This window comes from Telmatherina bonti (assembly GCF_933228915.1).
Source record: "Telmatherina bonti genome assembly, chromosome: 24".
Taxonomy (NCBI): Eukaryota; Metazoa; Chordata; class Actinopteri; order Atheriniformes; family Telmatherinidae; genus Telmatherina; species Telmatherina bonti.
In genome coordinates, this window is record NC_136633.1 from 6,481,852 (window position 1) to 6,770,209 (window position 288,358).

The window sequence follows — 288,358 nt, forward strand, 5'->3', positions numbered from 1 at the left end:
AATGGACTATTACCCTTCCCCTTCTCCCACCATGTCCCCCTTTGGTCTAGAAGGCTTAAACTTTCAATTTAAAACTATTTAAGGACCCAGGACACATTGGTAAAGTGTGGCAAAGTTTGGAGAAAATTTAATTTTTAGGGGACATCCTCCAAGTCCTATGCCCAGGAACAGTGCACCTTTCCTGGGAAAGTGTGAGGGGTTGGTCCTGGAGCCTTCCAGGGGGGTCTGACAACATTTTTACCCGAAAATTAAGCTTCCAATGGGGGGCTATGCATAGCTCCATGGGGTCTCGGACCCGTAGCTAGCCCGCCTGAGAGCACTTTTCTTGTGGTCTCGGACTTCCAGAGATGGCCCTGGAGGTCCTTTTTTTTTTTTTTTTTTTAATTTTTTTTTTTTTTACTATTTCTGATTTTGCCCAAACTTTAGCCATGTCATGCCTGTCCCAAATGAAGCACCCTGTCCCATTTTAGGGCCTGTGGGACAAACAGGGACAAAAGTAAGGGTATGTGTCTAAAAGCGTCCACTAGCAATCCCTTACCATTATGGTCCAGGGACACTTTGTGGACAGTGGCCATTTCTCAGTCATACATTGTCCAAGCAGGCTGAAACTCACTGGGCAGACTCAGTGGAGCTATAGCAGCTGGCCCTGTGAATCCCAGCAACATATGACTAACTGTGATCCAGAAATAGCCACTGTCCACAAGGCATCCCTGGGTCCCCATTAATAGGGATTGGAACTGGACACCAATGGAGAATTACCCATACCATTGTCCCATTTTGTCTCCCTTGGTCCAGGAAGGCTGAAATTCACACAGGACACCAAATTTCGGATGCAGACAGTGTGGACCAAAGTTACAAGGAAATCAGACAAACTTGAAAATTTGGCCAAATGTGGAATTCTTAAGATCTTCCAGGGAATCACAAATGGAATCATGTAAATACTTCAAGTTTGCTGTGACAAAGGCTAATTGCAATTGCAAATTTACATTGGAGCCAACAAGTTAAACCTTGTTGTCATTACTGAACGCATCACTTAGGGTCGGGCTGGGACACCAACGTGGAACATCTTTCAAGTGAAGCAAAGTGGGTATCGAATGGTCGGCCACACGCTCCTCATTCTCAGATTATACTTCTTAAGTGCCTGAATGCTGACAACTGTTGGCCGTATGCCGAAGAAACCTTCGTGTTACTCAAACTAGCCATTCCATTTTCCCTTCCAGTTCCTTTGTTGCATGTGGACAGAAGTGGGGGAAAACAAGGTCCTGAAGATGTCAGAGAATGTACACAAATTGACTGCTAGCATTCAATGCTAGCCTTAAGCTCAAAGACAGCTTTAGCCCCATTTCAAATTAGGAGGATTCTTTTTTCTTTTTTTTAACCTGTCCTGTCCAGCATCTCAGCATACAGAACAGCAATCTGCGTGCCATTATTTGCCAGACAGATTTGCTCTGTCAAGGGAGACATCTCATGTATATAGCTGCCTTTGATAATCTGAATATTTTTATTATTATGATAATTATTTTATTTTAGGTTTTTTTTTTTTTTTTTTCCTTTTATCATTTTGCAATCATCGTCAGTCTTGATATGGCCGAGCAGGACCTGGCAGGGAAAGAGGGAAAAAAAGGAGGAAATGAAAGGACGAAAAAGAGACACAGAAAAGAAAGGCGTGTCTAAGCTACTAAAGTTACAGTATTTGCAAAACAATTTAAAGTACTGAAAAAATACAACAAGACATAAGTAGGATAGTGACAATATTCAAAAACCGACAAGAAAATGAAAAATAAAAGTAAAAAAAGTAAATGAATTAATAAAATAATAATTACAATACCAACCGTTATTAAACATACCTACAGAGATTCATCAGCAACATTTGGCAGAAAGCAGATGGGAAGATGAGCGCTTTGTGGGCGTGCACGTGTGAGTGTTCAACCTGTGATCATGCAATCAAAGATCAGCTGAGTGCTTGTAGGGGAGCACGACCACGACCCGAGGTGTAGGGGAGGAAGCCAAGGCCCCCAGGGCCCGGCAAGCCCACCGCGCACAGAGCCCGGGCAGGCAAAGCAGAGAGAGCCTCCGTCCCCCGAGCCCAGAGCAGTGGAAGCCCCCAAGCAGGCGCCACCCGGCGCGATGAGGCAGGGGCACCGGGTAGCACAGGGTGATGGCAAGCCGGCCCGGCAGGCGCCGGGTGCTGAAGCGCGGACCGCACAGAGATGGAAGTGTGGAGTCTTTGCCTGGTTTTAACAGTACAATTATGCTGGCAGAATTCATGTTTTGGGGTAAGTACCCATTTTCCTTTATTTGTGTCACCATTTTGAAAAATGTAGGGGCCAGTGTTGTCCAGAGTACTTGATAGAACTCTGCTGTCCAGTCCTGGGGCTTTTTTACATGGCATATGTTTGAGGGCTTCATGTAGCTCTTCTGCTGTAAGGGGGGAATCTAAGGCTGCAACGTGTTCCTGCTGTAGTCCTGGGAGGTCTATATTATTATGTCATTATCTGATGGATCTAATTGGGATGTATACAGATTTTTATAGAAGTCTCTAAAAATGCTACTTATTGTGTCAGGGTCATGTAAGATATTACCTGCTGGATCTTTAACAGATGAAATAGTTGCTCTTTCTTTGTTTGTTCTCAGTTGACTGGCTAAAAATTTTCCAGATTTGTAGCTGTGTTCAAACCTCTCCAAGCGTAACCTTTGCACCAGAAACTCTGTTCTTTCATTGATTATTTTGTTTAATTCAAGTTTCTCCTTTCTTATTTGATGCAACGTTTGTTCATTTTGTAAAGCACTGTAGGCATCCTCTAATTATTTAATTCTTAATTCTACTTCTGATATTTTTGAGTTATCCCTCTTTTTTTTTATATGATGCAAAAGAGATAATTTTTCCTCTCATTACCGCCTTACCTGCTTCCCACAGAACACATGCTGAAACTCCTGGTTTATCATTATTTTCTAGGTAAACAGCCCATTCTTTTGTGAAATAGCTGATAAAGTTGGGGTCTTTCAGCAGTGCTGTATTGAACCTCCAGTTTTTAGCAGGTGGTGGGATTCTCGCATTCCTTAAAGTGAAGGAAACTAGTGCATGGTCGCTGACTGTAATGGGGTGGATCTGGGTTTCTGAAATCATACACACCAACGAGCTGCTAACCAGGAAATAATCCAGCCTAGAATATGAGTGGTGAACTGAGGAAAAAAAAGTGTATTCCTTGATATTAGGATGAAAAGACCGCCATATATCGCAAAGACCAAGTTCCTCCATATATTGTTTAGTTTCTATTGTTTTCTGAATTATTCATCCTGTCTACGGGACCCATTACCAAATTAAAATCTCCTCCTATGATAAGGGTGCTGTCTGAGTGTTCTGAGACAGTTTTAAAAAAGGAATGAAAGAAGGAGGAATCATCCACATTTGGCCCATATATATTAGCTAAACATAACTTCATATTTTGAATAGTTAATGTCACTATAATATATCTTCCCTCTGGATCTGTGGTTCTGTTGGTTTCTGTGAATGTCACTTTTCTATTTATCAAAATGGCAACCCCTCTCTGTCTGGAGTTATAGCAGGCGGAGTAAACATGAGGAATTGTGATGTAGAGAGAGCGTCCACTGAAGTATTTGTCATATGAATCTCCTGTAAGAACACAATGTCTGCCTGTAGATCATTTAGCCTGTTAAAGATTTTTAGTCTCTTCTCTCTGGTCCCAGCTCCGTGAATATTCCACGTGATAAACCTAAGTACTGTCATGCTTGTGGTGACAGGGTAGGTGTTAGATGCTTCCACTTGATGTGAATAAGTGTGTGCGCAGGTGTAAGTATGTATGCCTTGTGTTGTGTGACTGTATTGAATGTTACTAAATATGTTTGAAATAATAACAGTGAGAGTGTTGGGTTATGTATGTAAGTGTTATCAAATGAACTGTGTAGTTTTGCATCTGTGTTATTTCGTTCTGTGAGGTGGCAGCTAGAAAAGAAAGAAGGAAAAGAGTATGGAAGGAGAGAGAAAAAGATGACCCAGAAGTTGACCAAAAGAGGAAAGTGGGTGAAAAGGAAAAACAAACCCATAAGGTGATTTGTTTTGTGAAAGAGACTGGCAGTGTTGTTAACTATTGTGAGCAAACATTAAACTCTGATTAAATCCCAGTGAGACTTATTAACCTTAATATCACCAGTGCAAAGCGTGTAGAGTGTGGATACATATCTGAGGTTAGTAGAGCCAGGGAGTGGTGTTATGGTCACGATGTAGCTGGCCATTGACATAGAGCTTGTCCACTGAGATGACCGCGCGGGCTCCTCCGTCCAGGAATTTCCTCCTGATGGGGAACAAGGTCTTACGACGCTCCAGGATCTCTCTGGGGAACTGATCGCTCATGCTGATATGAGTCCCACGGAGCTGTCTCCCACAGCGCTTCACCTCTTCTTTTTCTTTGTGTAGCACGAATTTAGCAACTATTGGTCTTGGTCTGCCCTACAATGTTTTTCTTCCCATGCGATGAACACAGGGAAAGGAGATGGCTTTTACCTTTTCCTCTGGAAGCTTAAGGTGGGATCGGATGAATTCTTTCATGTTTACCTCTGCATCTTCCTCTGGCTGCTCAGGGAGCCCTGAAATAACTAAGTTATCTCTCATGCTATCTAAGACTAATTCTTTTATTTTTTTATTTTCCTCCGTTAGTCGGCACACTCCATCCGTGAGAGTCTTAACAGAGTCTCTAAGCGCGTTGTTCTCCGTAGCTAAAGCTTCTACCTGCTGCTGGCTGTATTCTAGACTGTGCTTTAACGACTGGAACTCCCGATGTAGAACTTCCAGCAGGGAAAGCCTGGCGTCTAGGCTGGACAACTTCCCATCGATGGAGATTAGGATATCCATTGTAACACTACCTGTTGGAGAACCTGGCAAGGTTACTGCGCGAACTCTTTTGGAGGTGTAACCGGTTTTGGACGCCGTCGCCGCGGTGTTGCTGGTTTTCCCCATGACGATCCGCTGGAAGCTTTCTTCGATTACCTCTGTCGGGCTGGTGAGATCTTCTTCGTTGTTATCCAGAGTGACCTGGTTGGTGTGACTGGAGTTTTTAACTGTTTTAAATTATTCGTTTAATTTCTTACCGTTAGCCTGGTAATAAAGGATTTGTTTACTTCAGTAGTGCGCCATGTTGATCCTGCCAAATCTCGCGTTAGCGCATTCTCTCTCACCTTAGCGTCTTCTCTCTTAGGGTCGGCTGGGACACCAACGTGGAACAGCTTTCAAGTGAAGTGGGTATCGAATGGTCGGCCGCACGCTCCTCATTCTCAGATTATACTTCTTAAGTGCCTGAATGCTGACAATTGTTGGCCGTATGCCAAAGAAACCATTGTGTTACTCAAACTAGCCATTCCATTTCCCCTTCCAGTTCCTTTGTTGCATGTGGACAAAAGCGGGGGCAAACAATGTCCAGAAGATGTCAGAGAATGTAGACAAATTGACTGCTATGCTGGCATTAAGCTCGAAGACACCTTTAGCCCCATTTCACATTAGGAGGATTCTAAATACTTGCTGCATTGGCCGAGAATCAAACCCAGCTCAACTGCTTGGCAAGCAGCTATGCTCTCTACTATACCACCAATGCCTGCAAAGAAAGCTGCTGAGGGAGACATAGGCCTGCACTTAATGTCGTCTTGTGCAGAGTCGTGAAAATCCAAAACCACATTGCTGCAATGGTGCTTTTTACTATGTGCAGTAATGTGTGTACTCACATGGAAATTGCACAACCCAGCCCTTAAGGACCAAGCCCACAGCAAACAGTGACGGCAGACCCAGCGATAATCAAGCGGGATGAAGGGAACACCCTGGAAAGACCAATAACCCCCAGCTGCAGGCTGGAAAATGGGGCGGGTTCAAGTGGGCATGGCTAGATGGCTGATGGGTGTGGTTATAGGTTTAGGGTTAGGGAGAAAGGGTTAAGGTTTAAAACGTTGATGGCAGCCAGTCCATCAAAGCGCGTCTGTTGATAATCTGTTGGCCGAAATTCTCCACCGACATTTTATTGCAGAAAGAACCTTTGGGATGCGACTCCCTGATGGTCTAGTTTCTAGGATTTTGCACTTTCACTGCCAAATTAGCAAGGGCAGACTTGGATGTCAAATGGGCGTGGTTGGATGTCAAATGGGCACAGTTAAATGCGTGATGGGTGTGCTTTTTGCGTTAGGGTTAGGGAGAAAGGGTTATGGTTTAAAATGTTGATTGCTGCAAGAGCCTTTGGGATGCTACTCCCTCATGGTCTAGTTTCTAGGATTTTCCACTTTCACCGCCAAATTACCAAGGGCAGACTTGGATGTCAGATGGGCATGGTTGGATGTCAAATGGGCACAGTTAAATGCGCAATGGGTGTGCTTTTAGGCTTAGAGAGAAAGGGTTAGGGTTTAAAATGTTGAGTGCTGTAAGAGCCTTTGGGATGGTACTCCCTGATGGTCTAGTTGCTAGGATTTGGCACTTTCACCACCAAATTAGCAAGGGCAGACCTGGATGTCATATTGGCGTGGTTGGATGTCAAATGGGCACAGTTAAATGCGAGATGGGTGTGCATTTAGGGTTAGGGTTAGGGAGAAAGGGTTGGGGTTTAAAATACTGATTGCTGCAAGAGCCTTTGTGATTGTACTTCCTGATGGTCTAGTTTCTAGGATTTCGCACTGTCACCACCAAATTAGCAAGGGCAGACTTGGATGTCAAATGGGCATGGTTGGATGTCAAATGGGCACAATTAAATGCGTGATGGGTGTGCTTTTAGGGTTAGGGAGAAAGGGTTAGGGTTTAGAATGTTGATTGCTGCAAGAGCCTTTGGGATGCTACTCCCTGATGGTCTGGTGGCTAGGACTTGGCATTTTCACCACCAAATTAGCAAGGGCAGACTTGGATGTCAAATGGGCGTGGTTGGATGTCAAATGGGCACAGTTAAATGGGTGATGGGTGTGCTTTTATGGATAGAGAGAAATGGTTAGGGTTTAAAATGTTGATTGCTGCAAGAGCCTTTGGGATGCTACTCCCTGATGGTCTAGTTGCTATGATTTGGCACTTTCACCACCAAATTAGCAAGGGCAGACTTGGATGTCAAATGGGCGTGGTTGGATGTCAAATGGGCACAGTTAAATGCGTGATGGGTGTGCTTTTAGGCTTAGAGAGAAAGGGTTAGGGTTTAAAATGTTGAGTGCTGTAAGAGCCTTTGGGATGGTACTCCCTGATGGTCTAGTTGCTAGGATTTGGCACTTTCACCACCAAATTAGCAAGGGCAGACCTGGATGTCATATTGGCGTGGTTGGATGTCAAATGGGCACAGTTAAATGCGAGATGGGTGTGCATTTAGGGTTAGGGTTAGGGAGAAAGGGTTGGGGTTTAAAATACTGATTGCTGCAAGAGCCTTTGTGATTGTACTTCCTGATGGTCTAGTTTCTAGGATTTGGCACTTTCACCACCAAATTAGCAAGGGCAGACTTGGATGTCAAATGGGCATGGTTGGATGTCAAATGGGCACAGTTAAATGCGTGATGGGTGTGCTTTTAGGGTTAGGGAGAAAGGGTTAGGGTTTAGAATGTTGATTGCTGCAAGAGCCTTTGGGATGCTACTCCCTGATGGTCTGGTGGCTAGGACTTGGCACTTTCACCATCAAATTAGCAAGGGCAGACTTGGATGTCAAATGGGCGTGGTTGGATGTCAAATGGGCACAGTTAAATGGGTGATGGGTGTGCTTTTATGGATAGAGAGAAATGGTTAGGGTTTAAAATGTTGATTGCTGCAAGAGCTTTTGGAATCTTGCTCCCTGATGGTCTAGTGGCTAGGATTTGGCATTTTCACCGCCACGGCCCGGGTTCAATTCCCGGTCAGGGTAGTTTGTTTTGTCTCCCTTTTACACTTGGGCATTTTATTCCTGCATTCCCTGAAAAGAGCACATTTATCCACCATGTTCAGGCCATCTTTGTTTGGCTTGGCCTTTCTTCTTCCAGAGAGAATTAACCTGACATCATTCACATGCTAGCATCTGTGGCATATAGCCAATCCAAAGCACTGTGTATATTAACATCTGGCCAATTGGAGCTTTAACCCCATGACTAAAACCCCCTCGCTAAGATGTGAAAAGGGCTCCCTGATGGTCTAGTGGTTAGGATTTGGCATTCTCACTGCCACGGCCCGGGTTCCATTCCCGGTCAGGGAATCTGATGACTGCAGCAATTGCCTAGCATACATGCCCAACTTTCCTTTTGCTGCTTTCCAGCAACATGACAAATGTGGAATTCTTAAGATGTTCCAGGGAATCACAAATGGAATCATGTAAACCCTTCAAGTTTGCTGTGACAAAGGCTGATTGCAAATGTAAATTTACATTGGAGCCAACAAGTTAAACCTTGTTGTCATTACTGAACGCATCACTTAGGGTCGGGCTGGGACACCAACGTGGAACATCTTTCAAGTGAAGCAAAGTGGGTATCGAATGGTCGGCCACACGCTCCTCAGTCTCAGATTATACTTCTTAAGTGCCTGAATGCTGACAATTGTTGGCCGTATGCCAAAGAAACCTTAGTGTTACTCAAACTAGCTATTCCATTTTCCCTTCCATTCCCTTTGTTGCATGTGGACAGAAGCGGGGGGCAAACAATGTACACAAATTGACTGCTAGCATTAAGCTCAAAGACAGCTTTAGCCCCATTTCACATTCAAAGGATTCTAAATACACGCTGCATTGGCCAGGAATCGAACCCAGGTTAACTGCTAGGCAAGCAGCTATGCTCTCCACTATACCACCAATGCCTGCAAAGAAAGCTACTGGGGGCGACATAGGCCTGCACTTAATGTCGTCTTGTGCAGAGTCGTGAAAATCCAAAACCACATTGCTGCAATGGTGCTTTTTACTATGTGCAGCAATGTGTGTACTCACATGGAAATTGCACAACCCAGCCCTTAAGGACCAAGCCCACAGCAAACAGTGACAGCAGACCCAGCAATAATCAAGCGGGATGCAGGGAACACCCTGGGAAGACCAATTACCCCCAGCTGCAGGCTGGAAAATGGGGCAGGGCTGGATATTGGGTGGGGTTGGATGTCAAATGGGCGTGGTTGGCTGTCAAATGGGCATGGTTAGATGGCTGATGGGTGTGGTTATAGTTTTAGGGTTAGGGAGAAAGGGTTAAGGTTTAAAATGTTGATGGCTGCCAGTCCATCACAGAGCGTCTGTCGATAATCTGTTGGCCGAAATTCTCCACCGACATTTTATTGCAGAAAGAGCCTTTGGGATGCTACTCCCTGATGGTCTAGTTGCTAGGATTTGGCACTTTCACCACCAAACTAGCAAGGGCAGACTTGGATGTCAAATGGGCGTGGTTGGATGTCAAATGGGCACAGTTAAATGCGTGATGGGCGTGCTTTTATGGATAGAGAGAAAGGGTTAGGGTTTAAAATGTTGATTGCTGCAAGAGCCTTTGGGATGCTACTCCCTGATGGTCTAGTTGCTAGGATTTGGCACTTTCACCACCAAATTAGCAAGGGCAGACTTGGATGTCAAATGGGCGTGGTTGGATGTCAAATGGGCACAGTTAAATGGGTGATGGGTGTGCTTTTATGGATAGAAAGAAAGGGTTAGGGTTTAAAATGTTGATTGCTGCAAGAGCCTTTGGGATGCTACTCCCTGATGGTCTGGTGGCTAGGACTTGGAACTTTCACCACCAAATTAGCAAGGGCAGACTTGGATGTCAAATGGGCGTGGTTGGATGTCAAATGGGCACAGTTAAATGCGTGATGGTTGTGCTTTTAGGGTTAGGGAGAAAGGGTTAGGGTTTAAAATGTTGATTGCTGCAAGAGCTTTTGGGATCTTACTCCCTGATGGTCTAGTGGCTAGGATTTGGCGTTTTCACCGCCACGGCCCGGGTTCAATTCCCGGTCAGGGAAGTTTGTTTTGTCTCCCTTTTACACTTGGGCATTTTATTCCTGCATTCCCTGAAAAGAGCACATTTATCCACCATGTTCAGGCCATCTTTGTTTGGCTTGGCCTTTCTTCTTCCAGAGAGAATTAAAGGGTTAAGGTTTAAAACGTTGATGGCTGCCAGTCCATCACAGAGCGTCTGTCGATAATCTGTTGGCCGAAATTCTCCACCGACATTTTATTGCAGAAAGAGCCTTTGGGATGCTACTCCCTGATGGTCTAGTTTCAAGGATTTTGCACTTTCACCGCCAAATTAGCAAGGGCAGACTTGGATGTCAAATGGGCATGGTTGGATGTCAAATGGGCACAGTTAAATGCTCGATGTGTGTGCTTTTAGGGATAGAGAGAAATGGTTAGGGTTTAAAATGTTGATTGCTGCAAGAACCTTTGGGATGCTATTCCCTGATGGTGTAGTTGCTAGGATTTGGCACTTTCACCACCAAATTAGCAACGGCAGACTTGGATGTCAAATGGGCATGATTGGATGGCAAATGGGCACAGTTAAATGCGTGATGGGTGTGCTTTTAGGGTTAGGGAGAAAGGGTTAGGGTTTAGAATGTTGATTGCTGCAAGAGCCTTTGGGATGCTACTCCCTGATGGTCTGGTGGCTAGGACTTGGCACTTTCACCACCAAATTAGCAAGGGCAGACTTGGATGTCAAATGGGCATGGTTGGATGTCAAATGGGCACAGTTAAATGGGTGATGGGTGTGCTTTTATGGATTTAGAGAAATGGTTAGGGTTTAAAATGTTGATTGCTGCAAGAGCCTTTGGGATGCTACTCCCTGATGGTCTAGTTGCTAGGATTTGGCACTTTCACCACCAAATTAGCAAGGGCAGACTTGGATGTCAAATGGGCACAGTTAAATGCGTGATGGGTGTGCTTTTATGGATAGAGAGAAAGGGTTAGGGTTTAAAATGTTGATTGCTGCAAGAGCCTTTGGGATGCTACTCCCTGATGGTCTAGTTGCTAGAATTTGGCACTTTCACCACCAAATTAGCAAGGGCAGACTTGGATGTCAAATGGGCGTGGTTGGATGTCAAATGGGCACAGTTAAATGCGTGATGGGTGTGCTTTTGGGGTTAGGGAGAAAGGGTTAGGGTTTAAAATGTTGATTGCTGCAAGAGCCTTTGGGATGCTACTCCCTGATGGTCTAGTGACTAGGATTTGGCACTTTCACTGCCAAATTAGCAAGGGCAGACTTGGATGTCAAATGGGCACAGTTAAATGCGTGATGGTTGTGCTTTTAGGGTTAGGGAGAAAGGGTTAGGGTTTAAAATGTTGATTGCTGCAAGAGCTTTTGGGATCTTACTCCCTGATGGTCTAGTGGCTAGGATTTGGCATTTTCACCGCCACGGCCTGGGTTCAATTCCCGGTCAAGGAAGTTTGTCTTGTCTCCCTTTTACACTTGGGCATTTTATTCCTGCATTCCCTGAAAAGAGCACATTTATCCACCATGTTCAGGCCATCTTTGTTTGGCTTGGCCTTTCTTCCTCCAGAGAGAATTAACCTGACATCATTCACATGCTAGCATCTGTGGCATATAGCCAATCCAAAGCACTGTGTATATTAACATCTGGCCAATTGGAGCTTTAACCCCATGACTAAAACCCCCTCGCTAAGATGTGAAAAGGGCTCCCTGATGGTCTAGTGGTTAGGATTTGGTGTTCTCACCGCCACGGCCCGGGTTCCATTCCCGGTCAGGGAATCTGATGACTGCAGCAATTGCCTAGCATACATGCCCAAGTTTCCTTTTGCTACTTTCCAGCAACATGACAAATGTGGAATTCTTAAGATGTTCCAGGGAATCACAAATGGAATCATGTAAACCCTTCAAGTTTGCTGTGACAAAGGCTAATTGCAAATGCAAATTTACATTGGAGCCAACAAGTTAAACCTTGTTATTACTGAACGCATCACTTAGGGTCGGGCTGGGACACCAACGTGGAACATCTTTCAAGTGAAGCAAAGTGGGTATCGATTGGTCGGCCACACGCTCCTCATTCTCAGATTATACTTCTTAAGTGCCTTGCTGCCAATTGTTGGCCGTATGCCAAAGAAACCTTAGTGTTACTCAAACTAGCTATTCCATTTTCCCTTCCATTCCCTTTGTTGCACGTGGACAGAAGCAGGGGGCAAACAATGTCCTGAAGATGTCAGAGAATGTACACAAATTGACTGCTAGCATTAAGCTCAAAGACAGCTTTAGCCCCATTTCACATTCGAAGGATTCTAAATACACACTGCATTGGCCGGGAATCGAACCCAGGTTAACTGCTTGGCAAGCAGCTATGCTCTCCACTATACCACCAATGCCTGCAAAGAAAGCTGCTGGGGGCGACATAGGCCTGCACTTAATGTCGTCTTGTGCAGAGTCATGAAAATCCAAAACCACATTGCTGCAATGGTGCTTTTTACTATGTGCAGCAATGTGTGTACTCACATGGAAGTTGCACAACCCAGCCCTTAAGGACCAAGCCCACAGCAAACAGTGACAGCAGACCCAGCAATAATCAAGCGGGATGCAGGGAACACCCTGGAAAGACCAATTACCCCCAGCTGCAGGCTGGAAAATGGGGCAGGGCTGGATATTGGGCGGGGTTGGATGTCAAATGGGCGTGGTTGGCTGTCAAATGGGCATGGTTAGATGGCTGATGGGTGTGGTTATAGTTTTAGGGTTAGGGAGAAAGGGTTAAGGTTTAAAATGTTGATGGCTGCCAGTCCATCACAGAGCGTCTGTCGATAATCTGTTGGCCGAAATTCTCCACCGACATTTTATTGCAGAAAGAGCCTTTGGGATGCTACTCCCTGATGGTCTAGTTGCTAGGATTTGGCACTTTCACCACCAAATTAGCAAGGGCAGACTTGGATGTCAAATGGGCGTGGTTGGATGTCAAATGGGCACAGTTAAATGCGTGATGGGCGTGCTTTTATGGATAGAGAGAAAGGGTTAGGGTTTAAAATGTTGATTGCTGCAAGAGCCTTTGGGATGCTACTCCCTGATGGTCTGGTGGCTAGGACTTGGAACTTTCACCACCAAATTAGCAAGGGCAGACTTGGATGTCAAATGGCGTGGTTGGATGTCAAATGGGCACAGTTAAATGCGTGATGGTTGTGCTTTTAGGGTTAGGGAGAAAGGGTTAGGGTTTAAAATGTTGATTGCTGCAAGAGCTTTTGGGATCCTACTCCCTGATGGTCTAGTGGCTAGGATTTGGCATTTTCACCGCCGCGGCCCGGGTTCAATTCCCGGTCAGGGCAGTTTGTTTTGTCTCCCTTTTACACTTGGGCATTTTATTCCTGCATTCCCTGAAAAGAGCACATTTATCCACCATGTTCAGGCCATCTTTGTTTGGCTTGGCCTTTCTTCTTCCAGAGAGAATTAAAGGGTTAAGGTTTAAAACGTTGATGGCTGCCAGTCCATCACAGAGCGTCTGTCGATAATCTGTTGGCCGAAATTCTCCACCGACATTTTATTGCAGAAAGAGCCTTTGGGATGCTATTCCCTGATGGTCTAGTTTCAAGGATTTTGCACTTTCACCGCCAAATTAGCAAGGGCAGACTTGGATGTCAAATGGGCATGGTTGGATGTCAAATGGGCACAGTTAAATGCTCGATGTGTGTGCTTTTAGGGATAGAGAGAAATGGTTAGGGTTTAAAATGTTGATTGCTGCAAGAACCTTTGGGATGCTATTCCCTGATGGTGTAGTTGCTAGGATTTGGCACTTTCACCACCAAATTAGCAACGGCAGACTTGGATGTCAAATGGGCATGGTTGGATGTCAAATGGGCACAGTTAAATGCGTGATGGGTGTGCTTTTAGGGTTAGGGAGAAAGGGTTAGGGTTTAGAATGTTGATTGCTGCAAGAGCCTTTGGGATGCTACTCCCTGATGGTCTGGTGGCTAGGACTTGGCACTTTCACCACCAAATTAGCAAGGGCAGACTTGGATGTCAAATGGGCATGGTTGGATGTCAAATGGGCACAGTTAAATGGGTGATGGGTGTGCTTTTATGGATAGAGAGAAATGGTTAGGGTTTAAAATGTTGATTGCTGCAAGAGCCTTTGGGATGCTACTCCCTGATGGTCTAGTTGCTAGGATTTGGCACTTTCACCACCAAATTAGCAAGGGCAGACTTGGATGTCAAATGGGCACAGTTAAATGCGTGATGGGTGTGCTTTTATGGATAGAGAGAAAGGGTTAGGGTTTAAAATGTTGATTGCTGCAAGAGCCTTTGGGATGCTACTCCCTGATGGTCTAGTTGGTAGAATTTGGCACTTTCACCACCAAATTAGCAAGGGCAGACTTGGATGTCAAATGGACGTGGTTGGATGTCAAATGGGCACAGTTAAATGCGTGATGGGTGTGCTTTTGGGGTTAGGGAGAAAGGGTTAGGGTTTAAAATGTTGATTGCTGCAAGAGCCTTTGGGATGCTACTCCCTGATGGTCTAGTGACTAGGATTTGGCACTTTCACTGCCAAATTAGCAAGGGCAGACTTGGATGTCAAATGGGCACAGTTAAATGCGTGATGGTTGTGCTTTTAGGGTTAGGGAGAAAGGGTTAGGGTTTAAAATGTTGATTGCTGCAAGAGCTTTTGGGATCTTACTCCCTGATGGTCTAGTGGCTAGGATTTGGCATTTTCACCGCCACGGCCTGGGTTCAATTCCCGGTCAGGGAAGTTTGTCTTGTCTCCCTTTTACACTTGGGCATTTTATTCCTGCATTCCCTGAAAAGAGCACATTTATCCACCATGTTCAGGCCATCTTTGTTTGGCTTGGCCTTTCTTCTTCCAGAGAGAATTAACCTGACATCATTCACATGCTAGCATCTGTGGCATATAGCCAATCCAAAGCACTGTGTATATTAACATCTGGCCAATTGGAGCTTTAACCCCATGACTAAAACCCCCTCGCTAAGATGTGAAACAGGCTCCCTGATGGTCTAGTGGTTAGGATTTGGCGTTCTCACCGCCACGGCCCGGGTTCCATTCCCGGTCAGGGAATCTGATGACTGCAGCAATTGCCTAGCATACATGCCCAAGTTTCCTTTTGCTACTTTCCAGCAACATGACAAATGTGGAATTCTTAAGATGTTCCAGGGAATCACAAATGGAATCATGTAAACCCTTCAAGTTTGCTGTGACAAAGGCTAATTGCAAATGCAAATTTACATTGGAGCCAACAAGTTATACCTTGTTATTACTGAACGCATCACTTAGGGTCGGGCTGGGACACCAACGTGGAACATCTTTCAAGTGAAGCAAAGTGGGTATCGAATGGTCGGCCACACGCTCCTCATTCTCAGATTATACTTCTTAAGTGCCTTGCTGCCAATTGTTGGCCGTATGCCAAAGAAACCTTAGTGTTACTCAAACTAGCTATTCCATTTTCCCTTCCATTCCCTTTGTTGCACGTGGACAGAAGCAGGGGGCAAACAATGTCCTGAAGATGTCAGAGAATGTACACAAATTGACTGCGAGCATTAAGCTCAAAGACAGCTTTAGCCCCATTTCACATTCGAAGGATTCTAAATACACACTGCATTGGCCGGGAATCGAACCCAGGTTAACTGCTTGGCAAGCAGCTATGCTCTCCACTATACCACCAATGCCTGCAAAGAAAGCTGCTGGGGGCGACATAGGCCTGCACTTAATGTCGTCTTGTGCAGAGTCATGAAAATCCAAAACCACATTGCTGCAATGGTGCTTTTTACTATGTGCAGCAATGTGTGTACTCACATGGAAATTGCACAACCCAGCCCTTAAGGACCAAGCCCACAGCAAACAGTGACAGCAGACCCAGCAATAATCAAGCGGGATGCAGGGAACACCCTGGAAAGACCAATTACCCCCAGCTGCAGGCTGGAAAATGGGGCAGGGCTGGATATTGGGCGGGGTTGGATGTCAAATGGGCGTGGTTGGCTGTCAAATGGGCATGGTTAGATGGCTGATGGGTGTGGTTATAGTTTTAGGGTTAGGGAGAAAGGGTTAAGGTTTAAAATGTTGATGGCTGCCAGTCCATCACAGAGCGTCTGTCGATATTCTGTTGGCCGAAATTCTCCACCGACATTTTATTGCAGAAAGAGCCTTTGGGATGCTACTCCCTGATGGTCTAGTTGCTAGGATTTGGCACTTTCACCACCAAATTAGCAAGGGCAGACTTGGATGTCAAATGGGCGTGGTTGGATGTCAAATGGGCACAGTTAAATGCGTGATGGGCGTGCTTTTATGGATAGAGAGAAAGGGTTAGGGTTTAAAATGTTGATTGCTGCAAGAGCCTTTGGGATGCTACTCCCTGATGGTCTAGTTGCTAGGATTTGGCACTTTCACCACCAAATTAGCAAGGGCAGACTTGGATGTCAAATGGGCGTGGTTGGATGTCAAATGGGCACAGTTAAATGGGTGATGGGTGTGCTTTTATGGATAGAAAGAAAGGGTTAGGGTTTAAAATGTTGATTGCTGCAAGAGCCTTTGGGATGCTACTCCCTGATGGTCTGGTGGCTAGGACTTGGCACTTTCACCACCAAATTAGCAAGGGCAGACTTGGATGTCAAATGGGCATGGTTGGATGTCAAATGGGCACAGTTAAATGGGCGATGGGTGTGCTTTTATGGATAGAGAGAAATGGTTAGGGTTTAAAATGTTGATTGCTGCAAGAGCCTTTGGGATGCTACTCCCTGATGGTCTAGTTGCTAGGATTTGGCACTTTCACCACCAAATTAGCAAGGGCAGACTTGGATGTCAAATGGGCGTGGTTGGATGTCAAATGGGCACAGTTAAATGCGTGATGGGTGTGCTTTTGGGGTTAGGGAGAAAGGGTTAGGGTTTAAAATGTTGATTGCTGCAAGAGCCTTTGGGATTCTACTCCCTGATGGTCTAGTGACTAGGATTTGGCACTTTCACTGCCAAATTAGCAAGGGCAGACTTGGATGTCAAAAGGGCACAGTTAAATGCGTGATGGTTGTGCTTTTAGGGTTAGGGAGAAAGGGTTAGGGTTTAAAATGTTGATTGCTGCAAGAGCTTTTGGGCTCTTACTCCCTGATGGTCTAGTGGCTAGGATTTGGTGTTTTCAGCGCCACGGCCAGGGTTCAATTCCCGGTCAGAGAAGTTTGTCTTGTCTCCCTTTTACACTTGGGCATTTTATTCCTGCATTCCCTGAAAAGAGCACATTTATCCACCATGTTCAGGCCATCTTTGTTTGGCTTGGCCTTTCTTCTTCCAGAGAGAATTAAAGGGTTAAGGTTTAAAACGTTGATGGCTGCCAGTCCATCACAGAGCGTCTGTCCATAATCTGTTGGCCGAAATTCTCCGCCGACATTTTATTGCAGAAAGAACCTTTGGGATGCTATTCCCTGATAGTGTAGTTGCTAGGATTTGGCACTTTCACCGCCAAATTAGCAAGGGCAGACTTGGATGTCAAATGGGCACAGTTAAATGCGTGATGGGTGTGCTTTTATGGATAGAGAGAAAGGGTTAGGGTTTAAAATGTTGATTGCTGCAAGAGCCTTTGGGATGCTACTCCCTGATGGTCTAGTTGCTAGGATTTGGCACTTTCACCACCAAATTAGCAAGGGCAGACTTGGATGTCAAATGGGCGTGGTTGGATGTCAAATGGGCACAGTTAAATGCGTGATGGGTGTGCTTTTGGGGTTAGGGAGAAAGGGTTAGGGTTTAAAATGTTGATTGCTGCAAGAGCCTTTGGGATGCTACTCCCTGATGGTCTAGTGACTAGGATTTGGCACTTTCACTGCCAAATTAGCAAGGGCAGACTTGGATGTCAAATGGGCACAGTCAAATGCGTGATGGTTGTGCTTTTAGGGTTAGGGAGAAAGGGTTAGGGTTTAAAATGTTGATTGCTGCAAGAGCTTTTGGGATCTTACTCCCTGATGGTCTAGTGGCTACGATTTGGCATTTTCACCGCCACGGCCCGGGTTCAATTCCCGGTCAGGGAAGTTTGTCTTGTCTCCCTTTTACACTTGGGCATTTTATTCCTGCATTCCCTGAAAAGAGCACATTTATCCACCATGTTCAGGCCATCTTTGTTTGGCTTGGCCTTTCTTCTTCCAGAGAGAATTAACCTGACATCATTCACATGCTAGCATCTGTGGCATATAGCCAATCCAAAGCACTGTGTATATTAACATCTGGCCAATTGGAGCTTTAACCCCATGACTAAAACCCCCTCGCTAAGATGTGAAAAGGGCTCCCTGATGGTCTAGTGGTTAGGATTTGGCGTTCTCACCGCCACGGCCCGGGTTCCATTCCTGGTCAGGGAATCTGATGACTGCAGCAATTGCCTAGCATACATGCCCAAGTTTCCTTTTGCTATTTTCCAGCAACATGACAAATGTGGAATTCTTAAGATGTTCCAGGGAATCATGTAAACCCTTCAAGTTTGCTGTGACAAAGGCTAATTGCAAATGCAAATTTACATTGGAGCCAACAAGTTAAACCTTGTTGTCATTACTGAACGCATCACTTAGGGTCGGGCTGGGACACCAACGTGGAACATCTTTCAAGTGAAGCAAAGTGGGTATCGAATGGTCGGCCACACGCTCCTCATTCTCAGATTATACTTCTTAAGTGCCTTGCTGCCAATTGTTGGCCGTATGCCAAAGAAACCTTAGTGTTACTCAAACTAGCTATTCCATTTTCCCTTCCATTCCCTTTGTTGCACGTGGACAGAAGCAGGGGGCAAACAATGTCCTGAAGATGTCAGAGAATGTACACAAATTGACTGCGAGCATTAAGCTCAAAGACAGCTTTAGCCCCATTTCACATTCGAAGGATTCTAAATACACACTGCATTGGCCGGGAATCGAACCCAGGTTAACTGCTTGGCAAGCAGCTATGCTCTCCACTATACCACCAATGCCTGCAAAGAAAGCTGCTGGGGGCGACATAGGCCTGCACTGAATGTCGTCTTGTGCAGAGTCATGAAAATCCAAAACCACATTGCTGCAATGGTGCTTTTTACTATGTGCAGCAATGTGTGTACTCACATGGAAATTGCACAACCCAGCCCTTAAGGACCAAGCCCACAGCAAACAGTGACAGCAGACCCAGCAATAATCAAGCGGGATGCAGGGAACACCCTGGAAAGACCAATTACCCCCAGCTGCAGGCTGGAAAATGGGGCAGGGCTGGATATTGGGCGGGGTTGGATGTCAAATGGGCGTGGTTGGCTGTCAAATGGGCATGGTTAGATGGCTGATGGGTGTGGTTATAGTTTTAGGGTTAGGGAGAAAGGGTTAAGGTTTAAAATGTTGATGGCTGCCAGTCCATCACAGAGCGTCTGTCGATAATCTGTTGGCCGAAATTCTCCACCGACATTTTATTGCAGAAAGAGCCTTTGGGATGCTACTCCCTGATGGTCTAGTTGCTAGGATTTGGCACTTTCACCACCAAATTAGCAAGGGCAGACTTGGATGTCAAATGGGCGTGGTTGGATGTCAAATGGGCACAGTTAAATGCGTGATGGGCGTGCTTTTATGGATAGAGAGAAAGGGTTAGGGTTTAAAATGTTGATTGCTGCAAGAGCCTTTGGGATGCTACTCCCTGATGGTCTAGTTGCTAGGATTTGGCACTTTCACCACCAAATTAGCAAGGGCAGACTTGGATGTCAAATGGGCACAGTTAAATGCGTGATGGGTGTGCTTTTATGGATAGAGAGAAAGGGTTAGGGTTTAAAATGTTGATTGCTGCAAGAGCCTTTGGGATGCTACTCCCTGATGGTCTAGTTGCTAGGATTTGGCACTTTCACCACCAAATTAGCAAGGGCAGACTTGGATGTCAAATGGGCGTGGTTGGATGTCAAATGGGCACAGTTAAATGCGTGATGGGTGTGCTTTTGGGGTTAGGGAGAAAGGGTTAGGGTTTAAAATGTTGATTGCTGCAAGAGCCTTTGGGATTCTACTCCCTGATGGTCTAGTGACTAGGATTTGGCACTTTCACTGCCAAATTAGCAAGGGCAGACTTGGATGTCAAATGGGCACAGTTAAATGCGTGATGGTTGTGCTTTTAGGGTTAGGGAGAAAGGGTTAGAGTTTAAAATGTTGATTGCTGCAAGAGCTTTTGGGATCTTACTCCCTGATGGTCTAGTGGCTAGGATTTGGCGTTTTCACCGCCACGGCCCGGGTTCAATTCCCGGTCAGTGAAGTTTGTTTTGTCTCCCTTTTACACTTGGGCATTTTATTCCTGCATTCCCTGAAAAGAGCACATTTATCCACCATGTTCAGGCCATCTTTGTTTGGCTTGGCCTTTCTTCTTCCAGAGAGAATTAAAGGGTTAAGGTTTAAAACGTTGATGGCTGCCAGTCCATCACAGAGCGTCTGTCGATAATCTGTTGGCCGAAATTCTCCACCGACATTTTATTGCAGAAAGAGCCTTTGGGATGCTACTCCCTGATGGTCTAGTTTCAAGGATTTTGCACTTTCACCGCCAAATTAGCAAGGGCAGACTTGGATGTCAAATGGGCATGGTTGGATGTCAAATGGGCACAGTTAAATGCTCGATGTGTGTGCTTTTAGGGATAGAGAGAAATGGTTAGGGTTTAAAATGTTGATTGCTGCAAGAACCTTTGGGATGCTATTCCCTGATGGTGTAGTTGCTAGGATTTGGCACTTTCACCACCAAATTAGCAACGGCAGACTTGGATGTCAAATGGGCATGGTTGGATGTCAAATGGGCACAGTTAAATGCGTGATGGGTGTGCTTTTAGGGTTAGGGAGAAAGGGTTAGGGTTTAGAATGTTGATTGCTGCAAGAGCTTTTGGGATGCTACTCCCTGATGGTCTGGTGGCTAGGACTTGGCACTTTCACCACCAAATTAGCAAGGGCAGACTTGGATGTCAAATGGGCATGGTTGGATGTCAAATGGGCACAGTTAAATGGGTGATGGGTGTGCTTTTATGGATAGAGAGAAATGGTTAGGGTTTAAAATGTTGATTGCTGCAAGACCCTTTGGGATGCTACTCCCTGATGGTCTAGTTGCTAGGATTTGGCACTTTCACCACCAAATTAGCAAGGGCAGACTTGGATGTCAAATGGGCATGGTTGGATGTCAAATGGGCACAGTTAAATGGGTGATGGGTGTGCTTTTATGGATAGAAAGAAAGGGTTAGGGTTTAAAATGTTGATTGCTGCAAGAGCCTTTGGGATGCTACTCCCTGATGGTCTGGTGGCTAGGACTTGGAACTTTCACCACCAAATTAGCAAGGGCAGACTTGGATGTCAAATGGGCGTGGTTGGATGTCAAATGGGCACAGTTAAATGCGTGATGGTTGTGCTTTTAGGGTTAGGGAGAAAGGGTTAGGGTTTAAAATGTTGATTGCTGCAAGAGCTTTTGGGATCTTACTCCCTGATGGTCTAGTGGCTAGGATTTGGCGTTTTCACCGCCACGGCCCGGGTTCAATTCCCGGTCAGGGAAGTTTGTTTTGTCTCCCTTTTACACTTGGGCATTTTATTCCTGCATTCCCTGAAAAGAGCACATTTATCCACCATGTTCAGGCCATCTTTGTTTGGCTTGGCCTTTCTTCTTCCAGAGAGAATTAACCTGACATCATTCACATGCTAGCATCTGTGGCATATAGCCAATCCAAAGCACTGTGTATATTAACATCTGGCCAATTGGAGCTTTAACCCCATGACTAAAACCCCCTCGCTAAGATGTGAAAAGGGCTCCCTGATGGTCTAGTGGTTAGGATTTGGCGTTCTCACTGCCATGGCCTGGGTTCCATTCCTGGTCAGGGAATCTGATGACTGCAGCAATTGCCTAGCATACATGCCCAAGTTTCCTTTTGCTACTTTCCAGCAACATGACAAATGTGGAATTCTTAAGATGTTCCAGGGAATCATGAAAACCCTTCAAGTTTGCTGTGACAAAGGCTAATTGCAAATGCAAATTTACATTGGAGCCAACAAGTTAAACCTTGTTGTCATTACTGAACGCATCACTTAAGTTTGCTGTGACAAAGGCTAATTGCAAATGCAAATTTACATTGGAGCCAACAAGTTAAACCTTGTTGTCATTACTGAACGCATCACTTAGGGTCGGGCTGGGACACCAACGTGGAACATCTTTCAAGTGAAGCAAAGTGGGTATCGAATGGTCGGCCACACGCTCCTCATTCTCAGATTATACTTCTTAAGTGCCTTGCTGCCAATTGTTGGCCGTATGCCAAAGAAACCTTAGTGTTACTCAAACTAGCTATTCCATTTTCCCTTCCATTCCCTTTGTTGCACGTGGACAGAAGCAGGGGGCAAACAATGTCCTGAAGATGTCAGAGAATGTACACAAATTGACTGCGAGCATTAAGCTCAAAGACAGCTTTAGCCCCATTTCACATTCGAAGGATTCTAAATACACACTGCATTGGCCGGGAATCGAACCCAGGTTAACTGCTTGGCAAGCAGCTATGCTCTCCACTATACCACCAATGCCTGCAAAGAAAGCTGCTGGGGGCGACATAGGCCTGCACTGAATGTCGTCTTGTGCAGAGTCATGAAAATCCAAAACCACATTGCTGCAATGGTGCTTTTTACTATGTGCAGCAATGTGTGTACTCACATGGAAATTGCACAACCCAGCCCTTAAGGACCAAGCCCACAGCAAACAGTGACAGCAGACCCAGCAATAATCAAGCGGGATGCAGGGAACACCCTGGAAAGACCAATTACCCCCAGCTGCAGGCTGGAAAATGGGGCAGGGCTGGATATTGGGCGGGGTTGGATGTCAAATGGGCGTGGTTGGCTGTCAAATGGGCATGGTTAGATGGCTGATGGGTGTGGTTATAGTTTTAGGGTTAGGGAGAAAGGGTTAAGGTTTAAAATGTTGATGGCTGCCAGTCCATCACAGAGCGTCTGTCGATAATCTGTTGGCCGAAATTCTCCACCGACATTTTATTGCAGAAAGAGCCTTTGGGATGCTACTCCCTGATGGTCTAGTTGCTAGGATTTGGCACTTTCACCACCAAATTAGCAAGGGCAGACTTGGATGTCAAATGGGCGTGGTTGGATGTCAAATGGGCACAGTTAAATGCGTGATGGGCGTGCTTTTATGGATAGAGAGAAAGGGTTAGGGTTTAAAATGTTGATTGCTGCAAGAGCCTTTGGGATGCTACTCCCTGATGGTCTAGTTGCTAGGATTTGGCACTTTCACCACCAAATTAGCAAGGGCAGACTTGGATGTCAAATGGGCGTGGTTGGATGTCAAATGGGCACAGTTAAATGGGTGATGGGTGTGCTTTTATGGATAGAAAGAAAGGGTTAGGGTTTAAAATGTTGATTGCTGCAAGAGCCTTTGGGATGCTACTCCCTGATGGTCTGTTGGCTAGGACTTGGAACTTTCACCACCAAATTAGCAAGGGCAGACTTGGATGTCAAATGGGCGTGGTTGGATGTCAAATGGGCACAGTTAAATGCGTGATGGTTGTGCTTTTAGGGTTAGGGAGAAAGGGTTAGGGTTTAAAATGTTGATTGCTGCAAGAGCTTTTGGGATCTTACTCCCTGATGGTCTATTGGCTAGGATTTGGCGTTTTCACCGCCACGGCCCGGGTTCAATTCCCGGTCAGGGAAGTTTGTTTTGTCTCCCTTTTACACTTGGGCATTTTATTCCTGCATTCCCTGAAAAGAGCACATTTATCCACCATGTTCAGGCCATCTTTGTTTGGCTTGGCCTTTCTTCTTCCAGAGAGAATTAAAGGGTTAAGGTTTAAAACGTTGATGGCTGCCAGTCCATCACAGAGCGTCTGTCGATAATCTGTTGGCCGAAATTCTCCACCGACATTTCATTGCAGAAAGAGCCTTTGGGATGCTACTCCCTGATGGTCTAATTTCAAGGATTTTGCACTTTCACCGCCAAATTAGCAAGGGCAGACTTGGATGTCAAATGGGCATGGTTGGATGTCAAATGGGCACAGTTAAATGCTCGATGTGTGTGCTTTTAGGGATAGAGAGAAATGGTTAGGGTTTAAAATGTTGATTGCTGCAAGAACCTTTGGGATGCTATTCCCTGATGGTGTAGTTGCTAGGATTTGGCACTTTCACCACCAAATTAGCAACGGCAGACTTGGATGTCAAATGGGCACAGTTAAATGCGTGATGGTTGTGCTTTTAGGGTTAGGGAGAAAGGGTTAGGGTTTAAAATGTTGATTGCTGAGAGAGCGTTTGGGATCTTACTCCCTGATGGTCTAGTGGCTAGGATTTGGCGTTTTCACCGCCACGGCCTGGGTTCAATTCCTGGTCAGGGAAGTTTGTCTTGTCTCCCTTTGACACTTGGGCATTTTATTCCTGCATTCCCTGAAAAGAGCACATTTATCCACCATGTTCAGGCCATCTTTGTTTGGCTTGGCCTTTCTTCTTCCAGAGAGAATTAACCTGACATCATTCACATGCTAGCATCTGTGGTATATAGCCAATCCAAAGCACTGTGTATATTAACATCTGGCCAATTGGAGCTTTAACCCCATGACTAAAACCCCCTCGCTAAGATGTGAAAAGGGCTCCCTGATGGTCTAGTGGTTAGGATTTGGCATTCTCACCGCCACGGCCCGGGTTCCATTCCCGGTCAGAGAATCTGATGACTGCAGCAATTGCCTAGCATACATGCCCAAGTTTCCTTTTGCTACTTTCCAGCAACATGACAAATGTGGAATTCTTAAGATCTTCCAGGGAATCACAAATGGAATCATGTAAACCCTTCAAGTTTGCTGTGACAAAGGCTAATTGCAAATGCAAATTTACATTGGAGCCAACAAGTTAAACCTTGTTGTCATTACTGAACGCATCACTTAGGGTCGGGCTGGGACACCAACGTGGAACATCTTTCAAGTGAAGCAAAGTGGGTATCGAATGGTCGGCCACACGCTCCTCATTCTCAGATTATACTTCTTAAGTGCCTTGCTGCCAATTGTTGGCCATATGCCAAAGAAACCTTAGTGTTACTCAAACTAGCTATTCCATTTTCCCTTCCATTCCTTTTGTTGCACGTGAACAGAAGCAGGGGGCAAACAATGTCCTGAAGATGTCAGAGAATGTACACAAATTGACTGCAAGCATTAAGCTCAAAGACAGCTTTAGCCCCATTTCACATTCGAAGGATTCTAAATACACACTGCATTGGCCGGGAATCGAACCCAGGTTAACTGCTTGGCAAGCAGCTATGCTCTCCACTATACCACCAATGCCTGCAAAGAAAGCTGCTGGGGGCGACATAGGCCTGCACTTAATGTCGTCTTGTGCAGAGTCATGAAAATCCAAAACCACATTGCTGCAATGGTGCTTTTTACTATGTGCAGCAATGTGTGTACTCACATGGAAATTGCACAACCCAGCCCTTAAGGACCAAGCCCACAGCAAACAGTGACAGCAGACCCAGCAATAATCAAGCGGGATGCAGGGAACACCCTGGAAAGACCAATTACCCCCAGCTGCAGGCTGGAAAATGGGGCAGGGCTGGATATTGGGCGGGGTTGGATGTCAAATGGGCGTGGTTGGCTGTCAAATGGGCATGGTTAGATGGCTGATGGGTGTGGTTATAGTTTTAGGGTTAGGGAGAAAGGGTTAAGGTTTAAAATGTTGATGGCTGCCAGTCCATCACAGAGCGTCTGTCGATAATCTGTTGGCCGAAATTCTCCACCGACATTTTATTGCAGAAAGAGCCTTTGGGATGCTACTCCCTGATGGTCTAGTTGCTAGGATTTGGCACTTTCACCACCAAATTAGCAAGGGCAGACTTGGATGTCAAATGGGCGTGGTTGGATGTCAAATGGGCACAGTTAAATGCGTGATGGGCGTGCTTTTATGGATAGAGAGAAAGGGTTAGGGTTTAAAATGTTGATTGCTGCAAGAGCCTTTGGGATGCTACTCCCTGATGGTCTAGTTGCTAGGATTTGGCACTTTCACCACCAAATTAGCAAGGGCAGACTTGGATGTCAAATGGGCGTGGTTGGATGTCAAATGGGCACAGTTAAATGCGTGATGGTTGTGCTTTTAGGGTTAGGGAGAAAGGGTTAGGGTTTAAAATGTTGATTGCTGCAAGAGCGTTTGGGATCTTACTCCCTGATGGTCTAGTGGCTAGGATTTGGCGTTTTCACAGCCACAGCCCAGGTTCAATTCCCGGTCAGGGAAGTTTGTCTTGTCTCCCTTTGACACTTGGGCATTTTATTCCTGCATTCCCTGAAAAGAGCACATTTATCCACCATGTTCAGGCCATCTTTGTTTGGCCTGGCCTTTCTTCTTCCAGAGAGAATTAACCTGACATCATTCACATGCTAGCATCTGTGGCATATAGCCAATCCAAAGTACTGTGTATATTAACATCTGGCCAATTGGAGCTTTAACCCCATGACTAAAACCCCCTCGCTAAGATGTGAAAAGGGCTCCCTGATGGTCTAGTGGTTAGGATTTGGCGTTCTCACTGCCACGGCCCGCGTTCCATTCCCGGTCAGGGAATCTGATGACTGCAGCAATTGCCTAGCATACATGCCCAAGTTTCCTTTTGCTACTTTCCAGCAACATGACAAATGTGGAATTCTTAAGATGTTCCAGGGAATCATGTAAACCCTTCAAGTTTGCTGTGACAAAGGCTAATTGCAAATGCAAATTTACATTGGAGCCAACAAGTTAAACCTTGTTGTCATTACTGAACGCATCACTTAGGGTCGGGCTGGGACACCAACGTGGAACATCTTTCAAGTGAAGCAAAGTGGGTATCGAATGGTCGGCCACACGCTCCTCATTCTCAGATTATACTTCTTAAGTGCCTTGCTGCCAATTGTTGGCCGTATGCCAAAGAAACCTTAGTGTTACTCAAACTAGCTATTCCATTTTCCCTTCCATTCCCTTTGTTGCACGTGGACAGAAGCAGGGGGCAAACAATGTCCTGAAGATGTCAGAGAATGTACACAAATTGACTGCGAGCATTAAGCTCAAAGACAGCTTTAGCCCCATTTCACATTCGAAGGATTCTAAATACACACTGCATTGGCCGGGAATCGAACCCAGGTTAACTGCTTGGCAAGCAGCTATGCTCTCCACTATACCACCAATGCCTGCAAAGAAAGCTGCTGGGGGCGACATAGGCCTGCACTTAATGTCGTCTTGTGCAGAGTCATGAAAATCCAAAACCACATTGCTGCAATGGTGCTTTTTACTATGTGCAGCAATGTGTGTACTCACATGGAAATTGCACAACCCAGCCCTTAAGGACCAAGCCCACAGCAAACAGTGACAGCAGACCCAGCAATAATCAAGCGGGATGCAGGGAACACCCTGGAAAGACCAATTACCCCCAGCTGCAGGCTGGAAAATGGGGCAGGGCTGGATATTGGGCGGGGTTGGATGTCAAATGGGCGTGGTTGGCTGTCAAATGGGCATGGTTAGATGGCTGATGGGTGTGGTTATAGTTTTAGGGTTAGGGAGAAAGGGTTAAGGTTTAAAATGTTGATGGCTGCCAGTCCATCACAGAGCGTCTGTCGATAATCTGTTGGCCGAAATTCTCCACCGACATTTTATTGCAGAAAGAGCCTTTGGGATGCTACTCCCTGATGGTCTAGTTGCTAGGATTTGGCACTTTCACCACCAAATTAGCAAGGGCAGACTTGGATGTCAAATGGGCGTGGTTGGATGTCAAATGGGCACAGTTAAATGCGTGATGGGTGTGCTTTTATGGATAGAGAAAAAGGGTTAGGGTTTAAAATGTTGATTGCTGCAAGAGCCTTTGGGATGCTACTCCCTGATGGTCTAGTTGCTAGGATTTGGCACTTTCACCACCAAATTAGCAAGGGCAGACTTGGATGTCAAATGGGCGTGGTTGGATGTCAAATGGGCACAGTTAAATGGGTGATGGGTGTGCTTTTATGGATAGAAAGAAAGGGTTAGGGTTTAAAATGTTGATTGCTGCAAGAGCCTTTGGGATGCTACTCCCTGATGGTCTGGTGGCTAGGACTTGGCACTTTCACCACCAAATTAGCAAGGGCAGACTTGGATGTCAAATGGGCATGGTTGGATGTCAAATGGGCACAGTTAAATGCTCGATGTGTGTGCTTTTAGGGATAGAGAGAAATGGTTAGGGTTTAAAATGTTGATTGCTGCAAGAACCTTTGGGATGCTATTCCCTGATGGTGTAGTTGCTAGGATTTGGCACTTTCACCACCAAATTAGCAAGGGCAGACTTGGATGTCAAATGGGCATGGTTGGATGTCAAATGGGCACAGTTAAATGCGTGATGGGTGTGCTTTTAGGGTTAGGGAGAAAGGGTTAGGGTTTAGAATGTTGATTGCTGCAAGAGCCTTTGGGATGCTACTCCCTGATGGTCTGGTGGCTAGGATTTGGCACTTTCACCACCAAATTAGCAAGGGCAGACTTGGATGTCAAATGGGCATGGTTGGATGTCAAATGGGCACAGTTAAATGGGTGATGGGTGTGCTTTTATGGATAGAGAGAAATGGCTAGGGTTTCAAATGTTGATTGCTGCAAGAGCCTTTGGGATGCTACTCCCTGATGGTCTAGTTGCTAGGATTTGGCACTTTCACCACCAAATTAGCAAGGGCAGACTTGGATGTCAAATGGGCACAGTTAAATGCGTGATGGGTGTGCTTTTATGGATAGAGAGAAAGGGTTAGGGTTTAAAATGTTGATTGCTGCAAGAGCCTTTGGGATGCTACTCCCTGATGGTCTAGTTGCTAGGATTTGGCACTTTCACCACCAAATTAGCAAGGGCAGACTTGGATGTCAAATGGGCGTGGTTGGATGTCAAATGGGCACAGTTAAATGCGTGATGGGTGTGCTTTTGGGGTTAGGGAGAAAGGGTTAGGGTTTAAAATGTTGATTGCTGCAAGAGCCTTTGGGATGCTACTCCCTGATGGTCTAGTGACTAGGATTTGGCACTTTCACTGCCAAATTAGCAAGGGCAGACTTGGATGTCAAATGGGCACAGTTAAATGCGTGATGGTTGTGCTTTTAGGGTTAGGGAGAAAGGGTTAGGGTTTAAAATGTTGATTGCTGCAAGAGCGTTTGGGATCTTACTCCCTGATGGTCTAGTGGCTAGGATTTGGCGTTTTCACCACCACGGCCCGGGTTCAATTCCTGGTCAGGGAAGTTTGTCTTGTCTCCCTTTGACACTTGGGCATTTTATTCCTGCATTCCCTGAAAAGAGCACATTTATCCACCATGTTCAGTTCATCTTTGTTTGGCTTGGCCTTTCTTCTTCCAGAGAGAATTAAAGGGTTAAGGTTTAAAACGTTGATGGCTGCCAGTCCATCACAGAGCGTCTGTCGATAATCTGTTGGCCGAAATTCTCCACCGACATTTCATTGCAGAAAGAGCCTTTGGGATGCTACTCCCTGATGGTCTAGTTTCAAGGATTTTGCACTTTCACCGCCAAATTAGCAAGGGCAGACTTGGATGTCAAATGGGCATGGTTGGATGTCAAATGGGCACAGTTAAATGCTCGATGTGTGTGCTTTTAGGGATAGAGAGAAATGGTTAGGGTTTAAAATGTTGATTGCTGCAAGAACCTTTGGGATGCTATTCCCTGATGGTGTAGTTGCTAGGATTTGGCACTTTCACCACCAAATTAGCAACGGCAGACTTGGATGTCAAATGGGCATGGTTGGATGTCAAATGGGCACAGTTAAATGCGTGATGGGTGTGCTTTTAGGGTTAGGGAGAAAGGGTTAGGGTTTAGAATGTTGATTGCTGCAAGAGCCTTTGGGATGCTACTCCCTGATGGTCTGGTGGCTAGGACTTGGCACTTTCACCACCAAATTAGCAAGGGCAGACTTGGATGTCAAATGGGCATGGTTGGATGTCAAATGGGCACAGTTAAATGCTCGATGTGTGTGCTTTTAGGGATAGAGAGAAATGGTTAGGGTTTAAAATGTTGATTGCTGCAAGAACCTTTGGGATGCTACTCCCTGATGGTCTGGTGGCTAGGACTTGGAACTTTCACCACCAAATTAGCAAGGGCAGACTTGGATGTCAAATGGGCGTGGTTGGATGTCAAATGGGCACAGTTAAATGCGTGATGGTTGTGCTTTTAGGGTTAGGGAGAAAGGGTTAGGGTTTAAAATGTTGATTGCTGCAAGAGCTTTTGGGATCTTACTCCCTGATGGTCTAGTGGCTAGGATTTGGCGTTTTCACCGCCACGGCCCGGGTTCAATTCCCAGTCAGGGAAGTTTGTTTTGTCTCCCTTTTACACTTGGGCATTTTATTCCTGCATTCCCTGAAAAGAGCACATTTATCCACCATGTTCAGGCCATCTTTGTTTGGCTTGGCCTTTCTTCTTCCAGAGAGAATTAAAGGGTTAAGGTTTAAAACGTTGATGGCTGCCAGTCCATCACAGAGCGTCTGTCGATAATCTGTTGGCCGAAATTCTCCACCGACATTTTATTGCAGAAAGAGCCTTTGGGATGCTACTCCCTGATGGTCTAATTTCAAGGATTTTGCACTTTCACCGCCAAATTAGCAAGGGCAGACTTGGATGTCAAATGGGCATGGTTGGATGTCAAATGGGAACAGTTAAATGCTCGATGTGTGTGCTTTTAGGGATAGAGAGAAATGGTTAGGGTTTAAAATGTTGATTGCTGCAAGAACCTTTGGGATGCTATTCCCTGATGGTGTAGTTGCTAGGATTTGGCACTTTCACCACCAAATTAGCAACGGCAGACTTGGATGTCAAATGGGCATGGTTGGATGTCAAATGGGCACGGTTAAATGCGTGATGGGTGTGCTTTTAGGGTTAGGGAGAAAGGGTTAGGGTTTAGAATGTTGATTGCTGCAAGAGCCTTTGGGATGCTACTCCCTGATGGTCTGGTGGCTAGGATTTGGCACTTTCACCACCAAATTAGCAAGGGCAGACTTGGATGTCAAATGGGCATGGTTGGATGTCAAATGGGCACAGTTAAATGGGTGATGGGTGTGCTTTTATGGATAGAGAGAAATGGCTAGGGTTTAAAATGTTGATTGCTGCAAGAGCCTTTGGGATGCTACTCCCTGATGGTCTAGTTGCTAGGATTTGGCACTTTCACCACCAAATTAGCAAGGGCAGACTTGGATGTCAAATGGGCACAGTTAAATGCGTGATGGGTGTGCTTTTATGGATAGAGAGAAAGGGTTAGGGTTTAAAATGTTAATTGCTGCAAGAGCCTTTGGGATGCTACTCCCTGATGGTCTAGTTGCTAGTATTTGGCACTTTCACCACCAAATTAGCAAGGGCAGACTTGGATGTCAAATGGGCGTGGTTGGATGTCAAATGGGCACAGTTAAATGCGTGATGGGTGTGCTTTTGGGGTTAGGGAGAAAGGGTTAGGGTTTAAAATGTTGATTGCTGCAAGAGCCTTTGGGATGCTACTCCCTGATGGTCTAGTGACTAGGATTTGGCACTTTCACTGCCAAATTAGCAAGGGCAGACTTGGATGTCAAATGGGCACAGTTAAATGCGTGATGGTTGTGCTTTCAGGGTTAGGGAGAAAGGGTTAGGGTTTAAAATGTTGATTGCTGCAAGAGCGTTTGGGATCTTACTCCCTGATGGTCTAGTGGCTAGGATTTGGCGTTTTCACCGCCACGGCCCGGGTTCAATTCCTGGTCAGGGAGGTTTCTCTTGTCTCCCTTTGACACTTGGGCATTTTATTCCTGCATTCCCTGAAAAGAGCACATTTATCCACCATGTTCAGGCCATCTTTGTTTGGCTTGGCCTTTCTTCTTCCAGAGAGAATTAACCTGACATCATTCACATGCTAGCATCTGTGGCATATAGCCAATCCAAAGCACTGTGTATATTAACATCTGGCCAATTGGAGCTTTAACCCCATGACTAAAACCCCCTCGCTAAGATGTGAAAAGGGCTCCCTGATGGTCTAGTGGTTAAGATTTGGCATTCTCACCGCCACGGCCCGGGTTCCATTCCCGGTCAGAGAATCTGATGACTGCAGCAATTGCCTAGCATACATGCCCAAGTTTCCTTTTGCTACTTTCCAGCAACATGACAAATGTGGAATTCTTAAGATGTTCCAGGGAATCACAAATGGAATCATGTAAACCCTTCAAGTTTGCTGTGACAAAGGCTAATTGCAAATGCAAATTTACATTGGAGCCAACAAGTTAAACCTTGTTGTCATTACTGAACGCATCACTTAGGGTCGGGCTGGGACACCAACGTGGAACATCTTTCAAGTGAAGCAAAGTGGGTATCGAATGGTCGGCCACACGCTCCTCATTCTCAGATTATACTTCTTAAGTGCCTTGCTGCCAATTGTTGGCCGTATGCCAAAGAAACCTTAGTGTTACTCAAACTAGCTATTCCATTTTCCCTTCCATTCCCTTTGTTGCACGTGGACAGAAGCAGGGGGCAAACAATGTCCTGAAGATGTCAGAGAATGTACACAAATTGACTGCGAGCATTAAGCTCAAAGACAGCTTTAGCCCCATTTCACATTCGAAGGATTCTAAATACACACTGCATTGGCCGGGAATCGAACCCAGGTTAACTGCTTGGCAAGCAGCTATGCTCTCCACTATACCACCAATGCCTGCAAAGAAAGCTGCTGGGGGCGACATAGGCCTGCACTGAATGTCGTCTTGTGCAGAGTCATGAAAATCCAAAACCACATTGCTGCAATGGTGCTTTTTACTATGTGCAGCAATGTGTGTACTCACATGGAAATTGCACAACCCACCCCTTAAGGACCAAGCCCACAGCAAACAGTGACAGCAGACCCAGCAATAATCAAGCGGGATGCAGGGAACACCCTGGAAAGACCAATTACCCCCAGCTGCAGGCTGGAAAATGGGGCAGGGCTGGATATTGGGCGGGGTTGGATGTCAAATGGGCGTGGTTGGCTGTCAAATGGGCATGGTTAGATGGCTGATGGGTGTGGTTATAGTTTTAGGGTTAGGGAGAAAGGGTTAAGGTTTAAAATGTTGATGGCTGCCAGTCCATCACAGAGCGTCTGTCGATAATCTGTTGGCCGAAATTCTCCACCGACATTTTATTGCAGAAAGAGCCTTTGGGATGCTACTCCCTGATGGTCTAGTTGCTAGGATTTGGCACTTTCACCACCAAATTAGCAAGGGCAGACTTGGATGTCAAATGGGCGTGGTTGGATGTCAAATGGGCACAGTTAAATGCGTGATGGGCGTGCTTTTATGGATAGAGAGAAAGGGTTAGGGTTTAAAATGTTGATTGCTGCAAGAGCCTTTGGGATGCTACTCCCTGATGGTCTAGTTGCTAGGATTTGGCACTTTCACCACCAAATTAGCAAGGGCAGACTTGGATGTCAAATGGGCGTGGTTGGATGTCAAATGGGCACAGTTAAATGGGTGATGGGTGTGCTTTTATGGATAGAAAGAAAGGGTTAGGGTTTAAAATGTTGATTGCTGCAAGAGCCTTTGGGATGCTACTCCCTGATGGTCTAGTTGCTAGGATTTGGCACTTTCACCACCAAATTAGCAAGGGCAGACTTGGATGTCAAATGGGCGTGGTTGGATGTCAAATGGGCACAGTTAAATGCGTGATGGTTGTGCTTTTAGGGTTAGGGAGAAAGGGTTAGGGTTTAAAATGTTGATTGCTGCAAGAGCTTTTGGGATCTTACTCCCTGATGGTCTAGTTGCTAGGATTTGGCACTTTCACCACCAAATTAGCAAGGGCAGACTTGGATGTCAAATGGGCACAGTTAAATGCGTGATGGGTGTGCTTTTATGGATAGAGAGAAAGGGTTAGGGTTTAAAATGTTGATTGCTGCAAGAGCCTTTGGGATGCTACTCCCTGATGGTCTAGTTGCTAGGATTTGGCACTTTCACCACCAAATTAGCAAGGGCAGACTTGGATGTCAAATGGGCGTGGTTGGATGTCAAATGGGCACAGTTAAATGCGTGATGGGTGTGCTTTTGGGGTTAGGGAGAAAGGGTTAGGGTTTAGAATGTTGATTGCTGCAAGAGCCTTTGGGATTCTACTCCCTGATGGTCTAGTGACTAGGATTTGGCACTTTCACTGCCAAATTAGCAAGGGCAGACTTGGATGTCAAATGGGCACAGTTAAATGCGTGATGGTTGTGCTTTTAGGGTTAGGGAGAAAGGGTTAGGGTTTAAAATGTTGATTGCTGCAAGAGCTTTTGGGATCTTACTCCCTGATGGTCTAGTGGCTAGGATTTGGCGTTTTCACCGCCACGACCCGGGTTCAATTCCCAGTCAGGGAAGTTTGTTTTGTCTCCCTTTTACACTTGGGCATTTTATTCCTGCATTCCCTGAAAAGAGCACATTTATCCACCATGTTCAGGCCATCGTTGTTTGGCTTGGCCTTTCTTCTTCCAGAGAGAATTAAAGGGTTAAGGTTTAAAACGTTGATGGCTGCCAGTCCATCACAGAGCGTCTGTCGATAATCTGTTGGCCGAAATTCTCCACCGACATTTTATTGCAGAAAGAGCCTTTGGGATGCTACTCCCTGATGGTCTAGTTTCAAGGATTTTGCACTTTCACCGCCAAATTAGCAAGGGCAGACTTGGATGTCAAATGGGCATGGTTGGATGTCAAATGGGCACAGTTAAATGCTCGATGTGTGTGCTTTTAGGGATAGAGAGAAATGGTTAGGGTTTAAAATGTTGATTGCTGCAAGAACCTTTGGGATGCTATTCCCTGATGGTGTAGTTGCTAGGATTTGGCACTTTCACCACCAAATTAGCAACGGCAGACTTGGATGTCAAATGGGCATGGTTGGATGTCAAATGGGCACAGTTAAATGCGTGATGGGTGTGCTTTTAGGGTTAGGGAGAAAGGGTTAGGGTTTAGAATGTTGATTGCTGCAAGAGCCTTTGGGATGCTACTCCCTGATGGTCTGGTGGCTAGGACTTGGCACTTTCACCACCAAATTAGCAAGGGCAGACTTGGATGTCAAATGGGCATGGTTGGATGTCAAATGGGCACAGTTAAATGGGTGATGGGTGTGCTTTTATGGATAGAGAGAAATGGTTAGGGTTTAAAATGTTGATTGCTGCAAGAGCCTTTGGGATGCTACTCCCTGATGGTCTAGTTGCTAGGATTTGGCACTTTCACCACCAAATTAGCAAGGGCAGACTTGGATGTCAAATGGGCACAGTTAAATGCGTGATGGGTGTGCTTTTATGGATAGAGAGAAAGGGTTAGGGTTTAAAATGTTGATTGCTGCAAGAGCCTTTGGGATGCTACTCCCTGATGGTCTAGTTGCTAGGATTTGGCACTTTCACCACCAAATTAGCAAGGGCAGACTTGGATGTCAAATGGGCGTGGTTGGATGTCAAATGGGCACAGTTAAATGCGTGATGGGCGTGCTTTTATGGATAGAGAGAAAGGGTTAGGGTTTAAAATGTTGATTGCTGCAAGAGCCTTTGGGATGCTACTCCCTGATGGTCTAGTTGCTAGGATTTGGCACTTTCACCACCAAATTAGCAAGGGCAGACTTGGATGTCAAATGGGCGTGGTTGGATGTCAAATGGGCACAGTTAAATGGGTGATGGGTGTGCTTTTATGGATAGAAAGAAAGGGTTAGGGTTTAAAATGTTGATTGCTGCAAGAGCCTTTGGGATGCTACTCCCTGATGGTCTGGTGGCTAGGACTTGGCACTTTCACCACCAAATTAGCAAGGGCAGACTTGGATGTCAAATGGGCATGGTTGGATGTCAAATGGGCACAGTTAAATGCTCGATGTGTGTGCTTTTAGGGATAGAGAGAAATGGTTAGGGTTTAAAATGTTGATTGCTGCAAGAACCTTTGGGATGCTATTCCCTGATGGTGTAGTTGCTAGGATTTGGCACTTTCACCACCAAATTAGCAAGGGCAGACTTGGATGTCAAATGGGCATGGTTGGATGTCAAATGGGCACAGTTAAATGCGTGATGGGTGTGCTTTTAGGGTTAGGGAGAAAGGGTTAGGGTTTAGAATGTTGATTGCTGCAAGAGCCTTTGGGATGCTACTCCCTGATGGTCTGGTGGCTAGGATTTGGCACTTTCACCACCAAATTAGCAAGGGCAGACTTGGATGTCAAATGGGCATGGTTGGATGTCAAATGGGCACAGTTAAATGGGTGATGGGTGTGCTTTTATGGATAGAGAGAAATGGCTAGGGTTTCAAATGTTGATTGCTGCAAGAGCCTTTGGGATGCTACTCCCTGATGGTCTAGTTGCTAGGATTTGGCACTTTCACCACCAAATTAGCAAGGGCAGACTTGGATGTCAAATGGGCACAGTTAAATGCGTGATGGGTGTGCTTTTATGGATAGAGAGAAAGGGTTAGGGTTTAAAATGTTGATTGCTGCAAGAGCCTTTGGGATGCTACTCCCTGATGGTCTAGTTGCTAGGATTTGGCACTTTCACCACCAAATTAGCAAGGGCAGACTTGGATGTCAAATGGGCGTGGTTGGATGTCAAATGGGCACAGTTAAATGCGTGATGGGTGTGCTTTTGGGGTTAGGGAGAAAGGGTTAGGGTTTAAAATGTTGATTGCTGCAAGAGCCTTTGGGATGCTACTCCCTGATGGTCTAGTGACTAGGATTTGGCACTTTCACTGCCAAATTAGCAAGGGCAGACTTGGATGTCAAATGGGCACAGTTAAATGCGTGATGGTTGTGCTTTTAGGGTTAGGGAGAAAGGGTTAGGGTTTAAAATGTTGATTGCTGCAAGAGCGTTTGGGATCTTACTCCCTGATGGTCTAGTGGCTAGGATTTGGCGTTTTCACCACCACGGCCCGGGTTCAATTCCTGGTCAGGGAAGTTTGTCTTGTCTCCCTTTGACACTTGGGCATTTTATTCCTGCATTCCCTGAAAAGAGCACATTTATCCACCATGTTCAGTTCATCTTTGTTTGGCTTGGCCTTTCTTCTTCCAGAGAGAATTAAAGGGTTAAGGTTTAAAACGTTGATGGCTGCCAGTCCATCACAGAGCGTCTGTCGATAATCTGTTGGCCGAAATTCTCCACCGACATTTCATTGCAGAAAGAGCCTTTGGGATGCTACTCCCTGATGGTCTAGTTTCAAGGATTTTGCACTTTCACCGCCAAATTAGCAAGGGCAGACTTGGATGTCAAATGGGCATGGTTGGATGTCAAATGGGCACAGTTAAATGCTCGATGTGTGTGCTTTTAGGGATAGAGAGAAATGGTTAGGGTTTAAAATGTTGATTGCTGCAAGAACCTTTGGGATGCTATTCCCTGATGGTGTAGTTGCTAGGATTTGGCACTTTCACCACCAAATTAGCAACGGCAGACTTGGATGTCAAATGGGCATGGTTGGATGTCAAATGGGCACAGTTAAATGCGTGATGGGTGTGCTTTTAGGGTTAGGGAGAAAGGGTTAGGGTTTAGAATGTTGATTGCTGCAAGAGCCTTTGGGATGCTACTCCCTGATGGTCTGGTGGCTAGGACTTGGCACTTTCACCACCAAATTAGCAAGGGCAGACTTGGATGTCAAATGGGCATGGTTGGATGTCAAATGGGCACAGTTAAATGCTCGATGTGTGTGCTTTTAGGGATAGAGAGAAATGGTTAGGGTTTAAAATGTTGATTGCTGCAAGAACCTTTGGGATGCTATTCCCTGATGGTGTAGTTGCTAGGATTTGGCACTTTCACCACCAAATTAGCAAGGGCAGACTTGGATGTCAAATGGGCATGGTTGGATGTCAAATGGGCACAGTTAAATGGGTGATGGGTGTGCTTTTATGGATAGAGAGAAATGGCTAGGGTTTCAAATGTTGATTGCTGCAAGAGCCTTTGGGATGCTACTCCCTGATGGTCTAGTTGCTAGGATTTGGCACTTTCACCACCAAATTAGCAAGGGCAGACTTGGATGTCAAATGGGCACAGTTAAATGCGTGATGGGTGTGCTTTTATGGATAGAGAGAAAGGGTTAGGGTTTAAAATGTTGATTGCTGCAAGAGCCTTTGGGATGCTACTCCCTGATGGTCTAGTTGCTAGGATTTGGCACTTTCACCACCAAATTAGCAAGGGCAGACTTGGATGTCAAATGGGCGTGGTTGGATGTCAAATGGGCACAGTTAAATGCGTGATGGGTGTGCTTTTGGGGTTAGGGAGAAAGGGTTAGGGTTTAAAATGTTGATTGCTGCAAGAGCCTTTGGGATGCTACTCCCTGATGGTCTAGTGACTAGGATTTGGCACTTTCACTGCCAAATTAGCAAGGGCAGACTTGGATGTCAAATGGGCACAGTTAAATGCGTGATGGTTGAGCTTTTAGGGTTAGGGAGAAAGGGTTAGGGTTTAAAATGTTGATTGCTGCAAGAGCGTTTGGGATCTTACTCCCTGATGGTCTAGTGGCTAGGATTTGGCGTTTTCACCGCCGCGGCCTGGGTTCCATTCCCGGTCAGGGAATCTGATGACTGCAGCAGTTGCCTAGCATACATGCCCAAGTTTCCTTTTGCTACTTTCCAGCAACATGACAAATGTGGAATTCTTAAGATGTTCCAGGGAATCACAAATGGAATCATGTAAACCCTTCAAGTTTGCTGTGACAAAGGCTAATTGCAAATGCAAATTTACATTGGAGCCAACAAGTTAAACCTTGTTGTCATTACTGAACGCATCACTTAGGGTCGGGCTGGGACACCAACGTGGAACATCTTTCAAGTGAAGCAAAGTGGGTATCGAATGGTCGGCCACACGCTCCTCATTCTCAGATTATACTTCTTAAGTGCCTTGCTGCCAATTGTTGGCCGTATGCCAAAGAAACCTTAGTGTTACTCAAACTAGCTATTCCATTTTCCCTTCCATTCCCTTTGTTGCACGTGGACAGAAGCAGGGGGCAAACAATGTCCTGAAGATGTCAGAGAATGTACACAAACTGACTGCTAGCATTAAGCTCAAAGACAGCTTTAGCCCCATTTCACATTCGAAGGATTCTAAATACACACTGCATTGGCCGGGAATCGAACCTGGGTCAACTGCTTGGCAAGCAGCTATGCTCTCCACTATACCACCAATGCCTGCAAAGAAATCTGCTGGGGGGCGACATAGGCCTGCACTTAATGTCGTCTTGTGCAGAGTTGTGAAAATCCAAAACCACATTGCTGCAATGGTGCTTTTTACTATGTGCAGCAATGTGTGTACTCACATGGAAATTGCACAACCCAGCCCTTAAGGACCAAGCCCACAGCAAACAGTGAGAGCAGACCCAGCAATAATCAAACGGGATGCAGGGAACACCCTGGAAAGACCAATTACCCCCAGCTGCAGGCTGGAAAATGGGGCAGGGCTGGATATTGGGCGGGGTTGGATGTCAAATGGGCGTGGTTGGCTGTCAAATGGGCATGGTTAGATGGCTGATGGGTGTGGTTATAGTTTTAGGGTTAGGGAGAAAGGGTTAAGGTTTAAAACGTTGATGGCTGCCAGTCCATCACAGAGCGTCTGTCGATAATCTGTTGGCCGAAATTCTCCACCGACATTTTATTGCAGAAAGAGCCTTTGGGATGCTACTCCCTGATGGTCTAGTTTCAAGGATTTTGCACTTTCACCGCCAAATTAGCAAGGGCAGACTTGGATGTCAAATGGGCACAGTTAAATGCCTCCTGGGTGTGCTTTTAGGGTTGGGGTTAGGGGGAAATGGTTAGGGTTTAAAATGTTGATTGCTGCAAGAGCCTTTGGGATGCTACTCCCTGATGGTCTGGTGGCTAGGACTTGGAACTTTCACCACCAAATTAGCAAGGGCAGACTTGGATGTCAAATATGCGTGGTTGGATGTCAAATGGGCACAGTTAAATGCTCGATGTGTGTGCTTTTAGGGATAGAGAGAAATGGTTAGGGTTTAAAATGTTGATTGCTGCAAGAGCCTTTGGGATCCTACTCCCTGGTGGTCTAGTGTCTAGGATTTGGCAATTTCACTTCCTAATTAGCAAGGGCAGACTAGCATGTCAAATGGGCAAGGTTGGATGTCAAATGGGCACAGTTAAATGCATATTGGGGGTGCTTTTAGGATTGGGGAGAAAGGGATAGGGAATGGGCCTACTTTTGGACATTTTTTGAATGGGCAGGTCTTGCCATTGTACAAAAACTCGTGACGCTGTCAATGTCGCGAAGAAAATCGTCCGTTGGCAAGCCTTTTGGCTGTCCACGAAGCCGTCCCTGGGACGGCGTCTTGCCGGCGGAACTGAATGCTCCGAATGCCTCCGAATGCTGCTCTCGCTCCACCGTGGACACGAAGAGGCCTTTCCGTCCTTTCAGGTCCTTCCAATGTGTTCCGGGGGCCCGGCTTCCTTACTCCATCCACTTCGAGGCCTTTTCCTCCATGGGGAGGCCCGACGCCCCCAACCGCGCCAGGAGCCTCAAACTCATCAAACTCACTTTAATTTTCGGCCCCGTGGGGGGAAAAGGCTGTGTCAGGTCTTAGGGTTGGCAGGGCGCCAAAAATTCGACGTCGTCCGATCCCGGCCAAACTCAGGATGGTGGCAGGGCGCGCCTGGGGGGAATGGGGGTTCGATTCTGGGCCCTCCGGGGGCCGAGCCGCAGCACGTCCAAATCGGGACCACGGGCCCATGTAAAGGGATTGCCAACGGACGCTTCGTCCCACTTCCAATCCCTTTTAACTAGGGTTAACTTCTTGACCCCGACCGCCGACTGAGCCCCGCGGCACCCGCCCACAGTACCCGGACGGGCCCGAAATTGCACCGGGCGGTCGGGGGCACCCGAGGAGCGACCTCCCGTCGCCTGATTTCAGCCGCGAGGCTCCTGAATGGAAGTAGCTCCTTGAGGGCTCCCAGCTTTCCCAGGAACGGCGAGAACCGGGTTTTGGCCTGGTTTCGGGGGTTTTTGGGGAAACCGCGGGCTTCCAATCCCTTAACATGGGATTTTGCCTTACCAAAACGCCCCATGTTTTTGGCATGGCAAATGGACGGCCTCCCGCGGGGGCCCCCGTCGGAGCTGGGGGTCCCCGCTTCCGGTAGCCGTCGCCCCACGGCCCCCAGAATGACATATTGCCCCTGCGGCGCACAGCGCCACTCAGAAAAAAATTCTCCCCAAAATGACCAACTTTTGCACGAGGCTCTTTCGCGAGTACATCCGAACACCCTCCCGATCGTTAGATTAGGGTTTGGGGACAAATATTTTCCGGGGCCCTCTGGGCCCCAGGGCATGCACAGGGGGGTTCTTCTGTCCAAAAGGCATGCGCGCAAAAAGTCTGCCCTCTCTGCGATGCTTCTGGGGCGCGCGGGAGCCCGGTCAGGGTTTGCACCTCTTTAATAGAAAAGGGTTTGAAGTGGACGATTGTTCCCATTCACTTCCATCTATCCAGTCTTTGTCCTCCCGCGGGGTCGCAAAACGCGGCAGAAGGGCCAGGATCGGCCTCGTAGACGTGCCGGCGGGGCCCTACAGGCCGGTTTTTCCGCCGTGCGTTTAGACTGTTTTTAGGCAAATTCACAACCAAAAAGACACTCCCCCCCCATGCAAAGTGATTGCCAGTGGACACTGTCCTGTTTTGTCTCTGTCTTTTTGGACATGGCAGAGCAGAGGAAGGTCCCAGAGGGCCCAAAACGCTTCCAGTTGGTGCCGAGAAGATGCCCTACGAGGCCGAGGCGAAGCGACATTTCTGGGTTTTTTGGGCAAAATGCCAGCCAAAGACAATCCACCAATGCAAAGGGGATTGCCAGTGGACAGTCCCGTTTTTGCTGTGTCTTTTTGGACACAGGGGGGACAGAGGAAGGTCCCAGAGGGCCCAAAATGCTTCCGCGTCATGCTGAAAGGATGCTTATCGCGACTGAGGTGGAGCGGTGACCGTGACGCGTTCCTGGGGGAAATGAGAGGGAAAAACACACTCGACCAGTGCAAAGGGATTGCCAATGGACACTCTCAGTCGACACTTGTAACATTTTCACCCCCTGTCCCGTCAAAGGGATTGGAAATGTACAAAGTGTCCACTTTCAATCCCTTTCACCGGGCACGGGCCCCCGGCCTCCAGGGGCTCACCTTTGGGCCTAGGATGCTGAAATTTGGACACGGGGGTCCTGGTAGCATGCCCTCTTGGTGTGCCAAGTCTCGTCCAAATTGAAAAAGTTGACGATTTCGGACCATGGTGAAAGGGACCAAATTTTCAACGTTGTCCAAACTCGACCACACTTGGGTAGGAGGAAGAGGACCTGTTGGAAGGCATGTATGCCAGTTTTGAGGCAGGTTGGACAATCAGGAACCAGATGGGAGTGTGGTAAGGGAAAACGTCCACTTCCAATCCCTTATCATTGGGGGCCAGGGTGGCCATGTAGACAGTGGCCATTTCTCAGCCATACATTGTCCTTGGAGGCTGAAACTCACGGGGTAGGCTCAGTAGAGCGCCCGCAGGTGGCCCTGTGAATCACAGCTTCCTAGGACACAGTGTGGCTGAGAAAAGGCATCTGTCCATAAAGGTTCCCTGGGCCCCAATACTAAGGGATTGGAAGTGGACCATTATCCTTACCCTTCTCCCACTGTGTCTCATTTGGTTGTGGACTGCTGAAATTTGGACAATTCACTCCATTTAGGGTGCAGATAGTGTTGTTAAAGTTACATTGAAATCAGAAAATCTTGAAAAATTAACCCAATATTCACCAAGTGGTCCTCACAAGGGTCAAATTTTTAAAGTTGTCCAAACTCACTGAAACTCATACAGGACAACAGGGGCACATAGCAGAGTGCAAGTGCCAAGTTTGGGGTCAGTAGAACCACCGGGGACCAAATGGGAGTAAGGTAAGAGAAGAGGTCAGTTTCCGTCCACTTCCAATCCCTTAGTATTGGGGGCCAGGGTGGCCTTGTGGACAGTGGCTGTTTCTCAGTCATACATGGTGCTAGGATGCTGAAACAGGACAAGCTCACTTAAGCTGCATCCTACATGGAGTGTCCTGTGTGAATTTCAGCCTTCCTGGACCAAGGGAGACAAAATGGGACAATGGTATGGGTAATTGTCCATTGGTGTCCAGCTCCAATCCCTATGAATGGGGCCCCGGGGATGCCTTGTGGACAGTGGCTATTTCTGGGTCACAGTTAGTCATATGTTGCTGGGATCCACGGGGCCAGCTCCGTGCACTGTTCCTGGGCATAGGACTTGGAGGATGTCCCCTAAAAATGAAATTTTCTCCAAACTTTGCCACACTTTACCAATGTGTCTTGGGTCCTAAAATAGTTTTAAATTGAAAGTTTAAGCCTTCTAGAACAAAGGGGGACACGGTGGGAGAAGGGGAAGGGTAATAGTCCATTTCCATCCACTTCCAATCCCTGAGCACTGGAATCTGGGGATGCCTCGTGGAGACTTTTTCTCAGTCAGGGAAGGTCCTACGTTGCTGATATTCACAGGGCAAGCCCACAGCGCTCCACTGAATCTGCGCTGTGAGTTTCAGCATCCTAGGACAATCCATGACTGAGAAATAGCCACTGTCCACAAGGCTTCCCTGGCCCCCAGTGTATAGGGATTAGAAGTGGACAGAAATAAACCCTTTCTCTTACCTCACTCCCATCTGGTTCCTGTTTGTTCTACAGGCCCTAAACTTGGCACTTGGACTCTGCTATGGGTCTCTGTCTTCCTGAGTTTGGTTCATATTGGAGAACTTTGAAAATTTGACCCTTCTGAGGACCACTTAGTCAACTTTTGGCCAAATTTTCAAGTTTTTCTGATTTCCTTGTAACTTTGGCCACACTGTCTGCTTCCTACATGGAGTGTCCTGTGTGAATTTCAGCCTTCCTGGACCAAGGGAGACAAAATGGGACAATGGTATGGGTAATTGTCCATTGGTGTCCAGTTCCAATCCCTATGAATGGGGCCCCGGGGATGCCTTGTGGACAGTGGCTATTTCTGGGTCACAAAAATATAAAACAGAATGGAACTGTGTCGATTGAACTTTGTTGTTTGACCCATGGCAACATTAAACGGAATGGAACTATGTCATTTGACGCATAAAAACATCAAACAGAATGGAACTGTGTCGTTTGAAGCATAAGAACATCAAACAGAATGGAACTGTGTCATTTAAACCACGACAACATCAAACAGAATGGAATTGTGTTGCTTGAAGCATAAAAACATCAAACAGAATGGAATTGTGTCCTTTGAACCATGGCAACATTAAACAGAATGGAACTGTGTCGTTTGAAGCAAGAAAATATCAAAAAGAAATGGAACTGAGTCGTTTGAACCATGGCAACATCTAATGGAATGGAACTCTGTCGTTTGAAGCATTAAAACACCAAAGAGAATGGAACTGTGTTGATTGAAACATGGCAACATTGAACGGAATGGAACTGTGTCATTTGAAGCATTAAAACACCAAAGAGAATGAATGGAACTGTGTTGATTGAAACATGGCAACATTAAACAGAATGAAACTATGTCGTTTTAACCTTGGCAACATTAAATGGAATGGAACTGTGTTTGAAGCATAAAAACCTCAAAGAGAAAGGTATTGTGTTGATTGAACCATGGCAACATTAAACAGAATGGAACTGTGTCGTTTCAACCTTGGCAACATTAAACAGATTGGAACTGTGTCATTTTACACATAAGAACATAAAACAGAATGGAACTGTGTCATTTGAACCACGGCAACATCAAACGGAATGGAACTATGTCATATGACGCATAAAAACATCAAACAGAATGGAACTGTGTCGTTTTGAAGAAGCATGGCAACATTAAACAGAATGGAACTGTGTCATTTGAACCACGACAACATTAATCAGAATGGAACTGTGTCGTTTGAACAATAAAAACATCAAACAGATTGGAACTGTGTCGATTGAACCATGGCAACATTAAACAGAATGAAACTGTGTCGAATGAAACATGGCAACATAAAACGGAAGGGAAGTGTGTTGTTTGAACAATGGCAACATTAAACAGAATGGAACTGTGTCGTTTGAAGCATAAAAACATCTAACAGAATGGAACCTTGTTGACTGAACCATGTCAAAATCAAACGGAATGTAACTGTGTCATTAGACACATAAAAACATCAAATAGAATGGAACTGTGTTGACTGAACCATGGCAACAATAAACAGAATTGAACTGTGTCGTTTAAACCTTGGCAACATTAAATGGAATGTAACTGTGTCGTTTGAAACAAAAAATATAAAACCGCATGGAACTATGTCGTTTGAAGCATGAAAATATCAAAAATAAATAGAACTGTGTGGTTTGAAGCATGAAAACTTACAAAATGAATGGAACTGTGTCGTTTGAATTGTGGCAACATTTAATGGAATGGAAGTGTGTCGTTTGAAGCATTAAAACATCAAAGAGAATGGAACTGTGTTGATTGAACCAGGGCAACATTAAACAGAATGGAACTGTGTCGTTTGAAGCATGGCAACATTAAACAGAATGGAACTGTGTCGAATGAAACATGGCAACATAAAACGGAAGGGAAGTGTGTTGTTTGAACAATGGCAACATTAAACAGAATGGAACTGTGTCGTTTGAAGCATGGCAACATCAAACAGAATGGAACTGTGTCGTTTGAAGCATAAAAACATCTAACAGAATGGAACCTTGTTGACTGAACCATGTCAAAATCAAACGGAATGTAACTGTGTCATTAGACACATAAAAACATCAAAGAGAATGGAACTGTGTTGACTGAACCATGGCAACAATGAACAGAATGGAACTGTGTCGTTTGAACTTTGGCAACATTAAATGGAATGGAACTGTGTCGTTTGAAGTACAAAAACCTCAAAGACAAAGGAACTGTGTTGATTGAACCATGGCAACAATAAACAGAATGGAACTGTCGTTTCAACCTTTTGCAACATTAAACAGATTGGAACTGTGTCATTTTACACATAAGAACATGAAAAAGAATGGAACTGTGTCATTTGAACCACCGCAACATCAAAAAGAAACGCAACTGTCGTTTGAAGCATGCAAACATTGAAAAGGAATGGAATTGTGTCATTTGAAACATGGCAACATCTACTGGAATGGAATCGTGTCATTTGAAGAATAAAAAACATCAAACAGAATGGAACCATGTCTTTTGAACCATGGGAATATTAAATGGAAAGGGAATTGTGTCGATTGAACAATGGCAACAATAAACAGAATGGAATTGTGTCGTTTGAAGAATAAAAACATCAAACAGAATGGAACTATGTCTTTTGAACCACGGCAACATCAAACGGAATGGAACTGTGTCGTTTGAAGCACAAAAATATAAAAAAGAATGGAACCTTGTTGACTGAACCATGTTGACATTAAATAGAATGGAACAGTGTTGTTTGACCCACGGCGCCATTAAACGGAATGGAACTATGTCATTTGACGCATAAAAACATCAAACAGAAAGGAACTGTGTCATCTGAAGAACAAAAACATCAATCAGAATGGAACTGTGTCGATTGAACCTTGGCAACATTAAACGGAATGGAACTGTGTCATTTTACACATAAAAACATCAAACAGAATGGAACTGTGTTGACTGAACCATATCAACATTAAACTGAATGGAACTGTGTTGTTTGATGCATAAAAACATCAAACAGAATGGAACGGTGTTGACTGAACCATGTCAACATTAAACGGAATAGAACTATGTCATATGACGCATAAAAACATTAAACAGAATGGAACTGTGTCGTTTGAAGAATAAAAACATCAAACAGATTGGAACTGTGTCGATTGAACCATGGCAACATTAAACAGAATGGAACTGTGTCGTTTGAAACAAAAAATATAAAACCGAATGGAACTATGTCGTTTGAAGCATGAAAATATAAAAAATAAATGGAACTGTGTCGTTTGAAGAATAAAAACATCAAACAGATTGGAACTGTGTCGATTGAACCTTGGCAACATTAAACAGAATGGAACTGTGTCGTTTGAAACATAAAAACCTCAAAGAGAAAGGAACTGTGTATATTGAACCATGGCAACATTGAACAGAATGGAACTGTGTCGTTTCAACCTTGGCATCATTAAACAGATTGGAACTGTGTCATTTTACACATAAGAACATCAAACAGAATGGAACTGTGTCATTAGACACATAAAAACATCAAACAGAATGGAACTGTGTTTGAAGCATGAAAACATCAAAAAGAAATGGAACTGTCGTTTGAAGCATGCAAACATCGAAAAGGAATGGAACTGTGTCATTTGAAACATGGCAACATGTAATGGAATAGAATTGTGTCGTTGAAGAATAAAAACATCAAACAGAATGGAACTATGTCTTTTGAACCACGGCAACATCGAACGGCATGGAACTATGTCTTTTGAACCACGGCAACATCAAACGGAATGGAACTGTGTCGTTTGAAGCACAAAAATATCAAAAAGAATAGAACTGTGTCGTTTGAACCATGGTCACATCAAACAGAATGGAACTGTGCCATTTTTCACATAAAAACATAAAAAAGAATGGAACTGTGTCATTTTAACCACGGCAACATCAAACGGAATGGAACTATGTCATTAGACACATAAAAACATCAAACAGAATGGAACTGCTTCCAAATGTCACACAAAAAGATCAAACACTGACTTATCAAGGAGTAATATGACATCATTATGGCCATCATGTGGCCGTAAGCATCAGACTGGAACAGAAAATCTTACTTTTATTGCTACTGTAAAGGCATAAATATTGAACCAGGATGAACCATAACAAGAAGTGACATCACACACGTTTATGAAATTTGAATTATGCTCCAAATATTACATACAAAGATCAAACTGTGACATATCAAAGAGTACGATGACGTCATAATGGAATTATTCTCCAAATATCCCACACTGAAATGGAATTGCAAAAGCTTACAGCACCTGGTATTCCCAGGCAGTCTCCCATTCAAGTGCTGACCAGGCCCAACTCTGCTTAGCAGCTGAGATCAGACAAGATCGGGCGTTTTGGGGGGGGGGGGATCTTTTAATATTGAAATGACACATATGGGTTATTTACAATACTTACAATCACAAGAACAACAAGACAACACACACAAGAACATTTTAAAGGAATACATGAGGCAGAGGGAACAGACAATAGAACACTAGACAGTTATTTACTTTTTTTTTTTTTTTTTTTTTTTTTTTTTAATTTTATTTTGTGCTTTTTATTTAAAGTGCTTAGTGAGTCCAATTACCTAGGCAAAAGAGTCCGGGATGGGTTGATCAGATGAGGGGGCAGTGAGTCCATGATTGCCAGGATGGAAGTCTTTAAACCGTTTAAATGTTCATGGCCAGAGTGTCATTCGGATGGATGGAGAAAAGTGACTGATTGGGGGTGAAGGAAGTGATGAAGCGATGCTCCTTAGCCGAGTGCAGGTGACGTAGGTGGATGGTGAGGAGACGGGTGAAGATGGGCCAGTGGCGTGCGGTGCGGTGGTCAAAGTGGTGGATGTTCCTGACGATGTAGATGGTATACCGGGCTATGGACAGGATGAGATGACAGAGGTGGCGGTTTGCCCCAGAGCGGCTGATGGAGGGCCCAAAGAGGAGAAGCCATGTTTCCTGGTCGCCTCCCCCAAGAGAGGCCGGCGGTGGGAGTCTCCAAGACAGTCTCCAGGCGAGCAGATCTTGCACCCGGGTCCAGAAGGGGCGGACGGCCGGGCACGTGATGAAGAGGTGATGGAGATCCTCGTAAGACCCACCACACACCGGACAATCTCTGCCATACCTGTCTGGGTATATAGTGTGCAGTGTAGCGCGTGTGTAAATCAGTCTGTTTCAATTTGAACTCAAAATTTGCAAGCTGGGGTGAGGTGTACCATTGGAATGTCTTGGCCAAGATGGGTGTGATGTCATGAGTAGGGTATGAACGGGACCAGGCATGTTCAACTGCACACGAGCCCTGACCACACGAGCCAACAGTAACCGGTAGAAGGTGCGAGTGTGCAGGGAGGTGAAACGCCTGACTGAACCATCAAAATGTATATCAAAATCAAGGGGGGTGGAGCCCACATCAGGAGGCGTGCCACCTGTTAGCAGGGCGCCCCACCATCTGAACAGGTACTCTTTAAATGAGTTTAACAACACCAAAACTGATCTTCTTCTAAACATCACTCTCGACATGACAAATTTTCTACGGACAAATTCAATGTTCCAATCCCCAAAAGGTGAAACAATATCCTTTACAACTGTTAACCCAACTCTCTCCATAGACTCTCCCATCATCTTTCTCCTCTCTTTGGAGGGAGAAGAGAGGAGGTCTGGATTGAATCGGAGAGGCATTTTACACAAATCAATCCATGAACCAGGAACTGCCACAGCAAAAGGCCTCAAAGCGGCCCACGCCTGCAAGGCTTCCCTTACAAAGTTCGGGAGGACCCCGAGGACTGGGCTGGGGGGCAACAAACAAAGATTAAATGCACCAAAATTATTCAATACGCTCAGATCCATCAAGAAAAACGCCTTCCAGGGAGCCCGACAGACTGGATCCAGAAATTTTCTGAGCACTTTTAGTCTCAGTGCCTGTTTTTTTAATACCAGATCAATTAAATTCAGACCTCCCTTATCAACATCATTGATCATTACATTGTGTGCGACCAAACAACGACTGTTACCCCAGAGAAACTTGGATAAAATTACAGAAATTCGATTTGCACAGTCTCCTGGCAGCTCGCTCACAGTTAGAGCATGGGTCAATTTCGACAGACATAAAGCATTCACTATTAAAACTCTACCTCTTAGTCCCAAATTCCTAAATTTTAAGAAATTCAATTTAGCTACTAACTTTTTAACTAAATCTTCCCACATTTTCCTATTTGATTCTACACCATCTTTACCTACAAGCACCCCCTAAGACCCTGTACGTGCTCCCCGCTTCCTGAAGATGCACTGACAAAGGCTGAGGAGTTACGCTACCACAAAATGCAACAGAAGTTTTTTCAAAGTTTATTGTTGCACCCGAGGCAAGACCATAAATTCTCAACACGTGCAAGGATGCCTCAAGACTTTCGGTGTCTCGCAAAAATAAATTCGTGTCATCTGCAAACTGTAGCACCTTATACTCAGCTCCTGCGGGGGAGAGTATGCCCCTGACACTACACTTTGACATCAACAGGGCAGCCAGAGGCCCAGCCACGAGGCTATAAAGAAAAGCAGAGAGGGGGCGTCCCTGACGGATAGAACGCTTCACAGGAAAAACATCTGTCATCGCACCATTACATTTCACCTTACTAGAAGCAGATCCATACAATAATCTTATCCAATTAACAAAATTTGAACCAAATCCCATTTTTTCTAATACAGCAAATAGAAAGCTATGCTCCACTCTATCAAACGCTTTATTAAAATCTACGCTTACATGAATACCACCCATTTTATGCATCACATTTAATAAATATTTTATAGACAAAATTGAGTCCGAGATGTCCCGGCCAGGGACACTGTAAGCCTGGGCAGATAAAACAACCGACTCCATTACACCTCTGATATGGCCCGCTAAAAGTTTGTTAAGAATTTTATAATCCACATTCAATAAGCTGATTGGCCTGTAATTTTCCAATTTATTTCTGTCTCCCTTCTTAAAAGCAAGGGACACTACACTCAAAGCAAAGGAGCTTGAGGCTCTCCCCTCGCTCTCCATCTTCTGAAAGAATTGAAGGAGAATAGGCGCCAGCCTGGATGCAAAGCACCTGTAGAATTCACTGGTGAGCCCATCCTCACCTGGGGCTTTGCCAGTACTGAGGAGCTTTACTGCAGATCTGACCTCCTCTAACACAAGAGGCGCATCACACGCCTCAGCCTCAGCATCTGACAACCTGCCACTTAAAGAAATGACCACCTCATCTAAACGATTTACTAAGACACCCTCCGAACTAAACAAAGCACCATAGAACTTTCCCACAACACCCAACACATCATCAATATCTGACACCTCCTCTCCCTCACTATTTATCAGTTTTTCAATATACATTTTTTTTTGCCTCACCTTCTCCATTGCGAAGAAAAAACCTGTAGATCTTTCACCCTGCACAGTATACTGCGCTCTTGCACGCAGCATGGCACCTCCACATTTAGAGATCTCAATATTATCCAGTTGAGCTTTAACTTCTAAATATTCAGGATTTACTGGACCACTAGTAAAAGCTGACCTACTCACAATGTCCCTCAGCCTATGTTTTAACTGAGTCTCCTCTGCCTTTAACAACCAGTTCTTCTGTTTGCTAAAATTTATTGAAAGGCGCTTTATTCTCTCCTTTGCCTCTTCCCACCAGTCCACAATTGACCCAATACATTCCATTTCCATATCAAAAGAATCAAACAACCTATTCATCTTTTTGCAATAATTCTCATCTGCAAGCAAAGAATTATTCAAAATCCACAACCCCCCCGTGCGCTGCCCTTTAAAAGGGCTAAAATCTACTCGCAGTGGAGAATGGTCCCTTAACCAAGTGTCATCATAGAAAACTGAGGCCGTTTGCCTCAAGAAGCCCTCAGACATCAAACATAAATCATTACGGGACTGTTTCAACACCCCTAAGACAACTTGCCGTCTGGAAAAAACTCTCTTGTTGAAATTCAGAGCTCTCCAGCCTTCAATCATACCATATCGGGACATAAGGTCCAACAAGTGCGTCCTAGACACGTCATTTCTATACACATTACTAACACTTAAGTCTATTTTCGTAAGGGCTACATTGAAATCACCAATAACAATAGTTTCTAAATTAACATAAGTAAAGACAGAGGAAAAAAAATCTTCCTTTCCTGCTCCTCATTCGGAGCATAAATATTGATAAGCCTAAATGCAAAAGGCTGGACAAAATCAACAACAACAAAAGCACCTCCAGGATCCGCATGGACCAGTGTGGGCGTCCCAAAAAAGTCAGTTTTTACAATAGTAGCTACACCACGCGAAAGTGCAGAGCCAAGAGCACAAAAGACAGTTCCCACGCCCATTGCATGCACTGCACGCACATGAGATGGCTCCCAATGAGTCTCCTGCAAACACAGCACACCCCAGCTCAAAGAGTGGAGCGCACTGTGCATGCGAACGGGGCTCCGCAGCCCACCTGTGTTAAGGGACACAAGGGAAAAAGCCATGAACATGAGGGAGAAGGAGGTGCACACAACGAACATCATTTAGACTTTTTAGAAATCTCTTTCCCATCACTATCACTCAGCCTTTTATTAGACTGCACTTCCAGAACCATCGGGAATTCCTCAGCAGCTCCAGACTTCCCAGAGCTGGATGAAACAGTGGGGGATGCGCCAGAGGCCGGTGTACTGGGCATAGGGATACGGGACTGATCCCGGGTCGCGCCGCCCGCACCACGCGCACCACGCCCCCGAGACCTGCTCCGTTCCCCAGCCTCATTGACTGCCTTTTTTTGAGCCAGTGTCCTGCTCAGGCTGAATGTCTCCTCCTGAATAGTTGGCTGCGCACTCTCAGTGCTCTCTCTGCGCTCTCCCAGTCCAGAGAATTGGGCCGCAGCTGGCACCAACCTCTCTCCTTCAGAGGTAAAGTGAGGAAGCAGCCCACCACTCATCCTCCTCCCGAGTTCGACCGCCCCCACTGTGGCCTTAGGAGTGAGGTCTTCACAGGCCTCCTCCCCCTGGTCAGGAGCACAGCACGCGCCCCCCCCCCCCTTCCCAGGCGCCTCAGTACCAGACAAGACGGAGTTCGGAATTGCATCCAAGGAGTCAAAAGTGACCAAAGGCTGTGAAGTAGGGCTGGAGTCGTCAGCCGCCTGAACCTCCTCCTGAAATGCATCACCCTGCTCTGCTTCACTCCCACCACTTTCCCCCCCGTGACCCCCGTCCTCATCAGAATCCAACTCACTGCACACACACAGATGCAGGAATGCACGGCAGTCCCTGCACCTTCGCGCCCTCGGCTCCACACACTCACGAGCATAGTGTCCCTGTTTTCCACAATTATTACACAGAAAGTCTGGACAATCACGCAAAATATGGTCAGGCTGCAAACACCCCCTGCACACTCGCACCTGTCGGTCATGTATAACCCGAAAGTAATCCGGGCCTGCAGCTGTGTTGAAGCGGACAGAGTATGGCAGAGACTGTACAGTGTCAGTGAATCTTACCTTCACGTACCACGTCCCGTCCGCCACAGTTGTCCCCGGCCACATTCTCCGCCGCACCTCAGAGACTGCAGAGACTCCCCAGGAGAGGAGCTTCGCAAGAATCTCCTCGTCCTCAAGTAAGCCGGCAATCCCATGAAGGAGACGACCAGCTCATCAACGGAGACGTCACGGGCGTGAACCCTGGCCTCTCCGACGCGAAAACCATCCATCAGCCGCTCCTTTGCTTTTGTGCAGGTGACTGTCAGTTCATACTTTAGCTTGGTAATCTGTCTGCAAGCAATGATTTGTCCACAAACTTCTTTAGCCGCTCTCATGAGCACAATAGGCACCATATCCTCCACACCCTCAATGTCCAGCACAACAGTTAATTCCTTGTCATATATCCGGTTCCTCTCACTCACATTAAGACCATCCATGTTTTTGTTTTGTCCATCAACCAAAGGAGTAGTCCGGGGGCGAGCAGGGTTCGAAGCCATGATTTCCGCCCAAAGAGCCAAGGCTCAAAAAGGGAGAAACCAAAATCACTCCTCCACAGCAGGAGTGCCGGGAGGAGGAAAAAAATACCAAAAACAAAAAGGGGAAACCAAAATAAAATAAGAAACAAAAGATAACAGCCACACAAAATAACAGCGCCTCTCCACTTTCCCTCCAAAACACTTCCTCGTTAGGACACACCCACTGGGCGTGTTCAGGGTGGTGTGGCCGGGAGCTGTAGACTGGAACGGAAATTGTATTTTTATTGCTACTGTAAAGGCATAAATATGGTAGGAGGATAAACCACAACAAGAAGTAACATCACAAACGTTTATGAAATTTGAATGTCACTCTTTCATTTTTCTGTGTAAGATTTGGAGCATATTTCAAATGTCATAAACATGTGTGTGATGTCACTGCTTGATCTGTGTCATGTTTCATGTTTCCATTATAGATTGATATAGATCTAGATCTACATTCTGGATTGCGCCGTCTGTTGGCAGCAAATTGTAGTAGCTATGACTTGCTATCTTGATTGGAGTACTCACATAAATATTAGCTCATATTAGATCTGCTTTTTCTGAGGATTTCCTGCCGGTTCGGAGGGTGTGCTGCAAGTAAGATTTTTCTGCATAATTTTAGCTCTCTCAAGACTTGTTATGAACAGTCTCCATGGCAACGAAAGACTTTTTACAATTGGGATCAACTGAATAATCTCTTCCAAATCAGGATTATCAGTGAAACAACACATCAAATCCCAAAGGAGTTAAAAAAGAAAGAGAAGAGGATTCAGAGCGACAGTGAGACTGAGATTTCAACCATTTCTCTCAACCGTCCTAATGGGTAATGTGAGATTGCTAGCTAACAAGATGGACGAGCTCATGATGCTAACAAGGTCTCAGAAAGAATACAGAGAGTGCAGTATTATGTGCTTCACCGAGACATCGCTGCATGAACACATCCCTGACTGTAATGTGTCTGTACCGGGCTTTAAAATACTCAGTGTAGACCGCAGTAGATGACACAGCGGAAAGCTAAAGGGTGGTGGAATTGCAGTGCTTGTTAACCAGTGTTGGTGTCATCCTGGACATGTTACTGTCAAGGAGAAGATATGCACAAGAGACATGGAACTGTTAGCTGTGAGTTTCCATTCATATTATTTACCCAGAGAGTAACTGTGTTATTCTAGTAGCAGTTCATATAATACCTAGCACCACACCAGACACAGCCTGTGACGTCATCAGCTCCGTCATTGCTCGGCTACAAACACAGCATCCAAACTCATTCATGGCGATCTCCGGAGACTTCAACAACGTCTCCCTCTCCAGCAGTTTGTCAGCTGCTCCACCAGAGAAAATAAGATGTTGGACTTATTTTATGCAAATTTGAATGTTGTATACAGTTGTTCTGCCCTGCCTCCTTTAGGAAGATCTGACCATAATCTGCTTCTTCTCATTTCCACCTACAAGCCCATTGTTCAGCAGCAACCAGTCATCACAAAGATTATCAAGATCAGGCCTGCTGAAGCTGAAGATGCTCTTAGAGGAGGCTTTGAGGCTACAGACTGGAATGTCCTCTGTAAACCTCATGGAGACGACATCAACGCCATGACTGAGTGTGTGACACATTACATAAACTTCAGTGTGGACAGCATCGTCCCAACAAGAACAGTGAGGTGCTTCCCCAAAAACAAACCCTGGATCTCCAGTGACCGAAAAAAGCTGCTGAACATCAAAAAGAAAGCCTTCATGGATGGAGACAGGGAGTTATTGAGGGCAACACAAAAACAACTTAAAACACAAACTAAGAAGTGCAAGGAGGACTACAGGAAGAAGTTAGAAAGTCCTATCCAGCAGAATATGTGGGATGTGTGGACTGGAATGAAGATCACTGGCTTCACTCTGGGGATGCCGGCATTGTCAGCGATGCCAGGGACCATGTTGTGTTCAATCGAGCATAGCTTTCGAACCATAAAAGATAGAAACTTACTTTTCCCCCCTCTTAATCGGGAGACTCTGGGCTTTCAGGCGGTAGTTCTGGCATCACTGTAGCCCATTTATAGGTGATACAGTGTTGTGTCAAGTAGGTGTTCCAATCAGAGCCTTTGTCATGACGCCAAAGACATCATTCCATGATGCCTCAGGAACCGCCTCCAAACAGTGTCAATCACAATGCATCGGTGTCATTAGCTGTCGGATAGCTGCCTTCTGTATTTACGAGGCCAATAAATTATGAAAACAACAGCTTTTACCCATGCATACCATGCATAATTGCTCAAACAAACATTTGTATTACTCAAGTAGTTTATTTCAACATAACGACACGATGGCACACAGTTCCTTGGAGACGAGCAGAGACACTGCCGCATTGAAACGAAGAAGAAGACCAGAGACGGATATGAAGAAGAAGATGAAGAAGAAGAGTCAAATATGATACACAGAACACACAAAGGGAAATTTCTTCCCAGACTGGTTTTGCTAATATAACAAAAACCTTGGCAAAACAAAGGTTCACTGCGGCGGAGGTTTAGGCTCAGCTGATGGACAGTAACACTGAACCCGAGTCAGACATCGAAAGCTTTTCCTCTGGTGATGAGTTGGGACTACCTGGATGGATTGGATCCAGCAGAGGAGTAAGTAAAATAATATTATATTGACAAAATGCATAAGAAGAGCAGAGATAGCAGCTGATCAATGAATGAAAAAAAGTCATACCTTTGGCATTAGTAGCAACACAGTAACTCAGCTTTTGCTTTACTGTAGAATTTACAGTGTAGAACAGAAAATACAATGAGAATCAATTTTGTTTACTATGTATTTAGTTTACAGTGGTGAAACACACACACACACACACACACACACACACACACACACACACACACACACACACACACACTGCTTCTTTGTCAAAGTTTTTTGATACTGTGCAGCTTTGAAATACATGTTTGATAAAGTAAGTTTTTTTTGTTTGTTTTACAGCATTGAGCCTGTTCGATCAACATCTCCAGAATCATTGTCCAATCTGAGCTCTGCTGTAACGTCACTAACTCCAGCTGAAGAGCCAACCACTTTACACCTTGGCTGGGCACCATCCCACCCTACTCCCACAACATCACAGCACAGCCATGCACAGGTAAGAGAGAGATCGAGGGCCAGAGAAAGGTGCACACAGCCTGGCCGGAGCAGATCACCAGGCCTGCAAAGTAGACAGACTGGCTGGGGAACTTCTATGGATGAAGACATTGCCCCACCCCAGAAAAGATTTGTTCCCAAAAGGAATCCTGGTCCCCAGCCGGACATGACAGCCGACTACACCCCTCTTTTCTCACTCTTCATAGACAGAGCTGCCATTTCACACCTTTGTGTTGTGAAACTGAATGACATCAGAGACTACTGGAGGAGGGACTCAATTTTTTCCATTCAATTTCCACCAATAGTGATGACAAGGGACAGATAGAGGAGAATTTCTTGGACCATTCATATGAGTGACCCAGAAGAGGATGTTGAAAATGACCGCAAACGTGGAACAGAAGAACACGACAAGCTCTTTCGCATCAGGCCCCTCTTGGACACTCTCACAACAGCGTGCAAATCCCAATACCATCCCAAGCAGAACCTCTCCATCGACGAGCGAATGGTGGGCACCAAAGCCCACACTGGAATGACCCAGTACATGAAAGAAAAACCTGTGAAATGGGGATTCAAGCTATTTGTGCTAGCAGCAGTCATGGCTATACAGTTGACTTCAAAATCTATACAGGGAAGTGTAAATTCACCAAGGGGCGTGGACTGTCATATGACCCTGTGATGTCACTGATAGATCCAATTTACCAGGGAGGAGGCTACCATTCATATATATGGACAACTTTTATACCAGCCCGAGTTTATTCAAAGACTTGCTGAATATCAATAATGGAGCATGTGGCACCTATAGAGAAAACAGAAAGGGATGCCCCAACACACAGCAAAATGCCCTCTCCAAGAGGGATCCAAGGGGGACAATCAGGTGGATCCGGGATGGCCCCATTGTGTTTTTAAAATGGATGGACACTCGGGGGGGTTTCAGTTTGTTCAACAGTCCATCCCGCTTACAATGGTGACAAAGTGACTCGACACACCAAGGACCAGCAAGGCACATGGGGGACACAGCATATTCCTTGCCCAAACCCGAATGTAAACTACAATAAACATATGGGAGGAGTCAATCTGTCTGACCAGCTCGTGCAATATTACACAGCTCATCGCAAAACCATGTGCTGGTACTGGACTCTCTTATCATTTTTTGGACATTGCCACCACCAACGCTTACATTCTTCACCAGGAAATAAGCTTTTACAGGGGACAGAAGGCTTTGACACACAAGCAGTTCACTGAAAAGCTGACAGCCCAACTGCTTGGAACCCCCATAAAGATCTCTCCTGCCCCAGCAGCGCCTGCAGAACACCTCCCTGTTGCGATCTCTGACCAAGAAGACCCATCGAGGCGTGCCTCTTTCAGAAGGAGAACTTGTGCCTCCTGCAGGCAGACTGAGGGGAAGAAGATGAACACTCCATGGAAATGTCAAAAGTGTGAAGTGCCTTTCTGTGTGATCCCAGATCGAAACTGCTTTTTGAACTATCACTCAGCAGCAGGCAACATTTGAGACTTTTTTGGACTTAGATTTGCCTAAAAGGACCTAAACACTCATTTTCAAGTGTTGTTTTTCTTATTCATTTATATTTAGTTTGTTTATTTTTGGAATAAAGTGTGATATTCTAATTTTCGCCTATTTTTTCATTGTATTTTTTTTAATATAATACCCTTTATTTCAAGCAAAGGAGCGTCATTTACATAGCAGTTTATGATATTTCTATTCAAAATAAAAAAAAAACAAGGTATAGGACATTATGGGGCATTGAAAGGTGGTGTTTATTAGAATTTAAACTAAAAAAAAAAGTCAGGCGAGGCTTATTTCCATAAAATACCCTTGGTCCCCATAGGGATAAAGAAAAGGAGAAATAAAAAACAACCACAACCTCACCTCACAAACATGAAAAATGGTATGGAAAATGGTCATGAACAGCTGTCAAAATGTCAGCCTGATCTCTGATTAATTGCATTAACTGCCAGCTTCTCATCTGTGGGAGTGAGCTGTGTTGCCAACTAGCCGACTTTTTGCTAAATCTGGCAACTTTTTTTATGTGAAAAGCGACTAGCGACAAATCTAGCAACTTTTACTGGAGTTATTGGAGACTTTCCTGGTGTTTTGGCGACTGACTTTAAAGCGCATATTGTAAAGTTATTGTCAGACGGAGAGTCTCTCCCCGTCCTAAAGCACTCAGTCGCTCCGGCTGCAGCTGCAGCCAGTCAGAGGAGCAGAGAGGACACCTGCACGACTCCACCTACAGTCACAATGAACAGCCAAATCCACCACTGATCCCGCTCTGGATTACAGAGTGGGACCTAAATTACAAAATTCTTCACGTCATGCAAAAATAATTAATTCTATTTGATTATATTCACAGCCTGTCACTTACTCACCTCATCCACTGTGTGTGACACAAGCTAAATATTTATCTAGCTCGTCATGTCTCTAGAAAGTACAGAAAGGAGTGGGAATCAAATCCTGAATTAAAAGCTGGCTGAAGCCGTTTATTGGAGACGATACGAGGACATTCTGCCTGTGTTATAAGACTGATTTCTATGCTAAACTCTGCAAAAAAAATTCACAACAACTCAAAAACATATCCATAAAGCAAAGCCTTATAATATTTCAACCCAAAGCAAGCTAAAACTAAAAAAAAAAAAACTAAACTAAAAGTAAGAAAGCTACAACAACAACAAAAATATTCTAATAAAAATAAACGTATCTCTGTCAAAGTGTCTTTTTTGGGTCACTGTGCCAGTTCCAAGCCCAGATAAAGGAGGAGGGTTAAACATGCATAATCCTAAAGTGTGTCCCTGCGGGGCGACAGCAGCCACGAACACGACGGGGCACCAAATACAGAGGACACGGCAAGACCCGGGAAAGATTCCACCAATCTGCCAACAGCAGCTGGCGGTGTCACCACAGTCGACAGCAGCACCCTGTATATCACTGCAGTCTTTAGGGATAAAAAGTCTTTGGCAGACGTACCACCCCCAAACCGAAAAGCCAGAACAGCGGGGCCAACCAAGGGGACGGCGCCAGTCGACCGTAGGACTAAAAAACAAAAAAAACCTAAAACTAAAAAAAAGCTGACAGACTATCCTGTCAGGAGCCGAACCATCGGGCACGGCCACTCAATCCTCACTGCCGCCATCAACTGTGGAAACCTCAGGAGCAGAAACCTCATCATTCAACCCCACCCAACGACCATCCTGACGTACGCATTCCCTAGCATAGTGTCCCTGCCCCTTACATTTATGACACGTGAAATCGGGACATTCCCTCAGAATGTGGCCTGGCTGCAGGCATAGGCGACACACTCTGGACGGCCAGTCATGTATGACCTGAAAAAACTGCGCTTCCGTCACAGTCATGAACTTCGCAGAATAAGGCAACAACTGCACAGTGTCAGTGAAGCGCACTTTCACATCAGCGATGGTCGTTCCTGGCCAGATCCGTCGCCTGATCGTCGAGATGGGCCCTACATCTCAGCTGCACAGACGTTCAACAATGGTGTCATCTGCAATATACACAGGCATATTTAGAAACGATACCACAAGCACGTCATTGATCAGTTTGTTTTCACACACCCTATTATCCCCAATCTTTAAGCCGTCGAGCAGCTTGGCAGTGGCTGCGTCGTTGCTCAACGTCACCTTGTAATTATTCAGCCTCAACAAGCGACATCCCATTTAATTAATGTACACATATACTTTCACAGCAACTTCCAATCAACATAAAATTATATTCATCAAGTATAACAATTCTCTGTATTTTCTATTAAATATATAAAGAGAAGATAAATTTACGGCATAAATACACAAAGTAAGAATGGCATAAGTTAAGTATGTATGACTAAATACTACATAAACTCACTATGCAATTAATACTAATTATTTTTAAAGTAATTTGCTAATCTAAAGCATCAAGGCACCAATCATTTATTTCAAATTTAATTGCCTAAGCTAAAATCTTGATTAAAATTAAGTGACATGCTGGAATTTTGGGAACAACCAGAGCACATGTTGTCCTTTTAAAAACACAGGTCAACTTAATGGCAGCAACTTTTAATAATAGAATAAACCTAAAAGCATTTTACAATAAATGCTAAAGCATCTAATGTACAAGAGGAAACTACATATTTTTTAAGTCCTGCTAAATAGCGCTGTCGTCCCTAAGATAAGTAGCGAAGGTACTGTGTATATTTTACACTAATGTTCTACAAATAAATGCATTATTTTTTCTGTAATAAATTAATGGTAATTATTGTTTTAGAATCTCACACCTAATAATTTGTTCTGCAACCAACCAGACTACAGAACTTTAACACAGCTCAGTCAATACATGATTTAAAAAAGGGGAAAAAAAGACCTTACAATTCATCATTCAGCAAATAGCTCTACATTGCTTTTCCTGACGTACTATGGAACAAATCTGTCCTGTATCAGACCTTCACATGAATAGCATACAGTAATTCAACTGGTTCATATCAGAACCTCTACTCATTACTTATATCTATTTGTCCCATCAGAACAGTTGACAATTTAGCGCTGACTTACATTAACTTATGTTTTGCATTCATGTTCACCTGAGCTCAAAAAAGACAATTATTTGTTACACTCTATTAATGTTAGCAGCTCAACTGAGAACTTGGACCCAGCTTTCATGGAAACACTTTTTTTTAAATACACATCTACTTGTTGGGCCTGGCAGGATGTGATTTTCCTCAGGTGTGTCCTGACTGACTGGCTGCAGCTGTTCCTCGTTCCAGCCTGGTGGATAAGACTGAGGACTGCTCTCCAGCCAATGCCAGTTCGTCTGCTTGCCAGCGGTATTGTATGGCCAATCAGCTTCTTGTGTTTGTGAACTAAATAAGAGAATCTAAAGAAACCCCTGTCTTGTTTTCCAGTGCCAACCAGCTCAGCCTGCCTCCCAGTTTCTAGCTTCCTCCTGCCTTCCATTTTCTGCCAGTCCATCTCTGCCCAACCTGCGACAAAAATAAAGGAGCCGGGTTGAGAAGCATTTGTTTGCTTGACTTCTTGGAGGCTCTTTCCTTCACTATTCTTTAACATCAACTTACCTTAGAAAACTCAACGTCAGCTGAAACGTTCAGATGAAACTCTACAACGGACCAATACTCCTTCGTGCACTTAGGAAAAAGTTTGCCTGTCTCTTACTGGGATCACAATATGCTCACACAGAAATTCGACAAGCAAACTGAATAAACGCGGGCTTCCAAGCGTTTATTAACCTTCTCAAGTTAAATTCCTGGGATCAAATCACACTGTACGTACAGTAAACAAACGAACTCTATTGGTGTGTTGTTCAGAATCAAAATACGTGCTGCAGGACGTTGGAACACAACAGGGGAAATAAATGCCAAAATAAAAGCACAGTCCATACACCGGAAACAGCAAATGTGCATTGCAGCAATAATTATTTCCGTCTTTAGTAACCTTTACGAATTGACTCCATTTTTATATCCACAGGTGAACAAAACTGTATTTACTGGCAAAAACCAACACAAGAATTGTACCGCAGTTAATTACCTATTAGCACACTAATTGATGTGCCTCTGAAATACCTGAACTCCTGCAACAATTAACGTTTCCATAGAACGCGTGTTATAAAGTCTTGATTGAGCTCCTAGAACTAATATGATCCAAACACTGTTTGGATGAATTGTTAAAATATCTGAACACGTACAGACAACCACATGTAAGGCCTCGTTTACGTGAATCAGACGCTAGACTACGTTGCTATGGCGACTGTGAGGTGTTCTTTAGTCAGCATCTGAAATACATCTACACAATCATGATCCTGTTTCTTCAGCATGTAACCACATCTGTTAATAATGTCTTACTTTGATTTACAGTACACCATAATCGAACAACAGATCATTTGTTTATCCAGCATTAAAGTAGGACATTAATGGTATTAACAGGTAATAAAGCCAAGTCAACGCTTCCTCGCATGAGTCTACAGCTAGTGCACAAAAACACTAAATACGACTAAAGTACTTTAATATATTGAAGCAACGAATTGACATAAAAAATATCTAAACCAGTATCAGTTGTTCATTAATCAAGAAGACCTGAGACAGTGCAGACCCACCCATTTTACAAACATGCCTTCAGATCATCTCTACTGGCATCAAGAAACTTAAAATATCCAACCATCTTCCAAGTGATTCTCTCCACGTTGCACACAGTTTGAAATTCAAACTATTTTTCTCACTCTCACTCACGGAGGCTAATTTTTTAAGTTATATCCTGTAAGCGCCACACTACAGGACCCATAATCCAATGCATGTTGACGTAGTACGTACATGCTCAGGAACCACGGCAAAATTCAGCCGCAATTAAATCATAAAACTTCCAACTCACAAAAGTTAATTGCATTTTAGGTTTACTTTAATGACACTACATTAATAAAGCTTTTAAAATATTGATTATTTCTTAGAAAAATAAACCAAATACCAAAAATTCCAGTTAAACTTCTTGTTTGATAAACTCACTATTGACTTCATGTCACGCTGGTGATGTAGGAGGTGAAGGTGTGGACTCAGATGCAGGGATGACTGCACAGGGATGCAGGTTTTTAGACTGATTTAATTCAACACAGTTTATATCCGAATACCTGCCCTGATCAACTTTTAAATACTGGTGTAGAGAAACTGTAGTGTTCAGTGTAGCACTGCATGTCAAAGAAAAAGGGTGCTGTACCAAAGCCACATGTAAGGGCGACACTTGTCACCTCAAAGGCGACTTTAGGAGCTTACCACTTTTTAAATAAAAATGTAACATAATCCCCAACCAAACCTAGAGCCATGATAAAGAATTTAATTTTACATTTCAACTACAATACAGGCATTATTAACAATAAGAACACAAAAAGCTTACCTTCCCTGGCAAAAGCAGCTGAGGCCTCCAGCACCTCAAGCTTCTCCTCAGCTTCTTCTTTTTGTTTTTTCATTTTTTCTAGCTCTGCAGACAGCAGAATGGCCCTCTGCTCAGCTGCCTTTTTCAGTCGGGTTTGTTTTATGAGGACCTCAAGGGCACCCTTGCAGGCCACCGAGCATTGGTTAAACACTTCCTGCCGGGTCAAGCCTGCATCAACGCAGGCATACTGAAAGTACAAGCATCACATGACATATAGTTGATTAGTTACCTTCATCAAACTATGCTTTTAATGTTATCATACTCTCTGTAAACCCGGTAGCAACATAATTAGAAAAGATCTTTTTTATTAAAACATGACAATTGTCTCAAACAGTAATATGATCAAATAATTTTGAGCAGTTTTTCTTCTTCTTTAGTGGGAGTGTATGAATACATATGAGGACGACCGTATATGTCTCTAACAAGGAGTATTTTTCACTGAAGTTAACATCAGCTTGACAAGATGAGCAGACAGCCAGAGGAGAGCTCGTCTGAACCGCCTCCTCCACGTTTATCATTTAGACACAAAGGAAAATGAAAATTAATAAAAATGAAAATTACTGGCACAATTTTGTCATTTAAAAAAATATTTATGTCTTTTTGCGGAAGAATGGGATCAGTAATTAGCTAAACTTGGCATATGTAGTTGCTAGGCAACGGAGGACTGCAGCACTATGGGTAATTCTCGTACGTCTCATTTTACTGACAGTAAGCGCAGTTCGGAGTGTGCAGACTATGAAGAACACTAAGTAGTCTACGTAGTCTTTACACTTGTAAGTGTGCAGACCCTGAATTGAGACTCAGTCGTTGGTCTACATGAACCACGTGACCGCGTGTCGGCAAGTTTAAGGAGTGTCATCATTTTAAATGGCGCTGGTCTTTCCTAATATAGGCTACTTTCTTTGCCACCACATAAGATTTAATATGAGAATTAATGAAAAAATATGTATTAAATTCATGGTATGAGAAGAATTGAAAAACAATTTCATTATCATTCCACACATAGCTACGACTTAGTCTTGACAAACACAAACTTCAAAAACATCCTTTTAATGAAAAAATCACTCAGAGACAGCAAACATTCGCCAATAAGAGGTTCCTGGATCCAAACGGTGATCTGGATCACCACCAAAATTGAATCAGTTCTCTATTTTCATGTTTTCAAGAACTAAAATAAATTTTAAAAAAAAAATAAATAAATAAATAAAAAATAATAAAATGAAATGTCCTGAAAATGATAGTCCTGTGTGTAGCTACTTCATTCTTCAGCCTATTGTCGGTATGTATATCCTTACTGAGAACTGCCACAAGAAAAAGAAATAATCATATAGGACTTTACTTACAGTGGCGAGCTGCAGAGACCGCTTTAACTTCTGGGTCTGGGCGGGAGGGGAAGCGTTGAGATGGCGCTAGCATCTTTTTTCTAAAAATATTTAAAAATTAAGAATACATAATTAACCTCAGTCATGTTCACTGCACATAATGCATAACAATGAAGAAATTGATTATATATATATATATATACATATATATATCTTTATACATATATATATATATATATATATATATATATATATATATATATATATATATATATATATATATACACACACACTTAGATGCCTTCTATGTGTAGTTTATCAATAATATTTCACTCTGCAGAGATGTCTAGTAAGGAAAACAGGTTAAAACTACAGCAAAAAGAGCTGTGTGAGGCGGTTCATAAATATAAGATTCATATTAACACTTAATATTTATCTTCTTCAGCCATTTATACGAAGATTGTTCTGAAAATGACCCTGCACACATGCAGTGGTAAGGATGGAATATACTGATTTAAACTGAACTCTGTAAGACACCGGATTACATTCATTTTTGTGTAAAAAGAGTTGGACTTTAGTAAAAATCCTGCAAATGAAACCTGCTTTATGCCTTCTTGTGTAACTTATTTATTTGGGAAAAAAGAGCAATAAGCTTAAAAAATGAACAAAATAAAAATGTAGAATTTTTCTTTTAATCTGAAATGTTTCTACACAAATGTCCTTTCATTGCAAATTATTTTTGAAAATAATTCTGAGTTGAAAACATCACCTAGCAACAGCATCATCACGATGGGGTGGGGCTAATAGAATGGAATTCCTTTGATAGACTACGTCTCCTAGCAGCAGAGGGACCATTCTTTCAGTCCTTTGATCTCAGTGATGTAATAAAAACAGGTTATAAGAGTCACAACGTTGAGACATTCTGTCATTTTACAGATACAAGCAGAAGAATCAGCGCATATGTTTGTAAAAATTGAACCACGTATTGAAAACGCGACTTTTATTTAACACGTCTTTACGCAACAAAAATGAACAACACCATGGATAGAACAAGCAGTTTACCAACCAAACACACGCCTAAGGCCAATTTAATGGATTTGATTCAACCGGTGGTTGAATCCTGTTTTGGTCAGCTGAACCGGACTCAATGCGCAAACTGGTATCAGGAAACCCAGATGAGGAGAGCAACATTATTTTAAAAGGTCTGATGTTTGAAATAGTGACAATTGTCACAAATTTAGCCAAAGAGAAGATTCACGCACAATGTCAGATATCCAAGGAGGATGTTTTGGCCACAGTAGGTGACACTGTTCCCAAGAACAGGTGACACTGTCCCCAAGAACAGTGTCGCCTACAAAAGTTTTGAAAATCAAAGAAGACATCGAACTGGAGAAATCTGACTCTCAGTGTTCTGAGACAGTTTTAAAAAAAGAAATGAAAGAAGGCGGAATCATCCACATTTGGCCCATATATATTAGCTAAACATAACTTCATATTTTGAATAGTTAATGTCACTATAATATATCTTCCCTCTGGATCTGTGGTTCTGTTGGTTTCTGTGAATGTCACTTTTCTATTTATCAAAATGGCAACCCCTCTCTGTCTGGAGTTATAGCAGGCGGAGTAAACATGAGGAATTGTGATGTAGAGAGAGCGTCCACTGAAGTATTTGTCATATGAATCTCCTGTAAGAACACAATGTCTGCCTGTAGATCATTTAGCCTGTTAAAGATTTTTAGTCTCTTCTCTCTGGTCCCAGCTCCGTGAATATTCCACGTGATAAACCTAAGTACTGTCATGCTTGTGGTGACAGGGTAGGTGTTAGATGCTTCCACTTGATGTGAATAAGTGTGTGCGCAGGTGTAAGTATGTATGCCTTGTGTTGTGTGACTGTATTGAATGTTACTAAATATGTTTGAAATAATAACAGTGAGAGTGTTGGGTTATGTATGTAAGTGTTATCAAATGAACTGTGTAGTTTTGCATCTGTGTTATTTTGTTCTGTGAGGTGGCAGCTAGAAAAGAAAGAAGGAAAAGAGTATGGAAGGAGAGAGAAAAAGATGAGCCAGAAGTTGACCAAAAGAGGAAAATGGGTGAAAAGGAAAAACAAACCCATAAGGAGATTTGTTTTGTGAAAGAGACTGGCAGTGTTGTTAACTATTGTGAGCAAACATTAAACTCTGATTAGATCCCAGTGAGACTTATTAGCCTTAATATCACCAGTGCAAAGCGTGTAGAGTGTGGATACATATCTGAGGTTAGTAGAGCCAGGGAGTGGTGTTATGGTCACGATGTAGCTGGCCATTGACATAGAGCTTGTCCACCGAGATGACCGCGCGGGCTCCTCCGTCCAGGAATTTCCTCCTGATGGGGAACAAGGTCTTACGACGCTCCAGGATCTCTCTGGGGAACTGATCGCTCATGCTGATATGAGTCCCACGGAGCTGTCTCCCACAGCGCTTCACCTCTTCTTTTTCTTTGTGTAGCACGAATTTAGCAACTATTGGTCCTGGTCTGCCCTACGATGTTTTTCTTCCCATGCGATGAACACAGGGAAAGGAGATGGCTTTTACCTTTTCCTCTGGAAGCTTAAGGTGGGATCGGATGAATTCTTTCATGTTTACCTCTGCATCTTCCTCTGGCTGCTCAGGGAGCCCTGAAATAACTAAGTTATCTCTCATGCTACGGGCCTGGATATCTAAGACTAATTCTTTTATTTTTTATTTTCCTCCGTTAGTCGGCATACTCCATCCGTGAGAGTCTTAACAGAGTCTCTAAGCGCGTTGTTCTCCATAGCTAAAGCTTCTACCTGCTGCTGGCTGTATTCTAGACTGTGCTTTAACGACTGGAACTCCCGGTGTAGAACTTCCAGCAGGGAAAGCCTGGCGTCTAGGCTGGACAACTTCCCGTCGATGGAGATTAGGATATTCGTTGTAACACTACCTGTTGGAGAACCTGGCAAGGTTACTTCGGGGGATTCCGCTGTGCGAACTCTTTTGGAGGTGGAACCGGTTTTGGACGCTGTCGCCGCGGTGTTGCTGGTTTTCCCCATTACAATCCACTGGAAGCATTCTTTGATTACCTCTATCGGACTGGTGAGATCTTCTTCATTGTTATCCAGAGTGACCGGGTTGGTGTGATTGGAGTTTTTAACTGTTTTAAATTATTCGTTTAATTTCTTACTGTTAGCCTGGTAATAAAGGTTTTGTTTACTTCAGTAGCGTGCCATGTTGATCCTGCCAAATCTCGCCGAGTCTTGCGTTAGCGCATTCTCTCTCACCTTAGCGCCTTCTCTCTTAGGGTCGGCTGGGACACCAACGTGGAACATCTACTATACCACCAATGCCTGCAAAGAAAGCTGCTGAGGGCGACATAGGCCTGCACTTAATGTCGTCTTATAAAGAGTCCTGAAAATCCAAAACCACATTGCTGCAATGGTGCTTTTTACTATGTGCAGCAATATGTGTACTCACATGGAAATTGCACAACCCAGCCCATAAGGACCAAGCCCACAGCAAACAGTGACGGCAGACCCAGCGATCATCAAGCGGGATGCAGGGAACACCCTGGAAAGACCAATAACCCCCAGCTGCAGGCTGGAAAATGGGGCGGGGCTGGATACTGGGCGGGGTTGGATGTCAAATGGGCGTCGTTGGCTGTCAAATGGGCATGGTTAGATGGCTGATGGGTGTGGTTATAGGTTTAGGGTTAGGGAGAAAGGGTTAAGGTTTAAAAGGTTGATGGCTGCCAGTCCATCACAGAGCATCTGTCGATAATCTGTTGGCCGAAATTCTCCACCGACATTTTATTGCAGAAAGAGCCTTTGGGATGCTACTCCCTGATGGTCTAGTTTCTAGCATTTTGCACTTTCACTGCCAAATTAGCAAGGGCAGACTTGGATGTCAAATGGGCATGGTTGAATGTCAAATGGGCACAGTTAAATGCGCGATGGGTGTGCTTTTAGAGTTAGAGAGAAAGGGTTAGGGTTTAAAATGTTGAGTGCTGCAAGAGCCTTTGGGATGCTACTCCCTGATGGTCTAGTGGCTAGGATTTGGCACTTTCACCACCAAATTAGCAAGGGCAGACTTGGATGTCACATTGGCGTGGTTGGATGTCAAATGGGCACAGTTAAATGGGTGATGGGTGTGCTTTTAGCATTAGGGGTACGGAGAAAGGGTTAGGGTTTAAAATGTTGATTGCTGCAAGAGCCTTTGGGATGCTACTCCCTGATGGTCTAGTTGCTAGGATTTGGCACTTTCACCACCAAATTAGCAAGGGCAGACTTGGATGTCACATTGGCGTGGTTGGATGTCAAAAGGGCATTTCCTCCAGAATGGCTAGTTTGAGTAACACTAACGTTTCTTTGGCATACGGCCAACACGTGTCAGCATTCAGGCACTTAAGAAGGAAAATCTGAGAATGAGGAGCGTGCGGCCGACCATTTGATACCCTCTTTTCTTCACTTGAAAGATGTTCCACGTTGGTGTCCCAGCCCGACACTAAGTGATGCGTTCAGAAATGACAACAAGGTTTAACTTGTTGGCTCCAATGTAAATTTGCATTTGCAATTAGCCTTTGTCAAAGCAATCTTGAAGTGTTTACATGATTCCATTTGTGATTCCCTGGAACATCTTAAGAATTCCACATTTGTCATGTTCCTGGAAAGCAGCAAAAGGAAACCTGGTCATGTATGTTGCTGCAGCCATCAGATTCCCTGACCGGGCATTTTCCCTTCGTTGCATGTGGACAGAAGCGGGGGCAAACAATGTCCTGAAGATGTCAGAGAATATACACAAATTGACTGCGAGCATTAAGCTCAAAGACAGCTTTAGCCCCATTTCACATTAGGAGGATTCTAAATACACGCTGCATTGGCCGGGAATCGAACCCGGGTCAACTGCTTGGGAAGCAGCTATGCTCTCCACTATACCACCAATGCCTGCAAAGACAGCTGCTGAGAGAGACATAGGCCTGCACTCAATGTCGTCTTGTGCAGAGTCGTGAAAATCCAAAACCACATTGCTGCAATGGTGCTTTTTACTATGTGCAGCAAAGTGTGTACTCACATGGAAATTGCACAACCCAGCCCTTAAGGAGCAAGCCCACAGCAAACAGTGACAGCAGACCCAGCGATCATCAAGCGAGATGCAGGGAACACCCTGGAAAGACCAATTACCCCCAGCTGCAGGCTGGAAAATGGGGCGGGGCTGGATATTGGGCAGGGTTGGATGTCAAATGGGCGTGGTTAGATGGCTGATGGGTGTGGTTATAGGTTTAGGGTTAGGGAGAAAGGGGTAAGGTTTAAAACGTCGATGGCTGCCAGTCCATCACAGAGCATCTGTCGATAATCTGTTGGCCGAAATTCTCCACCGACATTTTATTGCTGCAAGAGCCTTTGGGATGCTACTCCCTGGTGGTCTAGTGGCTAGGATTTGGCACTTTCTCTGCCAAATTCGCAAGGGCAGACTAGCATGTCAAATGGGCGTGGTTGGATGTCAAATGGGCACAGTTAAATGGGTGATGGGTGTGCTATTAGGGTTAGGGTTAGGGAGAGATGGGTTAGGGTTTAAAATGTTGATTGCTGCAAGAGCCTTTGGGAAGCTACTCCCTGGTGGTCTAGTTGCAAGGATTTGGCACTTTCACAGCCAAATTAGCAAGGGCAGACTAGCATGTCAAATGGGCGTGGTTGGATGTCAAATGGGCACAGTTAAATGTCTCATGGGTGTGCTTTTAGGGTTGGGGAGAAAGGGTTAGGGCTAAAAATGTTGATTGCTGCCAGAGCCTTTGGGAAGCTACGCCCTGATGGTCTAGTTGCAAGGATTTGGCACTTTCACAGCCAAATTAGCAAGGGCAGACTAGCATGTCAAATGGGCGTGGTTGGATGTCAAATGGGCACAGTTAAATGTCTCATGGGTGTGCTTTTAGGGTTGGGGAGAAAGGGTTAGGGCTTAAAATGTTGATTGCTGCCAGAGCCTTTGGGAAGCTACGCCCTGATGGTCTAGTTGCAAGGATTTGGCACTTTCACCGCCTAATTAGCAATGGCAGACTTGGATGTCAAATGGGCACAGTTAAATGGGTGATGGGTGTGCTTTTAGCGTTAGGATTAGGGAGAAAGTGTTAGGGTTTAAAATGTTGATTGCTGCAAGAGCCTTTGGGATGCTACTCCCTGGTGGTCTAGTGGCTAGGATTTGGCACTTTCACTGCCAAATTCGCAAGGGCAGACTAGCATGTCAAATGGGCGTGGTTGGATGTCAAATGGGCACAGTTAAATGGGTGATGGGTGTGCTATTAGGGTTAGGGTTAGGGAGAGATGGGGTAGGGTTTAAAATGTTGATTGCTGCAAGAGCCTTTGGGATGCTACTCCCTGGTGGTCTAGTGGCTAGGATTTGGCACTTTCACTGCCAAATTCGCAAGGGCAGACTAGCATGTCAAATGGGTGTGGTTGGATGTCAAATGGGCACAGTTAAATGCCTCCTGGGTGTGATTTTAGGGTTGGGGAGAAAGGGTTAGGGTTTTGATATGTTCATTTCTGCAAGAGACTTTGGGATGGTACTCCCTGATGGTCTAGTGGCTAGGATTTGGCACTTTCACTGCCAAATTAGCAATGGCAGCCTTGGATGTCACCTTGGCGTGGTTGGATGTCAAATGGGCACAGTTAAATAGGTGATGGGTGTGCTTTGAGGGTTGGGGAGAAAGGGTTAGGGTTTTGAAATGTTGATTGCTGCAAGAGACTTTGGGATGCAACTCCCTGATGATTTAGTGGCTAGGATTTGGCACTTTCACTACCAAATTAGCAATGGCAGCCTTGGATGTCACCTTGGCGTGGTTGGATGTCAAATGGGCACAGTTAAATAGGTGATGGGTGTGCTTTGAGGGTTGGGGAGAAAGGGTTAGGGTTTTGAAATGTTGATTGCTGCAAGAGACTTTGGGATGCAACTCCCTGATGATTTAGTGGCTAGGATTTGGCACTTTCACTACCAAATTAGCAAGGGCAGACCAGCATGTCAAATGGGCAAGGTTGGATGTCAAATGGGCACAGGTAAATGCGCGATGGGTGTGATTTATGGTTAGAGAGAAAGGGTTAGGGTTTTGAAATGTTGATTGCTGCAAGAGCCTTTGGGATGGTACTCCCTGGTGGTCTAGTTTCTAGGATTTTGCACTTTCACTGCCAAATTAGCAAGGGCAGACTTGGATGTCAAATGGGCGTGGTTGGATGTCAAATGGGCACATTTGAATGGGTTATGGCTTGGTTTTAGGGCAAAGGAAGCCTTGTGGCGTCCTCAGGGCGGGATTCCAATAGGGATTGGAACTGGACACAAATGGACAATTACCCATATGAGAACACTTTTCTTGGGGCATCTGACTTTTGCCCAAACTTTAGCCATGTCATTCCTGTCCCAAATGAAGCACCCTGTCCCATTTTAGGGTCTGTGGGACAAACAGGGACAAAAGTAAGGGTATGTGTCTAAAAGCGTCCACTAGCAATCCCTTACCATTATGGTCCAGGGACACTTTGTGGACAGTGGCCATTTCTCAGTCATACATTGTCCAAGCAAGCTGAAACTCACAGGGCAGACTCAGTGGAGCTCTAGTAACTGGCCCTGTGAATCCCAGCAACATATGACTGACTGTGACCCAGAAATAGCCACTGTCCACAAGGCATCCCCGGGGCCCCATTCATAGGGATTGGAACTGGACACCAATGGACAATTACGCATACCATTGTCCCATTTTGTCTCCCTTGGTCCAGGAAGGCTGAAATTCACACAGGACACTCCATGTAGGATGCAGACAGTGTGGCCAAAGTTACAAGGAAATCAGACCAACTTGAAAATTTGGCCAGACGTTGACTCCTCAGAAGGGTCAAATTTTCAAAGTTCTCCAAAATGGACCAAACTCATACAGGAAGACAGAGACCCATAGCAGAGTCCAAGTGCCAAGTTTAGGGCCTGTAGAACAAACAGGAACCAGATGGGAGTGAGGTAAGAGAAAGGGTTGATTTCTGTCCACTTCTAATCCCTATACACTGGGGACCAAGGAAGCCTTGTGGACAGTGGCTTTTTCTCTGTCATGGATTGTCCTAGGATGCTGATACTCACAGGACAGACTCAGTGGAGCTTTGTGGGGTTGCCCTGTGAATGCCAGCAACGTAGGACCTACCCTGACTGAGAAAAAGTCTCTGTCCACAAGTCATCCCCAGGCTCCAATGCTCAGGGATTGGAAGTGGTTGGAAATGGACTATTACCCTTCCCCTTCTCCCACCATGTCCCCCTTTGCTCTAGAAGGCTTAAACTTTCAATTTAAAACTATTTTAGGACCCAGGAAGACAGAGACCCATAGTAGAGTCTAAGTGCCAAGTTTAGGGCCTGTAGAACAAACAGGAACCAGATGGGAGTGAGGTAAGGGAAAGGGTTACAAAATACCAAAACAAAATAACAAAATACAACAACAAAATAATAAAATACAACAATGAAAATAAAAAATAACAAAACAGAACAACCAAATAACATAATAACAATAACAAAATACAACAAAACACAACAAAATAACAAAATAAATAATTACAACAAAATAAAATACAACAAAACACAACAAATTTACAAAATAAATAATTACAACAAAATAACAAAATACAACAAAACACAACAAAACAAACAAAACAACAAAATACAGCAACAAAATACAACAAAATACAAAACAATACAACAAAATAACAAAATACAACAAAATAACAAAATAACAAAATACAACACAACAAAATAACAAAACACAACAAAACAACAGAATAACAAAATACAACAAAAAACAACAAAATCACAAAATTACAAAATACAACACAACATAAAATAACAAATTACAACAAAATAACAAAATAATAAAATACAACAACAACATAACAAAATAACAAAATACAACAAAATATAAAAATATCAAAATAGTCTGGTTATTCCTTTAGTCCTGGTCCAGGTCTGTATAAGTCTGGTTGTCTCTTCAGTCTTGGTCCAGGTCTATATAAGTCTGGTTTTCTCATAAGTCTTGGTCTAGGTCTATAGAAGTCTGGTTTTGTAACAAAACACAACAACAAAATAACAAAATAACAAAATCCAACATCAAAACACAACAAAATACAACAAAATAACAAAATCCAACAACAAAACAAAATCCAACAAAAAAACAAAACAACAAAATACAACAAAACATGAAATAACAAATTACAACAAAATAACAAAATAAAAAAATACAACAAAATAACAAAATACAACAAAACACAAAACGAACAAAACAACAAAATACAGCAAAAAAATACAACAAAATAACAAAACACAACAAACTAACAAAATACAACAAAATAACAAAATACAACACAACAAAATAACAAAATAACAAAATACAACGACAAAATAACAAAACACAACAAAAGAACAAAATAACAAAATACAACAAAAAAAACAACAAAATCACAAAATAACAAAATACAACAAAATAACAAAATACAACACAACATAAAATAACAAATTACAACAAAATAACAAAATAATAAAATACAACAACAACATAACAAAATACAACAAAATATAAAAATATCAAAATAGTCTGGTTTTCTCTTCAGTCTTGGTCCAGGTCTATATAAGTCTGGTTTTCTCTTGAGTCTTGGTCTAGGTCTATAGAAGTCTGGTTTTGTAACACAACACAACAACAAAATAACAAAATAACAAAATCCAACATCAAAACACAACAAAATACAACAAAATAACAAAATCCAACAAAAAAATAAAACAACAAAATACAACAAAACATGAAATAACAAATTACAACAAAATAACAAAATAAAAAAATTTGCTCTTTGGTCTTGGTCTTGGTCTATAGAAGTCTGATTTTCCCTTTTGTTTTGGTCCAGCTCTATATTAGTCTAGTTGTGTAACAAAATAACAAAACACAACAAAACACAAACACCAAAATAACAGAATCGCACAAAACACAACAGAACACAACAAAATAACAAAATACAAGAACAAGTAACAAAATACAAACACAAAATAAAAAATATAACAACAAAATAACGAAATAACAAAATACAACAAAACACAACGAAACACAATGAAATAACAAAATAAAATACAACAAAAAAACAAAATACAACAACAAAATAACAAAATACAACAAAACAAAATGAAACAATAAAATAACAAAATAACAAAATACAACAAAAAACAACAAAATAACAAAACACAACAAAATACAACAAAAGACAACAAAATAACAAAACACAACAAAACACAACAAAATACAACAACAAAATAACAAAACAACAAAACATAACAAACTACAACAAAATAACAAAATAAAAAATACAACAAAACACAACAAAATAACAAAACACAAAATAAACTACAACAAAATAACAAAATAAAACAAAACACAACAAAATACAACAAAACACAACAAAATACAACAAAATAAAAAAAATATCAGAATAGTCCTGTTTTCCCTTTAGTCCTTGTCCAGGTCTGTATAAGTCTGGTTTTCCCTTTTGTTTTGGTCCAGCTTTATATTAGTCTGGTTTTGTAACAAAACACAACAACAAAATAACAAAACACAACAAAATACAAAAAAACACAACAGAACACAACAAAATAACAAAATACAAGAACAAGTAACAAAATAACAAAATACAAACACAAAATAAAAAATACAACAACAAAATAACAAAATACAAGAACAAGTAACAAAATAACAAAATACAAACACAAAATAAAAAATACAACAAAATAACGAAATAAAATACAGCTAAACACAACGAAACACAATAAAATAACAAAATAACAAAATACAACAACAAAAAACAAAATACAACAAAATTCCAAAATAAGAAAATACAATAAAACAAAATGAAACAATAAAATAACAAAATGACAAAATACAACACCAAAATAACAAAATAACAAAATACAACAAAACAAAATGTAACAATAAAATAACAAAATAAAAAAATACAACACACAACAGAAAACAAAAAAATAACAAAATACAATAACAAAATAACAAAATACAACAAATAACAACAAAACAACAAAATAACAAAACACAACAAAATACAACAAAAGACAACAAAACACAACAAAATATAACAAGACATACCAAAACAGAAAAAATCACAAAATACAACAATATACAACAAAACACAAAATAACAAAATACAACAAAACACAACAAAATACAACAAAACACAACAAAATACAACAAAATAAAAAAAATATCAAAAGAGTCTGGTTTTCCCTTTAGTCCTTGTCCAGGTCCGTATAAGTCTGGTTTTCTCTTCAGTCTTGGTCCAGGTCTATATTAGTCTGGTTTGCTCTTTAGTCTTGGTCTTGGTCTATAGAAGTCTGGTTTTCCCTTTTGTTTTGGTCCAGCTCTATATTAGTCTGGTTTTATAACAAAACACAACAACAAAATAACGAAACACAACGAAACACAATAACATAACAAAATAACAAAATACAACAAAACACAATAAAACACAACAGAGAACAAAAAAGAATAACAAAATACAATAACAAAATAACAAAATACAACAAAAAACAACAAAACAACAAAATAACAAAACACAACAAAATACAACAAAATACAACAAAACACAAAAAATACAACAACAACATAACAGAATAACAAAATAACAAAACACAACAAAATAACAAAATACAACAACAAAAAACAGAATACAACAAAATAACAAAATAAGAAAATACAACAAAACAAAATGAAACAATAAAATAACAAAATGACAAAATACAACACCAAAATAACAAAATAACAAAATACAACAAAACACAATAAAACACAACAGAGAACAAAAAAGAATAACAAAATACAATAACAAAATAACAAAATACAACAAAAAACAACAAAACAACAAAATAACAAAACACAACAAAATACAACAAAATACAACAAAACACAAAAAATACAACAACAACATAACAGAATAACAAAATAACAAAACACAACAAAATAACAAAATACAACAACAAAAAACAGAATACAACAAAATAACAAAATAAGAAAATACAACAAAACAAAATGAAACAATAAAATAACAAAATGACAAAATACAACACCAAAATAACAAAATAACAAAATACAACAAAACAAAATGAAACAATAAAATAAGAAAATAACAAAATACAACAACAAAATAACAAAATACAACAAAACAAAATGAAACAATAAAATAACAAAATACAACAACAAAATAACAAAATACAACAAAAAACAACAAAACAACAAAATAACAAAACACAACAAAATACAACAAAAGACAACAAAACAACAAAATATAACAAGACATACCAAAACAGAAAAAAATCACAAAATACAACAAAACACAAAATAACAAAACACAACAAAATACAACAAAACACAACAAAATACAACAAAATAAAAAATAATATCAGAATAGTCTGGTTTTCCCTTTAGTCCTTGTCCAGGTCTGTATAAGTCTGGTTTTCCCTTTTGTTTTGGCCCAGATTTATATTAGTCTGGTTTTGTAACAAAACACAACAACAAAATAACAAAACACAACAAAATACAAAAAAACACAACAGAACACAACAAAATAACAAAATACAAGAACAAGTAACAAAATAACAAAATACAAACACAAAATAAAAAATACAACAACAAAATAACGAAATAACAAAATACAACAAAACACAATGAAACACAATAAAATAACAAAATAACAAAATACAACAACAAAAAACAAAATACAACGAAATAACAAAATAAGAAAATACAACAAAACAAAATGAAACAATAAAATAACAAAATGACAAAATACAACACCAAAATAACAAAATAACAAAATACAACAAAACAAAATGAAACAGGAAAATAACAAAATAAAAAATACAACAAAAACACAACAGAGAACAAAAAAATAACAAAATACAATAACAAAATAACAAAATACAAAAAAACACAACAGAACACAACAAAATAACAAAATACAAGAACAAGTAACAAAATAACAAAATACAAACACAAAATAAAAAATACAACAACAAAATAACGAAATAACAAAATACAACAAAACACAACGAAACACAATAAAATAACAAAATAACAAAATACAACAAAAAAAACAAAATACAACAATATAACAAAATAACAAAATACAACAAAACACAAAACAAACAAAACAACAAAATACAGCAACAAAATACAACAAAACACAAAAAAATACAACAACATAACAAAATAACAAAATAACAAAACACAACAAAATAACAAAATAAAACAAAATAACAAAATAACAAAATACAACACAACAAAACAACAAAATAACAAAATACAACAAAAAACAACAAAATCACAAAATAACAAAATACAACACAACATAAAATAACAAATTACAACAAAATAACAAAATAATAAAATACAACAACAACATAACAAAATACAACAAAATATAAAAATATCAAAATAGTCTGGTTTTCTCTTGAGTCGGTCTAGGTCTATAGAAGTCTGGTTTTGTAACACAACACAACAACAAAATAACAAAATAACAAAATCCAACATCAAAACACAACAAAATACAACAAAATAACAAAATCCAAAAAAAAAAAACAAAACAACAAAATACAACAAAACATGAAATAACAAATTACAACAAAATAACAAAATAAAAAATAACAAAATACAACACAACAAAATAACAAAATACAACAAAGAAACAAAATACACCACAACAAAATAACAAAATAACAAAATACAACAACAAAATAACAAAACACAACAAAATAACAAAATACAACAAAAAACACAAAATCACAAAATAACAAAATACAACAAAATAACAAAATACAACACAACATAAAATAACAAATTACAACAAAATAATAAAATACAACAACAACATAACAAAATACAACAAAATATAAAAATATCAAAATAGTTTGGTTTTCTCTTCAGTCTTGGTCCAGGTCTATATAAGTCTGGTTTTCTCTTGAGTCTTGGTCTAGGTCTATAGAAGTCTGGTTTTGTAACACAACACAACAACAAAATAACGAAATAACAAAATCCAACAAAAAAACAAAACAACAAAATACAACAAAACATGAAATAACAAATTACAACAAAATAACAAAATAAAAAAATACAACAACAAAATTAAAAAAATACAACAAAACACAACAAAATACAACAAAATAAAAAAAAATATCAAAATAGTCTGGTTTTCCCTTTAGTCCTTGTCCAGGTCTGTACAAGTCTAGTTTTCCCTTTTGTTTTGGTCCAGGTCTATATTAGTCTGGTTTTGTAACAAAACACAACAACAAAATAACAAAACACAACAAAACACAAACACCAAAATAACAAAATAACAAAATACAACAAAACACAACAGAACACAACAAAATAACAAAATACAAGAACAAGTAACAAAGTAACAAAATACAAACACAAAATAAAAAATATGAGAACAAAATAACGAAATAACAAAATACAACAAAACACAACGAAACACAATAAAATGACAAATAAAATACAACAACACACAACAAAATACAATAACAAAATAACAAAATACAACAAAACAAAATGAAACAATAAAATAACAAAATAACAAAATCCATCCATCCATCCATCTTCTGCCGCTTATCCGGGGTCGGGTCGCGGGGGCAGCAGCCTAAGCAGGGAAGCCCAGACTTCCCTCTCCCCAGCCACATTTGCCAACTCTGCGGGGGGGATCCCGAGGCGTTCCCAGGCCAGCCGAGAGATGTAATCCCTCCAGCGTGTCCTGGGTCTTCCCCGGGGTCTCCTCCCCGAGGGACGTGCCTGGAACACCTCACCAGGGAGGCGTCCAGGAGGCATCCTGACCAGATGCCCGAGCCACCTCAACTGGTTCCTCTCGATGCGAAGGAGCAGCGGCTCTACTCTGAGCCCCTCCCGGATGACTGAGCTCCTCACCCTATCTCTAAGGGAGAGCCCGGCCACCCTGCGGAGGAAACTCATTTCAGCCGCCTGTTTACGAGATCTCGTTCTTTCGGTCACGACCCACAGCTCATGACCATAGGTGAGGGTAGGAACGTAGATCGACTGGTAAATCGAGAGCTTCGTCTTCTGGCTCAGCTCCTTCTTCACCACGACAGACCGGCGCAGAGCCCGCATTACTGCAGACACCGCACCGATCCGTCTGTCGATCTCACGCTCCATCCTTCCCTCACTCGTGAACAAGACCCCGAGATATTTAAACTCCTCCACTTGAGGCAGGACCTGACTCCCGACCCGGAGAGGGCAATCCACCCTATTCCGGCTGAGGACCATGGTCTCAGATTTTGAGGTGCTGATTCTCATCCCAGCCACTTCACACTCGGCCGCGAATCGCTCAAGCGAGAGCTGGAGATCACGACCAGACGAAGCCAACAGGACCACGTCATCCGCAAAAAGCAGGGACCCAATCCTGAGGCCACGAAGTCGGATCCCCTCAACCCCTCGGCTGCGCCTAAAAATTCTGTGCATATAAGTTATGAACAGAATCGGTGATAAAGGGCAGCCTTGGCGGAGTCCAACTCTCACCGGAAACGAATCCGACTTACTACCGGCAATGCGGACCAAGCTCTGACACCTGTCGTACAGGGACCGGACAGCTCGTACAAGGGGGTCCGGTACCCCATACTCCCGGAGTACCCCCCACAGGAGCCCCCGGGGGACACGGTCGAATGCCTTCTCCAGGTCCACAAAGCACATGAAGACTGGTTGGGCAAACTCCCATGCCCCCCCCAGGACCCCAGAGAGGGTATAGAGCTGGTCCACTGTTCCGCGACCAGGACGAAAACCACACTGCTCCTCCTCAATCCGGGATTCGACTATCCGGCGGGCCCTCCTCTCCAGGACCCCTGAATAGACCTTACCAGGGAGGCTGAGGAGTGTGATTCCCCTGTAATTGGAACACACCCTCCGGTCCCCCTTCTTAAAAAGGGGGACCACCACCCCAGTCTGCCAATCCAGCGGTACTGCCCCCGATGTCCACGCGATGCTGCAGAGGCGTGTCAGCCAGGACAGCGCCACAGCATCCAGAGCCTTAAGGAACTCCGGGCGGATCTCATTCACCCCCGGGGCCTTGCCGCCAAGGAGCTTTTTGACCACCTCAGCGACTTCAGCCCCAGAGATAGGAGAGTCCACCCCTGAGTCCACCAGCTCTGCTCCCTCATGGGAAGCCGTGTTGGTAGGATTGAGGAGGTCTTCGAAGTATTCCCTCCACCGACCCACAATGTCCCAAGTTGAGGTCAGCAGCTCCCCATCTCCACTGTACACAGTATTGATGGAGCACTGCTTCCCCCCCCCTGAGCCGCCGGATGGTGGACCAGAATCTCCTCGAAGCCGTCCGGAAGTCTTTCTCCATGGCCTCGCCGAACTCCTCCCATGCCCGAGTTTTTGCCTCGGCAACGGCCGAAGCCGCATGCCGCTTAGCCTGTCGGTACCCATCAGCTGCCTCCAGAGTCCCACAGGCCAAGAAGGCCCGATAGGACTCCTTCTTCAGCTTGACGGCATCCCTCACTGCTGGTGTCCACCAACGAGTCTTGGGATTACCACCACGACAGGCACCAACGACCTTGCAGCCACAGCTCCGGCTGGCCGCCTCAGCAATAGAGGCACGGAACACAGCCCATTCAGACTCAATGTCCCCCGCCTCACCCGGGACATGTTCGAAGCTCTGCTGAAGGTGGGAGTTGAAGCTCGCTCTGACAGGGGACTCAGCCAGACGTTCCCAGCAGACCCTCACAACACGTTTGGGCCTGCCAGCTCTGACCGGCTTCCTCCCCCACCATCTGAGCCAACTCACCACCAGGTGGTGATCAGTTGACAGCTCCGCCCCCCTCTTCACCCAAGTGTCCAAGGCATGTGGCCGCAGGTCCGACGATACGACTACAAAGTCGATCATTGAACTGCGGCCCAGGGAATCCTGATGCCAGGTGTACATATGGACACTCTTATGCTGGAACATGGTGTTCGTTATAGACAATCCATGACGAGCACAGAAGTCCAACAACAAAACACCATTTGGGTTCAGAGGGGGGGGACCATGCCTCCCAATCACTCCCCTCCAGGTCTCACTGTCATTGCCCACGTGAGCATTGAAGTCCCCCAGCAGAACAATGGAGTCCCCAGAAGGAGCACCCTCCAGCACTCCCTCCAAGGACCCCAGAAAGGGTGGGTACTCTGAACTGCTGTTCGGCGCATGAGCACAGACAACAGTCAGGACCCGTCCCCCCACCCAGAGGCGGAGGGAAACTACCCTTTCATCCACCGGGGTAAACCCCAATGTGCAGGCACCAAGCTGGGGGCTGATGAGAATGCCCACACCTGCTCGGCACCTCTCACCATGAGCAACTCCAGAGTGGAAGAAGGTCCAGCCCCTCTCGAGGGTACTGGTTCCAGAGCCCAGGCCATGCGTCGAGGTGAGTCCAACTATATCTAGTCGGAACCGCTCAACCTCGCGCACAAGCTCAGGCTCTTTCCCCACCAGAGAGGTGACGTTCCACGTCCCTAGAGCCAGCTTCTGCAGCCGGGGATCGGACCGCCAGGGTCCCCGCCCCTTGCTGCCGCCCAGCTCACATTGCACCCGACCCCTACGGCTCCTCCCGCAGATGGTGAGCCCACGGGAGGTGGGGCCCATGTAACCCTTTCGGGCTGAGCCCGAACGGGCCCCATGGGTGAAGGCCCGGCCACCAGACGCTCGCTCTCGTACCCCGCCTCCAGGCCTGGCTCCAGAGGGGGGTCCCGGTAACCCGCGTCCGGGCAAGGGAACATTTATGCCCAGGTTTGTCATCGTCATAGGGGTCTATGAGCCATGCTTGGTCTGGTCCCTCCCCTAGACACCTGTTTGCCATGGGTGACCCTACCAGGGGCATAAAGCCCCCGACAACATAGCTGCTAGGATCTTCGGGACGCACAAACCCCTCCACCACGAAAAGGTGACGGCTCAGGGAGAGGATAACAAAAATACAACAACAAAATAACAAAATACAACAAAAAACAACAAAAAAACAAAATAAAAAAAAACACAACAAAATACAACAAAATACAACAAAACACAACAAAATACAACAAAATAAAAAAAAAAATCAAAATAGTCTGGTTTTCCCTTTAGTCCTTGTCCAGGTCTGTATAAGTCTGGTTTTCCCTGTTGTTTTGGTCTAGCTTTATATTAGTCTGGTTTTGTAACAAAACACAACGACAAAATAACAAAACACAAACACCAAAATGACAAAATAACAAAATACAAAAAAACACAACAGAACACAACAAAATAACAAAATACAAGAACAAGTAACAAAATAACAAAATACAAACACAAAATAAAAAATACAACAACAAAATAACGAAATAACGAAATAACAAAATACAACAAAACACAACGAAACACAATAAAATAACAAAATAACAAAATACAACAACAAAAAACAAAATACAACAAAATAACAAAATAAGAAAATACAACAAAACAAAATGAAACAATAAAATAACAAAATGGCAAAATACAACACCAAAATAACAAAATACAAGTAACAAAATAACTAAATACAAAAAAAACAACAAAATAACAAAACACAACAAAAGACAACAAGACAACAAAACACAACAAAATATAACAAGACATACCAATACAGAAAAAAATCACAAAATACAACAAAATACAACAAAACACAAAATAACAAAACACAACAAAATACAACAAAACAACAAAACACAACAAAATACAACAACAAAATAAAACAAAACACAACAAACTACAACAAAATAACAAAATACAACAAAACACAACAAAACAACAAGATACAACAACAAAATAAAACAACACGACAAAATAACTAATTACAACAACAAAATAAAATAAATAATTACAACAAAATAAAATACAACGACAAAATAACAAAATACAACAAAACACAGCAAAACAACAAAATACAACAAAACACAACAAAACAAAACAAAACACAAGGAAATACAACAAAATAACATTCATTCATTTTCCAAACCGCTTATTCCAATTCAGGGTCACAGGGAAGCTGGAGCCTATCCCAGCCGGCTTTGAGCGACAGGCAGTGTACACCCTGGAGAGCTTGCCAGTCCATCGCAGGGCCACACACAGAGAAACGAACAACCACACTCACGCTCACTCCTAGGGGCAATTTAGAGTGACCAATTAACCTATCATGCATGTCTTTGGATGGTGGGAGGAAGCCGGAGTACCCGGAGAGAACCCACGCATACACAGGGAGAACATGCAAACTCCACACAGAAAGGCCACTGACCAAACCAGCCAAGGATTGAACCAGCGACCTTCTTGCTGTGAGGCCACAGTGCTAACCACTGCGCCACCGTGCAGCCGCAACAAAATAACAAAATAACAAAATACAACACAACAAAATAACAAAATACAACAAAATAACAAAATTAACACAACAAAAAACAAAACAACAAAATACAACAACAAAATAACAAAATACAACAAAATAACAAAATACAACAAAACATAAAATAACAAATTACAACAAAATAACAAAATAATAAAATACAACAACAACATAACAAAATACAACAAAATATAAAAATATCAAAATAGTCTGGTTTTCTCTTCAGTCTTGGTCCAGGTCTATGTAAGTCTGGTTTTCTCTTAAGTCTTGTTCTAGGTCTATAGAAGTCTGGTTTTGTAACACAACACAACAACAAAATAACAAAATAACAAAATCCAACATCAAAACACAACAAAATATAACAAAATAACAAAATCAAAACAAAAAAACAAAACAACAAAATACAACAAAACATGAAATAACAAATTACAACAAAATAACAAAATAAAAAAATACAACAACAAAATAACAAAATACAACAAAACACAACAAAATACAACAAAACACAACAAAATAAAAAAAATATCAAAATAGTCTGGTTTTCCCTTTAGTCCTTGTCCAGGTCTGTATTAGTCTGGTTTGCTCTTTAGTCTTGGTCTTGGTCTATAGAAGTCTGGTTTTCCCTTTTGTTTTGGTCCAGCTCTATATTAGTCTGGTTTTGTAACAAAATACAACAACAAAATAACAAAACACAACAAAACACAAACACCAAAATAACAAAATACAACAAAACACAACAGAACACAACAAAATAACAAAATACAAACACAAAATAAAAAATATAACAACAAAATAACGAAATAACAAAATACAACAAAACACAACAAAACACAATAAAATAACAAAATAACAAAATACAACAAAAAACAAAATACAACAACAAAATAACTAACAAAATACAACAAAATAAAATGAAACAATGAAATAACAAAATAACAAAATACAACAAAAAAAATACAACAAAATAACAAAATAAGAAAATACAACAAAACAAAATGAAACAATAAAATAACAAAATGACAAAATACAACAAAATAACAAAATAACAAAATAACAAAATACAACAAAACAAAATGAAACAATGAAATAAAATAACAAAATACAACAACAAAAAACAAAATACAACAAAATAAAATAAGAAAATACAACAAAACAAAATGAAACAATAAAATAACAAAATGACAAAATACAACAAAATAACAAAATAACAAAATAACAAAATACAACAAAACAAAATGAAACAATAAAATAAAATAACAAAATACAACAACAAAAAACAAAATACAACAAAATAAAATAAGAAAATACAACAAAACAAAATGAAACAATAAAATAACAAAATAAAAAAATACAACAAAACACAACAGAGAACAAAAAAAAAACAAAATACAACAAGTAAGAAAATAAAAAAAATACAATAAAAAAATAACAAAATACAACAAAAAACAAAACAACAAAATAACAAAACACAACAAAATATAACAAGACATACCAAAACACAAAAAATCACAAAATACAACAAAATACAACAAAACACAAAATAACAAAACACAACAAAATACAACAAAAGACAACAAAACACAACAAAATACAACAACAAAACAAAATAACAAAACACAACAAACTACAACAAAATAAAATAACAAATACAACATAACACAACAAAATACAACAAAATAACAAAACACAACAAAAAAAAACTAAAACAAAATAACAAATACAACAAAACACAACAAAACAACAAGATACAACAACAAAATAAAACAACACGACAAAATAACTAATTACAACAACAAAATAAAATAAATAATTGCAACAAAATAAAATACAACGACAAAATAACAAAATACAACAAAACAGCAAAACAACAAAACACAACAAAACAAAACAAAACACAAGGAAATACAACAAAATACCATTCATTCATTTTCCAAACTGCTTATTCCAATTCAGGGTGGCAGGGAAGCTGGAGCCTATCCCAGCTGGCTTTGGGCGACAGGCAGGGTACACCCTGGAGAGCTCGCCAGTCCATCGCAGGGCCACACACAGAGAAACGAACAACCACACTCACGCTCACTCCTAGGGGCAATTTTGAGTGACCAATTAACCTATCATGCATGTCTTTGGATGGTGGGAGGAAGCCGGAGTACCCGGAGAGAACCCACGCATACACAGGGAGAACATGCAAACTCCACACAGAAAGGCCACGGACCAAACCAGCCAAGGATTGAACCAGCGACGTTCTTGCTGTGAGGCCACAGTGCTAACCACTGCGCCACCATGCAGCCGCAACAAAATAACAAAATAACAAAATACAACACAACAAAATAACAAAATACAACAAAATAACAAAATACAACACAACAAAAAAACAAAATAACAAAATACAACAACAAAATAACAAAACACAACAAAATAACAAAATACAACAAAAAACAACAAAATCACAAAATAACAAAATACAACAAAATAACAAAATACAACACAACATAAAATAACAAATTACAACAAAATAACAAAATAATAAAATACAACAACAACATAACAAAATACAACAAAATATAAAAATATCAAAATAGTCTGGTTTTCTCTTCAGTCTTGGTCCAGGTCTATATAAGTCTGGTTTTCTCTTGAGTCTTGGTCTAGGTCTATAGAAGTCTGGTTTTGTAACACAACACAACAACAAAATAACAAAATAACAAAATCCAACATCAAAACACAACAAAATACAACAAAATAAAAAAATCCAACAAAAAAACAAAACAACAAAATACAACAAAACACGAAATAACAAATTACAACAAAATAACAAAATAAAAAAATACAACAACAAAATAACAAAATACAACAAAACACAACAAAATACAACAAAACACAACAAAATACAACAAAATAAAAAAAATATCAAAATAGTCTGGTTTTCCCTTTAGTCCTTGTCCAGGTCTATAGAAGTCTGGTTTTCCCTTTTGTTTTGGTCCAGCTCTATATTAGTCTGGTTTTGTAACAAAACACAACAACAAAATAACAAAACACAACAAAACACAAACACCAAAATAACAAAATACAACAAAACACAACAGAATACAACAAAATAACAAAATAACAAAATACAAGAACAAGTAACAAAATAACAAAATACAAACACAAAATAAAAAATATAACAAAATAACGAAATAACAAAATACAACAAAACACAACGAAACACAATGAAATAACAAAATAACAAAATACAACAACAAAAAAAGAAATACAACAACAAAATAACAAAATAAAAAAATACAACAAAACAAAATGAAACAATAAAATAACAAAATGACAAAATACAACAACAAAATAACAAAATAACAAAATACAACAAAACAAAATGAAACAATAAAATAACAAAATAACAAAATACAACAACAAAATAACAAAATAAAAAAAATACAACAAAACACAACAGAGAACAAAAAAATAAAATACAACAAATAACAAAATAACAAAATACAATAACAAAATAACAAAATACAACAAAAAACAAAAAAACAACAAAATAACAAAACACAACAAAATACAACAAAAGACAACAAAACACAACAAAATTTAACAAGACATACCAAAACAGAAAAATCACAAAATACAACAAAACACAAAATAACAAAACACAACAAAACACAACAAACTACAACAAAATAACAAAATAACAAATACAACAAAACACAACAAAATACAACAAAATAACAAAACACAACAAAATAAACTACAACAAAATAACAAAATACAACAAAACACAACAAAAAAACAAGATACAACAACAAAATAACAAAACACAACACGACAAAATAACTAATTACAACAACAAAATAACAAAACACAACAAAATACAACAAAAGACAACAAAACACAACAAAACACAACAAAATACAACAACAAAATAACAAAACAACAAAACACAACAAACTAAAACAAAATAACAAAATAACAAATACAACAAAACACAACAAAATACAACAAAATAACAAAACACAACAAAATAAACTACAACAAAATAACAAAATACAACAAAACACAACAAAACAAGATACAACAACAAAATAACAAAACACAACACGACAAAATAACTAATTACAACAACAAAATAACAAAATAAATAATTACAACAAAATAACAAAATACAACGACAAAACAAAATACAACAAAACACAGCAAAACAACAAAATACAACAAAACACAAAAAAACCAAAACAAAACACAAGGAAATACAACAAAATAGCAAAACAACAAAATACAACAACAAAATAACAAAACACAACAAAATAACAAAATAATGTGTGTGATGTCGCTTCTTGTTCTGGTTCATCCTGGTACCATGTTTATGCCTTTACAGTAGCAATAAAAATACAATTTCCATTCCAGTCCAATGATTAGGGCCACACCACCCTGTAAACGCCCAATCTTGTCTGGTGTCAGAAGCCAAGCAGTGTTGGGCCTGGTCAGTACTTGAATGGGAGACCACCTGGGCATACCAGGTGCTGTAAGCTTTTGCAATTCCTTTTCAGTGTGGGATATTTGGAGAATAATTCCATTATGATGTCATAGAACTCTCTGATATTTCACTGTTTGATCTTTGTATGTAATATTTGGAGCAAAATTCAAATTTCATTAAGGCGCGTGATGTCACTTCTTGTTATGGTTCATCCTGGTTCCATATTTATGCCTTTACAGTAGCAATAAAAGTAAGATTTTCCGTTCCAGTCTGACCCTTACGGCCACACCACCCTGTAAACGCCCAATCTCATCTGATCTCGGAAGCCACGCAGAGTTAGACCTGGTCAGTACTTAAATGGGGGATCGCCTGGGAATACCAGGTGCTGTAAGCTTTTGCAATTCCTTTTCAGTATGGGATATTTGGAGAATAATTCCATCATGATGTCATAGAACTCTTTGATATTTCATCGTTTGATCTTTGTATGTAATATTTGGAGCAAAATTCAAATTTCATTAAGGCGTGTGATGTCACTTCTTGTTATGGTTCATCCTGGTTCAATATTTATGCCTTTACAGTAGCAATAAAAGTAAGATTTTCCGTTCCAATCTGACGCTTATGGCCACATGATGGCCATAATGATGTCATATTACTCTTTGATATGTCAGTGTTTGATCTTTTTGTGTGATATTTGGACACAGTTCCATTGTGTTTGACGTTTTTGTGTAATATGACACACTTCCATTCTGTTTAATATTGCTGTGGTTCAAATGACACAGTTGTATTATTTTTAATGTTACCATGTTTCAAACAACACAATTACATTCCTTTTTGATGTTTTTGTGTTTCAAACGACACAGTTCCATTCTGTTTGATGTTTTTATGTGTCTAATGACATAGTTCCATTCCGTTTGATGTTGCCGTGGTTAAAATGACACAGTTCCATTCTGTGTGATGTTCTTATGTGTAAAATGACACAGTTCCATTCTGTTTGATGTGACCTTGGTTCAAACGACACATTTCTGTTCTTTTTGATAATTTTGTGCTTCAAACGACACAGTTCCATTCCGTTTGATGTTGCCATGGTTCAAAAGACATAGTTCCATGCTGTTTGATGTTGCCGTGGTTCAAAAGACATAGTTCCATTCTGTTTGATGTTTTTATTCTTCAACGACACAATTCCATTGCATTAGATGTTGCTATGTTTCAAATGACACAGTTCCATTCCTTTCCGGTGTTTGCATGCTTCAAACAACACAGTTCCATTCTGTTTGATGTTTTTATGTGTCTAATGACACAGTTCCATTCTGTTTGATGTTCTTATGTGTAAAATGACACAGTTCCAATCTGTTTAATGTTGCCAAGGTTGAAACGACACAGTTCCATTCTGTTTATTGTTGCCATGGTTCAATCAACACAGATCCTTTTGTCTTTGCGGTTTTTGTGCTTCAAACGACACAGTTCCATTCCATTTAATGTTGCCAAGTTTCAAACGACACAGTTCCATTCTGTTTAATGTTGACATGGTTCAGTCAACACATTTCGATTCTGTTTGATGTTTTTATGTGTAAAATGACACAGTTCCATTCTGTTTAATGTTTTAATGCTTCAAACGACACACTTTCATTCTGTTTCATGTTGCCATGGTACAAACAACACAGTTCCATTCTGTTGGATGTTTTTATGCTTCAAACGACACAGTTTCTTTCTGTGTGATGTTTTTATGCGTCAAATGACATAGTTCCATTCCGAATAATGGCGCCGTGGGTCAAACAACACAATTCCATTCTGTTTAATGTCGACATGGTTCAGTCAACAAGGTTCCATTCTGTTTGATATTTTTGTGCTTGAAACGACACAGCTCCATTCCGTTTGATGTTGCCGTGGTTCAAAAGACATAGTTCCATTCTGTTTGATGTTTTTAATTCTTCAAACTACACAATTCCATTCTGTTTGATGTTTTTATTCTTCAAACTACACAATTCCAATCTGTTTATTGTTGCCATTGTTCAATCGACACAATTCCCTTTCCATTTAATATTGCCATGGTTCAACAGACATGGTTCCATTCTGTTTGATGTTTTTTATTCTTCAAACGACACGATTCCATTCCAGTAGATGTTGCCATGTTTCAAATGACACAGTTCCATTCCTTTTCAATGTTTGCATGCTTCAAACGACAGTTGCGTTTCTTTCTGATGTTTTCATGCTTCAAACAACACAGTTCCATTCTGTTTGATGTTGCCGTGGTTCAAATGACACAGTTCCATTCTGTTTGATGTTGCCATGGTTTAAATGACACAGTTCCATTCTGTTTAATGTTGCCAAGGTTGAAACGATACAGTTCCATTCTGTTTATTGTTGTCATGGTTCAAACGACACAGTTCCATTCCATTTAATGTTGCCAAGGTTCAAACGACACAGTTCCATTCTGTTTAATGTTGCCATGGTTTAATCAACACAGTTCCATTCTCTTTGATGTTTTAATGCTTCAAACAACACAGTTCCATTCCATTAGATGTTGCCATGGTTCAAACAACACAGTTCCATTCATTTTTTAAGTTTTCATGCTTCAAACCACACAGTTCCATTTCTTTTTGATATTTTCATGCTTCAAACGACATAGTTCCATTCGGTTTGATGTTTTTGTGTTTCAAACGACACAGTTCTATTCTGTTTAATGTTGCCATGGTTCAAACAACACAGTTCCATTCTGTTTGATATTGCCGGTGGTTCAAATGACACAGTTCCATTCTGTTTGATGTTGCCGTTGTTTAAACAACACAGTTCCATTCTGTTTGATGTTGCCGTGGTTTAAATGACACAGTTCCATTCTGTTTGATGTTCTTATGTGTAAAATGACACAGTTCCAATCTGTTTAATGTTGCCAAGGTTGAAACGACACAGTTCCATTCTGTTTATTGTTACCATGGTTCAATCAACACAGATCCTTTGTCTTTGCGGTTTTTGTGCTTCAAACGACACAGTTCCATTCTGTTTATTGTTGCCATGGTTCAATCAACACAGTTCCTTTGTCTTTGAGGTTTTTGTGCTTCAAACGACACAGTTCCATTCCATTTAATATTGCCATGGTTCAAACGACACAGTTCCATTCAGTTTTTTAAGTTTTCATGCTTCAAACCACACAGTTCCATTTCTTTTTGATATTTTCATGCTCAAACGACACAGTTCCATTCGGTTTGATTTTTTTGTGTTTCAAACGACACAGCTCCATTCTGTTTAATGTTGCCATGGTTCAGATGACACAGTTCCATTATGTTTAATGTTGACATGGTTCAGTCAACAAGGTTCCATTCTGTTTGATGTTTATGTGTTTCAAACGACACAGTTCCATTCTGTTTGATGTTGCCATGGTTCAAACAACACAGTTCCATTCTGTTTAACATTGCTGTGGTTCAAATGACACAGTTCTATTATGTTTAATGTTACCATGTTTCAAACAACACAATTACATTCCTTTTTGATGTTTTTGTGTTTCAAACGACACAGTTCCATTCTGTTTGATGTTTTTATGTGTAAAATGACACAGTTCCATTCTGTTTAATGTAGCCCTAGTTAAATCGACACAGTTCCAATCTGTTTGATGTTTTTATGCTTCAAACGACACAGTTCCATTCTGTTTATTGTTGTCATGGTTCAAATGATATTGTTCCATTCTGCATAATGTTGCAATGGTTCAAACTACACAGTTCTATTCTGTTTAATGTTACCATGGTTCGGCCAACACAGTTCCAATCTGTTTGATTTTTTTTTTTATGCTTCAAACGACACACTTCAATTCTGTTTCATGTTGCCATGGTTCAGACGACACAGTTCCATTATGTTTGATGTTTTTATGCGTCAATAGACATAGTTCCATTCTGTTTGATGTTGCCGTGGGTCAAACGACACAGTTCCATTCTGTTTGATGTTTTTATGCTTCAAACGACACAATTCCATTCTGTTTGATGTTGTCGTGGTTTAAATGACACAGTTCCATTCTGTTTGATGTTCTTATGCTTCAAACGACACAGTTCCATTCTGTTTGATGTTTTTATGCGTCAAATGACATAGTTCCATTCCGTTTAATGTTGCCATGGGTCAAACAACACAGTTCAATCGACCCAGTTCCATTCTGTTTGATATTTTTGTGACCCAGAAATAACCACTGTCCACAAGGCATCCCCGGGGCCCCATTCATAGGGATTGGAACTGGACATCAATGGACAATTACGCATACCATTGTCCCATTTTGTCTCCCTTGGTCCAGGAAGACTGAATTTCACACAGGACATTCCATGTAGGATGCAGACAGTGTGGCCAAAGTTACAAGGAAATCAGAAAAACTTGAAAATTTGGCCAAAAGTTGACTAAGTGGTCCTCAGAAGGGTCAAATTTTCAAACTTCCTGAAAAATGAACCAAACTCATACAGGAAGACAGAGACCCATAGCAGAGTCCAAGTGCCAAGTTTAGGGCCTGTAGAACAAACAGGAACCAGATTGGAGTGAGGTAAGAGAAAGGGTTGATTTCTGTCCACTTCTAATCCCGAGACACTGGGGGCCAAGGAAGCCTTGTGGACAGTGGTTATTTCTCAGTCATGGATTGTCCTAGGATGCTGAAACTCACAGGGCAGACTCAGTGGAGCGCTGTGGGGTTGCCCTGTGAATCCCAGCAACGTAGGACCTACCCTGACTGAGAAAAAGTCTCTGTCCACGAGGCATCTCCAGATTCCAGTGCTCAGGGGTTGGAAGTGGATGGAAATGGACTATTACCCTTCCCCTTCTTCCACCGTGTCCCCCTTTGTTCTAGAAGGCTTAAACTTTCAATTTAAAACTATTTTAGAACCCAAGACACATTGGTAAAGTGTGGCAAAGTTTGGAGAAAATTTCAATTTTAGGGGACATCCTCCAAGTCGTATGCCCAGGAACGGTGCATGGAGCTGGCCCCGTGAATCCCAGCAACATATGACTAACTGTGACCCAGAAATAGCCACTGTCCACAAGGCATCCCCGGGGCCCCATTCATAGGGATTGGAGCTGGACACCAATGGACAATTACCCATACCATTGTCCCATTTTGTCTCCCTTGGTCCAGGAAGGCTGAAATTCACACAGGACACTCCATGTAGGATGCAGCTTAAATGAGCTTGTCCTGTGAGTTTCAGCATCCTAGCACCATGCATGACTGAGAAACAGCCACTGTCCACAAGGGCACCCTGACCCCAAAGATAAGGGATTGGAAGTGGACGTTTTCCCTTACCACGCTCCCATCTGGTCCCTGATTGTCCAACCTGCCTCAAAACTGGCATACATGCCTTCCAACAGGTCCTCTTCCTCCTACCCAAGTGTGGTCGAGTTTGGACAACGTTGAAAATTTGGTCCCTTTCACCATGGTCCGAAATCGTCAACTTTTTCAATTTGGACGAGACTTGGCACACCAAGAGGGCATGCTACCAGGACCCCCGTGTCCAAATTTCAGCATCCTAGGCCCAAAGGTGAGCCCCTGGAGGCCGGGGGCCCGTGCCCGGTGAAAGGGATTGAAAGTGGACACTTTGGACATTTCCAATCCCTTTGACGGGACAGGGGGTGAAAATGTTACAAGTGTCGACTGAGAGTGTCCATTGGCAATCCCTTTGCACTGGTCGAGTGTGTTTTTCCCTCTCATTTCCCCCAGGAACGCGTCACGGTCACCGCTCCACCTCAGTAGCGATAAGCATCCTTTCAGCATGATGCGGAAGCATTTTGGGCCCTCTGGGGGCTTCCTCTGTCCCCCCTGTGTCCAAAAAGACACAGCAAAAACGGGACTGTCCACTGGCAATCCCCTTTGCATTGGTGGATTGTCTTTTTGGCCGGCATTTTGCCCAAAAAAGCCCCCAGAAATGACGCGTCACCTCGGCCTCGTAGGGCGTCTTCTCGGCACCAACTGGAAGCGTTTTGGGCGTTCTGGGACCTTCCTCTGCTCTGCCATGTCCAAAAAGACAGAGACAAAATGGGACAGTGTCCACTGGCAATCTCTTTGCATGGGGGGAGTGTCTTTTTGGCTGTGGATTTGCCTAAAAACAGTCTAAACGCATGGCGGAAAGACCGGCCCGCAGGGCCCCGCCAGCACGACTACGAGGCCGATCCTGGCCCTTCTGCCACGTTTTGCGACCCTGCGGCAGGACAAAGACCGGATAGATGGAAGTGAATGGGAACAATTGTCCGCTTCAAACCCTTTTCTATTAAAGGGGTGCAAACCCTCCCGCGCGCCCCAGAAGCGTCGCTGAGAGGGCAGACTTTTTGCGGGTGCGCCTTTTGGACAGAAGAACCCTCCTGGGCATGCCCTGGGGCCCAGAGGGCCCCGGAAAATTTTTGTCCCCAAACCCTAATCTAACGATCGGGAGGGGGTTCGGACATACTCGCGAAAGAGCCTCGTGCAAAAGTTTCTCATTTTGGGGAGAATTTTTTTCTGAGCGGGGGCGATAGGTCATTCTGGGGGCCGTGTGGCGACATGGGGCATTTTGGTAAGGCAAAATCCCATGTTAAGGGATTGGAAGCCCGCGGTTTCCCCAAAAACCCCCGAAACCAGGCCAAAACCCGGATCTTGCCGTTCCTGGGAAAGCTGGGAGCCCTCAAGGAGCTACTTCTGTTCAGGAGCCTCGCGGCTGAAATCAGGCGATGGGAGGTCGCTCCTCGGGTGCCCCCGACCACCCGGTGCAATTTCGGGCCCATCCGGGAACTGTGGGCAGGTGCCGCGGGGCCCGGTCGGCGGTCGGGGTCAAGAAGTTAACCCTAGTTAAAAGGGATTGGAAGTGGGACGAAGCGTCCGTTGGCAATCCCTTTACATGGGCCCGTGGTCCCGATTTGGACGGGCTGCGGCTCGGCCCCCGGTGCCCGCGGAGGGCCCAGAATCGAACCCCCACCCCGCCCGGATGCACCCTGCCGCCGTCCTGAGTTTGGCCAGGATCGGACGACGTCGAATTTTTGGCGCCCTGCCAAACCTAAGACCTGACACAGCCTTTTCCCCCCACGGGGCCAAAAATCAAAGTTTGTCGAAACGGCTCAGCATCGGAGGGGATCATTCCCCGGGCCCCTCAGGCACCCTCCTCCGGATATCAGCACGCAGGGACCCTGTGGGAGGGAGGAAAGGGTTCCCATGCAAAGGGATTGCAAATGGACACTTGTCCGTTTCGGCTCACAATGGGGAGGGTGACTGACGGTGGACTATCGTCCGTCATCCCCCCAAATGGTACTTCCCTTACCGCTCTCTCGAGGGGGCCTGGCGGGGGCCGGAGGGTCCAAAAGCGAAGGGGCACACCTCCGCGGAAGGGGCTGCGCGCCCGCGGGATCCCCGGGGCCCTCGGGGCACGTTTTGGCAAAAGTTCTTCCAATGGATCCGCCGGCGCCGTGGCGGGTGCATCCCAGGCAGGAGGTTCGCGGGTGGTGTCGGGGGCCCTTTTCGAGCACGCGGAGAATAAAGGGCCCCCGCTGGTGAGTTTGAGGCTCCGGGCACAGTTCGGGGCATTTCCGGCGTCAGGCCTCCCCGTGGAGGAAAAGACCTCGAAGTGGATGGGGTAAGGAAACCGGGCCCCCGGAACCCATTGGAAGGACCTGTAGTGGACGGAAAGGTCTCTTCGTGTCCACTGTGGAGCGAGAGCAGCATTCGGAGGCGCAGTTCTGCCGGCACGACTCCGTCCACGGGGCGGCTTTGTGGACAGCCAAAAGGCTTGCCAACGGACGATTTTCTTCGCGACATTGACAGCGTCACGAGTTTTCATACAATGGCAAGACCTGCCCATTCAAAAAACGTCCAAAAGTAGGCCCATTCCCTATCCATTTCTCCCCAATCCTAAAAGCACACCCATGAGGCATTTAACTGTGCCCATTTGAAATCCAACCACGCCCATTTGACCTCCAAGTCTGCCCTTGCTAATTTGGCGGTGAAAGTGCCAATCCTTGCAACTAGACCATCAGCGATTAGAATCCAAAAGGCTCTTGCTGCAATCAACATTCAAAACCCTCACCCTTTCTCCCCAACCCGAAAAGCACACCCATCACCCATTTAACTGTGCCCATTTGACATGCTAGTCTGCCCTTGCTAATTTGGTGGTGAAAGTGCAAAATCCTAGAAACTAGACCATCAGGGAGTAGCATCCCAAAGGCTCTTTCTGCAATAAAATGTCGGTGGAGAATTTTCGGCCAACAGATTATCGACTGACGCTCTGTGATGGACTGGCAGCCATCAACGTTTTAAACCTTAACCCTTTCTCCCTAACCCTAAACCTATAACCACACCCATCAGCCATCTAACCATGCCCATTTGACAGCCAACCACGCCCATTTGACATCCAGCCCCGCCCCATTTTCCAGCCTGCAGCTGGGGGTAATTGGTCTTTCCAGGGTGTTCCCTGCATCTCGCTTGATGATCGCTGGGTCTGCTGTCACTGTTTGCTGTGGGCTTGGTCCTTAAGGGCTGGGTTGTGCAATTTCCATGTGAGTACACACATATTGCTGCACATAGTAAAAAGCACCATTGCAGCAATGTGGTTTTGGATTTTCATGACTCTGCACAAGACGACATTAAGTGCAGGCCTATGTCTCTCTCAGCAGCTTTCTTTGCAGGCATTGGTGGTATAGTGGCGAGCATAGCTGCTTCCCAAGCAGTTGACCCGGGTTCGATTCCCGGCCAATGCAGCGTGTATTTAGAATCCTCCTAATGTGAAATGGGGCTAAAGCTGTCTTTGAGCTTAATGCTCGCAGTCAATTTCTGTACATTCTCTGACATCTTCGACATCTTCAGGACATTGTTTGTCCCCGCTTCTCCTCGAAGGGAAAATGGAATGGCTAGTTTGAGTAACACTAACGTTTCTTTGGCATACGGCCAACACGTGTCAGCATTCAGGCACTTAAGAAGGAAAATCTGAGAATGAGGAGCGTGCGGCCGACCATTCGAGACCCTCTTTGATTCACTTGAAAGATGCCCCATTTTCCAGCCTGCAGCTGGGGGTTATTGGTCTTTCCAGGGTGTTCCCTGCATCCCGCTTGATGATCGCTGGGTCTGCCGTCACTGTTTGCTGTGGGCTTGGTCCTTAAGGGCTGGGTTGTGCAATTTCCATGTGAGTACACATATTGCTGCACATAGTAAAAAGCACCATTGCAGCAATGTGGTTTTGGATTTTTCAGGACTCTTTACAAGACGACATTAAGTGCAGGCCTATGTCGCCCTCAGCAGCTTTCTTTGCAGGCATTGGTGGTATAGTAGATGTTCCACGTTGGTGTCCCAGCCGACCCTAAGAGAGAAGGCGCTAAGGTGAGAGAGAATGCGCTAACGCAAGACTCGGCGAGATTTGGCAGGATCAACATGGCACGCTACTGAAGTAAACAAAACCTTTATTACCAGGCTAACGGTAAGAAATTAAACGAATAATTTAAAACAGTTAAAAACTCCAATCACACCAACCCGGTCACTCTGGATAACAACGAAGAAGATCTCACCAGTCCGATAGAGGTAATCGAAGAAAGCTTCCAGCGGATTGTAATGGGGAAAACCAGCAACACCGCGGCGACGGCGTCCAAAACCGGTTCCACCTCCAAAAGAGTTCGCCCAGCGGATTCCCCCGAAGTAACCTTGCCAGGTTCTCCAACAGGTAGTGTTACAACGAATATCCTAATCTCCATCGACGGGAAGTTGTCCAGCCTAGACGCCAGGCTTTCCCTGCTGGAAGTTCTACACCGGGAGTTCCAGTCGTTAAAGCACAGTCTAGAATACAGCCAGCAGCAGGTAGAAGCTTTAGCTATGGAGAACAACGCGCTTAGAGACTCTGTTAAGACTCTCACGGATGGAGTATGCCGACTAACGGAGGAAAATAAAAAATAAAAGAATTAGTCTTAGATATCCAGGCCCGTTGCATGAGAGATAACTTAGTTATTTCAGGGCTCCCTGAGCAGCCAGAGGAAGATGCAGAGGTAAACATGAAAGAATTCATCCGATCCCACCTTAAGCTTCCAGAGGAAAAGGTAAAAGCCATCTCCTTTCCCTGTGTTCATTGCATGGGAAGAAAAACATTGTAGGGCAGACCAGGACCAATAGTTGCTAAATTCGTGCTACACAAAGAAAAAGAAGAGGTGAAGCGCTGTGGGAGACAGCTCCGTGGGACTCATATCAGCATGAGCGATCAGTTCCCCAGAGAGATCCTGGAGCGTCGTAAGACCTTGTTCCCCATCAGGAGGAAATTCCTGGACGGAGGAGCCCGCGCGGTCATCTCGGTGGACAAGCTCTATGTCAATGGCCAGCTACATCGTGACCATAACACCACTCCCTGGCTCTACTAACCTCAGATATGTATCCACACTCTACACGCTTTGCACTGGTGATATTAAGGCTAATAAGTCTCACTGGGATTTAATCAGAGTTTAATGTTTGCTCACAATAGTTAACAACACTGCCAGTCTCTTTCACAAAACAAATTTCCTTATGGGTTTTTTTTTCCTTTTCACCCATTTTCCTCCTTTGGTCAACTTCTGGCTCATCTTTTTCTCTCTCTCCTTCCATACTCTTTTCCTTCTTTCTTTTCTAGCTGCCACCTCACAGAACGAAATAACACAGATGCAAAACTATACAGTTCATTTGATAACACTTACATACATAACCCAACACTCTCACTGTTATTATTTCAAACATGTTTAGTAACATTCAATACAGTCACACAACACAAGGCATACATACTTACACCTGCGCACACACTTATTCACATCAAGTGGAAGCATCTAACACCTACCCTGTCACCACAAGCATGACAGTACTTAGGTTTATCACGTGGAATATTCACGGAGCTGGGACCAGAGAGAAGAGACTAAAAATCTTTAACAGGCTAAATGATCTACAGGCAGACATTGTGTTCTTACAGGAGATTCATATGACAAATACTTCAGTGGACGCTCTCTCTACATCACAATTCCTCATGTTTACTCCGCCTGCTATAACTCCAGACAGAGAGGGGTTGCCATTTTGATAAATAGAAAAGTGACATTCACAGAAACCAACAGAACCACAGATCCAGAGGGAAGATATATTATAGTGACATTAACTATTCAAAATATGAAGTTATGTTTAGCTAATATATATGGGCCAAATGTGGATGATTCCTCCTTCTTTCATTCCTTTTTTAAAACTGTCTCAGAACACTCAGACAGCACCCTTATCATAGGAGGAGATTTTAATTTGGTAATGGGTCCCGTAGACAGGATGAATAATTCAGAAAACAATAGAAACTGGCAGTCTACAAACACTGTTAAACAATATATGGAAGAACTCGGTCTTTGCGATATATGGCGGTCTTTTCATCCTAATATCAAGGAATACACTTTTTTTTTCCTCAGTTCACCACTCATATTCTAGGCTAGATTATTTCCTGGTTAGCAGCTCGTTGGTGTGTATGATTTCAGAAACCCAGATCCACCCCATTACAGTCAGCGATCATGCACCAGTTTCCTTCACTGTAAGAAATACGAGAATCACACCACCTGCTAAAAGCTGGAGATTCAATACAACACTGCTTAAAGACCCTGACTTTATCAGCTATTTCACAAAAGAATGGGCTGTTTACCTAGAAAATAATGATAAACCAGGAGTTTCAGCATGTGTTCTGTGGGAAGCAGGTAAGGCGGTAATGAGAGGAAAAATTATCTCTTTTGCATCATATAAAAAAAAGAAGGATAACTCAAAAATATCAGAACTAGAATTAAGAATTAAATCATTAGAGGATGCCTACAGTGCTTTACAAAATGAACAAACGTTGAATCAAATTAGGAAAGCGAAACTTGAATTAAACAAAATAATCAATGAAAGAACGGAGTTTCTGGTGCAAAGGTTAAGCTTGGAGAGGTTTGAACACAGCTACAAATCTGGAAAATTTTTAGCCAGTCAACTAAAAACAAAGAAAGAGCAACTATTTCATCTGTTAAAGATCCAGCAGGTAATATCTTACATGACCCTGACACAATAAATAGCATTTTTAGAGACTTCTATAAAAATCTGTATACATCCCAATTAGATCCATCAGATAATGACATAAATCAGTTTCTTAATAATATAGACCTCCCAGGACTACAGCAGGAACACGTTGCAGCCTTAGATTCCCCCCTTACAGCAGTAGAGCTACATGAAGCCCTCAAACATATGCCATGTAAAAAAGCCCCAGGACTGGATGGCTTCCCAGCAGAGTTCTATCAAGTACTATGGACAACACTGCCCCCTACGTTTTTCAAAATGGTGACACAAATAAAGGAAAATGGGTACTTACCCCAAAACATGAATTCTGCCAGCATAATTGTACTGTTAAAACCAGGCAAAGACTCCACACTTCCATCTCTATGCAGTCTGCGCTTTAGCACCCAGCGCCCGCCGGGCCAGCTTGCCATCACCCTGTGCTACCCGGTGCCCCTGCCTCGTCCTGCCGGGTGGCGCCTGCTTGGGGGCTTCCACTGCTCTGGGCTCGGGGGACAGAGGCTCTCTCTGCTTTGCCTGCCCGGGCTCTGTGCGCGGTGGGCTTGCCAGTCCCTGGGGGCCTTGGCTTCCTCCCCTACACCTCGGGTCGTGGTCGTGCTCCCCTACAAGCACTCATCTGATCTTTGATTGCATGATCACAGGTTGAACACTCACAAGTGCACACCCACAAAGCGCTTATCTCCCCATCTTCTTTCTGCCAAACGTTGCTGATGACTCTCTGTAGGTATGTTTAATAACGGTTGGTATTGTAATTGTTATTTTATTAATTTATTTACTTTTTTTACTTTTATTTTTCATTTTTTGTCTGTTTTTGAATATTGTCACTATCCTACTTATGTCTTGTTGTATTTTTTCAGTACTTTATATTGTTTTGCAAATACTGTAACTTTAGTAGCTTAGACACGCCTTTCTTTTCTGTGTCTCTTTTTCCTCCAGAATGGCTAGTTTGAGTAACACAAAGGTTTCTTTGGCATACGGCCAACAGTTGTCAGCATTCAGGCACTTAAGAAGGAAAATCTGAGAATGAGGAGCTTGCGGCCGACCATTCGATACCCACTTTGCTTCACTTGAAAGATGTTCCAGGTTGGTGTCCCAGACCGACCCTAAGTGATGCGTTCAGTAATGACAACAAGGTTTAACTTGTTGGCTCCAATGTAAATTTGCAATTGCAATTAGCCTTTGTCACAGCAAACTTGAAGTATTTACATGATTCCATTTGTGATTCCCTGGAAGATCTTAAGAATTCCACATTTGGCCAAATTTTCAATTTTGTCTGATTTCCTTGTAACTTTGGTCCACACTGTCTGCATCCGGAATTTGGTGTCCTGTGTGAATTTCAGCCTTCCTGGACCAAGGGAGAGCAAATGGGACAATGGTATGGGTAATTGTCCATTGGTGTCCAGTTCCAATCCCTATTAATGGGGACCCAGGGATGCCATGTGGACAGTGGCTATTTCTGGATCACAGTTAGTCATATGTTGCTGGGATTCACAGGGCCAGCTGCTATAGCTCCACTGAGTCTGCCCTGTGAGATTCAGCCTGCTTGGACAACGTATGACTGAGAAATGGCCACTGTCCACAAAGTGTCCCTGGACCATAATGGTAAGGGATTGCTAGTGGACGCTTTTAGACACATACCCTTACTTTTGTCCCTGTTTGTCCCACAGACCCTAAAATGGGACAGGGTGCTTCATTTGGGACAGGCATGGCATGGCTAAAGTTGATTGAGAAACTTTTTCTCAATCAGGCTAGGTCCTACGTTGCTGGGATCACAGGGCAACCCCACAGAGCTCCACTGAGTCTGCCCTGTGAGTTTCAGCATCCTAGGACAATCCATGACAGAGAAATAGCCACTGTCCACAAGGCTTCCCTGGCCCCCAGTGTATAGGGATTAGAAGTGGACAGAAATCAACCCTTTCTCTTACCTCACTCCCATCTGGTTCCTGTTTGTTCTACAGACCCTAAACTTGGCACTGGGACTCTGCTATGGGTCTCTGTCTTCCTGTATGAGTTTGGTCCATTTTGGTGAACTTTCCATTCATGATGTCACTCTTTGACATGTCACTCTTTGATCTTTCTGTGTAATATTTGGAGCCCATTTCTAATGTCATAAACATGTGTGGGATGTCACTGCTTGATCTGTGTCATCCTGGCGCCAGCTTCTTGCATTTGGAGCAACAACAAAGAGGCAATTTGCATTCATGTATGCTGCTTACGGCCATACCAACCTTAACACGCCCGATCTTTTCTGATCTTGCAATCTAAGCATGGTCCGGACCTTGGGTCTCATTTGCAAACTGTCGAATGCAAAAAACCAGCCTAAACCAATTATAGTCAACTTTTTGGATTTATAAAAACACAATCTGATGGTAAAAAGTTCCTACCTCCACAACAACTCTGACCCAGACGTACGCACAAAATCTGGAGTAACCACCTGGGAATACCAGGTGCTCTCAGCTTTTACACTTATATGTGAATGTAGGACATTTGGAGAACATTTCATTTATGATGTCACTCTTTGATCTTTCAGTGTAACATTAACCGCCAAATTAGCAAGGGCAGACTTGGATGTCAAATGGGCGTGGTTGGATGTCAAATGGGCACAGTTAAATGGGTGATCGGTGTGCTTTTAGGGTTAGGGAGAAAGGGTTAGGGTTTAAAATGTTGATTGCCGCAAGAGCCTTTGGGATGCTACTCCCTGATGGTTTAGTTGCTAGGATTTGGCACTTTCACCACCAAATTAGCAAGGGCAGACTTGGATGTCAACTTGGCGTGGTTGGATGTCAAATGGGCACAGTTGAATCAGTGATGGTTTGGTTTTAGGGCAAGGGAAGCCTTGTGGCATCCCCGGGGCCCCATTCATAGGGATTGGAACTGGACACCAATGGACAATTACCCATACCACTGTCCCATTTTGTCTCCCTTGGTCCCTGAAGGCTGAAATTCACACAGGACACTCCATGTAGGATGCAGACAGTGTGGCCAAAGTTACAAGGAAATCAGACCAACTTGAATATTTGGCCAGAAGTTGACTACGTGGTCCTCAGAAGGGTCAAATTTCCAAAGTTCTCCAAAATGGACTGAACTCAAACAGGAATATAGAGACCCATAGCAGAGTCCAAGTGCCAAGTTTAGGGCCTGTAGAACAAACAGGAACCAGATGGGAGTTAGGTCAGAGAAAGGGTTGATTTCTGTCCACTTTTAATCCCTATACACTGGGGGCCAGGGAAGCCTTGTGGACAGTGGCTATTTCTCAGACATGGATTGTCCTAGGATGCTGATACTCAGAGGACAGACTCAGTGGAGCTTTGTGGGGTTGCCCTGTGAATCCCAGCAACGTAGGACCTACCCTGACTGAGAAAAAGTCTCTGTCCACAAGGCATCCCCAGGCTCCAATGCACAGGGATTGGAAGTGGACGGAAATGGACTATTACACTTCCCCTTCTTCTGCGGTGTCCCCCTTTGTTCTAGAAGGCTTAAACTTTCAATTTAAAACTATTTTAGGACCCAGGACACATTGATAAAGTGTGGCAAAGTTTGGAGAAAATTTCAATTTTAGGGGACATCCTCCAAGTCCTATGCCCAGGAACAGTGCACCTTTCCTGGGAAAGTGTGAGGGGTTGGTCCTGGAGCCTTCCAGGGAGTTCTGACAACATTTTTACACAAAAATGAGGCCTGCAATGGGGGGTTATGCATAGCTCCAGGGGGTTCTCAGACCTGTAGCTAGCCCATCTGAGAGCACTTTTCTTGGGGCATCTAACTTCCAGAGATGGCCCTGGAGGTCCATATATTATTTTTTTTTTAACTTTTTTTTAATTTTCCCCAAACTTCAGACATGTCATACCTGTCCCAAATGAAGCACCCTGTCCCATTTTAGGGCCTGTGGGACAAACAGGGACAAAAGTAAGGGTATGTGTCTAAAAGCGTCCACTGGCAATACAACAAAGGTCTGTATAAGTCTGGTTTTCTCTTCAGTCTTGGTCGAGGTCCAAATGAGTCTGGTTTGCTCTTTAGTCTTGGTCTAGATCTCTAGAAGTCTGGTTTCCCTTTTGTTTTGGTCCACCTCTATATAAGTCTGGTTTTGTAGCAAAACACAACAAAATAACAAAATACAACAACAACAAAAAAAAAACAAAATACAACAAAATAACTAAATACAACAACAAAATACAAAAAAAAAAAAAAAAAAAAAAAAATACAACAAAATAACTAAATACAACAACAAAATACAACAACAAAATAACAAAACACAACAAAACACAAAAGATGACAAAACACAACAAAATACAACGAAATACAACAAAACACAACAAAATACAACAAAACACACAAAAAAAAAAATTAACAAAATACAAAAACACAAGATACAACAAAATACCAAAATACAACAAATCAAAATAACCAAATACAATAACAAAATACAACAAAATAATAAAAATAAGAAAATAATAAAAATAACAACATACAAGAACAAAATAACAAAATACAACAACAAAATAAAAAAATACAACAAAAAACAAGAGAACACAAAAAATAACATAATAACAAAAAAACAACAAAAAGTAACAAAATATTTAAATACATCAAAACACAACGAAACACAATAAAAACACAAAATAAATAATTACAACAAAATAACAAAATACAACAAAACACAACAAAACAAACAAAACAACAAAATAAAGCAAATAAATAACAAAATAACAAAACACAACAAAATAACAAAATACAACAAAATAACAAAATACAACACAACAAAATAACAAAATACAACAAAAAACAACAAAATCACAAAATAACAAAATACAACAACAAAATACAAAACACAACAAAATAACAAAATTCAACAAAACACAACAAAATACAACAAAAAAAAAAAAAAAAAAAAAACCAAAAAAATACAACAACAACATAACAAAATACCAAAATACAAAAAAATATAAAAATAGTCTGGTTTTCCCTTTAGTCCTGGTCCAGGTCTGTATAAGTCTGGTTTTCTCTTCAGTCTTGGTCCAGGTCTATATAAGTCTGGTTTTCTCTTGAGTCTTGGTCTAGGTCTATAGAAGTCTGGTTTTCTAACAAAACACAACAACAAAATAACAAAATAACAAAATCCAACATCAAAACAAAATCCAACAAAAAAACAAAATAACAAAATACAACAAAACATGAAATAACAAATTACAACAAAATAACAAAATAAAAAATACAACAACAAAATAACAAAATACAACAAAACACAACAAAATACAACAGAACACAACAAAATACAACAAAACACAATAACAAAAAAACAAAACACAACAAAATACAAAAAAATAATAAAAATATCAAAATTGTCCTGGTCCAGGTCTTTATAAGTCTGGTTTTCTCTTCAGTCTTGGTGCAGGCCTATATTAGTCTGGTTTGCTCTTTAGTCTTGGTTTTGGTCTATAGAAGTCTTTTTTTCCCTTTTGTTTTGGTCCAGCTCTATATTAGTCTGGTGTTGTAACAAAACACAACAACAAAATAACAAAACACAACAAAACCCAAACACCAAAATACAACAAAACACAACAGAACACAACAAAATAACAAAATACAAGAACAAGTAACAAAATAACAAAATACAACAACAAAATAACAAAATACAACAAAACACAACAGAACACAAAAAATAACATAATAACAAAATACAACAACAAGTAACAAAATAACAAAATACAACAACAAAATAACAAAATACAACAAAACAACAAAATAAACAAAATGAAAAAATACAAATAAATAACAAAATACAACAAAATACAATAAAACACAACAAAACAAGAAAATACAATAACAAAAAAACAATATAACTAGAAAACAACAAAATACAACAAACTAACAAAATACAACAAAAAACAAAATAACAAAATACAACAAAACATGAAATAACAAATTACAACAAAATAACAAAATAAAAAAATACAACAACAAAATGAAATAAAACAAAACACAACAAAATACAAAAACAAAATAAAACAAAAAATACAACAACAAAATAATAAAATACAATAAAAATAACAAAACAAAACAGAACAACAAAATAACAATAAGAAAATACAACAACAAAACACAACAAAATACAACAAAACACAACAAAATAACAAAATAAATAATTACGACAACATAACAAAATACAACAAAACAAAACAAAAGAAACAAAACAACAAAATAACAAAATAACAAAATACAACAAAACACAACAAAACAAAAAAAAAACAAAGAAATACAACAACAAAATAAAACATCAAAATACAACAGCAAAATAACAAAATACAACAAAACACAACAAAATACAAAAACAAAATAACAAAACACAACAAAATAACAAAATACAACAAAATAAAAAAATAACAAAATACAACACAACAAAATACAACAAAAAACAACAAAATCACAAAATAACAAAAGAAAACAACAAAATAAAGAAACACAACAAAACAAAATAACAAAATACAACAACAAAATAACAAAATACAACAAAACACTACCAAATACAAAAAAAACAAACCAAAATAACAAAATACGACACAATATCAAATAATAAATTACAACAGTATAACAAAATACAACAACAACATAACAAAATACAACAAAATAAAAAAAAAAATCAAAATAGTCTGGTTTTCCCTTTAGTCCTGGTCCAGGTCTATAGAAGTCTGGTTTTCCCTTTTGTTTTGGTCCAGCTCTATATAAGTCTGGTTTTGTAACAAAACACAACAACAAAATAACAAAATAACAAAATTCAACAACAAAACAAAATCCAACAAAAAAAACACAAAATGACAAAATACAAAACATGAAATAACAAATTACAACAAAATAAAAAAATACAACAACAAAATAACAAAATACAACAAAACACAACAAAATACAACAGAACACAACAAAATACAACAAAACACAACAAAATACAACAAAACACAATAACAAAAAAACAAAACACAACAAAATACAAAAAAATAATAAAAATATCAAAATTGTCCTGGTCCAGGTCTTTATAAGTCTGGTTTTCTCTTCAGTCTTGGTGCAGGCCTATATTAGTCTGGTTTGCTCTTTAGTCTTGGTTTTGGTCTATAGAAGTCTTTTTTTCCCTTTTGTTTTGGTCCAGCTCTATATTAGTCTGGTGTTGTAACAAAACACAACAACAAAATAACAAAACACAACAAAACCCAAACACCAAAATACAACAAAACACAACAGAACACAACAAAATAACAAAATACAAGAACAAGTAACAAAATAACAAAATACAACAACAAAATAACAAAATACAACAAAACACAACAGAACACAAAAAATAACATAATAACAAAATACAACAACAAGTAACAAAATAACAAAATACAACAACAAAATAACAAAATACAACAAAACAACAAAATAAACAAAATGAAAAAATACAAATAAATAACAAAATACAACAAAATACAATAAAACACAACAAAACAAGAAAATACAATAACAAAAAAACAATATAACTAGAAAACAACAAAATACAACAAACTAACAAAATACAACAAAAAACAAAATAACAAAATACAACAAAACATGAAATAACAAATTACAACAAAATAACAAAATAAAAAAATACAACAACAAAATGAAATAAAACAAAACACAACAAAATACAAAAACAAAATAAAACAAAAAATACAACAACAAAATAATAAAATACAATAAAAATAACAAAACAAAACAGAACAACAAAATAACAATAAGAAAATACAACAACAAAACACAACAAAATACAACAAAACACAACAAAATAACAAAATAAATAATTACGACAACATAACAAAATACAACAAAACAAAACAAAAGAAACAAAACAACAAAATAACAAAATAACAAAATACAACAAAACACAACAAAACAAAAAAAAAACAAAGAAATACAACAACAAAATAAAACATCAAAATACAACAGCAAAATAACAAAATACAACAAAACACAACAAAATACAAAAACAAAATAACAAAACACAACAAAATAACAAAATACAACAAAATAAAAAAATAACAAAATACAACACAACAAAATACAACAAAAAACAACAAAATCACAAAATAACAAAAGAAAACAACAAAATAAAGAAACACAACAAAACAAAATAACAAAATACAACAACAAAATAACAAAATACAACAAAACACTACCAAATACAAAAAAAACAAACCAAAATAACAAAATACGACACAATATCAAATAATAAATTACAACAGTATAACAAAATACAACAACAACATAACAAAATACAACAAAATAAAAAAAAAAATCAAAATAGTCTGGTTTTCCCTTTAGTCCTGGTCCAGGTCTATAGAAGTCTGGTTTTCCCTTTTGTTTTGGTCCAGCTCTATATAAGTCTGGTTTTGTAACAAAACACAACAACAAAATAACAAAATAACAAAATTCAACAACAAAACAAAATCCAACAAAAAAAACACAAAATGACAAAATACAAAACATGAAATAACAAATTACAACAAAATAAAAAAATACAACAACAAAATAACAAAATACAACAAAACACAACAAAATACAACAGAACACAACAAAATACAACAAAACACAACAAAATACAACAAAACACAACAACAAAAAAAAAAAAAAAAAACACAACAAAATACAACAAAATAAAAAAAATATCCAAATAGTCTGGTTTTCCCTTCAGTCCTGGTCCAGGTCTACACACAAACACAACAAAAAACACAACAAACTACAACAAAATAACTATAACAAAATAATAAAATAAAAAAAATACAACAGAACACAACAAAATACAACAAAATAACAAAATAACAAAATACAACAAAATAACAAAATAACAAAATAACGTGTGTGATGTCGCTTCTTGTTGTGGTTCATCCTGGTACCATATTTATGCCTTTACAGTAGCAATAAAAATACAATTTCCGTTCCAGTCTGATGATTAGGGCCACACCACCCTGTAAACGCCCAATCTTGTCTGATGTCAGAAGCTAAACAGAGTTGGGCCTGGTCAGTACTTGAATGAGAGACCACCTCAGAATGCCAGGTGCTGTAAGCTTTTGCACTTCCATTTCAGTGTGGGATATTTGGAGAATAATTCCATTATGATGTCATAGTACTCTTTGATATGTCACTGTTTGATCTCTGTTTGTGATACTTGGAGCCAAATAACATTTCATTAACGTTTGTGATGTCGTTTCTTGTTGTGGTTCTTCCTGGTGCCATATTTATGCCTTTACAGTAGCAATAAAAATACAATTTCCGTCCCAGTCTTACGCTTATGGCCACACCACCCTGAAAACGCCTGATTTCGTCTGATTTCAGAAGCTAAGCAGAGATTGGGCCTGGTTAGTATTTGAATGGGGGATCACCTGGGAATACCAGGTGCTGTAAGATTTTGCAATTCCTTTTCAGTGTGGGATATTCGGAGAATAATTCCATTATAATGTCATAGTCCTCTTTGATATGTCACTGTTTGATCTTTGTATGTAATATTTGGAACACAATTCAAATTTCACAAACGTGTGTGATGTCACTTCTTGCTGTGGTTCTTCCAGGTGCCATATTTATGCCTTTACAGTAGCAATAAAAATACAATTTCCGTTCCAGTCTGGCGCTTACGGCCACACCACCCTGAAAACGCCCAGTGGGTGTGTCCTAACGAGGGAGTGTTTTGGAAGGAAAGTGGAGAGGAGCTGTTATTTTGTGTGGCTGTTATCTTTTGTTTCTTCTTTTATTTTGGTTTCCCCTTTTTGTTTTTGGTGTTTTTTTCCTCCTCCAAGCACTCCTGCTGTGGAGGAGTGATTTTGGTTTCTCCCTTTTTGAGCCTTGGCTCTTTGGGCGGAAATCATGGCTTCGAACCCTGCTCGCCCCCGGACTACTCCTTTGATTAATGGACAAAACAAAAACATGGATGGTCTTAATGTGAGTGAGAGGAACCGGATATATGACAAGGAATTAACTGTTGTGCTGGACATTGAGGGTGTGGAGGAAATGGTGCCTATTGTGCTCATGAGAGCGGCTAAAGAAGTATGTGGACAAATCATTGCTTGCAGACAGATTACCAAGCTAAAGTATGAACTGACAGTCACCTGCACAAAAGCAAAGGAGCGGCTGATGGATGGTTTTCACGTCGGAGAGGCCAGGGTTCACGCCCGTGACGTCTCCATTGATTGCCGGCTTACATTGAGGACGAGGAGATTCTTGAGAAGCTCCTCTCCTGGGGAGTCTCTGCAGTCTCTGAGGTGCGGCGGAGAATGTGGCCGGGGACAACTGTGGCGTACGGGACGTGGTACGTGAAGGTAAGATTCACTGACACTGTACAGTCTCTGCCATACTCTGTCCGCTTCAACACAGCTGCAGGCCCGGATTACTTTCGGGTTATACATGACCGACAGGTGCGAGTGTGCGGGGGTGTTTGCAGCCTGACCATATTTTGCGCGATTGTCCAGACTTTCTGTGTAATAATTGTGGAAAACAGGGACACTATGCTCGTGAGAGTGTGGAGCCGAGGGCGCGAAAGTGCAGGGACTGCCGTGCATTCCTGCATCTGTGTGTGTGCAGTGAGTTGGATTCTGATGAGGACGGGGGTCACGGGGGGGAAAGTGGTGGGAGTGAAGCAGAGCAGGGTGATGCATTTCAGAAGGAGGTTCAGGCGGCTGACGACTCCAGCCCTACTTCACAGACTTTGATCGCTTTTGACTCCTTAGATGAAATTCCAAACTCCATCTTGTCTGGTACTGAGGCGCCTGGGAAGGGGGGGGGCGCGTGCTCTGCTCCTGACCAGGGGGAGGAGGCCTGTGAAGACCTCACTCCTAAGGCCACAGTGGGGGCGGTCGAACTCGGGAGGAGGATGAGTGGTGGGCTGCTTCCTCACTTTACCTCTGAAGGAGAGAGGTTGGTGCCAGCTGCGGCCCAATTCTCTGGACTGGGAGAGCGCAGAGAGAGCACTGAGAGTGCGCAGCCAACTATTCAGGAGGAGACATTCAGCCTGAGCAGGACACTGGCTCAAAAAAAGGCAGTCAATGAGGCTGGGGAACGGAGCAGGTCTCGGGGGCGTGGTGCGCGCGGTGCGGGCGGCGCAACCCGGGATCAGTCCCGTATCCCTATGCCCAGTACACCGGCCTCTGGTGCATCCCCCACTGTTTCATCCAGCTCTGGGAAGTCTGGAGCTGCTGAGGAATTCCCGATGGTTCTGGAAGTGCAGTCTAATAAAAGGCTGAGTGATAGTGATGGGAAAGAGATTTCTAAAAAGTCTAAATGATGTTCGTTGTGTGCACCTCCTTCTCCCTCATGCTCATGGCTTTTTCCCTTGTGTCCCTTAACAAAGGTGGGCTGCGGAGCCCCGTTCGCATGCACAGTGCGCTCCACTCATTGAGCTGGGGTGTGCTGTGTTTGCAGGAGACTCATTGGGAGCCATCTCATGTGCGTGCAGTGCATGCAATGGGCGTGGGAACTGTCTTTTGTGCTCTTGGCTCTGCACTTTCGCGTGGTGTAGCTACTATTGTAAAAACTGACTTTTTTGGGACGCCCACACTGGTCCATGCGGATCCTGGAGGTGCTTTTGTTGTTGTTGATTTTGTCCAGCCTTTTGCATTTAGGCTTATCAATATTTATGCTCCGAATGAGGAGCAGGAAAGGAAGATTTTTTTTCCTCTGTCTTTACTTATGTTAATTTAGAAACTATTGTTATTGGTGATTTCAATGTAGCCCTTACGAAAATAGACTTAAGTGTTAGTAATGTGTATAGAAATGACGTGTCTAGGACGCACTTGTTGGACCTTATGTCCCGATATGGTATGATTGAAGGCTGGAGAGCTCTGAATTTCAACAAGAGAGTTTTTTCCAGACGGCAAGTTATCTTAGGGGCATTGAAACAGTCCCATATTGATTTATGTTTGATGTCTGAGGGCTTCTTGAGGCGAACGGCCTCAGTTTTCTATGATGACACTTGGTTAAGGGACCATTCTCCACTGCGTGTAGATTTTAGCCCTTTTAAAGGGCAGCGCACGGGGGGGTTGTGGATTTTGAATAATTCTTTGCTTGAAGATGAGAATTATTGCAAAAAAATGAATAGGTTGTTTGATTCTTTTGATATGGAAATGGAATGTATTGGGTCAATTGTGGACTGGTGGGAAGAGGCAAAGGGAAGAATAAAGCGCCTTTCAATAAATTTTAGCAAACAGAAGAACTGGTAGTTAAAGGCAGAGGAGACTCAGTTAAAACATAGGCTGAGGGACATTGTGATTAGGTCAGCTTTTACTAGTGGTCCAGTAAATCCTGAATATTTAGAAGTTAAAGCTCAACTGGATAATATTGAGATCTCTAAATGTGGAGGTGCCATGCTGCGTGCAAGAGCGCAGTATACTGTGCAGGGTGAAAGGTCTACAGGTTTTTTCTTCGCAATGGAGAAGGTGAGGCAAAAAAAAATGTATATTGAAAAACTGATAAATAGTGAGGGAGAGGAGGTGTCAGATATTGATGATGTGTTGGGTGTTGTGGGAAAGTTCTATGGTGCTTTGTTTAGTTCGGAGGGTGTCTTAGTGAATCGTTTAGATGAGGTGGTCAATTCTTTAAGTGGCAGGTTGTCAGATGCTGAGGCTGAGGCGTGTGATGCGCCTCTTGTGTTAGAGGAGGTCAGATCTGCAGTAAAGCTCCTCAGTACTGGCAAAGCCCCAGGTGAGGATGGGCTCACCAGTGAATTCTACAGGTGCTTTGCATCCAGGCTGGCGCCTATTCTCCTTCGATTCTTTCCATGTTGCTGGGATTCACAGGGCCAGCTTAGAGAGCTCCAATGAGTCTACCCTGTGAGTTTCAGCACCCTAGGACATTTTATAGCTGAGAAATGGCCACTGTCCACAAGGCCACCCTGGCCCCCAATGATAAGGGATTGGAAGTGGACAGAAACAGACCTTTTCTCTTACCACGCTTCCATGTGGTCCCTGGTTGGTCTAGAGACCCCAAATTTGGCACTGTGACTCTACTATGTACCTGTGTCCTCCCGTATGAGTTTCATTGAGTTTGGACAACTTGGACAACCATCAATGACTGACAAACAGCCAATGTCCACAAGGCTTCCCTGGCACCCAGTGTATAGGGATTATAAGTGGACAGAAATCAACCCTTTCTTTTACCTCTCTCCCATCTGGCTTCTGTTTGTTCTACAGACCCCTAAACTTGGCACTGGGACTCTGCTATTTATCTCTGTCTTCCTGTATGAGTTTGGTCCATTTGGGTGAATATTCCATTCATGATGTCACTCTTTGACATGTCACTCTTTGATCTTTCTATGTAAGATTTGGAGCACATTTCAAATGTCATAAACGTGTGTGATGTCACTGCTTGATCTGTGTCATGTTGGCGCCAGCTTCTTGCATTTGGAGCAACAACAAAGAGGCAATTTGTGTCATATACGCTGCTTACGGCCATACCAACCCTAACATGCCCGATCTCTTCTGATCTTGCAAACTAAGCAGGGTCCGGCCTTGGGTCTCATTTGCAAACTGTCGCATGCAAAAAAACTGACCTCCACTAACTATAGTCAACTTTTTGGATTAATAAAAACACAACCTGACGGTAAAAAGTTCCAACCTCCACAAAAAGTATGACCCTGCCGTACACACACAATCTGGAGTAACCGCCTGGGAATACCAGGTGCTCTAAGCTTTTCCAGTTATATTTGAATGTGTGACATTTGGTGAACATTCCATTGATTATGTCACGCTTTGATCTTTCTGTGTAAAATTTGGAGCACATTTCAAATGTCATAAAGGTGTGTGAGGTCACTGCTTGATCTGTGTCATGTTGGCGCCAGCTTCTTGCATTTGGAGCAACAACAAAGAGGCAATTTGCGGTCATATATGCTGCTCACGGCCATACCAACCTGAACACGTCCCATCTCTTCTGATCTTGCAAGCTAAGAAGTGTCTTGCCTTGGGTCTCATTTTCAAACAGTCCAATGCAAAAAAAAACCTGGCCTACACCAATTATAGTCAACTTTTTGGATTTAGAAAAACACAACTTGACGGTAAAAAGTTCCTGCCTCCACGCCAACTCTGACCCTGATGTACGCACAAAATCTCGAAAAACCGCCTGGTAATACTAGGTTCTGTAAGCTTTTCCACTTCCATATGCGTGTGGGATATTTGAACATTTCCTTTAAGATGTCACTCTCTGATCTTTGACATGTCACTCTTTCATCTTTCTGTGTAATATTTGGAGTCCATTTCAAATGTCATAAACATGTGTGTGATGTCACTGCTTGATCTGTCATGTTGGCGCCAGCTTCTTGCATTTGGAGCAACAACAAAGAGGCAATTTGTGTCATATACGCTGCTTACGGCCATACCAACCTGAACAAGTCCGATCTCTTCTGATCTTGCAAACTAAGCAGGGTCTGGCCTTGGGTCTCATTTGCAAACTGTTGCATGCAAGAAAACTGAACTACACCAATTATAGTCAACTTTTTGGATTTATAAAAACACAAGTTGACGGTAAAAAGTTCCGACCCCAAAACAACTCTGACCATGGCGTACGCACAAAATCTGGAGTTACCGCCTTGGAATACCAGGTCCTCTCAGCTTTTCCACTTATATTTGAATGTATGACATTTGGTGAACATTCCATTTATGATGCAACAATTAACAACCAAAATACATGTTTCCCTTTTGGTGTGTTCCTCTGAAGGGGCCGCCACAGCAAATCTTCCAGTCTGACACTTAACAGCCACACCACCCTGAAAATGCCTGATCTCATCTGATCTCAGAAGTAAAGCAGAGTTGGGCCTGGTCAGTACTTGAATGGGAGACTGCCTGGCAATACCAGATGCTGTAAGCTTTTGCACTTCCATTTCAGTGTGGGTAATTGGAGAATAATTCCATTATGATGTCATAGTACTCTTTGATATGTCACTGACTGATCTTTGTATGTAATATTTGGAGCACAATTCATATGTCATAAACATGTCTGATGTCGCTTCTTGTTGTGGTTCATCCTCGTGCCATCTTTATGCCTTTACAGTAGCAATAAAACTACGATTTCCGTTCCAGTCTGCCGCTTACGGCCATACCACACTGAAAACGCCCGATCTCGTCTGATCTCGGAAGCAAAGCAGAGTTGGGCCTGGTCACACTGCGCGAAAACCCCCAGAATCCAGAGATATCTTTGCCTGGATACCCTCAGATATGGCTCAAGCATGGTGAAAACTGTCCTGGATACTCTCCGACCATGACAGTTTCAGATGTCATGTCAGGAGCATATCAACTTCCCGTATGGGACCACTTTGATACTAGCAGAATCTGTAGTCCAGATTTTCTCCGGATATGGGATATGGGTCAAAACCCATATTCGGAGAGTATCCCTACACTAGAGATATCCGGACAAGATATTTCAAGATTCTAAGAAAGTAAAATCTAGTGATTTCTGATGTTGATGTAGCCATCATATCTGGGTTCAGGATTCTGTATATGTAGCCTGTGGCCATATTTGCAGTCCGAACACAAGTGATATCTGTAGTCCGGATATCTCCAGATTCTACTCATGTCAAATCTGGTGATATCTGATGTCGATATATCCATCATATCTGGGGTCATGATTCTGTATAAGTGGCCTGTAGCCATATTTGCAGACAAAACACAAGTAATATCCGTAGTCCGGATATCTCAAGATTCTGCTCATGTCAAATCTGGTGATATCTGATGTTGATATATCCATCATATCTGAAGTCAGGATTCTGTATATGTAGCCTGTAGCCATATTTGCAGACCAAACACAAGTAATATCCGTATTCTGGATATCTCCAGGTTCTACTCAAGTCAATTCTGGTGATTTCTGATGCCAGGATACCCGTCACGTCAGAGGTCAGAATTCTGACATATATTCCAAATCAACTATATTCAGGTAAAAATGACAGCAAACCATTTAACTCCAAACATTTTAATTAAAAAAAATGAATTCACAATAAATATTTCAAAATAAACACTGTATTTCACCACCAAACAATATCAACAGAAGAATACAAAATACAGCAGAGAAAGGAAGTCTCCTAAGAGTCTTTATTACTTTCTTCCTCCACAGCATATCCATAGCAGCTTTTTGCAGGACATGGACTGCAGTTTGTGAAGCCAGCACAGTATCTTGCAAGTGTTGACCTCGGTGTGATTCCCTTCCTCTTCTCATACAAGGCCTTTAGGCATCTGCTGATGACCGCTAGATAGAGTCCCACTTTGGTGAGGGTTAATTATAACATGGTGTTTCCTCCTTGCTTTCCTGAAGTTTGCTTTTGCTCCTTTTAAATATGCGAGGTCATCTTCATCCGGATGTCCTTGTCAATTTTCACCCGCTTCTTGAATAACTGTGGAAAAACAAGCAAAACAATTAATTTCAGCTTTCTCCAAACTATATCTATTTAAAAAATAATCAAAAGACAAACGCTTTTAATTTTTTTTTGTCAGTGGAAAAACTAAACTTGAAGGTGAAGCGTATAACTTTCAGTTATATTCATAGCCAATACATCAGTTTAGATATTACAGATGAGAGGTGAGTACTGGGCTTTGTCAGAGAGTCTGTAGACATCAGGTATCTTCAAAACATGGGACAGACAGATGGAAAACAAGAATAAAGCTCTTTAAAGCACGCAGACACAGGTGAATTTTTTTTTAGGTGCACCTACACACAAGCTACACAACTGTTTATCATTATATGGGTTCCTTGTTGACTGAGGATGAGGTATTCACACCCAGCTATGACAGACCGTATACTCAAAGTATTAAGTTAGGTTAACGAATTCATTAACCACAGGCCATGTCTGGATATATTGTACATATTAACAGACTCAGTATAATGCACCTAAACTTTCCTAAAACTTTTGTATAACTAAACCTTTATAGACATATATATATATTTTTACATACTTTATTTATATGCATATATATATATATATATATATATATATATATATATATATATATATATATATATATATATATATGTGTGTGTGTGTGTGTGTGTGTATACATATATGTGTATGCATATCTATCGATATATATATATTATCTATCTATATTTATATTATCTATATATATATATATATATATATATATATACAGATAGATAGATAGATATATCTAGATATATCTATCTAGATATACATCTATATCTAGATATATATCTATATCTATATCTAGATGTAGATATATATACATCTACATCTAGATATATATCTATATCTATATCTAGATGTAGATATATATATACATATACCAGACATTAACAATTCAGAGATGCATTTTCACCAAGGGTTTTTTTTTTATTATGTGTGTGCAGTGAAACATCATGTGCTGAATGCTATTTATAATATAGTATGTGATATGTACGATATATATATATATATACACATATACAGACAGACGAGATATATATATATATATATATATATATATATATATATATATATACATATATATATACATATATATATATACATATATATGTATATATATATATATATATATATATATATATATATATATATATATATATATATATATATATATATATATACATATATACACACACACACACACACACACACACATTACTAACAGCATTCAGCACATGATGTTTCGCTGCACACACACACATAATATTAATAAATTTAAAAAAAAACCTTGGTGAAAATGCAACTCTGATTTGTTAATGTCTGGTTTATCAAAGTTCAGGTAAACAGACATTTGCAGATTTAATTTAAACAACTTATCTGTTCAGCATGTTTCTCCTCTTCCCTGCTTCCATCTCTCCTACATGTTAACTGTTCATTCTTCAGGCTCCTGCTGGTTTTAAATAACACAGAAACACATATGACGTTGGCAGGTTGGAAGAATTATTTCTATAGTAGAACATACCAACACTGCTGCATGATTGAAAGAGGTAGTTTTACCTGAAAATATCCGCACGTGCCCCCGCCCCTCCCGGACCCACTGTGGTCTTCTCTGCGATGCTGGCATGAGAAGAACGTCAGAGCTTCACGCAAACTCCTGCATTGTCGCGCCTTGTTGGAGAGTGTCCGCATGCTGGAGTCGTTCTTGTCTCCCATTCTTTGTTTTATTTGTTCAGTATTTACTTTAGTTTTTTTTACCACATTGTTGATTACAATGATGACTCTAGGAAGTCAACAGGTAATGTACTGAAAGTTGCATTTGATCTAAAACTATACATATGTGGACAGAATTGTTGGTTCCCTTCAGTCAATGAAAGAAAAACTTACAATGGTCACAGAAAAAACTTGAATCTGACTAAAATAATAAAAATTCTATGACATTTAACCAATGAAAGTAAAACATTGTTTTTCAGCCATGCTTTAACATAATTATATTAAAATAAACTCATGAAACAGGCCTGGACAAAAATTATGGGACGCTTAATTTAATATTTGGTTGCACAACCTTTTGAGGCGATCACTGCCATCAAATGTTTCCTGTAACTGGCAATGAGAATTCTGCACCTCTCCGCAGGTATTTTGGCCCACTCCTCAGCAAACTGCTCCAGTTTTCTCAGATTTGAAAGGTGCCTTTTTCAGGTGCCATGTCTCAACTCCTTCCAAAGATGCTCAATAGGATTTAGGTCAGGATTCATAGAAGGTGACTTTAATCCAATGTTTTCCTCTTAGACATTCTTGTGTTAGCTGAGTGTTTTGGCTCATTGTCCTGTTGCAAGACCCATGACCTGCAACTGATACCAAGCTTTGTGACACTGGCAAGCACATTTCTCCCTAGAATCCCTTGATACTTTTGAGATTTCGTTGTACCTGTACAAATTCAAGACACCCTGTGCCAGATGCAGCAAAGCAGCCCTCGAACTTCACAGAACCTCCTCCATGTTTTCCGGTAGAGACAGTGTTCGTTTGGCCTACTTGGCAAACAGTTCCACTTCATATAGGCCCACTGACTCATTACAAGGTTGTAGACACTCGTAATGCTAATTAGTGGACACACTTTGGAGTAACATGTTCCTTTGGTAACATTGTTTTCAGTCTTCTCTTGGAGTACCATCATTTTTGTCCAGGCCTGTTTCATGAGTTTATTTTTTCATAGAATTCTGTTAAAGCACGATTGAAAAGCAATGTTTGACTTTCACTGGTTAAATTCATTAGAATTTTTATTTATTATTACTTTTGTCAGATTCAAATTATTTTTGTGACGATTGTGAGTTTTTCTTTGATTGACCAAAAGGTACCAAAAATTTTATTCACATCTGTAGCTATCATTTTACTTGGTACATGCCTGGTTCTATCTAGTAATTTTATAGGTATACATGGTGCACTGACATGGGAAACAAATGTCTCAACTGTAATTAATTGGTCATGAAATAGATTCTATCTGTTCAACCCTCCTTTCCATGACGTCTGAGCATCACATGTAATCACATGTTCCTAGAATGCAAGCAGATTCACCGCAGGCGAATCTGCTTGCACCAATCTTCAGTCTGAGTTATTTCCCTGCTTCACTGTAAAACTGTTTGCTTTTTGTATTTCAGACGGTGGTATTTACAGCAAAAACAGAGGAGACGAGAGTCTGTCCTTTTTCAAACAATGACTAATGAAACAAAATTAGGGCAAAAAGAGTTTTGCCTAAAAGATGGAAAGAAGAAAACTTATTTACTCCCATTTTGCATCCAAATTACTAGCAATAACTTCTTCAATACATACAACTAAAATTGTTTTACTGCAACTTTAGACTAAATTTATACGGATCAGATCTATATGGAGAACTGTTGTTTTGTTTTTTCCCCCCATCTGATGAGACGACCACCAACTCGCTACATTGTGGAGTCATCAGAAGACGAACATGTAATTTAGCTACTTCTTTGTAAAAAAAAAAAATACTCTAGAGGAAAACATAAATTCACTCTGTGGACTTCAGCAAAACATTTGCAATTCAGAGTTTCTGACTTGGAAGATTTACAGAGATTAATCTGCCCTGGAAGACACCCAACATGACTGATTTGCATGTCATTGTCTAGCATTGTGGCCAAGCCCAGAGCAATTTGCCATTGAAGTGGTCGTTGTGAGGACAATCCCTGTTACAAAAGAGAGAGCAGAAGAAGGTGTAAACTAATCTACAATTTAACATGCCTCTTCTCATGGTTTCCATTTGACTGCAGCCACAACACATTCACAATGTCTGATTTCCCCATGACGCATTTGCTATGTTCAAATGCCTCTTTCATTCCACTGAAGACAGCTGCAAGACGTCTAAAGTAGTCTTTTCTACAAAAAGGCAAGAAACCATGTTATATGTTTGTGATTGAACTATTAGCAAAATGTATTGAGTCATGTGCTTCACCCAGCAATAAATTATCCATTGATATATAACATCATATTGGTCAAATTTGTATCGTAAGATTAATATTTAAGTATTTTTCTTTGCTGTCAAATGAACGTTTTTGCTCACTTGCATGTGTTTGTAAAAAGAATATACAATAAATAACACAAAAATGTGTTTTTAGTCATTATTGCTACACTGGCCTTCTGTCTGGTATCCTGACACAATATCTGCACAAGTATCCTGAGCCCGCATATCAAGAAAGAAAAATGTCAACATTTTGTGACTTTACTAGAAATGGCCCAGATTTTTATAAGGCACAGAGAAATATACCCTACAGATAAATCAGGATTCCGATTCTTTTTAGTATCTTGACCACAGATACTTCCGGACATGACTGCAGATCATATTCGGAGCTCATATATGACAAATGTCAGACACACCTTGTATCTAGACACAGTATATTACCTCATGCAGTATCTTATGTCCATATATCACCAGATATGGTACATGTTGGCCACGGAGGATATTTACCAGAAATGGTCAAGATTCTTCTGAGACTTAGTGAAAATATCCCTGACAGATATGTCAGGATTCTGGCCCTTTTCACCCAGTGGAATGGAACTGTGTCATTTGAACCTTGGCAACATGTAATGGAATGGAACTGTGTCCTTTAAAGCATAAAAACATCAAAGAGAATAGAACTGTGTTGATTGAACCATGGCAACATTAAACAGAATGGAACTGTGTCGTTTGAACCGCAACAACATCAAACGGAATGGAACTTTGTCATTTGAAACATGGTCACATCAAACAGAATGGAACAGTCATTTTAAACATAAAAACATCAAACAGAATGGAACTGTGTCGTTTGAAGCATAAAAACATCAAACAGTATTGAATTGTGTCGTTTGAACCACAGCAACATCAAACGGGATGGAACTGTGTCATATGACACATAAAAAACATCAAACAGAATGGAACTGTCGTTTGAACAGTGGCAACATCAAACCAACTGGAACTGTATCGTTTGAAGCAAGAAAACATCAAAAAAAGAAATGGAACTTTGTTGTGTGAAGCATGAAAACTTAAAAAAGGAGTGGAACTGTGTCGTTTGAAGCATAAAAACATCAAAGAAAATGGAACTGTGTTGACTGAACCATGGCAACATCGAACAGAAGGGAACTGTGTCATTTGAAACATGGCCACATCAAATAGAAAGGAACTCTGTCATTTTACACACAAAAACATTAAACAGAATGGAACTGTGTCATTTGAACCATGGCAACATCAAACCGAATGGAACTATGTCGTTTGAAGCATGAAAACATAAAAAAAAAGAAATGGAACTGTGTCGTTTGAAGCATAAAAACATCAAAGAGAATGGAACTGTGTTGAATAAACCATGGCAACATTAAACAGAATGGAAATGTGTCGTTTGAACCATGGCAACATTAAACAGAATGAAACTGTGTCGTTTGATCCATGGCAACATTAAACAATGGAACTATGTCATTTGACACATAACATCAAACAGAATGGAACTGTGTCATTTGAAGCATAAAAACATCAAATAGATTGGAACTGTGTCGATTGAACCATGGCAACATTAAACAGAATGGAACTATGTCGTTTGAAGCATGAAAATACAAAAAAAAAAGGAACTGTGTGGTTTGAAGCATGAAAAGTTAAAAAAATGAATGGAACTGTGTCGTTTGAACCATGGCAACATCTAATGGAATGGAACTGTGTTGTTTGAAGCATAAAAACATCAAAGAGAATGGAACTGTGTTGAATGAACCATGGTAACATTAAACAGAATGGAAATGTGTCGTTTGAACGATGGCAACATCCAATTGAATGGAACTGTTTCTTTTTAACCACGGCAACATCAAACCGACTGAAACTGTGTCATTTGAAGCATGAAAACATCAAAAAAAGAAATGGAAATGTGTCGTTTGAACCATGGCAACATTAAATGGAATGGAACTGTGTCGTTTGAAGCATAAAAACATCAAAGAGAAGGGAACTGTGTTGATTGAACCATGGCAACATTAATCAATCAATCAATCAAATTTTATTTATAAAGCGCTTTACAACAACCTTAGTTGACCAAAGTGCTGAACAAAGATAAAAACAAGTAAAAATATAAAATAGCAGTTCATTCACATGTAAAAATCTCAACAGCCAAAGGCTGATCTAAACAGATGAGTCTTTAGCCTGGCCTTAAACAGAGGCAGGTCCATGATGGAGCGTAACTCCAGAGGCAGAGAGTTCCAGAGTTTGGGCCCTGCCACTGCGAAGGCCCGATCGCCCCACTGTTTACACCTAGACCGAGGGACCACCAGGAGGTGCTGATCAGAAGAGCGCAGGGCTCTGCTGGGCTGGTGAGGAGTCAGGAGGTCGCAAAGGTACGGAGGTGCAAGGCCATGGATGTTACAGTGGCTGGAGGGAGGTGGACCCAAATGCAGGAGTCGGGGCGCCAGTCTACAGAACTCAGGTTTATTTGCAGGGCAGAGCAACAAACTGACAACAGAATGACAATGAACCAACAAACACAACTGAAACCGAGCGGTATAAATACACAGAAAAACCAAACAAGAAACAGGTGAAGCAAATTAACTAAGTGAACACAGGTGAACTCAATGACCATGAAATCAATAAAGCTAAACAAACAAACAAGGGAACCAAACAGGAAACACTACCAAAATAAAACAGGAACCCAGAACCAAGGAAAAAGCAAACCACCACATCATAATAGTACCACATCATAACAATGGATGGAGCAGAAAACAAACAGAAGGATTTTGAATTGAATTCTGAACTGAACCGGGAGCCAGTGTAGAGAGAACAGTACAGGGGAGATATGGTCATGTTTGCGTGTGTTGGTGAGAAGGCGGGCAGCTGCATTCTGCACAAGCTGTAGACGGTGCAGAGAAGCCTGGCTGAGTCCAATGTAGAGGGCGTTGCAATAGTCCAAACGTGAACTGATGAAGGCGCGGATGGCTGTTTCAAGGTCTTGACGAGTGAGAAAGGATTTGATTTGGGCCAACTGGCGAAGCTGAAAAAAGCTTGCCCTGACCACAGAGTCTATTTGTTTATTGAGTCTGAGATTATTGTCCAACATCACTCCAAGGTTCCTAACTGTCTGACTGAGATGGTTGGTGAGAGGTGTGAACAATGGAGCTGCATTTGCTGGGCTGGGGGCACCAAAGAGGATAAATTCAGATTTTGACTCATTCAGACAGAGGAAGTTTTGCGATAGCCACTGCTTAATGTCATCCAGACACCTGTAGATGGACTGTGTGTCTGAGGAGTTCTGGGAAACTGGCAGATAGATTTGGAGATCGTCTGCATACAAGTGGAATGAGACATTATGGCGGGATATCACAGAGCCGAGGGGCAACATATACAAAGAGAACAGAACAGGGCCAAGAATGGAACCCTGTGGCACACCGGAAGACAGAGGAGCTGAAGATGAAGAGAGGTCATTAATCATTACTGAGAAAGATCTATCAGTCAGGTATGACTTGAACCATTGGAGCACAGGTCCCTGAAGACCCACTTGCTGGGCTAAGCGAGTGAGAAGGACAGAGTGGTCCACTGTGTCAAATGCTGCGGTATGATCAAGCATTACCAACAGCACAGGTTGCTTTAAATCCAGGGAGAGCAAGACATCATTTTGCACCTTAAGGAGTGCTGACTCTGTGCTGTGGCGCGTTCTGAAACCAGACTGAAACCTCTCAAAAATGTGATTCTGATCCAAAAATGATTGTAATTGTGAAAAAACCAGCTTTTCCAATACTTTAGAGAGAAATGGCAGATGGGACACGGGTCTGAAATTTGAGAGAACTGCTGGGTCTAGGTTAGGTTTCTTGATAAGTGGCCTGACCACAGCCTGCTTAAAAACAGCCGGAACAGACCCTAACAGCAGGCAGGAATTGAAAAAAGGAAGTAGACATGGCCCCACTGTGTCAAAAACCTGTTTTAAAACTCTAGATGGGACAATGTCCAAGGGACAGCTTGTTGGTCTCAGCTTCTGAACCACTTCACAGAGCTGAGAGAGTGATACTGGCTCAAACACAGTCAACACAGCAGCAGGGGCAAAAGGCGGGGCACAAGGTGGAGCAGTAGCTGCAGCACTATTGTTGCTAATGCTCTGTCTAACAGAGGCCACCTTGTCTGTGAAATGATGGAGAAATGCGTCACAGGTGGATTAAACAGAATGGAACTGTGTCATTTAAACCATGGCAACATTAAACAGAATGGAACTGTGTCATTTGAACAACGACAACATTAAACAGAATGGAACTGTGTCGTTTGAAACATGGCAACATCTAATGGAGTGGAACTGTGTCATTCGAAGCAGTCCAGTGTCCTATCACTGATCATATCTGTAGACTTCTCTCACCTGACAGAAAATGTTCCATCATGATGTCACATGATCACACATTTCCAGTGTAATGATGTCACCATGCAACACAGGTGAGCTCAGATGAAACAAATAAAGGAGGAAACATGGCCGAGTGAAGAAGAGTTGATGTGGAATATACAGAATGTTGATTTTTGCTTCAAACAATCACAAAATTGGTGGTATGCAGAAATGATTCTTGTTAAATTATTCAAGTGTAAAACACACATGCGGTACGATTACATGATGTTTTTTTAATTCAGAATGAATGATTCTGGATTATAACAACATGTATTGATGTTTCAAAAGACACTGGGGTCTCGTGTTTGTGGGGACCCACAATGATATTGGACATATAGCGATTAGTGGGCTAAGCAATGGCCGCTTCACATGGGACGGTTCATGCCTCATCGTCCATTAATTTCTGATAATGGACACCTTGACGGGCATTGTCCCACTTATACCATGGTCACTCACAAAAGAAAAATAAAATAAGATCAATCGCTCATGTTTTTTGTTTTTTTTTTTACTGTTAAAATAATATTTTAAAGAAGAAGCAGTGGAGCGGACTATTTAATGTCTCTTGTTGTGGCGTTGCCAAGGTAACCACCATTGCAACCTGCAACTTGTTCGGTGATCGAGCCCGAAAGATAAAAGTGTTGAAAGGAAGCGCAGCCCCCCCCTTTTTACAGATTCCAATGAAAATATGGTGATTTCTAGAAAATGCATATTTCTTTACAATATGAAGGAAATCGGGTTGGTTTGACGATGGTCAGTTTCTTTAACAGTGTATGAAAACCCTACAGGTCAAAGTCCAACAGAACCCTCTGCTGCAATAGAAAAAATTGGCTGTGGAAAAATCAAAATGCAAACAGCACGGACACTAGAACCGCCAAGCGGGTCATTTTTACCTCCTTGGCTCTTCAAACACTTATATCTCTGTTAAAATAAAATCCCTATCTCTCCAAATTCATCACTTTTCCTGAAATGGGCCCAGTGAACTTATAATGAGTTTTGGTGAGTGTGTGATCACAACAAAAAGAAATCTGAGCATAAATATCTAGAACAGCCGACGGGGTAATTTCTACCGCCTAAAGAAATGCATTCAGGTTGGCAGTGTCCTATCAATCTGTCAGATGTTTTTCACGCCACGCCCATTTACGCCACTCCCAGTTGCTTAGTAACGCACGTGAGTTTGACAGCTGTCAAAGATTGCGTAAGTGGGTTTTATGAACGCTGAATTTGAGAAATGGATAAATACAAGAGATATATGAGTGCCAAAGAAGCTTGGTTATTATTTCAAGAACTGAGTGACGGAGAACTAGATCTGGATGATGGTGGAGGAATCAGTAGCTGGAGAAAGTGATGATCTGTCTCTTTTACCTGATAACGAGTCATCTAGTGAGTGAGAGGAGCTGATCGCACATCGCCACATCACACGTCGTGTTTGTACGCGAGTGAATGAAAAATAAGTTGAAGAGCAGGGTTTATTTATCTTACGGTAAAATTAATTAGAATATTGAAATATGTTATTTTGTTATTTAATATATGTTTTTTACTGTTTAGCTAGTTTTTTTTTAAAGTCCTAATTATAACTATTAACATAATAAATGAAATCAAACAACTTTAAAGCATCTTGGCGTTATTTGCGCTGTTGCAGCAGGGGGTGGTAAAAATGACCCTTCTCTGTGGTTCTAGGAGTGTTGGCATGTTGGCGGTTCTAGTGTTAATTCCTAAAGAATGCTGTGAAATTGGCATAACCGCTGGAGCATTAATGCAGAGAAACACACGCGTGGTCCGCTGCAGGGTGACGTCAGAGCTACTCTGTCCCTCTTTGAGGGATCTAGAGCGTCATTACCAACTAACTTATTAAACATTATTTAATATGGTTGAAACAGTATGATAGATATTTTATCTGCAGTGACTGATGTCAACTAACAATTTAGGTAGAACATTAACATAATACAGTAGTGAGATGAGGACGGAATGGGAAACTTTTCTTCCTTACTCCCTTTTCTACTCTGGTTATTGTTCAACCAATCGTCTAAATTAACCTGAAAATAAAATAACTTAAAAACTGGCATATCAGATGCAGTCATTAGTAACCATGGGCCGCTGTTTGACATCATCCTTCCAGATATTCTTTCTGCTTTCTGTTTGTCCGTTTGTCTCTAACATTTCTGTTGCCACGGTTACCAACTGGTGTTTGAGCCAGCGCAATGATTTAGAAGTATTCAACTGTTCGACAAAACTTTTTCTAATTGATGTCCTATATCACTTTTTAACGGACACCCTGCAACCAATCAGAATGGAGTATTCACCCAGACCATGGTATAAGTAAGGGATAATGCCCAACGAGGTGTCCATTATCAGAAATTAATGGACAACGTGGAGGCGTGAACCATCCGACACGAAGCGTCGAAGCATTAATTTCTTATAATGGACACCTCGTCGGGCATCATCCCGCTTACTTTTATCATATTTAGCACAATTTTAATCCATTTTCATACATGTATGTATATATATATATATATATATATATATATATATATATATATATATATATATATATATATATGTATGTATATATAGCCTAGCTATAGGGAAACGTTTTTATATGCATGTCCTACATTAAAGTTTTTAGAGCTTTGTGTTTTCAAGTTAATTTTCAGCTGTAGTAAGTGATCATTGAATAAATGAGCCTTTTTTTATTAGTGTTGTTAAACTGTTATGACTTGAGTTCCCTTCAAGTCATGAGACAGGCAGCAAACAGATATACAGTCCAATATGTAGGATTAACAAAGAGCCACATTTCACGGCACGACGGGGAGTCCAGACACCATAATGCAGCATCGTCATCACCATGGTGCCACACAGTAAGCGTTTTATAACAAATGTTTATTTCTACTTTTTTTTTCTTTTCTTTTTTTTTTTTTTTATACAAAACTCACAAAATAAGCTAAAGCAGGCTGTAAGAACTATTTTATGTTGGCCTCTATAGTTTTTGTGCCAAACAACTGTTGTTAAGTAGTGCATTTCTCTCATTCACCTGTCTAAAATCAGCTGATCTGTACTAGCTGATTAAGGTGTTGCTATGGTGACGCCCATAAGGGAATGATAAGGCAGGAATTGAACTTACCCATCTATCAGTGACCACGGTATAGATGATATGAATTTGTCATGCCATTTGTCATGCCATTCCTCCCCTCTTACAGGTGAAGTGACAGAAATCTTCTTTAAGGTTAATTGATTACACAACTGCTAAATATTGTGCATATGGCACTTTATTATATAAAGTATTTTCCTTATGTTAGTAGAGATCCATGTAATCACAGCTTTATGTTCCCTAATGAGCAAAACTTTATATCCAACAATGTAGCACACCAAATAATGTATTCATTGCTAATAAAGCATTTGTGCCAGGATACCAGGGAACATTGTAAATAATCAAACACTAAGTTCACTTTAACAACATGTGCAATAATAGGTTCCTTGTGCCCACAGGTTTTGTCTCCTGCCCAGCATATTGTCTTTTTATTCTTATCTATTTCTATTGTTGTTGTATATGGATCTATTCCCTTTGGCGCAGTAATGGTTTCTATGTTACTAGGTATCAATGCATTTGCGCATTGATACCTTAACAAAGTATGTCAGTACTTCTTTTCTCAATAGATTCTGATCTACCAGATAATGGAGTCTGTCTCGTTATTATTGTGAAGTAGTCAGACACAACAATTGTGTAATTTGCCTTGTATAGTGTCTTCCAGCTGTATTGTTATTTCTACATTTTATATTGTATATTTACTTTTAGTCCTAATTTTAACTTACTTACTTTTTAACTTTAACTCACTATTTTTACTTTTACTCTCTTTCCTGTACTGATGACCCTGAAACCTCTGCACAAAACTTCCAACATGCTTCGACAGTCAGCTTATGCAAAAATGATAAAATAAAAACCTTGAATTTTGAAAACCTTGAGTTTGTCTGAGTTTACTAGCAAGTGTTTCAGCTGCATTGTCATGGGCAAGGCAAACCACAAATCCACTCCATATGTACGCAAATCTGCTTTAAGCTCCAAGAGAAACCGAAAAGACGACTCACTTGACGCGACATCTTCTGATGGGGATGAGACCTTGATTAAAATCTTACGTCTGGGCCTGCTAGAAGTTCTCCACCGGGAGTTTTGGTCGCTGTGGGAATAGATGGAATTCAGTCAACAGCAGGTTGAGTCTCTGGCTGCAAAGAATGCCAACCTCAGGGAGAAGTTGAAATCCCTCAAGAGGGGAATGACCCAACTCAGAAAATAAACTAACACAATGAAAGAATTCTTTTGATGGAGTCCTGTGATGGACTGGTATAGACTACAGGTTCACACAACCCTTCACCAGACTAAAGCGGTTTGGAAAATGAATTAATGAATATTTTTATGGAATGTTTTCTGATCTTTTTTTTTTTTTTTAACAATTATTGCCATCTAGTGGTGGTTTTGTGTCATTTATTTTCCAAACCTGAGCAAAACAGGTAGTGAGGTAACTTTACTTTAGGCCACTTCCTTCTGAGCACCATTTTACCTCGAGCTCCAGCCAGGTGCAACAACATGTGTTCATCTGTTGCCATCCTTGCCACAAGTTAGAAGGAGGTGTTCTCTGTAAGTAATACTGTTCATTTTCATTGAAGCAAAATGTTTGTTGGAATATTTTTTGGGAAGAGACGTATTTTGTAGCTTAAATCTAACTTTGAATAATGAGTAACAATTAAGTAGCATGGCATGTATTTTTGAATTATGTTTGATGATTGAGTCAACATGTTTTGATTGGATACTTTATTTGAACTAAAACAGGAGGTAGTAACTATAAAAACATAGTTGTGTAGTGATGCAACACTAGTTATTTACAACACTTGTTTCTGCTCTTGTCTATAGTTTCACACTTACCTTGATTAAACCATCCAACTTAACATATCAGATGGTTTCTTAGAGTTTGATTAGGAAAGTGTTTAGCTGTCTGTATAGCTGAGTCTACGTTTATGGGAACAACACTTAGTGGGGACAGAAGAGTGAACGATCTCCAGGCATGCAGTATAACGGACAACCTGGTTTTTGTAGGAATCCCAGAGAAACAAAAGGACGATCCAGAACGAACAAATAGTTCATCCACACCAACATCCAAGGTCATGGTGAAGTACACCTTCATCTTTTACGTGGAAGAAGGCTGGACAGCCGCAGGCCAAGACTGATTTTAACCAAATTTATAAGCTAAAAGCAGGAGGAGCAGGTTAAGAACCAGGGCTGGGAACTAAGAGGGGCCGATTTTAGAGTAAATGATAAAGTTCCCAAAGAGATTCTGGAGAAACAGTAGGTCCTGTTTCCCATTTGGAAAAAGTTAAGATTGATAAATTATTCATTAATGGACAGCTTTACCATGACAAAAATACTACGCCCTGGCTCTACTAACCTCAGGTAATATCCACCAGTCATTCAGCTCACTGTAGTCTGTAGTCATCCAAAACACCTGCCAGTCTATGTATGTGTGGTGTTGTTTTTTTTCTTTTAGGGCTTTGTTTTTATATCTGTTATAGTTTACTGTTCTTCTTTCTTCTGCCTCAGTTAGCTTCTATTTCTCTTTACTATGCCATATCAACAATAACATGTAAAGCACACAGACATCCACATTACACACACGCACACACACACACACACACACACACACACACACACACACACACACACACACAACATGCCTGCAACACAGAGAATGTTTACTCACTAAAACTCACACTCACTTAGAAGATACATTATGTAACTTTCTGACCTTAACTCTGCGTCATGGACTTGTTCTATGACATTGACATCTATTGTGTGCATTTCTAGAGCCGCTGCTGCCCATCAATGTTATGAGGCTAATAAATCCATCCATCTTCTGCCACTTATCCGGGGTTGGTCTAAGCAGGGAAGCCCAGACTTCCCTCTCCCCAGCCACATTTATCAACTCTGCTGGGGGAATCCCAAGGTGTTCCCAGGCCAGCAGAGATATATAATCCTTCCAGTGGCCAGGATGAGGTGTGCCAGCTACTTGGAGACCTGCTACCTGTTTGAGGTCTCCAGGAAGAGCAGGGACAGCCCATTGCCCCCGCCGCTGCAGATGCCGCCCGTTCCCAGCAGCAGCTGGCTTCTAGCCACCTACGCCAGAGAGTCCTTCACCAGGATAGACTAGCTGAAGGCAAAGGTGACCTACACCTATGGGTCAATCCTGAAGATGGACTCCACTAAGAATGTGGGTCATTTATCTGCTCCCAGTCAGGAAGCTCCACCTGTACTGCAGGAGGACGCTCACCTGTCTGTCCTCTGCTGGTGACCAAGAAGCTGGCTGGCGCCGATGCTGGGACAGCCCATTCGATGACCAGCATCAGCAATGAGCTGGGCAGGTCCTCATCTGTGTCTTGACAACAGTGGAGGGCTACGGGCTGAGAGAGATGACCACAGGCCTGCAGGAGCGGTATTGGAAGGCGGGACAGGATCCCCCAGAAGTCCTGTACATGGACCAGGACTGCTCCAGGATGGCCAAAGGAACCCGGCGCGGCAGCCGCTCTCTTCTGAGTGGCTGTGGATTGTAGTCCAGCTGGACGTCTGGCACTTCCTGCACAGGCTTGCAGTGGGAGTCATCTCAAAGAGCTACCCAATGTACCCGGCCTTAATGCAGCGCCTCTCCACTTGTGTTTTTGAGTGGGACATGGAGGATCTTTTCGGACTCAAGGCAGCCAAGCAGGCGGAGAATTCCAGTAGGGGGAGCACCATTAAACTCAACGAGATGGCTTGGCACTGCTGCCGCCACAGGTGTGGGGTTCAGGAGACCGAACGTGTCTTTGAGTCTATCCAGGTGTTCATTGGAGTCACCAACACCATGGACATCCCCCTGCTGGACACGGCCCACATGGAGGACATCTGGGGGACGCAGAGGAGCCTCCTCAGCCTCCACCCCAACACACAGGAGGGGCAGCTACACCCCAAAGAGGGCTCTGCAGTACCCGTCGTGTGGCGAATCCACCAAGGAGCCTGGTCACTTTGTGCACCAGCTCATGGTGTACTGCAGGTCCACGGCATTAGACCTCTGCCTGGAGGACTGGATGAAAGCCAAAGTGCCCAGGACAACCAGATGGAGGTTCTCGGTCCAGATGGAAATGGAGGTGGGCCTGGTTCTTCCCCAGAGGGTTGGGAGTTGCAAAAGGTGTGGCAAAGAAATGTCAAGACATTGGCCATCTTAAACATTCCCGAACCCAGCAGGCCTTCTGCCAGGCCACCGACCCCCCCAGGCAGGATGGTGGAGGAGTGGCTGGAGGAGGACAATTGGCCAGTAACAACAGCAGCAGCAACGGTTCAGAAGAAAGAAATTCACCTGCTTAGCATTTGCTAAAAGTGAAACAAAAACAGACGATCCCTCCCCATCTATAATGTTCCCAAATCAAGTTTTTAAACTTTTTATCTATAATGCACACAGCAGTTTCCGATCTCACATCACACGGTCAAGTTTTTTGCAAGCTAATGTGGAAGGACAATAATGCCATAGCTAAAAATCCTGAAAATTTATATTTGAAAACGGCAACAAGAGGTTTGAATCTCTGAATATGTGAGGATGAAACTGCAATATGGATGGTGCACTTAAGAAAAACAATTCAAGTACACAATTGGCAGAGATTCAGATTTTTCTTTCAGACTTTCAAATACCTTTTAAGGTTTCAGATGTTATTTTCAGACTTGGGGGGAAAAAAAGGTTTATTTCAGGTTTTCACTTTTCAAACACTGGCTTTCAAGATTTCAAAATGTTTTTTTCTTTCAGATCAGGAAACAGAGGATGAGCCCTCCACAGCGACAACAGAACTGCAAGCAGTGCAGCCAGCTTACCGTTGCCAGCCAGCCCATCAGGAGCAGCGCCCATCACAAGACGCCCTCCCCCATTCACTGCACAAAATTACATGCAACCTGACTGAGATTGTAAAACCGGCTGCTCCAACCAGAAAAACTGAGAGCCGGATTAAAGACTATGCAAATCAATGGGCCTGGACCACCATCAAGATACTTCTGGACAATATGCAAATAATATAACTGATGATGCCCAAAAGCTATTTGAGTTTCCTCCGCAAGACTGGGAAGGATCCTTTGACATAGCAACATCTTGGGCCAGAAGATATCTGGGCTGCCGCTTGGACCAGGCAAAGTCTATTATCACAACCAAATTAGCTGAACTGCCCCCCCCACCCACCCTTACTAACTCCACGTTCAGCTGACTCACCACCTGTACAACACCTGCTCCCAATGAACAAGCCACCGGACTGAAGAAGCCTCCCTACCACAGCTCAACAGTCCACAGCAGCACCTCCATCTCCACCCACACTCACGTGGCCCCACCCCCAAGAGAATTCATCAGACCACTACCTCCACCATGACAAAACCGACTTGCAGAGACTGGTCTGTATATTCTTCCTCCTTTGTCATTCCACCTCCTCTCCAGCTAGCCACAAGAAAAACAGCCGAGCCCAATAACCGACCACTCCCCCCACTTCACCATCAGAAGAACCAGGCCCCTCCGAGCCTAAAGGACAGTGAGGGAACACCCACGACAATCTGCACCGACCCCCACAAAGGACATCATTCCTCCCTCCCATATCCAGCCGACCCCTGAAGGAGGTACAAAATCTCATTGACCACACAGACACAACATGCCATCCTCCATGACTGGACAATGCCACAAAACACCCATCTGACTCAGCAGACTTAAATCCAGAGTCCAGACCTGCCTCTTCATGGAGAAAACCGTTCCTCCGTCTCCTCCAGCACTTCATAGGCCTCCACCCAGATGCCCTCCTGCAAGACACCCCAACACACTGAGAAAACTCCAGGAGTGGTACCTAAACATCAGAGAGAGATGCCTCATCCTGGGGGCCTCCAACGTAGCCAGACTCCCCAACTTCTTTGGACCTGACATCCGAATGGATGGTTCTAAATGGTGCTAGGATGGTGCTAAATGGTACCACGCTGAGCATCTTCGGAGGAATGCAGCATGTGACGTTGACGTGGAGTACATCATCCTCTCCTTCGGCATCAACAACAGGTCACAAAAGGACAAGAAGACAGCTGTTGCAGAACTGAGGAAGACCCTGAAGACAGCAGCTGAAGTCTTCCCCGGTGCTGCAGTTTTTGTGCCAGAAATAAATTTCTCACGCTTTCTCCCACATAGAGAACAGCTGATCCTCCAGCACCTGAACCACCACATCCGCAGCCTCGAGGACCACATCTCAGCCCTGTTGGAGAAATGTTCTCCGCTGAGGACAGCATACACTGAGGACAGCTGAAAGTTCAGCTCTCAGAAGCAGAACTTGCCTAGTTAAGTAGACGTCTAAATTTGATCCCTACAGCAGGCTATAATAAGAATTTGTGGTTTCAATCTAAATTTGACATTTCACACTAACACAGGAGCATTAAATTAATTTATTGTAAAGATAGGAACAAAAACAATCGGACCCAATTCACGTCAAAATCAAACTGGTGGCCTCCTTTGAGCCAAGTTCCTGCAGCCGAGTGGAAGCTAGTTGAGGCAGATCAGAAACATCTTAAAGGAGTCATCACCTGGAAATTGCACTTTTTCGAGTTAAAACGTGCGTATTAGTGTTGGGCGGAAGTGGTAACATCCCCGGAAGCCTTTCTGTTGAAGACGGGCGGGTTTTTCCGTCTGGGCACTTTATTCGCAGCAAAACTGTTCGCAATGCTGAAGTCTCGCAAACGCAATTTTTTTCTTTTCTCCCCGGGATGTCAACAACCCGGGGAGCTATTTGCATTAACCAGCCCCTTTTCCAGCCTAAATACACCTGCTGGACCTGCCTCAGTTGCTATTAGCAACAAGCTGTGTAAAGATGTGCGAGCAGCGACCATGTCCACTGCTCGGTTGTCTGTTACCAAAACCAACATCAGAAGGTTTTTTTTCTCTCCCTTCATCAGCTGAAAAACTACCAGGGACAGATGGATTACATTATTTTTTGCTGATAATGCACCTACATCTCTGCCAGCTGTGGCCTGTTTGTGCTAAACATTTTGCTAACGTTTGGGAAAATACCAGGAGAAGACGGCATTAACCCGGTTGGAAAGAGGGACAATTGCAGCTTTAAGAGACTCACCATCAATGCAGTCGGTAAATGTCACTACTGCTGTAAAGTTCTGCTTTGTTGTGAATGAGACGTGACTTAATCTAACGCAGATAAGGCTAATGCTAACGGCTATGCTAACGGGACGAGCCGGAAGGTTTAACGTCCTGCGGCGTACAAATGAGCCCCAGGTTTTATTTTCTTATATCTATCCTATGCTCTGCCACGTAAATGTTTGTAAATGACTTCTCTATTTATCATTTTTCACGCCTGCTACCACACAGTAAGTACAGTATTCATGATGGATGTAGCTTTGCTCTCCATGACATGGCAGCTGTAATAATCAATGATCATTTAACCATCATGTAGTCTGATGTTGGCACCTATTGGATATCGGCAGGGAGGATATTTTATGTCCATCATCGTATTTATTCACCGAACCAGAATGCAGTTTTTATTTCTTACATCTTCAGTCATGTTTGTAGAAAGTTTAAAATCTGCAGCTGCAGCCTCTGTGGATGTGGAGGTCTGACTGCTGGTATGATGGATCTGAAAGATGCGTTTTATTTTATCTACATGCAGTGAAGACACAGAAGTTAGGGAAAATTGTGTCTGTGTATAACTGTGAAATAAAATGAGTGTGTTTTTAATATTCTATCTTAATATTTCAGTGTGTGAAAACCTGATTTATTTAATCAGCTTTTTAAAAATAAAAGTATGCAAAGCACTTTGTGTTGCCTTTGGCATGAAAATGCTTGAAAAAATTTTATTTGATCTATTTGCATTACAATATTTGATTACTCTTGAACGGCAGCTATTTACACCTACAATCTATTTATGTGATGATCTGACATTTTTATAACTTGTATTTGCAGATTTTTAGCACATCTCACGGCATGCGCGGCACTACTGATGTCTAAAAGTTGGTGTTGGAGCAGACTGACCTGACAATGCAGGCACTGGAACACAGCTGTCAAGGACTTTCCACCCTCTCTTCAGAAATACACGTTTGTCGTTTGATTAATTTTACATACAGAAAATGATGATAAATCAAACACATATACATTGTTAATGGAAGCTAAGAGGCACTTTTATTGCTTGTTCTGATGTCAGTATCTGGCTCTGTGCAGAAAAGGAACCCAGACGACAGCAGTGAAGGTGAGATCTCAGCTCAGTCCAGAGGAAGATGAGGATGAAGAGTGCTGTGGAGGCTTGCTCATCCGACTCCAGAACTACGAGAGCCCTGTACCGATCCACATCCACGTGACTCCAATTCATATCACCATGACAACAATATAACATCAACCATCCACCAGTGATAATTCCCAACATAAACTACATTTATGGCTCCTACAGCCTTTCTTTATTTTTTTAAATCCAACTGGCCGATATGAAAAAATCAATTTAAAACTGGGTTTTTTCGGCTCACCTCTCTCTCCTGCCTGCTGTCTCCTGCACTTTTCACCCCGTCCTCTGATTGGTTAGGCGGCAGAGGCAGAGCCTCCGAAGAAGAAGCTGTCCTCACACACTGGAGAGTGAGAGGAAAATTTTTCTAGTGTGAGAAGATCCGGACAGAAAACACGTGTCAAAGGTAAATGCAGAAAGGTCTTCCGAAACTGTAATAAACATCCCAGTACTCTGCGTCTCACAACTACAACTAACGTTACAGTGAGCAGCAGAATAACGTAAGAGCAGTAAACCTTAGCGGTAGCTCTGCTAGCTTACGTCCCAACATGTCTGTGAATTAAAAAAAACTGCTGATGATATCGAGATGGAAACAGTCCATGATAGAAAAGAATGTGTGTGTGATTAGGAGAGAGTGCATAAAAAACTTAGTTCACTTGTTTTAGGGAGCGCTAACAGTGTGTTCAGACCAAACATGTTTTGAGCGTCAAGAGCGGCAGGTTTCCATGTAAAGTCTATGTGGAGGCGCGGCAAGGGGGCGTCGATCTTTCTCGTGTTTTGAATGTTTCTCGCCGAAAATGTAAAAAGTTTTGTAACGGTGTGTTCAGACCAAACGCTCCACGCTGGTCACTAAACTGCCACTTTTGTGTCCGACGCCCAAAACACTCCTGATGCTCCTGCCGCGTCTGTCGTTCAGCTTTTTAGCAAGGAATGGTTATCCTAAATATTGCACGGAGTAATGGCGTTTGAGCATATGTCAGCATGTGGCCCCACCTTTAACACTTCTCTCTCATTTTTTTCAACCCTTGTTACAGATGGATCCTCCAAATTCTAAAAGTGCAGTCTGGTAGTATTTCATTTGGTCAACAATACAAGGGAAGGCTGTGTGCAAAACATGCAATAGGGAAATCAGCATGGGAGCAACAGTAGCAAAAAATAAAAACACCTCCAACCTGTTGTCCCATCTCAGGATTCATCACCCTGACTTATATAAAACTGCTCAGAAGAAACGTGAAGTTGAATCAGCAACTTATACAGATGTGGCAAGTTCATCGCAGCCAACAATACTGAGCATGTTTGATAAACAAAGGAAGTGGACAAATTCAGAAAACAGGTCTAGACTAATGGACAAACTAATCATAGAAATGATAGTTACTGATAACCAACGGTTCTCTATAGTGTCTGATGTTGGCTTTAAGTACCTTATGGCTGCAGCAGAGCCACGATATTCACTGAAAAGTGAGAAATATTATCCAACTGAAAAGCTTCAAGAAGTTTACCACAAGGTTGTGGACAACATCAAAGCCATAATCCAACCAGAAAATGCTGGCTACTCCCTCTCCTTCACCACGGACTGCTGGTCTGGTGCGACAGAGTCGCTCATGAGCCTGACATGTCATTTTATTGACAATGAATGGACAAGAAAGCAGGTTGTTTTAAATACAAGAGTGATGCAAGGGCCACACACTGGGGAATACCTCAGAGACACATTCCTCTGTATGCTTGAGGAATGGAAAATAAGGAAAGATCGTGTGGCACTAGTGCTTCGAGATAGTGGCGCAAACATTGTGAAGGGGATGAAGCTTGCTAAGCTCCCTGACCTCAGCTGCACAGCTCACGCATTGCAACTTGTTGTGCATGATGGTCTACTAAGTCAAAGAGCCATCAGAGATGTTATCGCAATGCTTAAGAACTGCTACACATTTCCACCACTCCATTTTGGCCAAACAGCGTTTGCTGAAGATTCAGAGGGAACTTGGCCTACCAGAACATAGCATAATCCAGGCTGTTCCAACGAGGTGGAACTCAACGCTGGATCAATGCTGGAGCAGAAACGTGCGCTTCACCTCTACTGTGGTGAACATGGAGGATTCTCAAGTCCCACCGCTCAACAGTGGGACCTTGTGTCCAGTTTAATTGAGACTCTTCTACCAGTAGAGTCTTAGAGTGGAGTAACTTTGTCGATATGTTGTCATGGAAGCACTTCCTCAATGTAGTTTAAGAACTCGTCTTAGCATCAAATGTGAATATGGCCGTCCAGTTCACCTTGAGGGTTTTGCTACATGACCTGAAATGAATGGAACCATTTGGTTTTCTGCCTATGAACAGAATAAAAGAGGTTTAGAGTGAATCATTTTGAATAAACTTGTAAAAAATTACTTGAATCCAAGTTTTGATTTTAGATAATTGTTTTAATGTTTTATGGGGTAATTTTTAATTTACTGTTTTAAAGCCATTTTGTGGTGAATGTGAATAATGTCCTGAAGCTTTTTCTGCTGATGGTGCAGCAGCGCTCTCTGCTGTTTGTAAAGAGAAGACCTCACATTGGAGCCGTCATTTTTAAGGCTCATTAGAAGAACCATGATGCCATGAGGCCTTCTTCTCTTTATGCTCATGCAACAGCACATATGTCGTACAACCATCTTTGTCTTCTACAGAGTGTATGAAAGGTCTGATTGGAAGCTGATCGTCAGACAAGTCCAGAGAATGTCACCTATTGAGACAAAGTCAAGTTATATGGGATTTGTTTTATGACCCTCAGCTGCAAAATAACAAAATGGACTGTTGTTGTTGAAACACTAAAAATAGGTTAAAATAAGATGACAGCTGGTGTGAATTTAGATGGACTTGTGAAGAATTGTTTAAGTTTTGGATGTACGGTGCATATGGTTGCACTGCAGCATTTACAGCTTACATACTGCAAAAATCTCTTCTCAGCTGGTTGTTCAGGTGCACTGTGTCCTGCAATAGCTTCAGGTTTCAATGGGTATCACTGTTGACAAGGTCTGTAATAAGAGTTTGGAGTAACAATATGAAAACATTCAATTGGGTCAACATCATGTTTGCAGGACATCCACAAGCAGTGTGACAAGTCGTTTGGAGGCAGAGGTTAGTTCAGCGCTTCATGTGAAATAAGCAGTGGTCACATGTAAAAGTCATCTGGGAGAATCGTCCAGCCTTTTTCTACGGGAATCCAGTCATACATACATCTTCCCAGTGGCTGTTTGCTCACAGACAAATGACATGCAGATAAAACCACATAGAACACTTGTGTTGGTGTGAGGCAGAGAGGAAATGGGCGTTAAGTGGCGAGGACATCCGTCAGCCTTTTCTACCACTGCGTGTGAAAAACTGGTCTTAAGAGGCCTTCAGAGACATATTTACAATGCAGATTACCTGCCAACATAAAACATCCTCTCATTAATCTCTTTTCATCATTTTCCCATGAGGTTTTATGGAAAGTGTCCAAACTTTTGACTGGTACTGTACATTGTTTCTGCATATAAACTGAATAAACAGCCGATTTGTGGTTGCTGATCCTCACTTCAGAAAACTAGTTGTCCGACAAAGCAGCACCTTTTATTTTTAGCTTCTATCATTCTCACAACGCAGCATACAAACTCTACTCCATGTTTTCTGTGGCTTTATTATGCATGATGCCTAACAGGCAACACGCTTGTTTCCTAACTTGGTGTTCTGAGCAGGTTGCAGATAGGTTAGTTAGAAAACTCCTCCCTCAGTTCACCAGCCAGGCATGCACACAAACTGAGACGACGCTAATGTTGGAAGACTTTTGCTCATATTAACCTTTCATTCTGAAAAGGTGGGGGGTTCCTATTCATCTTAAAAGACTTGTCACTAATCTGATTCAGGTAAAAAAAAATCTTTTTTTAAATAGATACTTTTTTTGCTTCTCAGTTTGGAGATATAGTATTAGAAATTAGCCCCAGACATTGTAGTACAAGTTATGAATGAACAACTGGATGCCATTTATCATTCTTCTGATCTAAGGAGCGTCATATTAAACATGGAAATGGATTAAGTTGATTGGTATGGCTGTTCTGGTAAAATAACATTTTTTTCATCATAAAAATGGTAAAGTACTTTATGTAAAAACACAAAACAGCAGGAGAGAAAAACAAATCAAACTAAGCAAAGGCATGTTTAAAAGATGTCTTTTAGCTGCTTTTTCAAAGGGATCGCTTCGTCAGCAGATCTCTGAAAACAGGCTCTGCCCATCCACCTTCATCATCCTCAGATCATCCTCAGATCATTACCAGACAGCCGACCGCTGCAGAGACACAATCCCTTCCTGAAGAAACTAAATGTATGCCGTTTGTTTTTATTCCACATCAGTTATCTTGTTCTGATTTCTCTTCAGAGAAACATGATGATGAAGTCTCGTTTACTCCTCCTGCTCCTGCTGTCCGTCACTGAACTCTGCCGGCCTGTGAAGAGCGATTTCCAGAAGTTTGTCAACCAGCACATCATCGGGAACATGGATCAAAATGGATGTGATCGTGTTGTAGGAGAGAGAGATATTCTGGACAATAACTCCAGGTGCAAGCATATAAATACTTTCATCATTGCTACTAATGAGAACATCATCTCTGTTTGCACACATGGCATAAATGACCAAACTAATCTGTATGAAAGCAGAAATGAGTTTAACACTGTGGTCTGTAGACTGACTGGCCCACCAGACAGAATACCTTGTAGATACGAAGGGACCTTCATTAGACAAAATATTACAGTTGCATGTGTGCATGGGAGACCTGTACACTTTGAGGGGTAAAAACATCCATATAAATAAATGACAACTGTTCACTTCAGATGCTTTCTAATGAAATGTGACACGTCTTTAAAATTGTTGGGGTTTTTTTTTTGGTTTATCAGTAAATCTAAAGTTATTTCTAGGGGCTTTTGAGACCCCAAACAAAACATCATGAGTCTTTTAATAATCTTTTTATTATGATCATGTATATGTTGTAGTGGACTCTTACATATACTCTAGACATAGTTCATACCTATTTAAAGTATGTTTGCAGTAAGTCGGTCTTTGGCCTATGAAGGACATTGTCTCTTTAAACACACTGTTTCTGGGGTTTTGTTTATAAAAAAGAACTGCGCCATTTTGACTGAGTGTGTGTGTTAAGAACTAATAAACAACACGCGGTTTCATTGTCAAAGTGAGAAATTGCATCTTTACGTCTATTTCAATTTCCATAATGTATAAATTTGAAATTAATATCTGTAAAGTCATTTTTGCTTCAACATAAAATTCCTCAAATGAGACTTTTGTATTTTTTTTGGCAATTTTCACTGTTTTTCAACTTTCTTCTACTAAATGATTTACTATTTTTTATTTAAATTACACATGGATGATATGATTTAACATAGTTCCAGCACAGAAAATTAAACTATGTGCTAAAACTTACTTTAAGACTCTTAAAGAATATATTTTTTGGCTGATATAGAACATAAATAAATCAATACAGCTCAAATCCTACAGGACACTCATGGAAAATATTACATAAAAACCACTTTCACACAACAAGCAACCTTAGTTGTACATAATCAGATTTCTTATGAATTCTATAACCTAACATTATTAGTTGGCATTTTAGCTTTAGCAAAGATGTTTAATCGACATCGACTATTCTATTCTATTCTATTCTATTCTATTCTATTCTATTCTATAGTCATTGAGCAGACGCTTTTATCCAACACAACTTACAAATGAGAGTGAGAACAACACAAGCACAAAATCAAACAGTAGAGGACATCATAGAAAGGTGCTGGTGGACTGTTGGACTCCAGTTGGACGCCAGTCTTGACATGTAGTGCTACAGGTCCCACACACACACACACACACACACTTTTACATATGTTAAAATACAAAGAATGCTAAATGACAATGACTCTGATATGTCCCTCCCAGTCTCCAAAAGCCATCCTGATGCAACACACACATACCGGACCACCATCCTCAACAAAACAATAGTACGGCTTGAGAGTAGGAACCATAACATCTGAGAGGAACCACTGCCAACAATCAACATATAAACAAAGTTTATTAAAGAAACCGACAACAACCGAAAGAGGAGGGAGCCCCGGCCAAAATAAACAAAAAGGGAGCCGCCACAAACCAGCCACGCAATGGGCCGTAGGATCTGGGCCGCTCCCCAAACAAAAGAGGATCAAACCAAAGAACCAAAACCGAAAACTGAACTACCGGAGACTCCCAACTCAAAAACAACCCAAACAGAATGATGGAGAGGTTGGCAGTGACCTCCCCCCCGAGCACTGCGCACCGCCTGCCTTATGTTCACTCCAGCAGGCCACTCCAGCCAATCACTGCAGAGGAAACTGAGATAATGACACACAGCTGGACACGCAAATTAAAACAGCTGACCATGGCACGCACAACAAATACCATACCATAGACTGTATATAAAGATGGGCGGAGCCTCCGTGACGTCACCCGTAGGTTTCTGAAGAGATGAATTGAAGCTCAGTGGGCGGTTCCTACCATCGCCATCTTGGCAGGGGCATGTGTGTCGTCTCGCCCGGAAAATACAAATATGGGCATAGAGGTGGAGCTGAGAGGGGGGGCTGTGAGCGTCATGGTGGATGATTGACATCTAGCGAACTCCGAGCTTTCTGTAGCTAAAAGCTAACCGAGCTAACCCGGAGATAACAGGAGCTAACCAGCTAACGGAGGTAAGCGGGCTAAAGCTAATTCACGTTGTTAACCGGCTAAAAACCGCGGTTGTTCTATGTTCTTCTGACTTAAAGCGGGAAATCGGGTACCTGTCAATCAAAAGGTCACGCCCCTAAATATGCCGAACTTCTAGATTATATTACTTTTAAACGGGCGAGTTAGAAAAAAAATTCACTCCCCCCCACAGTTGTCGTGAAGGTAAACCTGACCTATTAGACCTAAAATGAATTTATTTACAAGGCTGTAAACATGTTTATTTCTGCTGTGAAGTTGGTCTTTTTAACATGGGAGTCTATGGGGATCCGCTCCGTTTTGCAGCCCCTAGTGGATGAAGGGGGAACTGCAGTTTTATTCACTTCTGCATCGGCTTAATTTTTAACCACCGAATGATCTGTCCATCTTTCATCAATGGTCTATGGTACATACACACCCGACAGCTGAGATCCTGATAAGACTGCTTTTCGATTCCAAATATACTGTAAAGCAACATAAGATGTAAAACCATCTTTAACAGCGGGACTTTAACTGCAGAAAAGCCAGAGACCTGCAGCTAAACAAATGATTAAATATTAAAATAGAGCTGTTACTTTTCTATCCACATTTGAACTGAAGTTGCATCCTGCCCAGACCTCACATTTGTTCAGTTCTGCAGAAACTCATGATGAAATGGTCAGGCCTAAGAACTGATGCAACACCTGCAACACATTCTGCAGCACACATGTTAAAAACGTCGGTGTCCTGCAAAACAACCTGATTAGTGACTAATAAGAGAGAAGAAACACGTCAGTGTCGACATGTTAGTCATGTTTTATGTTGTTCACTTCATTAGAATACAGTAAATAATTGACATTTACATTAGCCCCATCTTTGTCAGAATACTCTATAAGATGAACAGCCACTGGCCCTGCCTAAAGAAGGAGATGGAGGAGGGGGTTATATTATTATTCTATCCAGATATAAACTAGTACAGATAAACCATCTCAGCAGCGAAACCCTTGTAGTTCCCCTTCATGCTGCTACACTGAGTTGACACCTCATGTTTGCGGGTGTTTCGTTCTACACCTCTCAGAAATCTGTGTGTAGAATTGTTGAGAACAACAAAACACATTTTATCTTTAGCTTAAATAAATCCCACAATTTAACTGGATGTGTTGTTTTCTGTCTTACAGACACTGTCAGAGCTGATGATTTGGACCTATTTCTGTGTGTGTGTGTGTGTGTGTTTATTGGTTTTATACATGTATTATTTTACAGACTTAAACCAAATGACAGAAAAATGCATATCCCTTCTATTTACTCAGTACACACTTGTTCAGCAGATATATTCATATATCACCTCACACCCACCACGGTTTGTGTGTTATAAGACACACTTCACAATCAGACACCAGAAATAAATAAATAAGACTAGAGAAACAACTAATCTGAACTGGATCAATTTCCTTTTAAGAAAAGGGGGAAAAGGACGTAACTAAATAGGCATGGCAGGTAAAAATGCTCGGTGTTCCTTGAAGAAGTGATTTCTTCATTTGGTTTTGTGTACAAAGTCCAGCTGTGGATCGGCCTGTTAGAAAACTCCTCCCTCATTTCATAGGATATAAAGTACACAGAAGATAAGAAGAAGTACCTTTTAGCAGAAGTTATCTGATCTTCTGAAAAGGCAGAAAGTTTTCCTTTTGGCTCCTGATCTTCATCAGATAAAGATCTGATTCAGGTAAAAGACCCTTTTGTTTCTGATCATCTTTCTTCCATGTAAAACTAAACTTTAATCATCAGTTTGGAGGAATAACTTTAGGAATTAGTGCCAGTCATCCCTCTGAACATAAAGGCTTATTTTAATCATTTGTCTTGGTGGAATTATTTCCTATAAATCTTTATGCAAACTTTTAAACAAACAAAAAAACATCTTTATGTTTCAGGCTTCACTGATCTCATTAATTATTTCAATCTGCTCAACAGGAATTTTGAATAATTGATCATCATATCTCATATCATCTTTTTCTTCTCTTATTTCTGTTCTGCTAAAATGTCGCAGTCACTCTGCTTTCTTAAACAGGTGATCTCCATCCAGCTTCATCCGTCCTCGCTGAACATCGTTGCTAAGTGCAGACACACCAACACGTACTCAGCAAGCAAGGTTCGCACACTCCTTTCACGCCGTTTTTGTTCACGTTATTTGTTCTTATTTGCTGTAAATCAGTGATGAATAAACAGGAAACAGCTGATTAAGAAGTGGAGTTTATCTCTGGAAACACAAAATACATCAAAAGAAGAAAACTGAATCTTGGTGGAAGTCTGAACTTTATGTGGCAAAACTCTGCCCCTCTGTGGTGATCCTCTTTAGTAGCATTCTCCTTCCAGTGCCTTTGTATTACTGTTTCCACTGTCTGTCTTTGCCTTTCATAAACTGACCTTTGTGTTATTGATGTAAACATGGTTTTTGCAAGAAGCCTAAATATGTGATGACTTTAGTAAAATGAAGAAAAAATGCTCCTGAAACAAAGTATGATCTCTTATCATAAGAATTAGCAGCTCTACTTCAGGTCACAGGCCATTGAAGATATTTTCATAGTGTGTATGCTTACAGAGGGACGTGAACACTGCAGCTGAACCAAACGAGTCCTCAGTCAACCAGAAAAACCATCAGGTAAGTCACTTGACTTGGAAATGTTTCCATTCCACATGTTTGATAAAAACCATAAAACAAAGAGAGACTTTTTCTGTTTTTCTTCACCAGGAAATCATGAAGATGCAGTTTGCTTGTTTTATGCTGGTGCTGTTCTTCCCAGCTGTTCTTTCATCCCAGTATGACACATTCATCAGACAACACATCCGTGACAAGATGGAACCTAAACAGTGCACCTATGTGATGAATAAGACAGTCAATGGACCAGACCAATGCAAGGAAATAAACACTTTCATCCTTACAAGCATTGACAACATTCTTAATTTGTGCAAAGGTAAAATAGACGATTATATCAGACCCTCTGGACTTAATGCTGTTGTGTGTACAAGGAGGTCTTCTAAACCTTGTACATACAAAGGTACGAAAACTTCTGGAAACTTCTGGATCAAATGTGAAAATGGCCTTCCTGTTCACCTTGAGGGTGCATAAAACTCATGTGTGTAATTTATTTCACCACCCAAAGTGACCAGAAATGTAGAAATAATTTGTCTGTCTGTCAATAAACTAAGTTTAATCTTGAATTAATAAGAACAGAATCAATAAAGGGGTTGAATGAATAAAACATGAATAAAAATAAATAATAAAATGACTTCAGATAAACTTTCTGTTGTTGATCATTTTGTTTACTGGTTTACATGTGAATGGATGACTAAATAAATAACTTTCCCTTTTTTTTTTTTTTTTTTTTTTGTCTTGTCCAGCATTTAGGCAGCAGAATGATGGTCTGGATGCTGTGTTCTGCTGAGCAAATTTTCTCTGCCAAGGGAAGCTTCATAGATATAATGATCCCCTTGACTTTCTGAATTTTTATTTTATTTCTATGTTTATTTTGTATTGTTGTTTGAATTGTAGAGTTTGTACTGCTGGACCAGAGAGGACAGACGAAAGACAGAAAGAGAAAAGAGAAAAAACACCTCATAAGAAAAGGGAAAGAGATAAAGGGAGAGAAAAAAAAACTAAAAAATAACCCAAAAACAAAAAGAAAAAAACAACCTACAGATGTATACATATACACACATACAGGCACACACATATGTGTACACACACACCTCTATGCACACACACACACACATACATACGTACAAACATATACGCACTTGCCAGTATTAACACATATACATACACATACTTTAGATCATAGTAACTAAACTATGAATCTAAAAAGTTAAATATAAATGAGAAACAAACAGAAATGAGAAAACTAGCTGCTGTTAGTGAATAAAACTGCGTGACGACTCGGTGACTGTGTCACATGCAGAACATGCAGAGTGGAACGTGTTCCGGAAAAGGTCATCATGCCAGTGTGACCCTTCCCACACAAAGGCAAGAGGCACGCCAGGAGTACCCCCGAGACCGGGGCCATCGGCAGCCATCCCCAGGCGCAGACCCCAACCGCCCCACCCCGGAGCCAGCCATGCACCGACCCAGGAGGCGGCAGAGGGGGGTCCCAGCCAGAGTCCCCCGCAGTCAGGGGGAACAGTTTAACATGCACCCCCGTACTAAAACCCCATTCACACACTCCCTTCTTTATACTCACACACCCCCTCACACACACATCCCTGCTCCCTCTATAATCACCCATTCTTCCATACACGCATACCCCACTCTACACACACACACACACCTCCCTACACCCCTCTATCCACATTCACAGTTCTCATTGTACACCCACCCCATCACTTCCCCGTACCACCAACATAACCCCACATACGCACCCCCACCCATCTGCATACACCCCCCCTTCCTCCTATCCCAGCGGCCATCCACTTTCCTAAATTCTTTCACCCTGATCCCCCCACCCCCCCTCTACCCTAACATTCAGTCACCACTTCATCCATTGGCTCATGCACGCCCTCACCTTTCTTTCCCAACGTGTCCCCTGTGAGATACCCCCGGGGGAGCAGGGGATAGGAGGGCCCCGATCAGGGCCCCACAACTACCCCCCACCCCTGTCAATGCCCCCCCACCACTCCACACATGCAGCCGATCCAGCACCACCCAGGGCCAGCAGCAGTCCCACCCCTGCCAGGCCAGCCCAGACCCAGGCCCCCTGAACAGCACCACTCCCCCGCCAGCCCCAAACTCCTCCGGCACAGCCCCGGAAATAGGGGCGTGGCAGGACCCCATTGTCACCCCCTCCCTCCCAGCTTATGAATGATTGTGAAGTGTGTGTTGTTTGCAATTAAAATTGGGAAGAAGTAACCACATCATGTTGGGAGCGGGACCACCAAAGCAGCCCCGCCCACCGCACACTGCATGGCCCACCCCCCAAAGTATGTCCATGTGTTGTCAGTGTGTGTTTTTTGTGTTATGTTGACTAAGTGTAATTAAAACTGGGAGGTGAACCGATGCCGGGTGCAGCGATCGAAACCACCTTGATGGCCTCTCTCACCATCCAGATCAACGTGTCCACCTCCCAACGCCCTGCCTGTGTGTGGTGGAAGAAGGGAAGGAGGGGGTCCGGGGATTTAGGTCCCGAGGGAAGCACGCCTCCCTCAAGAAGATGAGCCACCTGCGGCACGAGGCACGTCCCCCATTCCCGGGGCCCCCGAAGGCCAGGACAGGCCAAGGGCCGCTGCCCCAACAACCAGGGCCCTCAGCAACACCAATAAAGGAGCCGCCACCGGCCCCAGAAGGCACCAACGAACCACATGCAAAAGTGGGGGGGGGGGGGGGGCAAAGAAGAGGAGGGGCGGGAGAAGGAGAGACAGACCAAGGGCCCACCGCCCCCACACCCCTAGGAGACGCCCCCACCCAGAGACACGTTGCATTCCCTTCTCCTTCACACACCAACACATTCACACCCCCTCACCATCAGCCTGGTATACACACACATTAACACACACACACACCTACAGACCCACACATACATCTATACACATACACACCCATTCTAACAGATACACGGCCAAAAGATTAGTCCACCTCCAAAACCCTACATCCCACTCACCCCCCTGCCCATCACAAAACACCCCTTCTCATTCTACCTACCCTAGAACAAACCACTACAACTCCCCACTTCTCTCACTGAAGTCCTACCCCCTTCATAATCATGACCCTTCACCCCCCTATACACCTACATACACATGCACCCCCCCACTCCCCCCTACACACGGACCACTACCCCCCATACACATGCATCTCAATACTCCTCTATATACACACCCCTATCTCCCATGCATTTAACACCAGATTATCCACACACAAGCCCTTACCCCTTCCCACACACACACACACACCACCCACTCCCTCATTCACAACCCCAACCCCCCACACAATCATGTACTATCACACGCCCCAAAACCTCCACCCCCACACCTACATGCCCTAACACACTCCCCCTTACACACAACCCTACCCCCCACAAACTCATGCTCCACTACACTCCCCATAAACCCCCCACATATAAACCACCACACACTTCCTACACCCCACACACTCATGTACTATCACAGTCCCCTAAACCTCCACCCCAACACCCCTCACACACTCCCGCATACACACACCCCTCACCCCCTATACCTTCATGTACCGCTACAATCCTCTATACACACCCCGCATATACACCACCGCACTCCCTCATACATACACCCCCACACATACATGCCTCAACACACTCCCACATACACGCACCCCTACCCCCCATACATTCATGTACCACTACACTCCTCCATACACACCCCATATATACACAGGCACCCCCCCATCCTCAACTATCTTGGGCCCGGGTCCCTCTGCCGGGCACCAGGGCACGGACCCGCCCCCACTGCAGCGGCAGGTCCAGGTCAGCCCAACCCCCCCACGGCAGGGCCGACCCCCCATCCCCGAGAAGCAGGGGACAGCCCCGGGCACCGGAGCCCAGGACCCGCACCCCGCCCACCCCACAGCGGCACGGCCACCCGTCACGGAGCCAATACCCGCCGATCCAGCCCCCGCCAGCGACCTCGCCCCACCGCCAAAAGGCAACTCCAACCATTGATCAACCCAAGGCCTCCCGCCAGGTCTGGAAACCTAGCCCCCCCAGTAATGAAGCAGCCAAGATCCCCGTCCAGGGGTCCACCCCAGACCCACAGCCACCTGAGCCACCCAGCCAGTCCCCAGCCCCGAGCGGGATGAGGTCACATCCCCCCCCTACACTAAGTGATGGAGTTGATCACAGGAGACCAGAGAGAGTGAAATTCAACTGACTGATCCTTTGAGGAGGCAGACATCATTTCCATGCTGATGTAATCTAATAACAGATTTCTAAACTGCTGGATACACAGATTCTGTTTGCTTTTCCAGTTCACAAGGATAGTTTTCTTTGCAATGCACAGGCTGCTGAGGATTGGTTTTGCTAAATTAAACCCTATGTTATTTTCACCTAAGTGACTCAATAGGCACAATTTGGGGTTTGCAGGGATATTACATTTAAACCAGTCTGACAGATCTTTACATACCTGGAGCCAGAATCTCTGGACAGGTGGACAAGACCATAAAGCATGGTAGTAGCTGTCAATCATGTTGTCAGTACAGTGTGAACAGATATGTGAGTGTAACAGACCCATCCTGAACATCCTGTGTCCCGTATAATGAGTTCTGTGTAGAATTTTGAATTGTATTAATTGCATGCTTGAATTCTTAGTCATTTTGAATGTGTTTAAGCAGATTTGTGACCATTCATTTTGATTGAAGTTGCTGGATAAGTCTGCTTCCCATTTAGAAGTTGGGAGAGAGATGGAATCTTCTAGCTTCAATAGTAATCTGTGTATTTTGGATAGTAGATTCGGGGCCTTAAGATTTAAGAATTCTGCAACCCTTATAGGTAACTGTAAGTTTAGTTGATCAGTGGTGTATTTCTTACTTATGATAGATTTAAGTTGGTGGTATTCTAAGAATTTGGTACTGCTGAATTCATACCGTGAAGAAATTGCATCAAATGGCAGAAAGTTTCCATTTTCTACTATATGTTCTAAGTGCTTTACTCCTTTATTCTTCCACCGAGGGAAGTTTATCATCTTTTTGTTTTGCAGGAAGTCAGGATTGTTCCAGATGGGTGTGAGCTTACATGGAATAAGCGCAGACTTGGTTACTTTCAGGAATTCCCACCAAGCCGTTAAACTGGAGCTGATGTTAATGCTTTTAAAACACTTATATGACTTGACAGTTGAGCTGATGAATGGTAAATCAGAGATGACTAAATCCTCACACAATGCTTGCTCAACTTTCCCTTTAAAAAACAAAACAAAAGCAGCTTTCTGAGACTTTTAAAATAACTTTTCTGGATGTTTGTTCAGTGGAACAATATCAGGTATCAGTGTGGAGTAAATGATGTTTGGTATGTCTGCTGTGGAGTTTCCTGATCAGGACTGTGGTCGTCTCCCATGACTTGGAAAACCAGAGAAACATGAACTTTGCCATCAGACAGATGGATTATTACCCACCAGCAGTCCAGCTGTTTATTTAGTCATTTTTAGTTTCTACATTTTAATATTGCAGATCTGCTCATTCTTTAAAAATGATTTCATGATTAATGTGAAATATTTCCTGGTGTTTCTACTGATGGCGCAGCAAAGAAAAGTGTAGTTGATTGTAAAATGAATAAAAAGTAAAGGGATGTGTCAGACTACAATCTGCAAAGTGAAACTGTGCATTAGAGGTATCTTAAGGACAATGCAGGATAAAAAAGTTGGACTTGGATGTAGGTTTACTGCTTAGAACAGCTGAACAGAATTATATCGCAGAAGCTGTTTGAGGAATCATTTTAATATGCAGTTTATCTACTGATTTGACATAAAGGCCACACAACATTGTTTATTCAGTTGGAACATTTTCTGAGTTTATATGTAAACCAAGCCTTTGTGGCACCAAAGGGGACGTTCTCCATGAACAAGGCATCAGATCTGAGCTGATGTCCCAGCTGTCTGTCTGGTTTAAATGGAGGGAAAACTGTCCAACCCTGACGGCCAATCAGTTGCCTGGATAGTAAATGGTGCAGACACACTCTGTAAGAACTGTTGGAAGCAAACTATCTCTGTTTTTTCTGTCTGTAAAAAGTACCTTACAAGTTTAGATCAGATAGTATTTGGCTTTTATGTTTCCGTTTTAAACCAGGTTTTAATTTTCCTCCTCTTAGCTTATGTTACGACCCAACTCTGCAAGGAGATTTGAGGTGGAACAAATGAGAACTGCAGACCGGTGTTTAATATAATGAAAAATACTTTATTAATCCCCAAAGGGAAATTCAATATTGTAGTATATAATAATAATAATAACTAGAGGAGGTCTTGTTCCAGCGGCTGATGGCTGCTGGCAGGAATGATCTTCTGTATCTTTCAGTCTTACATCGGACCTGAAGAAGCCTCTCACTGAACACACTTTGTTGTTTCATCACTGTGTTGTGGAGAGGGTGTGAAGACTCCTCCATCATCTTCATCAGCTTGAGCAGCATTCTTCTTTGGACAATCAGCTCCAGCGGCTCCAGAGTTACTCCAAGCACAGAAACAGCTTTCTGGATCAGTTTGTTGATTCTCTTCAAGTCTCTGGTTCTGATGCTACTACCCCAGCAGATGCTGCAAAGCTGACTGCACTCTCCACAACAGACTTATAGAAGATATGCAGCATCTTGGTGCAGACGTTAAACCATCTCAGCTTCCTTAAGAAGTACAGTCTGCTCTGACCTTTCTTGTAGATGTAGTCAGTGTTGCATTTCCAGTCCAGTTTGTTGTCCAGCTGAACTCCAAGATACTTGTATTCCTCCACCACCTCCACCTCCTCTCCCAGGATGGAAACAGTGCTTTGTTTATTCTTCTTCCTCCTGAAGTCAACAATCATCTCTTTTGTTTTGCTGCTATTTAATATGAGATGATTGTCACCGCACCATTTAACAAACTGACTGACCAGTTCTCTGTACTCTGCTTCTTGTCCATCCCTGATACACCCCACAACTGCAGAGTCATCAGAGTATTTCTGCAGATGACAGGACTCAGAGTTGGACTGGAAGTCTGAGGTGTACAGAGTGAAGAGGAATGGCCAGAGTACAGTTCCTTGTGGTGCACCAGTGCTGCTGACCTCCATCTCAGACACACAACCTTTCAGTCTCACAAACTGGGGTCTGTTTGTGAGGTAGTCATAGATCCAGGTGGTTGTGGAGGTATCCACCTGGAATGTATGGAGCTTCTCACTGCCTGGGAATACCAGGTGCTGTAAGCTTTTGCACTTTTTTCTGTAAACACAAGAGGGCGCTGTTGCATCATCAGCGCTTCATCCTTTATCCTCACAGTTTGAGCAAATTGCTTTTATGGCAAATTCATGATCACACATCTACAGTGTTGCTTCCACCCCCCTCTTTAAATTTAATCTAAAATGTGATAAAATTATTCAATTAAAATCTTCACATTGCTTTTCAACTGGGATTCAACAGGAATAAAAATAAAAAACATTCCTGATTGGAAACCAAAACTAGTCATTTGTTGAAGAAACCTCTGAGGAAAGCACTGCAATCAGGTGTTTTATCTGCATGTGGGATATCTGGAGAACATTTCCTTTATGATGTCATCTTTGATATGTCACTGTTTGATCTTTCTGTGTAATATTTGGAGCACATTTTAAATGTCATAAACATGTGTGTGATGTCACTGCTTGTTCTGTGTCATGTTGGCGCCAGCTGTATGCCTTTACCTGAGATCGGGCGTGTTCAGGGTGTTAAGGCCGTAAGCGACATACCAAAAAAAGAAAAAGCCACTCAGTCAGGATTACAGATACACCACACATCCACTAGATCGTGACTCCAAATGATGTCCAACAGTGTTGTCCTACTGACGTCGTCCTTGAAGTCATTAACGGTGGAAACGTCCAATCTACACAACACAACTAGAGAGGCCCACAGGACTACAGAGTCTGGAATCAACGACTGTCGCAGGGACAGAAAGAAATCTCTCCATCCTTTGTGCAATCCCCCTGGACCACCGAAGCTGGACCGCTCACTAGAGCCCCTTGTGCGTTCAGAGTAGAGCCAACTCTGTGAGCTCCCTCTGCCAGTACAGCCCATTTTTTGAGCCGCCTGGTCCTCAAGGCCAAGGCTCCCTTTTCCAACCACCAGTCCATCAGAGGTGGAACTCCGCTCGCTGACCCACCAGTCAATGCTTCAGCGACAGCTCCTGGGCTTCCCCAGCCTGTGCCACGGTCGATGAGTCCAACACACATCCCGCTGGACTCGTCTGACCGGGCCCCCGATCCAGGAGAACCCCACTCGCCTGCCACAACGTTGAGGTCATGTCCACATCCCCCCAACCATCAGGGTCGATCACATCATGTAAGCCAAGCTGGGCGTTAAAGGCAGCCCACTGGAGACTAACCTCCGGCCGATCATTATCCCTGTGCTCTGCACATTGAGCATTGTGACCTTGTCGCTTACACCAAAAACAAGTAAAATCCGGGTAATCATGTACGATGTGCCCAAGGTGGAGACAAAGACGGCACACGCGTGACCATTGGTTGTGGATGACACAAAAGAACTGCGCCCCGTTCGCCGTCATAAACCCAGCCGAATACAGCAAAGACTGCTCTGTATCCGTAAAGCGTACTTTCAGGAACCAGGTTCCATCAGCTATGGTGGTCCCTGGCGACATCCTCCTCCTGATGGACGAGATCGGCTCCACACCCCATGCCTGCAGTCGCTCCACAATTTCATCATCTGTAATGTCAACAGGTTAGTTAAGGACACCACCAACTCATTCTTAACCAGATCCTTGCCCATAACTCTGTCACCAATCTTGAAACCATCCAACAATTTCAGTTTAGCCGCATCATTGCTAACAGTGAACTCATATGTTTCTACATAGCAACCTACATCACACCACTCCTCCACACACCAATTTCATGGAATGCAGGAATTTCTGCACCGTGACATTTTCCTCCCCATCCACTGTTACATCTGCCGTGAAATTTTTCAGATACCGCACTGTCACGGTCGTCGTATCTCTCAGCTGCTATGCCTGTGTCGGCTGCCAACTCGGCCGACGCAGGGATAGCAGCAGCAGCCATGTGTGGCAAGCAACAGTCAGCTACAAGCTAAAAGATAAAACCGGACAACGCCACCCTGGGTTTTACGCCCAGGGAAAATAGCTAGGTGGTTACACCCACCACCAGGCACTCAGGTTCGTTAGCAATGAAGGCAAAGGCATCAGTTAGGGGTATTAAAAGAGATATTATTCCTACTTAAAAACTACAAGATACTTTAAAAAGAAAGATAAATCAGGGCTGATACCTACTGGGGTGGATGTGCCCAGAAGCTAGGGAAGGGACCCCAAGAACACCACATGAAAAGATAAAACCACACTAGAGAAGTAAGGAGGCACCACCACCAGGACACCAATTCACCACTGCAGTCTCAGCACCTGAAGAAGAATAGAAACAGTTCAAACACAAAATTAAACAATATAAAAAATTAAGATAAAATAATCAGCTTTGTCCCCAAAATGTCCTTCCGCTCCCCACTATCATGGGCGGCTCGACTGTCCAGTCTGCACCAGCTCGTGGTGAATCCGGCGCCCACGTCAGCGTTTCCTCTTCTCCAAGAAGGAGTTGTTGAAGGCGGAGAATGGAACAAAATAAAGTAGAAGCCGCAGTAAAACAGAGCGGCCGATGGAACACCTGAAAAGATGCGTCAGAGCAGAGCAGCAGCGGTCTCCAGGGCATCAACTAATCCAGTGCCAGCAGATTTATGTCAGCTTCCGCCTGACCATAAAACTGGAACACAGTCGTGTGCCGCAGAACCAGTGATGCTGCTGGCAACAGCTTGCCACAGCAAAGAAGAAGTCCAAGCTACTGAAACAAGCCTCGGAACACCCAGCACCGATCTCTCAAACGAAAACAGCAGAGAGCAGTACCGGATGGGTAAAATGTAATTAAAACGTGACATGCTGCACTGCCGCTGAGCCTACCTGACACCAACCTGAAGCAGAAGCAAGGACTCCCCTGAATGACATAGCCCAGCTGCTAGTTGGCAATCTATGATCTGAATGCCCAGCTTACCTATATAGGGTGGCTCCCCCTGCAGCGATTGGCTGCTGGGAGGGAAAGCCAGAAACTACTAATAAGATACAGCTGTGTCCTGTTACACATGCTCCCTGGGACATCAGAAAACACGCCGCCACCACCACCTAACCTGTCGTTCACACACTCGAAACAAACACACAAACAATTTGGAGACAAAACGAAAGAGCCTGCAGGGAGAGAAAAAAGAAAAGGAAAAAGGCAAAGGGGAACGAAACACCACTTCCTCCCCAGGGCAGAGTCACAGTGGAGAGGGAATATCACTCAGTAACAGCAACAAGCACCCAGGCAAGAGGAAATGCAACCCCCCCCCCCCAAAAAAAAAAAAAAAAAAAAAAAATCTCAACTCACCAAACAACAACCAAGACACAGATGATGCCAAAAAGCCAATGTAAATCTCAGTTAGCAAAAAGAGGAGAGTGAAAGGAAGAAGACAAAAGAAGAAAAGACCAGAAACATCAAGATGGACCAAAGAAAGTAAAGAAAAGAAACACTCTCAAACAAACCTCGCTTCTCCTCACAGACATCTGCTTCCAGCCTCACTCAGCAATGCATCGTCTGATTGCAGCAGGTGCACACAGTCAGCCAAGGGCATGTTCAGGTTGGTATGGCCGTAAGCAGCAGATATGGATGAAAAATGCCTTTTGGAAGTTGTTCCAAATACATAAAGCTGGCGCCAACATGACACAGATCAAGCAGTGGTATCACACACATGTTTATGACATTTGAAATGTGCTTCAAATATTAAACAGAAAGATCAAAGAGTGACATGTCAATGATAAAAGAGTGACATCATAAAGGAAAAGGTTCTCCAAATATCCAATACACATGTGGAAGTGCAAAAGCTTCTGCACCTGGTATTCCCAGGCGGTTTCTCCAGAATTTGTTCGAATGTCAGGGTCAGAGTTTGCATGTAGGTAGGAACATTTTACTGTCAAGTTGTGTTTTTATAAATCCCAAAAGTTAACTATTATTTGTGTAGGCCAGGTTTTTGCGTGCAATAGTTTAAAAATGAGACCCGACCCTGTTTAACTTCATAGATCAGATTAGATCGGTCGTGTTCATGGTGGTATGGTCATACGTAGCAGATATGGATGAAAAATGTCTGAGGTTGCTCCAAATACTAAAGCTGGCGCCAACATGACACAGATCAAGCAGTGAGATCACACACATGTTTATGACATTTGAAATGTGCTTCAAATATACACAGAAAGATCAAAGAGTGACATGTCAAAGGTCAAAGAGTGACATGTCAAAGGTCAAAGAGTGACATGTCAAAGATCAAAGAGTGACATGTCAAAGATCAAAGAGTGACATGTCAAAGGTCAAAGAGTGACATGTCAAAGGTCAAAGAGTGACATCATTCAGGAAATCATCTCCAAATATGCCACACGCAGATGGAAGTGGAATAGCTTAGAGCATCTGGTATTCCCAGGCGGTTTCTCCAGAACTTGTTTTTACACCAGGGTCAGAGTTGGCGCAGAGGTAGGAACATTTTAATGTCCTGTTTTCATAAATCTAGAACCTGTAGAACCTGAGTAAATGTTGTGAGAACAAGACTAAATGATTCAGAGCTTCTGTGAAGAGACGTCAGCTGTCAACAGCTTTTACACTTTCTGCATGTTGTGGTTCTTACCTAAGATGAGACGGAAAGTGTCCACAGAGACAATAATGTCTTCTGTCTTCCTGCTGCAGAAGTAAAACCTGCAGTCCTCTGCTGTGATGTTTCTAATCATGAGTCCATTATCCTGGATTAAATATTTGGTTTTAAAGTCAGGAGAGCTGTAACTGGATGATGTTAGAAATAAACGTCGTCCAATCTGGACTTTAAGCTGACTGTGGTTTTTAGGACTATGAGATGTCAAGTGTAAAACTTCAGCATTAAAGTTGTTGCCGACAGGTTTTTATTATTTATCTCACCGTTCTCAAATTTAGCCCATTTTTCAGACATTTCCATGTATATAGACACTTTCACATACACATATATCGATGTTAAATATAACATTCAATTTAAATATTAAATCTAAAGATTAAATTCCAAAAAGCTGGTCAAATTGTAAATAAAAACAACAAGCAGAATCTGCCAATCTGATAAAGTTGCATTTTATTCACAGCAGAATACAGAAAAGCAGATCATGTTAACATTGTTCCAAATCTCCATTGTAAATGTGTTTTGGTCCAGAAAAGCAGAGTCACCGTGACGACCACAGGTCCTACATGAACACAGAAATCTGAACACATCAGAAATGAAGTCTCTTCAATGGTTTATTTAAAGAAATGTTTTTAAAATCATATCAATAGTCTATAAATCCCAGTACTAAATGTTCCCTATACATGCTTGTTCTAGAATAAGTTTTTTGGAGTTGTATGTTGTTGTTGACGGTGGCTGAATACTTAATGGATTTAGATTGTTTATTTTTATTTATCTGTAGTGATATTCATTTTCTACTCTCTTCATGTTCATGAACTTTGTATTTTAATGTAAGATGATTTTACATGTGATGAAATGCACTTTATATTTTTAGTTTCTTTGCCAACTGTGAGCAGGTAAACAGAACTGTTTGTGGTCATGTTAGCTTCACAGTTTCCCTCCCCCTGCACTGTCACAGTGTTTTGTGGGTTTTGTAAGAGGAAAGCTCAGTAGATTAAAATAAACTTCTTTATGGTTCAAGCATGTCGATAAAGCTGCTCAGCTTCTGTGCAGCTGAAATGACAGCAGAGCTTCTTTTTTTATTTAAGTTGCAATTAATGTTTTACCATCATGTAACTGTTTATAATTTGGTCCAGATTTATGTTGCTTTTAATCTGTAAAATTGTTAAAATATTTTCCGTCTGTAATACTATGAGTAGTCCCGCACACTATATACTATTGTGCTAGAAGTAAATACTGTTCAGAAAATCTCACAAAATAAACAAAAAATACAAGAAAAATGGTTTTAAACAAACTACTCGTGTTCAGCCACACAAAATGCCTTAAAGCACCGCCTCCTTGTTGTTTTACTATTCCATCAAATAAGAAAAGCAGAAGTAGACCTTTTCTGTTATATTTATACATTGATCACATCCGCCGGTAAGATCAACTATCATGAAGTGTCTAAAGAGCAGTGTCATCTGCATATAAAGTGATCATGTTCCACATTATATGATGAGGAAAGTTGCAGAAATCAAAAGGATTTCATGTGACATCAAATTGTTACACCCGCACTGGGCTCTACCACGAACTCGCCCACTCCAGCCAGTTTCTGGATTACTGACCATTCACACCAGTTACCAATTCACCCTCCAGCTTTACATATAGCAGCTCTCCACTAACTCCTTGTCCGACCTTGTAACTGCTTGCAGCATATTTCCTTCTGTCCCTTCCCAGGCCTCGACTCACTCACCAGCACTGAAGAGTATTCTTGCCTGTCTCCTGGATAACCCCTTTAGCTTCATCACCATCCGTTTGGTGAAATCCTCATCTCCCTGTTTGTGAATAAACTTGTTCTAAATCTGATCAATCTTGAGGAGTCCTTCGTTACACAAATCTACTTCACCAGGAATCTGTGAAAGTTTATTCATCCTGACCTTTCTGATGACTCATGACTGACAAGGTACGGAGTGAACTGTAATTCTTTTTTTTCCCCCAAAATGATCACTGGCAGACCTGACAACAAAGACACAACCACATAGATATAAAAAGAACAGAAAAGATACAACATAATATAAAAAAGCAAAAGATATTAAATTAATACAAAATGTCTGCATTACCTGATGTAATGCAATGTTGAATTCATGTAGTCAGTTTATACGCTGATGATACTGCTCTTTATCTGTATGTTTACATTTATTCTGATCTGTCTAAATTACTCCAAATATGTTTTAATAACTTTATAAGCTGTGAAACAACAAAGTGGCACTTCTTCATGGGTTTCATCCACCATGACATTCAGCATGTTATTTAACACTGAATGTGCATGTGGTCCAGAAAAAATAACCAATAATGTTTCTGAGTCTAAACCAAGAAAGCAAACCAACCAAGAAATGAGTCTAAAACCATGAAAACAGATAAAAAAAAAACAAAACAAAACAAAACAAAAAATCCTCTGGCAGATGGTGGAGCAGAAACCTTCATGAACCATCTTCTTTCCCGAACATCCATATTCTTCCAGCACCGTCCACCTGTCCAGGTGTGTCCGTCTGCATCAAGGTAAAAGATGCTGAGCTTTGTAGTAAACATGTGTGAAGAGAGATGGAGATGAAACCAGGTGGATCTCCTTCTGAAACACAGCAGGAATACTTAGTTCAGGTGTAGTACTACTGATAGTACTGTAAGCAGTACCGCGGTGAAGAGCAGTAAACAGTAGAAGTACTTCCTGCTGAGCTTCAGCAGTCATCAGGACTGAGTCAGAAGTCTGACCAGAAGTCTCTGAACGATGAGGATGGGTTATTGATGAACAGCTGAATGAAAGTCAACATGGACTCTTTGGTGCAGAGAAACTGGTTTTACTTCCAGCATGATGCAGCTTCCAGTCTTGATAAATACGGTGCAGTAAAAGGGACAAAATCAGACTGACAAACTCCGGTCCTCTGTTTGGCCTCAACTGGACCCCCTTCAGTTCGCCTACCAGCCCCAGGTAAGAGTTGATGATGCCATTATCTACCTGCTGAACTGTGTCTATTCCCACCTGGACAAGCCAAGGACCACTGTGAGGGTCATGTTTGACTTCTCCAGTCTCTTCAACACCATCTAACCAGCTCTTCTATGAGAAAAACTGATGGGAATGCGGGTAGATCCTCCCCTTGTGCTGTAGGCCCCACAAGGAACAGTCCTCTTCCCTTCCTGTTCACCTCTACACCACTGACTTCAGCTACCAGAAGGATTCATGTCATTTTCAGACGTTTTCTGATAACTCTGCTGTAGCTGGATGTATCAGCAGGGGTGAGGAGTCTGAATACTGGACTGTCACATAAACAGCTTTGTCACATGGTGTGAACAGGACAACCTGATGCTCAACATGGCAGAAATGAAGCGACTGGTTGTGGACCTAAGGAAAGCCAAGGCACATGTGGCTCCTGTTTCCATCTCTGGTCAGCATGTAGGTGCATTTTCATCACACCTAGAGTTGCACAAAAACTAAATATCACAAGAAAAAAAAATACTAATGGAAAAACCTACATTCAAAAGAAAAGTCTCTCATGATGAGTTTTTCAAACGTTTCAATATAGAAACACATCACTAAAGTGTAATGGAAACACTTCCATTGTGAGGTCATTTCCAGTAAAGATGGCGTGATGTGGAACAAAAAACAGCAAATTTCAAAGTTTTAGAAAAGAATATGAGGGAGAAAAAGCTTCAAAAAGCTGTTGCAAATTCTCCACAGCAAGTAGAAAACCCCAAAATAACACAACGTGTGCTGAACACTGTTCAATGGAAACACCCGCAAATCGCAATTGTTGTTTGTCAAAACTGAGAAATATTGCTTTTAGTTTGTGAAAAAATCTGTCGGACATGCAGCTACTGTAGAGGATTACACATATCTGGGAGTATTTCTTGGCAATAAACTTAACTGGGGTCAGAACATTGAATCCCTCTACAAGAAGCGCTATAGTCGCCTCTGCTTTCTGAGTCCTTCAACATCTGTAGGACCATGCTGAGGATGTTTTATGGCTGCTAGAGCCATTTTGTTTGCTGTTGTGTGCTGGGGCAGCAGACTGAGAGCAGCTGACACAAACAGACAAACTCCTCAGAAGGACCAGTGATGTGCTGGGAATGGAAGTGGACTCCTTGACGGATGTGCTGCACAGAAAGATGCCGTCTAAGCTGTGGAATCCTGGAGAACAGCTTCCATCCTCTCCACAGCGAGCTGCTAAAGTGCAGGAGAACTTTCAGTCCAAGACTGATTCCACCAAAATGCACTGCTGAGCGCTACAGAAGGTCGTACTCTGATCCTTTTCATTTACATCTATATTCATATTAATACAGTGATTTATTACTAAGGTTAAACTTTATCTTAAAGCAGTCTAAGATGCTAATGTGACAGCTCCGCCCCCCTCTTCACCCGAGTGTCCAAGGTATCTGGCTGCAGGTCCGATGATACAACTACAAAATCGACCATCAAACTGTGGCCCAGGGATTACTGATGCCAAGTGTACATATGGTGGACACCATTTGAACATGGTGTTCATTATGGACAATCAATGACGAGTCCGATCACAAAACACCATTTGGGTTCAGATGGGGGGGGACCATGCCCCCCATCTGCCTCCCAATCACTCCCCTCCAGGTCTCGCTGTTAATGCCCATGTGAGCATTGAAGTCCCCCAGCAGAACAATGGAGTCCCTAGAAGGAGCACCCTCCAACACTCCCTCCAAGGACTCCAGAAAAGGTGGGTACTCTGAACTGCTGTTCGGTGCACAAGTACAGACAACAATCAGAACCCATCCCCCCACCCGAAGGTGGAGGGAAACTACCCTTTCATCCACCGGGGTAAACCGCAATGACCTGCGTCCGTTCAAGGCAAGGAAAGGGAACATTTATGCCCATGGCTGTAGCCGTACTTTTGAGCCGTACTTATTATGGTAACTCCCCTAGATACCTGTTTGCCATGGGTGACCCTACACCAGAAGAAACCCAGTTATCATAAATCCAATTGTGTAGAAATCCTAGACGAAAAGAAGCAACAGACACATGACCTTCATCACTTATCCTGCAGCATGCGTCAGGATATGTAGGCTCCCTTTCGCCCACTCTTCGGGGAAAAAAGATTTGAGCAATTGCATTGAGAGACCAGCTGACCAGATCCATGATTTAAATTTGGCAGAAAATGGAGAGATGGTTACTCTAAATTGCCCATAGGAGTGAGCTCGAGTGTGAATGGTTGTTTGTCTCTGTGTGGCCCTGCGATGGACTGGCGAGCTGTCCAGGGTGTACCCTGCCTTTCGCCCAAAGACAGCTGGGATAGGCTCCTGCTTCCCCGCAACCCTGAATTGGATTAAGCGGTTTGGAAAACGAATGAATGAATGAATGAAAAAGGAGAGAGCAATCTCTGGATCCAGAGGTGATAGCAAATTATAGACCTATATCTAACCTCCCATTTATGTCCAAAATTCTGGAGAAAATAGTTTCAGCTCAGCTACATGCCCACCTGAACAGCAATAATTTATGCGAGGAGTTTCAGTCAGGATTTAGAGCTCATCATAGTACTGAGACGGCATTGGTGAAAGTTACTAATGACCTTCTTATGGCCTCAGACAAAGGACTTGTGTCCGTACTTATCCTGCTTGATCTTAGTGCTGCATTTGATACAGTCGATCATAACATTCTGTTACAAAGACTAGAACAGGTGATTGGAATTACAGGTACAGCGTTAAGCTGGTTTAAATCATATTTATCTGATAGACTTCAGTTCGTTCATGTAAATGACAAGTCCTCCTCCCAAACTATAGTAAGTCATGGAGTTCCTCAAGGTTCTGTACTTGGACCAATACTCTTCACGCTATATATGCTCCCTTTAGGCAAAATTATTAGACAGCATGGAATAAACTTTCATTGTTATGCAGATGATACTCAAATATACTTATCCTTTAAACCAGATGAAACAAATCAGCCCAATAGGCTACAAAATTGTCTCATAGACATAAAGACTTGGATGTCTAGAAATTTTCTCCTCTTAAACTCAGATAAGACTTAAGTAATTCTCGTTGGATCTGAAAAACTCAGAGCTAAACTTTCCGGTTTTGTAATGAACCTGGATGGCATTACTTTAGCTTCCAGTGCTACAGTGAGAAACCTTGGAGTAATATTTGACCCTGACCTGTCCTTTGGCCCACATGTTAAGCAGGTTACTAAAACAGCCTTCTTTCATTTACGTAATATAACAGTGTTGCATCATTAACATGTATGTCTCCTGTCTCAGCAGGTCTCCCTGGCCGAGAGTAGCAGTTCCTGTTGTCTGTTGTCTTTCTGTCCTCTTCCCCCCACACAGCAGAGGCAGATGGCTGCCTGTCCTGAGCCCGGTTCTGCCGGAGGTTTCCTTCCTGTTAAAAGGGAGTTTTTTCCTTCCCACTGTTGCCAGTGTGCTTGTTTAGGATGGGAGATTGAGTTGGACTCAACTCAATCTGTTGGTTTCCTTATATAGGCTGTTATGAATTGGCCTTCACAATGTTTTCCCCTCTGTCTGTAAAGCATCTTGAGATGGCATTGCCGTGATTTGACGCTATATAAATAACGTTGAATTGAATTGAATTGAATTGAATTGAATTGAATTGAATTGAATTGAGAGAGGCCCAGATAGATAGATTGACAATACACAGAAGCAGCAGGGCAGAGTGGGAACAGGAGGGAGAGAAAAAGTGACCATCCTCTCCGAGAGCATTGTTCTTCTTTTTATAACACAGCATATATACTTTTATGTATTTATATATTGCTTATGCTTAATAGTATTATTCTAATTATTGTTTTATAGATTTTTTTTTTTAATCTCTTGGTTTTTTCTTTTTTTTAAAAAAAATCTTTTTAAGTTTTTATGGTCCAGTGTCATTAGGATTCTCCCTGTTGAGGGCTACATCTGTTTGGTCTGAGTCGTCGTTGTAGTGGGCGTCGTCTGGCTGAGGTTGTTGGTAGGGCTCCTGCACTGCAGTCTTTTGGCTGTGATGTGGACCATGGCCTGCCCCGGCCTGGACCTTTCGTGTGACTGGAGTCACCAGTAGTCATTCTTGGAGTGCTTCCTGATGTGGAAAGATTCCACAGGTGTCATTACCTTACAGCTGATAAAGAAACAGAAACCTGAATGCAGAGTTTCATTTTCATAGAACGACGGTTAGGGAAAGGGTGGGTTTGTGTGTTTGGGCTACATGTGTGTGTGCATGTGTATGTGACATTGTTTTTATGATGGAAAGAACTTTGAAATGCACAAAAAGCACGATATAAATAAAGTTTGATTTGATTTGACGATAAGGTTTTTTATGTGTGATGTACAATATAAATAGAGTTACCATTACCTTCTGTGAGCAGGTAATGGAGCAAACATGTTTGTGGTCATGTTTGCTGCTCAGTTTCCTCTCTCTGCACTGTGAAGAGAGATAGTGGTTTGTGGGTTTCTCATAAAGAAAGTTTATTAGATTGTAGAGTAAAATAAACTTCTTTGTAGTTAAAATGTGTCCATAAAGCTGCTCAGCTTCTCTGCAACTAAAATGAAAACAGATATTTTCATTTGACTTGAAATGAACATTTTAGCATCATGTCTGATTATAATTTGATCCAGATATATATTGCTTTTATTCTGTAAATATGTGTAAAGTATTTTCCTTCTGTACTGCTTTGTTTGTTCTTTTCAACCTGTCCTGTCCACCATCCTGACAGCAGAATGTTGGTCTGGCTGCCATGTTTGGTTGAGTAAATTTACTCTTCCAATATGAGCCCATGGATACTAGCCCCCTATTGATTCTTAAGTTTTGTTGTTTATTTTATTATTTATTTCATAAATCTACTATTTCAGCTTATAACTGCTGAAGTGGACCAGAGGAAAAGAGACAATACAGTGGGAGGACGACAAAAAGATAGAAGAGAAAAATTATGGAAAGCGAGAAAACAAACCAAAAAAACAGGAAAAGGAGGGAGTAAGGAAAAATTGAAAACAAGTCACAGCAAATGTCACACCTTCTCTACAGATAAACTGAACATCTTTTACACCTTTAGAAAATCACCAAGTATCTAAAACTTCAAAGAAAACACGACAGACATCGTAAGAGGAACAACCATGAGTAGGTACAGACAGAGCAGAAACCGGTATATGTGCAGAGGTGTGTGTTGGTGTGTATGTATGTGTGTAGGGGTGTGGGTGTGTGTCTATGCGTGAGTATGTTTGGTTGCTGGGGTATGGGTGTGCGTCTGTGCTTTCATGTGCATGAGTGAGTGTTAGGGCTACTACATACTTGGGGTGAGTTATGCTAGGTGATCATGCAAATGCAACCCCCCCCCTACTAGAGTCAGGGGCAGATCAGGAGGGCCCCAAGTCCAAGGAAACCAGCAGCCAACGCAGAGAATGGAGCTGAGGCCGCCTCTTTCTGCCTGGGTGGGCATGTAGTCGCCCACCTAGACAGAAAAAAGAAGAGGAAAGCCACCGCCAGAGCCCCCTCCCCCACTAGAGAGCACAGGCCCCAGGAGACCCAGGCCAGCAGACCATCAGGCCCACCAGGCACTGGCCCCACATGCATGAGTCAGGGACAGACACCAGGACCCCCTGGGCCCAAGGGACACCCACCTCCCTGGGGAAGGCCTGACCCAACACCAGTGAGAGCAGGGTCAGCCCAGACAGTCACCTGCTGCAGGCCAGCACCCGTCCCAGTACCCCTACCAAGCACCTCAGAGACCGCAAAGCCCCCAATGGGCCCCCTAACAACCCACTGCCTCCTTGTTTTAACTGCTTAAAGTCCATCTGGTAACTGAGGCTCTGTTATTTGTATTTCAAGTCAACACAGCAGTGTGCATAAAAACAACTATTGTTAAACTTTTACCACTATGGACATGTTATACATGGTTAGAAAGCTTCCAGTCTCCATGGTTCAACCACTAAGTTGTGTATTCAAAATAGATGAAAATAATTTTATACAGGTGGACATTGAGAAGTTAAAATTTCATAAAGTCAAAGAGAAGCAGAATTAGAGCTTTTCTGGTATATTTATTCATGGATCACATTAAACCCCCAGTAAGATCAAATATCATTCTGTGTCTGAAGAGCAGTGTCATCTGCATACAAAATGACCATGTTCTACATTACATGATGTTAATGAAAGAAAACCTGCAAGTTGCAGAAATCAAAATGACTTCATGTGACAGCAAATCTACTTTACCAGGAATAAGTGAAAGTTTAATTCATCCTGACCTTTCTGATGACTCATGACTGACAAGGTATGGAGTGAACTAAAAACACAGACTTAGTTCTGGTTGCAACTAAAGTATTTCAAACAATGATTCAAGACTGATGAACTCCTTAAATTGAAGTCTCGGAGATATAATTCATTTAACGTTAGCAAACACTAGAGTGCTGAAGACAAAGCAATAAGAAGATCTGGCAGAAACAGAAGATAAAAGAAAACCTTATATACTGACATACAAGAGAAGCTAACAAGATGCTTGTGAAACACATGACGCAACAGGAAGAACAATAAAAGGAACTCTGAAAGACCCAACAACAAAGACGTATCAACCACATGGACATGAAGGTCAGAAAATACACAAAATTATTTTTCAAAGGACAAAAATATGAAATTAATACAAAAAGTCTGAATTACAGTACTGCAATGCTGAATACATGCAGTAATATTATACGCTGTTTAAATTACTGTGTGAAACACTGAGACTGCAGGGTTCAACACAAACTGTGTTTTTCTAACTGTATGAGCTTTTATAAAACAAACAGGTGCTTCTTTATGGGCTGTCGTCCACCATGATATCAGTATTAATATAGAAAATATCAGAGTTTTCAAATAGGCTTTAATGTCTAAAATAAAAACAATATTCAGGCAAATCAAGCAGAAAAACAATTTTAAACATTATTTTTAAAGGTATTAAGAAACAGGATCAAACTGATCTCAAGATGGTTTTGGTTGAAAGCTGAAGTTCCTCCCATCAGTTCTCATTTTAGAGTCCATCCAAGATGACTCAGTAACTCACTGAAGTAAATCTTCAAGATAATTCAATCAATTCCCATCAACTATTAATATTAATCTCTCTAAAAAGGCAATAACCAAAATCCTCTGGCAGATGGTGGAGCAGAAACCTTCATGATCCATCTTCTTTCCAGAACATCCATATTCTTCCAGCACCGTCCAGCTGTCCAGGTGTGTCCATCTGCATCAAGGTAAAAGATGCTGAGCTTTGTAGTAAACATGTGTGAAGAGAGATGGAGATGAAACCAGGTGGATCTCCTTCTGAAACACAGCAGGAATACTTAGTTCAGGTGTAGTACTACTGATAGTACTGTAAGCAGTACCGCGGTGAAGAGCAGTAAACAGTAGAAGTACTTCCTGCTGAGCTTCAGCAGTCATCAGGACTGAGTCAGAAGTCTGACCAGAAGTCTCTGAACGATGAGGATGGGTTATTGATGAACAGCTGAATGAAAGTCAACATGGACTCTTTGGTGCAGAGAAACTGGTTTTACTTCCAACATGATGCAGCTTCCAGTCTGAATAAATACGGTGCAGTAAAAGGGACAAAATCAGACTGAGAAACTGTTTTTGTTGCTGAAACTATCAGCTGATCTGTGTTTTAAATAGCAGGACTGAAACCAACAAGCCACTTCATCAGCTGCTGGTTTAACTGGTCTTTAACCCACTGAGACTGGAACCCAAAAGGAAGGACTGACCAGAGAGTTCAGGTCCACTAGCAGCTAACATGGCAGGATGAAGATGTGTTAGTTTTACCTGCTGGTTCTCCAGCATCTTTGAGTTCTCAGTGCTGGAAACTTGAAGGTTCTTCATTCTGCAGGTGCAGCTCTTCATCATCACAAACACACAAATCAAACCTGTCAACAGACCATCAGATGAGTCTCTGTACTGAAAACTGGACATTTAGATCCTAACGATCAGAGTGAGATGTTTGTGTTTTTGATGGCTCCAGTTAAAATCTGAGAAAAATGTTAGTTTAACTTCTATCAACAGAAATATGACTCTTACAGGTTATTACTTTAATAAAACTGCTGACTACAACGACTGCAGAACTGAAAATGAGCTAAAAACTCACCCATGATGATAAAAACCAGGACGGTGATCAGACTGAAGGAGGTCAACATGACAGCTTCATTGAACCATGTTTCTGTTTGGTTGCAGTGACTGTAATGGTTTGAGTCTGCGGTCGGAGTAACGGGAACATCTGGAGACAAATGTGATGAAGATGAAATAAACAGGTGAGGGGAGGAAATCATGACTCGTTACAGATTATCAGTAGACCGTTTCCGCTGACCTTGCTTTTATCAGGAATGGACGGTTTGAGTTTTGGGTCGGAATGGCTAATACTAATGTTGGTGTATTCCTACAACCAATTGTAACCCGACCTGAGAGATGGCGTATTAGCCAATCAATCAATCAATAAATCAATAATACTTAAATTATTTACTCTTCACCAAAGGGAAATTAAAGGTTCCAGTACAACCCGTCCAAGATTTGACAAACAGAACAATTTATACACAGATCTGGGCAGACTGAAGACTCACAACCAGCTTCATCATTTAACAGAAAAGAACAAAGGTACATTAGGATTCAGGGTAGGGTAGAGGGCAAAAAGCAGGTACCACCTTACTGTGCCTTGTGGGGTGCAGTCTGGAGAGACAAAAAAAACCCCTCATGGACACATAAGCACAAATTCAGACAATAGACAACACAGTCAGTCATGCGGTGAGTCAAGGGTAAACTGGTAGGGCTTCAGAAACAGAGGGACAGAGCATCATCACCACATTCCGTTCTCCTGGGTTGCACCGGCCCCAAGGCCTTCAGGAGATCAGTATCCAAATAAGATTGATTATTTGGGTTTCAGGCAAAGACCGTATGTAGAAAGATGGATGGAACCTCTGGTGGTTAAAAGTGAAGCCTATGCAGAAGTGGATAAAACTACAGTTCCCCCTTCATCCACTAGGGGCTGCAAAACAAAGCAAATCCCCATAGACTCCCATGTTAAAAAGACCAATCACAGCAGAAATAAACACGTTTACAGCCTGGTACAAAAATCCATTTTATGTTAAATAGATCAGGTTTACCTTCATGACAACTGTGGGGAGAGTGAATTTTCTTTTCTAACTTGCATGTTTAAAAGTTATTTAATCTTGAAATTCAGGATATTTAGTGGTGTGTCCGTTTGACTGACAGATACCCGATCTCCCGCTTTAAGTAAGATGAACATAGAACAAAAACTTTTTGCTGGTTAATTTGATTTACCTTTATCCCGCTTACCTCCATTAGCTGGTTAGCTCCTGTTATCTCTAGGTTAGCTCGGTTAGCTCTTAGCTACAGGCAGGTCAGAGTTCGCTAGATGTCAATCATCCACCATGACGCTCACAGCCCCCCTCTCAGCTCCATCTCTCACTCTTGTATTTGTATTTTCTGGGCAAGACGACACACATGACCCTGCCAAGATGGTGATGGTAGGAACCGCCCACCGAGCTTCAATTCAGCTCTTCAGAAACCTACGGGTGACGTATGTCGTATGTCTTTCAACATACAGTCCATGATTTCAGGCAAGGAAAATATTTTGCTCCCAGCCTTGACTCTGTGACTGGAACTGCCAGAAAAAAACACTCAATTGGACAGAAACCAAACAACACACAGATGTTATGAATAAACTAACGAGACCAGGTGGATCTAACTAACAGGAACAAAGGCTACACAGGAAACAAGACAAGGGAACTAAACAGAGAGAAACTACAAAAGAAAACAGGAATCTGGAACTTAGAAAACACATGAAACAAGACATCACACACTGAACTTTAAACCCTGATGTTTCTAAGTCATTTAAAGATGCACTACAGAAGCTTTGTCATTTTCTCAGTGATGTCCTCTATTGAAGCTAGTGAAGCATCTTGCATCCTGTCTCTCCTTTGACATCTCTCCAGACAGGAAAAGTCAGGATTACGTAAAATTTCCTCGTCTTTTCTTCTGTCTCTTTCTTTTCCTCTCTTCCACTGATAATATCTTCTTTCTTTGCAGGAACGGTGGTTTTTTTTAAAACAACCGGTGTGTTTATATCTGTTGGCTAGCATGATGTCGTGTGTGAAGCAAAACTCTGCTGCAACGTCTCACAATGTGTCGGAGGATAAATTTGTTTGTCTTTGTTTGATTTTCTGAACTAAACACCCATCTTTCATTTTCCAGATGAGATTAAAATCATATTTAAAGTGTAGAAATTATGAAAATGTGTTCAACAGGATCTTGTTGTCGTAATTCAGCAGCTTTCACTGAGATCATTTCAGCATCAGCTGTAAAATCTTTTATCCTGAACTCCTTCAGGACGTCAGACTGAGCTGAAGTTCCTCTTCAGAAGATCTAAAATAACAGCAGCTTGTGTTTCTGAGGCTCCACGGTTTCCATCTTTTAATGATAAACTAGTGACGGCAGCTTTATGTGTGTCGCCACACAGACGGTTTAAAAACATAAAACTGTATTTTATGACAAATTGTGTCACATTTAGACTTTGACCCGTTTTGCTCCTCAGAACAGAGGATTTCAGGTGAATATATTAGAAAGCAGAAGGTGATGTTCTGAATTTCTGCCCAAACCCCAAAAACTCTGTGACCAGCTCAGTGGTAGAAGTCATGTTAACATTAATAGCTGGAGAGAAAAAAAACAGCAACTCCAGCTAAGAAGATGTTTCAGGACATGTAACCTGAGAGTTCAACTGGAAACCAGTTTTTATCAGCAGACCAGAAGATCCAGAAGTTTCCAGACCAGAAGTAAAAACCTGCAGGACTTACCTGAGATGAGACGGAAAGTGTCCACAGAGACAAAGTTCCCTTTTATCTTCCTGCTGCAAAGTAAAGCCTGCAGTCCTCTGCTGTGATGTTTCTAATCACAAGTCTGTTTTCCTGGATTAAATATTTGGTTTCATATTCAGCAGAGGGATACACAGGATCAGAAGCAGCAATCTCTCCAATACGGACTTTAAGCTGACTGTGGATCAACATGAACCAGTAGACGTCTGTCTTACTGATGTTGCAGGTTAAAGTCACATCTGTTCCCAGCTCTCCTCTGACCTCCGTCACGTCTTCAGTCTCTGCACAGACCAGAACCACCATCATCATCATCATCATCATCATCATGAGATCCATGATCAGGTTCAGCATGAAAGACTGAAGGAGTCGTCTGGAAGCAGTTCAGCTCTGCTGAGAGACCATGGAGGAAGTGTCTTCACTTCCTGGTTGACAGGATGATGATGCTGAGTGGTGACATCTGATAACAAACCACAAACGTTTCTTCAGTCTCAGAGGACGGAAGTGAAACTTGTTCACCTCCAGACTGAACCTGCAGCAGGAATCTGGGACAGATTGTCTTCATAGAGCTGCTTTTCATCTGTTTTGTCCTCCTGATGTCAGAGAATCAGGAATGAAGGTGGAAACTCAAGCATCATTTCCAGGATCCTGAGCTTCTGTTCTTCTGTCCTCCATCATCTTCAGCCTCAGACTGGTTCAGGAAACAGAACCAGGACTGTGGACATGTCCACACATAGTCCTGGTAGCTTCATGCTTCTCTGCATATCAAAACAATAAATCCAACCACACAAATTAATAAAACCATTAAATGTGGTTTGTTGTATATCGGATCTCTTCTGTCTAAGTCTCTGTTAGTAAAATACCTGATCACTGATGATAATATTGATCTCTTTTGTCTCACGGAAACCTGGCTGCAGCAGGAGGATCATGTTAGTATTAATGAATCGACTCCACCTGGTTTTCTAAATGTTCATGTTCCTAGAACTACAGGCCGAGGAGGAGGTATGGCTGCTTTCTTTAAATCAGAGCTATTGATTAGTCCTAGACATAAAAATAGTTACAATACCTTTGAGCTTCTGATTCTTAGTCTATCCCACTGTTGGGAATTTCAGTTATAATATTTTCAGTTCATATTATGATAATCTTTTATTAATCTTACATTGATGTTCTTCATCAATCTTCATTACAAGTTAAAAGTTTTCCTCTGTGTGCTGTTTGGATAAACAGGACATTCCAGTGACATGCAAGGTCAGAGTGGTCTGACCAAACTTGATAAACATTTGGTTCCTATCAGGATGGTATCTTTATGAAGAGCACACATACGCATTGTCCTATTGGACTTTTGAACCAAGCAAACACCCACTCTCACACACACACACACACACACACACACACACACACACACACACACACACACACACACACACACACACACACACATTGAATTGTATCAACTTGGATGAATGTCAGGTGGTATCTTTCAATAAATGGCTTGGGGGTTTTTTGAATCTCAGCTTCTGCGATGAGCCTCCTCACAAGTTAAACAAGATTGTCTCGCCTGGCTTCCTGCTTATTTAATGACAATTATGTTAAGATGTTAAGGGTTTAAACTTAACACCCACCCAAGATGGAAATCAGAGAAGCCACTTCTCCTAGTAGTAGTCTACTGTTCACCTTCCTCACAGTTTCTAACTGATTTCTCAGACTTCTTATCAGACTTAGTGCTGAATACTGATAAAGTTATTGTTCTGGGGGATTTTAACATTTATGTTGATGATGAACATGACAGTTTAAACATTGCCTTTAACTTAGTGTTAACAAGTGTTAACAAATTTAAGAAGTCTATTTTAGCAGTATTTCCTCCAATACCATGTGTTAACTTGACAGAAAACATCCGTCTGAGCTTTACTCCGACACAGGTAGATGAATGTGTTGCTAGAATAATTACAATTAATACGTATAACACTAAATAATGTTGCTCCTCGAAAGAAGAAGTGAACCACTCAGAAGAAGCGGGCTCTGTGGTTTAATTCTCAGCTTCAAGCTTTAAACAGACTTCTGGTTTAGAAGAGTGTCACACAGTCTGGAAAGAAAGTTTAATAGTGTATTTGTAACCCACCTAAAAATGGGTTTACTAATAATTTGTATTAATTTTCTAATATTTTTTTTGGTTTATTTTGCATTGTAAGTAATGCTAGTTTTATTTTGAAAAAACGAGTTTTATTTTGGTGAAAACAGGAAGTAGCATGCCACAGTTTCCTCCTAGCTTTATATCGCTAATAACGGACTGAACACTGCTTCCGTTTCTCCCATGTGAGCTGGAAAACGAGGAAATGAGGTATGAAAACCTGCTAATTTCGATGTGAAACTTAGTGGTGATTTAGTACATGCTGTAAATTCACTAAAATTCCGTTTTAGAGGTTGGAGAACCGTGTGGAAGAACTTTATCTGTCCTGGCTTCTCCAGTAGAAATCCCATTCTTGGTAAGCTAGTTCTGGCCTGTTCTCCATGATTGTGTATGTGAACAAAAAAAAACACGTGGTCACTATGCTAGCTCCAGCAGAGTATTTCTTACTTTTTATGTTGTTTTAAAACGTGTACCAACATTTATTTAACATGTTAACTGGAAACATACTGCTGATTCGTCCTGCATCATTTAAAAAAAAGAAAAAGTACTTTGAGAATTTTTATTTTGTGAAATGCCTCGTCACTTCCTCTGCACGTGATGGAAGGTTAAAGCCATGCATAGCATGAGAGAAAATTATAATTTTAAGTTATTTAAAATGGGTAAAAGCAGCAAAGCTGTAATTTATGTTATGTTGGTAATTAGAAAGCAATGTATTTCATTTATTTTATTTCTTAATCTAAAATCCTATGTATAAAGGGATTGAAACAAGATGGATGTACATGAAAGCTACAAGTTAAGCATGACACTTTAAAGAGCAGCTGATCACTATAAATAAGTGAATTCATTGGTAAAATGTGATCATACCAAGTAATTTCATTGAAATAGTAATTTGTTAAAATGATATATTTTGACAATATAAGACTGTTTGTTATGAAAATGGCTATGTTTACCTATCTGTAAACTACTGTACGTTATTTTCCAAATTGATAAGATAAATTTATTGTTGTACAACCCCTAATCAGATACTTTTATGCTAGAACCTGTACTGTAACCTGTTTTGTATACAGGTCAGGTTTTTTTTTGGTCCTCCGGGAAAAAAGGTGAAGATCCGGTCCATGTGTTCTACAAGGTTGACCAGCGATTGTCGATGGCGAGCCTCCCAGTCGAATTTTGATCTCCTCCACTCCATTCAGCGGATCGGGTGGTAGGATTTTGTTAGTCCAACTGACTAACACCACAAGAGAGACCTTGGATACAACCCCTGACTTGACTTATTCCCCTGACTACTGACTTGAACATTGCATTGATAAAAATAAAAAAGGAACAGATTTGGACAAGCCAATTCAAAAGGAACATTCCTAAAAGAAGGACAATTTATTTTTATTTTATTTTATTTTTATTAGTTCATGGGCCCAAGGTATTGTGCACAATTATATGTTGTAAACTATTTTATAATTTTGCAACTAAATTTTGCAGTTACACACTTATACCTGTGTCCAGTGGTTCATTACCTTACTCCCAGCTCCTACGAACCTAGAGTAGTGACGTGTACATACCTTGAAGTGGGTTACATATTAAAAAAGCCTTGCGTGTGGCTAAAATAGCTTATTATTCATCACTGATAGAGGAGAACAAGAACAACCCCAGGTTTCTCTTCAGCACTTTTGCCAGGCTGACTCAGAGCCATAGTGCTGCTGAGCCATGTATTCCTTTATACCTCAGCTGTGATGACTTCATGAGTTTCTTTGTAAACAAAATATATTCTCCCTGAGCCGTCACCTTATCGTGGTGGAGGGGTTTGTGCGTCCCGAAGATCCTAGCAGCTATGTTGTCGGGGGCTTTATGCCCCTGGTAGGGTCACCCATGGCAAACAGGTGTCTAGGGGAGGGACCAGACCAAGCACGGCTCATAGACCCCTATGACGATGACAAACCTGGGCATAAATGTTCCCTTGCCCGGACGCGGGTTACCGGGACCCCCCTCTGGAGCCAGGCCTGGAGGCGGGGTACGAGAGCGAGCGTCTGGTGGCCGGGCCTTCGCCCATGGGGCCCGGTCGGGCTCAGCCCGAAAGGGTTACATGGGCCCCACCTCCCGTGGGCTCACCATCTGCGGGAGGAGCCGTAGGGGTCGGGTGCAATGTGAGCTGGGCGGCAGCAAGGGGCGGGGACCCTGGCGGTCCGATCCCCGGCTGCAGAAGCTGGCTCTAGGGACGTGGAATGTCACCTCTCTGGTGGGGAAGGAGCCTGAGCTTGTGCGCGAGGTTGAGTGGTTCCGACTAGATATAGTTGGACTCACCTCGACGCATGGCTTGGGCTCTGGAACCAGTACCCTCGAGAGGGGCTGGACCTTCTTCCACTCTTGAGTTGCTCATGGTGAGAGGCGCCGAGCAGGTGTGGGCATTCTCATCAGCCCCCAGCTTGGTGCCTGCACGTTGTGGTTTACCCCGGTGGATGAAAGGGTAGTTTCCCTCCGCCTCCGGGTGGGGGGACGGGTCCTGACTGTTGTCTGTGCTTATGCGCCGAACAGCAGTTCAGAGTACCCACCCTTTCTGGGGTCCTTGGAGGGAGTGCTGGAGGGTGCTCCTTCTGGGGACTCCATTGTTCTGCTGGGGGACTTCAATGCTCACGTGGGCAATGACAGTGAGACCTGGAGGGGAGTGATTGGGAGGCATGGTCCCCCCCTCTGAACCCAAATGGTGTTTTGTTATTGGACTTCTGTGCTCGTCATGGATTGTCTATAACGAACACCATGTTCCAGCATAAGAGTGTCCATATGTACACCTGGCATCAGGATTCCCTGGGCCGCAGTTCAATGATCGACTTTGTAGTCGTATCGTCGGACCTGCGGCCACATGCCTTGGACACTCGGGTGAAGAGGGGGGCGGAGCTGTCAACTGATCACCACCTGGTGGTGAGTTGGCTCAGATGGTGGGGGAGGAAGCCGGTCAGAGCTGGCAGGCCCAAACGTGTTGTGAGGGTCTGCTGGGAACGTCTGGCTGAGTCCCCTGTCAGAGCGAGCTTCAACTCCCACCTTCAGCAGAGCTTCGAACATGTCCCGGGTGAGGCGGGGGACATTGAGTCCGAATGGGCTGTCTTCCGTGCCTCTATTGCTGAGGCGGCCAGCCGGAGCTGTGGCTGCAAGGTCGTTGGTGCCTGTCGTGGCGGTAATCCCAGGACTCGTTGGTGGACACCAGCAGTGAGGGATGCTGTCAAGCTGAAGAAGGAGTCCTATCGGGCCTTCTTGGCCTGTGGGACTCTGGAGGCAGCTGATGGGTACCGACGGGCTAAGCGGCATGCGGCTTCGGCCGTTGCCGAGGCAAAAACTCGGGCATGGGAGGAGTTCGGCGAGGCCATGGAGAAAGACTTCCGGACGGCTTCGAGGAGATTCTGGTCCACCATCCGGCGGCTCAGGGGGGGAAGCAGTGCTCCATCAATACTGTGTACAGTGGAGATGGGGAGCTGCTGACCTCAACTCGGGACGTTGTGGGTCGGTGGAGGGAATACTTCGAAGACCTCCTCAGTCCTACCAACACGGCTTCCCATGAGGGAGCAGAGCTGGTGGACTCAGGGGTGGACTCTCCTATCTCTGGGGCTGAAGTCGCTGAGGTGGTCAAAAAGCTCCTTGGCGGCAAGGCCCCGGGGGTGGATGAGATCCGCCCGGAGTTCCTTAAGGCTCTGGATGCTGTGGGGCTGTCCTGGCTGACACGCCTCTGCAGCATCGCGTGGACATCGGGGGCAGTACCGCTGGATTGGCAGACTGGGGTAGTGGTCCCCCTTTTTAAGAAGGGGGACCGGAGGGTGTGTTCCAATTACAGGGGAATCACACTCCTCAGCCTCCCTGGTAAGGTCTATTCAGGGGTCCTGGAGAGGAGGGTCCACCGGATAGTCGAATCCCGGATTGAGGAGGAGCAGTGTGGTTTTCGTCCTGGTCGCGGAACAGTGGACCAGCTCTATACCCTCTCTGGGGTCCTGGAGGGGGCATGGGAGTTTGCCCAACCAGTCTACATGTGCTTTGTGGACCTGGAGAAGGCATTCGACCGTGTCCCCCGGGGGCTTCTGTGGGGGGTACTCCGGGAGTATGGGGTACCGGACCCCCTTGTACGAGCTGTCCGGTCCCTGTACGACAGGTGTCAGAGCTTGGTCCGCATTGCCGGTAGTAAGTCGGATTCGTTTCCGGTGAGGGTTGGACTCCGCCAGGGCTGCCCTTTATCACCGATTCTGTTCATAACTTATATGGACAGAATTTCTAGGCGCAGCCGAGGGGTTGAGGGGATCCGACTTGGTGGCCTCAGGATTGGGTCCCTGCTTTTTGCGGATGACGTGGTCCTGTTGGCTTCGTCTGGTCGTGATCTCCAGCTCTCGCTTGAGCGATTCGCGGCCGAGTGTGAAGCGGCTGGGATGGGAATCAGCACCTCAAAATCTGAGATCATGGTCCTCAGCCGGAATAGGGTGGATTGCCCTCTCCGGGTCGGGAGTCAGGTCCTTCCTCAAGTGGAGGAGTTTAAATATCTCGGGGTCTTGTTCACGAGTGAGGGAAGGATGGAGCGTGAGATCGACAGACGGATCGGTGCGGCGTCTGCAGTAATGCGGGCTCTGCGCCGGTCTGTCGTGGTGAAGAAGGAGTTGAGCCAGAAGGCGAAGCTCTCGATTTATCAGTCGATCTACGTTCCTACCCTCACCTATGGTCATGAGCTGTGGGTCATGACCGAAAGAACGAGATCTCGTATACAGGCGGCTGAAATGAGTTTCCTCCGCAGGGTGGCCGGGCTCTCCCTTAGAGATGGGGTGAGGAGCTCAGTCATCCGGGAGGGGCTCAGAGTAGAGCCGCTGCTCCTTCGCATCGAGAGGAACCAGTTGAGGTGGCTCGGGCATCTGGTCAGGATGCCTCCTGGACGCCTCCCTGGTGAGGTGTTCCAGGCACGTCCCTCTGGGAGGAGACCCCGGGGAAGACCCAGGACACGCTGGAGGGATTACATCTCTCGGCTGGCCTGGGAACGCCTCGGGATCCCCCCCGCAGAGTTGGCAAATGTGGCTGGGGAGAGGGAAGTCTGGGCTTCCCTGCTTAGGCTGCTGCCCCCGCGACCCGACCCCGGATAAGCGGCAGAAGATGGATGGATGGATGGATATATTCGTAAGGAAATCAGAAATAACCTTCACACTAATAATACTATTTTATCTGCAGCAGCCTTAGAAACGTCTTTAGAAGCTGATTTTCATTTGGACCGTTTATTGCCTGTACAGCTCTCCAAGTTAACCAACATAATAGCTTCATCTAAACCTTCAACCTGTGTTTTAGACCCCATCCCAACCAGATTATTAAGAAAAATATGTTTCTTCATCAGTACATCTGGACTGGACCTGATCAATTAATTTCTATTAATAGGATATGTACCTCAATATTTTAAGACAGCTGTAATCAAACATTACTCAAAGAACCAACTCTGGATACAGGAGTTTTAGCTAATTCTAGACCGATATCTAATCTCCCCTTCTTTTCAAGCATTCTAGAGAAAACCATTTCAACCCAACTATGCGCCTATCTGAGCAGAAACAATCTGGTTGAAGAGTTTCAGTCAGGATTTAGAGCTCATCATAGCACAGAGACAGCGCTGGTGAAAGTTACTCATGATCTTCTCATGGCCTCAGGTAAAGGACTTCTGTCTGTACTCATTCTTTTAGATCTCAGTGCTGCATTCAACACTATTGATCAGTGTTACTTGTACTTTGAAATTTTTCAGATACCGCACTGTCATGGTCGTTGTATCTCTCAGCAGGTCATCATCCTTCTCATTTCTGGCGTCAGCAACCATCTCAGCCGACACAGGGACAGCAGCAGCAGCTGCCATTTTCCCTGGGACAAATCTCAGTTAAATCTCAGTTAGCAAAAAGAGGAGTGTGAAAGGAAGAAAATAGAAGAAGAAAAAAAAAGACCAGAAACATCAAGCTAGACCAAAGAGAGTAAAGAAAAGAAACACTCTCAAACAAACTTCGCTCCTCCTCACCCAGCAATGCGTCGTCTGACTGCGGCAGGTGCATACAATCAGCCAAGGGCATGTTCAGGGTGGTATGGCCATATGCAGCAGATATGGATGAAAAATGCCTTTTTGAGGTTGCTCCAAATGCATAAAGCTCGACCTTGTCTGATCTCGGAAGCTAAGCAGAGTCCGGCCTTGGGTCCCATTTTCAAACTGTCACACGCAAAGAACTCGGCCTACACCAATTATTAAACTTTTGGGATTTATAAAAAGACGACTTGACAAAAGCATGTTCCCACCTACAAGCCAACTCTGGCGCTGGCATACGCACAAAATCGGGAGAAACCGCCTGGGAATACAGGTGATGTAAGCTTTTCCACTTCCATAAGTGTATGAGATATTCGGAGACCTTTTTCTTCATGATGTCACTCTTTGATCTTTCTGTGTAATATTTGGCGCATGTTTCAAATATCATAAACGTGTGTGATGTCACTGCTTTATCTGTGTCATGTTGGTGACACACTTTATGCATTTGGAGCAGTCTCAAAAAGACATTTTTCATCTTTTTCAATTTTTTATGGCCATACAACCCTGAACACACCAGATCTCGTCTGAGCCCAGAAGCTGCGGCCTCATTTTCACTGTCGCTTACAAAAAACCCGGGCTACGTCAATTATAATAAACTTTTGGGATTTATAAAAACACGACTTGACAGTAAAATGTTACTATTCTCACGCCACCTCTGACCCCGGCTTGTGCACAAATTTTGGGGAGACTGCCTGGGAATACCAGGGACTGGAAGCTTTTGCATTTCCATATGTGAATGGGGATATATTGAGAATATTTACTTTATGACGTCACTCCATGATCTTTGACGTGTCAGCCTTTGATCTTTCACATGTCACTGCTTGATCTGTCTGTGTAAGATTTGAAACACATTTCAAATGTCGTAAACATGTGTTTGATGTCACTGCTTGATCTGTGTCACGTTGGCACCAGCTTTATGCATTTGGAAATACCTCGAAAAGGCCTTTTTCATCCATGTCTTTCTCTTACGGCCAAATCAACCTGAACACGCCCGATCTCGTCTGAACTCGGAAGTTAAGCGGGGTCGAGCCTGGGATCTCATTTTTAAACTGTCGCATGCAAAAAAACTGGCCTACCGCAATTATAGTCAAGTTTTGGAATTTATAAAAATACTACTTGACAGTAAAATGTTCCTACCTCCACGCCAACTCCGACCCTGCCATATGCACAAAATCTGAAGAAACCACCTGGAAATTCCAGGTGCTGTAAGCGTTTCCACTTACATATAAGTGTGGGATATTTGGAGAAGATTTCCTTCATGATGTCAAGCAGATATCTGTGAGGAGGAGCGAAGTTTGTTTGAGAGGGATTGGTCTTGCTTGATGTTTCTCTTCTTTTTTTCATCCTCTGTCTTCTTCCTTTCACTCTCTTGTTTTTGCTAACTAAGATTTGGATTGGCTGTTTTCTGTGTCTTGGTTGTTTGGTGGTTGAGTGTTTCTTTTCTTTACTTTCTTTGGTCCATCTTGATGTTTCTGGTCTTTTCTTCTTCTGTCTTCTTCCTTTCATTCTCCTCTTTTTGCTAACTGAGATTTACATCGGCTTTTTGGCATCATCTGTGACTTGGTTGTTGTTTGGTGAGTTGAGGGTTTTTTTTGCATTTCATTTTGTTGCATTTCCGCTTGCCTGGGTGCTTGTTGCTGTTACTGAGTGATATTCCCTCTCCCCAGTGGCTCTGCCCTGGGGAGGAGGTGGTGTTTCATTCCCCTTTGCCTTTTTTCTTTTCTGTTTTCTTTCCCCTCCCCTGCAGGCTCTTTCATTTTGTGTTTGTTTGTTTGTTTTGAGTCTGTGAACGACAGGTTAGGTGGTGGTGGCGTGTTTTCTGGTGTTCCAGGCAGCATGGGACACCAGACCTGCGATGGTGGTTGACTCCGGACTCTGGGAGACTTTCATGTTGTGTTAAGCAGTTTGGACGTTTCCACCATTAATGGCTTCAAGGACGACATCATTAGGACAACACTGTTGAACATCATGGGGAGTCACGATCTAGTGGATGTGTGGTGTGTCTGTAATCCTGAGCGAGTGGCTTTTTCTTTTTTTGGTATGTCGCTTACGGCTATACCACCCTGAACACACCCAATCTCGGGTAAAGGCATACAGCTGGCGCCAACATGACACAGAACAAGCAGTGACATCACACATAGGTTTATGACATTTAAAATATCCAAATATTACACGTAAAGATCAAAGAGTGACATGTCAAAGATAAAAAATATTTGTATTTTCCAAACGAGACGTCACACATGCCCCAGCCAAGATGGCGATGGGAGGAACCGCCCACCGAGCCTCAATTCAGCTCTTCAGACAGGGTGCAGGTTCCTGCTTTCATGTGAACTCACTACCTGGTGTTGTGCCTTGTGATTTTTCAGTGAAAAAAGTGTGCCTTGGCTCTCAAAAGGTATAAAAACACTGCACTAGAGGCTCAAAAACAGAGTGAATCCCCATAGACTCCCATATTAAAAATTTGGCATATTTAGGGGCGTGTCCTTTTTATTGACAGGTACCCGATCTCCCGCTTCAAGTAAAAAGAACGTAGACCAACCGCAGTTTTTAGTCGATTAACAACTTGCCTTAGCTTTAGTCTGCTTACTTCTGTTAGCTGGTTAGCTCCTGTTATCTCCAGGTTGGCTCAGTTAGCTCTTAGCTACAGGCAAGTAGGAGTTTACTCGATGGCAATCATCCACCATGATGCTCACAGCTTCTCCCCTCTCAGCTCCACCTCTTTGACTATATTTGCATTTTCCAGGAGAGACGACACACATGCCCCTGCCAAGATGGCTATGATAGAACAGCCCACTGAGCCTCAATTCAGCTCTACAGACAGGGTGCAGGTTCCTGCTTTCATGTGAACTCACTACCTGCAGAAAGAAGCATGTGTCTTTTGAAACATCACTACATGTTACTTTAACTCGGAATTATTAATTCTGAATTAAAGAACATCATGTAACCGAACCGCATGTGACTAAACAGCACAGTGTTTACACTTAAATAATTTAAACAAGAATCATTTCTGCTCATATCACCAATTTTGTGATTGTTTGAAGCAAAAATCAATGTTCTGTATATTCCACATCAACACTTCTTCACTCGGCCATGTTTCCTCCTTTATTTGTTTCATCTGAGCTCACCTGTGTTGCACGGTGACATCATTACACTGGAAATGTGTGACCATGTGACATCATGATGGAACATTTTCTGTCAGGTGTAAAGAAGTCTACAGACATAATCAGTGATAGGACACTGCAAACCTGAATCTGACTTCCCTCTGAAGTTCTGACAGATACTACAGAGAAGCATGAAGCTACCAGGACTATGTGTGGACATGTCCACAGTCCTGGTTCTGTTTCCTGAACCAGTCTGAGGTTGAAGATGATGGAGGACAGAAGAACAGAAGCTCAGGATCCTGGAAATGATGCTTTAGTTTCATTCCTGATTCTCTGACATCAGGAGGACAAAACAGATGAAAAGCATCTCTATGAAGACAATCTGTCCCAGATTCCGACTGCAGGTTCAGTCTGGAGGTGAACAAGTTTCACTTCCGTCCTCTGAGACTGAAGAAACGTTTGTGGTTTGTTATCAGATGTCACCACTCAGCATCATCATCCTGTCAACCAGGAAGTGAAGACACTTCCTCCATGGTCTCTCAGCAGAGCTGAACTGCTTCCAGACGACTCCTTCAGTCTTTCATGCTGAACCTGATCATGGATCTCATGATGATGATGATGATGATGATGATGGTGGTTCTGGTCTGTGCAGAGACTGAAGACGTGACGGAGGTCAGAGGAGAGCTGGGAACAGATGTGACTTTAACCTGCAACATCAGTAAGACAGACGTCTACTGGTTCATGTTGATCCACAGTCAGCTTAAAGTCCGTATTGGAGAGATTGCTGCTTCTGATCCTGTGTATCCCTCTGCTGAATATGAAACCAAATATTTAATCCAGGAAAACAGACTTGTGATTAGAAACATCACAGCAGAGGACTGCAGGCTTTACTTTGCAGCAGGAAGATAAAAGGGAACTTTGTCTCTGTGGACACTTTCCGTCTCATCTCAGGTAAGTCCTGCAGGTTTTTACTTCTGGTCTGGAAACTTCTGGATCTTCTGGTCTGCTGATAAAAACTGGTTTCCAGTTGAACTCTCAGGTTACATGTCCTGAAACATCTTCTTAGCTGGAGTTGCTGTTTTTTTTCTCTCCAGCTATTAATGTTAACATGACTTCTACCACTGAGCTGGTCACAGAGTTTTTGGGGTTTGGGCAGAAATTCAGAACATCACCTTCTGCTTTCTAATATATTCACCTGAAATCCTCTGTTCTGAGGAGCAAAACGGGTCAAAGTCTAAATGTGACACAATTTGTCATAAAATACAGTTTTATGTTTTTAAACCGTCTGTGTGGCGACACACATAAAGCTGCCGTCACTAGTTTATCATTAAAAGATGGAAACCGTGGAGCCTCAGAAACACAAGCTGCTGTTATTTTAGATCTTCTGAAGAGGAACTTCAGCTCAGTCTGACGTCCTGAAGGAGTTCAGGATAAAAGATTTTACAGCTGATGCTGAAATGATCTCAGTGAAAGCTGCTGAATTACGACAACAAGATCCTGTTGAACACATTTTCATAATTTCTACACTTTAAATATGATTTTAATCTCATCTGGAAAATGAAAGATGGGTGTTTAGTTCAGAAAATCAAACAAAGACAAACAAATTTATCCTCCGACACATTGTGAGATGTTGCAGCAGAGTTTTGCTCCACACACGACATCATGCTAGCCAACAGATATAAACACACCGGTTGTTTTAAAAAAAAACCACCGTTCCTGCAAAGAAAGAAGATATTATCAGTGGAAGAGAGGAAAAGAAAGAGACAGAAGAAAAGACGAGGAAATTTTACGTAATCCTGACTTTTCCTGTCTGGAGAGATGTCAAAGGAGAGACAGGATGCAAGATGCTTCACTAGCTTCAATAGAGGACATCACTGAGAAAATGACAAAGCTTCTGTAGTGCATCTTTAAATGACTTAGAAACATCAGGGTTTAAAGTTCAGTGTGTGATGTCTTGTTTCATGTGTTTTCTAAGTTCCAGATTCCTGTTTTCTTTTGTAGTTTCTCTCTGTTTAGTTCCCTTGTCTTGTTTCCTGTGTAGCCTTTGTTCCTGTTAGTTAGATCCACCTGGTCTCGTTAGTTTATTCATAACATCTGTGTGTTGTTTGGTTTCTGTCCAAATGAGTGTTTTTTTCTGGCAGTTCCAGTCACAGAGTCAAGGCTGGGAGCAAAATATTTTCCTTGCCTGAAATCATGGACTGTATGTTGAAAGACATACGACATACGTCACCCGTAGGTTTCTGAAGAGCTGAATTGAAGCTCGGTGGGCGGTTCCTACCATCACCATCTTGGCAGGGTCATGTGTGTCGTCTTGCCCAGAAAATACAAATACAAGAGTGAGAGATGGAGCTGAGAGGGGGGCTGTGAGCGTCATGGTGGATGATTGACATCTAGCGAACTCTGACCTGCCTGTAGCTAAGAGCTAACCGAGCTAACCTAGAGATAACAGGAGCTAACCAGCTAATGGAGGTAAGCGGGATAAAGGTAAATCAAATTAACCAGCAAAAAGTTTTTGTTCTATGTTCATCTTACTTAAAGCGGGAGATCGGGTATCTGTCAGTCAAACGGACACACCACTAAATATCCTGAATTTCAAGATTAAATAACTTTTAAACATGCAAGTTAGAAAAGAAAATTCACTCTCCCCACAGTTGTCATGAAGGTAAACCTGATCTATTTAACATAAAATGGATTTTTGTACCAGGCTGTAAACGTGTTTATTTCTGCTGTGAAGTTGGTCTTTTTAACATGGGAGTCTATGGGGATTTGCTTTGTTTTGCAGCCCCTAGTGGATGAAGGGGGAACTGTAGTTTTATCCACTTCTGCATAGGCTTCACTTTTAACCACCAGAGGTTCCATCCATCTTTCTACATACGGTCTTTGCCTGAAACCCAAATAATCAATCTTATTTGGATACTGATCTCCTGAAGGCCTTGGGGCCGGTGCAACCCAGGAGAACGGAATGTGGTGATGATGCTCTGTCCCTCTGTTTCTGAAGCCCTACCAGTTTACCCTTGACTCACCGCATGACTGACTGTGTTGTCTATTGTCTGAATTTGTGCTTATGTGTCCATGAGGGGTTTTTTTTGTCTCTCCAGACTGCACCCCACAAGGCACAGTAAGGTGGTACCTGCTTTTTGCCCTCTACCCTACCCTGAATCCTAATGTACCTTTGTTCTTTTCTGTTAAATGATGAAGCTGGTTGTGAGTCTTCAGTCTGCCCAGATCTGTGTATAAATTGTTCTGTTTGTCAAATCTTGGACGGGTTGTACTGGAACCTTTAATTTCCCTTTGGTGAAGAGTAAATAATTTAAGTATTATTGATTTATTGATTGATTGATTGGCTAATACGCCATCTCTCAGGTCGGGTTACAGTTGGTTGTAGGAACACACCAACATTAGTATTAGCCATTCCGACCCAAAACTCAAACCGTCCATTCCTGATAAAAGCAAGGTCAGCAGAAACGGTCTACTAATAATCTGTAACGAGTCATGATTTCCTCCCCTCACCTGTTTATTTCATCTTCATCACATTTGTCTCCAGATGTTCCCGTTACTCCGACTGCAGACTCAAACCATTACAGTCACTGCAACCAAACAGAAACATGGTTCAATGAAGCTGTCATGTTGACCTCCTTCAGTCTGATCACCGTCCTGGTTTTTATCATCATGGGTGAGTTTTTAGCTCATTTTCAGTTCTGCAGTCGTTGTAGTCAGCAGTTTTATTAAAGTAATAACCTGTAAGAGTCATATTTCTGTTGATAGAAGTTAAACTAACATTTTTCTCAGATTTTAACTGGAGCCATCAAAAACACAAACATCTCACTCTGATCGTTAGGATCTAAATGTCCAGTTTTCAGTACAGAGACTCATCTGATGGTCTGTTGACAGGTTTGATTTGTGTGTTTGTGATGATGAAGAGCTGCACCTGCAGAATGAAGAACCTTCAAGTTTCCAGCACTGAGAACTCAAAGATGCTGGAGAACCAGCAGGTAAAACTAACACATCTTCATCCTGCCATGTTAGCTGCTAGTGGACCTGAACTCTCTGGTCAGTCCTTCCTTTTGGGTTCCAGTCTCAGTGGGTTAAAGACCAGTTAAACCAGCAGCTGATGAAGTGGCTTGTTGGTTTCAGTCCTGCTATTTAAAACACAGATCAGCTGATAGTTTCAGCAACAAAAACAGTTTCTCAGTCTGATTTTGTCCCTTTTACTGCACCGTATTTATTCAGACTGGAAGCTGCATCATGTTGGAAGTAAAACCAGTTTCTCTGCACCAAAGAGTCCATGTTGACTTTCATTCAGCTGTTCATCAATAACCCATCCTCATCGTTCAGAGACTTCTGGTCAGACTTCTGACTCAGTCCTGATGACTGCTGAAGCTCAGCAGGAAGTACTTCTACTGTTTACTGCTCTTCACCGCGGTACTGCTTACAGTACTATCAGTAGTACTACACCTGAACTAAGTATTCCTGCTGTGTTTCAGAAGGAGATCCACCTGGTTTCATCTCCATCTCTCTTCACACATGTTTACTACAAAGCTCAGCATCTTTTACCTTGATGCAGATGGACACACCTGGACAGCTGGACGGTGCTGGAAGAATATGGATGTTCTGGAAAGAAGATGGATCATGAAGGTTTCTGCTCCACCATCTGCCAGAGGATTTTGGTTATTGCCTTTTTAGAGAGATTAATATTAATAGTTGATGGGAATTGATTGAATTATCTTGAAGATTTACTTCAGTGAGTTACTGAGTCATCTTGGATGGACTCTAAAATGAGAACTGATGGGAGGAACTTCAGCTTTCAACCAAAACCATCTTGAGATCAGTTTGATCCTGTTTCTTAATACCTTTAAAAATAATGTTTAAAATTGTTTTTCTGCTTGATTTGCCTGAATATTGTTTTTATTTTAGACATTAAAGCCTATTTGAAAACTCTGATATTTTCCATATTAATACTGATATCATGGTGGACGACAGCCCATAAAGAAGCACCTGTTTGTTTTATAAAAGCTCAAACAGTTAGAAAAACACAGTTTGTGTTGAACCCTGCAGTCTCAGTGTTTCACACAGTAATTTAAACAGCGTATAATATTACTGCATGTATTCAGCATTGCAGTACTGTAATTCAGACTTTTTGTATTAATTTCATATTTTTGTCCTTTGAAAAATAATTTTGTGTATTTTCTGACCTTCATGTCCATGTGGTTGATACGTCTTTGTTGTTGGGTCTTTCAGAGTTCCTTTCATTGTTCTTCCTGTTGCGTCATGTGTTTCACAAGCATCTTGTTAGCTTCTCTTGTATGTCAGTATATAAGGTTTTCTTTTATCTTCTGTTTCTGCCAGATCTTCTTATTGCTTTGTCTTCAGCACTCTAGTGTTTGCTAACGTTAAATGAATTATATCTCCGAGACTTCAATTTAAGGAGTTCATCAGTCTTGAATCATTGTTTGAAATACTTTAGTTGCAACCAGAACTAAGTCTGTGTTTTTAGTTCACTCCATACCTTGTCAGTCATGAGTCATCAGAAAGGTCAGGATGAATTAAACTTTCACTTATTCCTGGTAAAGTAGATTTGCTGTCACATGAAGTCATTTTGATTTCTGCAACTTGCAGGTTTTCTTTCATTAACATCATGTAATGTAGAACATGGTCATTTTGTATGCAGATGACACTGCTCTTCAGACACAGAATGATATTTGATCTTACTGGGGGTTTAATGTGATCCATGAGTAAATATACTAGAAAAGCTCTAATTCTGCTTCTCTTTGACTTTATGAAATTTTAACTTCTCAATGTCCACCTGTATAAAATTATTTTCATCTATTTTGAATACACAACTTAGTGGTTGAACCATGGAGACTGGAAGCTTTCTAACCATGTATAACATGTCCATAGTGGTAAAAGTTTAACAAAAGTTGTTTTTACGCACACTGCTGTGTTGACTTGAAATACAAATAACAGAGCCTCAGTTACCAGATGGACTTTAAGCAGTTAAAACAAGGAGGCAGTGGGTTGTTAGGGGGCCCATTGGGGGCTTTGCGGTCTCTGAGGTGCTTGGTAGGGGTACTGGGACGGGTGCTGGCCTGCAGCAGGTGACTGTCTGGGCTGACCCTGCTCTCACTGGTGTTGGGTCAGGCCTTCCCCAGGGAGGTGGGTGTCCCTTGGGCCCAGGGGGTCCTGGTGTCTGTCCCTGACTCATGCATGTGGGGCCGGTGCCTGGTGGGCCTGATGGTCTGCTGGCCTGGGTCTCCTGGGGCCTGTGCTCTCTAGTGGGGGAGGGGGCTCTGGCGGTGGCTTTCCTCTTCTTTTTTCTGTCTAGGTGGGCGACTACATGCCCACCCAGGCAGAAAGAGGCGGCCTCAGCTCCATTCTCTGCGTTGGCTGCTGGTTTCCTTGGACTTGGGGCCCTCCTGATCTGCCCCTGACTCTAGTAGGGGGGAGGGGTTGCATTTGCATGACCACCTAGCATAACTCACCCCTAGTATGTAGTAGCCCTAACACTCACTCATGCACATGAAAGCACAGACGCACACCCATACCCCAGCAACCAAACATACTCACGCATAGACACACACCCACACCCCTACACACATACATACACACCAACACACACCTCTGCACATATACCGGTTTCTGCTCTGTCTGTACCTACTCATGGTTGTTCCTCTTACGATGTCTGTCGTGTTTTCTTTGAAGTTTTAGATACTTGGTGATTTTCTAAAGGTGTAAAAGATGTTCAGTTTATCTGTAGAGAAGGTGTGACATTTGCTGTGACTTGTTTTCAATTTTTCCTTACTCCCTCCTTTTCCTGTTTTTTTGGTTTGTTTTCTCGCTTTCCATAATTTTTCTCTTCTATCTTTCTTCTATCTTTTTGTCGTCCTCCCACTGTATTGTCTCTTTTCCTCTGGTCCACTTCAGCAGTTATAAGCTGAAATAGTAGATTTATGAAATAAATAATAAAATAAATAACAAAACTTAAGAATCAATAGGGGGCTAGTATCCATGGGCTCATATTGGAAGAGTAAATTTACTCAACCAAACATGGCAGCCAGACCAACATTCTGCTGTCAGGATGGTGGACAGGACAGGTTGAAAAGAACAAACAAAGCAGTACAGAAGGAAAATACTTTACACATATTTACAGAATAAAAGCAATATATATCTGGATCAAATTATAATCAGACATGATGCTAAAATGTTCATTTCAAGTCAAATGAAAATGTCTGTTTTCATTTTAGTTGCAGAGAAGCTGAGCAGCTTTATGGACACATTTTAACTACAAAGAAGTTTATTTTACTCTACAATCTAATAAACTTTCTTTATGAGAAACCCACAAACCACTATCTCTCTTCACAGTGCAGAGAGAGGAAACTGAGCAGCAAACATGACCACAAACATGTTTGCTCCATTACCTGCTCACAGAAGGTAATGGTAACTTTATTTATATTGTACATCACACATAAAAAACCTTATCGTCAAATCAAATCAAACTTTATTTATATCGTGCTTTTTGTGCATTTCAAAGTTCTTTACATCATAAAAACAATGTCACATACACACGCACACACACATGTAGCCCAAACACACAAACCCACCCTTTTCCTAACCGTCGTTCTATGAAAATGAAACTCTGCATTCAGGTTTCTGTTTCTTTATCAGCTGTAAGGTAATGACACCTGTGGAATCTTTCCACATCAGGAAGCACTCCAAGAATGACTACTGGTGACTCCAGTCACACGAAAGGTCCAGGCCGGGGCAGGCCATGATCCACATCACAGCCAAAAGACTGCAGTGCAGGAGCCCTACCAACAACCTCAGCCAGATGACGCCCACTATAACGATGACTCAGACCAAACAGATGTAGCCCTCAACAGGGAGAATCCTAATGACACTGGACCATAAAAACTTTAAAAGATTTTTTTTTAAAAAAAGAAAAAACCAAGAGATTAAAAAAAAATCTATAAAACAATAATTAGAATAATACTATTAAGCATAAGAAATATATAAATACATAAAAGTATATATGCTGTGTTATAAAAAGAAGAACAATGCTCTCGGAGAGGACGGTCACTTTTTCTCTCCCTCCTGTTCCCTGCTGCTTCTGTGTATTGTCAATCTATCTATCTGGGCCTCTCTCAATTCAATTCAATTCAATTCAATGTTATTTATATAGCGTCAAATCACGGCAATGCCATCTCAAGATGCTTTACAGACAGAGGGGAAAACATTGTGAAGGCCAATTCATAATAGCATATATAAGGAAACCAACAGATTGAGTTGAGTCCAACTCAATCTCCCATCCTAAACAAGCACACTGGCAACAGTGGGAAGGAAAAAACTCCCTTTTAACAGGAAGGAAACCTCCGGCAGAACCGGGCTCAGGACAGGCAGCCATCTGCCTCTGCTGTGTGGGGGGAAGAGGACAGAAAGACAACAGACAACAGGAACTGCTACTCCCGGCCAGGGAGACCTGCAGAGACAGGAGACATACATGTTAATGATGCAACACTGTTATATTACGTAAATGAAAGAAGGCTGTTTTAGTAACCTGCTTAACATGTGGGCCAAAGGACAGGTCAGGGTCAAATATTACTCCAAGGTTTCTCACTGTAGCACTGGAAGCTAAAGTAATGCCATCCAGGTTCATTACAAAACCGGAAAATTTAGCTCTGAGTTTTTCAGATCCAACGAGAATTACTTCAGTCTTTTCTGAGTTTAAGAGGAGAAAATTTCTAGACATCCAAGTCTTTATGTCTATGAGACAATTTTGTAGCCTATTGGGCTGATTTGTTTCGTCTGGTTTAAAGGATAAGTATATTTGAGTATCATCTGCATAACAATGAAAGTTTATTCCATGCTGTCTAACAATTTTGCCTAAAGGGAGCATATATAGCGTGAAGAGTATTGGTCCAAGTACAGAACATTGAGGAACTCCATGACTTACTGTAGTTTGGGAGGAGGACTTGTCATTTACATGAACAAACTGAAGTCTATCAGATAAATATGATTTAAACCAGCTTAACGCTGTACCTGTAATTCCAATCACCTGTTCTAGTCTTTGTAACAGAATGTTATGATCGACTGTATCAAATGCAGAACTAAGATCCTGGCTGACACATCTCTGCAGGATCACATGGACATTGGGGACAGTGCCTCTGGACTGGCAGACTGGGTTGGAGGTCCCCCTTTTTAAGAAGGGGGACCGGAGGGTGTGTTCCAATTACAGGAATTAACACTCCTCAGGTGGTGTGTGTGAAGAAGACTCATCATTTACATTTACAAACTGAAATCGATCAGATAAATATGACTGGAACCAGCCTAAGGCGGTCCCTTTTATCCAAATAACATGTTCCAGCCTCTGTAGCAGAATATTGGGATCAATGGTGTCGAATGCAGCACTGAGATCTAAAAAAAATTAGTACAGACAGAAGTCCTTTATCTGAGGCCATGAGAAGATCATTAGAGACTTTCACCAGCACTGTCTCTGTGCTATGATGAGCTCTAAATCCTGACTGAAATTCTGCAAACAGATTGTTTCTGGTCAGATAGGCGCATAGTTGGGTTGAAACTGTTTTCTCAAGAACTTTAGACAAGAAGTGGAGATTAGATATTGGTCTATAATTAGCTAAAACTCCTGGATCCAGAGTTGGTTTTTTAAGCAACTGTTTAATTTCAGTTGTCTTAAAATATTGAGGTACATATTCTATTAATAGAGATGAATTGATCAGGTCCAGTACAGATGTATTAATTAAGAAACATATTTCCTTGAATAATCTGGTTAGGATGGGGTCTAAAACACAGGCTGAAAGTTTAGAAGTTATTATGTTGGTTAACTTGGAGAGCTGTACAGGCAAGAAACGGTCCAAATGACAATCAGCTTCTAAAGACGTTTCTAAGGCTGCTGCAGATGAAATAGTATTATTAGTGTGAAGGTTATTACTGATTTCCTTACGAATATATTTTGTTTACAAAGAAAATCATAAAGTCATCACAGCTGAGGTATAAAGGAATACATGGCTCAACAGCACTTTGGCTCTGAGTCAGCCTGGCAAAAGTGCTGAAGAGAAACCTGGGGTTGTTCTTGTTCTCCTCTATCAATGATGAATAATAAGCTGTTTTAGCCACACGTAAGGCTTTTTTAATACACTATTAAACTTATTTCCAAACCATGAGACAGTCTTCTAAACCAGGTGAACGCCATTTTCTTTCCAAACGCCTCGATGTCTGTTTTAAAGCTTGAAGCTGAGAATTAAACCGCAGGGCCCGCTTCTTCTGACTGGTTCACTTCTTCTTTAGAGGAGCAACATTATCTAATGTTATACGCATTAAAGCTGTCATTCTAGCAGCACATTTATCAACCTGTGTCGGAGTAAAGCTCGGACGGATGTTTTCTGTCAAGTTAACACATGGTCTTGTAGGAAATACTGCTGAAATAGACTTGTTAAATTTGTTAACAACACTTGTCAACACTGAGTTAAAGGCAATGTTTAAACTGTCATGTTCATCATCAACATGAATGTTAAAATCTCCCAGAACAATAACTTTAACAGTATTCAGCACTAAGTCTGATAAGAGGTCTAAGAAGTCAGTTAGAAACTGAGTAAGATCCAGGTGGACGGTAGACTACTACTAGGAGAAGTGGCTTCTCTGATTTCCATCTTGGGTGGGATAGACTAAGAGTCAGGTGTTCAGAGTTATTGTAACTATTTTTATGTCTAGGACTAATCAATAACTCTAATTTAAGGATACCAGCCACACCTCCTCCTTGGCCTGTAGTTCTTGTAACATGAACATTTAGATAATCAGATGGAGTTAATTCATTAATACTAACATGATCCTCCTGCTGCAGCCAGGTTTCCACAAGACGAAATAGATCAATATAATGATCAGTAATCAGGTCATTGACTAAAAGAGACTTTGACAGAAGAGATCTGATGTTCAATAAACCAGATTTAATGATTTTATTATTTTGTGTGGTTGGATTTATTGTTTTGATATGCAGAGAAGCATGAAGCTACCAGGACTATGTGTGGACATGTCCACAATCCCAGATTCCTGCTGCAGGTTCAGTCTGGAGGTGAACAAGTTTCACTTCCGTCCTCTGAGACTGAAGAAACGTTTGTGGTTTGTTATCAGATGTCACCACTCAGCATCATCATCCTGTCAACCAGGAAGTGAAGACACTTCCTCCATGGTCTCTCAGCAGAGCTGAACTGCTTCCAGACGACTCCTTCAGTCTTTCATGCTGAACCTGATCATGGATCTCATGATGATGATGATGATGATGATGATGGTGGTTCTGGTCTGTGCAGAGACTGAAGACGTGACGGAGGTCAGAGGAGAGCTGGGAACAGATGTGACTTTAACCTGCAACATCAGTAAGACAGACGTCTACTGGTTCATGTTGATCCACAGTCAGCTTAAAGTCCGTATTGGAGAGACTGTTGCTTCTGTTCCTGAATATCCCTCTGCTGAATATGAAACCAAATATTTAATCCAGGAAAACAGACTCGTGATTAGAGACATCACAGCAGAGGACTGCAGGCTTTACTTCTGCAGCAGGAGGATAAATGGGACTATTGTCTCTGTGGACACTTTCCGTCTCATCTCAGGTAAGTCCTGCAGGTTTTTACTTCTGGTCTGGAAACTTCTGGATCTTCTGGTCTGCTGATAAAAACTGGTTTCCATTTGAACTCTCAGGTTACACGTCCTGAAACATCTTCTCAGTGAATCTTTTAACGTCTGCCAGCATCAGAACCTGCTTCAAGATGATGATGTGTTTAGTTCAGGTCAGAGAGACGTGTCCAAGTTCAAACATGAGGTGATTTGTGTTAACTGCCAGCTTCTACGTGGCATCATAAAGCTGCCGTCACTAGTTTATCATTAAAAGATGGAAACCGTGGAGCCTCAGAAACACAAGCTGCTGTTATAACATGATGAAGATGCTTTTCATCTTCACAGGAAAAGGAAAGATGTTTGTTTCTGCTGCAGACAGTCAAGTTTTATAAGTTCAGGACGTTGGATTATCTTGATGGAGGTTTCCTTCAGCGTCTGAACCACACTGAACTGTAAACTCTGATGTTCCTGTGAGTCTTTCACATGTTAAAGATGAAGATGTTCAGGCTGACTCACCGTCTGTGGAGAGAAAACAGGATTTTGTATTTGCAGTATCTATATTTCTGAATATCCATAGGCAAGAAGCTCTGCTGGCAAAGAACAGGTTCTTGCCACTGAAATAACTAGAAGAACATCCCACTTGATCTCATTAAAACTCAGATGTCCCAGCTTTCCAGAAACCCTTAAATGTACCACATATTTGTGAGGAGTCTGGAAACATGAAAGGAGTCTCCAAAGTACACAAAGAGGACAACCAGGATGTTCTCCCACAACCATCTGTCGTCTCTTCTCTGGGTAGTCAGATGATACCAGAGTCAGCAATAAGGGAGAGGAAATGGGAGAGAGAAACATCACATAACTCCATGGCGGCTGGATCTAACAGCTAACAGTTACAATCTCCCAGAACAAGACCCAAGAACCATCTCTGTCTCAGGTATGAAGAGCTGGTCTGAACCAGGTCCTGGCATTATCCAGACTAGATGAAGAAGTTAATTCCCTCCTAGCTGCACATATGAAGCAGCCGACGTTCTGACAGATACTGCAGAGAAGCATGAAGCTACCAGGAATATGTGTGGACATGTCCTCCTGCTGCAACCAGGTTTCCATAAGACGAAATAGATCAATATAATGATCAGTAATCAGGTATTTTACTAACAGAGACTTAGACAGAAGAGATCTGATTTTTGACAAACCACATTTAATGGTTTTTATTATTTTGTGTGGTTAGATTTATTGTTTTGATATGCAGAGAAGCATGAAGCTACCAGGACTATGTGTGGACATGTCCACAGTCCTGGTTCTGTTTCCTGAACCAGTCTGAGGCTGAAGATGATGGAGGACGGAAGAACAGAAGCTCAGGATTCTGGAAATGATGCTTTAGTTTCCACCTTTATTCCTGATTCTCTGACATCAGGAGGACAAAAAAGATGAAAAGCAGCTCTATGAAGACAATCTGTCCCAGATTCCTGCTGCAGGTTCAGTCTGGAGGTGAACAAGTTTCACTTCCGTCCTCTGAGACTGAAGAAACGTTTTTGGTTTGTTATCAGATGTCACCACTCAGCATCATCATCCTGTCAACCAGGAAATGAAGACATAAAGTCATTTAACTTATTAAAAAGACACATCCATGATGATAGTGGATAAGTTACATGGTTTGTTGTCAATGTTGATGATGATGCGGAGTTGAAATGTGCTCCACATATCACACAGAAAGATCAAAAAGTGACATGTCAAAGATCAAGGAGTGACATCGTAAAGGAAATGTTCTCCAAATATCCCACACGCATATGGAAGTAGAAAAGCTTACAGAAACTGGTATTCCCAGGTGGTTTCTCCAAATATTGTGTGTACGCCAGGGTCAGTGTTGGTGTGAAGGTAGGAACATTTTACTGTCAAGTCATGTTTTTTTTATTCATCCCAAAAGTTGACTATAATTGGCATAGGCTAGGTTTTTTGTGTGCAACAGTTTGAAAATGAGACCCAAGGCCAGACCCTGCTTAGCTTCTAAGATCAGGTGTGTTCAGGGTGGTATGGCCGTAAGCAGCAGATATGGATGAAAAATGCCTTTTTGAGGTAGCTCAAAATACATAAAGCTAATGCCAACTTGACACGGATCCAGCAGTTACATCACACACGTTTATGACATTTGATATATGCTCCAAATGTTACATAGAAACATCAAAGAGTGACATCTCAAAGATTAAAGAGTGACATGTCAAAGATCAAAGGGTGACATAATAAAGGAAATCTTCTCAACATATCACATATGTATATGGAAGTGCAAAAGATTATAGCACCTGGTATTCCCAGGCTTTTTATCCAGATTTTGTGCCTATGCCAGGGTCAGAGTAGGCATTTTACCATCAAGTCGTGCTTTTCTAAATCTCAAAAGTTGACGATTATTGGTGTACACAAGTTTTTTTGTGTGCGAATGCTTGAAAATGAGATCCCAGACTCAACCCTGCTTACCTTCCAAGATCAGATGATATCAGGCGTGTTCAGGGTGGTATGGTCGTAAGCAGCAACTCCAAATGCTTAAAGCTGGCACCAACATGACACAGATCAAGCAGTGACATCACATATGTTTCAAATGTGCTCCAAACATTACATAGAAAGATCAAAGAGTAACATGTCAAAGATCAAAAAATGACTTGTCTAAGATCAAAGAGTGACATCATAAAGGAAATGTTCTCCAAATATCCCATACGCATATGGAAGTGGAAAAGCTTACAGTACCTGGTATTCCCACGTGGTTTCTCAAGATTTTGTGCATATGGCAGGGTCAGAGTTGGCATCAAGTAAACCGAAGTTCGGGGCACCACCTGACAAGTTAGGAACAAAGATACTGAACAATGCCTAAGTCTCAAGAGTCAGCAGTGAAGGCTGAGATCGAGCACTGGCTTTGTCACCGGCAATCTGACACAGACAAATGCAAAATAAGCACAGACAACTTCCGTTTAAGATACACCAGAATTTATTAAACAGATTTTCATCAACAGGTTAACATCAATCGGTTCAATCAATGTGATGCACTCAAATTTCCTATGCTAAAATAATGTCAATCTAACTACAAAAACATTTGAATAAAATGGTTAAGACGATGAGACATTAAATGAGGGTTGGTGATAGGGATGTGTGTGTGTATAGGGGAAAGAAGAGAGGGGCAAAAGTGGGAATGACTTTAGCAATGAGCTTTGATGTATGAGGCTAGCTATAGGTTACAAGCTAGCTTAGCCGCTAATGGTGCAAGCTGCTGAGTCCAGCTAGGTTAGCAGTGAATGGGACTGACTATGAATGGCTATAAGGCACTTGTTTTGAGGTCGCTGTAGCTTAGCACACCTAGCCTACGGTGACTATCAGGTGGTTAGTCAGTTAAGAATGTTAACTCTGACGCTGATGCTAGCACTAGCTTAGCAAGATGCAAGATGGCTTAAAGGACTAGATAATGGGCAATTTGGAGCGAAAGAATTGAGCATGAGCTTTAGCTAGCATTAGCTGTGTAATGGTAATGCTAGTTTAGCTGATGCTAATGCTAATTTAGCAAGTTGCAAATGATGGACATTCAACAGGAAAGAGGGAGCTCGAACCTCAGCTAGCATCAGCCGTTCAATGCTAATGTAAGCCTAACCGATGCTAATGCTAATTTAGCGGATTACAAGATGGCTGACAGGAAGTAAGACAAAATGGCAGACACTCAACATGAAAGAGGAAGCTAAAGCTTCAGGTAGCATTAGCCGTTTAATGCTAATGTTAGCGTAGCCGGTGCTAATGCTAATTTAGCAGATTACCAAATGGCTAACATGAAGAAAGACAAAATGGCAGATAGCCATGTGGTCTTAGGACCCTCAGGTCTGGGGAACTTTGAGGGAGACAAAGGAAGGAGAGAATGAGGAGATGAAAATAATGAGAAAATGACTTGAATTGTCAGTTCTGTGGTCCTTACACAGGCACAAACGTGAGATCAACTCCCATAGTTGTGACTGGAATTTAGAAAGGTGACACAGATAGCCAAACAGTCAATGTCAACAGGTTTGCAAAACAATTAGCTTAATTTCCAATCTAGAAATGAGATCAATAGAGATAAATTTAGAACCAAATATAAACAAAATAACCAAACCAGCTGCAGCAAAACAACACTAATAAAAGGGAGATAGCGGCATCCCGCTTTCGTTAGCTAGACCATTAGCTAATATGATCCCTTAACAATAGTAAAAGAAATTACTCTCTTAAACTATCTCTGCCCAGACACAGAAGCCTCTTACTTGGCACTGTTTTCGGTAACAGCGAGGAGTCCTCTTTAATCCTTCGTAGTTCTGGTCTGGGGGCCTTCGCAGACTTGGTCCTGCAGCAGGCCTTGGCTCTGTAGAGATGATCCCTCTGTAGAACCAGTTACGTCGACGGTTTCAGGTACCTTAAAGCAGGGATCCCCAACCCTGGTCCTCAAGGACCGGTGTCCTGCAAGTTTTCCAAGTGTTCCTGCTGGAACACACCTGACTCAGACTCAGACAAGCTCTGCACATGTCTGCTAAATACATATTGATTTGAGTCAGGTGTGGTGCACTCGGAAAACCAGCAGGACACAGGAGCAGGAGCAGGAGCAGAGAGGACACAGGCACAAGTCCGTGTGCACAGTCAAAATAAATAGTGCATGTGCAAATCCATCGCTGATCCCAGCCTGGCTTACAGAGTGGGATAACATAATTTCGACTGTCTCTGTTTGGTCCATTTAGATTGTTAGTTTAAATTGACCATAAGAGTGTAATGTAATGGACGTTGTAGGAGAGAGGAGTAATATGGGAGAAACAAAAGATGAGTCAAAACCACCCTAAATATGTTTAGTACTATGAATAAACTCTTTTAATTTATTTTATAATAAGTTTTATAATAAGTTTTCTTTTTATTTTGCCATTTAAATAGGCTATCAAAAGTAGATTTTGAATACCTTTAGACCCACATTGCATAAATCACTTTTGTCCTCCATTGTTAAATGTCAGAATATCAAATTTAACCAAAGGACTGTTGTGTGAAATTTCAACACACAACTGTTGTTTATATTTTAAGAAACATACCTACCTCCAATCAGCTTATGCATAGAAAAAATATTGTTCAAAATTGTTACTATTAAAATTATTCAAAGGTTGTGTGTCCTCGTAGCTTTCGACACATTACACATTGACGGATAAGCAATGCCACCGCCTGACCAATCCCTGATATCCAGTAACTGTTTGTCCTGATTGCATTGATGGCCATTCCCTTGCCTTGATGTTTTGCCTTTTCATGATAGTGCTCGATGATCTTCCTAGTTAAGTGATGTTCCTTTGTAATTATCACAGGGTGTTTGACTGCATGAGGAAGATTTGAGTCACAAAGTCGTCCTCCCACCTTAATCAGCCCATCATTGTCCAGGAAAGCATTGAGGCAATGCAGCTTGTTGTGGGATGGCAGATGAAAGCCTTTCTTTAGCAGTTTCAGTTCCTATGAACATGCTTGTTTCTGTAGGTCTTTGATGATGAGATGCTCCGCATCTTCTCTTTCCTTCACTGTTGAAAGACCATTTGATTTATCTTTGTGGATCCGTCGAATGATCCACGTTTATCCATGTACAGCTCGAGACCAGGATGAGAGTCCTAGCAGTCGTTCTGTTGGGGAGTCTTGCTCTTCAGTTTCCACAATCAGGGTCTGAGCTCCTTTCACTTCTGGGTCTCCCACTGGTAATCCAGGGACCACGTCTTCTGAGAGGCCAATTTCCTTCTCCCATAAAAAGACAGGGCCGGTAAACCAGTCCGAGGATATCAACTTGTTTATAAATAAGCCCCAAGAAGCATGATCCGCTGGAGTTTGGTCAGCGGATCTCCATTGCTGTTGGGTTGTGCCGAGGTGTATTTTCTGGATACAATTGGGCACAAACGTGTGGAAATAACGGGCCTCATAGTTAATGTATCCTAGAACGACCTTGGAATTGGTCCAGAAATACTCAAGGATGTCAATGTAACCAAGTTCCTCTTTCACCATATTACTGGTTTTTACTGAGACAACTGCAGCTGTCAACACTAACCTCGGGATCGTGGTGACCTTTGTTGGAGCCACCCAAGATTTTGCCATGACTAAGGCACAGTGGATGTCTCCCTTTTCATTTCTGAATCTCAGATATGAGCGCTGCCCATAGCCCGTTGTGCTGGCATCCTAGAAGTTTTGTAACTCTCAATGGGTAACTTTTCCAAAGTCTGCAGGTGCATAACTCCGAGGTACGTTTATTTTCTCCATATTATTAAGGTCATTTTTCCATCTTTCCCACCGTGGAAGAAGTTCAGAGGTTAAAGGTGACCCTTTAACCTCTGAACTTCTTCCACGTTCCATTTTGACACATTTCCTGCAGTACACCCTTTCCAGGGAGCAAGAATCGGGCGACAAACCCTCAGGGGTCATACAAAGATGCAACGGTTGACAGTATACCTCGGCGTGTTGTAGGAAGGTCCTTGAGATTGATGCTGAACTTTAAGCAGTCTGAATCAATGTGCCATTGGATACCCAATGCTCTTTTTGAAGAATGGTCACTATGGGTAAGGTTGAGATCTTTAATGTCTGATGCATGCTCGTAGGGCAGTATGCTTTCCAAGACAGCTCTGTCATTAGACACAAACTTGTGAAGCCTAAGACCATCTAGAGCACAAAGTTCTCTAGCTTCATGTGCGAACTGAATAGCCTTCTTGGTACTGTCTAAACTCGTGACCCTATCGTCGACGTAAAAGTTTTTCATAATAAATTGTGATGCTAGTGGGTAAAGGTCTTTGCTGTCTGTGGCAAGATGCTTCAAGCCATAGTTGGCGCAACCAGGGGATGAAGCTGCACCAAAGATATATACCCTCAGCTGGTACTCCGGGGGCTGCGTGGTGAGATCTCCTTTCTTCCACCAAAGGAAGCGCAGATAGTTCTGGTCTGTCTCACTCATGTGAAATTGATGAAACATCTTTTCTATGTCACACATCAATGCTGTAGAGTGGAGACAGGAGCGAAGGAGGACACCGTTAAGGTTGTTCATTAAATCTGGCCCAGTGAGCAGATGATCGTTCAGAATGGTTCCTTTGTACTTGGAAGAACAGTCAAACACCACACAAAGTTTGTGTGGCTTCTTTGTGTGGTATGCGCCATGATGAGGTATATACCATTTTTCTCCTGTTTTCCCACCATCATGGACTTCTTCTGCATCACCCTTTTTTATGACTTCTTCCATGAACTTGACGTACTGCTCCTTGTACCTTTCATCCTTTAACAGCTTTCTCTTGAGATGGTTGAATGATGGCGAGCTGTTTATTGTCAGGTGGGTCTCTCTTTAAACGGTAGTGGCATCTCGTAATGCCCTGGACAGGTTTTCTTGATGCTGCTCTTGAGTTTGTCTAGGAACAGGATGTCCTTCTGAGACACTGTTTTGGTATCTTCCTTGGAATCCTTGAAATCAGACTCCAGGACACAAAGGGCCTCTGCAGGGGTGACTGGCGGGATTTCTTTGACTGCAACACGGAAACACTGTCTTACCAGACATGGAGCATCAGCATATGGTGAAGAGCATCCCACTATGCTCCATCTTAAATCGTTTCAAATAGCATAGGGCTCGTCATTACCCCCTGATATTACGTCTCTCAGCGCCATTGCCAGTGCACAGTTGTATCCTATTAAAAGACCAACCCCACAATCTTGCAATGTTAGATGATTCCATTTTTTGGCCATTTCATTTGTTGGTATATGAGCATGGTTCACGGGTATGCAGTCCTTGGTGTAGACAGGAAGAAGATCGATGTGGAGTGAGGAGCGGAAACCTCGCACACGAAGCCCGGAGACCCTTTTGCTTTCTACCATAACGTCCCGTCAGATGATAGTTGTCAACCTTAGTTTAACTGGACAGGACTCTGCCTTCAGGGCATTGCTCACATCCAGGTCAATGAACTTTGTGTCACTTTGTGTATCCAGTAGGGCATAGACCAGTTTCTCCATTCCTGCATCCCTTTTCGACACCCATACAGGCACAATCATGGATGTGTTGGTGGACTGTCCAGTAGTCACTGACAATGAAGTTGCACTTGCCTCTATTTGACCTGCATTGGATGGGATGATGAGTTCCTGAGGATGGACCCTTTGCTTCTTGACATAATTGTCATCACGAAGACAAGAGGGATGTTGACATTCTTTTGCAGAATGGCCAGGTTTGGTGCAACCATAGCAGAGTTTATGTTCCCAAATGAATTCTCGTCTCTCCTCCAGAGTTTTTGTGATAAACTTGGGGCATCCAGATAGCCTGTGCTTATTGTCATGGCAGAATGTGGTTTTTTTCTTTCCTTTGGCTGGCCTGTGTTTATCATTGTCAGTTTCTGTTTGAGTATTCAGAACACTTGCTCTGTTCCTCTTGGGTTCTCTGGTGCTTTGCTTTACAGTGCTTGAGTCAGAGTTGCGAAGGGCATAAGCTGAGGTGACCTATTTGCAAGCAACCTCTGCCTCCATAACCGAAAAGGTGGCAAGTCCTTAAAGCTAGGGAATTCTTTATTTGTTTTGAAGGTTTCTGTAGCCTTCCTGTTCCAGCAAGATGCTATACACTCCGGTAGTATGTGGACTAGCTTGTACTCTTCACAGTCATTCAATATTTCCAGACTCTTCACATATGTCATAGCATCTTGATAGGCGTTTAAGAAGTCTGAAAAGTCTCTAAATCCTATTGGATCCTTTGGTTGAATTCTTGGCCAATCTGCAAGCTTGTCTCTGAAAGCTCTCTGTATAACAAAGGCTTGGCCATATCTGTCATCCAGTTTGTTCCACGCGTCCTTGTATGCCTCACTGTCATTTCTATAAAATGTTCCTTCCAGAGTTTTGCGAGCAGGGTCACTTACATACTTCCTTAAATGATTAAGCTTGTCAGCTGAAGAGATGGCCTTTGAGTCAATGAGAGACATAAAAGACGTTTTCCTCTCAATGAAGTGGATAGGGTCACCGTTAAAAACTGATGACTTTGGAACTGGAAGTCTAGTTAGGGCCATACTATCTTGCATGACTTGGGCGAGAGATGAAGTATTTACTTCCGGAGAAGGTGCTGTAGCATTGGGAGCTCGATTGCTGGCTGCTGGGAAGCTTTGATGAACTCCTTCTGAACTATTAGAGCAATGGATGTTCCCTGGTTGTTCACTACTGCAGATGTCTACACCACACTGAAACAGATAAACGCACACAAGGCTGCTGGCCCAGACGACATCCTTGGTTGTGTGTTCAAAGTATGTACAGAGTAGCTTGCAGAAGTCTTCACGGTCATCTTCAACCTGTCCCAAGGAGCTGTGCCAGCATGCCTCAAATCCACTTCCATTGTACCGGTACCAAAACACTCCAGCCCAGCATGCCTGAATGACTACCGGCCAGTTGCATTTACACCCATCGTGATGAAGTGCTTTGAGCGGCTAGTCCTGTCACATGTAAAGATCATCCCACCCACACTGGACTCAAACCAGTTTGTCTACCATAGCAATAGAAGGACAGAGTACGCAGTCTCCCCAGCACTGCACTCTGTGCTCACATTCAACATCACATTAAACACTATCAGACCCTCAAAGCTACTCACTAAACTTGGAGACCTGGACATCACCACTCCCCTCTGCTTCAGCATACAGGACTTTCTGACCAACAGGCCAGCAGCAACCTCCGACGGTTAAAAGTGAAGCCGATGCAGAAGTGCATAAAACTGCAGTTCCCCCCTCATCCACTAGTGCAGTGTTTTTCAACCACTGTGCTGTGGCACACTAGTGTGCCGTGAGAGATTAGGTGTGCCCTGAGAAATTACCCAATTTCACCTATTTAGTCTAAAAACCAGCTCTGTGTTCATCCAAATGGGCCCCAGTAAAAGATGATAAAATTCCTTCTTCTTGTGTTTATCTGATTTCTATTCAAGAGGCTTTGACAAGATGGACTTTATAATGACATTTTGGTTTGTGGTGTGCCTTGTGATTTTTCAGTGAAAAAAGTGTGCCTTGGCTCACAAAAGGTATAAAAACACTGCACTAGAGGCTCAAAAACAGAGCGAATCCCCATAGACCCCCATATTAAAAAGACCAACTTCACAGCAGAAATAAACATGTTTACAGCCTGTTTCAAAAATCCATTTTCGGTTTAATAGGTCAGGTTTACTTTCATGATAACTGGGGGGGGGTAAATCGCCGGTTTTAAAAGTAATTTCATCTCAAAATTTGGCATATTTAGGGGCGTGTCCTTTTGATTGACAGGTACCCGATCTCCCGCTTCAAGTAAACAGAACGTAGAACAACCGCAGTTTTTAGTCGATTAACAACTTGCCTTAGCTTTAGTCTGCTTATTTCTGTTAGCTGGTTAGCACCTGTTATCTCCGGGTTGGCTCAGTTAGCTCTTAGCTACAGGCAAGTAGGAGTTTACTCGATGGCAATCATCCACCATGATGCTCACAGCTTCTCCCCTCTCAGCTCCACCTCTTTGACTATATTTGCATTTTCCAGGAGAGACGACACACATGCCCCTGCCAAGATGGCTGTGATAGAACAGCCCACCGAGCCTCAATTCAGCTCTTCAGACAGGGTGCAGGTTCCTGCTTTCATGTGAACTCACTACCTGCAGAAACAAGCATGTGTCTTTTGAAACATTGCTACATGTTACTTTAACTCGGAATTATTAATTCTGAATTAAAGAACATCATGTAACCGAACCGCATGTGACTAAACAGCACAGTGTTTACACTTAAATAATTTAAACAAGAATCATTTCTGCTCATATCACCAATTTTGTGATTGTTTGAAGCAAAAATCAATGTTCTGTATATTCCACATCAACACTTCTTCACTCGGCCATGTTTCCTCCTTTATTTGTTTCATCTGAGCTCACCTGTGTTGCACGGTGACATCATTACACTGGAAATGTGTGACCATGTGACATCATGATGGAACATTTTCTGTCAGGTGTAAAGAAGTCTACAGACATAATCAGTGATAGGACACTGCAAAACTGAATCTGACTTCCCTCTGAAGTTCTGACAGATACTACAGAGAAGCATGAAGCTACCAGGACTATGTGTGGACATGTCCACAGTCCTGGTTCTGTTTCCTGAACCGGTCTGAGGCTGAAGATGATGGAGGACAGAAGAACAGAAGCTCAGGATCCTGGAAATGATGCTTTAGTTTCCACCTTCATTCCTGATTCTCTGACATCAGGAGGACAAAACAGATGAAAAGCAGCTCTATGAAGACAATCTGTCCCAGATTCCTGCTGCAGGTTCAGTCTGGAGGTGAACAAGTTTCACTTCCGTCCTCTGAGACTGAAGAAACATTTGTGGTTTGTTATCAGATGTCACCACTCAGCATCATCATCCTGTCAACCAGGAAGTGAAGACACTTCCTCCATGGTCTCTCAGCAGAGCTGAACTGCTTCCAGACGACTCCTTCAGTCTTTCATGCTCAACCTGATCATGGATCTCATGATGATGATGATGATGATGATGATGGTGGTTCTGGTCTGTGCAGAGACTGAAGATGTGACGGAGGTCAGAGGAGAGCTGGGAACAGATGTGACTTTAACCTGCAACATCAGTAAGACAGACGTCTCCTGGTTCATGTTGATCCACAGTCAGCTTAAAGTTCGTATTGGAGAGACTGTTGCTTCTGTTCCTGAATATCCCTCTGCTGAATATGAAACCAAATATTTAATCCAGGAAAACAGACTCGTGATTAGAGACATCACAGCAGAGGACTGCAGGCTTTACTTCTGTAGCAGGAAGATAAATAGGAATATTGTCTCTGTGGACACTTTCCATCTCATCTCAGGTAAGTCCTGCAGGTTTTTACTTCTGGTCTAGAAACTTTTAGATCTTCTGGTCTGCTGATAAAAACTGGTTTCCAGTTGATCTCTTAGGTTACTCGTCCTGAAACATCTTCTTAGCTGGAGTTGCTGTTCTTTTCTCCCCAGCTATTAATGTTAACATGACTTCTACCACCGAGCTGGTCACAGACAGAGTTTTAGGGGTTTGGGCAGAAATTCAGAACATCACCTTCTGCTTTCCAAAACTATTCGCTCCAAACGTAGGAGCTGTGGGTTTGTCATTATTCAATCAAATCAGAACCTTCCTGATGCAGTGTGATCAGAATGAGTGCGTAGTGATGGAGGGGAGACTGCAACTGTGCTTTTGGTTTTGTTCAATTCAATTCAATTCAGCTTTATTTGTATAGCGCCACTTCACAACAATGTTGTCACAGGGCACTTTACATACACGAATCAACATACATATCATTTCAAGCCAATTTATACATAGCCTCTAACAGAAACCAAATGATTGCTTTCAATCATGACATCATGATCCAGTCCCCTATCCTGAGCATGCACGACAGTGAGAAGGGCAAAACTCCCTTTTAACAGGAAGAAAACCTCCGACAGAACCTGGCTCAGGGAGGGCAGCCATCTGCCTCGACTGGTTGGGGTGGAGACAGGAAAGACAGATAAACATGTACAACTGCAATTATTCCGGAAGACCTGCCAAAAAAGGAGAAATAAGTTAGAGATGGCAATATTGTCATATATTTATACATGAATACATTAGAGAAATGGAGCAAGGTACATCTCAGTGCATCAGGTAACATCCCATTGCTACATCCCATTGCTACATAAGTAATGGATGGCTAGACTACCCATAACTATAAGAGCAATGAGCATAACATGGATAGTTGGGTCCTGAACATGCAGACTCCAACTCAGGAGATGCTCATATCCTAACTATAAGAATCATGGAAAAGAAAGGTTTTCAGCTCGATCTTAAAGGTGTGGAGGGAGTCTGCCTCCCGAACCCACAGTGGGAGCTGGTAGCTGAGGAGCCTGATAGATAAAGGCTCTTCCTCCAATAGTACTCTTTGAGACTCTGGGAACCACCAGTAAACTTGCAGTTTGAGAGCAAAGTGCTCTATTTGTAATATATGGAACTATAAGATCTTTTATGTACAATGGAGCTTGGTCATGGAGAGCTTTATATGTGAGGAGAAAAATTTTAAACTTTAGCCTGGATTTATCAGGGAGCCAGTGTAGAGAGGCTAAAACTGGTGAAATATGATCTCTCCTGCTAGTCCTCATAAGAACCCTCGCTGCAGCATTTTGGATCAGCTGGAGACTTTTCAGGGCATAATTGGGGCAACCCATATAAGCCCGAAGATAACAAGCTCTGTCTTGTCTGAGTTTAAAAGGAGAAAATTCAGAGTCATCCAGGTCTTGATGTCTGTTAGACATCTTTGTAATCTAAGAAACTGATTGGTTTCATCTGGCTTCATGGAAGGTAGATCTAAGTGTCATCTGCATAGCAATTAAAATTTATACCATGCTGCCTGATGATATTTTCTAAGGGAAGCATGTGTAATGTGAAAAGTATTGGTCCAAGTACAGAACCCTGAGGAACTCCATGACTTACCCTGGTGTGTGTGGAGGACTCATCATTTACATTTACAAACACAAATCTATCAGATAAATATGACGGAAACCAGTCTAATGCGGTCCCTTTAATCCCAATAACATGTTCCAGCCACTGTAGCAAAATATTATGATCAATTGTGTTGAATGCAGCACTGAGATCTAAAAGAATGAGTACAGACAAAAGTCTTTTATCTGAGGCCATGAGAAGACTATTACTGACTTTCACCAGCGCTGTCTCTGCACTATGATGAGCTCTAAATCCTGACTGAAACTCTTTTTTTTTAAGTATACGTATGATTACAGCTGTCTTAAAATGTTGAGGTACATATTCTATTAATAGAGATGAATTGATCAGGTCCAGTACAGATATTAAAGAAACACATTTCCTTGAATAATCTGGTTGGGATGGGATCAAAAACACAGGTTGAAGGTTTAGATGAAGCTACTATGTTGGTTAGCTCGGAGAGCTGTACAGGACAGAAACGTTCAAAATGAAAAAGCAGCAACAGAGGAGGTTGGTTAAAGTAGTGAGAGAGAGGAACAGGGAATAATGGATGGATGATAACAGGGATGGACAAGGGTGGCGTTAATAGAATGAGGCAGCGTTGAGAAAGTACAGACTATAAGGTTCACCAGGTGCTTAAAGGTGTGGCCCTGCTCCCAACCTAAGTTAACCTACTGACTTCAGGTTATCAGGTAAATTAGCAGTGACTATTATTAATTTCCTGATAGAATTGTGGAAGCAAACCTGCCTGAGTCATCTCTAACAATTAGTTTGAGCTTTTTGGGCTAAAAACAAACTAAAGGCCTGGTAGTACTACTAACATTACAATTTCAGTGTTGTTTTAGTATTATTAATAATGACTTGTATCTCAACCATTTGTTAAAAACTCTTTATTCTAATTATTATTCTCCAAAACAAAGAAAAATATTCAGAAACATGTTTTTCTTGCACATTTTTCTAAGTGTGAACTTTAAAGGGTTAACACTAATATTTTATCAGCCAATCAAAAGGCAGCAATTCAATACATCTAGTCATGTAGACATGTTGAAGATGACTTGCTGAAGTTCAAACGGAGAATTAGAACAAGGAAGAAAGAAGATTTAAGGGACTTTGAACATTGCATGTTGTTGGTTTGAATATTTACTGGGATTCTCACACACAACCATCTCTTAGGTTTAGAGAGATGGTAAAAGAGAAAATATCCAGCGAGCAGCAGTTGTCTGGACCAGAACGTCTTATTGATGTCAGAGGTCAGGGGAGGATGGACAGATTGGTTGGAGATGATAGAAAGACAACAGGAAGTTAAACAAGCACTGGTTCCAACCAAGATATGCAGAACATCATCTCTGAACACACATCACGTCCAACCTTGAAGCAGATGGTCTCCAGGATTCTATCCAGATTTATTTGTATTCACAGACTGAATTAGCAAAGGTTGACTCGAAACTCTCCATGAGTCTGCTAATTAGTCATTGATTTGAATCAAGTGTGCTGCAGCAGGGAAACTCTTAACATTTGTGGGACTGTGGCCCTCAAGGACCAGAGTTGCCCACCCCTTTAATAAAGTGACTGATGAGTGTAAGCAGAGTTCGAGAACTTGATTGATGTTGAGAAGTTTGTCACCTTTAGCTAAATGAAGATTGAGGATTGTGCAGCTCTTCCTGATTTATTAAACAATAAATGTTTCTTTTTCCTGTTGGTTCTGACTCAGGTTGTCCTGCTGTTGAAATTTAGTTCACAGACTGTAGTTTGAAGAAGTCTGCACTACTTTTCCTTTCACAGTAACATAAGTGTGACCTCTGAATCAGCAACACTACTGAACCCATTAGTATTCCTCCCTGCTCCTGTATTTGTTAGGTAAAGCTGGGTGGGTGTTAAGTTTAAACCCTTAACAGCTTAACATAGTTATAATTAAATAAGGAGGAAACCAGACGAGACGATCTTGTTTTACTTGCAAGGAGGCTCATGTCTGAAGCCTGAGCTTCACAAAACCTCCAAGCCATTTATTGAAAGGTACCACGTGACATTCATGCAATATGATACAATACAATGTATATGTGCGTGGACAACCGGTGCACATATGTGGGTGCGATTTCAGTCCATGTGAGCGTGTGGACAATGTGTGGGTGTGTGTGTATGTGTGTGTGTGGCTATGCTTAGTTCAGAAGTTCAATGTGTGTGGGTAATCCTTTTCCCGTAATCGTTCTTCTGGGGGCCAGATGTTTTCCACGACCGCTGTTCAGTGTTCCATGGCATATCGCCCAGACATCCTATTTATACAAACTGAAGTCTTCTTACGCACACAGAAACCTTTTAACTTGTATATGCCGAGTAACATATCAGTGTGAGGTGAGATTAATGAGAAGTTATAATATAAACTAAGAATGATATAAACTGAAATTCCCAACAGTGGGTGACTTTGGTCTTTGTTTGTTATTTAATGTCTCTCACTGTGTTTTATTTGCTCCTGTACACACTCCTCTGTGAGGCTGTGCTGACAAACATAGTGAAGCCAAGGCCTTCATTTCACCACAGCTACAAGTGTGAAATGTCGAAACTTCATTTAGTCACCTTATGAGCTGTGAAAACAATACCCCCAAAATGTCACAAGTAATCCTGCAATCTGATACCTCCTCATACCTGACTGCTCTGAGACACCGTCACCAGTGATGGATTCCAGCTTTAAAACACCAACATGCAGAATTTCCCATTATTCTGCCAATGGGCTTTTTGCTAGAGGCGCACTTAAGTTCTTATGTTTATCACTCTGTATTTAGCTTTGCTTTTCGGTTTTGGTGACAGACTGTAAAAGACGAATCACGCATTATATTCTGGTGCCAAAGTGGGTCACCAACATGTATTTCCCACTAGTGATGGAGCAATCTGATGTCCTCCCTTGGTGGGGAGGTGAAGGAGGTGAGGAGAAGAATTTTAAACTTTATTCTGGATTTCACAGGGAGCCAGTGTAGGGAGGCTAAATCGGGTGAAATATGATCTCTCCTGCTAGTCCTCTTCAGAACCCTTGCTGCAGCATTTTGGATCAGCTGGAAACTTTTCAGGGCATATTTGGGACAACCCATGAATAAGGAATTGCAGTAATCCAGTCTGGAAGTCATAAAGGCATAGACTAATTTTTCTGCATATTTCTGAGACAAGTTGCCCCTAATTTTTGCAATATTACACAGGTGGAAGAAGGTGGTTCCAGAAACCTGTTTGAAATGTGAGCTAAAAGAGAAATTCTTGTCAATAATGACTCCAAGATTCCTGAGTGGTACTGGAGGCCAGATTGATACAATCCAGATTAATTACATAACTGCATAATTTTGTTCTAAGTTTTTCAGGCCCGAAGATAACAACCTCTGTCTTGTCTGAGTTTAAAAGGAGAAAATTCAGAGTCATCCAGGTCTTGATGTCTGTAAGACATCTTTGTAATCTAAGAAACTGATTGGTTTCATCTGGCTTCATGGAAGGGAGATCCGAGTGTCATCCGCACAGCAATGAAAATTTATACCATGCTGCCTGATGATATTTCCTAAGGGAAGCATGTATAATGTGAAAAGTATTGGTCCAAGTACAGAACCCTGAGGAACTCCATGACTTCCCCTGGTGTGTGAGGAGGACTCATCATTTACATTTACAAACTGAAATCTGTCAGATAAATATGACTGGAACCCGCCTAATGTGGTCCCTTTAATCCCAATAACATGTTCCACCCTCTGTAGCAGAATATTGTGATCAATAGTGTCGAATGCAGCACTGAGATCTAAAAGAATGAGAACAGACAGAAGTCTTTTACCTGAGGCCATGAGAAGATTATTACTGACTTTCACCAGTGCTGTCTCTGTATTATGATGAGCTCTAAATCCTGACTGAAACAAACAGATTGTTTCTGCTCAGATAGACGCATAGTTGTGTTGAAACTGTTTTCTCTAGAATTTTAGACAAGGGGAGACTAGATATTGGTCTGGAATTAGCTAAAACTCCTGGATCCAGAGTTGTTTTTTTAAGTAACAGTTTAATTACAGCTGTCTCAAAATATTGAGGTACATATCCTATTAATAGAGATGAATTGATCAGGTCCAGTATAGATGTATTAATTAAGAAACATATTTCCTTGAATAATCTGGTTGGGATGGGGTCTAAAGCACAGGTTGAAAGTTTAGAAGTTATTATGTTGGTTAACTTGGAGAGCTGTACAGGCAAGAAATGGTCCAAATGACAATCAGCTTCTAAAGACGTTTCTAAGGCTGCTGCAGATGAAATAGCATTAGTAGTGTTAAGGTTATTACTGATTTCCTTCCTGATGGAAAACATTTTGTTTACAAAGAAACTCACAAAGTCATCACAGCTGAGGTTCAAAGGAATGCATGGCTCAGCAGCACTTTGGGTCTTTGTCAGCATGGCAAAAGTGCTGAAAAGAAACCTGGGGTTGTTTTTGTTCTCCTCTATCAATGATGAATAATAAGCTGTTCTAGTCACACGCAAGGCTTTTTTAATACACTATTAAACTTTCTTTCCAAACTATGCAACACTCTTATAAACCAGAGGAACGCCAGTTTCTTTCCAAACGCCTTTATATCTGTTTTAAAGCTTGAAGCTGAGAATTAAACCACAGGGCCGGCTTCTTCTGACTGGTTCTCTTCTTCTTTAGAGGAGCAACATTGTCTTGTGTTAGACGCTTAAAGCGGTCACTTTAGCAGCACATTTATCAACCTGTGTCGGAGTAAAGCTCGGACAGATGTTTTCTGTCGAGTTTGCACATGGTCTTGTAGGAAATACTGCTGAAATAGACTTTTTAAATTTGTTAACAACACTATTTGACAAACATTGACTATCATGAATTTTCTTCTCAGCCCCTGTGTAGTTAAGTAAAGTAAACTCAAAAGTTATTTAAAAAGGATCAGACAGAACAGGGTTATGAGAAAAAACTGTTAGTTGATCACTATTGATGCCATATGTCAGAACAAGATCCACAGTGATGATGAGAATGAGTCGGTCCATGGACAATTTGGGAAAATCCAACTGAATTTAATGAAGCATTAAAGGCAATGGTTAAACTGTCATGTTCATCATCAACATGAATGTTAAAATCTCCCAGAACAATAACTTTAACAGTATTCAGCACTAAGTCTGATAAGAGGTCTGAGAAGTCAGTTAGAAACTGAGTAAGATCCAGGTGGACGGTAGACTACTACTAGGAGAAGTGGCTTCTCTGATTTCTATCTTGGGTGGGATAGACTAAGAGTCAGGTGTTCAAAGTTATTGTAACTATTTTTATGTCTAGGACTAATCAATAATTTAAAGAAAGCAGCCATACCTCCTCCTCAGCCTGTAGTTCTAGGAACATGAAAATTTAGACAATCAGGTGGAGTCAATTCATACTAACATGATCCTCCTGCTGCAGCCAGGTTTCCGTGAGACAAAAGAGATCAATATCATGATCAGTAATCAGGTATTTTACTAACAGAGACTTAGACAGAAGAGATCGGATATGCAACAAACCAGATTTAATGGTTTTATTATTTTGTGTGGTTGGATTTATTGTTTTGATATGCAGAGAAGCATGAAGCTACCAGGACTATGTGTGGACATGTCCACAATCCCAGATTCCTGCTGCAGATTCAGTCTGGAGGTGAACAAGTTTCACTTCCGTCCTCTGAGACTGAAGAAACGTTTGTGGTTTGTTATCAGATGTCACCACTCAGCATCATCATCCTGTCAACCAGGAAGTGAAGACACTTCCTCCATGGTCTCTCAGCAGAGCTGAACTGCTTCCAGACGACTCCTTCAGTCTTTCATGCTCAACCTGATCATGGATCTCATGATGATGATGATGATGATGATGGTGGTTCTGGTCTGTGCAGAGACTGAAGACGTGACGGAGGTCAGAGGAGAGCTGGGAACAGATGTGACTTTAACCTGCAGCTTCAGAGAGTCAGACGCCTTCTGGTTCATGTTGATCCACAGTCAGCTTAAAGTCCAGATTGGAGAGAGTTTATCTCCAACATCATCCAGTTACAGCTCTCCTGACTTTAAAACCAAATATTTAATCCAGGATAATGGACTCATGATTAGAAACATCACAGCAGAGGACTGCAGGCTTTACTTCTGCAGCAGGAGGATAAGAGACATTATTGTCTCTGTGGACACTTTCCGTCTCATCTCAGGTAAGAAGCACAACATGCAGAAAGTGTAAAAGCTGTTGACAGCTGACGTCTCTTCACAGAAGCTCTGAATCATTTAGTCTTGTTCTCACAACATTTACTCCGGTTCTACATGTAGTTTGTGACGATCAGACTCTTTAAAGGTCTGACGGAGCAACATGAAGGAGTCAGGGTCCTGATCCAGACATGATGCAGGATGGATCTGAAATCCTTTTCTCTGCTCTGAGGAGCAAAACGGGTCAAAGTCTAAATGTGACACAATTTGTCATAAAATACAGTTTTATGTTTTTAAACCGTCTGTGTGCCGACACACATTAACTGTTGCCGCTGAAGGAACTTCAGCTCAGTCTGACGTCCTGACGGAGTTCAGGATAAACAAATGTCAACAAGATCCTGTTGAAGACATTTTCATAATTTCTACATTTTAAAGATTATTTTAATCCTGGCTGGAAAAGGAACGATGGGTGTTTAGTTCACAAAGTCAAACAACTTTTTCCTCCATGATTTTTGCTTTATGCATGAGAACATACAGATGTCAACACAACGGGGGTTCTGAACGCGGCCGTAGCTCATTCTGCAAAGAAACACATGAAGACCTTATCAGAAGAAGAGATAAAAACAAAGAGAGGTTAGATAGAGAACAAGACATAAGAGGACAGTCAAGATAAAACAGATTTAACATACATTTCTACATGCAAAGCTGGGCAGGTTCCCAAATATCTGACCCGTCTTTCTTATTTTGTATCCTTCAACTGGGGTATCAGTCTAACTGACCCGACCCAAAGGGGTGGAGCTTGACACACTGCAATCCTTTGATGGGTTGGAAAAGATAATCTATCACATGTGACTCTGTGTAAAAACAAAGCAGAAATTGCTTTTTATTTAGAGCAACAGATTTTCTTTTTGTTTATTAAATCTGTTTGAAATGGCGTCATGAAGCACCGTTCCACAAACTGCTGGATGACCACCTTTCTCCTCCGTTGTTTCCAAGTCATGTTGTGGTTGTACTGTAAGGAAGGCATCGTGCTGCCATTGCTTCATGCTTTTACACAACTGATGGATCTGTTGCTATCTGGCTGGTACTGCACCTCTCAGGCTGCTGTGGGAGGGTTATCCCCTAACCCTAACCCACAACAACGTTTAAGTTAACCGCTCCAAGCCACACGAGTTGGTGGAAACCATGCTAACTTCTTAAATGTATTAAATCTAGACTTTCTGTCTGCATCAGAAACAACCATCTTTTCCACTAATGGTTTATGAAGCTTCAAAGAAAAGGTTTTCATGTAGTTTTACAAATAAAAGGAGTATCAGCAACATAGTTACGGATTGGAAAATATTTAACTAAGTGCCTGTAAAGATGCTGAGTCATGCTTCCTTCTCCTCAGTCTTTTCTTTCATCTTCATCACTTTTCTGTCTCCAGATGTTCCTCTTACTCCGACCACAGAACCCAACCATCACAGCCCGTCCAACCAAACACAAACATGTTGGTCTGAACATGTTGTGTTGACCTCCTTCAGTCTGAACACCGTCCTGGTTTTTATCGTCACCGGTGAGTTTTTAGCTCATTTTCAGTTCTGCAGTCGTCGTGTTCAGAGTTTTATGTAAAAGATCAGTGTTGAGAAATGGTTCATAAAACCATTGTTGAGAAATGAATCCATTAAGCTCCAGTTGTCTTTAGCTTTGTTTATGATGCTGCCATCAGGAAAACAGGTTGAACAGAATCCAAGAGTCTACAGTTTATTCTTCGTCCTCAATTTGTCAAAACCCTCCCAGGCCCACCCTGTTAGCCAATCCCTGTAGGCATCAGACACATGGACAGTGCATGAAAACGTGACTACAGCCTAAACTAACCTTCAGCTATAAACCATTCTTGGTGACATCACGTTTTCGGTTACGCCGCCATGCTGGGTGGCAAAAAGCTGGTTGCCATTATCTAGTGACTGCGCTAGCAGACTTCACACTTTCCAAACCAGTTTGTTCAGGTCAGATAGACTTGTCTTTTAAGTGTGTTTGAGATTTGTTAACCAGGATTTTGGAATATCAAAGACATCTAGAGTTCCGTCAAATTCTGCCATGATATTGTTACCCAAGTTAGCGTCCCACCATTTACAAGGAATTAGTTGATCAAGTCACACATAACAGGTGCAAAGTTAAAAGCTTACAAGATGTTAGAGGTTTAATAACTTTTTGTGGCAGGCTGGATATCAGACCTCCAGCTGTGGAAAGTATTCCTCTTCATGTCAAAAGTGGGTAAAAACCAGCAGACAGTTATTCATTCATTCATTTTCTGAACTGCTTATTCCAATTCAGGGTCACAGGGAAGCTGGAGCCTATCCCAGCCGGCTTTGGGCATCAGGCAGGGTACACCCTGGACAGCTTGCCAGTCCATCGCAGGACCACACAGAGAGACGAACAACCACTCACGCTCACGCTCACACTCACACATTCCTAGGGGCAATTTAGAGTGACCAATTAACCTATCATGCATGTCTTTTGGATGGTGGGAGGAAGCTGGAGTACCCGGAGAGAACCCACGCATACACGGGGAGAACATGTAAACTCCACACAGAAAGGCCACTGACCAAACCCCTCCCCAGCCAAGGATTGAACCAGTGACCAGTGGTTAGCACTGTGAGGCCACAGTGCTAACCACTGTGCCACCGTGCAGCCCCAAACAGTTATTATAACTGCTTAGTCCAATTAAGGGTTGCAGGAAGCTGGAGTCGATCCCAGCTATTATTGGTTGAGAGGCAGATACACTTGGTCAGGTCACCAGTACATCACAGGAGCAACACAGAGAGACAAACAACCATTCACACTCCTAGAGTAAGCAAATAACCTAACATGCATGTCTTTGGACAGTGGGAGAAATCCGGTTACTGGTAGAGAACCCATGCAAACATGGGGAGAACATGCAGACTCCACACAGAAAGGCCAGAATCTCCCCCCAGCTGATGCTTGAACCAGCAATGAAGGAAAATAAAAGTCTGTCACCTTCCATGAAAACTGAAACTGTCTTCACCATATCAGACAGTCAAATATCCAACCACTTCACCACATATACAATGAGAGAAACTTCAGATTGTTTTGTTTATTTGCTGCTTAACACCAACAAAGTTCTTGTTACTCAGCCCAGTGGCTTCCAGTTACCTGGTTTGATGGTAGAAACATATTAAGCCTGTTGTTCAGGGTCAGCAGGCAGTCTGGAGATGTAAATCCCATCTTTGGGAAATGATTGGAATATCTATAAGCACAGCACCAATGCAACCTAGCTGCAGCAGCATAGCTGGTAGCAGCACGCCTGCTTTTTTTTTATCTTTGTTGCAGATGTGCAAGTTATGTGATCTGTGACAACAGCTGAGAATGGTCTATAGCACAGGTGTCGAACTCCAGTCCTCGAGGGCCGGTATCCTGAAGGTTTTTGTTGTCTCCATGCTCCAACACATCTAACCAAAACTTAAAAACAGGTTGACAAGAAGCTGCTGGATGCATATGATTCGAATCAGCTGTGTTGGTAGAGGGAAACAACCAAAACCTGCCGGATACCGGCCCTCGAGGCCTGGAGTTTGACACCCCTGGTGTATAGTCAGGCTGGGGTCTGCAGAGTCCAAACAAAGCATGTTATGAGCTGCTGTCTATTTGGCACATAAGCATCTTACACTGCTTTAAGATAAAGTTTAACCTTAGTAATAAATCACTGTATTAATATGAATATAGATGTAAATGAAAAGGATCAGAGTACAGATTTCCCCAACATCAGAAATGAGTCACATTTTGTATTAACAGTAATTTTTACTGGAACCATCAAACATGGAAACATAACTCTGATTGTTAGAAGCTTCATGTCCAGTTGTGTTAGTTTTCAGTACCGAGACTCACCTGATGGTCTCTCTGCAGGTTTTATTTGTGTGTTGTTGAGGATGAAGAGCTGCAGCTGCAGGATGAAGAACCTTCCAGATGTCAGCCCAGAGATGCTGGAGAACCAGCAGGTAAAACTAACACATCTTCATCCTGCCATGTTAGCGACTAGCGGACCAGAACTCTCTGGTCAGTCCATCCTGCTGGGTTCCAGTCTCAGTGGGTTAAAGACCAGTTAAACCAGCAGCTGATGAAGTGGCTTGTTGGTTTCAGTCCTGCTATTTAAAACACAGATCAGCTGATAGTTTCAGCAACAAAAACAGAATCAGAAATAGTTTATTTATCCAGGAGAACAATTGTTTGTGTTCCAGATGCTCCATGAATAATAAAAAAAAAGTTTCAAAAGCAGGAATAGAAGTTAGCAAGAACTGAAGCTACATCTTAAGAGTTATGTATGTTTTACAATTACATTCAGTATTGATAATGCATATAGTACTGGATGATGGGTACATTATTAATAATACTGGGATTATTGTATGATCCCAGTTTTGTACATTTTGATGGCAACAGGAAGGAACGACCTTCTGTAGCGCTCAGCAGTGCATTTTGGTGGAATCAGTCTTGGACTGAAAGTTCTCCTGCACTTTAGCAGCTCGCTGTGGAGAGGATGGAAGCTGTTCTCCAGGATTCCACAGCTTAGACGGCATCTTTCTGTGCAACACATCCGTCAAGGAGTCCACTTCCATTCCCAGCACATCACTGGTCCTTCTGAGGAGTTTGTTGTTTGTTTGTGTCAGCTGCTCTCAGTCTGCTGCCCCAGCACACAACAGCAAACAAAATGGCTCTAGCAGCCATAAAACATCCTCAGCATGGTCCTACAGATGTTGAAGGACTCAGAAAGCAGAGGCGACTATAGCGCTTCTTGTAGAGGGATTCAATGTTCTGACCCCAGTTAAGTTTATTGCCAAGAAATACTCCCAGATATGTGTAATCCTCTACAGTAGCTGCATGTCCGACACATTTTTTCACAAACTAAAAGCAATATTTCTCAGTTTTGACAAACAATTGCGATTTGTGGGTGTTTCCATTGAACAGTGTTCAGCACACGTTGTGTTATTTTGGGGTTTTCTACTTGCTGTGGAGAATTTGCAACAGCTTTTTGAAGCTTTTTCTCCCTCATTTGTCATGGTGTGAAGATGTTGGCCCCGCATGCACGATCAAGCAATCTGGAGAATGTGAAAATAGTTTATTTGGTGAACTGAGGGGATGGTTCCGGAACTGAAGGGGGTCCAGTTGAGGCCAAACAGAAGACCGGAGTTTCTCAGTCTGATTTTGTCCCTTTTACTGCACCGTATTTATCAAGACTGGAAGCTGCATCATGTTGGAAGTAAAACCAGTTTCTCTGCACCAAAGAGTCCATGTTGACTTTCATTCAGCTGTTCATCAATAACCCATCCTCATCGTTCAGAGACTTCTGGTCAGACTTCTGACTCAGTCCTGATGACTGCTGAAGCTCAGCAGGAAGTACTTCTACTGTTTACTGCTCTTCACCGCGGTACTGCTTACAGTACTATCAGTAGTACTACACCTGAACTAAGTATTCCTGCTGTGTTTCAGAAGGAGATCCACCTGGTTTCATCTCCATCTCTCTTCACACATGTTTACTACAAAGCTCAGCATCTTTTACCTTGATGCAGACGGACACACCTGGACAGCTGGACGGTGCTGGAAGAATATGGATGTTCTGGAAAGAAGATGGTTCATGAAGATTTCTGCTCCACCATCTGCCAGAGGATTTTGTTTTTTGTTTTGTTTTTTTTTTAAATCTGTTTTCATGGTTTTAGACTCATTTCTTGGTTGGTTTGCTTTCTTGGTTTAGACTCAGAAACATTATTGGTTATTTTTTCTGGACCACATGCACATTCAGTGTTAAATAACATGCTGAATATCATGGTGGATGAAACCCATGAAGAAGTGCCACTTTGTTGTTTCACAGCTTATAAAGTTATTAAAACATAGTTGGAGTAATTTAGACAGATCAGAATAAATGTAAACATACAGATAAAGAGCAGTATCATCAGCGTATAAACTGACTACATGAATTCAACATTGCATTACATCAGGTAATGCAGACATTTTGTATTAATTTAATATCTTTTGCTTTTTTATATTATGTTGTATCTTTTCTGTTCTTTTTATATCTATGTGGTTGTGTCTTTGTTGTCAGGTCTGCCAGAGATCATTTTAGGAAAAAAAAAGAATTACAGTTCACTCCGTACCTTGTCAGTCATGAGTCATCAGAAAGGTCAGGATGAATAAACTTTCACAGATTCCTGGTGAAGTAGATTTGTGTAAAGAAGGACTCCTCAAGATTGATCAGATTTAGAACAAGTTTATTCACAAACAGGGAGATGAGGATTTCACCAAACGGATGGTGATGAAGCTAAAGGGGTTATCCAGGAGACAGGCAAGAATACTCTTCAGTGCTGGTGAGTGAGTCGAGGCCTGGGAAGGGACAGAAGGAAATATGCTGCAAGCAGTTACAAGGTCGGACAAGGAGTTAGTGGAGAGCTGCTATATGTAAAGCTGGAGGGTGAATTGGTAACTGGTGTGAATGGTAAGTAATCCAGAAACTGGCTGGAGTGGGCGAGTTCGTGGTAGAGCCCAGTGCGGGTGTAACAATTTGATGTCACATGAAATCCTTTTGATTTCTGCAACTTTCCTCATCATATAATGTGGAACATGATCACTTTATATGCAGATGACACTGCTCTTTAGACACTTCATGATAGTTGATCTGGCCGGTGGATGTGATCAATGTATAAATATAACAGAAAAGGTCTACTTCTGCTTTTCTTATTTGATGGAATAGTAAAACAACAAGGAGGCGGTGCTTTAAGGCATTTTGTGTGGCTGAACACGAGTAGTTTGTTTAAAACTATTTTTCTTGTATTTTTTGTTTATTTTGTTAGATTTTCTGAACAGTATTTACTTCTAGCACAATAGTATATAGTGTGCGGGACTACTCATAGTATTACAGATGGAAAAATATTTTAACAATTTTACAGATTAAAAGCAACATATATCTGGACCAAATTATAAACAGTTACATGATGGTAAAACATTAATTGCAACTTAAATAAAAAGAAGCTCTGCTCTCATTTCAGCTGCACAGAAGCTGAGCAGCTTTATCGACATGCTTGAACCATAAAGAAGTTTATTTTAATCTACTGAGCTTTCCTCTTACAAAACCCACAAAACACTGTGACAGTGCAGGGGGAGGGAAACTGTGAAGCTAACATGACCACAAACAGTTCTGTTTACCTGCTCACAGTTGGCAAAGAAACTAAAAATATAAAGTACATTTCATCACATGTAAAATCATCTTACATTAAAATACAAAGTTCATGAACATGAAGAGAACAGAGAATATCACTACAGATAAAAAAAAATAAACAATCTAAATCCATTAAGTATTCAGCCACCGTCAACAACAACATACAACTCCAAAAAACTTATTCTAGAACAAGCATGTATAGGGAACGTTTAGTACTGGGATTTATAGACTATTGATATGATTTTAAAAACATTTCTTTAAATAAACCATTGAAGAGACTTCATTTCTGATGTGTTCAGATTTCTGTGTTCATGTAGGACCTGTGGTCGTCACGGTGACTCTGCTTTTCTGGACCAAAACACATTTACAATGGAGATTTGGAACAATGTTAACATGATCTGCTTTTCTGTATTCTGCTGTGAATAAAATGCAACTTTATCAGATTGGCAGATTCTGGTTGTTGTTTTTATTTACAATTTGACCAGCTTTTTGGAATTTAATCTTTAGATTTAATATTTAAATTGAATGTTATATTTAACATCGATATATGTGTATGTGAAAGTGTGTATATACATGAAAATGTCTGAAAAATGGGCTAAATTTGAGAACGGTGAGATAAATAATAAAAACCTGTCAACCTTAATGCTGAAGTTTTACACTTGACATCTCATAGTCCTAAACACCACAGTCACCTTAAAGTCCAGATTGGACGCAGTTTATCTCCAACATCATCCAGTTACAGCTCTCCTGACTTTAAAACCAAATATTTAATCCAGGATAATGGACTCATGAAACATCACAGCAGAGGATGCATGCAGAAAGTGTAAAAGCTGTTGACAGCTGACGTCTCTTCACAGAAGCTATGAATCATTTAGTCTTGTTCTCACAACATTTACTCAGGTTCTACAGGTTCTAGATTTAAGAAAACAGTAAAAAGTTCCTACCTCTGCGCCAACTCTGACCCTGGTGCACAAACAAGTTCTGGAGAAACCGCCTGGGAATAACAGATGCTCTAAGCTTTTCCACTTCCATCTGCGTGTGGGATATTTGGAGATGATTTCCTGAATGATGTCACTCTTTGATCTTTGACATGTCACTCTTTGATCTTTGACATGTCACTCTGATCTTTGACATGTCACTCTTTGATCTTTGACATGTCACTCTTTGATCTTTGACATGTCACTCTTTGATCTTTCTGTGTATATTAGAAGCACATTTCAAATGTCATAAACATGTGTGTGATACCGCTGCTTTATCTGTGTCATGTTGGCGCCAGCTTTATGTATTTGGAACAACTTCCAAAAGGCATTTTTCATCCATATCTGCTGCTTACGGCCATACCAACCTGAACATGCCCTTGGCTGACTGTGTGCACCTGCTGCAATCAGACGATGCATTGCTGAGTGAGGTTGGAAGCAGATGTCTGTGAGGAGAAGCGAGGTTGGTTTGAGAGTGTTTCTTTTCTTTACTTTCTTTGGTCTAGCTTGATGTTTCTGGTCTTTTCTTCTTCTTCGGCCTTTTCCTTTCACTCTCCTCTTTTTACTAACTGAGATTTACATCGGCTTTTTGGCATCATCTGTGACTTGGTTGTTGTTTGGTGAGTTGAGGTTTTTTTTTTTTTTTTTGGGTGGGGGGGGAGAAAGACTTCCGGACGGCTTCGAGGAGATTCTGGTCCACCATCCGGCGGCTCAGGGGGGGGAAGCAGTGCTCCATCAATACTGTGTACAGTGGAGATGGGGAGCTGCTGACCTCAACTCGGGACGTTGTGGGTCGGTGGAGGGAATACTTCGAAGACCTCCTCAATCCTACCAACACGGCTTCCCATGAGGGAGCAGAGCTGGTGGACTCAGGGGTGGACTCTCCTATCTCTGGGGCTGAAGTCGCTGAGGTGGTCAAAAAGCTCCTTGGCGGCAAGGCCCCGGGGGTGGATGAGATCCGCCCGGAGTTCCTTAAGGCTCTGGATGCTGTGGGGCTGTCCTGGCTGACACGCCTCTGCAGCATCGCGTGGACATTGGGGACAGTACCGCTGGATTGGCAGACTGGGGTGGTGGTCCCCCTTTTTAAGAAGGGGGACCGGAGGGTGTGTTCCAATTACAGGGGAATCACACTCCTCAGCCTCCCTGGTAAGGTCTATTCAGGGGTCCTGGAGAGGAGGGTCCGCCGGATAGTCGAATCCCGGATTGAGGAGGAGCAGTGTGGTTTTCGTCCTGGTCGCGGAACAGTGGACCAGCTCTATACCCTCTCTGGGGTCCTGGAGGGGGCATGGGAGTTTGCCCAACCAGTCTACATGTGCTTTGTGGACCTGGAGAAGGCATTCGACCGTGTCCCCCGGGGGCTCCTGTGGGGGGTACTCCGGGAGTATGGGGTACCGGACCCCCTTGTACGAGCTGTTCGGTCCCTGTACGACAGGTGTCAGAGCTTGGTCCGCATTGCCGGTAGTAAGTCGGATTCGTTTCCGGTGAGGGTTGGACTCCGCCAAGGCTGCCCTTTATCACCGATTCTGTTCATAACTTATATGGACAGAATTTCTAGGCGCAGCCGAGGGGTTGAGGGGATCCAACTTCGTGGCCTCAGGATTGGGTCCCTGCTTTTTGCGGATGACGTGGTCCTGTTGGCTTCGTCTGGTCGTGATCTCCAGCTCTCGCTTGAGCGATTCGCGGCCGAGTGTGAAGCGGCTGGGATGAGAATCAGCACCTCAAAATCTGAGACCATGGTCCTCAGCCGAAATAGGGTGGATTGCCCTCTCCGGGTCGGGAGTCAGGTCCTGCCTCAAGTGGAGGAGTTTAAATATCTCGGGGTCTTGTTCACGAGTGAGGGAAGGATGGAGCGTGAGATCGACAGACGGATCGGTGCGGCGTCTGCAGTAATGCGGGCTCTGCGCCGGTCTGTCGTGGTGAAGAAGGAGCTGAGCCAGAAGGCAAAGCTCTCGATTTACCAGTCGATCTACGTTCCTACCTTCACCTATGGTCATGAGCTGTGGGTCGTGACCGAAAGAACGAGATCTCGTATACAGGCGGCTGAAATGAGTTTCCTCCGCAGGGTGGCCGGGCTCTCCCTTAGAGATAGGGTGAGGAGCTCAGTCATCCGGGAGGGGCTCAGAGTAGAGCCGCTGCTCCTTCGCATCGAGAGGAACCAGTTGAGGTGGCTCGGGCATCTGGTCAGGATGCCTCCTGGACGCCTCCCTGGTGAGGTGTTCCAGGCACGTCCCTCGGGGAGGAGACCCCGGGGAAGACCCAGGAAACGCTGGAGGGATTACATCTCTCGGCTGGCCTGGGAACGCCTCGGGATCCCCCCCGCAGAGTTGGCAAATGTGGCTGGGGAGAGGGAAGTCTGGGCTTCCCTGCTTAGGCTGCTGCCCCCGCGACCCGACCCCGGATAAGCGGCAGAAAATGGATGGATGGATGGATGGATGGATGGATGGGGGGGGGGTTGCATTTCCTCTTGCCTGGGTGCTTGTTGCTGTTCCAGAGTGATATTCCCTCTCCACTGTGACTCTGCCCTGGGGAGGAAGTGGTGTTTCGTTCCCCTTTTCCTTTTCTTTTTTCTCTCCCTGCAGGCTCTTTCGTTTTGTTTCCAAATTGTTTGCGTGTTTGTTCTGAGTGTGTAAACGACAGGTTAGGTGGTGGTGGCGTCTTTTCTGATGTCCCAGGGAGCATGGCTGCTGCTGAGAGATACGATTGTGACAGTGCGGTATCTGAAAATCTGATGGTAGAAGTAACAGTGGATGGGGAGGAAAATGTCATGGTGCAGAAATTGCTGCATTCCATGAAATTGGTGTGTGGAGGAGTGATGTGATGTTGGTTGCTATGTAGAAACACTTTTGAGGTCACTGTTAGCAATGATGCGGCTAAACTGAAATTGTTGGATGGATTCAAGATTGGTGACAGAGTTATGGGCAAGGATCTGGTTCACAATGAGTGAATGGTGTCCTTTCTTAACTTATCCGTTTACATTACAGATGATGAAATTGTGGAGCGACTGCAGGCATGGGGTGTGGAGCCGATCTCGTCCATCAGGAGGAGGATGTGGACAGGGACCACCATAGCTGATGGAACCTGGTTCCTGAAAGTACGCTTTACGGATACAGAGCAGTCTTTGCTGTATTCGGCTGGGTTTATGACAGCGAACAGGGCGCAGTTCTTTTGTGTCATACACGACAGCCAGTCGCGCATGTGCCGTCTTTGTCTCCACCTTGGGCACATCGTACATGTTTTCCTGGATTTTACGTGTTTTTGGTGTAAGTGGAAAGGTCACAATGCTCAATGTGCAGAGCACAGGGATAATGATCGGCCAGAGGTTAGTCTCTGTGGGCTGCCTTTGACGCCCAGCTTGGCTTACATGATGTGATCAACCCTGATGGTCAAGGGGATGTGGACATGACCTCAATTGTTGTGGCAGGCGAGTGGGCTTCTCCTGGATCAGGGGCCCGGTCGGACGAGTCCAGTGTTGGACTCATCGACCGTGGCACAGGCTGGGGAAGCCCAGGAGCTGTCGCTGAAGCATTGACTGGTGGGTCAGCGAGCGGAGTTCCACCTCTGATGGACTGGTGGTTGGAAAGGGGGGGCCTTGGCCTTGAGGACCAGGCGGCTCAAAAAATGGGCCGTACTGGCAGAGGGAGCTCACAGAGTTGGCTCTACTCTGAACGCACAAGGGGCTCTAGTGAGCGGTCCAGCTTCGGTGGTCCAGGGGGCTTGCACAAAGGATGGAGAGATTTCTTTCTGTCCCTGCGACGGTCGTTGATTCCAGACTCTGTAGTCCTGGGAGACTTTAAGGTTGTGTTGAGTAGATTGGATGTTTCCACCGTTAATGACTTCAAGGACGACATCAGTAGGACAACACTGTTGGACATCATGGGGAGTCACGATCTAGTGGATGTGTGGTGTATCTGTAATCCTGACTGAGTGGCTTTTTCTTTTTTTGGTATGTCGCTTACGGCCATAACACCCTGAACACGCCCGATCTCGGGAAAAGGCATACAGCTGGCGCCAACATGACACAGAACAAGCAGTGACGTCACACACATGTTTATGGCATTTAAAATGTGCTCCAAATATTACACAGAAAGATCAAACAGTGACATATCAAAGATGACATCATAAAGGAAATGTTCTCCAGATATCCCACATGCAGATAAAACACCTGATTGCAGTGCTTTCCTCAAAGGTTTCTTCAACAAATGACTAGTTTTGGTTTCCAATCAGGAATGTTTTTTATTTTTATTCCTGTTGAATCCCAGTTGAAAAGCAATGTGAAGATTTTAATTGAATAATTTTATCACATTTTAGATTAAATTTAAAGAGGGGGGGTGGAAGCAACACTGTAGATGTGTGATCAAGAATTTGCCATAAAAGCAATTTGCTCAAACTGTGAGGATAAAGCATGAAGCGCTGATGACGCAACAGCGCCCTCTTGTGTTTACAGATAAAAGTGCAAAAGCTTACAGCACCTGGTATTCCCAGGCGGTGAGAAGCTCCATAAATTCCAGGTGGATACCTCCACAACCACCTGGATCTATGACTACCTCACAAACAGACCACATGTTTCTCTGGTTTTCCAAGTCATGGGAGATGACCACAGTCCTGATCAGGAAACTCCACAGCAGACATACCAAACATCATTTACTCCACACTGATACCTGATATTGTTCCACTGAACAAACATCCAGAAAAGTTATTTTAAAAGTCTCAACAAGCTGCTTTTGTTTTGTTTTTTAAAGGGAAAATTATTTATTTAGTCATCCATTCACATGTAAACCAGTAAACAAAATGAACAACAACAGAAAGTTTATCTGAAGTCATTTTATTTTTATTAATTTTTATTCATTCAACCCCTTTATTGATTCTGTTCTTATTAATTCAAGATTAAACTTAGTTTATTGACAGATAGACAAATTATTTCTACATTTCTGGTCACTTTGGGTGGTGAAATAAATTACACACGTGAGTTTTATGCACCCTCAAGGTGAACAGGAAGGCCATTTTCACATTTGATCCAGAAGTTTCCAGAAGTTTTCGTACCTTTGTATGTACAAGGTTTAGAAGACTTCCTTGTACACACAACAGCATTAAGTCCAGAGGGTCTGATATAATCGTCTATTTTACCTTTGCACAAATTAAGAATGTTGTCAATGCTTGTAAGGATGAAAGTGTTTATTTCCTTGCATTGGTCTGGTCCATTGACTGTCTTATTCATCACATAGGTGCACTGTTTAGGTTCCATCTTGTCACGGATGTGTTGTCTGATGAATGTGTCATACTGGGATGAAAGAACAGCTGGGAAGAACAGCACCAGCATAAAACAAGCAAACTGCATCTTCATGATTTCCTGGTGAAGAAAAACAGAAAAAGTCTCTCTTTGTTTTATGGTTTTTATCAAACATGTGGAATGGAAACATTTCCAAGTCAAGTGACTTACCTGATGGTTTTTCTGGTTGACTGAGGACTCGTTTGGTTCAGCTGCAGTGTTCACGTCCCTCTGTAAGCATACACACTATGAAAATATCTTCAATGGCCTGTGACCTGAAGTAGAGCTGCTAATTCTTATGATAAGAGATCATACTTTGTTTCAGGAGCATTTTTTCTTCATTTTACTAAAGTCATCACATATTTAGGCTTCTTGCAAAAACCATGTTTACATCAATAACACAAAGGTCAGTTTATGAAAGGCAAAGACAGACAGTGGAAACAGTAATACAAAGGCACTGGAAGGAGAATGCTACTAAAGAGGATCACCACAGAGGGGCAGAGTTTTGCCACATAAAGTTCAGACTTCCACCAAGATTCAGTTTTCTTCTTTTGATGTATTTTGTGTTTCCAGAGATAAACTCCACTTCTTAATCAGCTGTTTCCTGTTTATTCATCACTGATTTACAGCAAATAAGAACAAATAACGTGAACAAAAACGGCGTGAAAGGAGTGTGCGAACCTTGCTTGCTGAGTACGTGTTGGTGTGTCTGCACTTAGCAACGATGTTCAGCGAGGACGGATGAAGCTGGATGGAGATCACCTGTTTAAGAAAGCAGAGTGACTGCGACATTTTAGCAGAACAGAAATAAGAGAAGAAAAAGATGATATGAGATATGATGATCAATTATTCAAAATTCCTGTTGAGCAGATTGAAATAATTAATGAGATCAGTGAAGCCTGAAACATAAAGATGTTTTTTTGTTTGTTTAAAAGTTTGCATAAAGATTTATAGGAAATAATTCCACCAAGACAAATGATTAAAATAAGCCTTTATGTTCAGAGGGATGACTGGCACTAATTCCTAAAGTTATTCCTCCAAACTGATGATTAAAGTTTAGTTTTACATGGAAGAAAGATGATCAGAAACAAAAGGGTCTTTTACCTGAATCAGATCTTTATCTGATGAAGATCAGGAGCCAAAAGGAAAACTTTCTGCCTTTTCAGAAGATCAGATAACTTCTGCTAAAAGGTACTTCTTCTTATCTTCTGTGTACTTTATATCCTATGAAATGAGGGAGGAGTTTTCTAACAGGCCGATCCACAGCTGGACTTTGTACACAAAACCAAATGAAGAAATCACTTCTTTAAGGAACACTGAGCATTTTTACCTGCCATGCCTATTTAGTTACGTCCTTTTCCCCCTTTTCTTAAAAGGATCTTGATCCAGTTCAGATTAGTTGTTTCTCTAGTCTTATTTATTTATTTCTGGTGTCTGATTGTGAAGTGTGTCTTATAACACACAAACCGTGGTGGGTGTGAGGTGATATATGAATATATCTGCTGAACAAGTGTGTACTGAGTAAATAGAAAGGATATGCATTTTTCTGTCATTTGGTTTAAGTCTGTAAAATAATACATGTATAAAACCAATAAACACACACACACACACACAGAAATAGGTCCAAATCATCAGCTCTGACAGTGTCTGTAAGACAGAAAACAACACATCCAGTTAAATTGTGGGATTTATTTAAGCTAAAGATAAAATGTGTTTTGTTGTTCTCAACAATTCTACACACAGATTTCTGAGAGGTGTAGAACGAAACACCCGCAAACATGAGGTGTCAACTCAGTGTAGCAGCATGAAGGGGAACTACAAGGGTTTCGCTGCTGAGATGGTTTATCTGTACTAGTTTATATCTGGATAGAATAATAATATAACCCCCTCCTCCATCTCCTTCTTTAGGCAGGGCCAGTGGCTGTTCATCTTATAGAGTATTCTGACAAAGATGGGGCTAATGTAAATGTCAATTATTTACTGTATTCTAATGAAGTGAACAACATAAAACATGACTAACATGTCGACACTGACGTGTTTCTTCTCTCTTATTAGTCACTAATCAGGTTGTTTTGCAGGACACCGACGTTTTTAACATGTGTGCTGCAGAATGTGTTGCAGGTGTTGCATCAGTTCTTAGGCCTGACCATTTCATCATGAGTTTCTGCAGAACTGAACAAATGTGAGGTCTGGGCAGGATGCAACTTCAGTTCAAATGTGGATAGAAAAGTAACAGCTCTATTTTAATATTTAATCATTTGTTTAGCTGCAGGTCTCTGGCTTTTCTGCAGTTAAAGTCCCGCTGTTAAAGATGGTTTTACATCTTATGTTGCTTTACAGTATATTTGGAATCGAAAAGCAGTCTTATCAGGATCTCAGCTGTCGGGTGTGTATGTACCATAGACCATTGATGAAAGATGGACAGATCATTCGGTGGTTAAAAATTAAGCCGATGCAGAAGTAAATAAAACTGCAGTTCCCCCTTCATCCACTAGGGGCTGCAAAACAGAGCGAATCCCCATAGACTCCCATGTTAAAAAGACCAACTTCACAGCAGAAATAAACATGTTTACAGCCTTGTAAATAAATTCATTTTAGGTCTAATAGGTCAGGTTTACCTTCATGACAACTGTGGGGGGGAGTGAATTTTTTTTCTAACTCGCCCGTTTAAAAGTAATATAATCTAGAAGTTCGGCATATTTAGGGGCGTGACCTTTTGATTGACAGGTACCCGATTTCCCGCTTTAAGTCAGAAGAACATAGAACAACCGCGGTTTTTAGCCGGTTAACAACATGAATTAGCTTTAGCCCGCTTACCTCCGTTAGCTGGTTAGCTCCTGTTATCTCCAGGTTAGCTCGGTTAGCTCTTAGCTACAGAAAGCTCGGAGTTCGCTCGATGTCAATCATCCACCATGATGCTCACAGACCCCCTCTCAGCTCCACCTCTTTGCCTATATTTGTATTTTCCGGGTGAGACGACATGCATGCCCCTGCCAAGATGATAATGGTAGGAACCGCCCACCGAGCTTCAATTCAGCTCTTCAGAAACCTACGGGTGACGTCACGGAGGCTCCGCCCATCTTTATATACAGTCTATGGTATGGTATTTGTTGTGCGTGCCATGGTCAGCTGTTTTAATTTGCGTGTCCAGCTGTGTGTCATTATCTCTGTTTCCTCTGCAGTGATTGGCTGGAGTGGCCTGCTGGAGTGAACATAAGGCAGGCGGTGCGCAGTGCTCGGGGGGAGGTCACTGCCAACCTCTCCATCATTCTGTTTGGGTTGTTTTTGAGTTGGGAGTCTCCGGTAGTTCAGTTTTCGGTTTTGGTTCTTTGGTTTGATCCTCTTTTGTTTGGGGAGCGGCCCAGATCCTACGGCCCATTGCGTGGCTGGTTTGTGGCGGCTCCCTTTTTGTTTATTTTGGCCGGGGCTCCCTCCTCTTTCAGTTGTTGTCGGTTTCTTTAATAAACTTTGTTTACATGTTGATTGTTGGCAGTGGTTCCTCTCAGATGTTATGGTTCCTACTCTCAAGCCGTACTATTGTTTTGTTGAGGATGGTGGTCTGGTATGTGTGTGTTGCATCAGGATGGCTTTTGGAGACTGGGAGGGACATATCAGAGTCATTGTCATTTAGCATTCTTTGTATTTTAACATATGTAAAAGTGTGTGTGTGTGTGTGTGTGTGGGACCTGTAGCACTACATGTCAAGACTGGCGTCCAACTGGAGTCCAACAGTCCACCAGCACCTTTCTATGATGTCCTCTACTGTTTGATTTTGTGCTTGTGTTGTTCTCACTCTCATTTGTAAGTTGTGTTGGATAAAAGCGTCTGCTCAATGACTATAGAATAGAATAGAATAGAATAGAATAGTCGATGTCGATTAAACATCTTTGCTAAAGCTAAAATGCCAACTAATAATGTTAGGTTATAGAATTCATAAGAAATCTGATTATGTACAACTAAGGTTGCTTGTTGTGTGTAAGTGGTTTTTATGTAATATTTTCCATGTGTGTCCTGTAGGATTTGAGCTGTATTGATTTATTTATGTTCTATATCAGCCAAAAAATATATTCTTTAAGAGTCTTAAAGTAAGTTTTAGCACATAGTTTAATTTTCTGTGCTGGAACTATGTTAAATCATATCATCCATGTGTAATTTAAATAAAAAATAGTAAATCATTTAGTAGAAGAAAGTTGAAAAACAGTGAAAATTGACAAAAAAAATACAAAAGTCTCATTTGAGGAATTTAATGTTGAAACAAAAATGACTTTCCAGATATTAATTTCAAATTTATACATTATGGAAATTGAAATAGACGTAAAGATGCAATTTCTCACTTTGACAATGAAACCGCGTGTTGTTTATTAGTTCTTAACACACACACTCAGTCAAAATGGCGCAGTTCTTTTTTTTATAAACAAAACCCCAGAAACAGTGTGTTTAAAGAGACAATGTCCTTCATAGGCCAAAGACCGACTTACTGCAAACATACTTTAAATAGGTATGAACTATGTCTAGAGTATATGTAAGAGTCCACTACAACATATACATGATCATAATAAAAAGATTATTAAAAGGCTCATGATGTTTTGTTTGGGGTCTCAAAAGCCCCTAGAAATAACTTTAGATTTACTGATAAACCAAAAAAAAAACCCCAACAATTTTAAAGACGTGTCACATTTCATTAGAAAGCATCTGAAGTGAACAGTTGTCATTTATTTATATGGATGTTTTTACCCCTCAAAGTGTACAGGTCTCCCATGCACACATGCAACTGTAATATTTTGTCTAATGAAGGTCCCTTCGTATCTACAAGGTATTCTGTCTGGTGGGCCAGTCAGTCTACAGACCACAGTGTTAAACTCATTTCTGCTTTCATACAGATTAGTTTGGTCATTTATGCCATGTGTGCAAACAGAGATGATGTTCTCATTAGTAGCAATGATGAAAGTATTTATATGCTTGCACCTGGAGTTATTGTCCAGAATATTTCTCTCTCCTACAACACGATCACATCCATTTTGATCCATGTTCCCGATGATGTGCTGGTTGACAAACCTCTGGAAATCGCTCTTCACAGGCCGGCAGAGTTCAGTGACGGACAGCAGGACCAGGAGGAGTAAACGAGACTTCATCATCATGTTTCTCTGAAGAGAAATCAGAACAAGATAACTGATGTGGAATAAAAACAAACGGCATACATTTAGTTTCTTCAGGAAGGGATTGTGTCTCTGCAGCGGTCGGCTGTCTGGTAATGATCTGAGGATGATCTGAGGATGATGAAGGTGGATGGGCAGAGCCTGTTTTCAGAGATCTGCTGACGAAGCGATCCCTTTGAAAAAGCAGCTAAAAGACATCTTTTAAACATGCCTTTGCTTAGTTTGATTTGTTTTTCTCTCCTGCTGTTTTGTGTTTTTACATAAAGTACTTTGCCATTTTTATGATGAAAAAAATGTTATTTTACCAGAACAGCCGTACCAATCAACTTAATCCATTTCCATGTTTAATATGACGCTCCTTAGATCAGAAGAATGATAAATGGCATCCAGTTGTTCATTCATAACTTGTACTACAATGTCTGGGGCTAATTTCTATTATTATATCTCCAAACTGAGAAGCAAAAAAAGTATCTATTTAAAAAAAGATTTTTTTTTATCTGAATCAGATTAGTGACAAGTCTTTTAAGATGAATAGGAACCCCCCACCTTTTCAGAATGAAAGGTTAATATGAGCAAAAGTCTTCCAACATTAGCGTCGTCTCAGTTTGTGTGCATGCCTGGCTGGTGAACTGAGGGAGGAGTTTTCTAACTAACCTATCTGCAACCTGCTCAGAACACCAAGTTAGGAAACAAGCGTGTTGCCTGTTAGGCATCATGCATAATAAAGCCACAGAAAACATGGAGTAGAGTTTGTATGCTGCGTTGTGAGAATGATAGAAGCTAAAAATAAAAGGTGCTGCTTTGTCGGACAACTAGTTTTCTGAAGTGAGGATCAGCAACCACAAATCGGCTGTTTATTCAGTTTATATGCAGAAACAATGTACAGTACCAGTCAAAAGTTTGGACACTTTCCATAAAACCTCATGGGAAAATGATGAAAAGAGATTAATGAGAGGATGTTTTATGTTGGCAGGTAATCTGCATTGTAAATATGTCTCTGAAGGCCTCTTAAGACCAGTTTTTCACACGCAGTGGTAGAAAAGGCTGACGGATGTCCTCGCCACTTAACGCCCATTTCCTCTCTGCCTCACACCAACACAAGTGTTCTATGTGGTTTTATCTGCATGTCATTTGTCTGTGAGCAAACAGCCACTGGGAAGATGTATGTATGACTGGATTCCCGTAGAAAAAGGCTGGACGATTCTCCCAGATGACTTTTACATGTGACCACTGCTTATTTCACATGAAGCGCTGAACTAACCTCTGCCTCCAAACGACTTGTCACACTGCTTGTGGATGTCCTGCAAACATGATGTTGACCCAATTGAATGTTTTCATATTGTTACTCCAAACTCTTATTACAGACCTTGTCAACAGTGATACCCATTGAAACCTGAAGCTATTGCAGGACACAGTGCACCTGAACAACCAGCTGAGAAGAGATTTTTGCAGTATGTAAGCTGTAAATGCTGCAGTGCAACCATATGCACCACACATCCAAAACTTAAACAATTCTTCACAAGTCCATCTAAATTCACACCAGCTGTCATCTTATTTTAACCTATTTTTAGTGTTTCAACAACAGTCCATTTTGTTATTTTGCAGCTGAGGGTCATAAAACAAATCCCATAAAACTTGACTTTGTCTCAATAGGTGACATTCTCTGGACTTGTCTGACGATCAGCTTCCAATCAGACCTTTCATACACTCTGTAGAAGACAAAGATGGTTGTACGACATATGTGCTGTTGCATGAGCATAAAGAGAAGAAGGCCTCATGGCATCATGGTTCTTCTAATGAGCCTTTAAAATGACGGCTCCAATGTGGGGTCTTCTCTTTACAAACAGCAGAGAGCGCTGCTGCACCATCAGCAGAAAAAGCTTCAGGACATTATTCACATTCACCACAAAATGGCTTTAAAACAGTAAATTAAAAATTACCCCATAAAACATTAAAACAATTATCTAAAATCAAAACTTGGATTCAAGTAATTTTTTACAAGTTTATTCAAAATGATTCACTCTAAACCTCTTTCATTCTGTTCATAGGCAGAAAACCAAATAGTTCCATTCATTTCAGGTCATGTAGCAAAACCCTCAAGGTGAACTGGACGGCCATATTCACATTTGATGCTAAGACGAGTTCTTAAACTACATTGAGGAACTTACATTGAGGAAGTGCTTCCATGACAACATATCGACAAAGTTACGTGGACTCTCCACTCTAAGACTCTACTGGTAGAAGAGTCTCAATTAAACTGGACACAAGGTCCCACTGTTGAGCGGTGGGACTTGAGAATCCTCCATGTTCACCACAGTAGAGGTGAAGCGCACGTTTCTGCTCCAGCATTGATCCAGCGTTGAGTTCCACCTCGTTGGAACAGCCTGGATTATGCTATGTTCTGGTAGGCCAAGTTCCCTCTGAATCTTCAGCAAACGCTGTTTGGCCAAAATGGAGTGGTGGAAATGTGTAGCACAGTTCTTAAGCATTGCGATAACATCTCTGATGGCTCTTTGACTTAGTAGACCATCATGCACAACAAGTTGCAATGCGTGAGCTGTGCAGCTGAGATCAGGGAGCTTAGCAAGCTTCATCCCCTTCACAATGTTTGCGCCACTATCCCGAAGCACGAGTGCCACACGATCTTTCCTTATTTTCCATTCCTCAAGCATACAGAGGAATGTGTCTCTGAGGTATTCCCCAGTGTGTGGCCCTTGCATCACTCTTGTATTTAAAACAACCTGCTTTCTTGTCCATTCATTGTCAATAAAATGGCATGTCAGGCTCATGAGCGACTGTCGCACCAGACCAGCAGTCCGTGGTGAAGGAGAGGGAGTAGCCAGCATTTTCTGGTTGGATTATGGCTTTGATGTTGTCCACAACCTTGTGGTAAACTTCTTGAAGCTTTTCAGTTGGATAATATTTCTCACTTTTCAGTGAATATCGTGGCTCTGCTGCAGCCATAAGGTACTTAAAGCCAACATCAGACACCATCGAGAACGGTTGGTTATCAGTAACTATCATTTCTATGATTAGTTTGTCCATTAGTCTAGACCTGTTTTCTGAATTTGTCCACTTCCTTTGTTTATCAAACATGCTCAGTATTGTTGGCTGCGATGAACTTGCCACATCTGTATAAGTGGCTGCGATGAACTTGCCACATCTGTATAAGTTGCTGATTCAACTTCACGTTTCTTCTGAGCAGTTTTATATAAGTCAGGGTGATGAATCCTGAGATGGGACAACAGGTTGGAGGTGTTTTTATTTTTTGCTACTGTTGCTCCCATGCTGATTTCCCTATTGCATGTTTTGCACACAGCCTTCCCTTGTATTGTTGACCAAATGAAATACTACCAGACTGCACTTTTAGAATTTGGTGCATCCATCTGTAACAAGGGTTGAAAAAAATGAGAGAGAAGTGTTAAAGGTGGGGCCACATGCTGACATATGCTCAAACGCCATTACTCCGTCTAAAAAGCTGAACGACAGACGCGGCAGGAGCATCAGGAGTGTTTTGGGCGTCGGACACAAAAGTGGCAGTTTAGTGACCAGCGTGGAGCGTTTGGTCTGAACACACCGTTCTAAAACTTTTTACATTTTCGGCGTGAAACTTTCGAAACACGAGAAAGATCGACGCCCCCTTGCCGCGCCTCCACATAGACTTTACATGGAAACCTGCCACTCTTGACGCTCAAAACATGTTTGGTCTGAACACACTGTTAGCGCTCCCTAAAACAAGTGAACTAAGTTTTTTATGCACTCTCTCCTAATCACACACACATTCTTTTCTATCATGGACTGTTTCCATCTCGATATCATCAGCAATTTTTTTAAATTCAGACATGTTGGGACGTAAGCTAGCAGAGCTACCGCTAAGGTTTACTGCTCTTACGTTATTCTGCTGCTCACTGTAACGTTAGTTGTAGTTGTGAGACGCAGAGTACTGGGATGTTTATTACAGTTTCGGAAGACCTTTCTGCATTTACCTTTGACACATGTTTTCTGTCCGGATCTTCTTACACTAGAAAAATTTTCCTCTCACTCTCCAGTGTGTGAGGACAGCTTCTTCTTCGGAGGCTCTGCCTCTGCCGCCTAACCAATCAGAGGACGGGGTGAAAAGTGCAGGAGACAGCAGGCAGGAGAGAGAGGTGAGCCGAAAAAACCCAGTTTTAAATTGATTTTTTCATATCGGCCAGTTGGATTTAAAAAAATAAAGAAAAAAGGCTGTAGGAGCCATAAATGTAGTTTATGTTGGGAATCATCACTGGTGGATGGTTGATGTTATATTGTTGTCATGGTGATATGAATTGGAGTCACGTGGATGTGGATCGGTACAGGGCTCTCGTAGTTCTGGAGTCGGATGAGCAAGCCTCCACAGCACTCTTCATCCTCATCTTCCTCTGGACTGAGCTGAGATCTCACCTTCACTGCTGTCGTCTGGGTTCCTTTTCTGCACAGAACCAGATACTGACATCAGAACAAGCAATAAAAGTGCCTCTTAGCTTCCATTAAGAATGTATATGTGTTTGATTTATCATCATTTTCTGTATGTAAAATTAATCAAACGACAAACCTGTATTTCTGAAGAGAGGGTGGAAAGTCCTTGACAGCTGTGTTCCAGTGCCTGCATTGTCGGGTCAGTCTGCTCCAACATCAACTTTTAGACATCAGTAGTGCCGCGCATGCCGTGAGATGTGCTAAAAATCTGCAAATACAAGTTATAAAAATATCAGATCATCACATAAATAGATTGTAGGTGTAAATAGCTGCAGTTCAAGAGTAATCAAATATTGTAATGCAAATAGATCAAATAAAATTTTTTCAAGCATTTTCATGCCAAAGGCAACACAAAGTGCTTTGCATACTTTTATTTTTAAAAAGCTGATTAAATAAAACAGGCTTTCACACACTGAAATATTAAGATAGAATATTAAAAACACACTCATTTTATTTCACAGTTATACACAGACACAATTTTCCCTAACTTCTGTGTCTTCACTGCATGTAGATAAAATAAAACGCATCTTTCAGATCCATCATACCAGCAGTCAGACCTCCACATCCACAGAGGCTGCAGCTGCAGATTTTAAACGTTTTACAAACATGACTGAAGAAGAAATAAAAAGTTTGCATTCTGGTTCGGTGAATAAATACGATGATGGACATAAAATATCCTCCCTGCCGATAATCAATAGGTGCCAACATCAGACTACATGATGGTTAAATGATCATTGATTATTACAGCTGCCATGTCATGGAGAGCAAAGCTACATCCATCATGAATACTGTACTTCCACTGTGTGGTAGCAGGCGTGAAAAATGATAGTGAAGTCATTTACAAACATTTACGTGGCAGAGCATAGGATAGATATAAGAAAATAAAACCTGGGGCTCATTTGTACGCCGCAGGACGTTAAACCTTCCGGCTCGTCCCGTTAGCATAGCCGTTAGCATTAGCGTTAGCATTAGCCTTATCTGCGTTAGATTAAGTCACGTCTCATTCACAACAAAGCAGAACTTTACAGCAGTAAAGTTCTGCTTTGTTGGTTTTGGTAACAGACAACCGAGCAGTGGACATGGTCGCTGCTCGCACATCTTTACACAGCTTGTTGCTAATAGCAACTGAGGCAGGTCCAGCAGGTGTATTTAGGCTGGAAAAGGGGCTGGTTAATGCAAATAGCTCCCCGGGTTGTTGACATCCTGGGGAGAAAAGAAAAAAATTGCGTTTGCGAGACTTCAGCATTGCGATTGAGTGCACCATCCATATTGCAGTTTCATCCTCACATGTTCAGAGATTCAAACCTCTTGTTGCCGTTTTCAAATATAAATTTTCAGGATTTTTAGCTATGGCATTGTTGTCCTTCCACATTAGCTTGCAAAAAACTTGACCGTGTGATGTGAGATCGGAAACTGCTGTGTGCATTATAGATAAAAAGTTTAAAAACTTGATTTGGGAACATTATAGATGGGGAGGGATCGTCTGTTTTTGTTTCACTTTTAGCAAATGCTAAGCAGGTGAATTTCTTTCTTCTGAACCGTTGCTGCTGCTGTTGTTACTGGCCAATTGTCCTCCTCCAGCCACTCCTCCACCATCCTGCCTGGGGGGGTCGGTGGCCTGGCAGAAGGCCTGCTGGGTTCGGGAATGTTTAAGATGGCCAATGTCTTGACATTTCTTTGCCACACCTTTTGCAACTCCCAACCCTCTGGGGAAGAACCAGGCCCACCTCCATTTCCATCTGGACCGAGAACCTCCATCTGGTTGTCCTGGGCACTTTGGCTTTCATCCAGTCCTCCAGGCAGAGGTCTAATGCCGTGGACCTGCAGTACACCATGAGCTGGTGGACAAAGTGACCAGGCTCCTTGGTGGATTCGCCACACGACGGGTACTGCAGAGCCCTCTTTGGGGTGTAGCTGCCCCTCCTGTGTGTTGGGGTGGAGGCTGAGGAGGCTCCTCTGCATCCCCCAGATGTCCTCCATGTGGGCTGTGTCCAGCAGGGGGATGTCCATGGTGTTGGTGACTCCAATGAACACGTGGATAGACTCAAAGAGACGTTCGGTCTCCTGCACCCCACACACCTGTGGCGGCAGCAGTGCCAAGCCATCTCGTTGAGTTTAATGGTGCTCCCCCTACTGGAATTCTCCGCCTGCTTGGCTGCCTTGAGTCCGAAAAGATCCTCCATGTCCCACTCAAAAACACAAGTGGAGAGGCGCTGCATTAAGGCCGGGTACATTGGGTAGCTCTTTGAGATGACTCCCACTGCAAGCCTGTGCAGGAAGTGCCAGACGTCCAGCTGGACCACAATCCACAGCCACTCAGAAGAGAGCGGCTGCCGCGCCGGGTTCCTTTGCCCATCCTGGAGCAGTCCTGGTCCATGTACAGGACTTCTGGGGGATCCTGTCCCGCCTTCCAATACCGCTCCTGCAGGCCTGTGGTCAACTCTCTCAGCCCGTAGCCCTCCACTGTTGTCAAGACACAGATGAGGACCTGCCCAGCTCATTGCTGATGCTGGTCATCGAATGGGCTGTCCCAGCATCGGCGCCAGCCAGCTTCTTGGTCACCAGCAGAGGACAGACAGGTGAGCGTCCTCCTGCAGTACAGGTGGAGCTTCCTGACTGGGAGCAGATAAATGACCCACATTCTTAGTGGAGTCCGTCTTCAGGCTTGACCCATAGGTGTAGGTCACCTTTGCCTTCAGCTAGTCTATCCTGGTGAAGGACTCTCTGGCGTAGGTGGCTAGAAGCCAGCTGCTGCTGGGAACGGGCGGCATCTGCAGCGGCGGGGGCAATGGGCTGTCCCTGCTCTTCCTGGAGACCTCAAACAGGTAGCAAGTCTCCAAGTAGCTGGCACACCTCATCCTGGCCACTGGAAGGATTATATATCTCTGCTGGCCTGGGAACACCTTGGGATTCCCCCAGCAGAGTTGATAAATGTGGCTGGGGAGAGGGAAGTCTGGGCTTCCCTGCTTAGACCGACCCCAGATAAGTGGCAGAAGATGGATGGATTTATTAGCCTCATAACATTGATGGGCAGCAGCGGCTCTAGAAATGCACACGATAGATGTCAATGTCATAGAACAAGTCCATGACGCAGAGTTAAGGTCAGAAAGTTACATAATGTATCTTCTAAGTGAGTGTGAGTTTTAGTGAGTAAACATTCTCTGTGTTGCAGGCATGTTGTGTGTGTGTGTGTGTGTGTGTGTGTGTGTGTGTGTGTGCGTGTGTGTAATGTGGATGTCTGTGTGCTTTACATGTTATTGTTGATATGGCATAGTAAAGAGAAATAGAAGCTAACTGAGGCAGAAGAAAGAAGAACAGTAAACTATAACAGATATAAAAACAAAGCCCTAAAAGAAAAAAAACACAATAACACACATACATAGACTGGCAGGTGTTTTGGATGACTACAGACTACAGTGAGCTGAATGACTGGTGGATATTACCTGAGGTTAGTAGAGCCAGGGCGTAGTATTTTTGTCATGGTAAAGCTGTCCATTAATGAATAATTTATCAATCTTAACTTTTTCCAAATGGGAAACAGGACCTACTGTTTCTCCAGAATCTCTTTGGGAACTTTATCATTTACTCTAAAATCGGGCCCTCTTAGTTCCCAGCCCTGGTTCTTAACCTGCTCCTCCTGCTTTTAGCTTATAAATTTGGTTAAAATCAGTCTTGGCCTGCGGCTGTCCAGCCTTCTTCCACGTAAAAGATGAAGTAAGGTGTACTTCACCATGACCTTGGATGTTGGTTTGGATGAACTATTTGTTCGTTCTGGATCGTCCTTTTGTTTCTCTGGGATTCCTACAAAAACCAGGTTGTCCATTATACTGCATGCCTGGAGATCGTTCACTCTTCCGTCCCCACTAAGTGTTGTTCCCATAAACGTAGACTCAGCTATACAGACAGCTAAACACTTTCCTAATCAAACTCTAAGAAACCATCTGATATGTTAAGATGGATGGTTTAATCAAGGTAAGTGTGAAACTATAGACAAGAGCAGAAACAAGTGTTGTAAATAACTAGTGTTGCATCACTACACAACTATATTTTTATAGTTACTACCTCCTGTGTTACTTCAAATAAAGTTTCCAATCAAAACATGTTGACTCAATCATCAAACATAATTAAAAAATACATGCCATGCTACTTAATTGTTACTCATTATTCCAAGTTAGATTTAAGCCACAAAATACATCTCTTCCCAAAAAATATACCAACAAACATTTTGCTTCAATGAAAATGAACAGTATTACTTACAGAGAACACCTCCTTCTAACTTGTGGCAAGGATGGCAACAGATGAACACATGTTGTTGCACCTGGCTGGAGCTCGAGGTAAAATGGTGCTCAGAAGGAAGTGGCCTAAAGGAAAGTTACCTCACTACCTGTTTTGCTCAGGTTTGGAAAATAAATTACACAAAACCACCACTAGATGGCAATAATTGTTAAAAAAAAAAAAAAAAAAAAAAAAAAAAAAGATCAGAAAACATTCCATAAAAATATTCATTAATTCATTTTCCAAACCGCTTTAGTCCGGTGAAGGGTTGTGTGAACCTGTAGTCTATACCAGTCCATCACAGGACTCCATCAAAAGAATTCTTTCATTGTGTTAGTTTATTTTCTGAGTTGGGTCATTCCCCTCTTGAGGGATTTCAACTTCTTCCTGAGGTTGGCATTCTTTGCAGCCAGAGACTCAACCTGCTGTTGACTGAATTCTATCTATTCCCACAGCGACCAAAACTCCCGGTGGAGAACTTCTAGCAGGCCCAGACGTAAGATTTTAATCAAGGTCTCATCCCCATCAGAAGATGTCGCTGCAAGTGAGTCGTCTTTTCGGTTTCTCTTGGAGCTTAAAGCAGATTTGCGTACATATGGAGTGGATTTGTGGTTTGCCTTGCCCATGACAATGCAGCTGAAACACTTGCTAGTAAACTCAGACAAACTCAAGGTTTTCAAAATTCAAGGTTTTTATTTGATCATTTTTGCATAAGCTGACTGTCGAAGCATGTTGGAAGTTTTGTGCAGAGGTTTCAGGGTCATCAGTACAGGAAAGAGAGTAAAAGTAAAAATAGTGAGTTAAAGTTAAAAAGTAAGTAAGTTAAAATTAGGACTAAAAGTAAATATACAATATAAAATGTAGAAATAACAATACAGCTGGAAGACACTATATAAGGCAAATTACACAATTGTTGTGTCTGACTACTTCACAATAATAACGAGACAGACTCCATTATCTGGTAGATCAGAATCTATTGAGAAAAGAAGTACTGACATACTTTGTTAAGGTATCAATGCACAAATGCATTGATACCTAGTAACATAGAAACCATTACTGCGCCAAAGGGAATAGATCCATATACAACAACAATAGAAATAGATAAGAATAAAAAGACAATATGCTGGGCAGGAGACAAAACCTGTGGGCACAAGGAACCTATTATTGCACATGTTGTTAAAGTGAACTTAGTGTTTGATTATTTACAATGTTCCCTGGTATCCTGGCACAAATGCTTTATTAGCAATGAATACATTATTTGGTGTGCTACATTGTTGGATATAAAGTTTTGCTCATTAGGGAACATAAAGCTGTGATTACATGGATCTCTACTAACATAAGGAAAATACTTTATATAATAAAGTGCCATATGCACAATATTTAGCAGTTGTGTAATCAATTAACCTTAAAGAAGATTTCTGTCACTTCACCTGTAAGAGGGGAGGAATGGCATGACAAATGGCATGACAAATTCATATCATCTATACCGTGGTCACTGATAGATGGGTAAGTTCAATTCCTGCCTTATCATTCCCTTATGGGCGTCACCATAGCAACACCTTAATCAGCTAGTACAGATCAGCTGATTTTAGACAGGTGAATGAGAGAAATGCACTACTTAACAACAGTTGTTTGGCACAAAAACTATAGAGGCCAACATAAAATAGTTCTTATAGCCTACTTTAGCTTATTTTGTGAGTTTTGTATTAAAAAAAAAAGAAAAGAAAAAAAAATAGAAATAAACATTTGTTATAAAATGCTTACTGTGTGGCACCATGGTGATGACGATGCTGCATTATGGTGTCTGGACTCCCCGTCGTGCCGTGAAATGTGGCTCTTTGTTAATCCTACATATTGGACTGTATATCTGTTTGCTGCCTGTCTCATGACTTGAAGGGAACTCAAGTCATAACAGTTTAACAACACTAATAAAAAAGGCTCATTTATTCAATGATCACTTACTACAGCTGAAAATTAACTTGAAAACACAAAGCTCTAAAAACTTTAATGTAGGACATGCATATAAAAACGTTTCCCTATAGCTAGGCTATATATACATACATGTGTATATATATATATATATATATATATATATATATATATATATATACATACATGTATGAAAATGGATTAAAATTGTGCTAAAAATGATAAAAGTAAGCGGGATGATGCCCGACGAGGTGTCCATTATAAGAAATTAATGCTTCGACGCTTCGTGTCGGATGGTTCACGCCTCCACGTTGTCCATTAATTTCTGATAATGGACACCTCGTTGGGCATTATCCCTTACTTATACCATGGTCTGGGTGAATACTCCATTCTGATTGGTTGCAGGGTGTCCGTTAAAAAGTGATATAGGACATCAATTAGAAAAAGTTTTGTCGAACAGTTGAATACTTCTAAATCATTGCGCTGGCTCAAACGCCAGTTGGTAACCGTGGCAACAGAAATGTTAGCGACAAACGGACAAACAGAAAGCAGAAAGAATATCTGGAAGGATGATGTCAAACAGCGGCCCATGGTTACTAATGACTGCATCTGATATGCCAGTTTTTAAGTTATTTTATTTTCAGGTTAATTTAGACGATTGGTTGAACAATAACCAGAGTAGAAAAGGGAGTAAGGAAGAAAAGTTTCCCATTCCCTCCTCATCTCACTACTGTATTATGTTAATGTTCTACCTAAATTGTTAGTTGACATCAGTCACTGCAGATAAAATATCTATCATACTGTTTCAACCATATTAAATAATCTTTAATAAGTTAGTTGGTAATGACGCTCTAGATCCCTCAAAGAGGGACAGAGTAGCTCTGACGTCACCCTGCAGCGGACCACACGTGTTTCTCTGCATTAATGCTCCAGCGGTTATGCCAATTTCACAGCATTCTTTAGGAATTAACACTAGAACCGCCAACATGCCAACACTCCTAGAACCACAGAGAAGGGTCATTTTTACCACCCCCTGCTGCAACAGCGCAAATAACGCCAAGATGCTTTAAAGTTGTTTGATTTCATTTATTATGTTAATAGTTATAATTAGGACTTTTAAAAAAAACTAGCTAAACAGTAAAAAACATACATTAAATAACAAAATAACATATTTCAATATTCTAATTAATTTTACCGTAAGATAAATAAACCCTGCTCTTCAACTTATTTTTCATTCACTCGCGTACAAACACGACGTGTGATGTGGCGATGTGCGATCAGCTCCTCTCACTCACTACATGACTCGTTATCAGGTAAAAGAGACAGATCATCACTTTCTCCAGCTACTGATTCCTCCACCGTCATCCAGAGCTAGTTCTCCGTCACTCAGTTCTTGAAATAATAACCAAGCTTCTTTGGCACTCATATATCTCTTGTATTTATCCATTTCTCAAATTCAGCGTTCATAAAACCCTCTTACGCAATCTTTGACAGCTGTCAAACTCACGTGCGTTACTAAGCAACTGGGAGTGGCGTAAATGGGCGTGGCGTGAAAAACATCTGACAGATTGATAGGACACTGCCAACCTGAATGCATTTCTTTAGGCGGTAGAAATTACCCCGTCGGCTGTTCTAGATATTTATGCTCAGATTTCTTTTTGTTGTGATCACACACTCACCAAAACTCATTATAAGTTCAGTGGGCCCATTTCAGGAAAAGTGATGAATTTGGAGAGATAGGGATTTTATTTTAACAGAGATATAAGTGTTTGAAGAGCCAAGGAGGTAAAAATGACCCGCTTGGCGGTTCTAGTGTCCGTGCTGTTTGCATTTTGATTTTTCCACAGCCAATTTTTTCTATTGCAGCAGAGGGTTCTGTTGGACTTTGACCTGTAGGGTTTTCATACACTGTTAAAGAAACTGACCATCGTCAAACCAACCCAATTTCCTTCATATTGTAAAGAAATATGCATTTTCTAGAAATCACCATATTTTCATTGGAATCTGTAAAAAGGAGGGGGCTGCGCTTCCTTTCAACACTTTTATCTTTCGGGCTCGATCACCGAACAAGTTGCAGGTTGCAATGGTGGTTACCTTGGCAACGCCACAACAAGAGACATTAAATAGTCCGCTCCACTGCTTCTTCTTTAAAAATATTATTTTAACAGTAAAAAAAAAAAACATGAGCGATTGATCTTATTTTATTTTTCTTTTGTGAGTGACCATGGTATAAGTGGGACAATGCCCGACAAGGTGTCCATTATCAGAAATTAATGGACGATGAGGCATGAACCGTCCCATGTGAAGCGGCCATTGCTTAGCCCACTAATCGCTATATGTCCAATATCATTGTGGGTCCCCACAAACACGAGACCCCAGTGTCTTTTGAAACATCAATACATGTTGTTATAATCCAGAATCATTCATTCTGAATTAAAAAACATCATGTAACCATACCGCATGTGTGTTTTACACTTGAATAATTTAACAAGAATCATTTCTGCATACCACCAATTTTGTGATTGTTTGAAGCAAAAATCAACATTCTGTATATTCCACATCAACTCTTCTTCACTCGGCCATGTTTCCTCCTTTATTTGTTTCATCTGAGCTCACCTGTGTTGCATGGTGACATCATTACACTGGAAATGTGTGATCATGTGACATCATGATGGAACATTTTCTGTCAGGTGAGAGAAGTCTACAGATATGATCAGTGATAGGACACTGGACTGCTTCGAATGACACAGTTCCACTCCATTAGATGTTGCCATGTTTCAAACGACACAGTTCCATTCCTTTTCGATGTTTGCATGCTTCAAACGACAGTTCCATTCCGTTTGATGTTGCCATGGTTTAAATGACACAGTTCCATTCTGTTTAATGTTGCCATGGTTCAATCAACACAGTTCCATTCTCTTTGATGTTTTTATGCTTCAAACGACACAGTTCCATTCCATTTAATGTTGCCATGGTTCAAACGACACATTTCCATTTCTTTTTTTGATGTTTTCATGCTTCAAACGACACAGTTTCAGTCGGTTTGATGTTGCCGTGGTTAAAAAGAAACAGTTCCATTCAATTGGATGTTGCCATCGTTCAAATGACACATTTCCATTCTGTTTAATGTTACCATGGTTCATTCAACACAGTTCCATTCTCTTTGATGTTTTTATGCTTCAAACGACACAGTTCCATTCCATTAGATGTTGCCATGGTTCAAACGACACAGTTCCATTCATTTTTTTAACTTTTCATGCTTCAAACCACACAGTTCCTTTTTTTTTTGTATTTTCATGCTTCAAACGACATAGTTCCATTCTGTTTAATGTTGCCATGGTTCAATCGACACAGTTCCAATCTATTTGATGTTTTTATGCTTCAAACGACACAGTTCCATTCTGTTTGATGTTATGTGTCAAATGACATAGTTCCATTGTTTAATGTTGCCATGGATCAAACGACACAGTTTCATTCTGTTTAATGTTGCCATGGTTCAAACGACACATTTCCATTCTGTTTAATGTTGCCATGGTTTATTCAACACAGTTCCATTCTCTTTGATGTTTTTATGCTTCAAACGACACAGTTCCATTTCTTTTTTTTTGTTTTCATGCTTCAAACGACATAGTTCCATTCGGTTTGATGTTGCCATGGTTCAAATGACACAGTTCCATTCTGTTTAATGTTTTTATGTGTAAAATGACAGAGTTCCTTTCTATTTGATGTGGCCATGTTTCAAATGACACAGTTCCCTTCTGTTCAATGTTGCCATGGTTCAATCAACACAGTTCCATTTTCTTTGATGTTTTTATGCTTCAAACGACACAGTTCCACTCCTTTTTTAAGTTTTCATGCTTCACACAACAAAGTTCCATTTCTTTTTTTGATGTTTTCTTGCTTCAAACGATACAGTTCCAGTTTGTTTGATGTTGCCACTGTTCAAACGACAGTTCCATTGTGTTTGATGTTTTTTATGTCATATGACACAGTTCCATCCCGTTTGATGTTGCTGTGGTTCAAACGACACAATTCAATACTGTTTGATGTTTTTATGCTTCAAACGACACAGTTCCATTCTGTTTGATGTTTTTATGTTTAAAATGACTGTTCCATTCTGTTTGATGTGACCATGTTTCAAATGACAAAGTTCCATTCCGTTTGATGTGTTTGCGGTTCAAATGACACAGTTCCATTCTGTTTAATGTTGCCATGGTTCAATCAACACAGTTCTATTCTCTTTGATGTTTTTATGCTTTAAAGGACACAGTTCCATTCCATTACATGTTGCCAAGGTTCAAATGACACAGTTCCATTCCACTGGGTGAAAAGGGCCAGAATCCTGACATATCTGTCAGGGATATTTTCACTACGTCTCAGAAGAATCTTGACCATTTCTGGTAAATATCCTCAGTGGCCAACATGTACCATATCTGGTGATATATGGACATAAGATACTGCATGAGGTAATATACTGTGTCTAGATACAAAGTGTGTCTGACATTTGTCATATATGAGCTCCGAATATGATCTGCAGTCATGTCCGGAAGTATCTGTGGTCAAGATACTAAAAAGAATCGGATTCCTGATTTATCTGTAGGGTATATTTCTCTGTGCCTTAGAAAAATCTGGGCCATTTCTAGTAAAGTCACAAAATGTTGACATTTTTCTTTCTTGATATGCGGGCTCAGGATACTTGTGCAGATATTGTGTCAGGATACCAGACAGAAGGCCAGTGTAGCAATAATGACTAAAAACACATTTTTGTGTTATTTATTGTATATTCTTTTTACAAACACATGCAAGTGAGCAAAAAAGTTCATTTGACAGCAAAGAAAAATACTTAAATATTAGTCTTACGATACAAATTTGACCAATATGATGTTATATATCAATGGATAATTTATTGCTGGGTGAAGCACATGACTCAATACATTTTGCTAATAGTTCAATCACAAACATATAACATGGTTTCTTGCCTTTTTGTAGAAAAGACTACTTTAGACGTCTTGCAGCTGTCTTCAGTGGAATGAAAGACGCATTTGAACATAGCAAATGCGTCATGGGGAAATCAGACATTGTGAATGTGTTGTGGCTGCAGTCAAAGGGAAACCATGAGAAGAGGCATGTTAAATTGTAGATTAGTTTACACCTTCTTCTGCTCTCTCTTTTGTAACAGGGATTGTCCTCACAACGACCACTTCAATGGCAAATTGCTCTGGGCTTGGCCACAATGCTAGACAATGACATGCAAATCAGTCATTTTGGGTGTCTTCCAGGGCAGATTAATCTCTGTAAATCTTCCAAGTCAGAAACTCTGAATTGCAAATGTTTTGCTGAAGTCCACAGAGTGAATTTATGTTTTCCTCTAGAGTATTTTTTTTTTTTTTTTTTACAAAGAAGTAGCTAAATTACATGTTCGTCTTCTGATGACTCCACAATGTAGCGAGTTGGTGGTCGTCTCATCAGATGGGGGGAAAAAAACAAAACAGTTCTCCATATAGATCTGATCCGTATAAATTTAGTCTAAAGTTGCAGTAAAACAATTTTAGTTGTATGTATTGAAGAAGTTATTGCTAGTAATTTGGATGCAAAATGGGAGTAAATAAGTTTTCTTCTTTCCATCTTTTAGGCAAAACTCTTTTTGCCCTAATTTTGTTTCATTAGTCATTGTTTGAAAAAGGACAGACTCTCGTCTCCTCTGTTTTTGCTGTAAATACCACCGTCTGAAATACAAAAAGCAAACAGTTTTACAGTGAAGCAGGGAAATAACTCAGACTGAAAATTGGTGCAAGCAGATTCGCCTGCGGTGAATCTGCTTGCATTCTAGGAACATGTGATTACATGTGATGCTCAGACGTCATGGAAAGGAGGGTTGAACAGATAGAATCTATTTCATGACCAATTAATTACAGTTGAGACATTTGTTTCCCATGTCAGTGCACCATGTAAACCTATAAAATTACTAGATAGAACCAGGCATGTACCAAGTAAAATGATAGCTACAGATGTGAATAAAATTTTTGGTACCTTTTGGTCAATCAAAGAAAAACTCACAAAAATAATTTGAATCTGACAAAAGTAATAATAAATAAAAATTCTAATGAATTTAACCAGTGAAAGTCAAACATTGCTTTTCAATCGTGCTTTAACAGAATTCTATGAAAAAATAAACTCATGAAACAGGCCTGGACAAAAATGATGGTACTCCAAGAGAAGACTGAAAACAATGTTACCAAAGGAACATGTTACTCCAAAGTGTGTCCACTAATTAGCATTACGAGTGTCTACAGTCTTGTAATGAGTCAGTGGGCCTATATGAAGTGGAACTGTTTGCCAAGTAGGCCAAACGAACACTGTCTCTACCGGAAAACATGGAGGAGGTTCTGTGATATTCGAGGGCTGCTTTGCTGCATCTGGCACAGGGTGTCTTGAATTTGTGCAGGTACAACGAAATCTCAAAAGTATCAAGGGATTCTAGGGAGAAATGTGCTTGCCAGTGTCAGAAAGCTTGGTATCAGTTGCAGGTCATGGGTCTTGCAACAAGACAATGGGCCAAAACACTCAGCTAACACAAGAATGTCTAAGAGGAAAACATTGGATTAAAGTCACCTTCTATGAGTCCTGACCTAAATCCTATTGAGCATCTTTGGAAGGAGTTGAGACATGGCACCTGAAAAAGGCACCTTTCAAATCTGAGAAAACTGGAGCAGTTTGCTGAGGAGTGGGCCAAAATACCTGCGGAGAGGTAGAATTCTCATTGCCAGTTACAGGAAACATTTGATGGCAGTGATTGCCTCAAAAGGTTGTGCAACCAAATATTAAATTAAGGGTCCCATAATTTGTGTCCAGGCCTGTTTCATGACTTTATTTTCATATAATTATGTGAAAGCATGGCTGAAAAACAATGTTTCACTTTCATTGGTTAAATGTCATAGAATTTTTATTATTTTAGTCAGATTCAAGTTTTTTCTGTGACCATTGTAAGTTTTTCTTTCATTGACTGAAGGGAACCAACAATTCTGTCCACATATGTATAGTTTTAGATCAAATGCAACTTTCAGTACATGACCTGTTGACTTCCTAGAGTCATCATTGTAATCAACAATGTGGTATGGCAGTCTTATCAACTGAGTGGGGAAAAAAAAAAGATAATATAATCGGCCAAGTTTTCACATTGTCTGCTATAACAGGAAGTTATTTTTGACCTACAAAAAGTTTTTACCAACACACTTTCTGCCAATATCCATGCTGCCTCTCTCCTCCATCTGACTGAAAACATGCAGTACAATGACAACAGGAGATGGATCAGCAGCTGTTATCATTGTGTATAATTTGGTTTTACAGACATTTAAGAGCAGTGCTTGCTACAGCTCTAAACCCCTTTTACCCATTAGAACCGTTCTTGAAAATTCTGCAGTTTAATTTGTTACACAGATGTTCTACATCTACATGTGTGTGGCAACGGTTGGTGTGGTGCTGAACTCCAACAAATAGATTACATTGAAAGAAAGCAGATTAACTAAATAATGCAAGTAAATCTCAAATAATGTGTAAGATGGCTAGACTTAGGGGAGGCAAATAATTGATAAATACTAAATATCATTGTTGTGTTATGGTGTAACAGCAAAGGGTCACTTACCACTTTTCACATTTCTGATGGCGGTAAAATGCTGACTGAAACATCTTTTCCACAGTGATGGCAAAAGCTTCAGTTGTCTTTCCTTCCACAGACATGCTGCTTTTTTTTTTAAAACAGCAAGCAAAAAATTTAAATGACTCCAAACTAATCTGTTGGACAAATCCTGAATTTCCTGAATTATCTAAAGGCCTGGGAAATAGGATGTTAAATGGGGAAGTGTGATTGGGTCACTGACTAATGTAAATGATATCATTGTAAAAATAAAAAAAAAAGACACAAGGAGTTAAACATCTGAAATAAAGAGCTTAATTAAAAAATACAGAACATTTCATTCAGTGAGGTTTCTCTTCATTTAATCTCATACTTGATTATTAATTGTTTTTGTCATATTTCTATCATCACTTCAGAGGATTTTAACATCAGAACTTCATGCAAAGCAGTTTGTGTTAGCAAACTAATGGCGGGATGCTGACGAGCCGCTCCTGAGGAAGAAGTCGAAAACAACAGCTCAGAAAAACTAAAGTAAATACTGAACAAATAAAACAAAGAATGGGAGACATGAACGACTCCAGCATGCGGACACTCTCCAACAAGGCGCGACAATGCAGGAGTTTGCGTGAAGCTCTGACGTTCTTCTCATGCCAGCATCGCAGAGAAGACCACAGCGGGTCCGGGAGGGGTGGGGGCACATGCGGATATTTTCAGGTAAAACTACCTCTTTCAATCATGCAGCAGTGTTGGTATGTTCTACTATAGAAATAATTCTTCCAACCTGCCAACGTCATATGTGTTTCTGTGTTATTTAAAACCAGCAGGAGCCTGAAGAATGAACAGTTAACATGTAGGAGAGATGGAAGCAGGGAAGAGGAGAAACATGCTGAACAGGTAAGTTGTTTAAATTAAATCTGCAAATGTCTGTTTACCTGAACTTTGATAAACCAGACATTAACAATTCAGAGTTGCATTTTCACCATTCACAATTCATCATGTGCTGAATGCTGTTAATAATGTGTGTGTGTGTGTGTGTATATATATATATATATATATATATATATATATATATATATATGTATATATATATATATATATATATATATATATATATATATATATATATATATATATATATACACATATATATATGTATACATATATATATATGTATATATACATATATATATATATATATATATATATATATATATATATCGTCTGTCTGTATATGTGTACATACATATATATATATATATATATATATATATATATATATATATATATATATATATATATATATATATATCGTACATATCACATACTATATTATAAACAGCATTCAGCACATGATGTTTCACTGCACACACATAATAATAAAAAAAAAACCCTTGGTGAAAATGCATCTCTGAATTGTTAATGTCTGGTATATGTATATATATCTACATCTAGATATAGATATAGATATATATCTAGATGTAGATGTATATATATCTACATCTAGATATAGATATAGATATATATCTAGATATAGATGTATATCTAGATAGATAGATATATCTAGATATATCTATCTATCTAGATATCTATCTGTATATTTATATATATATATATATATAGATAATATAAATATGGATAGATAGATAATATATATATCGGTAGATATGCATACACATATATGTATACACACACACACACACACACACACACACACACACATATATATATATATATATATATATATATATATATATATATATATATATATATATATATATATATAGACATGCATATAAATAAAGTATGTAAAAATATATATATATGTTTATAAAGGTTTAGTTATACAAAAGTTTTAGGAAAGTTTAGGTGCATTATACTGAGTCTGTTAATATGTACAATATATCCAGACATGGCCTGTGGTTAATGAATTCGTTAACCTAACTTAATACTTTGAGTATACGGTCTGTCATAGCTGGGTGTGAATACCTCATCCTCAGTCAACAAGGAACCCATATAATGATAAACAGTGTAGCTTGTGTGTAGGTGCACCTAAAAAAAAAATTCACCTGTGTCTGCGTGCTTTAAAGAGCTTTATTCTTGTTTTCCATCTGTCTGTCCCATGTTTTGAAGATACCTGATGTCTACAGACTCTCTGACAAAGCCCAGTACTCACCTCTCATCTGTAATATCTAAACTGATGTATTGGCTATGAATATAACTGAAAGTTATACGCTTCACCTTCAAGTTTAGTTTTTCCACTGACAAAAAAAATTAAAAGCGTTTGTCTTTTGATTATTTTTTAAATAGATATAGTTTGGAGAAAGCTGAAATTAATTGTTTTGCTTGTTTTTCCACAGTTATTCAAGAAGCGGGTGAAAATTGACAAGGGCATCCGGATGAAGATGACCTCGCATATTTAAAAGGAGCAAAAGCAAACTTCAGGAAAGCAAGGAGGAAACACCATGTTATAATTAACCCTCACCAAAGTGGGACTCTATCTAGCGGTCATCAGCAGATGCCTGAAGGCCTTGTATGAGAAGAGGAAGGGAATCACACCGAGGTCAACACTTGCAAGATACTGTGCTGGCTTCACAAACTGCAGTCCATGTCCTGCAAAAAGCTGCTATGGATATGCTGTGGAGGAAGAAAGTAATAAAGACTCTTAGGAGACTTCCTTTCTCTGCTGTATTTTGTATTCTTCTGTTGATATTGTTTGGTGGTGAAATATATTGTTTATTTTGAAATATTTATTGTGAATTCATTTTTTTTAATTAAAATGTTTGGAGTTAAATGGTTTGCTGTCATTTTTACCTGAATATAGTTGATTTGGAATATATGTCAGAATTCTGACCTCTGACGTGACGGGTATCCTGGCATCAGAAATCACCAGAATTGACTTGAGTAGAACCTGGAGATATCCAGAATACGGATATTACTTGTGTTTGATCTGCAAATATGGCTACAGGCTACATATACAGAATCCTGACTTCAGATATGATGGATATATCAACATCAGATATCACCAGATTTGACATGAGCAGAATCTTGAGATATCTGGACTACGGATATTACTTGTGTTTTGTCTGCAAATATGGCTACAGGCCACTTATACAGAATCATGACCCCAGATATGATGGATATATCGACATCAGATATCACCAGATTTGACATGAGTAGAATCTGGAGATATCCGGACTACAGATATCACTTGTGTTCGGACTGCAAATATGGCCACAGGCTACATATACAGAATCCTGAGCCCAGATATGATGGCTACATCAACATCAGAAATCACTAGATTTTACTTTCTTAGAATCTTGAAATATCTTGTCCGGATATCTCTAGTGTAGGGATACTCTCCGAATATGGGTCTTGACCCATATCCCATATCCGGAGAAAATCTGGACTACAGATTCTGCTAGTATCAAAGTGGTCCCATACGGGGAGTTGATATGCTCCTGACATGACATCTGAAACTGTCATGGTCGGAGAGTATCCAGGACAGTTTTCACCATGCTTGAGCCATATCTGAGGGTATCCAGGCAAAGATATCTCTGGATTCTGGGGGTTTTCGCGCAGTGTGACCAGGCCCAACTCTGCTTTGCTTCCGAGATCAGACGAGATCGGGCGTTTTCAGTGTGGTATGGCCGTAAGCGGCAGACTGGAACGGAAATCGTAGTTTTATTGCTACTGTAAAGGCATAAAGATGGCACGAGGATGAACCACAACAAGAAGCGACATCAGACATGTTTATGACATATGAATTGTGCTCCAAATATTACATACAACGATCAGTCAGTGACATATCAAAGAGTACTATGACATCATAATGGAATTATTCTCCAATTACCCACACTGAAATGGAAGTGCAAAAGCTTACAGCATCTGGTATTCCCAGGCAGTCTCCCATTCAAGTACTGACCAGGCCCAACTCTGCTTTACTTCTGAGATCAGATGAGATGAGATCAGGCATTTTCAGGGTGGTGTGGCTGTAAGTGTCAGACTGGAAGATTTGCTGTGGCGGCCCCTTCAGAGGAACACACCAAAAGGGAAACATGTATTTTGGTTGTTAATTGTTGCATCATAAATGGAATGTTCACCAAATGTCATACATTCAAATATAAGTGGAAAAGCTGAGAGGACCTGGTGTTCCAAGGTGGTAACTCCAGATTTTGTGCGTACGCCAGGGTCAGAGTTGTTTTGGGGTCGGAACTTTTTACCGTCAACTTGTGTTTTTATAAATCCAAAAAGTTGACTATAATTGGTGTAGTTCAGTTTTCTTGCATGCAACAGTTTGCAAATGAGACCCAAGGCCAGACCCTGCTTAGTTTGCAAGATCAGAAGAGATCGGACTTGTTCAGGTTGGTATGGCCGTAAGCAGCGTATATGACACAAATTGCCTCTTTGTTGTTGCTCCAAATGCAAGAAGCTGGCGCCAACATGACAGATCAAGCAGTGACATCACACACATGTTTATGACATTTGAAATGGACTCCAAATATTACACAGAAAGATGAAAGTGTGACATGTCAAAGATCAGAGAGTGACATCTTAAAGGAAATGTTCAAATATCCCACACGCATATGGAAGTGGAAAAGCTTACAGAACCTAGTATTACCAGGCGGTTTTTCGAGATTTTGTGCGTACATCAGGGTCAGAGTTGGCGTGGAGGCAGGAACTTTTTACCGTCAAGTTGTGTTTTTCTAAATCCAAAAAGTTGACTATAATTGGTGTAGGCCAGGTTTTTTTTGCATTGGACTGTTTGAAAATGAGACCCAAGGCAAGACACTTCTTAGCTTGCAAGATCAGAAGAGATGGGACGTGTTCAGGTTGGTATGGCCGTGAGCAGCATATATGACCGCAAATTGCCTCTTTGTTGTTGCTCCAAATGCAAGAAGCTGGCGCCAACATGACACAGATCAAGCAGTGACCTCACACACCTTTATGACATTTGAAATGTGCTCCAAATTTTACACAGAAAGATCAAAGCGTGACATAATCAATGGAATGTTCACCAAATGTCACACATTCAAATATAACTGGAAAAGCTTAGAGCACCTGGTATTCCCAGGCGGTTACTCCAGATTGTGTGTGTACGGCAGGGTCATACTTTTTGTGGAGGTTGGAACTTTTTACCGTCAGGTTGTGTTTTTATTAATCCAAAAAGTTGACTATAGTTAGTGGAGGTCAGTTTTTTTGCATGCGACAGTTTGCAAATGAGACCCAAGGCCGGACCCTGCTTAGTTTGCAAGATCAGAAGAGATCGGGCATGTTAGGGTTGGTATGGCCGTAAGCAGCGTATATGACCGCACATTGCCCCTTTGTTGTTGCTCCAAATGCAAGAAGCTGGCTCCAACATGACACAGATCAAGCAGTGACATCCCACACATGTTTATGACATTTGAAATGTGCTCCAAATCTTACATAGAAAGATCAAAGAGTGACATGTCAAAGAGTGACATCATGAATGGAATATTCACCCAAATGGACCAAACTCATACAGGAAGACAGAGATAAATAGCAGAGTCCCAGTGCCAAGTTTAGGGGTCTGTAGAACAAACAGAAGCCAGATGGGAGAGAGGTAAAAGAAAGGGTTGATTTCTGTCCACTTCTAATCCCTATACACTGGGGGCCAGGGAAGCCTTGTGGACATTGGCTGTTTGTCAGTCATTGATGGTTGTCCAAGTTGTCCAAACTCAATGAAACTCATACGGGAGGACACAGGTACATAGTAGAGTCACAGTGCCAAATTTGGGGTCTCTAGACCAACCAGGGACCACATGGAAGCGTGGTAAGAGAAAAGGTCTGTTTCTGTCCACTTCCAATCCCTTATCATTGGGGGCCAGGGTGGCCTTGTGGACAGTGGCCATTTCTCAGCTATAAAATGTCCTAGGGTGCTGAAACTCACAGGGTAGACTCATTGGAGCTCTCTAAGCTGGCCCTGTGAATCCCAGCAACATAGAAAGAATCGAAGGAGAATAGGCGCCAGCCTGGATGCAAAGCACCTGTAGAATTCACTGGTGAGCCCATCCTCACCTGGGGCTTTGCCAGTACTGAGGAGCTTTACTGCAGATCTGACCTCCTCTAACACAAGAGGCGCATCACACGCCTCAGCCTCAGCATCTGACAACCTGCCACTTAAAGAATTGACCACCTCATCTAAACGATTCACTAAGACACCCTCCGAACTAAACAAAGCACCATAGAACTTTCCCACAACACCCAACACATCATCAATATCTGACACCTCCTCTCCCTCACTATTTATCAGTTTCTCAATATACATTTTTTTTTGCCTCACCTTCTCCATTGCGAAGAAAAAACCTGTAGACCTTTCACCCTGCACAGTATACTGCGCTCTTGCACGCAGCATGGCACCTCCACATTTAGAGATCTCAATATTATCCAGTTGAGCTTTAACTTCTAAATATTCAGGATTTACTGGACCGCTAGTAAAAGCTGACCTAATCACAATGTCCCTCAGCCTATGTTTTAACTGAGTCTCCTCTGCCTTTAACAACCAGTTCTTCTGTTTGCTAAAATTTATTGAAAGGCGCTTTATTCTTCCCTTTGCCTCTTCCCACCAGTCCACAATTGACTCAATACATTCCATTTCCATATCAAAAGAATCAAACAACCTATTCATTTTTTTGCAATAATTCTCATCTTCAAGCAAAGAATTATTCAAAATCCGCTGCCCTTTAAAAGGGCTAAAATCTACACGCAGTGGAGAATGGTCGCTTAACCAAGTGTCATCATAGAAAACTGAGGCCGTTCGCCTCAAGAAGCCCTCAGACATCAAACATAAATCAATATGGGACTGTTTCAATGCCCCTAAGATAACTTGCCGTCTGGAAAAAACTCTCTTGTTGAAATTCAGAGCTCTCCAGCCTTCAATCATACCATATCGGGACATAAGGTCCAACAAGTGCGTCCTAGACACGTCATTTCTATACACATTACTAACACTTAAGTCTATTTTCGTAAGGGCTACATTGAAATCACCAATAACAATAGTTTCTAAATTAACATAAGTAAAGACAGAGGAAAAAATAATCTTCCTTTCCTGCTCCTCATTCGGAGCATAAATATTGATAAGCCTAAATGCAAAAGGCTGGACAAAATCAACAACAAAAGCACCTCCAGGATCCGCATGGACCAGTGTGGGCGTCCCAAAAAAGTCAGTTTTTACAATAGTAGCTACACCATGCCAAAGTGCAGAGCCAAGAGCACAAAAGACAGTTCCCACGCCCATTGCCTGCACTGCACGCACATGAGATGGCTCCCAATGAGTCTCCTGCAAACACAGCACACCCCAGCTCAATGAGTGGAGCGCACTGTGCATGCGAACGGGGCTCCGCAGCCCACCTGTGTTAAGGGACACAAGGGAAAAAGCCATGAGCATGAGGGAGAAGGAGGTGCACACAACGAACATCATTTAGACTTTTTAGAAATCTCTTTCCCATCACTATCACTCAGCCTTTTATTAGACTGCACTTCCAGAACCATCGGGAATTCCTCAGCAGCTCCAGACTTCCCAGAGCTGGATGAAACAGTGGGGGATGCACCAGAGGCCGGTGTACTGGGCATAGGGATACGGGACTGATCTCGGGTCGCGCCGCCCGCACCGCGCGCACCACGCCCCCGAGACCTGCTCCGTTCCCCAGCCTCATTGACTGCCTTTTTTTGAGCCAGTGTCCTGCTCAGGCTGAATGTCTCCTCCTGAATAGTTGGCTGCGCACTCTCAGTGCTCTCTCTGCGCTCTCCCAGTCTAGAGAATTGGGCCGCAGCTGGCACCAACCTCTCTCCTTCGGAGGTAAAGTGAGGAAGCAGCCCACCACTCATCCTCCTCCCGAGTTCGACCGCCCCCACTGTGGCCTTAGGAGTGAGGTCTTCACAGGCCTCCTCCCCCTGGTCAGGAGCACAGCACGCGCCCCCCCCCTTCCCAGGCGCCTCAGTACCAGACAAGATGGAGTTTGGAATTTCATCTAAGGAGTCAAAAGCGATCAAAGGCTGTGAAGTAGGGCTGGAGTCGTCAGCCGCCTGAACCTCCTCCTGAAATGCACCACCCTGCTCTGCTTCACTCCCACCACTTTCCCCCCCGTGACCCCCGTCCTCATCAGAATCCAACTCACTGCACACACACAGATGCAGGAATGCACGGCAGTCCCTGCACCTTCGCGCCCTCGGCTCCACACACTCACGAGCATAGTGTCCCTGTTTTCCACAATTATTACACAGAAAGTCTGGACAATCGCGCAAAATATGGTCAGGCTGCAAACACCCCCTGCACACTCGCACCTGTCGGTCATGTATAACCCGAAAGTAATCCGGGCCTGCAGCTGTGTTGAAGCGGACAGAGTATGGCAGAGACTGTACAGTGTCAGTGAATCTTACCTTCACGTACCACGTCCCGTCCGCCACAGTTGTCCCCGGCCACATTCTCCGCCGCACCTCAGAGACTGCAGAGACTCCCCAGGAGAGGAGCTTCTCAAGAATCTCCTCGTCCTCAATGTAAGCCGGCAATCAATGGAGACGTCACGGGCGTGAACCCTGGCCTCTCCGACGTGAAAACCATCCATCAGCCGCTCCTTTGCTTTTGTGCAGGTGACTGTCAGTTCATACTTTAGCTTGTTAATCTGTCTGCAAGCAATGATTTGTCCACATACTTCTTTAGCCGCTCTCATGAGCACAATAGGCACCATTTCCTCCACACCCTCAATGTCCAGCACAACAGTTAATTCCTTGTCATATATCTGGTTCCTCTCACTCACATTAAGACCATCCATGTTTTTGTTTTGTCCATTAATCAAAGGAGTAGTCCGGGGGCGAGCAGGGTTTGAAGCCATGATTTCCGCCCAAAGAGCCAAGGCTCAAAAAGGGAGAAACCAAAATCACTCCTCCACAGCAGGAGTGCTGGGAGGAGGAAAAAAACACCAAAAACAAAAAGGGGAAACCAAAATAAAAGAAGAAACAAAAGATAACAGCCACACAAAATAACAGCTCCTCTCCACTTTCCTTCCAAAACACTTCCTCGTTAGGACACACCCACTGGGCGTTTTCAGGGTGGTGTGGCCGTAAGCGCCAGACTGGAACGGAAATTGTATTTTTATTGCTACTGTAAAGGCATAAATATGGCACCTGGAAGAACCACAGCAAGAAGTGACATCACACACGTTTGTGAAATTTGAATTGTGTTCCAAATATTACATACAAAGATCAAACAGTGACATATCAAAGAGGACTATGACATTATAATGGAATTATTCTCCGAATATCCCACACTGAAAAGGAATTGCAAAATCTTACAGCACCTGGTATTCCCAGGTGATCCCCCATTCAAATACTAACCAGGCCCAATCTCTGCTTAGCTTCTGAAATCAGAAGAAATCAGGCGTTTTCAGGGTGGTGTGGCCATAAGCGTAAGACTGGGACGGAAATTGTATTTTTATTGCTACTGTAAAGGCATAAATATGGCACCAGGAAGAACCACAACAAGAAACGACATCACAAACGTTAATGAAATGTTATTTGGCTCCAAGTATCACAAACAGAGATCAAACAGTGACATATCAAAGAGTACTATGACATCATAATGGAATTATTCTCCAAATATCCCACACTGAAATGGAAGTGCAAAAGCTTACAGCACCTGGCATTCTGAGGTGGTCTCTCATTCAAGTACTGACCAGGCCCAACTCTGTTTAGCTTCTGACACCAGACAAGATTGGGCGTTTACAGGGTGGTGTGGCCCTAATCATCAGACTGGAACGGAAATTGTATTTTTATTGCTACTGTAAAGGCATAAATATGGTACCAGGATGAACCACAACAAGAAGCGACATCACACACGTTATTTTGTTATTTTGTTATTTTGTTGTGTTTTGTTATTTTGTTGTTTTGTTATTTTGTTGTATTTTGTTATTTTGTTATTTTGTTGTATTTTGTTGTGTTCTGTTGTATTTTTTTTATTTTGTTATTTTGTTATAGTTATTTTGTTGTAGTTTGTTGTGTTTTTTGTTGTGTTTGTGTGTAGACCTGGACCAGGACTGAAGGGAAACCAGACTATTTGGATATTTTTTTTATTCTGTTGTATTTTGTTGTGTTTTGTTTGTTTTTTTGTTGTGTTTTGTTGTATTTTGTTGTGTTTTATTGTATTTTGTTGTGTTCTGTTGTATTTTGTTGTGTTTTGTTGTATTTTGTTATTTTGTTGTTGTATTTTTTTATTTTGTTGTAATTTGTTATTTCATGTTTTGTATTTTGTCATTTTGTGTTTTTTTTGTTGGATTTTGTTTTGTTGTTGAATTTTGTTATTTTGTTATTTTGTTGTTGTGTTTTGTTACAAAACCAGACTTATATAGAGCTGGACCAAAACAAAAGGGAAAACCAGACTTCTATAGACCTGGACCAGGACTAAAGGGAAAACCAGACTATTTTTTTTTTTTTTTTTTTTTTTTTTTTGTTGTATTTTGTTATACTGTTGTAATTTATTATTTGATATTGTGTCGTATTTTGTTATTTTGGTTTGTTTTTTTTGTATTTGGTAGTGTTTTGTTGTATTTGTTATTTTGTTTTGTTGTGTTTTGTTATTTTGTTTTGTTGTGTTTCTTTATTTTGTTGTTTTCTTTTGTTATTTTGTGATTTTGTTGTTTTTTGTTGTATTTTGTTGTGTTGTATTTTGTTATTTTTTTATTTTGTTGTATTTTGTTATTTTGTTGTGTTTTGTTATTTTGTTTTTGTATTTTGTTGTGTTTTGTTGTATTTTGTTATTTTGCTGTTGTATTTTGATGTTTTATTTTGTTGTTGTATTTCTTTGTTTTTTTTTGTTTTGTTGTGTTTTGTTGTATTTTGTTATTTTGTTATTTTGTTGTTTTGTTTCTTTTGTTTTGTTTTGTTGTATTTTGTTATGTTGTCGTAATTATTTATTTTGTTATTTTGTTGTGTTTTGTTGTTGTATTTTCTTATTGTTATTTTGTTGTTCTGTTTTGTTTTGTTATTTTTATTGTATTTTATTATTTTGTTGTTGTATTTTTTGTTTTATTTTGTTTTTGTATTTTATTGTGTTTTGTTTTATTTCATTTTGTTGTTGTATTTTTTTATTTTGTTATTTTGTTGTAATTTGTTATTTCATGTTTTGTTGTATTTTGTTATTTTGTTTTTTGTTGTATTTTGTTAGTTTGTTGTATTTTGTTGTTTTCTAGTTATATTGTTTTTTTGTTATTGTATTTTCTTGTTTTGTTGTGTTTTATTGTATTTTGTTATTTATTTGTATTTTCTCATTTTGTTTATTTTGTTGTTTTGTTGTATTTTGTTATTTTGTTGTTGTATTTTGTTATTTTGTTACTTGTTGTTGTATTTTGTTATTATGTTATTTTTTGTGTTCTGTTGTGTTTTGTTGTATTTTGTTATTTTGTTGTTGTATTTTGTTATTTTGTTACTTGTTCTTTTATTTTGTTATTTTGTTGTGTTCTGTTGTGTTTTGTTGTATTTTGGTGTTTGGGTTTTGTTGTGTTTTGTTATTTTGTTGTCGTGTTTTGTTACAACACCAGACTAATATAGAGCTGGACCAAAACAAAAGGGAAAACCAGACTTCTATAGACCAAGACCAAGACTAAAGAGCAAACCAGACTAATATAGGCCTGCACCAAGACTGAAGAGAAAACCAGACTTATAAAGACCTGGACCAGGACAATTTTGATATTTTTATTATTTTTTTGTATTTTGTTGTGTTTTGTTTTGTTTTTTTATTGTGTTTTGTTGTATTTTGTTGTGTTCTGTTGTATTTTGTTGGGTTTTTTTGTATTTTGTTATTTTGTTGTTGTATTTTTTATTTTGTTATTTTGTTGTAATTTGTTATTTCATGTTTTGTTGTATTTTGTTATTTTGTTTTTTTGTTGGATTTTGTTTTGATGTTGGATTTTGTTATTTTGTTATTTTGTTGTTGTGTTTTGTTAGAAAACCAGACTTCTATAGACCTAGACCAAGACTCAAGAGAAAACCAGACTTATATAGACCTGGACCAAGACTGAAGAGAAAACCAGACTTATACAGACCTGGACCAGGACTAAAGGGAAAACCAGACTATTTTTATATTTTGTTGTATTTTGGTATTTTGTTATGTTGTTGTTGTATTTTGTTATTTTGTTTTTTTGTTGTATTTTGTTGTGTTTTGTTGAATTTTGTTATTTTGTTGTTGTATTTTGTTATTTTGTTGTGTTTTGTATTTTGTTGTTGTATTTTGTTATTTTGTGATTTTGTTGTTTTTTGTTGTATTTTGTTATTTTATTGTATTTTGTTATTTTGTTGTGTTTTGTTATTTTGTTGCTTTATTTTGTTGTTTTGTTTGTTTTGTTGTGTTTTGTTGTATTTTATTTTGTTGTAATTATTTATTTTGTTATTTTGTTGTGTTTTGTTGTATTTTGTTGTGTTTTGTTGTATTTTGTTATTGTTATTTTGTTATTTTGATGTTCTGTTTTGTTATTTTTTTATTTTTATTGTTGTATTTTGTTATTTTGTTGTTGTATTTTGTTGTTTTGTTATTTTGTTTTTGTATTTTGTTGTGTCTTGTCGTATTTTGTTATTTTGTTTGTTGTATGTTCTTGTTTTGTTGTGTTTTATGGTATTTTGTTTTTTGTCGTATTTTCTTATTTTGTTGTATTTTGTTGTTTTGTTGTATTTTGTTATTTTGTTGTTGTATTTTGTTATTTTGATATTTTTATTGTGTTTCGTTGTGTTTTGATGTATTTAAATATTTTGTTACTTTTTGTTGTTTTTTTGTTATTATGTTATTTTTTGTGTTCTGTTGTTTTTTGTTGTATTTTTTTATTTTGTTGTTGTATTTTGTTATTTTGTTCTTGTATGTTGTTATTTTTATTATTTTGTTATTTTTATTATTTTGTTGTATTTTGTTATTGTATTTGGTTAATTTGATTTGTTGTATTTTGTTATTTTGTTGTATCTTGTGTTTTTGTATTTTGTTATTTTGTTTTTTTGTGTGTTTTGTTGTATTTTGTTGTGTTTTGTTGTATTTCGTTGTATTTTGTTGTGTTTTGTCATCTTTTGTGTTTTGTTGTGTTTTGTTATTTTGTTGTTGTATTTTGTTGTTTATTTAGTTATTTTGTTGTATTTTGGTTTTTTTTTTTTTTTGTTGTATTTTGTTGTTGTATTTAGTTATTTTGTTGTATTTTTTTTTTTTTTTTTTTTTTTTTTTGTTGTTGTTGTATTTTGTTATTTTGTTGTGTTTTGTTACAAAACCAGACTTATATAGAGGTGGACCAAAACAAAAGGGAAACCAGACTTCTAGAGATCTAGACCAAGACTAAAGAGCAAACCAGACTCATTTGGACCTCGACCAAGACTGAAGAGAAAACCAGACTTATACAGACCTTTGTTGTATTGCCAGTGGACGCTTTTAGACACATACCCTTACTTTTGTCCCTGTTTGTCCCACAGGCCCTAAAATGGGACAGGGTGCTTCATTTGGGACAGGTATGACATGGCTGAAGTTTGGGGAAAATTAAAAAAAGTTTTAAAAAAATAATATATGGACCTCCAGGGCCATCTCTGGAAGTTAGATGCCCCAAGAAAAGTGCTCTCAGATGGGCTAGCTACAGGTCTGAGAACCCCCTGGAGCTATGCATAACCCCCCATTGCAGGCCTCATTTTTGTGTAAAAATGTTGTCAGAACTCCCTGGAAGGCTCCAGGACCAACCCCTCACACTTTCCCAGGAAAGGTGCACTGTTCCTGGGCATAGGACTTGGAGGATGTCCCCTAAAATTGAAATTTTCTCCAAACTTTGCCACACTTTATCAATGTGTCCTGGGTCCTAAAATAGTTTTAAATTGAAAGTTTAAGGCTTCTAGAACAAAGGGGGACACCGCAGAAGAAGGGGAAGTGTAATAGTCCATTTCCGTCTACTTCCAATCCCTGTGCATTGGAGCCTGGGGATGCCTTGTGGACAGAGACTTTTTCTCAGTCAGGGTAGGTCCTACGTTGCTGGGATTCACAGGGCAACCCCACAAAGCTCCACTGAGTCTGTCCTCTGAGTATCAGCATCCTAGGACAATCCATGTCTGAGAAATAGCCACTGTCCACAAGGCTTCCCTGGCCCCCAGTGTATAGGGATTAAAAGTGGACAGAAATCAACCCTTTCTCTGACCTAACTCCCATCTGGTTCCTGTTTGTTCTACAGGCCCTAAACTTGGCACTTGGACTCTGCTATGGGTCTCTATATTCCTGTTTGAGTTCAGTCCATTTTGGAGAACTTTGGAAATTTGACCCTTCTGAGGACCACGTAGTCAACTTCTGGCCAAATATTCAAGTTGGTCTGATTTCCTTGTAACTTTGGCCACACTGTCTGCATCCTACATGGAGTGTCCTGTGTGAATTTCAGCCTTCAGGGACCAAGGGAGACAAAACGGGACAGTGGTATGGGTAATTGTCCATTGGTGTCCAGTTCCAATCCCTATGAATGGGGCCCCGGGGATGCCACAAGGCTTCCCTTGCCCTAAAACCAAACCATCACCGATTCAACTGTGCCCATTTGACATCCAACCACGCCAAGTTGACATCCAAGTCTGCCCTTGCTAATTTGGTGGTGAAAGTGCCAAATCCTAGCAACTAAACCATCAGGGAGTAGCATCCCAAAGGCTCTTGCGGCAATCAACATTTTAAACCCTAACCCTTTCTCCCTAACCCTAAAAGCACACCGATCACCCATTTAACTGTGCCCATTTGACATCCAACCACGCCCATTTGACACCCAAGTCTGCCCTTGCTAATTTGGCGGTTAATGTTACACTGAAAGATCAAAGAGTGACATCATAAATGAAATGTTCTCCAAATGTCCTACATTCACATATAAGTGTAAAAGCTGAGAGCACCTGGTATTCCCAGGTGGTTACTCCAGATTTTGTGCGTACGTCTGGGTCAGAGTTGTTGTGGAGGTAGGCACTTTTTACCATCAGATTGTGTTTTTATAAATCCAAAAAGTTGACTATAATTGGTTTAGGCTGGTTTTTTGCATTCGACAGTTTGCAAATGAGACCCAAGGTCCGGACCATGCTTAGTTTGCAAGATCAGAAAAGATCGGGCGTGTTAAGGTTGGTATGGCCGTAAGCAGCATACATGAATGCAAATTGCCTCTTTGTTGTTGCTCCAAATGCAAGAAGCTGGCGCCAAGATGACACAGATCAAGCAGTGACATCCCACACATGTTTATGACATTAGAAATGGGCTCCAAATATTACACAGAAAGATCAAAGAGTGACATGTCAAAGAGTGACATCATGAATGGAAAGTTCACCAAAATGGACCAAACTCATACAGGAAGACAGAGACCCATAGCAGAGTCCCAGTGCCAAGTTTAGGGTCTGTAGAACAAACAGGAACCAGATGGGAGTGAGGTAAGAGAAAGGGTTGATTTCTGTCCACTTCTAATCCCTATACACTGGGGGCCAGGGAAGCCTTGTGGACAGTGGCTATTTCTCAGTCATGGATTGTCCTAGGATGCTGAAACTCACAGGGCAGACTCAGTGGAGCTCTGTGGGGTTGCCCTGTGATCCCAGCAACGTAGGACCTAGCCTGATTGAGAAAAAGTCTCTGTCCACAAGGCATCCCCAGGCTCCAATGCTTAGGGATTGGAAGTGGATGGAAATGGACTATTACCCTTCCCCTTCTCCCACCATGTCCCCCTTTGGTCTAGAAGGCTTAAACTTTCAATTTAAAACTATTTAAGGACCCAGGACACATTGGTAAAGTGTGGCAAAGTTTGGAGAAAATTTCATTTTTAGGGGACATCCTCCAAGTCCTATGCCCAGGAACAGTGCACCTTTCCTGGGAAAGTGTGAGGGGTTGGTCCTGGAGCCTTCCAGGGGGGTCTGACAACATTTTTTCCCATAAATCAGGCCTCCAATGGGGGGTTATACATAGCTCCAGGGGGGTCTCAGACCTGTAGCTAGCCCGCCTGAGAGCACTATATTGTGGTCTCGGACTTCCAGAGATGGCCCTGGAGGTCCTTTTTTTTTTTTTTACTATTTCTGATTTTGCCCAAACTTTAGCCATGTCATGCCTGTCCCAAATGAAGCACCCTGTCCCATTTTAGGGCCCGTGGGACAAACAGGGACAAAAGTAAGGGTATGTGTCTAAAAGCGTCCACTAGCAATCCCTTACCATTATGGTCCAGGGACACTTTGTGGACAGTGGCCATTTCTCAGTCATACGTTGTCCAAGCAGGCTGAAACTCACTGGGCAGACTCAGTGGAGCTATAGCAGCTGGCCCTGTGAATCCCAGCAACATATGACTAACTGTGATCCAGAAATAGCCACTGTCCACATGGCATCCCTGGGTCCCCATTAATAGGGATTGGAACTGGACACCAATGGACAATTACCCATACCATTGTCCCATTTGCTCTCCCTTGGTCCAGGAAGGCTGAAATTCACACAGGACACCAAATTTCGGATGCAGACAGTGTGGACCAAAGTTACAAGGAAATCAGACAAACTTGAAAATTTGGCAAAATGTGGAATTCTTAAGATCTTCCAGGGAATCACAAATGGAATCATGTAAATACTTCAAGTTTGCTGTGACAAAGGCTAATTGCAATTGCAAATTTACATTGGAGCCAACAAGTTAAACCTTGTTGTCATTACTGAACGCATCACTTAGGGTCGGTCTGGGACACCAACCTGGAACATCTTTCAAGTGAAGCAAAGTGGGTATCGAATGGTCGGCCGCAAGCTCCTCATTCTCAGATTTTCCTTCTTAAGTGCCTGAATGCTGACAACTGTTGGCCGTATGCCGAAGAAACCTTTGTGTTACTCAAACTAGCCATTCTGGAGGAAAAAGAGACACAGAAAAGAAAGGCGTGTCTAAGCTACTAAAGTTACAGTATTTGCAAAACGATATAAAGTACTGAAAAAATACAACAAGACATAAGTAGGATAGTGACAATATTCAAAAACAGACAAAAAATGAAAAATAAAAGTAAAAAAAGTAAATAAATTAATAAAATAACAATTACAATACCAACCGTTATTAAACATACCTACAGAGAGTCATCAGCAACGTTTGGCAGAAAGAAGATGGGGAGATAAGCGCTTGGTGGGCGTGCACTTGTGAGTGTTCAACCTGTGATCATGCAATCAAAGATCAGATGAGTGCTTGTAGGGGAGCACGACCACGACCCGAGGTGTAGGGGAGGAAGCCAAGGCCCCCAGGGACTGGCAAGCCCACCGCGCACAGAGCCCGGGCAGGCAAAGCAGAAAGAGCCTCCGTCCCCCGAGCCCAGAGCAGTGGAAGCCCCCAAGCAGGCGCCACCCGGCAGGACGAGGCAGAGGCACCGGGTAGCACAGGGTGATGGCAAGCTGGCCCGGCGGGCGCTGGGTGCTAAAGCGCAGACCGCATAGAGATGGAAGTGTGGAGTCTTTGCCTGGTTTTAACAGTACAATTATGCTGGCAGAATTCATGTTTTGGGGTAAGTACCCATTTTCCTTTATTTGTGTCACCATTTTGAAAAACGTAGGGGGCAGTGTTGTCCATAGTACTTGATAGAACTCTGCTGGGAAGCCATCCAGTCCTGGGGCTTTTTTACATGGCATATGTTTGAGGGCTTCATGGAGCTCTACTGCTGTAAGGGGGGAATCTAAGGCTGCAACGTGTTCCTGCTGTAGTCCTGGGAGGTCTATATTATTAAGAAACTGATTTATGTCATTATCTGATGGATCTAATTGGGATGTATACAGATTTTTATAGAAGTCTCTAAAAATGCTATTTATTGTGTCAGGGTTATGTAAGATATTACCTGCTGGATCTTTAACAGATGAAATAGTTGCTCTTTCTTTGTTTGTTTTTAGTTGACTGGCTAAAAATTTTCCAGATTTGTAGCTGTGTTCAAACCTCTCCAAGCTTACCCTTTGCACCAGAAACTCCGTTCTTTCATTGATTATTTTGTTTAATTCAAGTTTCGCTTTCCTAATTTGATTCAACGTTTGTTCATTTTGTAAAGCACTGTAGGCATCCTCTAATGATTTAATTCTTAATTCTAGTTCTGATATTTTTGAGTTATCCTTCTTTTTTTTATATGATGCAAAAGAGATAATTTTTCCTCTCATTACCGCCTTACCTGCTTCCCACAGAACACATGCTGAAACTCCTGGTTTATCATTATTTTCTAGGTAAACAGCCCATTCTTTTGTGAAATAGCTGATAAAGTCAGGGTCTTTAAGCAGTGTTGTATTGAATCTCCAGCTTTTAGCAGGTGGTGTGATTCTCGTATTTCTTACAGTGAAGGAAACTGGTGCATGATCGCTGACTGTAATGGGGTGGATCTGGGTTTCTGAAATCATACACACCAACGAGCTGCTAACCAGGAAATAATCTAGCCTAGAATATGAGTGGTGAACTGAGGAAAAAAAAAGTGTATTCCTTGATATTAGGATGAAAAGACCGCCATATATCGCAAAGACCGAGTTCTTCCATATATTGTTTAACAGTGTTTGTAGACTGCCAGTTTCTATTGTTTTCTGAATTATTCATCCTGTCTACGGGACCCATTACCAAATTAAAATCTCCTCCTATGATAAGGGTGCTGTCTGAGTGTTCTGAGACAGTTTTAAAAAAGGAATGAAAGAAGGAGGAATCATCCACATTTGGCCCATATATATTAGCTAAACATAACTTCATATTTTGAATAGTTAATGTCACTATAATATATCTTCCCTCTGGATCTGTGGTTCTGTTGGTTTCTGTGAATGTCACTTTTCTATTTATCAAAATGGCAACCCCTCTCTGTCTGGAGTTATAGCAGGCGGAGTAAACATGAGGAATTGTGATGTAGAGAGAGCGTCCACTGAAGTATTTGTCATATGACTCTCCTGTAAGAACACAATGTCTTCCTGTAGATCATTTAGCCTGTTAAAGATTTTTAGTCTCTTCTCTCTGGTCCCAGCTCCGTGCATATTCCACGTGATAAACCTAAGTACTGTCATGCTTGTGGTGACAGGGTAGGTGTTAGATGCTTCCACTTGATGTGAATAAGTGTGTGCGCAGGTGTAAGTATGTATGCCTTGTGTTGTGTGACTGTACTGAATGTTACTAAATATGTTTGAAATAATAACAGTGAGAGTGTTGGGTTATGTATGTAAGTGTTATCAAATGAACTGTATAGTTTTGCATCTGTGTTATTTCGTTCTGTGAGGTGGCAGCTAGAAAAGAAAGAAGGAAAAGAGTATGGAAGGAGAGAGAGAAAAAGATGAGCCAGAAGTTGACCAAAAGAGGAAAGTGGGTGAAAAGGAAAAACAAACCCATAAGGAGATTTGTTTTGTGAAAGAGACTGGCAGTGTTGTTAACTATTGTGAGCAAACATTAAACTCTGATTAAATCCCAGTGAGACTTATTAGCCTTAATATCACCAGTGCAAAGCGTGTAGAGTGTGGATACATATCTGAGGTTAGTAGAGCCAGGGAGTGGTGTTATGGTCACGATGTAGCTGGCCATTGACATAGAGCTTGTCCACCGAGATGACCGCGCGGGCTCCTCCGTCCAGGAATTTCCTCCTGATGGGGAACAAGGTCTTACGACGCTCCAGGATCTCTCTGGGGAACTGATCGCTCATGCTGATATGAGTCCCACGGAGCTGTCTCCCACAGCGCTTCACCTCTTCTTTTTCTTTGTGTAGCACGAATTTAGCAACTATTGGTCCTGGTCTGCCCTACGATGTTTTTCTTCCCATGCAATGAACACAGGGAAAGGAGATGGCTTTTACCTTTTCCTCTGGAAGCTTAAGGTGGGATCGGATGAATTCTTTCATGTTTACCTCTGCATCTTCCTCTGGCTGCTCAGGATGCCCTGAAATAACTAAGTTATCTCTCATGCTACGGGCCTGGATATCTAAGACTAATTCTTTTATTTTTTATTTTCCTCCGTTAGTCGGCATACTCCATCCGTGAGAGTCTTAACAGAGTCTCTAAGCGCGTTGTTCTCCATAGCTAAAGCTTCTACCTGCTGCTGGCTGTATTCTAGACTGTGCTTTAACGACTGGAACTCCCGGTGTAGAACTTCCAGCAGGGAAAGCCTGGCGTCTAGGCTGGACAACTTCCCGTCGATGGAGATTAGGATATTCGTTGTAACACTACCTGTTGGAGAACCTGGCAAGGTTACTTCGGGGGAATCCGCTGGGCGGATGGAACCGGAGGTGGAACCGGAGGTGGAACCGGTTTTGGACGCCGTCGCCGCGGTGTTGCTGGTTTTCCCCATTACAATCTGCTGGAAGCTTTCTTCGATTACCTCTATCGGACTGGTGAGATCTTCTTCGTTGTTACCCAGAGTGACCGGGTTGGTGTGATTGGAGTTTTTAACTGTTTTAAATTATTTGTTTAATTTCTTACCGTTAGCCTGGTAATAAAGGTTTTGTTTACTTCAGTAGCGTGCCATGTTGATCCTGCCAAATCTCGCCGAGTCTTGCGTTAGCGCATTCTCTCTCACCTTAGCGCCTTCTCTCTTAGGGTCGGCTGGGACACCAACGTGGAACATCTACTATACCACCAATGCCTGCAAAGAAAGCTGCTGAGGGCGACATAGGCCTGCACTTAATGTCGTCTTGTAAAGAGTCCTGAAAAATCCAAAACCACATTGCTGCAATGGTGCTTTTTACTATGTGCAGCAATATGTGTACTCACATGGAAATTGCACAACCCAGCCCTTAAGGACCAAGCCCACAGCAAACAGTGACGGCAGACCCAGCGATCATCAAGCGGGATGCAGGGAACACCCTGGAAAGACCAATAACCCCCAGCTGCAGGCTGGAAAATGGGGCGGGGCTGGATATTGGGCGGGGTTGGATGTCAAATGGGCGTCGTTGGCTGTCAAATGGGCATGGTTAGATGGCTGATGGGTGTGGTTATAGGTTTAGGGTTAGGGAGAAAGGGTTAAGGTTTAAAACGTTGATGGCTGCCAGTCCATCACAGAGCGTCTGTCGATAATCTGTTGGCCGAAATTCTCCACCGACATTTTATTGCAGAAAGAGCCTTTGGGATGCTACTCCCTGATGGTCTAGTTTCTAGGATTTTGCACTTTCACTGCCAAATTAGCAAGGGCAGACTAGCACGTCAAATGGGCATGCTTGGATGTCAAATGGGCACAGATAAATGCGCGATGGGTGTGCTTTTAGAGTTAGAGAGAAAGGGTTAGGGTTTAAAATGTTGAGTGCTGCAAGAGCCTTTGGGATGGTACTCCCTGATGGTCTAGTTGCTAGGATTTGGCACTTTCACCACCAAATTAGCAAGGGCAGACTTGGATGTCATATGGGCGTGGTTGGATGTCAAATGGGCACAGTTAAATGGGTGATGGGTGTGCTTTTAGGTTTAGGGTTAGGGAGAGATGGGTTCGGGTTTAAAATGTTGATTGCTGCAAGGGCCTTTGGGATGCTACTCCCTGGTGGTCTAGTGGCTAGGATTTGGTGTTTTCACCGCCATGGCCCGGGTTCAATTCCCAGTCAGGGAAGTTTGTCTTGTCTTCCTTTTACACTTGGGCAATTTTATTCCTGCATTCCCTGAAAAGAGCACATTTATCCACCATGTTCAGGCCATCTTTGTTTGGCTTGGCCTTTCTTCTTCCAGAGACAATTAACCTGACATCATTCACATGCTAGCATCTGTGGCATATAGCCAATCCAAAGCACTATGTATATTATTCATTCATTCATTCATTTTCCGAACCGCTTATTCCAATTCAGGGTCGCGGGGAAGCTGGAGCCTATCCCAGCCGGCTTTGGGCGACAGGCAGGGTACACCCTGGACAGCTCGCCAGTCACTGTGTATATTAACATCTGGCCAATTGGAGCTTTAACCCCATGACTAAAACCCCCTTGCTAAGAGCTGAAAACGACTCCCTGATGGTCTAGTGGTTAGGATTTGGCATTCTCACCGCTGTGGCCTGGGTTCCATTCCTGGTCTGGGAATCTGATGGCTGCAGCAACTGTTGAGCATACATGACCAGGTTTCCTTTTGCTGCTTTCCAGCACCATGACAACTGTGGAATTCTTAAGATCTTCCAGGGAATCACAAATGGAATCATGTAAACACTTCAAGATTGCTGTGACAAAGGCTAATTGCAAATGCAAATTTACATTGCAGCCAACAAGTTAAACCTTGTCATTACTGAACGCATCACTTAGGGTCGGGCTGGGACACCAACGTGGAACATCTTTCAAGTGAATCAAAGTGGGTATCGAATGGTCGACCGCACGCTCCTCATTCTCAGATTTTCCTTCTTAAGTGCCTGAATGCTGACACGTGTTGGCCGTATGCCAAAGAAACGTTAGTGTTACTCAAACTAGCCATTCCATTTTCCCTTCGAGGAGAAGCGGGGACAAACAATGTCCTGAAGATGTCGAAGATGTCAGAGAATGTACACAAATTGACTGCGAGCATTAAGCTCAAAGACAGCTTTAGCCCCATTTCACATTAGGAGGATTCTAAATATACGCTGCATTGGCCGGGAATCGAACCCGGGTCAACTGCTTGGGAAGCAGCTATGCTCGCCACTATACCACCAATGCCTGCAAAGAAAGCTGCTGAGAGAGACATAGGCCTGCACTTAATGTCGTCTTGTGCAGAGTCATGAAAATCCAAAACCACATTGCTGCAATGGTGCGTTTTACTATGTGCAGCAAAGTGTGTACTCACATGGAAATTGCACAACCCAGCCCTTAAGGACCAAGCCCACAGCAAACAGTGACAGCAGACCCAGCGATCATCAAGCGAGATGCAGGGAACACCCTGGAAAGACCAATTACCCCCAGCTGCAGGCTGGAAAATGGGGCGGGGCTGGATATTGGGCGGGGTTGGATGTCAAATGCGCGTGGTTGGCTGTCAAATGGGCATGGTTAGATGGCTGATGGGTGTGGTTATAGGTTTAGGGTTAGGGAGAAAGGGTTAAGGTTTAAAACGTTGATGGCTGCCAGTCCATCACAGAGCGTCAGTCGATAATCTGTTGGCCGAAAATTCTCCACCGACATTTTATTGCAGAAAGAGCCTTTGGGATGCTACTCCCTGATGGTCTAGTTTCTAGGATTTTGCACTTTCACCACCAAATTAGCAAGGGCAGACTAGCATGTCAAATGGGCACAGTTAAATGGGTGATGGGTGTGCTTTTCGGGTTGGGGAGAAAGGGTGAGGGTTTTGAATGTTGATTGCTGCAAGAGCCTTTTGGATTCCAATCGCTGATGGTCTAGTTGCAAGGATTGGCACTTTCACCGCCAAATTAGCAAGGGCAGACTTGGAGGTCAAATGGGCGTGGTTGGATTTCAAATGGGCACAGTTAAATGCCTCATGGGTGTGCTTTTAGGATTGGTGAGAAATGGATAGGGAATGGGCCTACTTTTGGACGTTTTTTGAATGGGCAGGTCTTGCCATTGTATGAAAACTCGTGACGCTGTCAATGTCGCGAAGAAAATCGTCCGTTGGCAAGCCTTTTGGCTGTCCACAAAGCCGCCCCGTGGACGGAGTCGTGCCGGCGGAACTGCGCCTCCGAATGCTGCTCTCGCTCCACAGTGGACACGAAGAGACCTTTCCGTCCACTACAGGTCCTTCCAATGGGTTCCGGGGGCCCGGTTTCCTTACCCCATCCACTTCGAGGTCTTTTCCTCCACGGGGAGGCCTGACGCCGGAAATGCCCCCAACCGCGCCCGGAACCTCAAACTCACCAGCGGGGGCCCTTTATTCTCCGCGTGCTCGAAAAGGGCCCCCGACACCACCCGCGAACCTCCTGCCTGGGATGCACCCGCCACGGCGCCGGCGGATCCATTGGAAGAACTTTTGCCAAAACGTGCCCCGAGGGCCCCGGGGATCCCGCGGGCGCGCAGCCCCTTCCGCGGAGGTGCGCCCCTTCGCTTTTGGACCCTCCGGCCCCCGCCAGGCCCCCTCGGGAGAGCGGTAAGGGAAGTACCATTTGGGGGGATGACGGACGATCGTCCACCGTCAGTCACCCTCCCCATTGTGAGCCGAAACGGACAAGTGTCCATTTGCAATCCCTTTGCATGGGAACCCTTTCCTCCCTCCCGCAGGGTCCCTGCGTGCTGATATCCGGAGGAGGGTGCCTGAGGGGCCCGGGGAATGATCCCCTCCGATGCTGAGCCGTTTCGACAAACTTTGATTTTTGGCCCCGTGGGGGGAAAAGGCTGTGTCAGGTCTTAGGTTTGGCAGGGCGCCAAAAATTCGACGTCGTCCGATCCTGGCCAAACTCAGGACGGCGGCAGGGTGCATCCGGGCGGGGTGGGGGTTCGATTCTGGGCCCTCCGCGGGCACCGGGGGCCGAGCCACAGCCCGTCCAAATCGGGACCATGGGCCCATGTAAAGGGATTGCCAACGGACGCTTCGTCCCACTTCCAATCCCTTTTAACTAGGGTTAACTTCTTGACCCCGACCGCCGACCGGGCCCCGCGGCACCTGCCCACAGTTCCCGGATGGGCCCGAAATTGCACCGGGCGGTCGGGGGCACCCGAGGAGCGACCTCCCATCGCCTGATTTCAGCCGCGAGGCTCCTGAACAGAAGTAGCTCCTTGAGGGCTCCCAGCTTTCCCAGGAACGGCAAGAACCGGGTTTTGGCCTGGTTTCGGGGGTTTTTGGGGAAACCGTGGGGTTCCAATCCCTTAACATGGGATTTTGCCTTACCAAAACGCCCCATGTCGCCACACGGCCCCCAGAATGACATATCGCCCCCTGTTCAGAAAAAAATTCTCCCCAAAATGAGAAACTTTTGCACGAGGCTCTTTCGCGAGGACGTCCGAACCCCCTCCCGATCGTTAGATTAGGGTTTGGGGACAAAAATTTTCCGGGGCCCTCTGGGCCCCAGGGCATGCCCAGGAGGGTTCTTCTGTCCAAAAGGCGCGCCCACAAAAAGTCTGCCCTCTCAGCGACGCTTCTGGGGCGCGCGGGAGGGTTTGAACCCCTTTAATAGAAAAGGGTTTGAAGCGGACAGTTGTTCCCATTCACTTCCATCTATCCGGTCTTTGTCCTGCCGCGGGGTCGCAAAACGTGGCAGAAGGGCCAGGATCGGCCTCGTAGTCGTGCTGGCGGGGCCCTACGGGCCGGTCTTTCCGCCATGCATTTAGACTGTTTTTAGGCAAATCCACAGCCAAAAAGACACTCCCCCCATGCAAAGAGATTGCCAGTGGACACTGTCCCGTTTTGTCTCTGTCTTTTTGGACATGGCAGAGCAGAGGAAGGTCCCAGAACGCCCAAAACGCTTCCAGTTGGTGCCGAGAAGACGCCCTACGAGGCCGAGGTGACGCGTCATTTCTGGGGGCTTTTTTGGGCAAAATGCCGGCCAAAAAGACAATCCACCAATGCAAAGGGGATTGCCAGTGGACAGTCCCGTTTTTGCTGTGTCTTTTTGGACACAGGGGGGACAGAGGAAGCCCCCAGAGGGCCCAAAATGCTTCCGCATCATGCTGAAAGGATGCTTATCGCTACTGAGGTGGAGCGGTGACCGTGACGCGTTCCTGGGGGAAATGAGAGGGAAAAACACACTCGACCAGTGCAAAGGGATTGCCAATGGACACTCTCAGTCGACACTTGTAACATTTTCACCCCCTGTCCCGTCAAAGGGATTGGAAATGTCCAAAGTGTCCACTTTCAATCCCTTTCACCGGGCACGGGCCCCCGGCCTCCAGGGGCTCACCTTTGGGCCTAGGATGCTGAAATTTGGACACGGGGGTCCTGGTAGCATGCCCTCTTGGTGTGCCAAGTCTCGTCCAAATTGAAAAAGTTGACGATTTCGGACCATGGTGAAAGGGACCAAATTTTCAACGTTGTCCAAACTCGACCACACTTGGGTAGGAGGAAGAGGACCTGTTGGAAGGCATGTATGCCAGTTTTGAGGCAGGTTGGACAATCAGGGACCAGATGGGAGCGTGGTAAGGGAAAACGTCCACTTCCAATCCCTTATCATTGGGGGCCAGGGTGCCCTTGTGGACAGTGGCTGTTTCTCAGTCATGCATGGTGCTAGGATGCTGAAACTCACAGGACAAGCTCATTTAAGCTGCATCCTACATGGAGTGTCCTGTGTGAATTTCAGCCTTCCTGGACCAAGGGAGACAAAATGGGACAATGGTATGGGTAATTGTCCATTGGTGTCCAGCTCCAATCCCTATGAATGGGGCCCCGGGGATGCCTTGTGGACTGTGGCTATTTCTGGGTCACAGTTAGTCATATGTTGCTGGGATTCACGGGGCCAGCTCGGTGCACCGTTCCTGGGCATACGACTTGGAGGATGTCCCCTAAAAATGAAATTTTCTCCAAACTTTGCCACACTTTACCAATGTGTCTTGGGTTCTAAAATAGTTTTAAATAGAAAGTTTAAGCCTTCTAGAACAAAGGGGGACACGGTGGAAGAAGGGGAAGGGTAATAGTCCATTTCCATCCACTTCCAACCCCTGAGCACTGGAATCTGGAGATGCCTCGTGGACAGAGACTTTTTCTCAGTCAGGGTAGGTCCTACGTTGCTGGGATTCACAGGGCAACCCCACAGCGCTCCACTGAGTCTGCCCTGTGAGTTTCAGCATCCTAGGACAATCCATGACTGAGAAATAACCACTGTCCACAAGGCTTCCTTGGCCCCCAGTGTCTCGGGATTAGAAGTGGACAGAAATCAACCCTTTCTCTTACCTCACTCCAATCTGGTTCCTGTTTGTTCTACAGGCCCTAAACTTGGCACTTGGACTCTGCTATGGGTCTCTGTCTTCCTGTATGAGTTTGGTTCATTTTTCAGGAAGTTTGAAAATTTGACCCTTCTGAGGACCACTTAGTCAACTTTTGGCCAAATTTTCAAGTTTTTCTGATTTCCTTGTAACTTTGGCCACACTGTCTGCATCCTACATGGAATGTCCTGTGTGAATTTCAGTCTTCCTGGACCAAGGGAGACAAAATGGGACAATGGTATGCGTAATTGTCCATTGGTGTCCAGTTCCAATCCCTATGAATGGGGCCCCGGGGATGCCTTGTGGACAGTGGCTATTTCTGGGTCACAAAAATATCAAACAGAATGGAACTGGGTCGATTGAACTGTGTTGTTTGACCCATGGCAACATTAAACGGAATGGAACTATGTCATTTGACGCATAAAAACATCAAACAGAATGGAACTGTGTCATTTAAACCACGACAACATCAAACAGAATGGAATTGTGTCGTTTGAAGCATAAAAACATCAAACAGAATGGAACTGTGTCTATTGACGCATAAAAACATCAAACATAATGGAACTGTGTCGTCTGAACCATGGCAACATGAAACAGAATTGAAGTGTGTCGTTTGAAGCGTAAAAAAAAAAAATCAAACAGATTGGAACTGTGTTGGCCGAACCATGGTAACATTAAACAGAATAGAACTGTGTAGTTTGAACCATTGCAACATTATGCAGAATGGAACTATATCATTTGAACCATGACAACAATAAACAGAATGGAACTGTGTCGTTTGAAGCATAAAAACATCAAACATATTGGAACTGTCGATTGAACCATGGCAACATCAAACAGAATGGAACTGTGTCGTTTGAAACACATAAACATCAAACAGAATGGAACCTTGTTGACTGAACCATGTCAACATTAAACATAATGGAACTGTGTCATCTGAACCATGGCAACATTAAACAGAATGGAGCTGTGTCGTTTGAAACACAAAAAAATCAAACCGAATGGAACTGTGTCGTTTGAGCATGAAAATATCAAAAAGAAATGGAACTGTGTGGTTTGAAGCATGGCAATATTAAATGGAATGGAACTGTGTCGTTTGAAGCACAAAAACCTCAAAGACAAAGGAAGTGTGCTGATTGAACCATGGCAACAATAAACAGAATGGAACTGTGTCGTTTCAACCTTGGCAACATTAAACAGAATGGAACTGTGTCGTTTGAACCTTGGCAACATTAAATGGAATGGAACTGTGTCGTTTGAAGCACAAAAACCGCAAAGACAAAGGATCTGTGTTGATTGAACCATGGTAACAATAAACAGAATGGAACTGTGTCGTTTCAACCTTGGCAACATTAAACAGATTGGAACTGTGTCGTTTGAAACACAAAAACATCAAACCGAATGGAACTATGTCGTTTGAAGCATGAAAATATCAAAAAGAAATGGAACTGTGTTGTTTGACCCATGGCAACATTAAACGGAATGGAACTATGTCATTTGACGCATAAAAACATCAAACAGAATGGAACTGTGTCGTTTGAAGCATAAGAACATCAAACAGAATGGAACTGTGTCATTTAAACCACGACAACATCAAACAGAATGGAATTGTGTCGTTTGAAGCATAAAAACATCAAACAGAATGGAACTGTGTCTATTGACGCATAAAAACATCAAACATAATGGAACTGTGTCGTCTGAACCATGGCAACATGAAACAGAATTGAAGTGTGTCGTTTGAAGCGTAAAAAAAAAATCAAACAGATTGGAACTGTGTTGGCCGAACCATGGTAACATTAAACAGAATAGAACTGTGTAGTTTGAACCATTGCAACATTATGCAGAATGGAACTATATCATTTGAACCATGACAACAATAAACAGAATGGAACTGTGTCGTTTGAAGCATAAAAACATCAAACATATTGGAACTGTCGATTGAACCATGGCAACATCAAACAGAATGGAACTGTGTCGTTTGAAACACATAAACATCAAACAGAATGGAACCTTGTTGACTGAACCATGTCAACATTAAACATAATGGAACTGTGTCATCTGAACCATGGCAACATTAAACAGAATGGAGCTGTGTCGTTTGAAACACAAAAAAATCAAACCGAATGGAACTGTGTCGTTTGAGCATGAAAATATCAAAAAGAAATGGAACTGTGTGGTTTGAAGCATGGCAATATTAAATGGAATGGAACTGTGTCGTTTGAAGCACAAAAACCTCAAAGACAAAGGAAGTGTGCTGATTGAACCATGGCAACAATAAACAGAATGGAACTGTGTCGTTTCAACCTTGGCAACATTAAACAGAATGGAACTGTGTCGTTTGAACCTTGGCAACATTAAATGGAATGGAACTGTGTCGTTTGAAGCACAAAAACCGCAAAGACAAAGGATCTGTGTTGATTGAACCATGGTAACAATAAACAGAATGGAACTGTGTCATTTCAACCTTGGCAACATTAAACAGATTGGAACTGTGTCGTTTGAAACACAAAAACATCAAACCGAATGGAACTATGTCGTTTGAAGCATGAAAATATCAAAAAGAAATGGAACTGTGTGGTTTGAAGCATGAAAACTTAAAAAATGAATGGAACTGTGTTGTTTGAACCATGGCAACATCTAATGGAATGGAACTGTGTTGTTTGAAGCATTAAAACATCAAAGAGAATGGAACTGTGTTGATTAAACCATGGCAACATTAAACAGAATGGAACTGTGTCGTTTGAACCTTGGCAACATTAAATGGAATGGAACTGTGTCGTTTGAACCATGACAATAATAAACAGAATGGAACTGTATCGTTTCAACCTTGGCAACATTAAACAGAATGGAACTGTGTCATTTAAACCATGGCAACATCAAACAGAATGGAACTGTGTCATTTGAACCACGGCAACATCAAACAGAATGGAACTGTGTTGTTTGAAGCATGAAAACATCAGAAAGAAACGCAACTGTCGTTTGAAGCATGCAAACATTGAAAAGGAATGGAACTGTGTCATTTGAAACATGGCAACATCTACTTGAATGGAATCGTGTCGTTTGAAGAATAAAAAACATCAAACAGAATGGAACCATGTCTGTTGAACCATGGCAATATTAAATGGAAAGGGAATTGTGTCGATTGAACAATGGCAACAATAAACAGAATGGAATTGTGTAGTTTGAAGAATAAAAACATCAAACAGAATGGAAATGTGTAGTTTGAAGAATTAAAAACATCAAACAGAATGGAACTATGTCTTTTGAACCACGGCAACATCAAACGGAATGGAGCTGTGTCGTTTCAAGCACAAAAATATCAAACAGAATGGAACCTTGTTGACTGAACCATGTCGACATTAAACAGAATGGAATTGTGTTGTTTGACCCACGGCGCCATTATTCGGAATGGAACTATGTCATTTGACGCATAAAAACATCACACAGAAAGAAACTGTGTCGTTTGAAGCATAAAAACATCCAACAGAATGGAACTGTGTTGTTTGTACCATGGCAACATGAAACAGAATGAAAGTGTGTCGTTTGAAGCATTAAAACATTAAACAGAATGGAACTGTGTCATTTTACACATAAAAACATCAAACAGAATCGAAATGTGTTGACTGAACCATGTCAACATTAAACAGAATGGAACTGTGTCGTTTGAAACTAGGCAACATTAAATGGAATGGAACTGTGTCGTTTGAAGCACAAAAACCGCAAAGACAAAAGGATCTGTGTTGATTGAACCATGGCAACAATAAACAGAATGGAACTGTGTCGTTTCAACCTTGGCAACATTAAACAGATTGGAACTGTGTCATTTTACACATAAGAACATCAAACAGAATGGAACTGTGTCATTAGACACATAAAAACATCAAACAGAATGGAACTGTGTTGTTTGAAGCATGCAAACACCGGAAAGGAATGGAACTGTGTCATTTGAAACATAGCAACATCTAATGCAATTGAATTGTGTCGTTGAAGAATAAAAACATCAAACAGAATGGAACTATGTCTTTTGAACCACGGCAACATCAAACAGCATGGAACTATGTCTTTTGAACCATGGCAACATCAAACGGAATGGAACTGTGTCGTTTGAAGCACAAAATTATCAAAAAGAACAGAAATGTGTCGTTTGAACCAAGGTCACATCAAACAGAATGGAACTGTGTCATTTTACACATAAGAACATCACACAGAATGGAACTGTGTCATTTTAACCACGGCAACATCAAACGGAATGGAACTATGTCATTAGACACATAAAAACATCAAACAGAATGGAACTGTCGTTTGAAACACAAAAACATCAAAAAGGAATGTAATTGTGTTGTTTGAAACATGGTAACATTAAAAATAATAGAACTGTGTCATTTGAACCACAGCAATATTAAACAGAATGGAAGTGTGTCATATTACACAAAAACGTCAAACACAATGGAACTGTGTCCAAATATCACACAAAAAGATCAAACACTGACATATCAAAGAGTAATATGACATCATTATGGCCATCATGTGGCCATAAGCGTCAGATTGGAACGGAAAATCTTACTTTTATTGCTACTGTAAAGGCATAAATATGGAACCAGGATGAACCATAACAAGAAGTGACATCACGCGCCTTAATGAAATTTGAATTTTGCTCCAAATATTACATACAAAGATCAAACAGTGAAATATCAAAGAGTTCTATGACATCATAATGGAATTATTCTCCAAATATCCCACACTGAAAAGGAATTGCAAAAGCTCACAGCACCTGGTATGCCCAGGTGGTCTCCCATTCAAGTACTGACCAGGCCCAACACTGCTTGGCTTCTGACACCAGACAAGATTGGGCGTTTACAGGGTGGTGTGGCCCTAATCATTGGACTGGAACGGAAATTGTATTTTTATTGCTACTGTAAAGGCATAAACATGGTACCAGGATGAACCAGAACAAGAAGCGACATCACACACATTATTTTGTTATTTTGTTGTGTTTTGTTATTTTGTTGTTGTATTTTGTTGTTTTGCTATTTTGTTGTATTTACTTGTGTTTTGTTTTGTTTTGTTGTGTTTTGTTGTATTTTGTTGTTTTGCTGTGTTTTGTTGTATTTTGTTATTTTGTCGTTGTATTTTGTTATTTTGTTGTAATTATTTATTTTGTTATTTTGTTGTTGTAATTAGTTATTTTGTCGTGTTGTGTTTTGTTATTTTGTTGTTGTATCTTGTTGTTTTGTTGTGTTTTGTTGTATTTTGTTATTTTGTTGTAGTTTATTTTGTTGTGTTTTGTTATTTTGTTGTATTTTGTTGTGTTTTGTTGTATTTGTTATTTTGTTATTTTGTTGTAGTTTGTTGTGTTTTGTTGTTTTGTTATTTTGTTGTTGTATTTCATTGTGTTTTGTTGTGTTTTGTTAATTTGTGTTTTGTTGTATTTTGTGATTTTTCTGTTCGGTATGTCTTGTTAAATTTTGTTGTGTTTTGTTGTCTTTTGTTGTATTTTGTTGTGTTTTGTTATTTTGTTGTTGTAATTAGTTATTTTGTCGTGTTGTGTTTTGTTATTTTGTTGTTGTATCTTGTTGTTTTGTTGTGTTTTGTTGTATTTTGTTATTTTGTTGTAGTTCATTTTGTTGTGTTTTGTTATTTTGTTGTATTTTGTTGTGTTTTGTTGTATTTGTTATTTTGTTATTTTGTTGTAGTTTGTTGTGTTTTGTTGTGTTTTGTTATTTTGTGTTTTGTTGTATTTTGTGATTTTTCTGTTTTGGTATGTCTTGTTAAATTTTGTTGTGTTTTGTTGTCTTTTGTTGTATTTTGTTGTGTTTTGTTATTTTGTTGTTTTGTTGTTTTTTGTTGTATTTTGTTATTTTGTTATTGTATTTTGTTATTTTGTTATTTGTTGTATTTTATTTTTTGTTCTCTGTTGTGTTTTGTTGTATTTTTTTATTTTGTTATTTTGTTGTTGTATTTTGTTATTTTGTTATTTTATTGTTTCATTTTGTTTTGTTGTATTTTGTTATTTTGTTATTTTGTTGTTGTATTTTGTCATTTTGTTATTTCATTGTTTCATTTTGTTTTGTTGTTTTTTTTATTTCGTTATTTTGTTGTATTTTGTTGTGTTTTGTTATTTTGTTGTTGTAATTAGTTATTTTGTCGTGTTGTGTTTTGTTATTTTGTTGTTGTATCTTGTTGTTTTGTTGTGTTTTGTTGTATTTTGTTATTTTGTTGTAGTTTATTTTGTTGTGTTTTGTTATTTTGTTGTGTTTTGTTGTATTTGTTATTTTGTTATTTTGTTGTAGTTTGTTGTGTTTTGTTGTGTTTTGTTATTTTGTGTTTTGTTGTATTTTGTTGTATTTTGTTATTTTGTTATTGTATTTTGTTATTTTGTTATTTGTTGTATTTTATTTTTTGTTCTCTGTTGTGTTTTGTTGTATTTTTTTATTTTGTTATTTTGTTGTTGTATTTTGTTATTTTGTTATTTTATTGTTTCATTTTGTTTTGTTGTATTTTGTTATTTTGTTATTTTGTTGTTGTATTTTGTCATTTTGTTATTTCATTGTTTCATTTTGTTTTGTTGTTTTTTTTATTTCGTTATTTTGTTGTATTTTGTTGTGTTTTGTTATTTTGTTGTTGTAATTAGTTATTTTGTCGTGTTGTGTTTTGTTATTTTGTTGTTGTATCTTGTTGTTTTGTTGTGTTTTGTTGTATTTTGTTATTTTGTTGTAGTTTATTTTGTTGTGTTTTGTTATTTTGTTGTATTTTGTTGTGTTTTGTTGTATTTGTTATTTTGTTATTTTGTTGTAGTTTGTTGTGTTTTGTTGTGTTTTGTTATTTTGTGTTTTGTTGTATTTTGTGATTTTTCTGTTTTGGTATGTCTTGTTAAATTTTGTTGTGTTTTGTTGTCTTTTGTTGTATTTTGTTGTGTTTTGTTATTTTGTTGTTTTGTTGTTTTTTGTTGTATTTTGTTATTTTGTTATTGTATTTTGTTATTTTGTTATTTGTTGTATTTTATTTTTTGTTCTCTGTTGTGTTTTGTTGTATTTTTTTATTTTGTTATTTTGTTGTTGTATTTTATTATTTTGTTATTTTATTGTTTCATTTTGTTTTGTTGTATTTTGTTATTTTGTTATTTTGTTGTTGTATTTTGTCATTTTGTTATTTTATTGTTTCATTTTGTTTTGTTGTATTTTGTTATTTCGTTATTTTGTTGTATTTTGTTTTTTCTTGTTGTATTTTGTTATTTTGTTATTTTATTGTTTCATTTTGTTTTGTTGTATTTTGTTATTTTGTTATTTTGTTGTATTTTTTTTTTTTTTTGTTGTGTTTTGTTATTTTGTTACTTTATTGTGTTTCGTTGTGTTTTGTTGTATTTTGTTATTTCGTTATTTTGTTGTTATATTTTTTATTTTGTGATTATATTTTGTTATTTTGTTACTTGTTCTTGTATTTTGTTATTTTGTTATTTTGTTGTATTCTGTTGTGTTTTGTTGTATTTTGTTATTTTGGTGTTTGTGTTTTGTTGTGTTTTGTTATTTTGTTGTTGTGTTTTGTTACAAAACCAGACTAATATAGAGCTGGACCAAAACAAAAGGGAAAACCAGACTTCTATAGACCAAGACCAAGACTAAAGAGCAAACCAGACTAATACAGACCTGGACCAAGACTGAAGAGAAAACCAGACTTATACAGACCTGGACAAGGACTAAAGGGAAAACCAGACTATTTTGATATTTTTTTTATTTTGTTGTATTTTGTTGTGTTTTGTTGTAATTTGTTGTGTTTTGTTGTATTTTGTTATTTTGTTGTTGTATTTTTTTATTTTGTTATTTTGTTGTAATTTGTTATTTCATGTTTTGTTGTATTTTGTTGTTTGGTTTTTTTGTTGGATTTTATTTTGTTGTATTTTGTTGTGTTTTGATGTTGGATTTTGTTATTTTGTTGTTGTGTTGTGTTACAAAACCAGACTTCTATAGACCTAGACCAAGACTTAAGAGAAAACCAGACTTATATAGACCTGGACCAAGACTGAAGAGAAAACCAGACTATTTTGATATTTTTATATTTTGTTGTATTTTGTTATGTTGTTGTTGTATTTTATTATTTTGTTATTTTGTTGTAATTTGTTATTTTATGTTGTGTTGTATTTTGTTATTTTGTTGTATTTTGTTATTTTGTGATTTTGTTGTTTTTTGTTGTATTTTGTTGTTTTGTTGTGTTTTGTTATTTTGTTGTTGTATTTTGTTATTTTGTTTTTTTGTTGTGTTGTATTTTGTTATTTTGTTGTATTTTGTTATTTTGTTGTGTTGTATTTTGTTATTTTGTTATTTTGTTGCGGCTGCACGGTGGCGCAGTGGTTAGCACTGTGGCCTCACAGCAAGAACGTCGCTGGTTCAATCCTTGGCTGGTTTGGTCAGTGGCCTTTCTGTGTGGAGTTTGCATGTTCTCCCTGTGTATGCGTGGGTTCTCTCCAGGTACTCCAGCTTCCTCCCACCATCCAAAGACATGCATGATAGGTTAATTGGTCACTCTAAATTGCCCCTAGGAGTGAGCGTGAGTGTGGTTGTTCGTTTCTCTGTGTGTGGCCCTGCGATGGACTGGCGAGCTCTCCAGGGTGTACCCTGCCTGTCGCCCAAAGCCGGCTGGGATAGGCTCCAGCTTCCCTGCGACCCTGAATTGGAATAAGCAGTTTGGAAAATGAATGAATGGTATTTTGTTGTATTTCCTTGTGTTTTGTTTTGTTTTGTTGTTTTGTTGTTTTGCTGTTTTGTTGTATTTTGTTATTTTGTCGTTGTATTTTATTTTGTTGCAATTATTTATTTTATTTTGTTGTTGTAATTAGTTATTTTGTCGTGTTGTTTTATTTTGTTGTTGTATCTTGTTGTTTTGTTGTGTTTTGTTGTATTTTGTTATTTTGTTTTAGTTTTTTTTGTTGTTTTGTTATTTTGTTTTATTTTGTTGTGTTATGTTGTATTTGTTATTTTATTTTGTTGTAGTTTGTTGTGTTTTGTTATTTTGTTTTGTTGTTGTATTTTGTTGTCTTGTTGTATTTTGTTGTGTTTTGTTATTTTGTGTTTTGTTGTATTTTGTTGTATTTTGTGATTTTTGTGTTTTGGTATGTCTTGTTATATTTTGTTGTGTTTTGTTATTTTGTTGGTTTGTTTTTTGTTGTATTTTATTTTTTTATTGTATTTTTTTATTTTGTTACTTGTTGTATTTTTTTTTTTGTTCTCTGTTGTGTTTTGTTGTATTTTTTTATTTTGTTATTTTATTGTTTCATTTTGTTTTGTTGTATTTTCTTATTTTATTTTGTTGTATTTTGTTTTTGTTGTTGTATTTTGTTATTTTATTTCATTGTTTCATTTTGGTTTGTTGTATTTTGTTATTTTGTTATTTTGTTGTATTTTGTCATTTTGTTATTTTATTGTTTCATTTTGTTTTGTTGTATTTTCTTATTTTGTTATTTTGTTGTATTTTGTTTTTTGTTGTTGTATTTTGTTATTTTGTTATTTCATTGTTTCATTTTGTTTTGTTGTATTTTGTTTTTTGTTGTTGTATTTTGTTATTTTGTTATTTTATTGTGTTTTGTTGTGTTTTGTTGTATTTTGTTATTTCGTTATTTTGTTGTTATATTTTTTATTTTGTGTTTGTATTTTGTTATTTTGTTACTTGTTCTTGTATTTTGTTATTTTGTTGTGTTCTGTTGTGTTTTGTTGTATTTTGTTATTTTGGTGTTTGTGTTTTGTTGTGTTTTGTTATTTTGTTGTTGTGTTTTGTTACAAAACCAGACTAATATAGAGCTGGACCAAAACAAAAGGGAAAACCAGACTTCTATAGACCAAGACCAAGACTAAAGAGCAAACCAGACTAATACAGACCTGGACCAAGACTGAAGAGAAAACCAGACTTATACAGACCTGGACAAGGACTAAAGGGAAAACCAGACTATTTTGATATTTTTTTTATTTTGTTGTATTTTGTTGTATTTTGTTGTGTTTTGTTGTATTTTGTTATTTTGTTGTTGTATTTTTTTATTTTGTTATTTTGTTGTAATTTGTTATTTCATGTTTTGTTGTATTTTGTTGTTTTGTTTTTTTGTTGTGTTGTATTTTGTTATTTTGTTATTTTGTTGCGGCTGCACGGTGGCGCAGTGGTTAGCACTGTGGCCTCACAGCAAGAACGTCACTGGTTCAATCCTTGGCTGGTTTGGTCAGTGGCCTTTCTGTGTGGAGTTTGCATGTTCTCCCTGTGTATGCGTGGGTTCTGTCCGGGTACTCCGGCTTCCTCCCACCATCCAAAGACATGCATGATAGGTTAATTGGTCACTCTAAATTGCCCCTAGGAGTGAGCGTGAGTGTGGTTGTTCGTTTCTCTGTGTGTGGCCCTGCGATGGACTGGCGAGCTGTCCAGGGTGTACCCTGCCTGTCGCCCAAAGCCGGCTGGGATAGGCTCCAGCTTCCCTGCGACCCTGAATTGGAATAAGCAGTTTGGAAAATGAATGAATGGTATTTTGTTGTATTTCCTTGTGTTTTGTTTTGTTTTGTTGTGTTTTTCTTGTTTTGCTGTTTTGTTGTATTTTGTTATTTTGTCGTTGTATTTTATTTTGTTGCAATTAT